Raw genomic sequence first — 248520 nt, forward strand, 5'->3', positions numbered from 1 at the left:
TAAATTTACATCCTAATTGCATGTTGTATTTTCCCATTTTCTTGTATCGTAGGGTTCTTAAGCAGTATAAATGCTCAGAGACAAACATCAGTTGTAGTTTGTTTTGTAGGATGCCTTTCTCCTCTGCGGGTGTCTGAAAAGATAAGACCCACATCTGACTGAGTCTTCACGCTCTGCTCCATCAAATAGCCCTGCTGTTATTCCTAAGAGTTTACCTCACAGCCAGGGCAGCGCAGCAGAGCCAACCGCCGGGCCAGACACTTTACATTCCCCAAGACAGAAACTCAAAAACAAAGATTCACCGTGCTAAATTTGATATAGTCCACATGGGAAGGAAAAGGAACTAACGGAGAACAAATCCAAGGAGATTAAAGCCTGACAAAGTCAAGCTGTTCAGTCGACGTTATCTAAATGTGCCGACATTGATATATTCAACATATACAATGTGCCCAAGTATTCATGCAGGTCAGATTTCAGCCTTGTAAGATAACTTAATCGATGTACAGTTTGTTACAAGCAGTAACAGTCAGTGAATTAAGTGAGAGTTTTACTACATGTCATGTTCTGGTTAGATCTTCCTTTCAACAGTCATGTATTACTCCCTTTAATTGTGTCTGTCTGTGCTTTAAATTCAAAGTAGGGCTGTGTGATATGCGAGTTCATGCGTTATATCATCTTCACGTAAGAGCTTTAAATGAGTTTCCGGGGTTTGATTCTAACCCTGTGGTGACAGAAGTCAAGCATAGGCTTTTGGAGTCAAGCCTGATTAGTACAATCAAAGTTGCAGCACCTGGCAGTTCTAGCTACCTTTTTACTTAGAGCAAGGCAGTTATACTGAGCAATGGAAATGTCCCCGTTTGTTAGTATGTTCTATGTTCTAAAGTATATTCCATTTTCTTCCTGCATTTAGTTTTTTTTGTCATTTGTATCATAGTCTCGCTTTGCCAGACCCTCCTCCAAAGCACGCTGGAGGAGGGTCTGGCTACTCCACATAGCATTTGGGGATGGGAGGAAAACATGCTCTGGTTTATTGGCATTCCTTCAAACCAGTCACAATTGTCTTGGGCGGTGCTATGCACCGGAGAAAAGCCGCTGTGCTCGGGTTAGGCTCGGAAGGAACTTGTTTTGGTGGAACATGTGTATGTTTAAAATTTGTTTTATTTGTGCAACAGAAAACTCAGATTGGACAGATAGTCTAGCTAGCTGTCTGGATTTACCCTGCAGAGATCTGAGGAGCTGTTAACCATAGTCCTCACAAATCCACCAGAGTTTAAAATGCCAACACAAAGGAAGCCCAAGGCAACAGATATCCGGCCTATATGAGTGTGAAATCCGGCGGATTTTTCGGTGGCAACGGAGCAATCCCGGAAGTGGAACGTCAAGGATATAGACTATTTGTATCATTACATCTTTGCACTATTGCTGTTTTTAGCCGTGCTAGGAGCGTGGCTCTAGGGATGGTGTCTGTCTGTTGGTCCACTACTTTGGTTCAGACTGAAATATCTCAACAACTATTGGATGGATTGCCCTGACATTTGGTACAGCCATTCATGATCCCCAGAGGATGAATCCTACTGACTTTCATGATCCACTGGCTTTTCCTGTAGCGCCACCATGAGGTTGAGATTTTGTCCAATACAATTGTTTATGACCAGGTACCTGCAAAACTAATAACATTTCACCCTTGGCTGACTTTGTGTTTAATGCAAATTAACTTAATGTTAGCATGCCAACATGCTAAACTAGGATGGTGAACATGGTTAAAAGTATACCTGACAAACATTAGCGTGTTAGCCTTGCCATTGTGAGCATGTTAGCATAATGATAGTAGCATTTAGCTCAAAGCATAACTGTGCCTAAACTTAGCGTCAATGAGCCGCTAGCATGGCTGTAGACTCGTAGTCTTGTTGCATCATTTCATGTTAACACGGTAAACTGTAAGTTGTGTGATGTTGTGCTTGACCTATATCATGTTTTATTGTTTTATGTCTTCCTCTCAGCTAATTTTGTTGCAGGTCATCAAAATATACCAGTTGTGTTTACTATGGTGCATGGTCCCTTGAATCAGCATATAAGCCAGTGGACCAACATAGACTGAGAGGAGGACACATTAAGTTGCTTCTGTAGTTTTAATCTTCTTATCCCAGCACCAAGTTCAAAGCATCTGACTGGGAGGAAGTGGGAGCTTAAAGTTCCTGTCAGTGAACAGTCTGTCATAGGCTGAGAATTATTCTTTTAAAATCCATATATGCTACATTGCTTTGTAAAAACCACCATTTGCAGCACTGATGGTGGAGTGAGTCATCATCCTTGTCCTTTGTTTTGAACCTTTCAGAGTTAGCTATGCTGTTTGGGTTTATTCAGGTTTCTATTTGTTCTATAACACAGCTGACCTTCCTGTTAACAGAAGGCAGCTACATTCCTGAGCAGCGCCAGAGGGAAGCGCAGGTGCCAGTCTGCAGACCTACTTTGCCAACAGCGCTGTAAACAGCCTGCTTGGCTATTATCCTTCTATCTTCTTTCACAGTCTCTCTGTCCTCTCTCACTCTGTCCTCTGTTCACTTCACTCTCTGTTTTCTCCTTTTATCTCATGCTATGAGGGTTCGGGTTAGCTTGGGTAAGTTGGGTTTATTTCGCAGCAGGCCCTTGCTTCCCTACGCACTTCTTTAGAAAGGAGGGAACATTAGCTTTTGATTAGACGGCAGTGTTTTCTGCTGGAATAAAGGAGCTCTTGTCCTCTCGCTGCCATGCGTTTACTTTGATAATTGGTTCCAGCGCACACCCAGCTGAGAAAATTATCCACAAAAAGCAAGATGTTACATCTTGCAGGCCTTTTTTTTCCTGCAGATGCAATTGTTTTTCTGCATGTTTAGCTTTCTTCTGATTTTATGTGACTCTGCTGTACAACCTGTCACACTACAGTGAGCTTTCTTACAAATGCAAACAATTTTCCTCTGTTGTCACACTCTCGACATTATATGATTCCGTTTTTTTTTTTTTTTTCTTCATTTAGTAAGTAAGTGTGTTTGTGTTGTCAGGTTGTGCGAACCCAGAGGAGCTGACCACAGAGCGAGCCCATTCCACGGTGGAGGAGATGTTCAAGACCCTCCGAGGTTTGAGCCACACCAGAGACCACCTCAAGCAGCTGCGCTCGGTCTACACCCCCAGCGATGGAGTTCACCAGGTCTTAGACACACAAACACAGACTGTCAACATCAGAACACACACACAAAAACCACTAGGGCTGGGACCATATGCTTTGGTCCCGATTTGATTCTTTCACCATACATGGGTGCAGATTTGATTTGTATTGCGATTCGATAGTATTGAGTATTGCGATTTTCTTTTCCTTCTTTAACAAAATCAAAAGTTGAATAACACCCTTCTAGAGACAATATATCATGAGACATTTCTAAAAACTAATTGTTTTCTAAAAAGAATGCACGTCACATGTCAGTCAGTCAGTCTGACATTAATTTTATTTGTAAAGAAGTACATAGTCTCGCATTGCCAGACCTTCCTCCACAGCGCTGCGGAGGAGGGTCTGGCTACACACACAGCATTCTGGGATGGGAGAAAAACATGCTCTGGTTTATTGGCATTTCTTTAAACCAATCACAATCGTCTTGGGCGGCGCTAAGCACCGCACAGAGCCATGGAGCCTCTGCAAAACAGCCTCGGTAGGGAACTTGTTTTGGTGGAACGTGTAGTCGTGCAACAGAAAACTCCGATTGGACAGATAGTCTAGCTAGCTGTCTGGATTTACCCTGCAGAGATCTGAGGAGCAGTTAACCATAGTCCTCACAAATCAGCCGGAGTTTAAAATCCGGCAATGGAGCAATCTCGGAAGTGGAAGGTCCTGGATATAGACTAAGAAGTACATAACATGGATTTTCTCCATTTTCAGCTTCCGCTCTGTTTTGCTGATATGATATGATGTAGTCGCCGTCAGCGGTCCCATATCAACAGAAAATATTTAAGTGAATCATTGGTAGTAAAATAAATAAATAAAAAACATTGATTCTAGGGAAAAGAATTGATTTTAAAAATTGTCACAATAAATCACAATACATACGATTTCAGAATTCTTTTCCCCCCACCCCTACACACCACACACTTTGTGTTGCAGGGTGGTTCCCTTTAGGTGGCCAAATCCAACACGTCTGTTCTGTGATCTTTCCAGTCAAGGCAGTCACACGCACATCAACTGCAATCCACCATCGCAGCTCCAACAACATATCTAAATTATATTCCCCAGCACTCCTAAGAAAGGCAGAGTAATTAGTTATTTAGTTTCCCTTGTGTATTATTTACCTTTTTTGCACTCTTGCTGTGGCAGTAGCACAGGCACAGACTTAGCAGAACGTCCCTGACCTGTATCACCTTTGTCTGCCTCCAGCTTGCGTCACAGGGGCACACAGCGCAGAGAGGGAGTTCACTGTGAGAGCCTCTTCATAAACCCCCTCTTTTCTTGGAGCTTATGTAACTAAGAAGGGCGTCTGTGTGCATCTGGAATCTATGTCCACATTCAATGCTCCTACCTTTTCTTCAGGACAGTCAACAGTTCAGCTTCACCACCGCTGTCCTTCACTCTGATTGGGTAGTTTTTTTAAAGAATTATGCTGTATGTCAGGAGCATAAAGGTTAGTCGATGAAAGTTCAAGACACTTCACATAAACAAACTAGAGATGAGCTTTACAACAGCAGAGACTTCTATGTCCTCTTTTTGTCTTTTGTTGTCTCTGGAACCTCCTTTAAATGACCTGGATGGAGGTTTGTATTGTCCCAATTCTTACATAAGCCATGTCTCCAATCATAAAGCCATGAGGTACAAAGCCTTGTTCTCATTGGAGGAGCTGAAGGTCTAGTGTTCAGCAGGATTGTGACATACAATGTTTGAAATGTTTTAAGCTGTAAAACAATATCATCCATTTTCATGCTATTTAAAAAGTTTTAGCCACGTGTTACATTTTGTTTTCAGCAATATACAAACCATGCTTAAAGGAAAAGTACATCATCTTTGGACAACATCTACACAGCTAGCTAGCAGCTGGCTAACCTAGCTTAGCTCAAAGATTGGGAGCAGTAACTTACTAGAGTCTCTGCTGGTTGCCAGGCAACTGATCCCAACCAAGAAATGGTCCAGCGGCACATAACCAACTGAAAAATGTTTTTTGTGCAAAGCTAATTGGCTGCTGGCAGTAGCATGGGCGATTTTAGACCCTTTTTAGGGGGGCTCAAGCCATTTCATCTCAGCTCCCCTAAAAATAACAATAATAAAAAAATTTAATCAATTTTGGTGCTTCAAGGGAGAGTTTGCGATATGTCTGTTAGTGACAGAGGACAAACAATTACAGGTTCAAAGAGCTTGGAACAGGTTTAATATCCTGTGTGTCTGTAGCCGATGCTGTGCACCTGTAACCCCGTCAAGGAAAGGGTTAACAGAAACATATTGTTGGCCAATCAGAGGTGGTTGTGCCAGACTCCCGCCTTTAGCTGAGTCTCTATCTGATCTGTCAGAGGGAGAGCAGGAGACGGTTGTAAAGTTTTAACGTTGGTAGTCTCCAGAGAAGAAGTTGGTCATTTCATGGCGCAGATTAGAAACGTAAGCACCTAATTTGCTGATAGTTACAACATTGTGTCAAATTAGTCATTATTACTGTGACTTATAAAGTTTCAGGTTTAGTTAAAGGTACTCTAAGCGATGTCACGCGTTTTTTAGGTTACAACATGTTTTGTCACATACAGCAAACATCGCCTCACTATCCGCGAGCTGCCGCTCCCCTAAACTCACTGTAAAAAAAGGAGGGAGGAGCGAACTGGGGGGTTTTAGAAGGTTTTAGTGCTGAATCTCATTACTCCATCTCAGTGGAGCTTAATGACCAAGCATCATGTCATCTTTGTCAAACTGATTGTGTGTGTGTGTGTGCGTGCGTGCGTGCGTGTGTGAGTGTAGCATTGTGTTTCTGTTGGGACAGAACTGTCTGTCCCTGTTCCTGCTGGATTTCATATAAAAGGAGAGCAGCGTGATATCTGTCAGCTACTGAGAAACATCAGAAATCCATCAGCCTCTCTCAGCACTCATCCTCTCCACCAATAAAGCCAATACCTGTTGGTCAAGATGTCTTCCTCTCATTAAAGAGTTCCCCCAGAGTACAGAGCTCTCCTTCTCTGGGTTAAGACTTAGGTCAGAGGTTTTTGACATGGGTCTTTACTGTATGCTGATTTTGTTTTTCACAAAGCCTGAAAATGACATATCAGCGGACATATCATTTGTATCAGACAACATCACAGTTTCTCCGATGGCTCCAATCACGCTTTGTTTATCCCAGTCATAATTCATCAGACCAGCAGACAGCAGTACATGGGCGGGCATACACACTTGTGACTACCTACCAAAGGGAAAGTGCATAGGCACGTTAGAGGAAGCTGTGAGCTATTGACTGTGTAAAATTGATTATATCTATAATAAACATTTTCTCTTATGGCTTTAACCTTTCAGCCGTTACCGACTCAGTTGCACGTGAGTACTGTGTGAAGCAAAACTTAAGGGTCAGTTCACCCAAATGGAAAAAAAAAAAACATTTGCAATTAACACTGTAATCTAGTCAAATTTATAATGAAGTTCTCCAGTGCGGTTCTTTTTTTTTTTTAGTCAAGTTATTGAACATGTTAAAAAAATACAAACACAAAGTAAAACTCATAAGCAATATAAAAAAGAAAAACAAAACCGAGTCCTCAGCAACATATAAGCAACAAATAAACAAGTCAAATGATATTGTTCACGTTTCAAGGAAGAGGTTAAGAACTTTTCTGGTCCTACCCTCTCTTAATTTTTATACAGTATTTATAGATTTCAAAAGATTCTATTTGCATCCATCAGTGTCCATGTTCAACTTGGTCGGCTTAAATAAATCAAGAACGTAATGATCTGAACTGATGAATCAAAAACCATTTAACAGTCCACAAACAAGACTTTTTTTTTCTTTTCAATCCTTTAAAGGAATAATTCAACTTTTTTTCCCCCCGGGCCAGTGAGACAACCAGCAGAGACTCCAGGAAGTCATTGGGCACCGATAAGAAATAGTCCAGCCTGTGAAACCACAAACTGTACACCCTTTGTATCGGCCTCGGTCTTTGTATGGAATAAACAAGCGAGATGGGACATTTTAATTAAGCTTTCGGAGGGCACATGCTGTACTCTTTCTTAAATGAGATGCATAGTACAACTTTGTGTTATGATTTTGACAACAAACACATTCCAGTCCCTTCTGTTCTTTGCTCTGAGTGTTTTTGATGTTGTCACTGTGTTGTTTTGGAACATTCATTTGTTCATTCACCTCTATACAAAAAAAATATTTGTGGGAAAACTGATACTCAGGCGTGTGTGTGTGTGTTTTAGATGAATATTTAAGCACTGGCATTATCATATGACTAATTATAATATTTTTTTCATCGTGTGGGTGCCTGTGGTGGTGAAATGGGATTGCTTTTAGCTTTTTAGGATAGCGGATGAAAATGGAGCGTGTGGTGTGCGTGACTGTGGGCCGGATTGGTTGTTTATGGCTGCGATGCTGTTGGTTGTGTATGTGTGTGCATGAGCCTGTTATTTAATCGGAGGTGAATCATTAATGTGTTTACTCCCAGCTTTATTTGTGCAGGCTGACCCATGCATTAAAGTCATGTTGGTAGAAGTAAACGTTGGACAGCAGGATATCCCCAGGCCTAATTTGGCTGCTCCTCAGGGACTGGATGAGTGGGAGTTGAGAATGATGCATACTGATACTCTATATTGAGGTGAGAGGATGCCTGTGGGCAGAAACACCTGGATGCATTAGCATTTGGACAACTGTGTGTGTGTGTGTGTGTGTGTGTGTGTGTGTGTGTGTGTGTGTGTGTGTGTGTGTGTGTGTAATGCTTAAATCAACAGTTTGGTCGATGGAGTCTTTGCCAAGTGTCCAGATGTTCCAACAACATCCAGAGGAAAAGTTGTGTTCCATACCTTGCTCACCTTTTGGCATATAGCCTTGATGTGTCACCAACTCTGGCCTCATGTAAAATAAGGAATGTAATCAGTGTTCCAGGACTGGAAAATACTGTATTCAGACGCTCTATTTTAAGACTTTAAGACTTCTGCTATCCAGAGTACTCAAATAAAGCTCTGCCGAAGCTTATCTGAGTCTTTATTGTTCTCTGATACAGCAAACTTCTCTTCCATGAAAAAAAAAAAAAAATCTGCTACCTTCGAGGCCTATAAATGGTACATTCTGTCCTGGGTAGCTGGGCATAAAAAGCTGAGTCATTGTCACTTTGTTCACCTTGTAAGAATATCAAAAGCTATTTGTGAGGCTTTAGTTGAGGTTCTGCAGTTCAGCTCCTTCAAGGACATTAAGATTTTATTGAAACCTCTGCTTGCTTTTCACTGTCAAAACGAAAAGTGTTGCACTGAATGCTAGGCAGCTCATAACTATGGAAAGGTGAGCCAGGTGCTGTTGATTGTTTTTGGAGAGGCAGGTTATGTCATATGATGGTGTCAATATGTTTATGTTCATAGGAAACTATGACTGTTTTTCATCAGCTCGTACACTCTCAGCTTAATCCAAAGTAATCTAAAGTATGGCTGACCTTTAGCATTAAGATGTGTTTTTCTCAAACGGCTTAACCTCCTCTATTGCTAGGAAAACAAGACTACAGCCATGCTAGCAGCTCTGTGAGGGTGTACTACATGCTAACATGCTCACAGTGACTATGCTGACATGTCTGGCAGGTATAATGTTTACCATGATCACCATCTCAGTTTAGCATGTTAGCATGCTAACATGTCCTACTGGGGTCAGCTCTATGTTCCCACAGCCCAATTGTCCCACAGCCCTATGTTCCCACATTTCTAAGAATTCTTTTTTCACTAAAAATTAGGCTGTATGTTCCCACATTTCTAAGATTCTAAGACTACTAGCCGGTCAGAAGCAGAGTATGAGGGCATGCCCTGACAGTAGCTAAGTAAGGACTACTAGCCAGTCAGAAGCAGAGTATGAGGGCGTGCCCTGACAGTACCTAGGTAAGGACTACTAGCCAGTCAGAAGCAGAGTATGAGGGGTCCTGACAGTACCTAGGTAAGGACTACTAGCCAGTCAGAAGCAGAGTATGAGGGCGTGCCCTGACAGTAGCTAGGTAAGGACTACTAGCCAGTCAGAAGCTGAGTATGAGGGCGTGCCCTGACAGTAGCTAAGTAAGGACTACTAGCCAGTCAGAAGCAGAGTATGAGGGCGTGCCCTGACAGTAGCTAAGTAAGGACTACTAGCCAGTCAGAAGCAGAGTATGAGGGCGTGTCCTGACAGTAGCTAGGTAAGGACTACTAGCCAGTCAGAAGCAGAGTATGAGGGCGTGTCCTGACAGTACCTAGGTAAGGACTACTAGCCAGTCAGAAGCAGCGTATGAGGGTGTGTCCTGACAGTAGCTAGGTAAAGACTACTAGCCAGTCAGAAGCAGCGTATGAGGGCGTGCCCTGACAGTACCTAGGTAAGGACTACTAGCCAGTCAGAAGCAGAGTATGAGGGCGTGCCCTGACAGTACCTAGGTAAGGACTACTAGCCAGTCAGAAGCAGAGTATGAGGGCGTGCCATGCTAGCAGCTAGGCGAGCATTATAACATGTGTTCCAAAGTGACCACGTTTGTCTCTAAAGTAAAGGCTGGACTACAATAGAGCTGTTTGGAGCAGTTTGTGAACAGTGTTTTCTGTTGGAGATGGTAAGTCCCTTTGGGGGGGACTTTGGGCTTTTTCACTTTGTAAACCTATGACATACACAAAAAGATATATAACCAAGCCAAAAAGCTTAATATGAGCACTTTAATGGAAATCATCTAGAATTCTATTTGGGTATCATGTAGTATCATGAGTATAACATAATGATGGTTGTGGATAGTTTTGTTGGTACCATTGAGAAAAAGGTATTTTCTGAAAAGACTTTTTAAAACTTGCAGACCAAAGTGCTCTTTTAAGCCACATCTGACAGTGCAGGATTTTTCCCCTTATTGCAGCAGTGTTTAAGCTCCTCTTTTGGAAGTGACTCATAAGTTCGCCGCCTGTTTGGTCAACCACAGCTGTTTATAACTCCTCTGTCGCTCACACCCACGGCCAGCCACACAAACATGCAGAGGCTAATGGAAGGGCCAACTGCTCTTCAATCACATTATATCATACACAGATTGTTTACTGTAGAATATCACACTTGACACATCTATATTTAAAATAAAAAATTAAACATTGTCATCATTCGGGGTGTTTTTGGGGTGTTACCTAACTGCCATGTTTAAATGTGTTGTTTGGTGTTTTGCAGGCGACCTATCGTCCTTTCCTGCGGCAGATCCTGGAGGAAGTCTTCCACCCTGAAAGACTTGAATGTCCCGACATCGAGCACATGTCTGGAGGCCTCACGGACCTGCTCAAGACCGGCTTCAGCATGTTCATGAAGGTCAGACCTTGCTCATAACTCACACACACACACACACACACACACACATTTATATGTAATGGGGTCAGCTCTTTCACATCCTCTTCATCGTTCTTTTGCCAACCCGCTGTTGACAACAAAGTGCCTTCTTCCATTGATTGAACTTGACCTGATTTGACAATTTGCTGAGTAAGCTTCTCTCATGTCTGCACCAACACGGTCTCACGGCAGTTCGTGTAATTGTCACGTTATTTTGAATCTATTGATTTGTTTACAACAACACGCTTATTGGTCTGCACATATACGTTTACCCTCGTAGTCCAATTAAACCATCAAAAGCAGCACTATGTGACGTGTCTTTACCCACCGCTTTTAATTCTTCTTAGACACAGAGATGTTTGACATGGCCAACAGATCAACCAGTCAGTCTGTTTTATAATCATCACTGCACACACATTTGCAGAACTTTTCACGTATTAGGTCGGCTTCACACTGCCTGCGTGGCATGAGCGTGTCAGCTGCGTGGCGTGTCCATTTTTATTTCGGCTCCCATGGTAACAGGTTGGAGCTTGCACACTGCCTGCGTGACACGCACGTCTCAGGCGCAGCTCGAGCTGCGCCGAAAACACGTGCATGCTAGACATACATAGAACAGACGCCTATTTTTCATGCGACACGCAAGCGTGTTGGAAGCGTTTCCAGGCAAAATAGAATACAAAAAGATGTGTATATGTCATTTTGACACAAATATATATTAATAAATTACATTTTGATGTTTGAAAGTCTCTAGGTTTTGACATAAATGCAGATATAAATGTAATTTCAAAAAATAATAATAGTTATTGATTTTCAAATATTGCACCTGTCAATACAGAACGAAATATTCTGCCGTCAATACTGCCGACGTTGTCTTTGCTGTAATCAAAAAAAAGTATATATTTATGTTTAACATGAAGTATACTACTGCTTGAGTGCATTTTATCAATGGGAAACATACATGTGTACAGACAAGGCTAGCAGCAGCAGCACCGCGTCAGACATGTTTCTGATGTGCAAAGACATGGAAAAATCCACACAGCCGCCACGCAACAGAAACGCCACGCTCACGCCACGCAGACAGTGTGAAGCCGGCCTTACAGTTACTGCAGTCAGGAGCTAAAAGAAAAGCACAACATAGGGACCTTTCACACAAGGATCACACTTTATAGGGCAAACAGCCACGTGTCTCCACATGGAGTCACCAGCTGCTTCTTTTCATTTCACATTTAGAAAGCAGTTTGCTTCACTGCGTGGGCTTAACACCCCCACCATGAATGTTCTTTATAACATGCCGAGTGGTGCCTCTGTTGGTAACATGTTTAAAGAGGCTTTTTTTGACCCGAGGAATCCAGAGAAAAAATCATTTGCCTTTCTGTGCCCTCATGGTTTATGAGTTACCAGTTTAAATGTACAGTGCTTTACAAATGGCTCTATGGTGGCGCTGTTGGTGACTTGTTTGAATATCTCGAGCAGATGCCAGCGGACAGTATGAAGCCTTGTGTCATGTCCATAGAAGTGTTTTACTATTTTATTTAGATTATAGCGCCACCTATGGGAAAAATGGCATGACATTTTACACACATGTTCAGGGTCCATATCTGCACGTTTCCCCAAATTTGGTTGCAATTTTATGTTGCATTGCAGGGACAAGGCAGTGTTTATCAATAGGCCATCCCTTCAGAACTTTGTTAGCCAGTTATATCGGTAAAAACAAATGCACGCAATGCGTTTGGGGTGATGTTTTGTGAATATTGGATTAAATAAACAGTATAGAATATGGAGCAAGGACATTTTTTGTTCAAAATAGCAGAATGTTTTTTTCCAGATGCTAATGATTAGCAGGTATAATATTTACCGTGTTCACAATCTCACTTGCTAGCGTCTAAAGCATGCTAACATTTGCTAATTGATTTAGCAAAGATTCACTTCATCATACAGTCTCACAATCGGCACACGAGTCAATTCAGTTTGATTTTCTGATTCATTCATTTGTTTTGTTTTACATACAGTATTATTTTAATTGTAATTATTAATTTAGATATTTCCAAAGTATGGTAGTGGACTGGTAAACTAGTTCACCTCCTGGGCACTGCCAAGGTGCTCTTGAGCAAGACACCAAACCCCCAACTGCTCGGGCAGCCTGTCCATTGACAGCTACAGCCCCCCCACTCTGACATCTCTCCATTAGTGCATGTATAGGTACTGAGCATGTGTGTGTAATTCAGGCCTGTGTGTAATAACAACAGAGTGAAAACATTGTAATTTCCCTTGTGGGATTAATAAAGTATAAATTATTATTAATTATTATTAAACATTTAATGTATTTAAACATTACACCAGGTCACTGCTTCAAAGAGTCACACTAGTTTTGAAGGCCCAATGTAATCCTGAGATGACACCAGCTCAGAGAGGTCCAGAGAGGAGCACAAGCTTCAATGCAAGAGAAACCACTGGTGTCAATGGCCAGACAGCAGTCTGTAACAGTGTTGCAATAACAAGAAACACCATCATTTCTTAGTCGTCCATTTTAACCCCAATTCCACCTTTAAAAAAAAGAAAGCAGTTGGATTAGCAGGGATTATACAATTCCAACCATTCATGGAGTTATTCATTCATTATTTTACAGTTTTGTTTCTCCAAGTTTTGAAAGCATCAGAGGAAGACACAAATACCTGAATGTCTGGGTTTAATAATATTTTGACCAAATGTTTTTTTTCCAACAGGCAGTTTTATGTAGTTTTTGGCTTGTGGGTAATGTATATCCACCGCAGAGCGGATCAGTATCCACGGTCTGATTATCCCACATGTGGGCCTGCTTAAACTGATGATTACCCATGGGGGAGGACTTAGACTGGTTGTGTAACTGTGGCCTGGTTTTATACCATACAGTCTGTTTTACACACATTAAGAAAGTTGGCCCCTGAACCACCAACTCAGACAGACTAAACCTATAAACCTGAACTTGGAGCACTCTATAGGAGCACACCCTTTATGCTATAAAACAACCCAATAAAACTTCTATTTTTAACCACAGAGCCTTCTGTGTACTCCACAGTTTGTATCATTAAACACACTGGACCCTGCAGTCGGGATTATGACCCAGTGAGAGCTTGTGCACTGTTGATTAAACTTCATCTTAAATTCTCTGTATCCAAATTGTGTGTGTGTGTGTGTGTGTGTGTGTGTGTGTGTGTGTGTGTGTGTGTGTGTGTGTGTGTGAGAGTTTGTGTCTGGGGTCCCAGTTGTACAGGAGATCTGGCTCCTGCTTATTCATAAGTAATTATCTGACCAACAAAGCAGCAACCAAATATAAGTTTTCAAACCCTAAAGTCACTGGATATCTCCCATTTATCGAGCACTGTTTGCTATTTGCTTACAACGGCTGTTGTTCCATGAGGCCGGCAGCACTTTCTCTCCCGTACGAAGGCATGTTAGCAACAAGAACTCACAGTGTGGGACATTGTTTAGTAATCCCATACTTGGATACAAGATGAAATACTTGAAAAGGATTGGGATGTGTGACCTTCTCTCACTACAGAATGTGATCAACACTGGCAATATGCTTCCAGACATGAAAATCTGTCTGACTCACCTAAATCAGCTGTGATATCGCAACGGGTGGGTCCCGATCTAAAAGAGGATGCATGTGGGTCGACTTTGTCAAAGTTACTTTGAAATGTTGTGAATTTGTGCAGCAGCACTTATATTTTGAAGTACTGTTTCCCACCTTCTAGTGAGTAGCCAGTTGAGGTGTTACATCAAATTAAGACCTAGTTAAAGTTAATTTGGATCCATTATTTAATAAAATCTCTTGTGATGTTAATAGATGGTTAGTCTATATCTACGACGTTCCACTTCCGGGATTGTAAAAAACGTCAGATGTCACTCTTTTTGGCCAGATGTCCGTTACCTTCCTCTTCCTTTGTGTTGTAATTTTAAACTCTGGTGGATTTGTGAGGACTGTGGTTAACTGCTCCTCAGATCTCTGCAGGGTAAATCCAGACAGCTAGCTAGACTATCTGTCCAATCTGAGTTTTCTGTTGCACGACTAAAACTACTTTTGAACGTACACACGTTCTACCAAAACAAGTTCCTTCCAGAGGCTATTTTACAACGGCACCATGGCTCTGTGCGGCGCTTAGCACCGCCCAAGACGATTGTGATTGGTTTAAAGAAATGCCAATAAACCAGAGCACGTTTTTCTCCCATCCCGGAATGCTGTGTGGACTAGCCAGACCCTCCTCCGCAGCGCTGTGGAGGAAGGTCTGGCAATGCGAGACTAATAGATGTGCGTCTCTCAATCGCTCAATAGCAGGGAAGGTCAATGAAAATGGTTTGTGTTCCCAAGCTGAATTACCTTATCCAATCTCTTCCTCTGGAGATTCCCATTCGTCATTTTTAAATGGTTTAACAGGATAACAAAGACATTTATATGGAATGGTAAAAACCCCTGGATACATTTTAATGAATTACAAAGACCAATTGATAGAGGAGGTTTGGGTCTATTATTACTATGCTTTTCACTTAAGGCATCTGGCCCACTGGTCACTTCCTCCTGAGAGAGCCCCACCCTGGTATTGTATTGAGCAATCTGTTAAACTGTATGGTGAGGCAAAAACACATCCGATAATGTCTCACTTAAATGTTGTTTGGACCAAAGTGGCTCTGCGGTTTGATCTGGATCCATATCTAAATACTTTATCAAGTCTTTGGCGAAATCCCAAGTTTTGTATGCATAGCTCTCCCCTTTTTTGGAGGGATTGGTGGAAAAGGGAATTGTCACACTGGGTGATCTGTATCTTGGTGGCATATTGAAATTCTTTGAGGAAGTGGTACAGCAATTTGGAATCCCTAGGTCTCAATTTTGTTTAGAAATGTGCAACTTCGCCATCTGTTGTTGGGGATTTTTGGATCCAGTTCTTCAGCCCCGAAGGCACCAGAATGTGTAGAGAAGGTGTACATATGAAATATGGAAAAGTTCATGAGGCTTCTGGGTATTATTCTATGCTTATGCAGAACCTGGGGGATGGAGCCTGGACAGCCCTAAAAAACACATGGGAAAGGAATCTGAATATTACACTGGATAATGAGGAGTGGGACAGAATTTGTAGGAATATTAAACCAAGCCTAGGAGGGGCTTGTGAGATGAGAGAGATGGCTAGGGTGGCAGTTTGATGGCCTGATTGGATGTCTACAGTAGAAAAAGGGGAAAGTAGCTGAGCTTTCTGGAGGGCTCCTAAGAAGCTTTGTGCTGGGGAGAGACGGGTAGGATGGGCTTATGGTGTTATCATTTATACATATGTTTATTTGGTTTATGGTTTATTGTCTATTTTGTTATTATTTTTGTTGAATGGTCTTGAATATTATAGTTACTGTGTCATCTTTTCTTGATTTTTGTCTGGGGGCGGGGGGGATATGTTCATGTTGCGAATTGTATGTTGTTTCAAAAAAAAAAAATTGTTAATCACAAAAACAATCCTGGGTTTGAATCCACTGGCAGGCAAAATGGATGAAATCATCTGACTGTGTTTTAAGATGATCTATTAGCATGACCTGAGATCAAATCTGGACCCTGAGGCTGGACCAGTCCGGAACCGCTGGTACAGTGGATGTCATCTTACTGAAGACAAAAAGCAGCTCATAGCCAGCAGCTTGATTTTTTTTTTTTAAAAGAATTTACATTCAAAGCTGTGTCTCTAGGAAAGCCTGTGGATGTATTTTCTCATCAGCATTTTATAACAAACAACTAATCAATTTATCAAGAATTATAATAATCATCATTGAATATGAAAATAATCGCTAGCTGCGCACTGATTCAGGACAAACAGTCATCATCATCAAATCTCATCTTTTCACACTTCCATAAGCCCCTCCCTCCCTGTGTGTCGCATGGCAGTACACATGGTTCAGACACTTAGCTGCAGTGCATATGTGGATCAAACAAACATGCAGCCAGTGATGTGTGTGTGTGTGTGTGTGTGTGTCAGGCATGTCTTCACGTGCCATCGAAACTCTGTCAGAATACTAAAACATTTGTTCTCACATTTTTTTTCACTTAACACATGTTGAATCATCCCTGACATGCTTCAGCCCAGCCTGCTGATGCTTCACGTGTACAGCCACTCTCTCCTCAGGTCCACCCCCCTGCAGCTCTGATTGCTCGGTTAGCATTCACAGGCTGAAGATGTGTTCTAGCTGCCACTCGGCAACCAATAGCACAAAGCCATTATTCTCCCCGACGGCCAATCACCGGCAGCAGAATCACCAGACTTCACCCTGCTGTTAAAATTCATCTTTAAGTCACAATTCATACTGTTTTGTGATGTACGAGCAAATATTTAAGTCTGTGAAAGTCTCCTGACACATGATGATGTGGGACATTTGTGGCTGCATATGTTGAGTGAGAGTGTGTGTGTGTACACGTGTCAGCCATCATAACACTAGGGTGAGAAGACATTAATCCATCGAGGTTTGTTTTGTAGAGTTCACTCTCATCAGTATCACCACAATATCACACGTGTCCAGCTGAACAGTGACTCAGCATCGAGACACTGAGAGAGGAAATGATAGTAGAAGTGCTGCATCACTGACTGTTCTACAGTAGGAAACGGAACACCTCTGGTGGCTTAAAAAAAAAAAAATGAACCAATTACAATGTCCCGTCTCTTAACTTCAGGTGAGTCGTCCACATCCCAGCGACAACCCTCTGCTCTTCCTCTTCCTGGTTGGTGGAGTCACGCCCTCTGAGCTTCGGCTCATCAAAGAGATCGTTACCACGCACAAACCCGGGACTCAGGTGAGTAGGCGCTGCCAGATGACATATAACATATAACATGTAGCTCTCTGCATAATCATGGCTGTGTTTTCTACTTGCCAGTTACTTTACGAGTTTTTCGAGTTCTTTTTTTTTCTGGGATGTTTAGCTCTGTTTCCTGTGGTATAGAACAAAAACCCTGCAAATATTGAACACAACGTTTGTTGTGTCACTTAAGCAGGGCTGGTGAAGTCTTTCAAATCTCTGTAAGAGAATGAAACTAATAACACTTGTGGACGACTTAGTTGTACTTTTGGGGCCCTATTTTGTACCCGGCGCAGCCCAAAGCCCGACCCAAGTGTCTTTGCTAGTTTAAGACCGACGCAGTTGTCAGTTTCCCGTCCAGCGCCCGCGTCGTTTAAATAGCAAATGCACCTACGCCCATCTTTGCGCCCATAGGTGTGCTGGTCTTACAGGGAGGTGTGTTCAGGTGCATTCTGGGCGTGTTGCTATCTTGAGGCAGCGGGAGGTGATCGCGCCATTGACCAACAAAAACCTGTTCTAAAGTCAATAACGCAGCATTTCATTGTTGTTTTAACAGAGCATTAGTAAAATGCTCCTAGGCTCGTGCACAGCGCGCGCACACTATGCTTGTTACACACACAGGGACAAAATATATACAGTATATTACAATGTGAGATCTGCTCTCACGCTTTCTATTTCATTCTTAATGTCAAGGCAATGGCACTATGTTTGTAATGTAATGTTCAAATTGCTCAATAAAAAGTTTGTCACAAAAAAAGGCCAACTGAGAAAACATTGGAGAGCCCGTTTGCAATTACAGTATGTAAGCACATAATGTCATCTGAAAACTGCTGCCCTGGTTAAAAAAACAATGCAACTGATCTCAGCTGGTATTCTGTCTGGAATGGAGTGGAATGGAAATTTCTAAGTGACCCCAAACTTTTGACCGGTAGTGTACATATAAATCATATTATCAAATGATAAAGTATGATACATTGTTTTAAATATAAATACGCAAGAGCATCATAATCATCCATTGTCATATAACACATTCTGCCAGCATAATAAGTAGTTTTCTTTTACTTAATAGTGCAAGTACATTTTGCTGATATACTTCCATACTCGTTTGCTTATTTAATATGGTAATTTTTCCGTGATGTTTTAACACTTCAGCCACATAGACAGCACCATGTATCCCAGCAACACATGGATTATCAATTTACAGCACAGCTGGGCTACGGAGGTTTCAGAGCCATGGTCGGGGCTGTAGACTCTAACTTGCACAAACGTCAGTCAGATAAAGGATCAGTGAGTCATGCAGACTAGGCTAACATACAACATATTCAACTAAACAACCCCTCTGCCTCTGCACTCTCTCTGCTACTATGGGATGGAGAGGGAGGGTTGCAGGTTAACAAGGGGCATGCATTTTGGTCATTTTGCTAACGAGGGGGATGGCATCTCCTAGGGCTGCACGATATGGGGAAAATATCTATTTGCAATTATTTTGACTGATATTGCGATATGATTCACGATATTGTAGGGAATGATCATTTTTATATCATTATTCTCATTGAAAATTAATAAAATTAAAGAAATGATTATAGTGGGATTTTTGTGAGTGTCTGTTCTTTAGTCTGTAGAATTAGATTTGTAGGCCAGGATGTCTCTGCAGCACCACAGTACTTAATTCAGAATGGTTTGACACATATTTTGCCTTTAACAAATATTCAATTTGGATATTGCACTAGTCCATATTGCGGTTTCAATACAATTGTGATTAATTGTGCAGCCCTAGCCCTCATTCCTCTCAAATCGTTCATACTTTTATCGTTTTATATTATATTCATATATATATATATATGAATATATTAATATTGTTTCTACCACAGGCAAGAGGTAACTGAAACAATAGATGGATAGAGATGATTAAGCTTTTGAAGAAGGTTGTGCCATTTATTAGAACCTCCATTGGCAAACTTTAAAACTGGGCCTTGGCTTTGATTCCAATTTTTTTTTAAAGTAGAGGTGAAACCCAAACAGGCCAGTTTCTCGATAGCAAAGTAGGTTGAGCATCTCTAACCCGTGTCCCATGATCCCTTACCTTGAAGATGGATGTCGTTTTGATGTATCAATCCAAAACATCGCAGATGATGTGATTGTATTGTTCTAATCTATCACAAGCAGTCTGTAGGATGGTACATGTGGCTGCTCATGACTCATTCAAATATTGTTTAAAGGCATACACGTTCCTTTAAAAAATACAAAACTGTAAAATACAATAAAAGAAATAAAAAAGGAATCTGTGAAAGATGTGTAGAGACTCTGTGTTGCTGTGATCCTCGAAGGGCAGGTTTCAGACCCTGCCCTGGCAAAGAATGCTTGACCGAGTGAACCAACGGTAACACTGACCTACATACGCAGGAGGCTCACATCAGGTGTAGAAGGTTTGAGTGTCATCTGATCTGTGCACGTATTAACACTGTATTTGCGTCCATGAGATGTTGGGGCGTGGTTTAAGTGCCAACTGCGTATGCAGTCCACACTGAATGTAAAACATGCAGATGTATGCGTTTCCTTTATGCGAGAGGAGTGTGAGAAAGGAGAAGAGGGAGATCAGGCTGGGTAATGTGGGTTTGTCTTAATAAAAGGCTTTGAGAAGGAGGTCAGAGGTAATGAAAGGCCTGGCGGGGATCAAAGCCTTCCATCTGTAATCAGGAAAACTGAATAAAGACGAGCTTATACAATAACTGGCTAGCCTGGCCCACACACATTCTGACCTCAGCACACACACTATAACCTGAGCACATACATGCACAACATACTGTTTGCAAGTAAATGTGTGTACACTGATGGCGGATGTCTGCGGACCAGACGTTGATGAACAGCTACACTGAAAACAAACCGCAGAGTTTTGCTCTTGCACTTGGACTAAATTCCTCTGAAGCATGCTTACTCTGCCACTACAAACAGACCCGTTGCCAATTTTAGGTGCTGACCCAGAGTTAAAGCAACACTGCTGCAAGACAAACAAAGCATCTCTGTTATACAACATCCTGTAAGAGGACTGGGGTTCTTATTCTAACTAGAAAGCACTCAAATAGGGCAAACTTCAGCTAAAGTAAAGAGTAGGGGTGGGGGAAAAAATCAAAAATCGTACATATCGTGTATTTTTTTTTGTGCACCTAAATGTTTTCTGTTTATACGGAATATATCATATAATATCATATCCGTTTCCAGCAAAACAGAGCGGAAGCAGAAAATACATGTACTTCTTTACAAATGAAATAAATGTCAGACTGACTGACTGACATGTGATGTGCATTCTTCTTAGAAAACAATTAGTTTTTAGGAATGTCTCATGATATATTGTCTCTAGAAGGGTGTTATTCAACTTTTGTTTTTGTTAAAGAAGGAAACGTAAATTTCAATACTATTGAATTGCAATACTTTGAGAATCGCAATACAAATCGAATTGGCACCCATGTATCGTGAAAGATTGTAATCGGGACAAAAGCATATGGTCCCAGTCCTAGTAAAGAGATTAAAAGAGACATTTTGCTGATTTAAATCCAGCTCTGTGTCATGGCACTTTGGGCAGTGGGTTTCGATGAACAACAGCGCATGGAGCTTCCAGCTGAGCAGCGGAGATCCGCCGGATTACGCATAATGCGAGTTCCGCCGAGATCTCAGCAGACCTCCACTGCTCGGGGCTCCGTGCCCAGGCACCACAGAGGGTACAGAGGGAAGCCAAATGCCGCTCATCGAAACACAAAGATGACGCAGAGCTGGTGTAAAATCGGCTAAGTATCCCTTTAAGTTTTCTGCATCAAAATATACATAACGATAGATGTGTCTGAGAAGATCGCAAACATGTTAAATGTAAATGAATGTATTCCTGGATCTACACCAAAATCAATCGCCCATTTCTCGGAACATTGCAGGACTTTTCACCTATTTTCATTCAAAATAGAGTGAAAAGTGATACTCCACTTAATATTTGGCTTTTTCAGTGTCAAAGCCTCACCCCCTGTAGACTTGACAGGTAATTGTAAAAAGTCTGTAACTGTAGTTTGCTTCTTTACATGGAAAAAAGACTGCACAGCTTGAATTCTCAGTGGTTATAAAATGTATTCTAAAGCCCTTTTCAGACATGCACCTTAATACGGAAGTGTGATGACACTTCCGTTACGTTGATTCCATGTCTGAATAAGCATTCAAGTCACTTTTACCTTGCACCAGGAACCAGGGGAAAGCTGCATTGATACTGACTGGATTATCCTGGTGAAAAAAAGTAAAGTTGATAAGATAGATTTAGGTTGGAGTATTATCTACCTCCAAAATGACATTTCTGAGATAGCACGCCACCTAAAAACCAGTCAAAACAACGAAGGCACTGCATACCATCCTTGCTGGAAGTAATTAAATCAAATTAAGAAAATGAACCGCTTGCCAGGCACCTGATTTATGCACCTTGTTAAATGCAAATTTGCACGTCACCCTGACATTCATGTCTGCTTCATTTATAAGTGTCGAGTAAGTCACAGTGACCTGTTTTAACGCTAATTAATGTGTGTTGTGCTCTGCTCCAGGTGCTGGTTTTGTCTACCAGATTACTGAGGCCCACGGATATTCCCCAGCTGCTCTTCACCACCCAAAGACTGTTGCCTGATATCGGTATCTGAAGGGGCGCCACGTGGAAACGCACGCATGCACACGACACGTGCGCCACAAACGCCTCGACACCTCGTCAGGTGTGAGTCAAGCTTCGGTTAATGAGAATGACTTTCAGAAGCTGCGAGCAGAAGTCAAGGAAACCAAATCAAGCAACATTCCTCCCCCGTTTATGTCTTTGTTTTGTCAGAATTAATTATAAAGTCAACTGTAAATTAATTATATGAAAGTAGCTATTCGCTTTTTGGGGTTGTTGACGGAATAGAAAAAAATACATTTGTGTGTTTTTGTGTGTGTGTGTGTGTGTGTGTCCTTCTGCTGCCAAACAGAAATCTGTCCAAAGTTTTCTGAACAAGAGTTGTAAAATTACATCAAATGTTAATATGAAACAATTAAACCAGTAACTTTTCAAACACGGTCATCTGATGCTTCCCTTTGATTTGCATACATCGGGCTCAGCAAGCGCAAGCTCTGTTTTGGCCAGGCTGTGTTAAAAGCAGACTGTAATGTGTGAACTCAAGGAAGCCTTGCTGTTGTGGTAGAGAGAATACCCACTCTGTTATCGTCCATTCACACCTCGCCACATCATATGGTGACAAATAAGAGCAGAATAATTAAGTCGTTTCACGCTGTCTGCTAAGGCCCATAATTTGCTCAAACCTACAGTAAAGCTTGCCCCCACCTACACTCCAACATGAATCACCTCGGCTGGAGCGCAGTCATTTCAGCCACCCACACACCTGAATCAATAGTGAACAAGTGTCTCCCACATTTTGTCAAGCAGAGAGAGCCCAGTAAATCCTGTGTTTTGAGATTTATGACAGATTGGAATGGGATATTGAGGATACACTAATTAGGTTCTGGATTGTAAATAAACAGATCTAACAACGCACAGCTTTATTGGAAAAGTGCTTAATATAGTCTCAGCTTTTGGGAGCATGCAATTCTCAGAAGAGTCCCTAATAACTAAACATGAACTCTTCCAGTGTCAGCGCAGGCTAGTTCCAATTTTGTCAACTTGATTTTCCAGGGGTCAGGGACTGAAGAGTTGAGCTGTAGAGAGATCAAGGCCTAAGAAGCAACCACACAGTCAGGCTTCTATGGGCTTAATAAATGCGGATATGAGAGCGCTTATGAATGGGTTTATTCATTGCTCAGACTTTTGGGAGTCATCCCTCACAGCAGAAGTACCGTTTCTCATTGTGTTATGGAACCAAGGAGATCACACAGGCTCCAGAAGTTAAAATTTTGAAATGTAGCCTACGGTCTGCATACTATGAGCCCTGCTGTCAAATGCACATATGCAAACTGATAAATGAAAAACCAGAGACCTATTCAAATTCATCATTTTTATTGTGAACAAAAATGTGAAATTGGAACAAATAAATAAAGCCCTTTGGATCATACCTTTTTATAAAGTGCATCAGTGATAACTGTCACACGCTACATACTGCATCTGCTGCCCCGCTACAACCCACACCGTTTCGTCATTATGTCTTGCACAATGATTGTTTTGATGCTGCAAAGATATACTGTAGTTAGTGACATACAAGAGACTGAGTGTACACACACACAGCTGCACTGGCTGAAATGGCTGGTATAATAACACTAGCATTTAGTGGTGCCATGTAGTGGCAGTCTGAATAAAAAAAAAACAGCTAAATATAAGCAGTCCTTCAGCACTGTTGTTGCCAGGAGAGCAGTGTGTGGGGTTCGGTCAGCCTCACACAGCTGCTTCTGTAGTTCCTCAGGTGTCGTTTCTAGTCCTGAACAGATGATGAACCTCATCACTGCGCCACCTCACATGTCATCTGACAGGACAGACACCTGCCAATCAGAGGTCATTACCTCTGTAAAGACTCGTCTGCCTCTCACTACTTAGAGCCGACCACTGTTCATGTCACATCTGCCTCTTTCAGCCAGGCTGATACAGGACTTCAGTGGAGAAGCATACATCTTCTGTCCTCTTCCACCTTTAAAAGCTTTCTTACTGTAGCCACTCTGGACCACTTTCAACTTATAGTTCGCTTCACACAGAGGTGACAGTCCTGACTTTGGCCGACAGTGCTTGCTTAAAGCGCCTCTTCAGGTCTTGCATGTTGGGAGATTTTGGCCTGGGGATGAGGGGCGAGCGCCTCTTCTCTGTGGTAGCGCCGGCAGAGTTGTTGGACGAGTTGGAGGCAGGAGGCGGCTGCTTGGCTAGCTGGCAGCACAGCCTGTGGAAAGCCTTGTGCACCTCGCTGTAGTCCTCGCTGGCAGATACTTCGTAGAAAGAACAGCCCAGGGTGCCAGCCAGCAAAGGGCCCTGCTGGGAGTCCACCCGCCTCAGGTGCAGCAGGTCCGCCTTGTTGGCCAGGAGGATTACTGGAGGCATGTTGGCGCCTCCGGTACGAACAACCAGCTGATGCAACTGATTGATCAAATCGAAGCTGCGGCGGTCGGTCACAGAGTACACCAGCACCACTGCATCAGCCCACTGGATGGAGCAGGTCACATGATCTGGTAAATTGATGCCATTATCAGTCATCTGGGAAGGGAAGAAAAAAAAGGAGAGTCTGATTAAAACACAACTCCGAACTCTTAGAGAAACCTTGTAAGCATTTTCGTCAAACCTTCCCTGACTTTATGCAACTGAGCTTTAGTAATGACTGGAATGCTGACTGAGGCAGACAAGAGCTATAGGGTTACTCCTCCAGAACAGAGGTGTGGCTGATTGAGGAGTCTGGATCAGGCTATCATTTACCCTGGCCTCAGACATCCATTAGCCTAAATAGGAGATTAGACAGCCAGACTGGCTCTACTTCAGGAGAAAATGTACATACACATTTTTGGATTTGGACTGGTGCCCAGTCAAGAGAGGCTTAGATGATTTTAACAGCCAGAAAGTGAATTGGATTATATTATTTTGTATTGGATTATCCTCAGATTTTTTTTCATATGTTGAATGTTGTCGGCTCAGTTACCTACAGTCAGCCCAGGGAAAATAAACTAATCTGTCTGAGAAGAGGAAAGCTTAAAAAAAAAAAAAAAAAAAGAGAGAGAGAGAGAGAACAGGATCTTACCTCCACACCAGGAGTGTCTTGAACCTGGATGGTCACTTGCTCTCCATCCACCTGCACTTCTCTGGAATAGAGATTACCTGCACACACAGAGGAAGGAAAACGAACTTTAGCACTAATAGTTAAACACCATCTTAAAAACAAACAAAAAACAGCCAATTTAGGCCGTTTCATCCTCAAAGTATAATGCGCAGTTACTCACCAGCATTTCTTTCGTAGTCTCCGATGAAGCGCCTCGTTAGGAATCTCACCACGAGCGCTGAAATAGAGAAAAGCGAAAATACAATATTAGACAATTAGCTATATGACAGAGATACAAGCCAACATTAATCACTCTGCGAGCACGCTGCGAGTAAACTCTACACCGCAGCGATGTTATTCATTTTCTTACCTGTTTTTCCAACTCCGCCGCCTCCTATCACAGCCATTTTAATGACCCGGTTTGGGACCGAGCATTCGGGTGCTGGGTACTCCGCAATGGTTGTCATGTTCTGGATGAGACGCATTTTTTTCCGTTTCTCAATTCTGTGCAAGCAAAATGGAGAGAAAACTAGTTTCTTGTCCAAACTCTTTCAACGGTCGCGGACAAAGACTCCAGGTAAGACGGGTGAAGTTAATCCTGTATCAATCCCGGAGGAGGTGGGTCGTTAGAAGTGAAATAAAGCAGCAATAGTTTGATGTCAAAGAACACTGGCTAAGTGAATGCTGCAGTAGAGAAGCGCTCGCGGCTTTTATAGCGCTCGAGCGGCGGTCGCATCTGATTGGCCGCTGGTTATCCCCCTCCCTCGTGCGCCTCCTCCTACACGTGTATATGCAAGCCATACACACTGGGGAGAAATGCTCTGCAACAGGTGGGACCTCTAGCTGGGTGTCATGACAAAACACCCTCTCTTATGGAGGTGGAAAAGGTAAAACATTTTTGTTGTTTTGTTTTTATTGTAATAGGGAGAAATAAATACAAAAAAAACTGGACGAAGGGGAGGGGGGTGTTCATGTTGCCAGTTGTATGTTTTGAATGTTAAACAATTAAAATAAATGTTAATCACAAACAAAACTTGAATGTCACAACAATTCATCTTATTTTCTAGTGAAACATACAAGTGACCGTTTCCCGTTAGTATCTACAAATTCAATATTTATTTATACATTATTTGAGCATTAGTCACATCCTCAAAATACAACCAGCTGCTTTTTTTTCTCATGCACGTTTTCTGAGTCTCAACTAGAACACTACAGTTTTGTGTGGGAGTACAGTATGTGGATGGATCCAGTTCAATCTCCCAGTGTTGTGTTGCAGTCGGGAACCTGTTCAGACATGCCCCTTCACTCGTGAATCGTCCACACAGGGGGTTAAGGCACCTAATGTTGTACAAATATACCCCCCCCCCCCCCCCCCCCACACACACACACACACACACACACACACACACACACACACAAACACACATTCACACATACCTTACAAGAACTCATGCAAGCAGTCATGCCGTGGATGTAAAAGCCAACAGCCCTCCACATGCAGAAATGACACAACATTTCAGCCAGTTATCTATTAAAGGCAACATAGCCGTAAAATAGGCAGGCTATCTATTTTTAGAGTACTGCTACATAATAAAACATTTGTTGATATTTCACATGACAAAGCAGTGCAGCATCCCTTTTGTGTGCCATCCCTTTTTTCTGTCTTCTGTCTGTCTCCCCCCCACAGGCCTCAATCTCTCCCTCTCCCATCTTTCATTTGTGCTCATGTGCTCTGAGGTATTTTGGCATCCAATCCTTCTGTGATTATGGTCTGGTATGTATTTTTGATAAGAGTGCTGATGACAGGCATCCCCGCTGAAATATGAAATTAGTGCCCAGGTTTCGTGATCAGACATGGTTGCTAGGTGTGTACACATGCACACACAGAACTATGCCTCTAACCACATCACAGTGAATTACACCCCAGCAGCATTATGGGAAGGACAAGCCTTTTTTCTTTCTTTCTAATAGTGAGTAAATACTGTACATACTTGCATTTGATTACATCTCCCAGAGTTTCTGAGTGCAAATTAAGCTCAAGCTCCTGCCTTTTTAAATTAATCAAGTGAGTGGAGTTTTACCATTACGTAATCTAAGCCCACGCTGCAGCATATTTGTAATACCAAAAGATAAAAGGCATCACGGATGTTCCCTCCTCTAGCAACAAGGTGAGAAGGCTAATTGCGACAGATGATGGGAGGATGCTGTGCTACATGGGGGTGTTTTTTAGCCCTAGTGACGGACCAGGATTCATTCAGAAATAGTGAGTGACGCATACCAGAAGTCAAAGCAGCAGTGTCTTTAAACTGATTATGACAGAATGCAGCATCACTGGTTCTATATCTAAAAAAATATGTTTATGTGGCAATAATATATTTCACATTGCAGTGCAGTTACTCCTCTCCACTGTCTGTCTGGTTGTGCCTTTGGGCCAGTGTTTCCTTCACTTTTCCTGAGGGAGGGCTGGAGGTTAATTAAAATACCTTTGAGCCAAGGTGGACAATTATAGCCACAACAGATCAGAACAAGGCCTGACTCGGGGATCAGAGTGTCACTCACACAGAGGTGACAATAGATGGTTAGGGAGGGAGAAATGGGGGTAATCCTTTAGCTGGGGTGTGGACAATTGTCAGGGAGAATTTGGGGTATTCACCGCAAACAGAGGAATGTTGAGTTAATTGGGGGTTGGCAGAGGGGACGAGGGGCAGGTGAAATCAGGAGGAGGTGTTCTCAGAAGGATGTCCTTGTTGACACAGAAGTGAGGACTGATTTCCTGAGGTGGCCTCACCTTTTTACAGTGGAGCTGAGAAGAGGCATTTGACTTTGATTACTTGCCCCTGGGCCTGATTCCACAAAGGGAGACTCATTTAGGATATCAGAGAAACTGGGGCAGTTTGGAGCTGCCCTTGGGGCAAACTACGGTTATATGTTTATCAGTACCATGATAGATGCTTATCATTCTCATTGCCTTTAATCATTGTCAGCAAATGTGATTATTAAGAGCCAATTATTCACTAAGTCCTGGTCTTAGATTTAGTTATCTTGTAGTTGAAAAGTGTGTGAATGCTAAAAAAAAACGTACGTAATTCTCCAAATTTGAACTATGCCGACAGGCAGGCAGGGTTTTAAAATGTTCCGTCAAAGTTAAATATTTCCATGCATAATTTATTCATATTCGAATGCAATGGCCAGTTGTTGTTTACTTGTTAGGACTTGACTGCAGATGCACGACAACAACACTAACTCATATCTATTCACACATCTTTTCATGGATCTCTTCACTTATTTGTTTATATCTACAAGAGCATTTGCATTTCCAATGACCAATGGAAATTGTATTGGCCTGCCGGCACAAGCAGCTCCTGAGCCCCACAAAGGAAGAGAGGTTGTTTTTTTCTTATTGAAATGTGAAATGTTTGACCATTTGCATATCTCTGAATGTCAACAGCAGTGGGGGGATGGCAATGGTGGTTTTAGGGGGTTGTGTGTGCTATGGCACTGGCTCTGAATGACAATAGTCCCCTGACACTACCTCCTCCTCCCACTCAGGGAATGCCAGCCTAAAGTTTTTACACTGAAGTTACATTGAAGTCATCGCCGACTTCTTAAGAAACACGATGGAAAATGTTTAAATCTTGATTCTCTCATTCTTCTCCTGTTTACATTCCATTTCTGATCTCTGAACATGTCTGAACATTGGATAACTTGGTTTCCACTCACATGTCTGAGGATCGATGTGCACGTGTCAGTCCCAGAGCTGTTTATGTGTGCCAACAGGTATGGCTGTGTGCATGTAGAAGAGACAGACAGACAAACAGGACTAGGTGTTGCAGTAACAACAGAGGATAGGGGTGTTTTCGTCTGGCGTGACATGTGACCATAGATATGTATTATAGGTAAGTATTTAAACTCCAGGATTATCCTGTTTACAAAGATTGAGAAGGTTGTTTTTTTTTCTTCTCACGTGTTAAACCTGTGAGCGAAAAATTAAGTTTGCACTTAACCTGTGCATATGTGGTTTGTATTTAGCCATGTTAAGTGGAAGATTAAGTGGAAGTTTAGCTGTGAGAAGAGGGAGGTCATTTTGGTATTGTTTTGATGGAAAAAACTATATTTTTCAGAACTCTGGGGAATAACAGTTTTTTTTCCCCCAGAAGAGTTGCATGTGTGCATCTTAATAAAGTAATTTGAAGGGAAAGGAATCTTAAATATCAATGGTATTTTGCTGTTTCTACAATGAGATGGTAATGCTTTTTTGTCCAAAAATGTCAAGGTATTTTGGTAAAGAGAGATAGTTTTCTTCTGTTTTACTTAAAATCATCATTAAACATAAAAAAAAACATCTGCCAAAGGAATTTTTTTCAGTCTGATGGAGAAAAAACATGGCAACAGGTTAAGGAAATGCGGAAGTACTTAACCCAGACAGCTGCCTTCTCCATAACATGGTATTCATTTTGTTACATCCCCTGCACCTCTTCCATGTGTATACAGTAAATAATGGTGTCATTAGAACACATTTGTAGATGAAACAGTAATGAGCCCAAGGTTGACCCCTGCGGTACACCCATTAGACACCAAAATAAGGAGTGCAGGGAACACAGTTTTGAGTCAGATAACAGAATGTTATCAATTTGTATTAAAACATCAAGTTGAAATAATTGTTTAATTTTTAAAGAAGATGTGGATTTATGGATCTCCAGCTCTACCATTTTCAGCTTCCACCTCATTTTTTACGAATCATTATTGTTCAGGCACCTATGGCAACGAATACACACACATTTATTTCTCATGTAATTTCTAGGTAAATCAAACCTTGGGAGCCTGGTTGATGAAATGAAATCATTAAGTATCACAGAGGCATACAGACGGGGGAAGTCTGCTCTGGACGCATCATGTTGGGGCTCAGGGTTCAGTGGTTGAGATTTATGGTTCTGGCCCTCTGTCGGTAATTTAGACTGTCCCCCCGGGCCCTGTTTGTCCGTCTAGCCTGCTTTACTGCCCAGACTGAACGGAGCAGGATCTCATGCTGGAGGCAGAGCAAGGTTCAGAATAGGGCCTCTGTGGTGGTTTAATATAGACAGACAGCTTCCTTGGGGGCTGATTCTGGGTCAGGGCTGGAGCTCTGATCTGTGGATATGATTACTGAGTGGTCAAAATGAACCACTGCTTCACATACTTGCAATAATACCAAGAGTATGAGAACGTTTATGCATAGTAGTACTGTGTGTACTGTGTAAAAATGTGTCAGACCTTTGTGTTCACCAAAGGTGGAAATAAAATGTGTGATTCAGATATGATGATGGTCCTCAGCGTGGCACAGTGACTCATTCAGCTCGTCCCAATAGCCCAGTGATGAATAGGGATATAGATGGAGCTGTGCACGTGCAGTCCAATTCAGGTGTAGAATATGTGAAAGTAAACAAAGAAAAGACAGGAACAGTATGAGCACATGGAAAATAAGCTCGCAAATCCTTATTTGATCTTTTTTCAGTCAGATCTTTGTCAGACAGCTATCAACATCAGTATCTTATATTGATAACCTTAATTGCCTTGGTTTTTCACAGTTTACCCCAGGGGCGATTCTAGGATCAGACCTTTAGAGGGGCTCAGCTCCTAATGAGAATGTGACACGGATACAGTGCTTTGCAAAAGTGTAAACCCTCCCGGTAAGTTTATTTACGTTCTTTTTCCGTTATAACTGACATAAAACTGGATAAAAAAAGAAAGTTCTGGGGCGTTCATTGTTTGTGTTTGTTCATGTTTCACAAAGAGTTTAACCTGAGCCAGACCGACAACAAAGATAGAAATCATATCACATCCATACAGGGATAGTAGTATACAGTTGTTAAAACATAATAAAATATATGACACACTGGTATCGGATCGGTACTCGATATCGGCCGATACGCAAGTTCAGGTATTGGAATCGGTATCGGGAAGCAAAAAAGGGTATCGGACCATCTCTGGTTTCTGTTAACCCTTTCCTTGACGGGGTTACAGGTGCATAGCATCGGCTACAGACACACAGGATATTAAACCTGTTCCAAGCTCTTTGAACCTGTAATTGTTTGTCCTCTGTTACTAACCGACATGTTCGCAAACTCTAACTTTTTTTAATTTATTATTCTTATCATTTTTAGGGGTCTAAAAAGGGTCTAAAACCGCCAATGGTTTACCCATGTATCTGTCATCTTTTGTCATATCCAAGGGAGCTTTCCTGTCAGTCCAGTGTTTTGAAGACTGAATAAAGTTTTGTGTGCAAACTGACAGACGGGCTCAGTCCTGTCAGTACCTCTCATGGGACGAGTGAACCTGAATGCAGGTGGATTAGGCACCTGTGAACACAAATCTGATGGGATATAGTCACACCTAAACCAATAGAAAACAATAGGATGTTAACGGTGTGTTTTAGTCTGTGACCTAAAGGACTTTCCCTCAACATACTGTCGACAGACAGATGAGAGACGTATATTTAAATACAACCACACAGAGGTGGTTTAAGCAAAGAACCTCTATACTAAAGATTTATACTGCATTTCAAGCAGCGCCAGTGGTATGAAACGGTACACACTTCCCGTCTCCTAAAGGGGCGTGGCCTCGTTTGAACGTGTAGTGAACGTAGAGTGGATGGATGAAAAGTTATATTAAAATAATTTATTGATATGTTCTTTTGTTAACGTTAGATATTTACACAGCTAGAAGTCATATTTAGCATCACAGAGATTAGTTTCGTTAGGGCGTTCACAAACGTTAGCTGACGTTAGCTTCTCTGTGTTGCCAGATCTCGCGAGAGTTTGGTCCTGAGACAGAAACAGGTCTCAAATAAAGTACATTTTTTTCTGATGTGTCCGTCTGAAATTTTTTATTTGAGTGTCAGAATGTTCTGGAGATATTTGGCTTGTGAACAATGGATCCAATATATATTTGGTGACTATGGGGCGAAAGAATCGCTCATAATCTGTGTTCACGTTCACTTCTCCTGCTGGAATGAATACACTCAGGACCTGCTGCTAGTCTCCTAAAGAGGCGTGGCCGTGGTGGAGCCCACGTGACACAGATACAGGAAACTACTCCGAGTTGGGGCGTCTCGGTTCTAAGCTAACCGACAACGGATTGAGCGTTTTGATACTTTTACAGTATTTATATACCAGCTTCGACCTGCTTTATAATAAAAAAAAGACATGGAAATCTCACTTTTTACAATATGGGACCTTTGAGTTAGGTTAAATAAGGTGAAACATGGCACATCAGGAAGGTAGCTGAGAAAACCAACAAAAGAACCTTTTCACCAGTGACCAGCCCTGCTGTGAAATGTTAATATCTGCTTGCTCTTTCTAGTATTTGTCCCGGTCAGAAAGGGTAATAAATGAGATAAAGCCTGAGGTGATCCTTCACAGGGCATAGAGCTCATTAATCCCTTGATGCATTACTTCTTGATTCCTTTTTATCGGGTGAGCGCCCTGACTCAAAGGGAGCCTTAAAGCCGTTGCTTTAGAAAAGCAGGAAGGTAATTGCACATGTGGACTCACTTCACCTTGTTCCTGAGATTCACACTCAATCACTGATGCTATTCTGCCAAGTCTGCCAGTTATTAACCCGGAATTGACCTGTACTTTTTCATGTTTGTTTTATTTCTGTGCTCACGTTATAGTGTTTGTTCATGTGTTGTTCTACTTTCTTTCCCATTTACACTACTACAACTGTCCTCCAAGCCCTTTGACCCTGCACATGCAGACAGACTCAGGAAAGAGATCCTCCAACACGTTCATTGTGAGAATATGATTCAATCATGAATGAATGACCCACACGTTTATATTCGTATGCAGATACACACCCACAAAGACACCCATGCTTTGGCGACTTATGCAGCACCCTCACAGAGAACAAAGAATTCAGACATTTCCACAAGAATATCTGTATGCCTGATTCAGAGGCAGACTGAGGCGAACCTCCTAGACTCTCAAGGTCACTTCCTCTACAGTGTCTTTCCTTTGGGAGGGCGCTTAAAAGGCAGAGAGCGTGTGAGAAAACAGATGCTGGGTGTTGTGCGTTAGCGGAAGTGTGATGGCAGGGAAATGTTTTGTCAACTCATATACAGCATATTGCTAAGTTGAAAGACGTAACTGAAGACGTTTGTGGACATTGGTAAAGTCCTACACATTTATGTGGTGTGTTTATGCATCATTGGTTAAGTGTGTTGTTGCATGCTGTTCTCCTCGATGTGATCATCCCAGTTCCTCTTTGCTGGAGTTGACTGCAGGTGACCCTGATGGTTCATGCTGTTCTCTGCTGCTTCTCTCCAGCCTGACACCAGGCGATACTTGGATGCTGGTAAAGTACACACTCTGCTACCCCCAGGCTGTCTTTCAGAAGCACATTATGTCTGCTGCAGGGAGGAGTTGTGGTGTCACTGGGCCATTAACTTACCACAGAGTGAGAAGAAGAAAACACAGATGGGGCAAGCTGCTGCTTACAATAATGAAAGATGTGTCAATGTCCCTGAAGGGTACAGACTGTACTGGCGGGAAAATTGTACAATTAAAAAAGAAAAAGATGTGCGTCAGACAAAAAAAGTGCCACAGCATCATGTGCCACTTGAGGCCCCCCCCCCCCCCCTCATCAGACCATTTAATAAATATAGAGAGAGCTGTGTCTAATGCTTCACAAATCACAGGTAGGGCGGTACCCGATTCAGAATTTTGTCAGTCGAATTGGATTTGGCTGTTCAATACGATTATTCTACTATTCTATTTTTGAGAAAAGATTTATTAAACTGCCACATTTTTGAATGGGGTTCTGCTGGACGTTCAGGTTGACAACAACGTTCACATAATATAAATAGTAAAACCCTTCAAGCTAATGCGTGCTAACTACTGTAGCTGAGGGTAATAAAAAAAACACAGAGACTCTGTCTGAACCAGTGCAAACCTGTGACCAGCGTGAACCAGGACGGCCAACACACTTTATTAACTCCCATATTGACAAAAGGCAGCGCATATGCAACGCTAGCTTCACTCATTCTATTTTTACCCATCACACTAAAAGCCCAATTTAAATTTACTCAGAGCATTTCGCTAAGAGGCTACACAATGAAATAGCTCACACTACGCTAACAATATTTTTGCCCACACCAGATTTAAAACGAAAGTTAGAGACTATTTTGTATTAAGGTGCTATAAGTTATAAATGTACCACTTCTAAGCAGAAGGCAGAAGAGCCTAACGTTGGAGCATGACTGGGTGAGGCCTTTCTACCTCTGGGCAGCTGCCTCCGTCAGATTCACCGTCTGGTTTTACAGCTGCCAGTTCCCGTTGCTGACGCGTTATTATGGCAGTTCAAGGCAAGACCTGCGCCTTCAATAGCATTTGTGAGCTACGATTAGCCAGGCGTCCATCCTCGCGGGAGGTAACGGAACCCGATTTGTTCAGGTTCATTCTTGTCCTATCCACCTGACCAATTGCCAGACCTTCCTCCACAGCGCTGCAGAGGAAGGTCTGGCTAGTCCACACAGCATTCCAGGATAGGAGAAAAATGTGCTCTGGTTTATTGGTATTTCTTTAAACCAATCATAATCGTCTTGGGCAGCGCTAAGTGCCGGCGCAATAACGGTGCCTCTGCAAAATAGCCTCGGGAAGGAGTTTAGAATGCCAACAAAGTGGAAGGTGAGGGACATCCTAGACTCCTAACCTCAACTGCTCGAGGTCAATGCCCAACCTCAACCACAGAACTGCAGTTGGATCCATAATAACGCGTCTCTGACATCTCCACAGAATGATTTTACCCTGGAGAGCAGCATGCGGAGAGCTCACTCTGCAGCTATACTTTTGGGGACTTGGGAAATGTCAGTATAGCTGCACACTGACAAAAAAAAAACAACTGAAAACTGATAAACTTCAATTCGATAGGGCCTGCATGCATATTTTTAGTGCAGCTAGTCCCCTCTTCTGTGGCAGATTCCACTGGTTTGACTCACAAAATAAATTCAAGGTGAGCGTGGTGATTCTTTCCAAAGGAATATTTTCACTCAGCAGCTGCGTCAGAGTGGAGCTCAATACCTGGTAGAAAAGAAGATCTCTGTGCACTAATATTGCATTAAAAATATATTGAATTGACGACTGCGATGAACCTCCCTCCTCTCTCTACAGCATCTGTCCTTTGTTACACTTTGTAACACTCCTTTACTTTGACAATTTGGGGGTTGGATTGTTTGTTGTCGTACCGGAAGTGAGAGGGTTGATATCAGTTTGGTCTTTCTGCATTTAATTGACAGACTCTGGTATGTGTTAGCTTGGCGCTAGGGCTGGATGTGTGGAGAGGCAGCTGAGCTACACTTTATCAAAAGAGGAGAAATGCAACTCCCATAAACTCCAAAGTTGTCGTATTTACATGTTGTGTCTTCTTAGCCGGCTTGCTAACATCGTTCAGAACGCAACAAGCTTTGTTTATAGTTGGACCCCATTCAAACACCCTCCTTAAAGATAAGGTAAGATCCCATCTTGAATATGCTAGCTCAGCCTGGTGTCCATAAATTAAAATATATAGAAAAAATTGAAAGGGTCCAGAGAAGAGCAACTAAATTAATTCCAGGAATAAAACATATGTCTTATGAAGATAGATTGAGAAAATTAAGTTTACCGACTCTCACCTCATAAGCTTGTACAGGGAATATATGATGTAACAGTTGAGCCTATATCAGTGTTGGAGCAATAGGTAAGAGACACATGTCTGTCTGAAAAGAGAAAGAATTTTTTCACACTCTCTGCGGTAAAATCATGGAACAAACTTCCAGAAGAAGTGCGTTCTCCTTCAATTAATTCTTTTAAGAATAGGTTGGATGCATTTTGCCTGTCAAAAGGTGTAATGTATAATTATAAAGCTTGTCAGTCATTTATGTAACTTATTTATGAATTGTTAGGAAATTTCAATCATGAAATGAATGTGTTTTATGAAAACAATATGTTAAAATGTGAATATATATATTTGATTTGTGTTGCTTGAGTCTGGAATAGAGGATTGTATATCCTGTACCAGGAATTTTTTCAATAAATGTTAAACTAGCTTAAAGCTAGCGTTAAGTACAGTCTATGGTTAAGATAGGTGGTGTAATAATGTGTGTTTCCATACACTACTGTTGTGCAAATATCAGGAGTTGGCTCCATTGAGATAAACAGTTGGTGGCGCTAATTCTCCAGTCGGGTGCCATTCAATTATTGTACAAGAAGAGGGTGCAACCAGATGATCTAATTGAAAGAGCGCCAGTCAAACCTCAAATGACCGAAAACAATGTGGAAAACATGATCGAAATATGTTTCATGTATTAATTTGAGCAACGTAACAGTTTCCTCATCCGATGTTGTTATCTGCCGTAGGCCTACTTTACGTCTCTTCACTGAATCAGAAGCTTCAGTGGACGAATAAGTCGCATGCTTCACGCTGGCTACATCATGATTTATTCACTAAGTCTATTTCCATTGTACTTTGTCACATTTTGCTTTTATTGATACAAGAAGTTTTCCCCCTCAGCCAAAGGTAAAATGTTTTTTGTGATATTTCAACTCTGTGGCTTTTCCACCAAGGTTTTTTTAATGAGCAAAATGAAGATGTGCATAAAAACAATTGGATGGAAATGCCTCATTTTCGATTTCTGATTACCTTTGATGTTGAGTTTCAATGAGTAATGAGTATGACTATACCCTGTTTAGGTTTAGCCTGTGCTGTGTAAAGGCAGATAAGGGCTTCTGTGCGTTCACTCAGCAGCTACCTTCTGTCTCCCAAGCACCTGGCAGAGTGAATTAGTGTGGTTCACAGGACTGGGAAGTGGGTCAAGCTCCAATGCTTTCTGCAGCCATCCCAGCTCACTGTAGACATCCAGTTATACAAAGAGATCTATTGTTATTAACCGTGATTAGGACAAGATGCTAGTGAGCCGCCAGAGAAGGAGAAGGGCAGCCCAGGAATCTGGAGCTGCTATAGAGATGAGGAAAATATGCAGGGGATATGGTATATGAGCATGTGTGCATGTACAGATTTTTGATATACTACCCATTTTAGGCCTGTGCTAATAGGTCTGTAGCACAAGATCTGATACTCTGATGTTTTATTAGATTCTCTCAGTTCTAAATTAAGAGCCACTGTTCATTTGCCTTTTACTATCCACATAAAAAAAAAAACCTGTTACAGATACTCGTTGGGCACTCAAAATCACTTATGGCCTGAAAGCAAAGTGACAATGTCACTGTCCTTGAGTGAATTAAGTATGATCATAAAAACTAGGCTTTATATAGCCTGACTGACACTATTATCCACTGACACTGACCTCCTCATAAACCTGACTGTTTTGATAAATTGTTAAGTGAACGTTGCATAAACATCATATGTGACCCCAGTACATTTGGTGCTATACAGCAGTTTTATAACACACATGACTGCGTGCCGTGCAATCACCGAATTGCACACATTTATACAAGCACTTATACAGATACAGGGCTGCCTGTATTAGATGGTCACAGTGAACTCTTCTGCTCCCGGCTTTGTGTAATGAGAACAATGTCAGGCATTGTGCCCCTGTCGCTGTCTCTCTGACTGAAAGTGGTTGTGGAGCAGAACAGGTGTATTTTTTGGATGGTTCGGGCGGACTACGTAGGATCGTGTCCTGAATGAACATTTCTGGATGTGTATGTATTTTAAGGATTTTGTAATTGTGAAATGTGATATTAGATTTTTTTTTAGTTCTGACACAAACTTGAACTTTTTAGAATCACAATCAGCTTTACTTGCAAAGTATATCTGGACACAAGGAATTAGACTGGGCACATACAGAAGACATACAGCTAAAACAAGGACAGCAAGCTAACAGAGATAAGCAGACATAAACATATAGCTAGTATGGACGGTATGTGAAAAAATAGTATATATACATTATGGTTTAGCCTTCATACAGCACTAGAGAGCAAAGCAGCCATCTGCTGCACCATCTTGAGTAGAGTATGTGAATTCATTAACAATTCTGATAATCGATTAAGTAATTCATTGAGCTAAAAAGTCAAACATTAACTGGTTCCACTTTCTCAAATGTGAGGATTTTCTGTGTTTCTCTATTTTATATCATTGTAAACTGATTTTGACTGTTGGTTGGACAAACAAGAACTTAAAAAACATCCCTCTTGGCTCTGGTAAATAGCATTTGCATTATTTTACTACAGTGCATATGAATTTTTTTTTGGAAGTTTCCATGTTTTATTGTCATACAACATTGAATCAAAGGGGTTTTAAAGGCTGTCAGGTTGCACAATCCCCATGCAGTTTGAGCAGTTTTACAGAGAAGAATGTGGAAAGATTACAACACATTAAAGCTGATGAAGACCTAACTACTCAAGGCTGTAGTTGCTGCCAAAGATGCATCTACAAAATACTTACTTAGGGGGGATACTTATTCATGCAAGTATTTTCTATTCTGTATCCATACAAATGATATTAATTTTAAACAAAATTAAGATTATTTTGAGGGTTTTTTTCTCTTTATTCAGAGTGACAGTGGATTTGGGGGTGGCAGTAGCTCAGGCCGTAGGGAGTTGGGTTGGGAACCAGAGAGTCACTGGTTCAAGACCTGTACAGACTGAAATATGGAGGTAGACTGGACCCGTACGGACTGAAATATGGAGGTGGACTGGGCACTGCCAAGGTGCCCTTGAGCAAGGCACTGAACTCCCCTGAACCACTCAGGGTGCCTGTTTAGCAATCACAGCCCAACTCACTCTGACATCTCTCCATTAGTGCATGTAAATGTAATTTCCCCATTGGGGTTCAATAAAGAGTATAAATTATTATTAAATGATTAGACAGGAAAGGTGGGAGAGAGATGGGGGATGACACGCAGCAAAGGGCCGCAGGTCTTATTCCAACCCAGGCCGCTGCAGAGGACTCAGCCTACATGGGGCGCCCACTCTTACTGGGTGAGCTAGAGGTCGCCCCAATTACAAAATTAATATCATTTGTAGGGATCTGTTTTTACTTTGAGAATAAGTTTCTGTTGATCAGTGTCAAAAACGCCACATTAAATGAGTAATGTTGTATGTTGTAAGACAATGAAAGATGAAAACTTCCAAGGGGGTTGAATATTTTTGATAGGCTTTGTATCTTATGACCGTTTTACACACTAAGCAATTAACTGACTTATCTGTAAAAAAAACTAAAACTAGAATAATCATCACGAACATGCTTGTTAGTGTTTACTTGTGTCATTTAGAACATTTGGGTGCATCCAAAACGTAATGTACCTTTCCTCATATTAATTTGGTGTTCCCTGCAGCCACTAATGACACAGCAAACAGTTGCCCAGCATGCCAATATGTCAATATATCGGTGAGTCTGTTACGCATCAACAGAGCACCGAGTGCCAGTACCCAACATGCCTTGTTCCTCTGTTTACAAAAGCAGAGGTACGGTATATGTAAACTAGATCTGTTTGGAACAGTGTGTATCAAAAGCCAATAAGCGTGCCAAGGCTTGTGTGTGCAACTAATCATTCACTCCCCCCTCTTCACTTTCATGTTCTCTCTGTTCTGGCCAAGTTGTTATTGTTTCTTCTCCTTAGCTCCTCTGATATAACACAGGCTATGTATATTTTATAAGATTTTAGTGTTCGGGGAGCCCCATGAGTGCAGGGTGAGGAATATTGCTTAACCAGAATAGTAACTCTAACACGAGACCCTCGTCTGATTGGACGGTGTTTAATTCAATACATTTTCCCCACAGTGCTCTTATATTTCTACCATAAGACGTTGCATATATTTTCAGCTCACAGCCCAACTATGACACTTTTGTGCCAAGAAACCTCACTATATAATAAGTTAGACAAAGGCTTCTTCCTGCTATTCACAAAAGACATATAATTCAAAAGTCAGGCACACACACACTCCAGAACCTGCCCCTCCCTTTGAATTGCCCTGCAGAAAACAGACACGGACTTGCTTATTTTTTTATAAAAGCAACCAGTAACTTCACAGACAGTCGCAACCTGCAGATGAAATGATAATGTGGTGTCACACTCACATCAACTGAACCTCTGGCAAAAGTGTCAGATCACTAGTATAACTGTCAGCATCTTTACGTTTAAAGTGAATACAAAAAGTAAGTAAAAAGTTTAAATGGTGCATTCATTTTTCACTTCAAATAATGTAATACTGCCTGACAACACAATCCCACACACAGTGAACAAGTAGACTGTTCCTAACCTTGATGTTTCTAAACTGGAGGAACGGGAATGATGCATAATTCAATCGCCTCTCTTTGTAGCAGCTGAACGACCATTAGTGCAGCCAGCCACATTTTCTGAACTCAGTAGTATTTATGTGTGTGTGTGTGTGTGTGTGTGTGTGTGTGTGTGTGTGTGTGTGTTCTTGTTTAACTACATTTATGGGGTCCAAAATCCGGGAATACAGTATACTTTTTGGCTTTGGCTTTTTAGCTTTGTGGGGCCAAAATGCTGGACCCCACAAGTTTAAAGGTCTGTTTGAGGGTTAAGACTCAGTTTTAGGATTAGGGTTAGAATGAGGTTCTGGTTAGGGTGAGGGTAAGGGTTAAGGTTAGGCATTTAGTGGTGATGGTTAAGGTTAGGGTAAGGGGCTAGGGAATGCATTATGTCAATGACGGGTCCCCACAAAGATAGTGAGACGCACTATGTGTGTGTGTGTGTGTGTGTGTGTGTGTGTGTGTGTGTGTGTAAATCCACACATTCCCCCCTCACTTCTGATCTCCACCAGCAGGCAGAGAAGGTCCTCTGAGGTTCACCTGCTGGCTGACAAAAAATATGCTGTGGATACAAAAGTCCTGTCAGCTCCATCCAAACATGAAGAGGCAACCACATACTGGATGACAGAGATTATATCTCCAAATAAACCACCTTCTCTTTTCATCTGAAGCCCCGTGTCAACACACAGGCTGACCTGCACAGCCTGAAATAAAGATAAAACAGATTTTATCTCATCAACAAGGCTGGGACTAGTTCAACATATGTCCAGAGCTGAAGTTGTTTTCATGCCTATTTTAGTTGCTGGATGAGAATTAATGTGTATGAAATGTTAGTTTTTACAGTAAGCACATTATCCATATCCACATTTCCATCAGTAAGCACGTAATGACAGTAAAAGCAGTATGAGTCAGGAAAAGGCCAGCTGTATCCACAGTGCCCCAAAATCCCTTTAATACAGACTGGAATGAAATAGAAAGTAAGTCTGAAACTGTTGTATTAGGAGCCAACAAGCTACCACCACATGTAATTGTTTCCCTGCCAATCACAAGCATGTCAAGTTTTTCGCAATAAACCTGTCGCGCATATCAAACGTCTGATCAACAATGAAACTCTCCCATCCTCCACGCCTCAAACTGGCAGCCCTGTTATTCTGTTACTTGTTTTTCTGTGAATACTTTTATTCCCCTCTCCTTTCCCACTCCTTTTGAAGTTAATCATAATGATTTGTTGTTTTCCTTTCTTATTGTTCACATGCAAATGCTAAGTAGATAATTGCCAAGAGATTGTTGTGAAAGCACGAACAAAGCGAGTGATGAATGAAAGAGTCCTGAGGGCCCCGGGACCCCTGCAGAGCTCTACGGAGGGGACACTTACCTTTTCCTTATGGCCAGCTAATTGGTGGTGCAGAAAACCTGCAAATCAAATGATTAGTTTGATGGTTAGTTATGTCAAGAATGTGCCCAACATTATGTTGAGTGTGTTGAAGGTTTGTCTCTCATGATTAAAGGGCCACTCCACAGATTTCTTTTATTTTTTTTATTTTTAGAGTAAGTAAAAAATAAGTAATCAGCTTTGGAGGGAGCTTTCTGATGATGTCACCCTGATGATGTCATCAGGGTTATATAATATTATTATATTATCTCAATTTGGGTTTAGAGACTACAAACCGAATTACAAACTGACAACAAAGAGTTTAAAAGTGAGTGTTTATCAGGCAGGGAGGGTCTGAGTTGCATTATGGGAAGTGTAGGATCCAGAGGTTTTAAAGCTATAGGGACTAAAAGTCGAAATATCTCTGCCTCTGCTGCATTCATTTTAATCAATCTTTTTTAATCAATCTGTCCTTTGACTCCCCTATCTTTATGCAAGTGCTCTTTAATTGAATTAACTAATTGTTTTCTTATGGAAAAATCATTGAATCGACTAATAGTTGTTTTGGCAGTGCATTACTGCTGACAATTTATAGAAAAATAACTGTGGACAACTTTAATAGCCGATTCATTATTTAAGCTTTATATTTGCTTTATACTTTACTACTTTATACTGCTGATTCCAAATTCTCAAATCAAAAACAGCCAATTTGTAGACCACACTAAACCCAGGTGAGCTGTATTTTTACGTATTTTCTGACATTTTATAGATAAAATAGACTTCATTGATCCCACACTGTGGAAATTCCCTGTACTAAATGAATCTGTTTATCTTTAAAATAATCAATTGTATAGAATAAATGAATCAATAAATGTAAAAGGATTACTTTATAGCTTTACAGCGCATCGTTAGGGATTCTTTCATTACAACATTGTTTTACACATAGACTGTATGTACAATAGAGCCCACAAAATCTCTTTAAACTCGTCCCAAATATGAACTACAACTTCCTCACAGCATTGCGTCAAATACTTGCTGTTGATTGGTTGCAGTTCACCTAAATTTGCTCATCCATGTCTCTATATGGCTCCATAATCCTGTCAATCAAAGTCATTAAATATAAACCAATCAGCTCTGGAGATTGTCTCATGTGGGCGGGGCTACTTTGCTTCCTCACACAGCATGCCTGTTTCCTGGTCGTTGCTAACAACCTGCTGCCTGCAAATTGGTCTGTCCACTATCCCCTCATGCATTGACGGTTCCCCGCTTTAGTGGTTTTGAGATGTGTGTAAGAATGAAGCCGTGTCGACGCTGAGTGCAGCGGGACTCTCAGCTCCGTGCTGGCTGCATGGTGCTCCGTGTCTCTCTGCCTGCTTTCTGACGCTTGAGGTTTGCAGTCTGGCCTCCAGCCGCGGCTGCGAATTAACTTAATTTCTCAGCGTCGCCTTGCTTTGAAATCATGTTTTTTTTATAAAGATGGCGGCGAGAAGGACACTGTGAACTAAATGACTGTCAGAAACATCGCCTCCATTTGTAATATGGTGAGTAGGCTATCTTGCTGTGTGTGTGTGTGTGTGTGTGTGTGTGTGTGTGTGTGTGTGTGTGTGTGTGTGTGTGTGGGGGGTCACTACTTATCCACTTTATCAGATGTCGGTGGTCAGACAGGCTAAACCTGCTGCATCCTAAACCTTCATAGTAATATGTCGTAGACCTTTACTGCCCCTTCCTTATCGCGTGACATTGTGCGTTCCGGCGATACAACACAATGTACAATTATTATGGCTGTCACTGATGATTGGCAGGTGGATGAAGCAGCTTGTTGTGATTGCATGATGTGGTGCTAATGCTGGGAGCCTTCCCTTTTATTGAGACTGGATACTAATGTGTCAAAAGCCTGCAGTGCTGGTCTGCAATACACTGAGTTATTACACTGCATCCCATGCAGAACAAGTTGTATCCATTTGTATGAGTTTTACAGACACATTGGTGAAGATAGACAGCACTGCTAAAGACGAGTCAAGTTTGAATGAACTCAGATTGGGTAAACATTAGGTGGTAGGGTGTACTAACAGTTGTACAATAAGTAAGCTTCTTCGGTTTGCAGTGGGGCTGAGTGATTATGGTTGAAATCACATCAGTTTGGATATTTCTCCATTATTATGTCTTGATTAATTGTATTGTTTATCCAATGCCCGTTATAATTTACCACAGCCCAAAGTTATGTAAAACTCACTTTACTATCATAAATGACAAAGAAAAGCATCAAATCTTGAGATTTGAGAAGCTGGAACCAGGAAATGTTTGGCATTTTGTCTTGGAAAATGCTCATTAGTTTCCCACAGCCGATGGCATCTTCAAATTGATTGTTTTACCCAACCAACCCAGAGAGACGATCATAAACGACACCAAATATTCTCCTTTTTAAAGGAACACGCCAACTTATTGGGACTTTAGCTTATTTACCGTATCCTCCAGAGTTCGATAAGTCCCAAGGGGGTAAGCTTCTCTCCACAACGCGTAGCTCCTATGGCGCCATTTGTTGCTATCAAGCCATCACTCCCCGTTAGCATTCCATTGACTGCCATTCATTTTGACGTCACTTTGACAGCGAATAACTTTACATCTGAAGCTTTTAAAGACTATTTGTCTATTGTTTATTTCTAAAGAAACACTGTAATGTATAAAAGGCTCCATTACCTTGTAGCTCACGTTATGGCTCCGTAGCAGACGTTTTTATAAAAATAGGCTAACGATTGTGTCATCACCACGTGACTTTCTGTCTCATAGTAGAGGAATTACCGTATAGTACAGGAGAAGCTCTCAGGCAGTTTGGACTTACATTAGCTGTTTAATTACTAATGTTAACTAGCATTTTGGTTAGCAATAATTAGCCTGTGCCTATGTTATCGCCTTACATATACCTACGCTCTCCGTCTCTGCTAGATTGGGAATGATTGAGATTTCTCTTGGCACAGCTACCAGAAGACTTCCAACTTTCAGACAGGTTGCTCACGTCACATCTACGTCTTCAAGCTCAGTTGGAGGCTGCTCAGTAACGCTCAGCCATCACCGAAAAGTGCTTCTAATATCCTTCACTGGTCTCCATCCAGAGCAACGGGATCTGTTGGTCCATTGTCTATGATAAGTCCATACATACCCTTCTCATCTCTGTGCGTGTTGTAACTCTGTCTGACGCACCCACCGCTAGCCTAGCTTAGCACAGATCCTGGAGGTAACCGGCTCCATCTAGCCTACTGCTCCCAATAAGTGACAAAATAACGCCAACATTTTCCTATTTACATGTTGTGATTTGTATAGTCACAGCGTGTACAAATAACAAGGTCACATGAGACACAGCCATCTTCTAACTGTATACATACTGGGAACTATATTCTCAGAAAGGCGAAGCACTGCTACTCTGTGCTCCTCACCATGGGGCTTCTCAGGTGCTGCAAGCAAATCACTCAGCCCAAGTAGCAGAATGTGCTAACTCGGCTATCGGTGGGGGTGTCAGTCAGAGTTACAACACGCACGGAGATGAGAAGGGTATGTATGGACTTATCTAACTCTGGGGGAAAGTCGGCGTGTTCCTTTTAAGATCAACATATGAATTAATTGTTTCAACTCTAGCTTTGCTATCAATGTTGTTATATGACAATGTGGCAAATGTATACAAAATGACATTAGACACATAATCAAACTGACGTTTAATGCAATAAACTGTTTTCCATTGCATCAGACAAAAGTCTTCCGAATGTGTAAAACAAAACCATCAGTAACTCATTTAGTTAGTTTTCGATTGAAATGTGCCTGCAGGCTCATGAACTGCTATATGTCTGTTGTCAGGAGCAAAGTAAAGAGAGAAATGCTTTAATACGTGGCGTGGCCATGACGGACTTTAGCAATAGCACTAAGTTTGTGCTTGCAGACAGATGGTGTTTTGACTGAGGAAAGTTTGTCACAGTGTTCCATTGATTTTCTCTCAGTCTTCTTTTGGTATATTTAGGGCAACAGTACACTCATACATTACATGCATTACTGGCAATATGTTGGTAAGGACTTTCAGACATTTAAAAGCACATAATGAAAAACTTTATACTAAAGGTGAGGCAGACAAGGTTTCCAACAATACATGTTTATAATACAAAGCAAGTGAGCAAAGACTGTGGGTGTTGTGATTCTTCTGCTCTGCCAGTGTACCCATCACAGTTCTGTACTCAAAGCCTGCATTGTTTTCTTTGAGACAATCAAGGATACGTCTTTTTTTTTTTAAAATAAATGATGCCGCTGCCTGCTGTTTATAAGGAGGAGCTCAGAAGTCAAAATGTGGCATCGGGTGTCAGTAGCAGTTGCATGGATATTTCATTTTTCTCACACTCAGTGTTTTGTGTCACTATTTATGGACTTTCAGGAATTTGCCCACTATTTTCTCTCAAGTTGTGTATAATAAAGGTCTGTGTAATAAAGGTCCATGTTTGCATTCTACGACTTCCCACAAGGAAAGAATCAGTTTGTATGTAGTGTACAGTACTGTACTTGGACTTGTGCTCAGACTGGAAGCTGTAAATTGGACAAAGAGGTATTCAGTGTCTGCTTTGACGGGAGAGAAATGACAGTCATTGAAAGTGGAAGCCTTCCCCAAACTAAATTGTCTTCTGTGTTCGCTCAACAAAGCTGTGGTTCATTTGGAAAAGCTTTGTGCTCTGACAAGAGATAAGTTGTCCGTCTCTGCAATCAGTTGCAAAATACTCCGGACTTTAGACAGTCTATTTAGACCGTATCCTTTTTCAACTTTGATAGGAGGGTTTTTTCTGGCAAGAAAAGACTTCAAGACGAGCTACGTCATTCTAATGAAAATTGATGCATTGACATTTGGCAGAAAGGATCGTTTTATCAATTCTACTGCACGAAAGAGAGGCCTCTAATTTAGCTTTATCTCTTATCTACAGCTTTAAACTCTCAGTAGTCCTTTTCTACACATGTCCATATTCATTTGGCTACAGACCAGACAAATGAGGCTTTCATTTTAGCCTTGTAACTCCCCATAATAACTGAGTGAACTGTGTTGTATAAGATGATGTTAATGATGACAAAAAAACATCCTTCATGTCCCATATTTTGTCTCTGGTTTTTTTAGGGCACCAATGCCTCTGCTCTGGAGAAAGACATCGGCCCGGAGCAATTTCCAATCAATGAACACTACTTTGGATTGGTCAATGTGAGTATCACTAAATCCTCTCATACATGAACCCTTGTGTTGTCTTCCCGTCAACCGTTACCTTGTCGTCCTTCCGGGGACAAAATTGAAAATGAACTTTTTTTGGTGCTTTTTCTGTTGTTTTTGTCGCTTTTATTTGATGATTTTGGCGCTTTTTAAAACATTTTTGTTCCTCTTTTCAACGTTTTTTTTTTTATTTCTTTTATTCATGGTCAATAAACCTCATTTAAATGACATTATACCTATTTTTTGAGTTTATAAAAAAGCTGAAATTATGAATTATTTCGACTAATAGTTAAGATCAGAGGATGCTGAGTGAATCACAGACTGGTTTAGTCAAAATACTGTTTTAAAACCATTTAAACATACACACATATATATTTATTTATTTATTTTCAAATGCTATGAAATTAAAACAACAATTCAATGAGAGTAATCATTCATTTTACCTGCGAAGCATGGTACATCCAAGTTATTTTGGGGCAATTTGTTTGTAAGAAAGCCATATTTCTGATATAAAAAAACTTTGAAAACGGGTCAAATTTGACCTGAGGGCAACAGAAGGGTTAACAAAAGGTACTGCCAAAAAAACACTGGTGTCATTTTTCAAAACAAACTGCCATGGGACTCAGGTGAGTCATGTCCTCTGCTGGATAGCTAGCACTGAAGGTGAGAGTGTTGTGTGTCAGCCTGTTTTGTTTCCTTAATATGGCATTCACATAAACACCCACGTTTCTCAACACCCCAGATTCTGTCCAGATGGATAAAAACAATTGATCACATCTGTATTTTTCCACCAGCTCATAACTATTTTTATTTTATTATTATTAACAAATAATCTCTTTAATAAATGGACTGAAACCCCCTCTTCTGTTCTCATCTTTGCCCCTGCCCCTCCCTTCCTCAGTTTGGAAACACATGCTACTGTAACTCGGTGCTCCAGGCTCTCTACTTCTGCCGGCCTTTCCGGGAGAATGTGCTGGCTTACAAAGCCCAACAGAAGAAGAAGGAGAACCTGCTCACATGCCTGGCTGACCTCTTCCACTCCATTGCCACACAGAAGAAGAAAGTGGGCGTCATCCCGCCCAAGAAGTTCATCTCCCGCCTACGGAAAGAGAACGGTGAGAGCCCAATCCTGGTTCAGTAAAAGACGCGTTGGTCCAAACTGAAGTCACATTATCAAAACTCTTCATACAGTCAGCGAAACAGAAGTCTATGTGGACCTAGTCTCGCATTGCCAGACCTTCCTCCACAGCGCTGCGGAGGAGGGTCTGGCTAGTCCACACAGCACTCCGGGATGGGAGAGAAACATGCTCTGGCTATTGGCATTTTTTTAAACCAATCACAATCGTGAGCCACGGTGCCTCTGCAAAATAGCCTCTGGAAGGAACTTGTTTTGGTGGAACATGTGTACGTTCAAAAGTAGTTTTAGTCGTGCAACAGAAAACTCAGATTGGACAGATAGTCTAGCTAGCTGTCTGGATTTACCCTGCAGAGATCTGAGGAGCAGTTAACCATAGTCCTCAGAAATCCACCGGAGGTTAGAACGCCAACACAAAGTCAGAGGAAGGTGACGGATATCCGGCCGAAAACAGTGAGATCCGGCGGGATTTCTGGCGGCAACAGAGCAATCCCGGAAGTGGAATGTCGTGGATATGGATTAATCTGGAACAAACTGAATCATTTGTCATTGATTTCACACAAAATGCATTCAGTGACCACATTCACCAAAATCCATGAACAAATATAATGGGATGCATGTTGGTGATGCAGACTGTACGAAGAGTTTTGAAAACGTGTTTTTAGTGTTGCCCGATGCTTGTTAGCAATCAGGAAAAAAAACTAACATGAGTTCCAGTGCTTTTCAGTTAAACAAGATAAAACAAATCCAATATGTCATAGATAATATGATCATTAAAGCAATCCTGACATTATCAGTTAAGATAAAAGTTTGCTTTAAGTTGGGTTTTAAAAGAGGATACTTACTTGATATAACACCTAGAAAATCACTACAATGGACAGTTTTCACAGCAGGTAAAGCACAGGTGTAAATAATGCCACTAATGATGTGTGCATGTAGCTAATTACTTACTAGTTCACCTGTGCTTTTCTTGGTATTACAACTCAAATTGTGTCCCATGAACTAGGTATTTTGGTTGGTTTGGTGTTGGACAGTGAGCATGCTAAAGGGAGCTCAAATCCAAATGTCCTCGCTAGAGCTGTGAAGATGAATCTTATATATATATATATACACACACTAATTGGTTGTCAACTGTCAATTAATCGCCAACTATTTTGATAATCAATTTAATCGGTCTAAAGCTGCAGACACACTGACCAGACGGCCGACCCTCGGCAGAAAAGGCAGTTGGACTGATCAGTGTCCCCGAGTTTGTCAAAAAAGTGCCTCGGAACACACCAAAGCGACGAGACGTAATACGTCTCCATAACAGCAGGCGGCGCTAATCTGTATAGTCACCCAAAAATGAAAACCGGCAGCTGATTGGACGAACGCGTCACGTGGGTCTGGTTTCTCTGGAAATTTAAAGCCAGACAGTCATGGCGGCTTGTTCAGAATACGATCTCATATTGTACTAAAATAGTTCACCGAAACGTGTTTCTGAAAACATTTTAAGAGAGAAATAGGCCGTGCAGTTGCTGAATCTGTCATTTCAGATCGACAAGGGTCAGTTTAAAAGATTTGCATCAAGATTTTCCTCATTCCGCTCCCCGTTTCCGGGTTAGCACTCAATCAGATGGGTCATTTGAGTCCGACTGACGACGGCACGGAACACACCGAACAGACTCGAGTCACCGACCTCGCCAGACTGTCCAACGGCCGATAATTGGGTTGGTGTGTCAGCGCCTTAAGTCATTTTTTATATAAAAAAAGAAGTAAAACATTCTCTAATTCCAGCTTCTAAAATGTTTTTAGTTATTTCCACTCCTTTATGACAGTAAACTGAATATCTTGACAAACAAGACATTTGAGGACGTCATCTTGGGCTTTGGAAAACACTGATTAACATTTTACACGATTTTCTGACATTTTATAGACCTGTTTGGTAAAATGATTATTTTCATTGTCAATAAATTAATTTATCGACAGTGAAAATAATCGTAAGTTGCAGCCCTAGTCTCCGTAACTTTACATGCCTTCCAAAGTAGCCTTTTCTATTTGGTATTCTTGTTTTCTCCACAGACATGTTCCTAAACAATCGCAGAGTGGAGATTTGTGGTTTTGTATTGCGTGTGAGTAGCAGTGCTAGCTTTAATGTAGTCTGAATGTTGGAGGTGAAGGGCAGGTGCATGTTGGAGCTAAGGTCATTCAGAGAGTGGAACTGACAGAGACTGTCTGTTCTCTGCTGTCCATATTGACGAAGCTCTTTATGTGACTGAACAATGCAATCTCTGTTGGGATCCAGCTTTGGTCAGCTGCCTCCTCTCTGGACATTTTTGTCTTTTTTTCTGCTCTCTTTCCCCCCACCTCCCACTCCTCACTTTTCAGATTTTTTAACTTTCACATACACGTGTGTATGGATGTTGGTATAATCGGTGTAGCCTTCTGATTTTATTTACATGATCTGTAGTACTGTAGATGTCTCTCAAGACAGAAATTAGGAAATCATTAAAGTTAGCTTAGGCCAAAGACTAGAAACTAGGCCAAGAGCTAGCCTAGCTCTGTCTGAAGGTAACAAAATCGGCCAAGTAAATAACACCTTGTATCTGGCTTATGTACTGGGTACAAAAACCAACATGTAAAATCAAGGAAACAAAGGACGACAATTGGGCATTGTACGGTGGGTTAAAGCAATACTTTGCCGATTTTTAACCAGCTCTGAGTCATCTTTGTGTGGGCGGTGTTCCCTTCTTTGGCGCTCCGGGCAGTGGAGGTCTGCCGTCATCCGCCGGATCTCGGACGCGTTTCGCATCATCCGGTGGATTTCAACAGACCTCCGGAGCTTTGTGCACTGGTTTCAAGAAGGGGAAGCCAACACCATTCATCTAAACACACTGCCCACATTGCCATGACACAGTGCTGGAGGTTTTAAATCAGCAAAATATGTCTTAAAGTGCTTATATTATGCTAATTTTCAGGTTCATAATAGTATTTAGAGGTTATATTAGAATAGGTTTACATGGTTTAATTTTCAAAAACCACCATATATTTGTTGTACTGCACATTGCTGCAGCTCCTCTTTTCACCCTTTGTTCAGGTCTCTGTTTTAGCTACAGAGTGAGACATCGCACTTTTGTCCCATCTTTGTTGGGAGTCACACATGCTCAGTAGCTAGGTAAGGACTACTAGCCAGTCAGAAGCAGAGTATGAGGGCGTGCCCTGACAGTACCTAGGTAAGGACTACTAGCCAGTCAGAAGCAGAGTATGAGGGCGTGCCCTGACAGTACCTAGGTAAGGACTACTAGCCAGTCAGAAGCAGAGTATGAGGGCGTGCCCTGACAGTAGCTAGGTAAGGACTACTAGCCAGTCAGAAGCAGAGTATGAGGGCGTGCCATGCTAGCAGCTAGGCGAGCATTATAACGTGTGTTCCAAAGTGACCACGTTTGTCTCTGAAGTAAAGGCTGGACTACAATAGAGCTGTTTGGAGCAGTTTGTGAACAGTGTTTTCTGTTGGAGAGGGTAAGTCCCTTTGGGGGGGGGGACTTTGGGCTTTTTCACTTCTGTAAACCTAGAACATGCACAAAAAAGATATATAACACAATAAAGGAAAAGGAAAAAGCATAATACGAGCACTTTAAAGTGTCGGACTGTTACTTACAACCAGCAAAGACTCCAGGAAGTTACTGATCCAAGCGAGATATACTGTAATGTGTTAAAGGTGCTACTATGTACATTTTGTTCCCTTTGGACAGAGCCAGGCAAACTGTCTGTGCCTCTTTCTAGTCTTTTTGCTAAGCTAACAGGCTGCTGGCTGTAGCCTTATATTAAACAGACAGACATGAGAGTAGTATCGATCTTCTCATCTAACTCTCCGTCAGAATTAAGCGAATAAGCGTATTTCCCATAATGCCAAACTTTCTCTTTAAAGGGAAGCTGTGATTCAGGCCATATATTACTCGACACAAAGCCATTCAGCTGTCTAACAAAAAAAATAGCTTTGAGTGATTTTAATATAGGCCTGCCTTAGGCTAAGTGTGCAGAATTACTATGTACAAAATTACTAATATTTGATTCAGTTAATCATTATGAAATGGCTGGAATCAAGATCAGTGGCCAAAACACTTGCCTGGGACATCCATATCATTTCCCCTCTATGAATTCTCTCCCCTTACTTTATCTCTGCGTCTTACTCCAGATCTGTTCGACAACTACATGCAACAGGATGCCCACGAATTCCTCAACTACCTGCTGAACACGGTGGCCGACATCCTGCAAGAGGAGAAGAAGCAGGAAAAGCAGAACGGCCGCCTCAAGAACAACGGCACCGCCATCACCACGGAGACCGAGACGGAGAACAAGACAGAGCCCACGTGGGTTCACGATATCTTCCAAGGCACACTGACCAATGAGACACGCTGCCTCAACTGTGAAACGGTGTGTGTGTGGCTCTGCTTTATTCGCCTGTTGAGTGTTTCTTAGAGAGTAGTATATTTAATGTTATCTGTCCCCGGCGGTGTCACCCTGGAAAACAGATCTGTCCTGAATAAGTCTGGAAAAGGGATTAGCCTTTTGCAGAGATGCAACAAGACAACAAAGAATATGCGCTGAACGCACCCGGTGGGCTTCCGGCCACCCACTGTACGTCAAGGCTGGCGGAGGCTTTTGTCCTCACAATTTCGAGGGCGAGGAGTGGGAGGGGTTGCCCTGAACAACCCCTGCCGACACCACGCCGCTGCAGTGCACAGAGACAAAAGCTACTCAGTACAATCAGCATTTCAAAGACCGTCTGTGTGTGTATAGGTGTGGGCAGGCAGGGCGTTATGTCACAGCACAGCAGGCCTATCCTCACTGGCTCAGTCAAAGAAAAACCCCAGTTTAGTTACGTTATGGTCTCTCTCTCTCTCTCTTTCTCTTTGGCAGGTAAGCAGCAAAGATGAAGATTTTCTGGATCTTTCTGTGGATGTGGAGCAGAACACGTCAATAACACACTGCCTCAGGTAGACTTGATTTATTACACGTTCAGTCACAGTTCAAAGGCCGACAGTCCTATTCCCTTTGGTCTGACTGAGATTGAATAACCAAGCCCTCCTGTGCCGTGCTCTCCCCTCTAGGGACTTCAGTAACACAGAGACGTTGTGCAGTGAATACAAATACTACTGTGAGGCATGCTGCAGCAAGCAGGAAGCACAGAAACGGTCAGTAAAGCACTGAGCGCAACACCACTGTCATGTGTCACCGCACATGTTTCTGAGCACGTATGCTTCTCTGCAGGATGCGCGTCAAGAAGCTTCCTATGATCCTGGCACTACACCTGAAGAGGTTTAAGTACATGGAGCAGCTGCACCGCTACACCAAGCTGTCCTATCGAGTGGTGTTCCCCCTAGAACTCCGTCTGTTCAACACATCCGGGGATGCAGTCAACCTGGATCGCATGTACGATCTAGTAGCGGTGGTGGTTCACTGTGGCAGGTACGGTATGCTAAATACCAGTCCAAAATAAAAGACCTTAATATGAGTCGTAGTGCACTCGCACTTGACACCAACTACGTATGTAAAGATGTATCGTAGTGTCAGGTTTCAAGACTTTTAATCCCCTTAAAAGAGAATTCCGGTCGATTTCAACCCGTAGCTCTGTTGTTTGGAAATTTTGAGTGCTGTTACTAGCGAGAAAAACGAAAACAATCGGTGCTGCCTACACCATGTTATCCTGCTAGATTTTGCAGCCAACAGGCTTAAACAGGGCAAGTTTTAAACTTGTTTTTAGCCTCTAAACATGTACCCTTGTGCAGTTATTCCTACCGAGGGAACACAGCGAATTTGACTGCAATAGCTGTGACAGAAATGCATAAATGTTGTGTTAATCCACACCTCTGTTTATTTCCTGGTTTCTGGTGAAGTCCACACTAGTCGATTGCCGAACTCATACAATCCAATATTCCAAAACATATATTTTTTTGTACAGCATTTTGGTCAGCTTGAACTGTGTTTAAATGTGCTCTAGAAATACACTTTACTTACTTTACAAGAGACGGGGTTTAGAGAGCAGTTCTCAACAAAGTAAACGGAAGTACAGAACCCTTGTGTTGTCCTCCGGGTCACTGGGACCCGGAGGACAACACAAGGGTTAAAACTTGCCCTGTTTAAGTCTGTCGTCTGCTAACTCTAGCAGGAGGATAACACGGTGTAGGGAGCACCGATTGTTTTCGTTTTTCTCGCTACTGACAGCACTCCAAATTCACAAACGACAGAGCTACGGGTTGAAATCGACCGGAATTCTCCTTTTTAAGATTCTGCAGACTCAGTGATCCGACTTCACATTAGTTGAGCTCCATAAGAAACAGGTTTTAGCTGGTGGTCCTGCGACTATAAAATAGGGCTCATTGATTCTTGCTGTATCCCATCACTTTATTCTATATAATATTAGGACAATAGTTGTGCATTTTGTGAATGCGCCCTTTTTTGCCGAGAGTTAGATGAGAAGATCGATACCACTCTCGTGTCTGCACGGTGAAGTCCTCATGTTTCAATCATTGTTGGATGTTTGAGCTTCACTGTGCAGAATGATGATGTATAGAGTTTGACACTAACAAGCTGTTTTCACATTCATCTGCTGAAGGGTGGAAGTCTCTTTGTGCTTACCATAAATATGAGTTAAAGATGTGTATGAACGGGAATCACAACTAGTTTGGAAGCCAATGTCTTCCAAGTGTGAGGATTTTTCCATGAAATACGAGACACGTGGCAATGAAAAATATGAGCACGTTCATTTGAAATATTCTCACTGTGAGAACAAGACTTTAGGCAAGAAAGCGAGCAAGCATGTCTCCCAAAATGTCGAACTATTCCTTGAAAAACAGCAGCATGAGTGTTGAGGACCTTGGCTCATACTCAATTATGAGTATGTGCGGCATAGTTCTCTTCTTTTCTTCAAAGACAGAGTTTCTGCATTACTGCTCAGAATTACCTGAATACCTGAAGAATACCTTTAACATAAATGTGACATCACGAGAATTTCATCTTTAGACCTAAAGATGATTAGCTGCTCCATTATTTATTATAAAATAATGATAAATGATATTTAAAAAATGCAAATGTTGTGAATCTTTAACATTGACCCATTTTTGAAATCCTAATATAATGACGACGAATATTTGTGTGTTCTGCATTTCTGTTGCACACATGAATTCAGCAGCTCCTGCAGGAAGCTGAGACAGATGTAGTACAGTGTGGGAGTTTTTGAAATGCAGCATATTTACATCAGAGACTCACTGTTTGCCTCTGTTTCATCAGCGGCCCAAACAGAGGCCATTACATCACCATCGTGAAGAGTCACGGCTTCTGGCTGCTGTTTGATGATGACATTGTGGAGGTGCGTCACTTGACTCATCTGTTTTGCTGTACATTTACATTCACTGTTGTTCTTGACCATCGGTAAGCAGCATCTTGCTTGTGTTGTGCAGAAAATTGACGCCCAGGCCATCGAGGAGTTTTACGGGCTTACCTCAGACATCTCCAAGAACTCTGAGTCAGGATACATCCTCTTCTACCAGTCCAGGGAGTGACTGGAGCTGGATCAGGGACACAGGAGAAGACTAAAATAGGATGAGACCTTTTTTTTTCTTCTTTTTTTTTTTTTTTACCTTCAGCCTAACGGACCCAGACTCCTGCCATCTCCATCCCATCCTGTTCCCATCCTCCAAGTCCGACCTCGTGCCAATCCTCTGTCCCATCCCCAATCTCTTGCTTTACCTGTGCTTCATCTCTCTCTCTCTGTGTAACTTGCTTCTTGCCTTTTAGTCACCTGCATCTGGACTGCACTTTAAAAAACGAAAGCAAAAAAATGCTCAGCGGCATGACAAAAACAAAAAGGAGTCTATGTTCACATGGAGTCTCACACGCTTAGGTGTACACTGGTGGGAGGATCCTGCAGAGGTGATTCTCTACCAGATACAAGGTTGGGTTGAAGGGTCTGGTGCAACACCGACTGTTGTCAGAAATTGTTCAAATAATTTATATGTATATAAGGTCTTCTTCCGTGATGCGTCACCCCTGCTTAGTTCCTTTCATTAGGGCTATTTTCCCCATCACTGTTCAGTCCTTTGATATGTTCCTGTCCCTGGCAGATGCATGAGAAGTGAATCAAGTTGGAGACAAACACTGTATAATAGATAGATTTCATGCATTTTCAATGGTTTAGAAGCAATATCTGAACACTATTTAGAGAGCACTCACAAGCTAAAAAGCACAACCTAAACTTCAGCTGAAACTGTTGACAGTACAGAGGTTGTTTTGTCCCATAGAGAACCACTCTGTGAGCCGCTGTGTGTGCTTTAACTCGTGTCAGACAATCAGTTATGATCAACACTTAATCCAACTGAGCCACACGCTCCAACACTACACACGAAAGGAAATCCTGTTTTCTCTGTCAGATGGATCTCCATTCAAATCAGCTGAGTCTTTATTAAGTTTTCATTCAGATAGAAAACCCATATTTATTGTACTTAACATATTTATTTCTGTTATTTGGAGTGTAGCCTGGTAGATAATGAAGGTTAATGTGTAATATGGCTCTTTTGAGAGCTTTGTATGTTAAGACTCTGTTGTCTAAGCTCTGTGTGAAGGACACAGTGTATGTAATACACAACTTAAAGCTGGAGTAGGCAGTTTAGTTTTACGTCATTGGGCAAACATTCTATAATAGTCTTAACATATTGCAATTCAAGTGGTCTGATAGAAAACTAGACTTCTGCACCTACTATTGGCTTTGTTTTCAGGCTTTAGAAAAGCCTAGCCTGTGACGAAAGACTTTGGCCGATCACAGGTCATTTTAGAGAGAGTTGAGTGAGTTCTACGCATGCAGATGCATGTGTACGTCTCTTCAGATGGTGAAAGCCTGTATCGATAGCGGAAGATCCTGCAGAAAAAGTTGCTTTTCCAGCATTGGCAACAACTGCCTTCACTGCAAAGCAACCCAAAAAAAATGACGGTAAACTTCTCCAAAAAAAGTCTATAAGAGTCTGACAAACACAATAAAACACACGTAAATATTGTCAAAGCATTTCGGAGATGGTGAGAAAATGTTGCTAATAGTTTAGCCTTCTGCTTACTGTAAAAGCTCATGGCTGTGGCTAACTGAAGTTCATATTCATGTAGTTAGCTAGAGCCTCGAATCTCAGTGTGTCATCTCAAAGGGCTTTACAGGCCCACAAGTTTGCAAAGAAAACAGGGCAGTTATTCTCATAGGATTGCCGCTATATAACGGCATCAGGATCACAATCACCATGGGGATGATTGAAATGAATGACTAGTACTGGCACCATAGACCGTTAAATAAGTGGACAAAGTGACGCCGTTGTTTTCTACAGAGACCAGTGAAGTCTATTAGAAGCACTTTTCCGGTGACGGCTGAGCGTTACTGAGCAGCCTCCAACTGAGAGAGACGACGTAGATGTGACGTGAGCAACCTGTCTGAAAGTTGGAAGTCTTCTGGTAGCTGTGCCAAGAGAAATCTCAATCATTCCCAATCTAGCAGAGACGGAGAGCGTAGGTATATGTAAGGAGATAACATAGGCACAGGCTAATTATTGATCACTAAAATGCTTAGTAAACATAAGTAATTAAACTTAAACAGCTAATGTAAGTCCAAACTGCCTGAGAGCTTCTCCTGTACTATATGGTAATTCCTCTACTATGAGACAGTAAGTCACTTGGTGATGACACAATCTTTAGCCTATTTTTATAAAAACGTCTGCTACGGAGCCATAACGTGAGGTACAAGGTAATGGTGCCTTTTATACATTGTCGTGTTTCTTTAGAAATAAACAACGGACAAATAGAGTCTTTAAACGCTTCAGATGTAAAGTTATTCACTGTCAAAGTGACGTCAAAATGAATGGCAGTCAATGGAATGCTAACGGGGAGTGATGGCTTAATAGCAACAAAATGGCGCCATAGGAGCTACACGTTATGGAGAGAAGCTTACCCCCTTGACTGGCACAGGTTACTGTATGAATGTGCATATACCTGTGCTCATCTGGTGGGAGGGGCTTAGGACAGCCAGGCTGAAGGAGGAGGGCTGCACTTTAAAAACATTTTTTTTTTTTATTATTTTTTTTTTTTTTTCATTTCCAGAAAACCGCCTGCCCCAGCTTTAATAGGACGGCTGCAAATAATTGTTATCAGTTATATTTTTAATTGTTAAAAGTTTGCATGTTAAATCATAAGATAAGACATGTTAACGTGATGCAAGTGAGACCCAACCCTGAACTGCCCAATCATTCGATTGACATAAAATAGTGAAAATCGTGCAATAAGAGGTGAAGGTATCCAGTGTGGGAGTTCCCAGTGACACTAATATAAAGTACATTTAAATGTTAGTAGTAGATGTGTTTCTTATTGGCTGAATTCTTTCCCAGTGCTGTGTTTGTGTGGTTGTAATATATGCTAGGATGTTAGCTTAGCTACAGCGTTCTTTCCTCCATTTTTTTTTTTAACCTTACCCAGCATTGTCTTTTCTTTCTCTTTTCATTCCCATCCTGAACTACAGCTTAGTAGTTTTCTCTTGGTTTGTCTCTGACTTTGATGCTGTAAATTGTGTGTGACATATGTAGCACATTGGAATTCGAAATCCCATAGGAGTCCCATTTAAGCCTCGATGTTGATTCATACGATATCCCTTGTACTGTAGATGTTTTTCTCTTTGGCTCATTCCCCAGGGTCTGTGGCCATGCCCTGTGGAATAGTGTGACATCAAACTACTTGTTTTCATGTGAATGCCATTCCTATTTGCTGCACATCAGCAGAATTACCATTTCAAATTCATCTCATTATAAATAAGAGGTAGGAATAGGATTCATTTGCTAGCTTTGTGTCTATTCAGGAAAGGCAGAATTTAAAGTGAAAATAGTGAAACTCTGAGTTTTGAATGCACTTGTTTCTGCCGTCTCTTCCATTTAGTCTGTTACTGGGTGAAGTCACGAGGAATACGTGCCAAACTGGAGTCGATACCGACCATGCAACAGTCTTTAACAGAGCATTATTTTCTTTGTAAAGATACAGCTGTACATATTATGTAGAGAAACACTTCTGGAAATAGGAAAATATTTTTTTAAAGTGAAGATCTTTAAAATGTAAAGACACTCATGGCAAAGATTTTAACTTAACGCTGACCATAAAATGAAACCCTGTTAAGGAAATACTGTGCTATTTTACAATCACTCAATTACATATTCAATCAGATTTGTCACCATTTGTCATATTATTGGGGGTTTTTTCTGGGTTAAACTGAGCCAGGATAGAAAACGGTAGCAGGAATGGTCTGACACATTTTAGACCTGCGTGAGAGAAAAGAGACTCTTAACGCGCTGATCTTCCATCAACACTTATGCACTCGCCCTCACTGAAACGCTCAGTCGTTGCACTTGGTCTGATATACCTTACTGTGATAGTGTTCTACCTAGGAGAGCTGGGGTCTGTGTGACGGAGGGAGGAGAGGAATCCAGAGTCTCCATCTAGTTGTAAACTGAAAGTGCACTTTATTAATGATGAGCTTCAATGCTTTAACATGAAGAACCACAGTTTAACACACTCATTTTGAGTTATTTCTTCTGTTCAATAAAATGACTTTCAACTATTGCTGGAGTGTTTGTATTTTCTAGGACTCTAGTGTGCTTGCTTTATGGGCCTCACAGTGCGGAAGTACTTCCGATCATCCAGGTAATTTTTTTTGTAAAGTTAAAGGTTATTTTTAGTTAAACACCTGTTAGCAGCAGGAATACGTGCGTAGACTCCAGTTGTTTGATCTCATCTTATGGGCTGGTCTAACGGTAGCTAAGAAGATGTTGGCTTTGAGATGGCAGCCGCAACATACCTTAACCTGGCAGCAATGGTTCAACTCACTTCTTGAAATTGTTTATATGGAGTGGTCCGTGGCCTGAATACATGGCACCAGCATTAAAACTACCTGGGGCATGGGATGAAACATACAGTACCAGTCAAAAGTTTGGACACGCTTTCTCAATAGGAAAGCGTGTCCAAACTTTTGACTGGTACTGTACACTTTAAATAAAAGGGTGCAGCGTGATCGTCTTTAATCTTTTGTTTTTGGGGGGAGAGATCCGGGGGGGGGTATACACTGTTTGGTTTTAGTTTTGTATGTGTGTTAAGGGATAGGGGGGCTGAAAAAAAAGAAAAAGAAATGGCTAAATCTGTGATCTGTAATGTTAATATTGTGCCTTTCTCAATAAAAAAAATGGATAAAAAAAAAAAATTAAAGCATATGTTAGAATGCATACTGACTTTTGTAGAGTATATTTTATTCTGTCGATACCAGTGTGAACTCACTATACTGAAAACCTGCTACAAATGTATGTTTTGTATGTTGGGACATTGCTTTTGTCATCTCACTACATGTTAATCCTGTATGAGAGCATCCTAATACCAATTTCTTAGAAAAGAGAGGATGTTCCCTGGAGAACACTAATATAATATCACAGTTTTCTCTAATAAAGAAAAGAAAGAAACATTATCAAGACTACTTGTCACCTCCACAGCGTCTAAGTCTGTCCAGAACATATCTTAATCTAACAGAAACTTCCTGTTTTATTTTGGTTTTCACTGAATATTAGACGACATGTCCATCTTTACAGCTATCAGCTTTCTGTCCTCTCAGTCACCCTGAAACCTCAGCTAATCCCCCAGGAGAGAAAATACGGCAGCTGCCAGGAGAGTCTGGCACAGTTCATGTGTTGATACTTCCACCTTTCCCCTCCTCTTCTCCCTTGTTTACTACTCCAGCTCTCTGCCTGCTCTCGCTCAGGCTGCGTACATCGAGGAAATGTGTGGAGTCATAAGCCACCCAGCTGATGCAATTTCTAACTGACAAACATGATATATTTCAGTGTGTCTTAATGAAAGAAATGAATGAACAGTATATATCCTGAATCAGCAGGGGATTTTATCAGAATACAGCATATAAAAAACTGCTTGGAAATATTGGATAGGATTAAACAACAGAATGTCATTTTGCAATCACATTCGTTATTACTTTCACTTGTTTTTATTTTCAACTAATTGTGGTTAATCATCATGGAAACATTAATTGGTCATGTGACAAGGGCTGGGAAGAACCGTATAAAAATGAAGTGCAATACACTTACAATAAACTTGTCTCAAACTTCAACAAAGAAAACCTCTCTGTACACAGTTATCAAAGTGCAATACACAATTTATTTCTTACAGCATCAAGTGCCCTACAGTGAGTTCAATATGTTTCTACTTCTAAACTGGCCTCAACATTTCAACAAAGTACACAGTTGCCACACAATGTGTGTTTAAATTATAAATCCATTTACCAAATGGAAAGGCAGCATTTGGCAGAACAGCAGCAGCAGTGGCAGCAAAAACTGTCTTTTCCTGTTAGTAGTGTCCTGAGGAGTGTCCCGGGACAGGGACAGTCAGACACTGTCCTGTGACTCCCAGACACTGTCCTGTGACTCCCATGACTGTCCCGGGACAGTCAGACACTGTCGTCTGACTGTCCCGGGACACTCCTCAGGACACTACTAACAGGAAAGGACAGTTTTTGCTGCCACTCCTTCTGCAGAACAGGCAGCAAAGTGACAGTACTCTGATCCAATGGAAATCAAATTTGTTAGATTGACACGCGCTAGCCCAGTGGATTGGGGGGGCACGAGGGAGGGCCAATCATAGAGGGGCCCATAGGAGCGTTTTATAAATCAGTGCCCCCTAGCAGTGGCAGGAAATATGACCCACAGGAGCGATTACCGTCCTCATCAGGCCCCCATGAAGTGCGCCGGGCTTTGAAACAAATTGAACATGGCGGCCAAATGGTGGAATTGCAACGTCAGGTGATGCCCTCTTGTCCAAAAAGACTTTTTCCCATAGACGTACATGGCAAAAGACATATCTGTTAATCAGTGGATACATTTTTTTGAGCATCACAACCCCCCCCCCCGAAATAATCAGTTTCACTATCAGAATTTGATCCATTCGGTCCGATAACATTTGCAAAGTCTAGAAGAGCTTCATGACTAAATCATTTAATCCCCATTCAAGTTAGCGGAACACTAAACTGGAAGTTTGGGTTTGTTGAGCAGTATCCTCATACAACAACATGTTAGCTTGGGCACATAATATGGGACACTGCCTGTATGTATCCTCATTATCAGATAACTGATCTGTAATATAGTGACCCAGATATTTAATTCTATTACAGACACTCATCACTTGTCCTGACAGATAAAAGTCTGGAAAACAAAGATCTTTGTCCACTTTTGTCCTACATATTAAGACAGCACTCTTTTTGGCATTATACAACACATCATATTTCACCCCATATTCAGAGCAGATATTCAGTAGCTGCTGGAAACCAGCACTGCTGGGAGAGAAAATGGCCAGATCATCAGCATACATGAAATTCATGGGGATCTAACAAATGACCTTCTGTGCTTTGTCTACACAGTAAGTTTTACACATATTTCAAGTCTATACGGTGACATTATATGTACAGCAAAGCAGCAACATTTTTATTTTAGGCAAATCTCCAAACCCTGTTTTTTATGGATTATCAAAATCTGTAATGTCAGCAGGATCATTGCTGGGAGTTCTCAGTCCATGGTTGCTTTTCTCATGGTATTTATTTACAGTAGCGCTATTGTTGTGCACATGCGTATAACATCATATGACTCTTGCAACCTTTTTAATGGAAACATTAACATTTTTAGATGTAGCCCTAATTGTTTCCTATAATCACATGAGTTTGAGTCCTTCCTGAAATATAACACCATATGACCTTAAAATCATATTTGGAACTGGACTGTGTTGAGCAAAGGATTTCCCAGTGTGAATTTCCGAACATTGTTTAGTACGATCTGAGGCACAACAAGGCAAAGGGTGACTGCGGGTGTTTGTCTTTCCCAGTAATTTGATTGTAAGACTTAGAAATGAAGTCACAGGGAAAACCCACAGGTGGTCGCAGACATCGTACTTACCTCTCATTCTGACTCTCTGGAAAGATCCCAGCCACTTCTCCGAAACACTTTATCTCCCACAGAGCTGTTCAGAAGGCACGCACGCACGCACACACACACACACACACACACACACACACACACACACACACACACACACACACACACACACACACACACACACACAATTTGTAGCGAACCACTGACAGTCTCCTGGTTATCAGAACTTTATAGGATACTTATTTATCTGTACTTCTTCTTCCCCAGAAACTAAAGATATGAAACGTGTCAGTGATGTGATTCAACAGAAACCTCTTTGTGAATAACAATGAGACCATTTGTAATTTTGTAAAGTGTCAGTACTATTTTAGTACAAGGTAATTTCTGGAAAACAAAGTAACCAGCAGACTTTCAAATCAGTGCCACCTCTTTATTATTGTGCTTTCCCAACAAGTGACAACAAGTGTTCTGAAGAACGAAGATATTGACAGACGCAATAGTCCTTCAATAGTTACTTTTTTATTTTTATTTTTAGATACATTTTTTATTGCTTTTTAAATTTCAAACATACAGAACAGAGAAACAAAATTGAACAAGAACAATAACCCTCTCCCACCCCCACCCCCCACCCTTTGTGGTCTTGAGGAAAAAAAAAACAGAAATCACACCTTGCCTAATCACTCTCCTCTAGTTCTTGCGATGCTGAGGTCATTAGGTCTGATATTTGTGCTGCTGCACCTTTCCATAGGTTGATAGTCGATGATTTGGCCTTGTTAATCTTTGCTGTAGAGAGCTCAAGCATAACTATGTCTAGAAAATACGCCAACCACTGTTTTATACTAAGCGAGTGGGGGGGGAGAGCCAGTGTTGAGCTATCATTTTCTTGGTTGCGGTTGAGCCGGCTAGCCAAAGTTTCCTCTGTCTCCCAAGCAGGTGTAGTTTAGAGTCGTCATTAAGTAACAAAACAATCGGGTCAGTAGGAAGTCGACATCCTATCACATCAGATATTATTGATGTTGTTTTATTCCAGAACTTATGCACCTGTTCACACTCCCAGACCATATGCAGGAAAGTTCCAGTTTGTTCAGGTTGACAGAACGTGCAATAGGGAGTGGGAATGACTTTAGAGCTGTATCTTTTCTGAGGAGTCCACTATGTCCTATGGCATATGTTGAAGTAGATCTGCTGGTGATTTGGGTTCTTGGAACAATGGGAAATGTTGTCCCAAACTGTCTCCCAATTAATTACGTTCCCCTCAGGGCTTACTTTTTTTTTTTTAAATAGGCTTATTTGCAGTAAATTGAACCAGGAGCTAAAGTGTTAAATTTGTAGAGACATTTTCTCTCTTTAATCTTTTCTTTTTAATACTGTGGACATGTGTTTAGCTTTCATCTTCACATTAAAACAGCTAAATCTGTTGCTTCTTTTCAATCCCAGATGGAAACCTCTTTTATACAGTAGGCTGGTTTTTACAGATTCATAGTTTTATAATAATTCTTAGTTATTATAATATTATAGTTTGATTTATGCAATCTCTATTCCAGTTGTCTTTTATTGTTTGTATTAGGTTTTTGTCCAATCATCCTAATTCTTTGTCTCGTTGTCCGTCTCATTGTAAATGGTCTTGAGGCTGTGCAGATAGACTGTAATCGGACCATACTGATGAATGTCATAGCTAGCTCTAAAATTACAAAACAGTCCAGTTACAGTAAATAAACAAGAAGCAGTTTTTTTTAGATCAGGTTCTGGCAGAGATTACATTATCCACCCTTGTTTGCACGTCAGTTCCAGAGAATTAAAGAGTGTATAAAAAAGACTCCACGGTTATCATGTTATACCAAATAAAACCATGCAACAATATCTAAGTCCTTGAGTCATGGCTATTTTGGTGGCAGCTGTATCGAAAAAGACCAAAATAAGCCAACTGTTTTTCATTAATTATTTACTCTAAAAATAGATTTTTGATATAAATTCCTTTGCAAAGAGAGAGGTGAGCTCAGTAACTTCCAGTTAGTCCGTCTGGACTTCCAACTGCCAAGTATAAACAACCAGCTTGTCACTATGAGCCCTTTTTCTGTCCACAATCCCTTAGAAACTTCACAAAAGACATTCTATGACATTAGTAATCATATTAAACACAACAACAAGCCAGTGCCAAGCAGAGTGATTAGCAATACCAGACATAATCTTTAGTTTCAGACTAAAATCACCACGAAACGTTTGTTGTAGCAAATGTTTAATATTAAAACTAATGTCTCTATGACAGTGTAGTAGTTATGAACTGCAGATATCTGACTTGATGCAGTCCTAACTGAGACATTTACTGTGCATAAGCCTGCAATGAGTGCTAGATTCCCACCTTACCGACACACACACACACCACTAAACACTCGTCTCTGTTGTCCTTGATCTAGTTTTCGACTGAGTGAGTGTTGATGTAAGTTGGTCAGCAGCAGACAGAGACTGTCTGCTTTTCTCTCTGACCCCAAGAATGAGGTAGCGATGCTCTGAGTGTGGACTGTGTTGGGTAAGAAGAAAATGGCAGGGACAAATGTTCTCTGTTTACACAAGCAACTCTGCCTCAACATATACTCCACTAAACTCTTTTAAAGCCATGCACAAGGTTTGGTTAGGTTTGGAAGAGTCAGGTCTTTTTGGTCATCTGTATGATAGTAATGTGGGATATTTGGGAACTTAATTGTTTGAATTCAAAATGTGCAATATGTGAGATCATTCATGCTTATTTTCTTATTGTTTAATTAGTCTCAAAACAGCTGGGTGGAGTGTCAAACAGCCTTGTTCTTCTGGCATCCCTTGTCTTATACTAGTGAAGTCTGAGTTTCCATCCAAAAGAATCCACAGAGTTACTGTAAACATACAAGGCCTTCCTGAGAACTTCAACTCTCTTTAGTTTTACAGAATGTTATGTCAATGAGTCAGACTTGGCAGGAATGTGATGGATGGCTTTGCAGGAGAAACCAAGAAGGGGGCACTGTATGGCACAAATAGCAGCAGACCAAAAAAGCAACATGGGAAATGGCTTTACAGCAACTTTGAGAAAAGTTGAAAAGAGAGAAACTTTGTTTATATAATTGTAACCAAAGTATCTAAAGTATTTCACCAAATATATGTTGATTATTAGAATATCAACCATAATCCCACTATACTTTAAGTACAATGAATGAATGAGAGAATGAATGAGTGGTCACTATATTATTCTGGGACCTAACTGTTCTGCATGTGAGCTTCTGTTTCCTTATGTGTCCCTATTGTGAGTGAACTCATACATTCTAACAAGGGTGTCCCCCTGGGTTCAGTTCTCGGATCACTCGGTTCACGGTCTTATTTTTTAGATGTTATTTGTGCAAATTGTAACTTTACTTTTGTTGTTACTTTTACTGTGCACCCCCACCATCTCAGGAAGGAGCCTTGCGACATTTACAGTCTGCTTTTAACGTTATACAACACAGACTGAATGAATTGATTTGAAACTGGTCCTAAATGCTATGTTTTTGTAACTTCTATGTTTTATGGTCTGTTTTATGTTCTATGTGCTGCTGCTGTTCTATGTGTACTGCAGTACACACACACACACACACACACACACACACACACACACACACACACACATACATATATATGTATGTATATATATATATATATATATATATATACACATATACATATATATATATATATATATATATATATATGTGTGTGTGTGTGTGTGTGTTTTCTGTTTTACAGCAGTGTCCTGTCCTTCCTATTCAAAAGAAAATCTTATTTTATGCTAAGGTTTTACAGATTTATTCATATCATATAAGCTGTAGTCATATTGAAGCTATTGAATGATCTGAGTCTTACATCTATGAGAGCAACTACTGACAAGCTGAGACATTAAAATAGTTATATCTTAGACAGGAAAGGTTACTGCTCATCAAAATGACAAGTAAAGAAATAGAGATGTGTCATGTGTTGACCTCCCCACTGCGAATGATTGAGCGCTTGTTAGCAATAAAAGAGAAAAGGTCATGATGCTCAGAGTGGCAATGAGACCATATTTTGAATTCTTTTCATTCATCCCTCCCATTATGATAATACTTAAACATACATATGGACAACATGTACACATGAGGACATAAATAGTAGTTTGTGTTGTCACATTGTCTGAAAACGTGTTTTACAGCTGAAAACTAAAACGCAAAGCAAATGTTGGCTACATATTGGCACAGTGAATGTTGTGTTTTTTTCCGGATCCTGAGATATTCTCTTACTTCTCAAGCTCTTGCCTTTTAGAGTCAGAGACACAAATGCAATTTATGGGAATGAACTGACCTTTAATCGACTAATACTTTTTACTACATCTACTTTCTTCATTGCACACAGGGATAGTGGATTTTCCTCAAGCTTTTCAAACCACATTATCTTCCTTAGAACATTACTTTTCCTACACCATCCAATCAGCTTTGGCTCTTAGTCAGAGACTGTTGATGACCAGTGAGCGTGACCTTTGTTTTGGTCAGACCGCCTACAAGTCATACTCTCTCCATTTCCTCTACTTTTTTTTTTTTACAACTCTGTCCTAAAAAACAAATATTTCTCTATCTTCCCCCTCTTGGGGTTCGACTGTTGCGCAACATGGAGAGGCATATAGAAGGAAAAGAAACACTGAGCATCCCCACACAGTCCTGTGTTGGTTCAGGGGCCCCAGGCAGGCAGACAGGCATGCAGATATCATTGGAGATCAGCTGGAAAATGTTTGTCCCACTAGTACAATTAGCAACTTCATGTTAATTTAGAGATTCACCATTGAGTGGTGCTTACTGTAAACATTGCATTACCAGTGGTGGAAAGTCCATTTACCCAAGTACTGCACTTAAGTACACTTTCATGGCTTGAATATTTCAATTTGACTCTAGTTCTACTCCATTACATTTCTTACTGCACTTCATGTAGCTGACAGCTGTAGTTATGGGTTACCTTACGGATAATAACAGATGCCAAACAGTACATACAGTATTTAAAATGAGCTCCATTTCAGCCAACTACAACATCAAAATGTATTACACTCTGAAGGGGGTCATTCTGTGACTACTTTTATTTTTGATACTTTAAGTACATGTTGCTGATAATACGTGTGTACTTTTACTTAAGTAAAACTTTTAATGCAATACTTTCACTCGTAATAGACTACTTCTAATACTTGAGCGAAGGATCTGAGTACTTTTTCCACAACTGTGCATTTCACTGTGTAAGAAACTGTAATACATTGAAGTAAAGTACAGTGTTGAACTGCCATCTAGTGGTGACATGTCATTATGCTGTTGATAGGAAATGTATTACGAGACACATTTCTGGCCATCCTGAGGTTGAAAAGTCAGATGTAAACCCTCCTTACATGTCAGCATCCATGACTAAACACAAACAAATAAAATGATCCATCAATCAAAATGTCTTATTGTAGTTTAAATCGTTCTGTTCCATTTTTTGCCGCCTCTTTAATGTTTCTATTCTTTGGCAATCTGTTAGCAAAAAAACGTTTTCACGTCTGTCTGCTTTTCCCCAATGACCATGTTCCATGTCTAGACATGTGTTATTAAATAGACAAAAGACATGGTAGTATGTCCAGTCAGTGTTAGAAGCTGCAAAGACTCAGCGCCCCGGAGGTCAAACCACAGCCACAAGAAAGTTTCCATATATTTAATAGTTGTACATGTTCTCTGTGAGGCCGTTGTTATTCCAGCTCTCAAATCTTTCTTTTGTTTTTCTTTCTCTCTCCCCCTAATGTTCCTTTCCTCCATCCCTGTTCAGTGTGGGGGGTGTTCAGTGCCGAGGCCAGTCGCACACGAGATTGGCGCCAGGTTTGATCGCCTGTTTCCGTGAAAGTATCAAATCTGAGCTAAGTGTAACAAGCCCCAGTGGAGCAGTAACCTTCGAAACTCACACCTGCATCCACAGCACTCTGCCCTGCCAGTGCTGCTCTGTAATGTAAACGGGTGGCTGTTATTCACATTAATCAAATCATCCAGATGTGTTTTTACATGGAGCATTCCAGCATCCATGCAGGCGGGGCTCCCTTTTGAGGACAAGCAGGTTCGGTTCCTCACAGTGCACCTCCTGACAAAGCAAACCATGTAATTAAAGCACAGATTGACATCTCCACTTAGCAGCGGGAAGATCTTTCCATCTGAAATGTAAATAGATGTCTCTTTGCCAAGCAGAGACTTCAAATCCCATTGATATCTAGTTGCAAAAAACACCTCTGCAAAAAAGAGAAAAGGTCATGACAGCCTCTGAGGCTTTAATGATGTGTTAAAAACAATTCTGTGGAAAATCATGAACCGTATCCCCATTCTCTGGGGTCTGCTTTTGTGTTGCAGCTCTTGAAAGATCATGAAAGACAGGGAGCACGATTACCAAGCCAGGTTTGAACTGCACATTAGATGAATATTACTGTTTGAGCAGAGCTTGATGTTTTCTGCACCCCAACTGATCATTGAGACATTAAATCTTCCCACAATGTCTGCTGACGTCACAGGTTCATTAACTTTCAAAAAAGCTTTGTAGGATACACGCTTATTCTAAGGAGAGCACATCAAATCATTTGGCTTACAAATATTCTTAATGGACCGTTGCTTGTGATAGCCCAGATGTGCAACGGATGACAGAGCAGGAAGAGGAAACGGTTTGGACAAATGTCTGCATTGGGAAAAAGAGAGTCCAAATTCTCGGTTGTTTTTCTTTATTTGATATGATAGTCGTCATAGAGAAGGGAAGGAAGTATTAATCCGTGATATCTCTGGCAGAGGATTTTGGTCAATTGATGTCTGATCCCACTGGAACTGAGGAGATCAGCGGTCACGCCTGTTTGCTCCTCAGCACCCATTAGGCCGACGCCTGCAGCCAGCCATCGCTATGACCTCATATACTCATTAGTGCCAGGGAAATTGCCATTGGGTGTTCCAGCACTGAGAATGGGAGTAAAGAGGGTGGGGTCGGCTTGTCCGTGTGGTGTACTTACAATCAGTCACACACAACATTGCACTGATGTATGAAGCCACAGTCATGAGTGTGCTGTCATAAATTGTGAGGTCCTCCTGTCCAGAGGCTGCATCCTGCTGCTCTGTTCCAGATGTGTTTAACGGCCTCTCTGGGCCACAGACAGCATTGCCTCTCTTGGAGATACAGAGGCCTTGTCGACCTGCAGTGTGGCTCACTGACTCCTCTATTGAAATGTGACTCCATCAGAGGAAAGATCCACAAACGCAGACCCGCTAGGGTGACTGTTCATGTTTAGTAGTTGTTTGCGAAGGATGAGCTCCTTTGTCACCGAGTTCATTCTCACCTGCATCATCGATGTTTTTGTGTCCTCTGCTTTGATTGGCTCCATTCACACTCCTCTCTATTTTAACATTGCCTTTGATTTATGCACTGCAGCCCTGTCACTCATAATGATGTCATCATGTGCTGTGATATACAGCCCCATTAATATTCCCCCTCTGGTCTTGGTTGTGGGATCAGGGCTGGTACTCATCATGCTCAAGCTCCAGAAACTCAACTATTGCCAGCATTGAGCACATTAAGAACGTCCAGAGGAAACATCACACGCTCCAGCAGCGCTGTGAGTCAGGCTTCTGCCATCCAACTGGAAACCTCGGGTGCATTTACAGCTCTTGAGTCTGTTTAGGGTGAGCTCCAGCTACTGCTGTCTCTCCAGTTTGGGCCGTGGATTAAGATTTCACTTCGAGCACCTGCTGAAACCTGGTCCCTCCGGTCACAGAGAAACTGGTGGTTTCATCATTTGGCTACCAGAAGAAAATCTGGATTTAGAAGTGGGTTGCATGGGTTTCCTCCGGTTGCTCCGGTTTCCTCCCACCATAAAGACATGCATGCTAGGTAGACTACAATTGAAAATGATTATTGTGCATTGTCCACATAAATAAATAAAAATCTTGAAAAAAATCTTAACGCTCTCTCTCTGTCAGTGAGTGTGAGTGCCATGACTGCAGGAATGATGCTTTATTGCAGTGCTGCCCATAGAAGCGAGACAGAGTACAACCATTTTCAATCTTCTCTCTCATCTCTATCCATCCAGAGTCTGACCATAACACACCTGAGTAAATAATCCCCCTCCCACACCCACACACCCACACACCCACACACACACACACACACACACACACACACACACACACACACACACACACACACACACACACACACACACACACACACACACACACACACACACACACACACCATGGCTCACAGAAGGACAACTGAGCTGAGCCGGTTCTATCGTGGTAGCAGCAGGACCTGGCCTGTGTCCCAGGAGCCAGGACCTCTGAACCGTCAGACAAGATTACAAGAAGCTCATTGTGTGGGAATGTGATGAGGAGGCATGGTGGAAGTTTCCATGACATGGTTTTTTGCATATTCCACACGTTTCTTTTCCGAATAGATTCTCCAAGTCTCTCTGTAATGCTAATTCAAATGTTGACAAAGGATTGTTTAGAATTTTTGTGAGGATATACTTTAATTTTGGATGTGTGCCTCTGGAAAACATGGCATTGAAATAACGACATTGATATTGAAACAGTTTTGCCCTCCCTATGGGTAAATGCATAATATGATAACCAACGCAAGTCTTAGCATTGAGGATACTTTGTTCTTGATACAATCACAGTCCATGCTGCATCCTCTGATGTGGGATGGTTATCACCGCAGCGCAGACAAATAGTGTTCAGCTGAGCTTTTTCATAAGTAGATGAGTATAGTTTCCATCTAATCCATGAAACAAATTCACTTATTTTCTACTCAAAAGTTCTTTATAGCAGTAAAATAATTAAACCACAATTTACAGACTCCAGAAGTGGTAAGTGAGTGAACTTGTTAAAAGACTGTTCTGAAGGACTCCGAGGTCACGGAGGCCCGCTGCTAGAGCTCAGTTTCTGCTCTGCGGAGCAAATGCCTGATTTTATATTTTAGATGGTTTGAAGAGCCAGCAGAGCACTGGGCAAAGCCTGGAGACCTCATTAGATGGCTGAGAATACTAAAACAATCTATGAAGGCATCACGACTGTGATGTTGCTGCTGGGATTCCCTTAAGGAACTCATTCAAATGTACACATACTGGTGCAGTCACACACATGGTTGATGCACAATGTCTGAATGAGTTTGCTATTCACATATAAAAAAAATAAAAAGTCCTCTATCAAGATAAACTTTAGGCCAGAGATCTTCAGGCCTAAATTAATGAGGCCAGGGTCCTCAGAGTTACTGCAGGGGGGCCACCAAATTGGCCTAACATGAATCCAACATATTATTAGCAAATGTAAATCTGCCTATTTGTGATTTTTTTTTAGGCTTACTGGCCCATAGGTAATGTAGCCAACAAATATTATTTTAATAGCTTATATGCACTAAAAAGGTATGTATAAAGGCTTAAGGCTGCCCTACACATTATTGTAGACACAGTTTATTATGCAACTTGATTTTGTTGAACACCCCTGCTTTAGGCTTGTAGCATTTCTTTTTGGTGTAGAATCGTATTAACCTTTTGCACATAAATATATGTTATTTGAAAGTGTAAAGAAATAGCTCAAATGAATCAGATGTTTTTCTTTTTGGTTTTGCGTATGTGCTACCAGACGAGGTCTTCTTATATTTTTGATGTTTCATATATAGCGGCGTCGTGTAATACCATGTGGGATAGGCCAAATGTTTCAAAAATGAACTAACTCATCAAAAAGTTAAGTTGCTGGCTGTCCAACCACTGGAGTGTTTTTAACTCTTGGGCTCACTTTCATGATGGAGTAGTAGCACCATCTATTGTTAAAACAGGGTAGTAGTAATACTCTGATGTCAGAACATTTAAATTAGGGGAATTATTGAGCCTACTGTGGCAAAACAACAGGAATCCTTTGAGAGCCCAAAATACAAGAGTTATAAATGTGTCCCTGCATGCGTTCAGTTCTAATTGGTCTAATTGCATTGCCATGCCAATCCAACATCGGATACAGTACATGTCTTTACACTATAATTTGGCAGATTGTTATGGTTTCATTTTTTTGGTAAGTGAAGCAGCTATTCTAAACAGTGTTTCAAAGAAGAATTCATAATTAAAAAAAAGAACCTGTGCACCGCTGCCTGGATTCCTTTGTTTGCCAGACATGTGCCATGAGCCATGTGGAAAGATTGTTTGTTCGAATGATCTTTTAAAGCCTGTACAGTTGTGAGTAGTAAACTCACATCTCCTTTGTTCATTTGTTTAATTTATGTGTTGATTGACCACTGTCTAATTGTAGTATTTCTTTATCCCTTCATGCAGCACACAAACATGAATGCAATGAATCAAAATCACCTTGAAGGATAAGAAAATAAAATAGCACTGGTGTTGCATCAAACCCTGCCTTCTCCCTGCTCTTATTCATCACTCCATATCACTTGACGTCTTCTGACCGAGACTCGGTTTGCTCACCAAACCCTCAATCCACCCGAACCATTTCACATCACCCTACAGTTCCTTCAAAAGGTTTGCCATTTATTCTTTAAAAAGGAATGATAAAAGGCACAGTCCACAAATATATTCATCACACAACACAAATCATTGCAGTAAATTCAAGCCATTAAAGAGCAAATGAAAGTACAGTACTATTGCATATGATTATATAAGTGGTGATATACAGTAAGTTGTAAATAAATAGAATTGTCATATGGAATGCATACAGACATTTCTGCAAAATGAACTAGCTACTATAATGAAAGCTACTGGTCCTAATCTTGTACACAATAACTAACAAAAAAAACCTGATTAGAAATCTATATTTTAAACTTAAAAAGCAAAACCATTTCCAGTTATTCATGTCATAAACATCTTATGTTAAATGTTTTTAAACATGTCTTACTTTATCTTAAAGAAATGTCCATAGTATAAAACACCTGCAACACAAAATAAAATTAAGAAATACCAAAAAACACAGCAACCACTGACACTAAAAATCACAATGACCTATACAAGTCACTCAAGTACTGGAGGAGTTGAAGTTAGCACTGATCATTAGCACCATATTGTATGTCCTACAATAATGTCCTAAATACTACTGCTACATACACCTTTGGTTAAAAGTAAAGTGAGGAGTATAGGTTGAATATGTATCCTAAAGTGGACTGTGCAGGCCTTGATTTCCCCTGAAAAATGCACTTACGTTTCTGGTGATCACTAAAATACATAGTATTATGTATATAAGAGTAAACGTAGTAAACTAAGACAACTGTTAAGTTAGCTGCCAGACTATTTTAGTTTTTTCTATAATGTACTGACAGCTAGTTACTGTAAACGTCCCATTAATCTGCCCTCCAACCATGTAAACTCAGAGCAGCCTTTGGCTGGTACAGTATCTAAGGATCACTTTGCTTTATTTGGTGGAAGCATACAGATACAAATCCATCAAACTTTATTTTACTGACTTGGTACAAATGAAGTACAGGTGTAAATTATTTTTCCATTGACAGAGAGGCCAGAGTTCACAGGTGGCTAGCTCTGAGACGTTGAGGAGACAGGCTTCTTTTGCTGATAAATGCCTAAAAAAAAGATAATAATGCTGATTATATTTACAACTATTGAGTCAAATTAAAAGAAAACAAATCCAAAGCTTAGATTTTGATATACATACCTTAAGGCCATGGGTGTGCATGCTTGTTGTTTAGTGGAAGGAGTTATACATCTGAATTTAAAATGAATCTTGAATTCTTGTAATCTTGTAAAATTGTGTGAGTAACTGAGCAATGTTGAAGCCAACAAAAGGATGCAATCAGCCTGAACAAAGCCCCAAATGATGCATATCTTTCTGTGTTTGATTGCACTGTCAAATGTTATAGAGACTTACAAGATTGCGAGTTGGGCTGAGAGAGCGAGAGCGTACAGGGCTGGTACTCCTGCTTCGACTCCACTGCAAAAACAGACAAAACCCCGGCAAACACATGAGCCTATCCATGTACTTTCATGCTCTTACATTATTCTCTGGAGCACAACTAAATGAATGATATGTTTGGAGTATTATACAGTCAGTACCGTAGCACCCCTTCGAGTCACAGCCTCGCCCTTTACTACCACAACATCTCCCTCCATCAAGGCCGGCCACACATGGTACATCACCAGAGGAGCAGTGAACTCCGAGTCATAGCTGCGACGATACCTGTCGGAGAGAGACGCAGGGGAACAGAGTGAGGGAGAGCTGTGAGTATTTGTGTGTAAGGGTGACATCTACTGGTAGAGACAGCAAAAAACCTTTGAACCGCAGTTCATAGGCTCATGGCTTACAATGATTGGGCCTCAGTCACCAATATCTTCCTAAGTTTTCTCTTAAATATGTTCTTAAGAAAGTCTCTAAGAAAAGTCTACGTCTGATTCATGACGTGTTCTTAAACAGCAGAATTGTTACCTAAGAACAAATCCCAAATAAGAAAACATTGGTGAATGCCAGAATCTTTGTAAAAACCGCGTAAGTGGGGTTGAAGAACACATTTGTTCTTAAGAACGTTTGGTGAATGAGGTAGCCTGGATGCCAGCCGAACTTAGCCTCGCCCACAACATTCGAGGTCGGGACTAGAATCTGAGTATGACCATGTCAGGCTATGAATGAGGCCCAGTGTTTGGAAATGTGGCATGATATGTCAACTTGAGCACTACAGCTTTACTCTCTGAAACCTCCTGTGACTTCTTTTGATTGTGAAGCTTAATTTACTTCATTAACTTGCTTGCTTTTATGTGTATCCGTGTTAGTATGGATACGCTTGGATTTATTGTTTATTTTATCTCTGTACAACACTTAACATGTATTTATTTGCTTTGCTGTTTTTAATGTTTTTAGCTTCTGGTTCAGTGTGGAAGGTGTACCTTGTTTTCAATTGTGGTGTGGAATCTTTCTGTATTTGTTGCTGTTAATATTTTATGCTTGTCATGGACCTTAATGTGATCTGATGTCTGCTGAAGATCAAATTTCCTTGGAGATAACAAAGTTAAAGATGAAGTTGAGAGCAACATTTCTGTTAAAGAACAAACTTTGGGCAGCCATGATTCAGAATTTTTAGACACAGAACTGTACAAAGGACCGACCTGCTGTCGTTGTAAAGTTCTCCATCGCTGGCAAAGGCCAAGTCAAGCGGGGGGTCCAATGTCTGCATGGCAAACGCCACCCTGCATGTATCCCTGATCAAGGCACTGATGAGGACAAAGTCCACTTCCGGCGGGAAAGAGATCCGAGGGTTCACGTTCATGGCATTGATCACATCCTGGGGAGATGAAGAAAAAAAAACACAGACGGATGCCCTGCCCTTTTCAGTATCACACTACAATAACTTGTTCATTAATGCTTCAGAGGACACATGAGAGGAGTGTTTAGTCCTACATTGACGCTGGCCTGAATGTCATAAAGGTCCAGGTTTCTGACGATGTAGTCCACAGCTGCATCCTCCAGACTTTCTATCCCAAAGTGGGAAGGGGACAACGTCTTTCTCACACGCAGCTTGAACTGACGGTAAGCCAGTTTTGCTGTCTTAAAGGATTCCTGAGACGTGACAACATGACAAAAACATTTTATAGTCAATTGCTCCATATACCAGCCAATCCCTATACATCCCGGAATAAATCAAGCAACTATAGGCGGTCCAAATAGATATGACTCATTTTCCCTGCATGCACTTATGCTCTGCTTGTCTCTACAGGCGGCTCTAGAATAATTAGTCATACCACGACAGCAATGAAGATTATTTTCTGGACCATTTCTAAGTCAGCAATGTGGCGTCGAAGCAAGGTCTGGGCCTCAAGCCGCTCCACAGCATACAGGTCGCTGAAGTGCGATACGAGGCGTGCGTAGCGGGACGTGTTGGTGAGCTGAGCTCTGGTGGGCGACTCACTCCTCATGGGGCTGGAAGAGCAACTGTGCCTCAGCGAGGGGCTTGGAGAACGACTTTTCACCAACCTGAGAGAGACGGTGAGAGAAACAGCATCACTTGAGACTAGTTCTATGTAGTGGTGTCTGTGTATGCATACACTATTTACATGTGGGTATACCTTTCCTGCAGCATGACCTTCTCTGTGCTCAGGTAGGACACTTCATCTCTCAGCAGGCGAATCTGCCGCTCATTGTCATCAAGAGCCTCCAGCTTTCTCTTATAAATCTCCACCTGCTCATGTGCGGATCGCAAACTGAAACACAGACACGCTTCACATCAACAGAGGAGCACACACTGTATGTTGCATTTGAAAACTAATATATCACGGCAGTATTTTAGTGTATCACCTACTCTGCTTTCAGTTCCAGTATTTCATCTTCAGTGGCCAGCAGAGTGGTTGCTGATTTGTTCTTCGTCTCATCCAGTTCATTCTGAGTCTCGACCAATCTGATAAAATAAAAAATCAGAAAAGAAAAATATGTCGCACATCTATAACGTGAGACACGTGCGTTGGAGGGGGGCGAGTAGGTAAAAAGGTACAAAGAAACTCCCGCACACTGTCGCTGTCTAAGTTGGAAGACCAGCCGCAGGCAAAATTGCCTGAGGATGATCTTGTACCGAAATGTTGCCAACTATTACATTTATTTTTGCAAGTTAGACAGCGTGCGGGAGTCCCATCCATCCATCCATCTTCGTCTGCTTATCCGGTATCGGGTCGCGGGGGTAGCAGCTCCAGCAGGGGACCCCAAACTTTCCTTTCCCAAGCCACATTAACCAGCTCCGACTGGGGGATCCCGAGGCGTTCCCAGGCCAGGTTAGAGATATAATCCCTCCACCTAGTCCTGGGTCTTCCCCGAGGCCTCCTCCCAGCTGGACGTGCCTGGAACACCTCCCTAGGGAGGCGCCTAGAGGGCATCCTTACCAGATGCCCGAACCACCTCAACTGGCTCATTGCGACGCAAAGGAGCAGTGTGCGGGAGTTTCTTTGCTAAATAAAAAATCAGAAAATGTAATAGTAATAGTTCATTTCGGTACATGTAATTCAATTATATACATCCCCTTGTCCATGGACTTCCAAATACAGCTAAACATGGGCCATGCAAGTTAGGGTAGGGAACTCTGGTCAGCTGCAGTCCATTGCTCTACTTCTACGGTCTCATGTCTCTCAGACTCACTCTGCTCTGATAGAGTCCAACTGCCGGAGAGTGGAGCACAGCTGAGTGTCCTTCATCTGCAGCTCACTGTCATGGGAGGCAGAGAGCTCCCTGATCTTTCTGTCCTTTTCCGCTGAATCCTGATAATAACAAATGATGATACAGTACAAATCATATACAGTGACCACATCACCAGATGGCCAAAATAGAGGGAAATGATTTGAATTGGTTAAAAACATTTTTGATGTATTTTCTGTTTATGTCGCAGCGTTACATTTTGGCTGCGTTCACACAGCAAGTCTTAGTGCTTAATTCGGATTTTTTGCTCAGATCCGATTTTTTTGTTTGGCTGTTCACGTAACCTTTTAAAATGTGGCCTATATCAGATTCCAGTGTGAACTGTTTGCGGGTTTCGAACTGACCCACATTCGCAAAATAACAATAACAATGACATCAGACGCAGCACGCTGTTGCTCTAAAGTTAGGGAGGTCATGGAGGAAGTCAGCATTTTCGCTTTTATTTCAAAAATGTTTGTGTAATGGCAGCCGTGACATTAATGAGCGTACACTAATGAGGTCTAACACCTCCCTCTGCCTCCATTGACTTGCTCCATCACTGTTCTCCATGTTGTAGGCCTAGTCAAGTTTTTAATGTTACTGTCTGTGTCTAGGGCTGACTCCCGCCAGCGCATAATTGTGACAAATGTCGATGTAGATTTACGTAAAAATCCACCTTGGTTGTTCACAGTGCGGCCGCATTGAAAAAAATCAGACCTGGGTCTGATTCAGGACCACATATGGAAGTGGTCTAAATCTGATTTGAAAAAATCTGATCTGGGCAAGATTTGAGTGTTCACACTACTTCTGAAGAAGTCTGACCTGGTCACTTGACCCCAAAAAAATCATATTTGGGCCACTTTTGCCTGCAGTCTGAACGTAGCCTTTGTAGCCAGTGAGATATTCTGTGCTATTAAGCCAAGTAACAATTGATGTCACCTGGATGAGCTGCAGACTGGTGTCATCAGTGACCGAGGACTTCGCCATTGAGAAACAGGTTCCAAGCCACGGCAGCAGGCGCGTTTTGAGAGTATCCACTCCAGCATAGTGTCCACCTGAGTTGTGAGTGTATGTGGAATAGCTCATGAGTGATTATAACCTGGTTAACACTTTTGTAAATGAAAACAAAATCCTATACTGCAAATGCAAAGCTTACCTTCAGCAGCTGTGTGGTTGAGGATGGCGAACAGTTGTCCCTGGATCTTGGCAGTTAGTTCAATCAGCTCACAACATTTATTTAGATTCTGGTCACAGGATATAACCTGGGAGGGTAAATATGACAAACAATAGTCTATTAACAAGACAACCCTTTGCAGTGTACAGCCAAAGACAAATTAATTCCAGACATAAAGTGACAGGGAGATGACTGTGACCATTCAGTCAGTCAAATTTGTATATTAAAAACCATAGGGCATTTGAAATCATAAAATGTTACATGCTGTATTATATAGGCTTGCTCTTTTCTGATTTACTGTCTATATATTTTCTGTTATAGATAAATATATAAGGCTTACGTGTTTAGTGTCCCAAATTATTTTCCAAAAACTGAGTGTACTAAATGATGAGGGTCTTTTTGAGACAGGTTAAGGTTAGGGTTAGGGTTAAGGTTAGGGTAGCACAGGTGGTTTAGCAGGTTCATATTTAATTAAGGACATTGTATGGGGAATTTAGGACACTAAACTGCACGTATACTGATATATAATGCATAAATAGTGGAATCTGTAGGAGCCAAATATGTTGTTTAGAGCAGAGATCTTCAACAGGGGGTCCAGGACCCCTAGGGGGTCCTCAGAGTTACTGCAGGGGGGCCTCCAAATGAATGTTAATGTTTTGAAAGACTTTCCAAAAATAAAATTATTTGAAAAATGACATGATTTATAAAATGATACCAACAACTAATATTTTAATAGCTTAGTATTCCATGCACTAAAAGGGTATGTCTAAAGGCTTTAGGCTCAGTTTAATATGCAACTTAATTTTATATAATATACGTAGTAGGGGGTCCCTGCTCCCTCTCTCTGTCAGTTAAAGGGTGTTTGGTATAAAAATCCTTGAAGAGGTTTAGAGTAATCAGACATTGGGTGTTGTTTATTGTGTGTACATTGGGTGTCGCTGTGCTGCTACCTAGGGCAAAGTTATAAAAGGTAGGCCCACCTCTTTGGTAGGACTGTTTTCGGCAGGTGTTTGGGAAGCCCAAAGGGGTTTTAGACTTGAGCGCTGTGGCGCTAAACCGGGCTTACGTGCAGTTTAGTGTCCCAAATTATTTTCCAAAAACTGAGTGTCCCAAGTGATGAGGGTCTTATTTGAGACAGGTTAAGGTTAGGGGTAGGGTTAGGGTAGCACAGGTGGTTTAGCAGGTTCATAATTAATTAACCCTTGTGTTGTCCTCGGGTCAAATTTGACACATTTTCAAAGTATTTTCTATCAGAAATAAGGGTTTCTTTCAACCAAATTGCCCAAAGATAACATGGATGTCTTAGCAGGTAAAATTAATGATTACTTTCATTGAATTTCAATTTGAATTTATTAACCATGAACAAAAAAGAAAAAGAAAAAGTTGAAATAAATGACAATGTAAAACAATGTAAAAATTGAAAATGTTTAAAAAAAAAATGTCAAAAGTGTCAAAAAAAATAAACGTGGGACACTAAACTGCAGTATACCGCTAAACCGTTTAAGTGACGTGCTGTTTTACAGTGTATGGTTTTACCGCTGAAAACTGAAAAATCAACATTTTCATGCTGCACGGTGAAAGCAAATACTCGTTTTGTTATTCTGCAAAAAAAGGAACAGCCTGCAGATTCTTGAACGTTACACACAGCGAGGTAACATCAGAGCAGCGCCTGTGTAGCTTACAGTAACGGTAGAAAACGTTGGAGAAGCAACAGGTATCCATGTTGCTAGCTCCGTTCATTTGCAACTTTTTTGCATTTATAGATAGTATATAACCTTTGAAGTTGAGACATATCACTTCCGGTCGCTCTGCAACGCGCTGTTGCAGTTTAAGCTGCACCGGAAGTAACAGGACATGAACCATCTTAAAAGTAAGTACAAGCTCTTTGGTATAGTCCAACTGTAGCCATGGCGACTGGCGTCCATAGCAACCAAACTCAACCGGGAAATCAATGTCTTCGAAAACAAATGCATTCCTTTGCTGTATTGTTTGAAATGATTTCATGCATCATCCAAACCACTGTGCTTCAACTGTGTTATCCATAATTAAAACAATAATAGGTAAAAAAAAAAATCTTCATTTTACATAGTGGGGGAAAAAAATCAGCAGTTGACAGTAAACAAAGCCATTAATAATGTCTAGAGGACAAGGGTAACGTAATATATGTAACGTTACAACGCTTTGACTCAAACTTCTTCAAGTGTACACAAATGTAACAGTGACTCACTAATTCTTGAAATAACCACCGTGGAACAGATAGCGAGGCTGGCCGAGGGCACTGATGAAGTGCTTGGGTCAGATTTAGGTCTGTCATTAGTTATTGATGAACTTACATGGTAGTCTTTTTGCCAGCTCTCAAGCTTGTCCTGTAAGACGCTGAAGGAAGATGTATTGGTCAGTCTCCTTAACGTGTCGGCCATGTCCGCCCACAATAACTACTCGGAGGTTTAAAATGCCCAAAGAGGAGGACAACAGTCGCCGGGGGTGTAACGTTAGGCTAATCTCTGTGCAGTAAAAAATCCTGCTTTCTCCACCTACGACACAGCTGCCAAGCACCGCCTCAGTTGTGGTTACCAAATGAGGAGCCGAGCCTACAACCTAACCACAGTTAGCTAGTGTTTTGAAAAATAACTCGCGGTGGCTGACAATCCCCTGCAGGGTTATGTCCTTCTGTCCCGTGAAGTAAACACGATTGTAATGTCATACTGTCAAACGACACCAAAGGCCCGCAGAGTAAACCACGTGGCACAGTACCGCATATGAGTGGCTGTGTTGGATAAAATCCGATTATAATACAGTAGCCATACTAAATTGAATTACAGGTGCAGAGAGTATTGTCAGATTATTAGCACCATAGGTTGACCTAGCTACTCTAGTTGTTATTGTTGTTAATAAACTGATCCTGATTGATCGATCAGTTATTGCGTTTTTTTCTTTCGTTGACCTTGTAAAGTGCCTTTGAATACATTTTAAAGGGCTAGATAAAATAAATGGACTATTATTATTATTTTATTACTATTACAATAATGATACTGATACAATTTCAACAAAATTACTCAATGGTTAGATCTAACAGCGAAATTATAAAAAGGATGAGGCAAATTATAACAGGCTAGAAAAATTAAATCATGGACGTAATACTTTGCACTAATTCTGAAACCGTTCCTGTTTAATAATTGTGATACTTTATTTATTTATTTATTTATTTTTACCAAATACTGCTTAGAATTTATTTTAAATTGATAAAGAGAGCTTGAGGATGAGAATAAGTCTTTACCTATGGAAAATATGAATAGACATGTTTTTTCTATTTTAAGATCCTTCTGTCATGGGCTGGTTAAACTTGGAATGGACCATCTTTTATCGTCACAGAAACGTCCCTTTTTTCTAATGCGTTCAGTGCAAATAAAAATGCCCTAGGTTTGTTCTCGTTCATATTAACATAACATTTTGCTTCATATGTAAATATCGTCCTTTCAATAACTCACAACATAACCATATTTTCGCCTTCGTCGATGAAAAGTGGTATGCCCCCTGTCACTCTGGAACCAGGAGAGGGAGGGTCAACATGGCGTCTGAACAGGTCCGTTATTTTCAGTATTTGTTGCCTTTCTTGCATTTTACTCAGTTTGTTTTGCTCAGGTGTTTGCTAAGAACGCAATTATATATGTTCCCGAGTAACCTGAAGTAATAAATAGTAGTACTGGGTTTTGTTGTCGGCTCTACGTGCAATAAATACCAGTCTCCGCTTCGTTATTATAGCTAGCTAGCGTTAAATGGAAATACAATGCTGTTATTGTAACGTTAGCGTATCTGCTGTTAAACAGCATGGTAATTTTACTAATATAAATGGCGTAGAAGCTGCATGATGAGACAGTCGAGTGTGTTTCTATTTTGCTAAACTGAGTGCAGTTTATTTTTAGTTCTGGCCACAGACAGGCAGTCGCGGGGCATTTAACTGAGATGCATTCCATCGCAAACCCAAGTAGTAGGAGCTAAAACCTAAAGTTAAATATAGCTATGAACAGTAAATATACATTTGTGCAAAATTGAGACTATTTCATACACAGAGACATCCATGTTTTACAACTCTGAGTTAGAAAAGCATGAAAACAACATATCACACTGTGATTTTGAGGTATGAAAGTAAGGGTTGGAATTTTATTTTGAATTCCAGTCTTAGTATAAAGCTAAGTATGTACGGAAATTGTTATTTTTGGCGTGGGATTTTATGATTTAAAATGAATTACTGATTCCTTATGGACCTCCTTACTGCAAAAAAATATATAGATTTTAGTGGCATGCCTCACAGATTGTTTTGTCTTCCAGGAGAGTTCCAATGGGCCCGTGAAGAAGTCCATGCGAGAAAAGGCTATAGAAAGACGTTGTATCAACAAGGAACACAACAGTAACTTCAAAGCAGGCTATGTACCCATAGAAGAAGAACGTCTTCATAAGACAGGGCTGAGAGGACGCAAGGGAAACATGGCTGTTTGCATCGTTATCCTCCTCTTCCTCCTCGCCTTAATTAACCTTATTGTGAGTACTACAAATGTACTTGTCCAATGGATTCTCTTGTTAACGCTTGATAAAGGATGGTCAAGAGTTGACACAGAGTCATTGATCATTATGTGTTGTTGCATGAATCATGGTCTTTTACAATCTGTAAAATAAGATAAGATAGACTTTATTAATCCCACACAGGGAAAATTCCTGTGCTACAGCAGCTCAAAAGAAGAAAATGTACACACATCAGAATAACACAAATACACATTAAGTAGACATAGGAGAAACAATATACATAAAGTATAAGAAATAGAACAAATATAATTAGTTCTAATAATAAAACAAACATATTTACACAATAAACACCCTCTCCACATCTCCACTGTCCCTCAGATCACTCTGGTAATATGGACAGTGATTAGAATCGGTCCGAATGGGTGCGACAGCATGGAGTTCCATGAGACTGGCCTACTGCGTTTCAAACAGAAGGCGGACATGGGCATCGTTCACCCACTGCACAAGAGCACAGTAGGAGGCCGCAAGGACCAGGACCTAGTCCTTGTCGGCAACAATAATCCGGTGAGAAACACAGAGCATTTTGAAAACGTATAAAATGACACAATGTGTGCCCACTTTTAGAACTCTTCTTTTATTTTGATGTATGTTGTTCCAGGTTGTGTTCCAGCAAGGCACCACTAAGCTGAGTGTCGAAAAGGACAAGACCTCAGTCGTCAGTGATGTTGGCATATCCTTCACAGACCCTCGCACACAGACCACATTCTTCAGCACAGACTTTGAAAACCATGAGTTCCATTTGCCAAAAGGAGTCAAAGTTCTCAGTGTTAAAAAGGCTTCCACAGAAAGGGTGTGTATAATGCTACGCTAACGCTGCGGAGGAGGTTTCTGGCTAGTCCACACAGCATTCTGGGATGGGAAAAAAAACGTGTTCTGGTTTATTGGCATAGCTTCAAACCAATCACAATCGCCTTGGGCTATGGTTAACCGTAGTCCTCATGAATCCTCCGTAGTGTAAAATGCCAACACAAAGAAAGAGGAAGGTAACGGACATCCGGCCGAAAAGAGCGTGCTCCGGTGGAATTTCCAGCAGCACCGGAGCAATCCCAGAAGTGGAATGCTAATAACGGCTGATAGCTAAATAACAAACAAGTGATAATAACACGTTAATGTGTTAGTGTTTCACAACCTGTGCACAAAGTAGTATCAGCACACAATAACCCATAATGGTTAAGTGGAATTTTGCAAATGAATTAATAAAGCATTAAAAAAAGTCCAAAGGAACACACTGAACTTCATCAGTGTAGAATGGTGGAAGTTTAGACTCAGATAGAATTTAGTTTTTTAACATGGCAATGACTGAATGTACACAGAAATGCTGGAGTATCTTCAGAATAAGTATCTGCATGTCCCTAAGTGGCCCAACCAAAGACCAAATTGCAAATGTGAATATCCAGAGAGCAGTGAAGTGTGCAGTTCACCGTTGCTGACAGAGTCTGAGAGAATCTGAATGAAAAGCAGGTGTGCAAAGCTGATAAACTGCCTACATATCCAAGAAGACTCAAAGCTGTATTCCCTAAAAAAGGTGCTATGAAATAAAGGCCTGAATATGAATATAGAGAAACTGTTTTAGCTCTGCATCTTTAATAAGTGTGGAAAAATAATTTATTGAAATAAGAGTTTCAGTAGTAAAGCTAATTAAGGACCGAAACGGGCATTACCCTTTATATTAATATAGTTTCATGTATATGCATCCCTGTTCAAGATAATTCTTGTTGCGTTTCATGTTGGCTACTGCTAGTCATGCTAATTAGGCCTACGGTGTTAGCGTCCACCTGGGCAGAGCCTGTGTTTAATGTTACAACATGTAATGTCCCTTTTTCCCCTCATCATTTCCCATTTGTAAGCTTGTTGTATTGTTGCATTCACGTTTCATTTGTAAGCGTTTACAAATTGCATGTCTCTTGATTTTAGATCACCAGTAGTGCATCATCTGACCTGAACATTAAAGGGGACAGCAAGGCCATCATTCGTGGAAACGAGGGCGTCAACATCATGGGCCGGACTGTAGAGTTCAAAATGGGTGGAGGCATCGAACTCAGGGCTGTAAGTATGGAGTGTAGCAACATGTCCTGTTAACATGACTTGATGTGTGACACTGGGATTGAGGAGTGCATGTTTTCCCCATAACGTGTCCTTTAAAATAAAGGTTGTTCTAAACTCTTGCACGAATACAGTTTATAGCTGATGTAGATGAATATGTGAGGATGCACGGGTTATTTTGGGATTTTTTCTTTGCAGGAGAACAGCATTGTCCTTAACGGATCAGTCATGTTCAATGCTACACGCATCCCTAATTCCGCAGGTGATGTGTATTTTGATGATGGCATGGAGAGGTACAAGCTCTGCATGTGTGCAGATGGGACTCTGTTTCGTGTGCAGGTGAAATATGCCAACATGGGCTGCCAGACTTCAGACAACCCATGTGGAAAAGCTCACTAGGAGACTTTTCCACAAAGTCTGCTTTTACATCTCACTACAGTCTGTCGGCACTGTCAGATTACAAATTTGCATATATAGAAACTTCTATAAGACATTCATCATGACTTGCACATAACAATACCTCTGCCATACACCCAACAAATTCTGTATTCCTCATTTTGTTTGCCAAACAGGAATTGTGTTACAGATTATTGCCACTTGGCCAAAGATACGAACATACTTGTAAGTTCTGAATTATTTTATTGTTCTGCAGGTGTGCCAACTTTATAAATGTGTAATGTCATTTCAGTACATAACACTCCCAGATTTAACATCATAGTGTGGTTTACACTGCCCATCAATAGGAATTAGAAGCTACAGTATTTACTTTTTGCCTTACCGTCCAGTGTAACTAATATGCAACCCTTGTAGACGGGTTGCATAAGATTTTTGTGCTCATGTGTTTGTTTCTGGCAGCTTTGTTTGATACTTTCTTTATTATATTCACCTCTGACAAGTTGAGACACTACATGATTATAATGATTTACTTAATATTACATTTGGGATGAACTGAAAAGCATAAGATATGTTTTAAGCCATCAAGTAATGCTTAAGTAGAGTAGGTCTCTTTTTTTGGATTGTCTATATGCACGTGCCAATGGATTTACAAGGGATGATATAGAATATAATATATATGTAATACTCTAATGTTGTTGCAAATCCTTTTTTACAGCAAAAATAATACAATATTGAAAATCAGAAGGAGAAGTTATGCCTCAGATTAATGCAAAGCTCTTTAAATGTTGATGAATGTCAGGAAAGTTTAAAGCCTACATTAAGTGTTCTGAATTTTGTGCAATGTAGTATAAAATATTTGACTTTCATTTTGCTTTGGGTTGTTTTGTCTGTTTTATAACAGGGCTGATGTTGAAATGTCAAAGTATTTGTTTCTCAGAGCATTACAGGCCTGATGTTGAAGTGTTTTTGATCTGCTAAATTAATTTTTGTTTCCAGAATTTCAATGCTCTGTTTGTTTTAATAAAGAAACATGTTGCTATGTGAAACTTCTTATCATTTGTTTTTAGGAAACGTTGTAAAAGTCTTTACATGGTCATTTAAAACCATAAAAGATCATACTGTTTTATTATCTAATGGAATGTGCAGCTATGGCATGGTTCTCCTTGCCATAAATCATAGTAATCGGTCATACATAAAGAGGAAAACAATCACAATAAGACATTAACCAGACAAGTAAATGATTGAATGAATCACAGAATGGCATCTTAAGGGTGGGTGCGTGTTAAGCTCAACTCAGCAAAATACTCTTCAGACTTTGATCAGAACTGCCGGAGACTGTCAAAGTTAATACACTAGGTGTGAAAAGACAGTCACCAGTTTTCCTGTCAGCTTGGCAAAGAGTGGACGCAAAGGTGAGTTTGATAATTTGTACTTAATTTGCTGTTTGTATTATTGTACATCATGCACCTCTTTTACTTTTAAGATAATATGTTATTGTGATGAGTAATATAATTTTAGCGTTTGGTCTTAGAGCATTGGATTTAGTGATTTTTAGTATATGATTATACAACTGTCTGTCTTTCATACAACATATCCTATTAGTAAAAATATCTTATTTTTACTCTTTGAGTGAATTTCTGAACTGTCATTCATTATGATCTATCTGTACTCTCAGCACAGGTGTGTATAATGCTAATAATGTCTGATAGATATAACAAAAAGGTAATTCTAAGAAGTTATTATGTTAATGTTTCACAACCTGTGCACAAAGTACAACCCATAAATAGTATAACCCATAATGGTGAAGTGACATTTTGCAAATGAATAAATAAAGCATAAAACAAAGTCCAAAGGAACACCCTGAACTTCATCAGTGTAAAATGGAGGAAGTACTACTTGCTTACTACTCAGGTAGAAATATAGTTTTCAACATGGCAATGACTGAACGTACACAGACATTCTCGAGTATATTCAGAATAAGTATCTGAGTGGCCCAACAGAGGTGCTGAGATGACATCTCTTAATTTAAGTTAATATGTTACTATGATGAGTGATATACGTTTTGCATTTGGATTTATTGATTTTTACTATTTGAGTGAATCTCTGAACTGTCATTCACGATCTATCTGTTCTGTCAGGACAGGTTGTGATGGCAGTGGTACAGGGGCCGTCCCTGGCTGCTGTGCTGCTCCTCGTCTCCTCTGGCCTCCATTGCTCCTCTCTCCGTCCTCCCTGTCCAGAGTCCTGCAGCTGTCAGAAAGCTCCCCTGTTGAACTGTTCCTCCTCTGGCCTTTCCTTGGTGCCGCAACACATCCAAGACTCCGTCACTGAGCTAGACTTGTCCCATAACCTCCTTGACACTGTAACGCTCAACCGGCCACATCATAACCTCAGGAGTGTATTGCTGGGAAACAACAGTATCACACACTTGTCCCTCTGCATTGAGAGAAACCTTGGAAGCCGTTATGTCAGAGGTAGACCTCTACGTCGTTTCAGACTTTCAAGAAGACAAGAATGTGTATCTTGGGCCCCCACCCTGCAGCTACTATCTGTTGAGAGGAATCAGCTAGAGCAACTCCCACAGGGTGAGTCAGTGTAATATGGTAATACACCCATATATAAAACACTGTCACAGCACATGAACAGCAGTACTCAGGCTGAATTTCCACTGTTAAAGTTTAATTGTAAGATTAGATCACTATTTGCATTTGCATGCTGTAGTTGGTCAAGGTGGAGCTAATTTAATTGCTTTATGAATGGCTGCGTAGTTTAATCTATAACAGTGTCATATTTTATATATATATCATATGTTTTGTATGCAAAATCTTAGTCTGAAATCGCTGTTCAACAGATATAGTGAAATAAAAAAAGAAATTTCCCTCAGAAATGTAAGGGAATATGATTATAAAGTAACACAGTAATGGAAATACTCAAGTACTTAAGTTACTTACCAACAGATGTACTGTATGAAAAACTGTAGAATTGAATAATCCTACACATAACACACAAAACTCACACAATCTTAAACCATTAGCCACTAACATTAATGGAATTGCCATTACATACTTTAATTGTGTTCAGTAGTGTTCACAACAGTGCGTAGTATCTTATAATGACTTATAGACCACACCCAACAAGTTCAAAGTCTAAATAGTTACAAGAAATGTCTATTGTCAATGATTGTTGATAAGTTCTACAGTCAACACTATCCACACCTTTAATTGCCCTCTGGAGTGTCGTTGAGAAATGTCCATGAGTCAGACCTGAAAGGTAAGGCCACCTCGTAGGCATATGGTTTACCAAATTCCGCCTAAAAAGGGGGTTTAGGGTCTACTAATTTGTCCGTATGGTAAAATAAGTGTGTGCTGTGTGCGTTGCTGTTATTGTCATACAGTGTATATTCATTTGATTCTCGCATATAAACAAACCCCATCATTGACATCCTTTATTTTTTGTACTTTGCTCCATTTAGAAATGATTAAACCTCCCAAGATAATGACACTACACCCTTCAGCCAGTCAGTTTTTATTGACATTCCAGTGGCTTTAAAGAAAGGTGTAAACATGCAGTACAACTTTTTTTGGGGTGGCAGTAGCTCAGGGTTAGTCAGTAGGGAGTTGGGTTGTGAACCAGAGTGTTGTTGGTTCAAGTCCCCATACGGACCAAAGTATGGTGGTGGACTTGTAGCTGAAGAGGTGCCAGTTCACCTCCTGGGCATTGCCAAGGTGCTCTTGAGCAAGGCCCCCCCCTACTCTGACATCTCTCTATTAGTGCATGTATAGGTACTGAGCATGGGTGTGTAATTCAGGCCTGTTTGTAATGTGTGTAATAACAACAGAGTGAAAACATTGTAATTTCCCCTTGCGGGATTAATAAAGTATAAATTATTATTATTATTTTAAGTTCCCCCCCTGAATCTTGTTATTTCATGGAATTGCTGCTGCCGAATTGAACATATGTGTGTTTCAAAGAAATGCATTCACTCTGGTTCCTTTTAAAGGCATGTGTGGACAGCCCATTTACTTAGCAAGAGCTGTGTTGACAGTCATACACTTCTTTCCTGTTTGGTATTCAGCTCACAGCACCCTCAGTGCCTCTCTAATGAAGCACATACCCACAGTGCCTTACTTCAGCCCAGCCCAGTCTCAGGGAGATTGTCTCAGGCTAGTGAAAAGGAGGAGAAAGCAAGGAATGAGCACCACAGAAAGATCCATAGCCCTTAGTTAGTCATATTGTTAAGTGGGTTCACAGTGAAAATAAGCCAGAAGAATTTGGGTTCATGTTCTAGGGAAGGGGTGTTCATTGATTCAGACATTTTACACTATTCACTATCTAGAAGTCCAGAAAGTGAGAGAAGAGAGAGAAGTCTGTAGTTGATCTTATTTTATTTCAGCATTACTGCAAACAAATCACCTTCATAGTTAAAATAATGTGACTGTTGGTATCATAGAAAACCTCTTTGCTCCCTTCAGAAGCCACCCCATCATCGTTATTGTTGAGTTTCAATTACAGCTCTTGTTTTCTGTCATCCAGGGCTGGAAGGTAGTGAGTCCGTACAGGTTCTGCAGCTCTCCTTCAACAGGATCTCAACTCTACGACCAGGGGAGCTTAGCCACCTTCGACAGCTAAAAGAGCTACACCTACGACATAACCTCATCACAAGTCTCCATCCACAGATGTTCCAGGATTTAGCCCAGCTCCGGGTAACACAGATTTAAAAAAAATCTAATTTATTGAAACATGCACAAAGTATTCACAAAGTACTCCAACATTAAACTCGGTGATCCCACAATTTTTTTTGTTCATGGGTAATTTTCAGAAAAGTATTTTCCTATTAAAATATAATATAGCTTTTAATTAGAAAACTTGTCATTTAATTATTTTAGCAATCGCATTAAATGTGTCAAATTATACTGTATGTCCAAATTGTGCCCCCTTCACAGGTCCTTGATCTGAGCTTCAACATGTTGACCAGCCTCCATCCTCTGATTTACCTTTCTCTGCGTAACATTGGGGCGGATGTTAGGCTGGGCGGAAACAGGTGGCAGTGTGATTGCAGTATGCGCAGTCTAAGAAGGTGGCTGGCCTATGACAGTAGCAGAGGCCTGCAGTCCTGGAGCATGGTGTGTGCTTCCCCCTCCATCCTCTCAGGCAGAGACCTGCTACAGTTGGAGGAGGATGACCTGAACTGTTTTGGTACTGAAAAAGGGCCAGAGCTTCACCAAGATGTGACCGTCTATAGTGGCTCTGAGATACTGCTGTCTTGCTCTACACAAGGTAACAGCCAAAAAGGGGTAAATTACAGAGATTAGGGCTGTCAAAATGAATGCGATAATAACGAGTTGACACAAATTCCTTTTAATGCCAATACTTTTTTGACGCACGATTAACACACACACGTTCTGTGATTTGGGCCTCTGTCCTCTTCGTAGTTTGGGAAATCAGGAAACGATGCAGCAGTAATAATGTGGATGGCTAGCAGAAACAAACCTCTGTGAGCAGAAATGGATAAATAGTCTTTTGAATGGCAAGTTCATTTTCAAAGCCCTTCCAGATGGTTCTCTCGACAAGACTAAAGTTATTTGCGTGTACTGTCGATGTGAACTGAGTTACCACCGAAGTACGTCAAGTCTCAAATACCACTTGCTGGCCATGCATACGGCTGATGCAGAGAACCATTCTCCCCCTCGCCACTGGGTAGTTTTTTGAGCATACAGTACCTTTGGGTTATTCTGGAGAATATTCTTGTCATTGTTATGGATTGTTGCAGTAATAATAAACATTTGCATAAAGCAAGCATATTTGTCCACTTCCATGTTGAAAAGTGCATTAAAAACTTGACAAAGTACATTTACAATAGATAAAAAAAGGTGCGATTAATTTGCGATCTATTGCGAGTCAACTATGGACAATCGTGCAATTAATTGCGATTAAATATTTTAATCAATTGACAGCCCTAGTGTGTATATATATATATATATATATATATATATATATATATATATATATATATGTAACTTGCATATATAACTTACATGTATAACAATGCAAGTCAGTCTAACTGCATGTTAATGTCTTTGTTGTAGATTCAGTGTGGTGGATGCCCAGTGGTCAAGCATCTGTGAGCCAACCTCAGGATGGTCTGCTCATCAGTGACATCACAGAGAGAGACACAGGACTTTATGTGTGCGTGTCAAAAGAACACAACGTTTTGTCTGTTTTTAGCCTTCAAATCAGTAAAATAGGAGGTGCAAGAAGAAAAACTAGAAGTTTACCCAGAACCAGCCGACAAATAATCCCACAAGACACCCCAAATAGGATAGGTCAAGAAAGGAATCAGAGAGCTACACAGCCTAACTTGACTCTGGCTGTGTGTTTGTCTGTTTTCATCACGTTTCTGGTAGCCTTTATCCTAGGAGTCCTAGCAAGACCTTGTATTGATGTACTTTGGAGAAGGGTCACCAAGAAGAAAAGATCTTCTGCAACCAACTCTGTCTCATCTGTAGAACAAAGACATTATGAGAATGAGGCCTACTACAATGATGAGGAACCAGAACATGTGGGAACTCACAGGGAAAGGAGAGTCACATTTAGCACTGTAGAAGACGGCAATGTACAATATTATGATACCATACCCAATCTGGAAAGCAACAATAATGATGCAGTGATTGAATGTGAAGCATCTGAGGCTGAGAAGGATACAAATACAGCTGGATATTCAGGAAGGGAAAACAGTTCACGACGTGGTAGTCTAGAGACGAACCAGAGAGATGGCAGGGACCTGTCAGGTGGCATTGAAGCAGGCCGCACACAGAAAATAGAGTTTGAAACCATCCCAGACCCTGTTGAGCTGGATAGGAGAAGATTGTCTTCATGCTCAGATTCTTCACTATCTGATAAAATATTTAATGAAGACAAAATGACCCGAGGAGACCACTTAACACCCAAGTCTCGTCAGCTGGCAGAGGACTCGGTTCAGCAGAGAGCTGATGCCTCAACAGCTAAAAAAGTAGAGGGCACAAGAGAATTTCCTGGATTTTCTTCAGATTGCTCACCACATGTAAATAACACCAACCTAACATACTGTGATCTGGGGCAGGAGAATGAAGAACAGTTTGAATTTAGCGATTCTGTTCAAAGCACATCCTCACGGTCCAGCAGTGTGTGTGGTTCTTTTAAGGATTCAAAATTCATTGTGGCACCCACTACTGATAAGCAGAAGACTGATGATATGTCCAGCTCTAGCTCATTTGTCAGTAAGGATGAGGTTACACAATACATTGTGAACTCAGACCAAGAGGAGGAGGATATAGAAAGGAACCACAATAAACCTGAGGTCACAAAGACTTGCCTCAAACAGGATGCTAGTTTTGAACAGGAGATTGACCCTATCAGGCCTCCAGTCCAATATAACCAGGGTGACTACAGATATGACACACAAAAGCCTACAGTGAGACCTGAGGACTCATTTTCCTCTCATTCCAGTGACAGTGATGGGGAGAACTACACAGTCAAAAAAGTGTGTGTACCCGGTTTGGCTGTTACCAGTCATGGTAAGAGTCTTGATACCCGAGCACCTTCACTACCTGCAGGATATTCATCCTCTTCAAGCAGTGAGAGTGAAGCAGAAATCACAGACCTAAAAGTGAAACACAATAAAAGCGGAGTGATCGATGAGCCAGAAACTCTGTCAACTGACCTGGATCGCCAATGTATCTTCCAAATTAATAGGCGTGTAGATATCAACGCCCCATTACCAGTTTCTGATTCATCTTCTAATGATGAGAATATGGATGTAACAACAAAACGTTCAAATAAGCAAGAGCAAAAAGAGGTGGACATGGCAGGACTTCCAGTTAAAGAGTATCAATCTGTAAGCCATGATGCCATAAAGCCACAATGGCCTGCTCAAGATCTTGGCCATGCTACTCCCATCAAGAGGCGTGCCCCATCGCCACCTACTAATTCTTCTTTTAGTGGTGAGAGTGCAAAGGAAACAATGGACCACATGCAAAAGCAAGGTGAGATGCACATGACTGTGCTTCCACTTGGAGTATCTCAAAACGTACATTTGGATCATCCACAACCGCAATGGCCTGTCCTAGATCTTGAGCGTACTATACGCATTAAGAGGCATCTAGATATCAAAGCACAATCAACTGACTCTGACTCATCATCTAGTAGTGACAGTGAAACAACATACCACACGAAGAGGCCTGGGAAGGTGGGCATTGCAGGACTTCCATTTCAAGAATCTCAAACAGGAAGCCATGATCCAGACACAAGTTGGCCTGCCCTTGATCTTGAGCATATTCCTCAAATCAAGAGGCGTCTAGATATCAAAGCACCATCTCCTGATTTATCTCCTAGTAGTGGCAGTGAAGACGAAACAACAATCCGCATTAAGAAACAGGAGCAAGGACAGATGAACATGGCAAGGCTTCCAAGTAAAGTATCTCAAACTGTAAGTTATGACACACAAACACACTGGCCTGTCACTAATCCTGAGCATACTACACGCATCAAGAGGCGTCTAGATATCAAAGCACCATCACCAGCTTCTGATTCATCTTCTAGTAGTGACAGTGAGGGTGAAACAACACACCACACAGAGAGGCCTGGGAAGGTGGACATTGCAGGACTTCCATTTCGAGAATCTCAAACAGTAAGCCATGATCCAGACACAAGGTGGCCTGCCCTTGATCTTCAGCATATTCCTCAAATCAAGAGGCGTCTAGATATCAAAGCACCATCACCACCTCCTGATTTATTTTCTAGTAGTGACAGTGAAGATGAAACAATAATCCACATTAAGAAACAGGAGCAAGGACAGATGAACATGGCAAGGCTTCCAAGTAAAGTATCTCAAACTGTAAGTTATGACACACAAACACACTGGCCTGTCACTAATCCTGAGCATACTACACGCATCAAGAGGCGTCTAGATATCAAAGCACCATCACCAGCTTCTGATTCATCTTCTAGTAGTGACAGTGATGATGAAACAACACACCACACAGAGAGGCCTGGGAAGGTGGACATTGCAGGACTTGTATTTCAAGAATCTCAAACAGGAAGTCATGATCCAGACACAAGTTGGCCTGCCCTTGATCTTAAGCATATTCCTCAAATCAAGAGGCGTCTAGATATCAAAGCACCATCTCCTGATTTATCTTCTAGTAGTGACAGTGAGGATGAAACAATAATCCACATTAAGAAACAGGAGCAAGGACAGATGAACATGGCAAGGCTTCCAAGTAAAGTATCTCAAACTGTAACTTATAATAACCCACAAACACACTGGCCTGTTCTAGATCTTGAGCATACCACGCGCATCAAAAGGCGTCTTGATATCAAAGCACCATCACCAGCTTCTTATTCATCTTCTAGTAGTGACAGTGATGATGAAACAACACACCACACAGAGAGGCCTGGGAAGGTGGACATTGCAGGACTTGTATTTCAAGAATCTCAAACAGGAAGTCATGATCTTGACACAAGGTGGCCTGCCCTTGATCTTAAGCATATTCCTCAAATCAAGAGGCGTCTAGATATCAAAGCACCATCACCACCTCCTGATTTATTTTCTAGTAGTGGCAGTGAAGATGAAACAATAATCCACATTAAGAAACAGGAGCAAGGACAGATGAACATGGCAAGGCTTCCAAGTAAAGTATCTCAAACTGTAACTTATAATAACCCACAAACACACTGGCCTGTTCTAGATCTTGAGCATACCACGCGCATCAAAAGGCGTCTTGATATCAAAGCACCATCACCAGCTTCTTATTCATCTTCTAGTAGTGACAGTGAGGGTGAAACAGCACACCACACAGAGAGGCCTGGGAAGGTGGACATTGCAGGACTTGTATTTCAAGAATCTCAAACAGGAAGTCATGATCCAGACACAAGGTGGCCTGCCCTTGATCTTCAGCATATTCCTCAAATCAAGAGGCGTCTAGATATCAAAGCACCATCACCAGCTTCTTATTCATCTTCTAGTAGTGACAGTGATGATGAAACAACACACCACACAGAGAGGCCTGGGAAGGTGGACATTGCAGGACTTGTATTTCAAGAATCTCAAACAGGAAGTCATGATCCAGACACAAGGTGGCCTGCCCTTGATCTTAAGCATATTCCTCAAATCAAGAGGCGTCTAGATATCAAAGCCCCATCACCACCTCCTGATTTATCTTCAAGTAGTGACAGTGAGGATGAAACAATAATCCACATTAAGAAACAGGAGCAAGGACAGATGAACATGGCAAGGCTTCCAAGTAAAGTATCTCAAACTGTAAGTTATGACACACAAACACACTGGCCTGTCCTTGATCTTGAGCATACTACACGCATCAAGAGGCGTCTAGATATCAAAGCACCATCACCACCTCTTGATTCATCTTCTAGTAGTGACAGTGATGATGAAACAACACACCACACAGAGAGGCCTGGGAAGGTGGACATTGCAGGACTTGTATTTCAAGAATCTCAAACAGGAAGTCATGATCTAGACACAAGGTGGCCTGCCCTTGATCTTAAGCATATTCCTCAAATCAAGAGGCGTCTAGATATCAAAGCACCATCACCACCTCCTGATTTATCTTCTAGTAGTGGCAGTGAAGATGAAACAATAATCCACATTAAGAAACAGGAGCAAGGACAGATGAACATGGCAAGGCTTCCAAGTAAAGTATCTCAAACTGTAACTTATAATAACCCACAAACACACTGGCCTGTTCTAGATCTTGAGCATACCACGCGCATCAAAAGGCGTCTTGATATCAAAGCACCATCACCAGCTTCTTATTCATCTTCTAGTAGTGACAGTGATGATGAAACAACACACCACACACAAAAAGAGAGGCCAGGGGTAGTAGGGAGTGCAGGGCATTTGTTTCAAGAATCCCAAATAGTAAGTCATGATCCAGAAACACAGTGGCCTGCCCTAGATCTTGGTAATATAACTCGCATCAAGAGGCGTTTAGACATCAAAGCCCCATCACCACCTCCCGATTCAATATTAATTGGTGGCAGCATGAACCATACAGTGGAAGGAAAGACAGATGAAGCTATCAAAATTACTCATGGTCAGTTATCAAACAGCTCAATTGAGCAAGAGGAGGGTATGGAAAATTTAAGATACCCCCCAACAACAGTCGAACCAGATTCCAGATGGCCTAGACTGGATCTCAGCAGTGCCCTCTATGTCAAAAGGCGCCTGAATATCAAGATATGTTCACCCCCACATGAGTCATCTTCCAGCAGTAATGAGAGTGAAGGTGAGACAACAAACCTACCTGTTAAAGTTGAGAAGGACAGAACTGATGTGGGGATTACAAGTTATCAACCAGGGAGAAAATTGCCTGACATGAACGTGACTGTCCCCCACGTCAAGAGGCGTTTAAATATCAAAGGATCATCTCAACTAACGGACTCCTGCTCCTCCAGCAGTGACAATGAAAGCAGTCTTTCAAGCCACACAGTGAAACATGAGAGAGACAAAGGATATGTAGGGATCACAAATCATGAGCAACAGGCAAAGTTGCATAAGTTGAGTCTGGGTGTCCCCTACATCAACAGACGTCTGGAAATCAAAGCGCCATCACCACAATCCGATACGATTCTTAGTAGCGTGTCTCCTGGCTTTCGAAAATCTGAATCAAACTCTTCCAGAAGTAACAGTGAGGATGAGTCCAGGGACCACCCTAAACTAGGATTGGGAGTCTCCGCCATATCAAAGGCTACTGAAAAGGAGTTTATTAGATTGCCGAAGACCCACATTTCTCGTAGTCCAAAGACAACAATACCAGACCACAATATCAAATTAGAAAAGTATACAGTTATTAAAGAAGAAGTGGGGGGGGAAACAAGAAGTGACACACCAGAGATAACCCCAGAACTTCAGTCACGGTGGGCCACGATGAATTTGGGTGTCTCCCGCTTCAGAAAGCGTCTTGAAATCACATCAAATACACATAAACCACCACATCTGCCCTCATCACCTCCACCTGACTCCCCCTCCTCTTCCAGCAGTGAAAGTGGAACTGGGAGTAAAAGCAGCAGGATAGGGCGAAAGAGAAGGGGAGTTGGAATGCAAGGAATCATACACACAGAATCATCTCAGAGTCTCACCAATATCCCACATATCAGGAGGGCTTTGGATATCAGAGCACCGTTACAAAGGGAATCATCCAGCAGCAACAGTGAGGATGAGACAATAGACCACAGTGGTCCTGACCTGAGTCTTGGTGTCCCACGTGTTAAGAGGCGTCTGGATGTCAAGGCACCATTACCAGAGCAAAGTGATTCCCCATCTTCCTGCAGCGAGAGCGAAAGCAGACATGCATCAGACATGTCAGGAATGACAGATGATGACTCTCTAATCACATATAAGCGTATAATTATGAAAGCTTCATCGCCACCAAATAATTCTATCCACCCCAGTGGCAGTGGCACCCCTATTGACCAGACAAAACAAAGACATATGGGTGCTGAAATGCTAACTGTTGCGCAAGAAGGTCCATTCCATAGTGTGGGAGACAGAAATGCATCTCTTGCCCCAAAAAGAGTTCCCAGTATGAACTTTGATGATGTAGTAAAGAAAAAGATTGAGCAGCCCAGACACACCACGGGTGTGGACCTGCCACCCGAGATAAGGTGGATTGGCGTCGGTCGTCAGCTGTCTGACTTTTCCATCCCCAGTTCTAGGAGACATCTGGACGTGGGCTTATCGTCTCCACAGCACCCTTCATCTGCAGAGCCAGAACTTACCCAACCTGACTCCTCCAGTATTGAAAGTGATCACACAAAACAAGACAGAGGAAGAGCAGATGTGACACTGATGCATAAACACTTGTCTCTTAGTTCCAACAGCGTTTCTCTTGCATCCAGCAGACCTGAGGAAAGGATTGAAAGAAAAGGCCTCAGTGCCCTAAAAGCCATGTCATCGTTGAGACGAAAGTGGGAACCATTGGATGAAAATTTAGATAAGGGTGCATCTCCTGTTTCGGATTATCAAGATCCACAAAGCGTCACAAGTTTTAACTATCGCGGGTCTGAGGACATCAAGCCCCTGGCCAAACAGCCACCAACACAATTACATCTTTCCTCTACTTCAGTAGATGAGAGAAGAGCTACAGATTTGTTGTATGATACTCCCCGCTACAGGAGGCATGACATTGGAGGCATTAAACCACCGCAGGGGGCTCCACCTCCTATTCCAGCAACACCACCACCATATGAGTAGTAGGGCTTACATGGAGGTCTCCACAGAGCAGTAGGACACAAGTGTTGGAAGGCACCAGATCCTATCTGCAACAGAGCAGAAACAGAGGAATATGACCCTTCTTCACTTGCGCAACAAAACCCAGAAGTTTATTTTGACTCCTCAAACGTGAACATTAGTGAAGTTTTATTTTTTTTAAGTCACTGCGCCCTTAACACTGACGAAAACAAGCATGTGATTGGCATCGTCTGATCTTAAATTGGCCAGTGTATGACGCAAATATTGTGTAGTATATTGAATTTTACAAGTATTAGGCTTGAAATGAAATGTAAATATGAGTTTGTGTAGAACTGTTGTAGAGTGCAGTAGTAGAAGGCGTCATAAAAGTATTTTTCAAAGTCGCTTTATTTCTGTGAATCGCTTTTAAAAAGAGGTCTCCCTGTAATTAATTTTGCAAAGAGAATCCATATCATCCTAATGGTCATGTATTATTAATACTTATTAAGAGAACTTAATAAAACCATCGCTGAACAATATTATGCAGAGCCTTCATTTGTAGAAATAAGTAACCATGACAGTACTTTTTGTAATGGATAAACTATTAATTTGAGAGCCCAAATATAAGCCAGTAAGTTAATAAACCTTTTTTATTTATGTATATAGACATAGGTTATAGTGAAAACAGACATAAAGACACTTACATAGTTTACATACATATATACAGTTGGGACAAGGCTGTTCATCCTCCTGCATTGTCATGGGAGAACACTAAAACATTGATCTCTACACAGTATTTGGTAAGCAATCCAACAACTACCTCAATCATAGATGTGATGCTGATGGTTGATACATTGTAATGACAATGATGTCCAGGCTTTCATATCATTTTAGCTGCAGGGGATTTCAATGCTGCAGGGGATTTCAATGACACAATCAATATTTTGTCTTTACAACAAATTTCAACGTGTGTTTTGTGTGTCATGACTGAGTAAATAAATTAAATTAGATCCTGTATACTGGCTGCAGCTACCTACAACTTTTTAGCATGTGTGAGATGGGGTAAATGCAGGAGGGAACTCCTGCTCCACCGTGAGGTTACAGGTGTGTTCCAGGTCTTCTATAGACACAATCATGTTTCATCAGAATTAACATAACATGATCGTGAATATCAAATTAAGCACAAAACACTTGCACAAATTCTTGTGCAAAATAAAAACGCTTTTGAAAAATGTTTTCAAAAAATCTCATCCATTCACAAAAGGCTCTGTTGGAGCATGCATGCAAATATTAAATCTGACGATTCAGCATTACAACACAGCCAAAGACAAAAATGTATACATGTGTTACAAGAACATTATACTAGGCAAAAAAGAACAGCATAGCATCATCACAGTTCCAAACCGTCAGTGTCCATTGTTTTGATTAGATCCTACGGGTGGTACAAAGCAATGCTTTCAGCAAACCTACCTTTCTACTCAAGCCTTAAGGACCTCGTCCTGAGAGGGTCACTGGTCTTCCACTGTACTTATATTAACACTGTCAGTGTTGGGAGAGATGCTACTAGTAAGTGGAGACTTGAAACTTTCCTGGGACTAAGGAGGACAAAACAGATGCCACATATCAAGACAAAATGGACACCAACAAGCTCTATGTCAACTTATAACACAGCCCAAACAGTCTGAATTCATCCTGAAGTAATCCCTGATCACTCAGTGTGTGTGTCTGTGTGTGCATGAGCATATGTATACATATGCGTGTGTGTGTGTGTGTGTGTGTGTGTGTGTATACATTTGGGTTTGTTGGTATGTTTGTGTGTGTGGGACACACAAAGTGACTTCCATGTTTTGAGGCACAATAATACTCTTACCGACACAACGTAGATACATAAATCGGTTATCGGACCAATGAATGCAGATCAGAGTCACTAGTGGCTCACCGCTGTACTGTAATAAGAGTTAGTAAGCAGCAATGCTGATTTGTTTGGTGTTATGAGGTCTAAAGCCTTTGCGGGGGGTTAGCAAACTGTTAGCATTAGCTTGAGCAAAACAGCAGGAAGGAACAAAAACTGAAGAGGAATCACTGGCACAAATCAACAGTAAACTGCACAGGCACCAGAAACCTGCGATAAACCATTTTGACACAGTGTGCTTCTTGAAGAACTCCTATCCAACTCAAAATATGAAAAACGATAGTTAGTGCCATATGTCCAGAAAAGCTCAAGTCAAGTTCATTGCACAGACATACAATATTGAAAGGTGCCCAGGTTCAAAGTGACCCTGTTAAGACTCAGACACAATGCATGAATGGTCACTGTTGGGTTCTCTGTGCTGAAGACAAGGGTGGGGTTCTCCTACCAATACCATTTTGCTTCCATCATCCACGTATGATACCATGCTATCCTAACACAGACAGCAATATGACATGTCACAGTGAGAGAGAGCAATGCCACTGGGGATTGCTGCAAGCTTGCCCACTATGCAACTTCGGTAGGGAACACAACTCCACAATGGCAGCCCTCCGCCTCCGCTCTCTGGGCAGCATGCGCCCAGGCTGCAAACCCAGTGCCCCCACCCTAGCCCACCCACAGAACCCCTCCGCTATCAGGAAGCACCCACAGTCACTGCTTTACCATATTTGTATTGTTGTACATATTGGTTGTTGATTCTCATAGTCGTCATTGTCACAGTTGTATTCTTTTTTTCTTCCATTTCGCGCTGCACCTATGACATCTGTCTTTCCTTGTACCATTCCACAAACTCGTCCAACAAAACGGGCCCTGATAAAAAAAAAAAAAAAAAAAGAGAGCAGAAGATTAAAAAAACAAACTTATTTGTGTTAAGACTCACATTAACATTCACATGAAGCACTGTTGTCACGTTTATGTGTAGATATGTGTTCACTTACAGGCACCGTCCTCATCGTAGTTACTGAGGTCCAGGTTGATTGTCCTGCTGAACTCTAAAACATTACACCATTGGTCTTTGTTGATGACTTTGTACTTGGATTGCTGAGGAATAGTAAACAGACAGTTTACAGTACAACAACCTTTTTGTTTAAAGTACCCCATTTAAGGCCAAACGGGAATTGACACAACCTTATATACAACTACTGTATGGGACATCTTTGATTTGGTCAAATGTTGTAGAGGGCATTTGTGACGCTTACTTCTAGAAACTGATTAAACACAGGGAACAGAGGCCACGTCTTTCCCAGAAGAAGTCCCAGCATGCACTTGGCTGTGTTCAAGTCCAAACTCCTCTGATCCTTTTCCTGTCCAATCAAAACACCCACAGCTTCATGAAATCAATGCAAAATGTCAACCACACTTTAAACAGAGGAGCAGTCTAGCAACATAATTATCAGCAACATTAGCCCAATACACAAACTGAGCTGAATTCCTTAACTCACTGCTGTTACTGAGAATAAAATATAACACTGTTATCACAGTCACTGCAACATGTATTCATTCCCTACAACAATCAAGACAGGCTATGTAAATAGGCTACACACTGTGTACAAAGTGCTTTCCCAATCCAAGTCAAACTGGAAAATGATCTTGACCTCAAAATATCAAGATTGTTGTGAACATTGGCTTGAATAGGAGATTATAAGAATGTCACTCAGGCACACTTAGCAAACTTAGTGAACACTATTCACATGAACTGAATTGTTTTAAGCGCTGTGTATGGGAGCAGGTTTGCAGAAAAGACTTGGCTTGACTCACCCGAGCAAAATCAAAGGCATATCTATAAATGAGCTTAAAACTGGTGCTGTCGTTTAGGACAGATCTCAGGTAGTCGAGCGAGTTCCTCAGCCTCTCTGTGGAGTCGCACCTGACAACAACAGAGAAGTGTTAGACCTACTGAATACCAAGGGCACTCTCTAAAGACATGACTAGAGACAGAGCAAATACAAACAATCTACAATCTTGAAAACAGCATGTAAAAATACAAAAAAATTAAATAGAGAGATGACATACTGTAGTAGGCCCATGCCTCTAAGCCACTCCTGGAGAGTGAAATATCCCATACTCTGGGCATCCAGCTTCCAAGCAAGAACCAGCATCACGACCTGGGCACGGACACAAACACCCTTTATAGCTACAGACATCCTTAAATAGAAGATGAGTCAATCTATCAACTGAAATGACAAGTCTATTACATGTCAAAAATCAGACAACAACTTACCCTAATAACCCTTGAAATAAAGAATGGGCATAAATAAGTAGTGACTCAAAATTGAAATTGGGCTTGTGCATTTTTGTGAATAACTAATTATTAATTTATTATTATTATGCTAACTTTTCATTTTTATTAAACATCAAATCATGAGAAATGCCCATCACATAACACAGCAAAAGGGTGTACAAATGACTTGCTTTGTTTGACTGGCGACCAGAAATAGAAAAGTGACCAAACAGATGTAACCAAAATGCAAGAAACCTGCTTACATTCTCTGGCTCCACTCCAATGTCCTCGCAGAACTTCTCCATGCCCTCTGGACCCACCACGTCATCACAACCTATTTTAGACAGACAAGTGTGAAGCCACATTCATTTCACATGTGGAGCTAAAAACCTGCGTCAGTGATCAGTGGTCAAATGCTAACAAACCCAGAATGTATGATGATGCGAGTGGAGCGATGGCTGCCACAATACTTTACAATCTAAAACTTCACCTGCATATTCATAGAACCACTCCAAGCATCTTTTACTGGAAAATGTCTCCTCCTCCCGGATTTGTGGCGTTTCATGTTTTCTGAAAACGCTGCAGATGAAAAGAACGTTTTAGTCACGAGCTCAGCAGCATCACTGCAAGCACGGTTCAGAATTTCAAAAGTAGTCAATGTGATTTAAAAAAAAAAAAAAAAAAAAGCTCGTTTCTATTATGGCTTTCCTACCTGCAAAAATAAAGACTTTTCAGACACATTCCTCTTTAATAAGCCACAATAATCAAGTGCTAACTGACACAGACTGAAGTGGCCTTTTTTATCTTTAACAGAGGGATGTCACACCTGTCCTGGCGACTTTTCTTGGCTGACATGTCATCTCCAGCTGAGGGTCTCCTCTTTTTCCTAGGAGGCATGGCTCTAGAGCAACAAGCTAGGGAAGGAAGTGGAAGACAGAATGAAGGAGCGCTTACTTATAAGAAATACATGGATACTGCTTATTTTCTCTTGCTAAACATGCTACTCTCAAGGAGCCTGGCAGAAAGACATTGTTTTGGTAGTAGCTTCATGCATGACTGTCCTAGTGATGACAGCGGTGACAGTGTTTTACATTGACTACAAAACACACAGGGACCAGCCGAATTATTACCTGAGGGGTGGCTATCCTGTCCAACGTCTTCTGTCAGGTTCTATCAAAACAGATACCACATGCTAGTGAGTTGGACACGCGTGTACACAGTGCACACTCACTAACACAAACCTAAAATAATATATAGTACACAAGCTACCAATGTGTATTTACCAGCCTGTGCAAGGTGTGGTGGATCTTATGGATGCTCGCCAGTGTAGTCAAGTGGGAATTCAGCTGAAAATCTATTTCCACAAAAAAATAAAGATAACGTCAAAAATTCAACTAAAGCATAACACACAACCTTGTGCTCCTAATTAAACTAATAAGCTTAGTACAAGGGGAAAACAAGGTGACATCATCGTAGCATCAACAAAAATATTGTGGTATGGTTTTCATTTTTGCCAGTAACCAAAGACAGACTCTACAATGCTCAACTTACTTTCGTGAGATTTCTACTTTAAGGTTTTACATTTCAGGAAACGACAGAAAAACATCTCACGCGACTGAGGGGAGTGACTCTCTGCATTCCTCGAAAGGCATTGCAAACTCGATCATATTTGATCATGCATGCTACCTTGTCGCCAAATGTTATCTATGGATTCCCGTTCAAAACCTGTCATCAAATCCCGATGCTTGTCAAATGTATTTCTAGAGGCCAAAAACCAGACAAAAAAAAACACACACACTGCCGAACAGATAGCACTAGCTGCATACCTAAAATTGTGTGCAGACGCGCAACTTGCACAGAGTTTACAAAGTATCTAGAGAGTTGAGCGTATGGGTGTTGTAGTCCATTTCCTTCAAAGAGGCCGTAGAAACCTCTGCTCTAGTTGGGAAACTAAACTACAATTCCCAAGCCTTAACAAAACAACTATTTCTTTCAGACCCCCTCTACCCCCTAACATTTACCCGAACTGATTGAATGCATTTATATTGTCTTAAAAAAATCTAACATCATATGCCTACTGGCACATAAGCATTGCGCAGACGTTTTGCAGCAGCAGATGTAGGTGCCGCAAAGCCCGACAGCACTGCTGCAGCAGGCAATGAAAGATGTTTTACACAACTGCGTCACAATTTTCATTCTCTGTGATAGTGATAGTCCGCAGTTGACCAGAAAATTGACCTATTTACAATGGCATTGCGTTGATCCTAAGTTTGAGTTGAAACGCATAGTGCATCCTCAGTAATGATGAATATAAACATCACAACGCAGCGATTACCATCGAAAACCTTCTGGATTTGACTAACGTCGGCTGCTTTAGACTGAGCACTGCTAACGCTACACACACAAAAATAACTCCAGCAAGACTGGTGTGTTAAATTAAACCCCCTGCATGTCCAAAACAACTGAAATGACACTAGCTATCCATCCTTTGTTGTCGCCCAAGACAACACTGGCAGATACAAAGGGAGCCCCAAATGGCACGGAATTCATACGTTCTCGTCTAATCTTACAGAAACACGGGCTAAAAGTAGATGTGGAAACACAACACGTCTGCTTGCTTCTCTCCGATAAACTCTGCAGCACCTGTGAAGGTTCGTAATTGAATGCAGAAAAGCCTCTATAACGTTACTACTTACTTGCCGCATCAGAGTGCATTTTTATGAAACATACAACTGTCTGTGGGAAGTCCGGAGACCGGCCAATAGGCGGGCCTTGTCAACGTAAACCACGCCCTCGGACGATGATTGAAACAGAAGCTGTTCGGTCTCCGCCTGTAGTCGCTGGCGATTGGCTGTTAAAGGTGTCATGTCACAAGAAGGAGGAAAAATAAATAGACCCCTCCCACACAGAAATGTGATTGGGCCGAGTTCCCAAACAGGCTGCGCTTCCTCTGTGATTCATTGGTCTAGAGGTTTTAATGAGCGCGTCAATCACCAGAATTTCCTCGTGCAAGCCTGAAACCAGCCCACGATGGAATCTGATTGGTCAATTTAGTCATAAGTAGACCTCCCAGAAGCCGCTGCTGTTTGGGTTGAATGGGTTCGTTTATGCTAATGTCAAGTCAGCCTGGCGGAGGTTAGTGGCGGTGCGTTTGGCAATGTGAATGGTGAAATGTCTCATTCCATGATGGTAGCATCAAAGCCGTATCCTATCAATGACGGCAGGGCATACCTTCTCTGTTCTCGTGTTGTCACCGGTCATTATACGTCGATTGATGTGCGCATAAGTCCTGTCCCAATGCTTCAGTTAACGTTACCGTATAAAGTTTAGCAACCGTAAGCACTAACGTTACTTGTCAGGTGACTTGAAATCCTTGGTATTGGTATTGGTATTCTCCAAAACGAACGGATACATTCAACATCCAGCTACGTTGTTGTTGTGGGAGAGTGCCTATGTTCCCACATTTCTAAGAAATGTTTTTTCCACTGAAAATTAGGCCCTGTGTTCCCACAGCGCTGTGTTCCCACATTTCTAAATTGTTTTTCAAAATTAGGCCCTATGTTCCCACATTTCCTTTTTCATAAATTTGTATCAGATTGTATCCCCCTTTCTCCCAATTTGGTAGCCAATTACACCCAACCTATTATCCAGTAGCAATGGACTACAGATGGAATGTAACCCTAACCCTAACATAGGGCCTCATTTTCAGTGAAAAAGAAATTCTTAGAAATGTGGGAACATAGGGCTGTGGGACCATTGGATTGTGGAAGCATAGGGCTGACCCTGTTGTTGTTGTTGTTGGTCCCCAATTAGTTTTGTTTTAATGTCGGTATACAACATCCATCCATCTTCATCCTATTATCCGGGGTCGGGTCGCGGGGGCAGCAGCTCCAGCAGGGGACCCCAAACTTCCCTTTCCCGAGCCACATTAACCAGCTCTGACTGAGGGATCCCGAGGCGTTCCCAGGCCAGGTTGGAGATATAATCCCTCCACCTAGTCCTGGGTCTCCCCCGAGGCCTCCTCTCTGTGTCGGTATACACATGAGATGAATAAGCCTATATGATTCTGTTTAACCGGTCCACTAGTTGGCCAGTAAACTGTACTGAATCATTGACTGAGAGTTTGTAACACAAGTTGACCAAGTCTATGAAAAAGACCCCTGAATGCCACCATTTTCAGTAAATTCATATTAACTTCAAGGTGGAACTGGGCAAATTGCGTGCTGAGTAGACCACTGCAATGTCTTAGGGAAATATTGTACATTTTACTGTACTAAATTTACAGTTTTAGTTTCTCGTTAACAGTTTAGATACAAAACATTATAAAATCATTACATTTTATGCATTTTTGCTGTTTATACATTTGCATAATCCAATAGGCTATATATAGCCTACCTTTGACTTAACGTTTACTGTACAGGGCAATGTTTTTACTGGGCATACTGTGCTGGGCACTTCTTTGTGCTTTTGTGAATTTGTGCTTTGGTATACAAGAAAATAAGAATAGTTTGGACATATAAAAATTCAGTTTAGTCAATGGTTAAAATGAATAGTGGGATTTCTGCATATTAAACAAGAGTAAGGGTAATCCTGTGGAAATGTTTTTGAGCAAGACAGTGAATCTGGGCCGGTATTACAGAATCTGACATCATTGTAGTTTTTATCAGTGGTAATAAACCATTCTTTGATTTATCTCCTCATAACTATGTTGCTGGGAACGATAAACCAGTTCCTGACCTTTGGTTAGTTTTAGTTCTTTTAGTTATGTTTTATTTCTGTGTCATGCGAAACATTTTGGCCCATCCCACATGGGATTACAAGACACCACAAATTTACTTATTTAACAAACATCTTCCTGTCACATATACAAATCATTCGGAGAAACACTTGAATACAAATATATACATATACACACATATATGTATATACACGTACACACATACACACACCACACACAAACAACAAATTCTCATCTACAATTCATCTCGATAAAGAGCTTTTTTCCTCTTCTCCCAAGCTTTATCTAGATAATTGGCTAATTTATATGTTTCATATGTGAACAGCCATCTCAGTCTTTGAGCATCATCCATATTTACCAAGTCAATCTCTGCTTTTATCCTACGAAACAAAAAATAACGCTGCTCACAATAAAAAGGACAATAGAAAACAAAATGGAACTCATTTTCTATATCATTCAAACAACACATGGGACAGATCCGTTTTTCCTCTTCTACATTAACATATCGTCCTGTTTCAACAGTCAAAGGTAAAACACCAGATCGCAACTGAGCACACAGAGATCTTTGCCTTTTTGACAAATTATATACAACATAATTCTCAGTGCCATATTCTGGTTTTATCATTACAAAAGTACGCAATTTTGGCTTAGCCCAGATATCATCGGCCCACTGCTAGTAGTAGTAGTATGTAGTATGCTTCTATTGAAGTAATATATTTCAGCACTCCTTCAGTTCACCTCTGCTGAACAACATAGGCTATAAAGATTTAAATGTATATAACATACTTTGATATTTAGTTTGAATGTTATTCAGTAAAATTAGATCAATGTTAATGTAAGGAGATATGTATGTATTTATGTATGTCTCGGGTTTGAGGCAGATTTGATGAACTGTATGTTGGAGTGGATTCTAAGGCTGTGTCATACATTGTAAGGATTATTTGTAAGGATTATGAGTTTCACAAGACCTGCCCACATTGTAAAAACTAGAAAGACTGATTGCTTTCATTTAATTTCAGTCTAATGGTTTTCATGACCAACATGCTTACTTGCACATGTAAATGGATTCTAATATTTTACCACTACCCATACTTGATAAACAAGCAGAAACAATGGCCACATTTTAAATAAGGTGGGTCTTACTTGGAGGTGGGTATAGGTGTACAGCGGTGAGCCTAAACTAGAACGTTGCAGACCCTAATGTGTTTTTAATCTCATGTGTGACAAATGGGAAAACATCTTTTGACTATTCTTTTAAAATATAAGTACATTACATTTATATTGAATTTTATATCTTAAAAGTTGTTTTTTAACCCAAAGCAGTATTTGCTTCTTTTATGGACAGAGCTTCTAATAGGTTTTTTCAAGTGGGGTGGAGTTCAAAACATAGGGAGGAGCAATTACAAGCAGTTAGATTAGAGGCACTGAGGGAGAGGAAATACAGTATACGAGCCAGAGAATTGCATCATGAGTTCTGAAAGAACTGGACAAACTGTGACAGTGAAGACAGGGGAAGCAGTAGCCGCTGCTACTGGTCCAGCTGCAGTGAAAGGGGAGTGGAAGGTGAGAGGCAACAAATGATTTGTACTGGACGATGTGGGCCATGCGATATGATACCTAACCTGTCATGTGCATCTTACAGTGTCCCATGGGTGACGGTCGTGTCCATAGAGATGATGTGAGAAAGGTTTGGAAAGAGTGCCACGAGAAAAGCTTCTGGTACAGAGGTATTGTCTTCTAGACATCCAACACACACACACACACACACACACACACACACACGCTTCATACTAATTGTTATCATTGTAGCAAACAAACCAACAAATCTGTCAGATGATCAAGGTGTGAAACCACACTGCATGAAATATTCTTCCAGGTGTATTGGAGTCAGTCTTTTTATTGTAGAATCAGTGGGGCACAGCTCACCTATTGACACCCGGTATACTTAACGCTGTGTGTTTACATTCTTCTCTGTGGAATTCAATCTGTGGCCCCAAAACACTCTCATATGGGGACACGTTAGAAATGGCAACCAGTTGTCATTGCCATGTTACTCTAACGTGAGGGTTCGGTATGTGGTGGTGGATCACTCTTAATGAGAATAAACAGCAGGATGGAGACGGATGACTTTCTAGCGGTACTTTACTGAACACCACTCACAACAACAACACTTCCTTGTTCGGACCTTCCACGTGACTGAACTGACCAATCAGAAGCGAGAACTTAGACTGAGGTAAACGTGAGGGAATCAGAGAGGCAGATTCAACAGAATATCCTGACTGTGTTAAATATGTAAACATGTAAATATGTAACTAATAATTGTGCAACCTAAATATGTAAATGATTAACTGACTAAACATTTAAATAAATTTCTAGTAAATTAACTCAAATATAAATTATATTAAATTCCGAGCCTTACACCTTTCAAATATGAATTAACTCCACTTCTAAACCTTACATTTACATTTACAATTACACCACTTTCTCGTTCTCGTTTACTTGTGCTTATTTTTTGTGCTAATTGTTCATCCTTTGTAGTGAATCCAGTAAATTATGATGACCACGCAGGTTACTCTGGCTGATATGATCTTGTTTCAAGTTAAGGTTGGTTGAAGTTCGACAGGGAGTGTCCTCAAGTCAGCCAAGTCTATATGCCAAACTAAATTCTTATAGTGCTCATATTATGCTCATTTTCAGGTTCATATTTGTATTTAGAGGTTATATCAGAATAGGTTTACATGGTTTCATTTTCAAAAAACACCATATTTGTGTTGTACTGCACATTGCTGCAGCTCCCCTTTTCACCCTGTGTGTTGAGCTCTCTGTTTTAGCTACAGAGTGAGACATCTCACTTCTGTTCCATCTTTGTTGTGAGTCGCACATGCTCAGTAGCTAGGTAAGGACTACTAGCCAGTCAGAAGCAGAGTATGAGGGCGTGCCCTGACAGTAGCTAGGTAAGGACTACTAGCCAGTCAGAAGCAGAGTATGAGGGCGTGCCCTGACAGTAGCTAGGTAAGGACTACTAGCCAGTCAGAAGCAGAGTATGAGGGCGTGCCCTGACAGTACCTAGGTAAGGACTACTAGCCAGTCAGAAGCAGAGTATGAGGCGTGCCCTGACAGTACCTAGGTAAGGACTGCTAGCCAGTCAGAAGCAGAGTATGAGGGCGTGCCCTGACAGTAGCTAGGTAAAGACTACTAGCCAGTCAGAAGCAGAGTATGAGGGCCTGCCCTGACAGTACCTAGGTAAGGACTACTAGCCAGTCAGAAGCAGAGTATGAGGGCGTGTCCTGACAGTAGCTAGGTAAAGACTACTAGCCAGTCAGAAGCAGAGTATGAGGGCGTGCCCTGACAGTACCTAGGTAAGGACTACTAGCCAGTCAGAAGCAGAGTATGAGGGCGTGTCCTGACAGTAGCTAGGTAAAGACTACTAGCCAGTCAGAAGCAGAGTATGAGGGCGTGCCCTGACAGTACCTAGGTAAGGACTACTAGCCAGTCAGAAGCAGAGTATGAGGGCGTGTCCTGACAGTAGCTAGGTAAAGACTAATAGCCAGTCAGAAGCAGAGTATGAGGGCGTGCCCTGACAGTACCTAGGTAAGGACTACTAGCCAGTCAGAAGCAGAGTATGAGGGCGTGTCCTGACAGTAGCTAGGTAAGGACTACTAGCCAGTCAGAAGCAGAGTATGAGGGCGTGCCCTGACAGTACCTAGGTAAAGACTACTAGCCAGTCAGAAGCAGAGTATGAGGGCGTGCCATGCTAGCAGCTAGGCGAGCATTATAACGTGTGTTCCAAAGTGACCACGTTTGTCTCTGAAGTAAAGGCTGGACTACAATAGAGCTGTTTGGAGCAGTTTGTGAACAGTGTTTTCTGTTGGAGATGGTAAGTCCCTTTGGGGGGGGACTTTGGGCTTTTTCACTTTTGTAAACCTAGAACGTGCACAAAAAAGATATATAACACAATAAAGGAAAGGGAAAAAGCCAAAAAGCATAATATAAGCAAACAATGACCTGCTCCAACAAGTGTAACACCCACACAGAATTCCACTGTCAGACCAGAATTACTATAGCAAGGTGAAAGTCACACGCCATGGGGAACAAGCATGCAGAATATTGTGGCGAAGGTTGTTTTATTTATAACACTTTGTCTTAACCCTCGATCCCTGTCCTTCCACTCACTGTCAGCCATGCAGCTGCTGCTGGTGTTCTCTCACCATGCAGTTATATAAACATTAATTGGCAACAATCGGTACTCCAGTCCGGTCCTTTTAATCAAAGTAGGTGGACGAATTGTTGAGTCTTGCTGTAGTACTTCACAGGTCAAAGTTCAGTCAGATTAAACTTGGTCTCTATCCACGACATTCCACTTCTGGGATTGCTGCGTTGCCGCTGGAAATTCCACCGGATTTCACTCTTTTCGGCCAGATATCCGTCACCTTCGTCTCTCTTTGTGTTGGCGTTCTAACCTCCGGTGGATTTGTGAGGACTATGGTTAACTGCTCCTCAGATCTCTGCAGGGTAAATCCAGACAGCTAGCTAGACTATCTGTCCAATCTGAGTTTTCTGTTGCACGACTAAAACTACTTTTGAACGTACACATGTTCCACCAAAACAACTTCCTTCCTGAGACTATTTTGCAGCAGCACCGTGACTCCGTCCGGCGCTTAGCACCGCCCATAACGATCGTGATTGGTTTAAAGAAATGCCAACAAACCAGAGCACGTTTTTCCCAGAATGCTGTGTGGACTAGCCAGACCCTCCTCCGCAGCGCTGTGGAGGAAGGTCTGGCAAAGCGAGACTAGATTTAACTCAAATCAGGCAGAGCAGGATCAAACCATTACAGGACGTGCATGCATCTGGCTCCGGGAGCAAAATGAAGTGTTTAATCAGTCCAAAAAAAAGAAATCATCATTGTGGCTTTGATCCAACCAGTTCTCACGGGAGTTTGTGAAATGGTCACGTTATTTTGATCTATTGATTCGTGTACAGGGACACGATTTTTTTGTTTATTTCGTGGTGGTCACCACGAAATGGGAACGTGACCATTTCACAAACTGCCATGAGACTGGGCTGCAGCAGCCTGCTCTGGGGCACGCAACAACGGGTAAATGAAACGCCACACACCGGCGACAACAACGGGACGGACCGCCACATGCGGGACACGATCAGGGTCCAAAATTAACTTTTTCGTCCACCAGCCAAATGGCTAGTCAATGTTTACATTTCACCAGCCACTTAATAGAGTACCATTGTGTTTTTGGCTGGTGAGTGTAGCAGATCTACCAGCCACTTGCATATTTTACCAGCATTTGGCTAGTAGATGGTGCTAATTTGGAACCCTGGACACGATCCCCGGTCTCTGGGGGACGCGCTACAACAACGGGACGGTTGTGGTTAGGAAAAGAAGAACGGGGAAAGGAACTGCCACACACGGGACGCCAAGTCCTGTGTTGTTTGACCTATCCACCACCCCAACCAACCTCCATATGTGGATTTTCAGCTTTTCAATACTACTAGCTACCGTAATCGTGCTGTTATCACGAAAGATGCTTCCCATTGAAATACATTAGTTTCAGATTCGTCCTCACCACCACGAAAAAAAATGACATGAACGTGTCCCTGTACACGAATCAATAGATTAAATAATGTCACCATTTCACGAACCATTGTATCATTTGACTTTGTTCTCTTTCTTTCATGACATTAAATGTCATTTAGCTGATGTTTTTTATCCAAAGTGACTTACAAATGATATATATGTCAGAGGTCGTACGCCTCTGGAGCAACTAGGGGTTGAGTGTCTTGTTCAGGGACACGTTGGTTGATGTATCGCAGTGGGAATTGAACCCAGATCTCCCACACCAAAGGCATGTGTCATATCCAGTGTGTCACCCTTTATTTCATTCTCTCTTTCTTTAACCGCTTTCCTTTCAGAGGGATTTTTGCAGTTCCTAGAACATAACGTTCCTAGAACCCTTTTTTTCTCATGTTCCGACTGGGCCAATTTGGGGAAGTCACTCTGGCCACAGTTCCTGTAACTCTTTCAGCTCCTACTTCAGGCAAGTCTTTTCTCTTTTCCCTTTTCAGCATATGAACCCAGGTGAACGAGGGTCGGGTTTCCGGTACAGACAGACCAACAACGGGACAATTTGAACAATTTTCGCAACAATTTTGATGATCTTATTCATCACTAAATTCACTTCTGACAACGAAATTAACTGTTTAGATTTCGAATATAGGCAGTCTTGCGAAAATTGATGCCGAATTGACAATTTGCTTCAAAGTTTTTGGAGTTGAGAAGCTCCATGAAGTGAGGCGACAGCCAGCAGGCTCCTGCCCCGGCCTCTAGCTCGTCGCTCGGCCAGTCCTGCTCAGACACCTCGCTGTGAGCTGGAGGTCTCTCAGACCGCTCTCGTAAATAAGAGGCTTTTATTTCGCCGTTGACGGTTCGTTTGTTTAAATATCACAACACATGTCCATCATGAGATTAACGGGAACCTGTGGTTAACTGTCTTTTTGGAGTTAATCTCCACAAGCGTGTCCTGCAGCTGGCCGGCCCTCACACACACACACACACACACACACACACACACACACACACACACACACACACACACACACACACACACACACACACACACACACACACACACACACACACACACAGTCACACACACGTCCACAGTGCAGCAGGCAGAGGCGGGGGAGAGAGAGATTCCCGTTTATCTTCGGGAGACTTGTTTAAATTATGACAAATATGCTATAATCATTAGATTTAGTATTTAGTTAGTACTTTTTTTGGTGTATTTGTTTTCTGATTTTAGCGCTATAAAGACCGTTGCCATGCTTCCATCACTCCTTTAACCCTCCTATCAATCCCTATGGCCACTTCACCAGTGCGAATGCAATTGCAAAACCAGTTTTGGGGGAGAGTAGTTAGTAGATGTGTTTAGAAGTGGACTTTTCCTTTAACTACGTTCATGTAACTACTTGGTCGGAAAGCGGCTTTTCTTTCTATAGCTCTTCCCTTCTCCCTGGGTAGCATGGCTCATCTACAACAGGAAAGAAATGACATTCAAACCTTGTCCTTCCATTATATCATAATGACACATGTAAACTTGTAAATAAATCATTTTTGTAAGTATCCCATTTGGTTTAAGTTCAAGTTTATTTCCATGCAGAAATTTGGAAATCACCAAAGCGCTTTGGTCCCTTTCCAAAACTAGCAGGTGTGTACCATACAGTATTTTGACTTTCTTAGCAATGCTTTTAACAATCCCTCAGCAATTATTGGTCCCTAACAATGATTCCCAATTCTTTCAGTTATCCTTACGTATTTCCAGTTTCATCTGACCAAATAGCACCTTATTTGCAGGAGAACAAAGTATCTTATAGGGAGTGCAACAAAGGGATTAAGCACAAGTCATTTGGTCTCATTATCAGCTGCAATATACTTTTGCAAAAACAACCAAACTGAATAAATATTGCCTAAAATATGAAACAAGTAGTTTCTTTTTTTACCAATGAGCAATTCAGGCCATACCAACATAAAACAGTAAATATTACTGCCACTACATTTCTTTTTTAATAGTTACAATAATTCCACTCTCATATTTGCTTATCTTGACTTAAGAAAAAAAATCAATGTCAATTTGTCACTAATCTCATTTTTTTATGTGCAAATACACACAGGACATACATAAAGTGACTATAGTGTTTGCTGTTTAACTAAGATCATCTGTTTTGGGGACAAGTAATGTTTAAACTGTTTGAGTGAAAACTTCAACGATCATTCTATTTTTATGTTTAATTTCCTCTAAGAGGACACGTTTCTTTTAAGTTGTCTAATAATCCAACTAACAAAGGTTAAGTAGCTGTATATTAGCCCTAAGCCTAAAACACAACAGAGCTATTTCTTTTAATACTCCTTGGTTCTGGTGATTTTCTTCTATATTTTAATGTGGGACAGAAAACATTGAGTCTACGTTGCCATAACTGTTTACAGCTCCATGACTTACTTCTGGTACTTTATGTACAACATATCTAGGACAAACCTTAATAAATATAGAGAGAGTAAAAGCTGCATCATCACCACGTTTTGTTTTCACTTTTTGAACAGTAAGCAAACTACTGCCCGTTTGGAGAGTTCAGAGCACAGAAGCAAATCTGTGATTTGAGAACAGGAGTTATGTTATATGCTGAGCTTTTTTGTCAGAGTAAGAACTCAAGCAGCAGCGCTGAATGGGCTGTAGCTGTCTGACTGACCTTTTGGAGAGTCCTGTTGGGACACGATTACAGTAGCCCAGCCTAAATATAAATATTTGCATTGACATGGTTTTATAGGCCTTATTCAGGCATAAATCCCTTCATGTCATGTTCATGTTTAAAGGTGCTAATAATGTAATTATAATAAGATTGGTTTTATATAATAATAATAATAATGTATACTTTATTAATCCCACAAGGGGAAATTACAATGTTTTTACTCTGTTGTTATTACACACATTACACACATGCCTGAACTACCCAAGCAGGTGTAGTTTAGAGTCGTCATTGAGTAACAAAACAATCGGGTCAGTAGGAATTCGACATCCTATCACATCAGATATTATTGATGTTGTTTTATTCCAGAACTCATGCACCTGTTCACACTCCCAGACTTGGAAAGTTCCAGTTTGTTCAGAATGGCAGAACTGGCAATAGGGAGTAGGAATGACTTTAGAGCTGTATCTCTTCTGAGGAGTCCAAAATGTCCTATGACATATGTTGAAGTTAGGGTTGTCATCATTAATTATGATATTATTTACCTTAAGGTGGCAATTGCAATGTATATAAGCACTGACCCTAAATGGGTATATGTAGGTGTGCATGTAGGTGTGTATGTATGTAGGTATGTGGGTATGTATGTGTGTATGTATGTGGGTATGTATGTAGGTATGTATGTATGTATGTATGTATGTGGGGTATGTATGTAGGTATGTATGTATGAATGTGGGTATGTATGTAGGTATGTATGTATGTATGTGGGGTATGTATGTAGGTATGTATGTATGTATGTATGTGGGTATGTATGTAGGTATGTATGTATGTAGGTATGATGTAGGCATGTTTAGATTCGTCTTTTGCTTTGTTTTGTTTGTTTTTCTTTCCGTTTGATTTCTTTTATCTTTTTTTTTCTTGTCGATTTTATTTCCTTGTAAATGAGTTTGTTATTTTAAAAAATGTGACAAGGGGGGGCCTTATATAAGCTGAAGCTTCTGACCCTACCCTTTGGTTACGACCAATATAAAAAAAAATAATAATAAATAAAAAATAAATTCATTCATTCAAGTGGATCTGCTGGTGATTTGGGTTCTTGGAACAGTGGGAAATGTCCCAAACTCAGCTCTCAGCTCTCGCTCCCATTTCTTTACTACTGGGAGTTCTCCTACAGATACTTGCATCAGTTTAGCATAAATCCTGGACACTAATCCTCTCACTGGAGAATCAACAAGCCATTTAACGATTGGGTGCATCTCAAGACTGTTCCCCCATGGTACTCCATAACATTTTAGGGCTGATCTTAAGATCAAGAAGGTAAAGGAAGAAGGATGTCCTAGGGACCTCAAAGCTAGCTGTCAGGTTTTCAAAACTTAGCATACATTCATCATTGAATAGCTGGTCTAGAGTATAAAAACCTCTGTCACTCCACTGGTTATAAACAAAAGGTTGGTTACCAGACATTAAGTGTATGTTGTGCCAAATTGGGGTGTTCAACTGCCACTTATTGGTGTAGCGTAGTTGCTCCTCGACCTGTTTAAAGTTGGTCAATGTGTTGGTGATAATAGGGCCATAGACTAGCATACACTTTTTTGAACACACACACCTATAAAGGCAAGGTCTTGCAGTCTTTAGCACATTGTTTTATGCCAATATAAGGTCATTTCTGAGTGTTTATCAGTGCATTTAACTATCATTTTAATTATAATGATTTCCAAGAAGCATCCGTAACTTAAACAAATAATGAATGATTGATGATAACAGAGTTACATGGCTATCGTCATATTTAATTATATAGGATACAGATTCTTCATAGGTGGTGTTATAGGCGTTAACAAATACATAAATAAACCTAAAGAAATGACATTATAGTGTGCTATAAACGTGTATTTTTTGTTTTACTTATTTACATAAATGCTCCAAAGGTGTATTGGTTCTAAACCGTCTGCTTTGGCCCACTGCAGCTTAACTCCTCCGAGTACCCGCCTATCTACTGCAAGTTTCGGTGTACGCCGGTTAGGATAAAAAGTGGACCCATGTGAACGTCATCCCCCAGACGTCATCCAATCAACAGGTCGTTTTCTCCGGATTGCCACGTATTTGGTGAAATAGAAAGCTTTATTTTATGTAGGCGTACACCATCAAAGCCAATCATGATCTAGGAGGCGGGACAAACAGGCTACCGTCTGTTCTGACAGTGGAGCTCTCCCAAGACCGAAACAGACTGAGAAAAAAAAAAATCATACCACTACGCAAATCCTTCCAATGGAGGAGGGCCAGGACGTCGAAGCTTTTTCGGCAAATGAAAAGAACGTCTGCAAGCTAGCAACCTAGCTCAACTAAAGGGAGAGGAAACAAAAGTTGTGAGTATCGTCAGCTTTACGAACATTGAAGTAATTGAGGACACGGCGGTTGCTATCTAGCTGATGTAGTTAACGTTGGCTTACGTCAAGTTCCGTGATTAACTTTGCCGTTGAGGTTAACGTTAGCTTTCCAACTGTGGTACCAACATTGCCTGCCCTAGCATGCTACAGAAGCAGTTTGGCTCCTCTGCTAGTGTGAGTAATCGCCTAGCTACCTTGCCAGTTAAACCGTAGGCATCGTTCAGATTCCTGTTGTCATTAATTGTGACGCTGCCAAATAGCTAACTGGGCTGTTAACATTGCTATCATATTAGCATGTTGAACGTTAAATTATAACGTTAGTTGACAACTGGCTGGTCAGCTAACGTTATATCAAGTTGCTGCTGCTAGCCAGCCTCCTGCTCAACATTAGGAGTTTTCTCAATACAGTATTAACACAATGCTAGTTGCTAACTAAAAGCTACCATGGACGTTACTTTACTAACGTTAAACGTTAGTTAATTTTAACGTGGCTAGTTCCTTTTTTTTGTCATAGTTTTGTCTTGGTAGCATAAACTATTCATGTCAGACAACAAAACCATCAACAACATATGTTTACCGTTACCCGCAGTATCAAAATTACCTCTCACACACTGTTAACTCAGTGAATCTAGCTAGTGTTTTAATGCACTGGTGGGTCTAAGAGAACCCTGTTGTTTGTGTGAGGTCACACTTTGAAATATGGTGTGTTTAAAGGCACATAACATGCCCAAGCATGGTGGTTCTTATGCATTCGCACAACAGTGAGAGAACTGTCAGCTTTGCATCTAACATTCATCTGAGGACTTCATTCTCCTTGTTCCGAGTGCATCACACACACAATGAAGCATTTGTTCGTTTTCTGTAGAGAACCAAGCAGTGGCACTTGGATACAGTCAGATAGGAATCTGGTCAGTATGCTGTGTGGCTGGAGGTGGAGATGGCCAAGCTATTTCAGACGAAGGTACAGTGACAGAAGAAAAGTCATTTTGTATGCACTCATGGGCCCACATGAGCGTGGACTATGCTCTCAGTAATGAGAACTTTATTGCGCATATTTGCATGAAAAAGTGAGGTTAGTGTAGAAGGGGAAACTAAATTGTTTGTATTGCTCATCTAACATTGTTTGGTTCTGCTGCCGTGTACCATGTCAGATGGCTACTGCAGTGGCGCTGCTATGAAGTAGGACACATAGTTTGAGCATTATATACACAAGACCTGTAATGTTGTGCTAGCCTAGGCCTACTAGATCAGTCATTACAGCTGGCTGATCCCCATTCGTCCCTACTAGGATAAGCTTCTGATGGCATGGCACTACAGCTGTGTAGTGTATTCTCTTGGGCAAGCACAACTAGAGGGAATCCCCCTAGACTGCAAATAGCTATCTATTTGTGATTATCTGGGGCATAATTCCAGTGAATTAGTATGTTTGGTTTAATCTGGTATTAATGACATTGAAAAGCATGGGGATGGTAAAATGCCCTCACAGTGGCCCCTGACTAAGCTGCCTCCTGCAAGGATTGACTGTTAACTCAGCATTTTTAGTGGTGACTACAAAAAAATTATGTAATTTCTTAGTTTGCGTTTTTCATCTAACGTATCACTTAGTTAGATTTGACTTGTGGTCTTGTGGCATGTTTGAATTATGTAGCAGTGATCAATATATCCAAATTACCAGCTGTTTGCCTTATTTTATTATTTGAATTTTCTTTCCTGTTCCTAACCTATACATAGGTTCTACTGACTGCTAACTAGGGCTGCTCGATTATGGAAAAAAATCATAATCATGATTATTTTGGTCAATATTGAAATCACGATTATTTAACACCATTACTCATTGATTTTTGGAAAGATGTTGCAATTATTGAACTTAAATAACAGGGAACAAGTTAAACAAATCAACACTGAAAACACCCTTAAGACCCCTCCCAATTGAACACAAGACAATGTGCCTAATAATAGTTTTTCTTCATTATTCTGTTTTTGTGATCATTAGGAGCCAAAATCGTAATTTCGATTAAAATTTTGATTAATTACGCAGCCCTGCTGCTAACTTGTCATCTTGAGAAAGCAAGCATAACGTGTCCTCCTTCAAATGGGCGTAAAACCTGCGAATGCACAAATATCTTGGCTGTCTCAGCACCTGCTTTTATGCCCCTTGACCTTGCAGCGGTTAACCTGGTTCCATATAGGAAGCTAGGAAATCCTGGTTGGTCTTCTCTAAAACTATCAACTATCGGAGGTCTCTGTGTCATATGATATGAGCTTTCACTTATTTGGCCAGGTTACAGTAGATGAGCTCTTATCAAACCTAGACTGACCAGTTGGATCCAGGTGTGTGTGTATGTTTGCATTTGCACACTGGCTAAATTATTAATTGGACAGCTGAACAAATAATACTCGGGTGCCTGGATAGCTCAGTTGGTAGAGCGGGCGCCCATATATAGAGGTTTACTCCTCGACGCATTGGGCCCGGGTTCTACTCCGACCTGCGGCCCTTTGCTGCATGTCATCCCCCCCCTCTCCCCTTTCATGTCTTCAGCTGTCCTGTCGAATAAAGCCCCCAAAAATAATCTTTAAAAAAAAAATATATATTTGGCTTAAAACTATAAAAATTCATAAATTAAATATTGTCCCCAACCAATTCCCCTGTATGCTGCACCCTGCTCTGAGCATTGAACTTAACACAAATTGTATCTCCATAGCAGTTAAGATTGACAGACATTGCTGTGCCCTTTCATTCTGTCTGTAAAACAGTGAAGATAAGAATATTCATGAGTTGGTAAATGATTTGTGATGTTCCAAAATGGCTCCAAATATTTAAATTAATTATGATGGCCGTGTAGTGTTTTGGAATTCAGCAGTTGGTCACCATCTCTCTGACCTTCATGAAAGTAACTTAAAGTCTCCTCCTCTTCCAAGTGCAATGTAAATTAAAGCACAACTGTCTTACTCTGATTTACATGGGTTATGCCTTCTTTTTTCATTGATTCAATTGAAAGACTTGGCGTGATGTAGCACACAATAAGGACTAAGTCTAGCTAGAAATAACCCATAATTGAGCCCTTCTGAAGAAGATTATCCTTGGCTTTGGGATAGAGGTTTTGGAGCATAATTGATGTTTGGGTCTGCCTTTGCCAGAGAAACCACCCTGTCTTTGCCCTCAGCTGAGGTTCCAGTGTTTGTGCCATGTTTAGATCCATTGACAGTACAATAATGCTTCAACATTTCTGGCTATACATGTCATCCAGAGCAAGATAAAGATAAGAGGAATAGGCTATCTGTCGTAACATGCAAAAATGTTTGTTCATGCACTTTCTTTCCTAGTCGAAAGAAGCCAGTAATGTTTCCGCTCAAGAAGTAGTGATTACAACAGGACCAGGCCTGTCATTTAGTGTTGGAGGGAGCCAGATATAGTCTATTCCCTCTTTGTCCAATTTACTGTTGCACACTGTCTGTTTCTGACTGAACTATTCCAAGTTCTCCAAGACAAGTTCAGCAAATACTACATCACATTAGACATTCTTGAGTTTGTTTACTAAATTTTGAGTGTGGTTTAGTTTATTTGTAGCAGGGACAAGTAGCTTACAGAAAAACATTGACAGTTGCAGAAGCAGTGTCCCATGTACTATAAACGTGTGCGTGTCTGTCTGTGTGTATTTAGCTGAAGCTAATTAAAGTTTGGCTGTGATTCATTTATAAGGTGAACTGTACAAGAAAACTGTACGGAACAGCTACTGGAAATTGATATGTGGCAGAAAGCTGAAGGGAACACACAGCAAAATGAGACAGGGCAATCTTGCCTTTGTCAGGACTCTTATTTCCTGGATGGACTATCAGTCTCCTATTTGCAGCATCCTTGCTGTGTGCTGGACTCAGAAAATTGCAGGGTGATATATTAGATGAAGCCAAGTTAACCGTTGATCAGATCAGTTCTGCTCCGCTGACCTTTAACTCTTGTTGCAGGCAAACCAAAATGTACAATGTTCAAACTCCTTAACCATACGCAGATCTGTAAATGCATTGATTTGTATTAGTGAGCTATGTTGATATGTGAAATATGTTTTAGCACTACCAGTGAAATGCATTTGAGAGCCTAAATATAGAGCAGGAGCTGAGTCTGTGGCTCTATTTGCTACAGCATTCAAGACGTGCATAGGGTTTGGCTTACCCTTTTTCTTGTGGTCACACTTTTTTTTTTGTCTTTTGGACTCGCTGAGTTGGAACAGGAAGCCAGATGTATTATTCACAGGTCTGTTAGCGTGAGAAGTGAGTGATAGCGTCTGAGAAGGTTTTTTTTGCCGTATTTGTGGTTGGTGGGATAATGTATGTGTGATGCTATGTTGCTGTTACGCGACTTTTTGGCTTTTTGGCTTTTTGACTTTTTGACTTGATATCTACAATGACCTGTTCTCACCGTCTGTCCTCGGTGCTTGAGTGGAAGTTCTCACACCTCAGCTTTTCTGTCTGGCTGCTGTATGACTCAGTGGGCTTGTTCTTCCTTCCTTTGTTTGATTACGGTTCAAAGTATCTTTTTCATGTCAGTCTAATGTCACTGGATTATATTTATGTACTATACCCTTCATTTTTTACCTTTAAAAAAAAAAAAAAAGTAATGTATATGTTACATTCTGCTCTGAGTCATACAGTGTAACAATGATTGTATGGCTGAATATGAGATTATAAATGGAGTCCTTTTCCACCACTATGATAAACTGAAGGGAAAGTACAGTTTTGGAGGCTCTGATCGCTTATGTAACATCCTCTTGGGTGTAGTGGGTAATCTTCAGATTATTACTCTGCTCAGGAGGTGGTTTTAATCCTGTCCCAGTACAGAGCAAACCCGGCTGAAGCAAACGCTCTACCTATCACTTTGCTGTGACCAAGAGTCTGGACTGTCCAACAACACTCCGCCTTTACAGCCCTATCCTTATACGGGATGCTGTTCTGTGTCATTACTGAAGAAACGTAGAATTAAATCTCCTGAATGTTGGGGTGACTGAACTAAGGCACACAGACTGCTATTCAAAGACTTTATTTCCTGTGTCAACAAGAAAGTTCCAAGACAGAAGTATTGAAAGATATATTCTCACAGCTGCTGATTATATAACGGCTAACGTGTTAATGTTTTGTGACCAGTCAAAGGTAATTTGGATCCATCGTAAGTTTCTACTTAAAAGAGCATATTTTGTTACCTTGCATGGCTGCTGGATTCTCGTGATATCACAGGATCACACATCCATCCATATCTATCTTCCAAGGTTTCAAGTAAGGAGCTACTGGCAGCTACAGGTGTGGTTTAGGTGTGTGCGACGACTGCGGCTGTTCGTTCAAAACTACAATGGCGGACGTGATAGACAAATGATTCATCCAATCAAAGTATTTTTTTTTTTTAAAGTGCCTTCCCTTTTTCGAAAACGGTTTCCAATGACGGCTTCTCAGATGGTTCTGTGTAACAAACCGTGTGGCGTGTCATGTCACACTTTTTGTACTTGGTGGTGGTAGTAGTAGTAAAAGTACTACTTTGTAAATGACCAAGATGGTTTATGTGTCTGTTTTCTTGTCACTGTGCTGCTTTGTTGTTAAAGAGTGATTTCTCTGCTCTCTTTTCAGATTCTTGCGCACTGAACTTGTGGACCCTTCTTTCTCTTTCCAGTTCCAGCCCCTGCTCTATGGCCTTAAGGTACGTCACACTGGTTAAGTGGGTCGTGTTCCACTGCGTGGTGGGTTTAGGTTTTACTGCAAGCTAAGTACCGTGGGAATGAACAGGGTGTTGGATTAATCTCCTTGTTTTTCTTATGCTGAATGCTGAAAGGAGAACTTTCAGTCTTTTTCATGCTGACATTAGTTTCTCCCGCTGGTTGGACAACTTCCCATTTATTCTGTCCATAAATGTTATCCATGCTGCAGTCTTAAGACTAGGAATGCCTCATTCTACTCTTATTGCAGTTATACAGTATCTCCATTAAGGCTGCTACTAACAATTATTTTCATTGTCGATTTAATCTGTTGGTTAATTTCTTGATTAATCGATTAGTTGTTTGGTCTATAAAATGTCTGAAAATGCTGAAAAATGTCGAGTGTTTTCCAAAGCCTAAGATGGCGACCTCAAATGTCTTGTTTTGTCCACAACTCAAAAATATTCAGTTTACCATCATAGAACAGTGAAGAAACTAGAAAATGTTTTTGCACATTTAAGAACTATGAACACTCAAAAAGCTAGAATCAGAATATTTACTTTTTTCCTAAAAATTACTCAAATCGATTAATCAATTATCAAAATAGTTGGCGATCAATTTAATAGAACCTGATGCTCTAGGCTACGGCCAACAGTTGGTGGCAGTCATGCAACAAGTTGTTATGCCAAACGCCAATATAACAGAAGAAGAACTCGCATCCCGACCATGTGAACGCTGGCAGTCGGAAAAACAACGTAATCACGGGGGCGGTCCCTGATATTCCCAGGTGGCATGAACGCAGCATAAGAGTGGCCAAAGCATGGCTGGGAACAGTGCTTTTTCGGTGTTCCGAATTTAAATGTTAAAAAAACCCAAACGCACAGCATTTCAGAGCAAGGCAGCGGAAAACCAAAGCAGTGAGGAGAAAATGTAATGCTGCTTATAATATAGCCAAAGAAGAGCTACCTTTTTAACTACATTTTTGTCTCAGATCATCAGCACTTTTTAAGTTTATTATATATATTGCAGTTATTGCGATTTGTTTTTAGGCTGTTAAACCTGTGTTTGAACTTACAAAAAAGGTTACACTTAAAATCTGTTATTGCGGGGCCAAAAGGCAGTGCAACCAATGTAAAAAGTTAGTCTGGAGCCCTGGCGATGGTTATCAGACCTACAACGTGGCATAGATTATAATAATTTATAATTTATACTGTTTATTGATCCCCAGTGGGGAAATTACAATTTACACTCTGTTTGTTAGAAATCACTACACACAGGCCTGAAATACACACACACATGCTCAGGACCTATTCATTCACCCCTGAGCGCCCTGAGCGGTTTGGGGTGTACGGTGCCTTGCTCAAGAGCACCTGGCAGTGCCCAGGAGGTGAACTGGCATCTCTCCAGCTACCAATCCACACTCTGTACTTTGGTCCATACTGGGACTCCCAACCCAACTCCCTACGGACTGAGCTACTGCCTCACCCCTAACATGGTGAGGCAGAGGCTGCTGGTTTGGCTCATACCCTTGTTACAGAACAGTAAGACTTTATCTGCGAGTGTTCGTATAGGTGGATTTTATTATAAAAAAACAGTAATAATAAAATAGTGTGAAAGTCAGATGATCAGATTAACGGTGGATTTCCACAGCAGTCAGAACATGATAGCACATGTTCAGTGTCTTGTGTCATACACTGGTTTTGGGTGTGCAAGGCATATCCTCAAATAAAGAAGAAGCTAACAAGTAGATTATGTTGTACCATCTAGCATTGTGCTAATTACACTGTTAACTTGTTTATATGTTTCAATTTAGGGCAGTATCATTTGTAGACGTTAATCAGAAAATAAACAATATTGTGTTACGTGTAAAACCTCTATTGCAGCTCTCGTTCTGGCCAACACCCTAAAAAAAATAATGCTAGAAAATGTGGTCTGTGGTAAAGTCATGTTGCTTAAGGCAAGGAACTGTAAAGGTTGTGAAGTTGAATTGCACTGGTGTGCAATTCTGCTGCTCTCAGAATGGTAATTGGTCAGAAAAGAGGATCATTTTGATGCAGGGTCTAGTCAGGTCACATTCTTCAGCACTGACAACAACCACGTTTTCTGTGGGTCGCCTCACAACTGTCAGTCTTGACCGGCCAAAACCTGGTTGATAGCATTTCTTGTTCCTGTTTGTAGACAAAAGACTTACTACTAACATATAGGTTATTAACCAGTAGATTGGCAAAGTAGCAGTATTCAAACTGAGGCTGTAAGAAGCAGAAGGTATATTTTAAGCAAGAACAGAAAGGGAGGGGGGGGGGGGAATGTGTCCTTTCACAGCAGGGCTCTGAATGAACCTTAATTGAACAGTGACTGTAATTGATACAGAGTGAGATTCTGTTCCTCGACAGCCCTTTGGATCGTACTATGTAGCAGGACTATATAGAAAACAATATTTAGGCGTGGAGGCAAACACACTATCTTGGGAAGTGACAGGACAGGATACATTACTCTAACTGTAGAGAGCTGTTAGTAGCATAGTGCAAACGTCTGAGTGGGACTCTTTCTATGTTCAATACTGGACAGATGTATGCATGTCTTACAAGTGGTGCTTTTGTTGTGGTATATACACATTCATCAGTTTCGAATGTATAAACAATTTTATTCGGCTTATTAAGCTAGCCTTAATAAGGGAATGGAATCTTGAAATTGTTTGAAGTAGGCAATAACGTTGGTATTGCAATGTTTATTCTAAAGATATTATTCATTAAAAGTTACACCAATGCAGTCACAAACACACAAGCAAAAATGTAATTTTATGGCTTCATAATTTTGGGTTACACTTGGGAGCCCTGCACAGGAAGGCAGGATTGCAGCCTTGAGAGTGTAGTGGCTGTTTGCACCATTAGAGGGCAGTGCAACATTGTTTTGATATTCACCTTACCTGACACAGACCTCAAACTGTTTACTGACGTCAAGTGGTGGAGTAGCAGTTCAGATGTATGCATACCCAGAGTGATCAACATGGCTGTAGCAGGGTTGTGCTGACAGTGTACTGAGCCGACTGTAAAACGGACTCTGACTTCTGGGCCCCAGCCCACTAGTTTTCCTGTTTTCTCCTGCTTGAAAGCAGAACAAGGCAGGGGCGGGTGGGACCCAGAATGGCATAGGAACGCTGCACATTGTTCCCAGAGCTTCCTCTTCCACATTCCTGGGCTGATTGGGATCTGGGCCTCCTGTGCAGGAGTATTGTTCTAACTCAACAGCACCACAGACCTGGCCCCAACAAACCACAGCTGCCTCCACTGACCATTGTAGTGCTCAGGCCGGGTGATGGCTATCTTCTCTCTCTCTCTCTCTCTGGCTGTCTCTCTGTCTCTCTCTCTCTCTCTCTCTCTCTCTGACTCTCTCTCTCTCTCTCTCTCTCTCTCTGACTCATTTAGCAATTCCAGCAGGATCTGCTGCCTCAGCCTCTCTGCATCTTTGCATCATCCTCTGTCTTGTACTATGCCAACAAATGTCCCTTCTTGCAATTTGAAGCATATTTTCAGTTTTCACTCACCTTTAGTAGTTAGGGGTCAGACAATCACACAAGTGTGATTTGGTGTACATATTGATGATGGATGACACATCCATTTACAGTAGTGTTGTAGAGATGCTTGGATATTCAAAAGGCTAAGTCCAATGCTAAACTACAAATCAGTTCCTTTTGTGTGGCGGGTCTATGGTCTCCAGCAGCGACTGAAGAGTCCCCCGGCTCTCTATATGCAATGGGACAAAAATAGGTTGAACCATTAAACTAAGACTACCATCCTTTGAGGTTGTGCTTTTATAGATTGCCTATAAATGTTGTTTTGTGTTTATAAGCTATTATCTCTGTGTATTGTAAAGGTTTAAAATGGATTAAACAATAAATGAGTGTGATTTTTATGAGGTGAAAAAGAAGTGCTTCCTATTCAACAAAGATTTAACAGCTTTGGACAACTGGAGTCCAACTTTTTGCAAAAGTGTTTGTGAGCCAAAGTCTAGCTCTAACAAGCTTTCTGGTGGTTTGCCATCGAATATTGCTGAGCATTTTCTTTTCTTTTTTCCAGCGATTTTGGGGCTTGTCAGTAGATTTCAACAATTAGTGCAGCTTGGTGTGATTTCTGCCAGCTGGCCTCTAGAGGGCAGAGTTTTCACAAAACTGCTGCACGCATTTATCATTGCATTCTTCCACTTTGTGCTTACTCTGCAGGCAAGGTTTGGTGCTGGATAAATGTAATAAAAAAACATGAAATGGATAAACAGCTGTACAGTTTTTTTGTATAGTATTTTGAGAAATCACACAGGGAAAAAGATGGAGAGAATGGTGATTTGTCCCCCCCCCCTCCCAGGCTCTTTTCTATACTGAAACAGTTACATCATCTCACTGAAATTTTCACACGCTGCAGTAGAGGGTGTAAGCACTTCCTTAATACGTTTCTGTCCGTACTTGGTAACTGGTCTTACACACAATGCATTTTTGCCTTAGGATCTTTAACCTAAGTAATCATTTTCTATCAAGTAGATGGTTGCTTGGGCATGAGGACATGCAATAGAAACAAATTAAGTTAATTCACTTCACAGGGCTTACCACAACTGTCACAGCACAAACTGGAATGGCTTTAAATATCTGTTTGGGAAAACACATCACATTAAAAGGTTGGGCTCCAGAATACTTCTAGACAATGTGTTAACTGTATCTTTAGATTAAGTTGTCGTTCATGTGTCATTATTTATTTCAACAGTTTGACCCAGCTATTTTTTTTTGCTAAGTTATTGGCCCAAAGTCCAGACTCACAGACTTTGGTGCGCGTTTTTGCGAAATTCGTAAGGGCTTAGGGTTGTCCCAATGTCGAATTTCAAAGGGCGTGAGGGTTTGAGGACACACTTACCGAGCCCTTTCCGTGAGTCTGCATTGATACAGACTTCCCCAAAGGGAATTACCCACAGTTCAAAGCGTTGTGACGTTTACTGCGGAGACCATAGGGAAATCTGGAAATTACAAAGGTAAACAACAGCACCACACACGGCCACGGAACACAGACCAGCCTGTTGTCCAGCTTGTAAAATAAGAGTTTGAAAACGTGTGGAATCAGGCAGCCGTCTCCTGGGCCTTGGCCGTGTGGAAAGCAACAAACTTAAAATGAAAATTCCCAAACCGGCAAGTGTCAGCAACATCTTTTGTTATTAAACGTCGCCAAGGTAACATGAGATCTCGTGAAGTGCTGTCCCAATCCCATTTCTACCTATCTGAGCCCATGTGGCCTCACACACTCACTCACTTAGCACCTGAGATTAATTCAGTCTGTCAGTCTTTAGTCCTTAGTCCTCAGGGCTCACTTTGGGATTGGGCGTCTGTCTTTTTGTGCTTTGTTATACAAAATGTAAACGTGCATTATAAAAAAAGACTCCAGATATCTAGTAGAATTACCGCCATGAAATTATTGGCTTCATATATTCTAATGGGTAAACAAAAACAATGGTCTACTTGGACACCCAGACACAGCAGCACCGGCATCCACCTTTTGCCACCTCTCAAATGTAAGTCTATTAATTTTGTATTCACTTCTGATTTAGTCCACCACTTCTTGTGGAAAAGTATTACTTTTAAACTTACTACAGGCTCAACTTTCTTGACCAGCCTCTTGTTTACTTGTGCTCTGCTGTTTTGTGCTAGACATGTAGCATACACCCACCTTGTCCTTCAGGAAACGAATGGCTAGTGTTGTATGTGACGGGGTCGGTGTCAACCCTCGAGACTCAACCATAGTGTCTGTGTGTGGCTACAGAACCAGAAATATTGAGATGACAGAGCCTTAAAAGCTGCAAAGCTGAGTTTTAATTCCCATTGTGTCTTTTAGCTCTACCAGCCCTTTTACACTACACTGAGTCACTTAATTCATTATTTATATAAAAATGCTTAATGGAGTCTTAATTGGAGCAAGATAAAATGAGCGTTGTGCTGTTTTGTGTTGCCCAATTGCATTATTGTGGTGCATAGTCAATGATGACTCAGCATTCATCTTAAAGGTGTTTTAGTTTGCTGCACACTAGTGCTACAGTCATCTTTATTATTTATATTTTATATTAGTGTTACATTGCTATTGAGTACTGGCTATGTTGATGCTTGGATGGCCTATTAATTATTGCAGTCAGTCGCAGAGAACAGAAAAATGAATGATTTCTTTAGGTAGTGAGTTTTTATGAGAGTCAGCGCAGTGTAGTCCTTCTCACTCCTCAGCTAGGGATATTAGGAAAGGCTTGGGTTTGCTGCAGGTACACGCTATGCAGCCAAGCAGAGCACAGCAGTCTGTCATCACCCTGTTTCACTGACCCCATCACTTTGCTCATTCTGCTTCTCTTTATAATAGCTCAGCACAGTTGAGCAGAAGTGAAAGCAAGAGGATGTATGCTCTTATTTGTGTAAGTTAGCCAGAAAGCACACAAGCATTTTTGTTTGTGTATGAATGCTAACAAGTAACACCATTCTGCCGATGATAAGGGCTATCTGTAAATGCAGGCAGGCCAGTGTAACCAGCTCCATGGAGTTTTCTTACTTCTTATAGTGTCTGTCAATCTTCTTCCTCCTCTCTTGGTCTCTTTCACTGGTGAGCAACACAGGCCAGCAGGGTGTGGCTTATGTCGTCTCTGTTGTGATTGGCTGGTGGCCCAGGCTTATGTTATCTCCTGTGGAACATGTTCTACTCCACACCCCAGATAGTGCTTGGCACTTAAACATAGCCCTGCCCACTGACAATTACATCACGATCCATAAAAAGTGCTAGGTCTGTTTGCTTTCTCCGTTCACTGTGAGCAGACAGGTAATGTTGCAGCGTAAGAAGTCTCACTAGCGGAGAAGCTGTTAACTGTAGCTAGCCAACGTGACAAACAACTTTAGAGAGCCTGACAGGTAGTGTCTCTTCTGGTCTGTAACAGCAGCTCTGAGGGCACACCTATACTGTACAGGCTTTGGCTGTGAGTGAATGAATGTGTGGCTGCTGCATGTAGGTAGCAGCAGGAGACCGGGAGTGTACTGTCTCCTTGCTTGTCTGTAAATGGGGTGAATGGCATGGCGCGGCGCGTTGGACTACCCACAAGAGTAAAAGACAGAAAAAGTCTTGTCGGACATGGAGTTTCTGAAGAGCCTGGTTCCATCTGTCATCTCAGGGGAGGGGCCCATTGAACATGGGGGAGTCTTGCCCAGGGAGACAGGTCCACGGCTCCTTCGTATGAAAAGACTGGGCCTGCTAGCCATGGGACAGACCATTGAGGAAGTTCCGGTAAATTCGATGATGCAGGTAGTCCCGGGGATCAGCTCCTCCAAGCCTGCCAGCAGGAACCAAACCCGCCTCAAAGGTACACCTGACTCAGCTGCATATTGATGCAGCAGTTATCCACATTGATTTTGTGTTCATCTCTGCTAATTAATTAGGCCACTTCATTCTAGCTTTTTATAATCTGACATTTTTAGTTCAGTGTTTGTTAAGCTTTGTTAACATGTAACCAAAGTTTGGCTTTACTCCCATCACCTTTATGCACACATGCTAACATGCACATGCATACACTGTATAGATACAATACACTGTATACATGCTAGGCCTGGGCAATCGCCTATATTTCTTTCATTGGATGTTAGTGGGGCTAACCTGTGGTCTCAGTGCATTACCAAAGCTCTGTTAATATGTCAGATTATTAAAGAAGTGTTGCAATATAGCCAGTGTTATTTTGATGGGTTGTTTATGTACATTTATCTATACATGACATACATGACCTTTAACATAGAAGTACTAGAAGTTTAATTGATGTGGTCTGACGCCATGCTGGCGGATGTTGCTATTGTTTAGTGATGTTGTGTGTGTTTTTTATTTTTATTTTTTTTATGCTTAGCTATTCTGCTGGCTAAGTATGCCCTGTACCACTGTATTAAAAAGGAAAAAATAAACAGAATATTAGGGCTGTCCCAAACGATTATTTTTTTTTAACTTTCTCCCCACCCAATTAGGCTAATAAAGTAATAATTAAAAAAAAACACAAATACTTGATGAAGGGCCTGGCCCGTGGGTCAAGGTCGGGCTCGGGCAGAGAATCTAAACTCTACTTGGGAGGGAAAGGGACAAAAAGGTGAGCAGAACGTACGGTGTTTTGCTGCTGTTATCCTGACTCGGGGATCATTTTACAAAGTCTACAGACCACCACGTTGTTGTTGGCATTAAGAGTAAAATACTCCCACACTTTAAGAGACTGTGTGCGAGGATGTTGTTGAACTTGTGAGGAATCCATACTTGCGCTGTTGCTGGAGGCAGCCGGTTATTTTAGATTTCGACGCGTCAACACAAATTATTTGTGTCGCCGCAAATAACGATGATGATTACGTAATCAATTATGTCGACGAATCGTCTCAGCCCTACAAAATATAATTAAGATCTCAGTATCTTCAGATCATCTGAAGTATTGGCACCTGCCTACTACAGTATGGAGTTTGTAGCAAAGTTTGAGAGTTAAGGTTGGAAGAGTTTCCAGGCAAAATAGAATACAAAAAGATGTGTATATGTAATTTTGACACAAATACATATTAATAAATGACATTTTGATGTTTGAAAGTCTCTAGTTTTTGACATAAATGCAGATATAAATGTAATTTCAAAAAATAATTATAAACAATTATCAATTTTCAAATATTCCACTTGTCAATACAGAACAAAATATTCTGTAGCGTATTCTGCTGTCAATACTGCCGACGTTGTCTTTGCTGTAATCAAAAAAAAGTATATATTTATGTTTAACATGAAGTATACTACTGCTTGAGTGCATTTTATCAATGGGAAACATACATGTGTACAGACAAGGCTAGCAGCAGCAGCAGCGCGTCAGACACGTTTCTGATGTGCAAAGACATGGAAAAATCCACACAGCCGCCACGCAACAGAAACGCCACGAAGCCAGTGTGAAGCCGGCATCATTTTCTTGGGTATGAGTTGTGCTGACAATGTTAATCCTCTGAAGTAAGTCTACTATTGTGTCTATGGATACAGTAGTTAAAGGTTTAGTAGACGTGTGTACACATACAAATTATGTGTGCGTGCAGTTTGCCTCAGCACTGGGGTGATGAATTGTCGTCAGTTCCTCAGTATAGCTTTTTTGCAGGGCTACCTGTCAGAGCACGCTTGCTCCCTGTTTGCTCATGGCTAAAGCATAACTGAACTCTCCCTTCTGCTCTAATCACCTATCCTCTAATAACAGACTAGCTAAACTAACCCACAGTAACAAAGATGGCTAAGTTTTTGTCCACACTTTGGTTTGGTGAGCTGTGAAAATAGTTATATTAACTCCGGTAACTGTTGTAAATGCGTTTGTGTTCAGCTCAGGCTGCTTGTGAAATGTTGATATTCATATTAAAAGACAGTGAGATGTCATTTCTACAGACTGGATTGGGCAATTTGTTTTCAAATCTTTCCTTTCTTTTTTTTCCAACTAGGAAACATCCGTCATATTAGACAATTCTCCTTTTTTCATCATGCTCGTGGTGGCAGGGGTCACGATGGTGAGTTATGTAATAAATGAAGTGATGTGATTACTACAGTAGTTGAGGTAAGGAGAGATCTAAAGAGATGGTATTCTGGTGTATTCATACCTCAGGATCATTTGCCCTGTGTTTAAATCCGAGGCAGGATCATTTTCCCTGTGTCTAAATCCGAGTGCCACTCCCTTGTTGCAGAACTGGCATAGCGTGAGTTGGCTTTTAAGGTGGTGCTCTTTTCATTTTGTCATTTGTCTTTCTCCGCACACAGTGACATCACCCAGTGGCCCGATATACAGCTGAGTTTTTGAGAAAGGGCTTGATTGGGACAGTATTTAATTAATGGGTGCAGCAGGTTTCCTGATTGTGATTTGGGAGTGTTAGGAGCATGTGACTGAACATGAGTGTGCACTGATGGGTTGTACTTGTACTGTATTGAAAGTAGGGCTGGGCATTATATCGATATTGTGATATGAGACTAGATATTGTCTTAGATTTTGTATATCGTAATATCATGATATGGCATAAGTGTTGTCTTTTACTGGTTTTAAAGGCTGCATTACAGTAAAGTGATGTACTTTTCTGAACTTACCAGATTGTTCTAGCTGTTCTATTATTTGCCCGCTTAGACATTATGTCCACATTACTGATGATTTATCTAAAATATGAGTGTGAAGACATTTTGTTAAAGCAACAATAGTTAACCCTAGAATATCGCCGCAATATCGATATTGAGGTATTTGGTCAAGAATATTGTGATATCTGATTTTCTCCCTATCACCCAGCCCTAATTGAAAGTCTGAACAGTCCATAGGGTGTGTATCCAGATTCATAATCCAGATATTCATCGGGTTTCTTAAATAGTTATTAGCCAACTATAGTAAAACAATCCCCATAATGGTGCAGCTCAGTGCAGACAGGCACTTAGTGGGAATATGGTGTCATAGCTGGGAAGACAAATGCCGTGAATCATTGTTGGTGCTCTTTCTCCATCCCGCTTCCCAATAAATGCTCCTCCATAGTGAACAACTTGAAGACGGCTAATTTGAAGCATTGCTATGATTAACTAGCTGACCTTTTTGTACTTGTATTAAGATACATTTTAATTCATCATTCCATAGAGCTTACCTGCTTCTGACCGAAGAATGAATGACTCTTTGTTTAAATTAGTTGCCTCTCTTGACTTGCTAGGCAAATAAATAGAAAAAGAGAAGCGAAATGAGTGTGTTCATTCTCAGCTTGAGCAGAGGAGAAAGGTTGTGTCATTGGGTGTGAATGTGTCTGTCTGTGCAAGGAGTTATTTATAAAGATGTTTTGGATTATTCAAATTCATACGATTACAGAGCATTATACTGTGGAAGTGTGTAAAGAAGTTGTGCAGTTTGTGTCTTTATAATTATTACGAGGGAGTATGAAATAGCTGGTTCTTAAGGAAGTGAGGAGCTGTGCACGTTGCAGAGTTGTGCTGCATACCCAGACTGCTGCGATGGATCCTTATGGCGTGTCCTCTGCAGCCCAGGCACCAATGGGGAGGTCAGGGATTGAATTACAGCTCCTATCGATTATTTTTCCCACCACTGCCCTTCAGAGAGGCCAGGACAGGAAATGCATCCTCCACCCTGTGGGCTCCTGGGAGGAACAGCTCCCCTATACTGTCTGCAGTCAGGATGGCTAGCTGTCAACCACTACTCCCAGTTTGTGAATGGAGCTACTATAACATGCCTTGGTGGTGCATTTGGTTAAGATTATTCAATCAGTGAGCTCTTCTTTCCAGGAAGTCAGTTATAATGTTGTTTATTTGAAGTCCTCAACTTACGTCAGCTCTGTAAGACAGTAGCTCTTAGCCGTAATGTTCCCAGAGAGATGATGATGTCAGTTATTCTTCTGCATTCCTTAAACAATAAAGCTGGTTTACAGAAAACCGTGCCTGCAGAGGTCTCTGTATGTTTATATGTGAACTGGTTTGCTGATAAGGGTGACAATATGAACTCAAATTCTGTTTTTGAACACTGTGTACACATTAGGCTTCTGCCAAATACTTCTGCCTTCCTCCTACTGCCCCGGAGCTTGAGCTTAAGGTCTTCAGTCTTCAAGTTTGCAGGGTACTCCGTGAGACTCAAGACCTGGAATAGGGGATACCTCCGTAAATTACATTGAAAATAACTAAACCTGACCCACACTTAAAGCTGTATTTAACTATCCAGCTGCTTTGTCATGAACTGCAGCACTCTTGTTGGGTAACCAACAATAAAATGAAGGTAGCTGCTGAATCATGGAGGAAAACAGCGTATGAGTACTAGTAGGTTGATTCCAAAATACTGTTTGATAGAAAAGAAAAAAATTACAAAATGGCGATGAAATAAAAATGTGCAAAGGAGTTCCAAACATTTGGTTCTGGTGTCAACCATGTGGTTTAGCAAAGGAATACTTAGACCTTTTTGGGAAATACACTCACTCACTTTTGGACTTAAAGGTGATATTGACCTTCAAATTGAACTCATACAAAATAATAGGCATATTTCCCAAAATTACAAACGTGTCCTTTGATATAGGCCAAATTTGAACTAAAATGTTAAATAAAAAAAAAATAAAAAAACTAGACTTTTGTTGATCACCAAGAAACTGTAACATTAAAAGATCTCTTCATGATTTACAGACTACATGTAACAAAACTTCCAAGATGTTATCAAGTGAAATAAAGCGATATGTAATTGTTTCAAATGTGCAATGGGAATCTGTGCTTGTTTATTATAGGTTTCACAGTGGAAGCCTGCATCAGGGTAGCATCAGCAAGGGCTTGACAAAGCATCTGCTTGTGTTATTTGTTTGCAATGAGCTCTGCCTCATTTTGCATAACTTGTGTAGTGGAGGACATGTGACAGAGGGCGAGAGAGAAATGAAGACTAAACTAAGAGAAGACAAAGAGCATTTGTTTTTTGCAGCCTTCCCAGTGCTGTTCCCCTCAGAATATTTTGTTAACAAACTTAATCCAGCGCCTGACTACCAATTGATTGATGTCTTGTGGATCTGTTTTGTGTGTGTGTGTGTGTGTGTGTGTGTGTGCGTGTGTGTGTGTGCTTTTGGACAGAGCAATGATGTAATGCCTATGACTCCACTGGGTGTGAACGGCTACTTTAACAAATAGATCAGCTGTGATCACTATCATGCTATGATCTGAGATTCAAAACCGCCTCATAGTACTAGTAACACAATGTCAGCTACCCATGTCTCATGGTCTGGTCAAGTATCTCAACATACCTCATACAGTATTCTTTGCAGCTAGAGCTTTGAAGATGGTATGATGATATGCCACACAATTGAGGCACATAATATTTACATTATGTTAGGGCAGAGATCTGAATAGAAGTATGACTACTAGTTGTCGTGTATGCACCTCTCATGTTCAGTTCATCCTCCCTTTTTTCTTTCTCTCTTCCATCCTCCCATTCTTTCCTTTGCCTCCTACTGCAGTCAGGGATGACGCATCAGTATTGCTGTGGAGCTTACAGGAAGTGTCGTTTTGATAGGCCAGTGGAGAGGCAGCACAGTAGCAGCTCTGAAATGCGTATGCATTGCTGAGCCACAGCCAGGGAACACTCGCAGCATTTTGATGACATCACCCACCCCCACACTCTGTTTGCTGTTGAAACAAGCTCGCTCTCACTCAGAGAGACAAGAGCAGGCATCAGTAATAGAACAAGAGCTAGCCTGGGAAGAGGAGGGGCTGCTCATGAGCGAATGGAGAGACAGAGAGAGAGAGAGAGAGAGAGCGCTTTTTGGGGGAGGCAGAGGGTGGCTGACAGTTCTAGTGGGCTAGGACTGGCACACACACATACACAGGAACAGAAGAGAGGAAATATTGCCGTGCATTGTTAAGACTTCTGTTGCGTGCTGTTCTGTTTCTGCCTTATCTGGAGCAAAAGTTCTCACGCAGTTTTGTCCTTCGCCTCTCTGGATTTTTCTGTGCTGAAATGGGGATGAGGGACTCTGTGGATTGGCAAATGGGCAGCATGCACTGGGGTGGAATACTTTTGTAACCAGCCAGGCACTTTTTGGGTCTCTTCCCTCTTTCAGGATGAGTGGAATGTTTGGGTTTTGTGAAATGAAAATGACAGGAGTCGTGTAGAGTTTGTGCCTTCTGGTGAAGCCTAACTTTTGAGAGCCGCCATGCTGAGCCTGCAGGATTCGGTCTTCTTTGAGATCAGCATCAAATCTCTGCTCAAGTCTTGGAGTAGCAGCTGTGAGTACCTTGCCAAGCTTGCACACATGTTTACATACCACACAGCCAGCAGACCTGTGCAGCATTGTACATGCTTGCTTGCAATCCAATCTATGCTTTGAGATTTCCTTTTTAAGATTTCCTATCTCTTTCCTGTAGAAGAAACGCAGTTATTTATGGAGTTGTCAGGATGACTGATTGTGTTTAGCCAGGCTTATTTGATGTGTATGCAGGTGGCAGCAATTAACCTCCACCTTCAGAAGGCTACCCTCCTCCCCCTGCTCATCATCGTTCTACTGGCTCCTGGTTGTCTCATAGATAATGTTTCTATTGATGGGCATCTGCTGATACAGAACATAGGTAGACTTGAAGTACTCTCTCTGTTACTCTCTCCCAAATTTCCCTTACTCTTTCCATCTTTGTCAACTTTTTTTTAACATCCAAATCTCCCTGTAGTCTCCCTTTGTAGCTCTCCACACAATCTTCATCCCTCTTTTTCTCCTCTTACTTTTATAACCCTTTTCTCCCTTCCCTCTGGGGCAGCTAATGTTTCCCTACTATTGATCCGTCTTCTGGTTCCCTCCTATTATTAGCTTCCCATACAACCCATATTACATCAGAAATCAAAAAGGCGCTGCCTCCTCATTCTCATTGAAATGTAGTGATGGACAACGGTGGATGGCAAACACCAGTTTGAATTGCCCAGCTGCTGCTGCTGATTCATCACTTCAGTTTTATTTGCATTATTACTCACACATAGACATAACCCTGTTTCTTGTGCAGATCAAAATTCCACACTTTTCCCTGACATATTTCCGATATAGTCAAATTGGGGATTGGTTCCTTTCATTGTCATGACATGGCCAATGGGAATGGAATCCTCTATCACAGTGTATATCATTTTATGTTGAGAGATAGATAGATATAGATAGATAGATAGAGAGATATATAAAAATACAGTACATTTTCTGGAAAATCAATTGAGAAACTGCTTATTTTGCTAATTAAATACCTGACATATCAACATACTACATTACATTTATACAAAAATCATAGAAAAATCCAATACTGATCCTGCTAACATTTACTTTCAACATTACTAATATTATTGAATATCCAGCGATATTAAAATAGCTTCATCAAGTCTAGGGCCAAGCAAGGGAAAGGTTGTCAGAGTACAAGTCAGACTGATCACAGGTTTAAGACTTATTTTCTATTATAGATTGTGATTAGAGCTTCACATCAGCTTTCGCATACAATCACACGCACAACACACACATTCTGATAGCGGTTGGGAACGTGCCATACAAGTTTGTTCTAGATATGTGCAGCATGATAACCACTAAGAATGATAAATGGATTAAGGAAGTAAAGAGAAATGGAAATGGGAACAATCAGAGATTTAGTTTGTTCCTAAGCCATTTATTCATTTATATACATGTAGATTTTACAAATATCAGGTAATCAGTTCTTAGAGAACCGGTGCAACGTGCTTAGCTTTAATGTTTTTCATACGCAACAAAAGCTGTCATTTTTACTATTAATAAAGCCAAATGAATAGGTCCCTGCTCCAATTTCATGAGGGAGGGTTGGGCAATACAATGGCATATATTATAAAATGACAGATTTGTTATGGCATACAGATTTTAATCCAACCAGTTATCAGGTCTCTGGTCTGGAGCTTTTCTGTTAAGAGTTTGCATGTTCTCCCTGTCTCTGCATCAGTTTGCTCCAGGCACTCTGGTTTCCTCACACAGTCCAAATAATGCAGGTCATGCAAGTTAGAACCTCTTAATTGCCCATAGGTGTGAATGTAAGTTTTAAAAATGTTTGCACTGTAAAACATCTGATCCCTACCATTGGAAAAAGGGTCTGCACATAACATTACACAATTTGCTGTTAAGATAGACTTTATTAATCCCACACTAGGGAAATTCCTGTGTTACAGCAGCTCAAAAGAAAGCATTAAAACATCCCATCTGTCATCCATAAACGTCTTTCTTTCATTTGTCCCTCTTTCTGATTACTGGCCTCCCTCACCCATCTCTCCCCTATCCTGTGCTGGTTGCCCGTTTTTCATTGGGCATCTCAAACAAAGAGGGCCTAATTTCAGAAAACCCTCTCTAAGCTGTCCTGCTTTAACTTCCATCCATCTTGTCTCTCTTTGTGATGCTTGCGCCTCTATGTGATGAATACAGAAAATGTTGAGTGTTTCACATTGTTGTTTAACTTGTCCTAAGTTATTTTCAGCAATAATACATGTGGTGAGGTCATAGTTTGAACCTTTATTGTTAAATCTTTTTTTTTATTCATTATGGAGCATGCATATTGGTTTCTTCATCTATCCCTGTGTTGTACTGATACACTGTACAGTTTTGCCCTGTAGTTTTTGGATTCTTTCTTATTTGAAAGTCATATTGGAGAAGAGTAAAGTAGTAGTAACTCATTGAGACTGAGCAGGTTGAGACACATTAGCAGAATTGGCACTGCCACACCATGTAAACATTGGCAGTGCCTCCTTTGTCTCTCTTTTAAAATAAAATAGACACACTCACTTCCCTGTATTACAACAATATGTGTGTCTTGTGCTGTTGTTTCTGGTTGTCCTGACAGGGGAAGTGAGCAGGCGTTTGGGAGGGTTTTATTTTAACTGACAAGGTGGAGTCACTGTTGAAATAGTTGTGTAATCCTGCGGGGTGCTCCATTTCTTAAGCACAGCCATGAAACTCGGGCACAGTGGGGCTTATATGCCTCTCATAACAAAACTTAAACATTTTCTTATACCACAGTAGCAGCTTGTCAGTTCTTTCTATAGGAACTGTTTTTCAGTACTGTCCATCTTTTAGGTTGTTCTGAATCTCTTAGATACCATTGTTCTTTAGGGCAGCAGATCTCGAATGTTTCAGGCTAAGAACAGAGATAAACTGTATTTTGGCAGAGGACTTGATGAATATATATAATGAGGAAGAACAACTCTGAACAATTGCTTAATCAAAACCAGTAAAAGCTCATTTGTTTCTCAGTTTAGGGCACAGCCTTGAGAATCTCTAGAACCAAGTTTTTGCATTAAGATTTGAATAGGAATAGGAACATGTTCATAGGTTTATAAGTGAGTCACCAGAGTATCAGCCAGTACATTTCCTGGCTTAAAACAGTGAGAAGTTAACTTGGGTCAGCTTTGAAAGAGATTCATAGTTTGGCATGCCACAAATGACTGGCATGTCTTTGGGAGAAAGAGAGAGCGAGGGAGGGCAAATGCAGAGACTTGGGCCAGAAAACGATGCCTTGTTTTTTTTTCTTGTTTTGTTAACTGGAAGTACAGTGTTGGGGTATTCATTTGTGTGAACCAGTCAACAATCTAGTTGGCCCAGGGTTGGAGAGAAAAGAAGGATGGAGGGGGTAGAGCACCCTGCACTGATTGGATATTAGGAGCTGGCTATGTGACATCATTGGGGGTGTTGGTGCAGCACAGTAAACAAAGAGGGAAATGCTTGAAAGGCTCTCTGTGCTGCTGGACAACACAACCACAACACAGCTAACACTTGCTACCATGCTGACCCTACACACACACACACACACACACACACACACAACAGCATGATTATTCATTTATGATTTAATTAATCATAACAGTTTTACAGCTTTAGAATGTTTCCATGTTATTGTAATTATTTGTTTTTAGGGAGGTAGTGGGGTAGGGGAGGAAGGGTCATTTTTGTTTAAATGTTGGAACAAATGGTGGTCTACTCTAAGGCATACTTTGGTCATGGTCTTAGTTTTTGATGGGGAATATTGTAGTATTTAAATTGCTTTAGATTCTATTTTTCTAAATTCTATACTTATTTTATTAATTAAAAGTAGTACAAGTGGTGGTAAGTTTGTTTTTACCCATTTGCATTAGCAATTTAACGGCAGTAATGCTTGATTATGAATAAGAATTGCTTGTTGCAGCCCAGGTAGGTTTGTGCATTTATAATAACAAATACATTTTTGAATGACCCTGTTATTTATCTTGCTCTAATATAATATTGACACCTACAACTGAATCCTTATCTCTGACAGTTTGTGTACCAGAGTATGGCGAATCGGAGTAGTCTGAAAATAAGATGGTATCTTTTCTAGTGAGTGAGGCTTAGCTTTTTGATCAGTGTACATACAGTACTAGTATGTCCCATTTTGAGCATCATTTGCATAATTTTGTCTTACAGAAAAGCTTCCTTAGCTGATAAACGTATTCATTTCCCTGCACTTTTGCTCCTCAATGGTATTCAGACTATTAGGAAGGCATGATGAGTGTTTCTGTGACAACCAGGAAGAAACAGAACAAGGCTTTTCCTGGGAGGGAACGAGGTAAAGGGTCAGTTTACTATTGGCAGTCAACTTGGCTGGACTGGAACCATTGTGGACTGGACTGGAAGTTGTGTCCCAGCTGTAGCATAAATCCCAAAAGCACTATTAAAGGTTATGAAGCTGTTGTTGGCTGTCTAAGCATGTACTTAGACAAGCATTTCATGGTGATAATGCAGTTTTCATGCATTTCATTTTATTGGTAAATAGCAACTCATACGGAGCTGGTACTTTAGTGCCTTTTAAGGTAATTTATTGTTTGTGCATGTGCACTTACCTTACTCTTTTTCTATTAAAAACCCCAGATGATTTAACAGTTGTGAGTGAATTAAGTGTAATAAACTTCATTGCATTTAAAGTTATTATTTCTGTCTGTATGATGTTGTACATAAGGACTGGATTTAGTATTCACCCTACTTGGCCAAACCGCCCAAACGTATACTGTATGTAGACACCTGAACATTACATCCATATGGGACTGTGGGCTCTACTTCTCTGCCATCTCCCTAAACTCCAACATCCTTCAGATTTGCTTATACTATTTGAATAGGATGACCAAATGATCTGTGCCACATGCAAATGTCCAGAGCTCTGGGTTCTCTTTGTGACCCTAGATGAATGTTTTTTAGGAAGCCAGTCAAAATACTGCTAAAGGAGCTCTGTGGACATTCACTTTTACAGTTTACTTTCCTCACCACTAAGCACTTGGCCTTCTTTCTTGCTTAACTGTATAATTCATCGACTTTTTTAATATACTTTTTTAAAGGTGCTGTAAAAATGTTTACCAACCATTCCGGCACTTTTTCCCCTCTAATATACGGCAGTACAGGATGTGATCCAATTGGCTCTATATGATGGTAGTGTGATAAATCCCAGAAATGCCTGCTACTATGCTGTAGTAACAACGCAATTTGTTAACACTGGCCAGAGTTGACATTTTACCTAGGATTCATGTAATCCTCTCTAACCACAGTTCAACGTTGAACACCATAGTTCCCACCAGTCTTGTCACAAAGCTCAAGGACCTGGGATTAAACACCTCACTGTGCATGTGGATCCTTGACTTCCTAATAGTCAGACCCCAGGTGGTGAGGGTGAGCGGATACACCTCTTCCACCTTCATCCTAAACAGCGGAGCACCCCAGTGTGGCGAGGGTGGACAGCTTCCTGACTCAGTGGTGAGAAAGGCAAGGCAGAGACTGTTTCACCTCGGATGCCTGAGGAAATTCAGGGTATCCCCTCAAATACTGAGGAATTTCTACTCCTGCATGAGAGCGTCCTGACGGGGAACACCACTGCCTGGTACGGAAACCGCACCGAAGAGGACCGCAAGACCCTACAAAGAGTGATTCGTTAAGCTCAAAAATACAATAGGTGGTGCCTTACGCTGCCTTAAACACCAGGTGTTGCAAGATAAAGGCTAGGAAAATCATGTAAGATCCAAACCACCTGTGTAAAAGCCTTTTCTCCCTGTTGAGGTCGGGTATAAGGTAGTGGATACACCAGGCCAGCACTGAGAGGCTCAGGAGGAGCTTCTACCCTCAGGCCACTAGGATCATAATTGAGGACACTGCTTTAGACTGCACCCACCCCTCATTCTGCTTTATGGTGAATCATGCACAAGTTGAAAGTGCTGATGGGATTACATTTAACTGGAATTGCACATCATATGATTTCATGTGATTTATTTCTATTTGCATCAAAACAATTTTTTTTGTGGTAAAAGGAACAAAAACATGAAAAATCCTGAATAGGTTGGCCATAATAAACATTGGTTGACGTTTTGTTAAGATTGCAGGCACCCAAACCCACTGATCTGATAATGTTCTGCTTAGTACTTCGTCTTGTGTGTGTCTACGCTAATATGACATATAAATGTAATAGGAATATCACAATCGCAACACCCTGTCTATTTAGTCCGTTTCTACATTCTCAGTTAGACATAAACACAAATATTAAGGTTATTATAATTGATTTTAATAATTAATGACATAGCTCTAGTAGGAGTTATGATTATCCTTATGTGTGTTTAAGGTCATTTAAGCCTATTATGGGCTATATGAATTTAGAAGATTAGTTTATAATTAGAGGCTTGGAATCAAATGGAAGTTGTATGTTTACTCTAGTCAGCACTGGAATATTTCGCTCTCGCTTGCTCTCTCTCTCATATCAATTCAGTCAATTTGCCTTTTTAGGAAATGTCTGTGCTCCTGTTTGGATTAGAACTAGTGCATGACATTGCATACTTTACAAGAGTATTGTTCTTAGTTTGACCCTGCTGCCCTGACTCCCACTGTATGATTTCCTAACCTTTAGCCTCTGCCCTCTCTGCAGCTTCTGCACCAGTCAGCAGCAGCGTGAGTAGACGCCGTGCCCCCTCCTCGGTGACTCCCCTCTCTTGGGAGAAGCACAACGTTGCCGACATGTCGAGCATCACTATTGACCCCGAGCTCAAGCCCGGAGAGTTTGTCATCAAGAGTCTATTTGCTGAGTTTGCTGTGCTGGCTGAGAAGAAGATCGAGATGGTGATGGCTGAGCCACTGGTGAGTCCACGGGGTGAAACCGTGACAAGCAGCACAGGAAATGAAATTCAATACATGACATAATAAGTATGTAATGTAATGTGAAACACACTGCTGAGGTGTCCTCCTTTCTTTTGCAACTAACTGCCATACCTTTAGCCACTTCAGGAAAGACTGAAAGATGTGTGAGTGAAATGGCAGAAGAAGCACATATTCTTTATGATCTACATTAATGATAAAATAGTTTGTGATTAACAGACTGGATTAACTGGCCTGTTCCTCCATTCATTCCTTTAATTCGGCTCAGTTTTCCCCTCACTCCAATTCACAGTAAAACGTTAGTGTTCTCTCACACTTTCTTACTCATCACCAGGCTGGCTGCTTGATTGACAGCAACCTGTATCAACTCTGCTGGGTTAGTAACACACTTATTTTTAATCTCTTTCTCTCACCCCTCTAACAGGAGAAACCTCTGTCCCGATCCCTTCAGAGAGGGGAAGATGCACAATTTGACCAGGTCAGTACAGCCATAGTAATGACCTGAGGGTAAAAAACATGTGGGTGTGTGAATGTGACATTCTCATTCCCCAGGACCAACAACAGACCTCTCCTACCTTCTGTATGTGTGTGCAATATTTGAATCCCCAGCTCCACCCACTGAGTGGCTTGTCTGTCCCTCATCTGTAGCTGGTGCAGAACTCTATACAATAGGCCTGCCTGCTGCAGAATGCTTTGTTCAGCACAACACAAAGCCAACGAGGATATGGTGCTATAGATCCAGTGGTCCCCATTGTGAGTGAGGGAGAGAAAATAGGTATAGAGAGTGCAAAAGTGAGAGTGTAGAATTGCTGTGTCATCCTCAGCAGTAAATCAGCATTGGGTGCTGGAGTGTATCTGCCCAGCACCATAAGGGCAGAGGGAGCCTTTGCATAACTCTCCTGCCTAGCATCCATCATCCACCTCCCTCATCATGCAGCACTGGCCCTTAAGCACACACATACACTAAAGTAGTTTATGCAAACTGACCACCTCGTCTCATGTTTTATTTATTGTCTAAAACTATTCACTGTAATCTGAATTTTGAAATTGAGTGTCTAAAGTGTTGTTTTTGTGTTTTCTGTATTTACTCGTTAGTAATAGGATTTTTTGCTTTCTCACAAGAATACCGCTGTTACTATACAGCAACAAACAGATCATTAGAGATAATCTCTAACATTGGATTTGTCAAGCCTGTAAATGCAGTGCTAGGTTCAAAGGCACAATCTTACATCGTCGTTGATGCAATGTATTGTGGAGCTGCTCAGTAGCAGCCCTTTGATGTGTTCAACATGTCATCCCAACAGTTGAGTCTGTGTTAATTCACGCTTGCTTTATCTCACACTCTATGCTGCAAAACCAATTGCCCTTCGGGGTCAAATAAAGTTGAACATCACATAACAATTGGAATCAATAGCTACATGCTGTATGTCACCCACTAGTTTAGAAAGCTTCTGGTCTATACTAGCCCTACTCGGTTATTGAATATCCACTTTTAACCATTGTGGGACAATTCTGCACGTGATTTAATCTTTTATTAGCATATTTCACAGGCCTAAGTATTTAATTTGCGCAATTAAAAATGCCCAAAATGTGGTGGATACCAGGTTTATTAGTAATATTGAGTCAAATCTAACGTTTGTATGTTGTTGTTGTTTTCCAGTTAATAAGCTCTATGAGCTCAATAGCAGAACACTGTTTGCCCTCCCTACTGCGCACACTGTTTGACTGGTACCGGCGGCAGAGTGGCACTGAAGACGAGTCTTATGAGTACAGGCCTCGCTCTAGTACTAAGTCCAAAGGGTGAGCTGCTCATCTTCGTTTCCTGTGTACTTGCCGGTCTTCTTCTTCCTCCATTTATAATAATGTTTGTCAGTTTTAAGATGTACTTTGCTCAAAACCTCCTTGTGTCCTGCTTTTTAGAGATGAACAGCACCGGGATAAAGATTACCTTCTGGAACGGAGGGACTTAGCCATAGATTTCATTTTTTGTTTAGTTTCAGTGGAAGTTCTAAAACAGGTGAGCTACCTAACACTCTGCTTTTGTATACTGATTTAAACTGCCTATAAAAAGTTATTGCCAGTTGGGTTGCTGGGGTCAGTTGACTACATACACAAGTTTGACTTAATATTGACATTATCTTACCAATAAAGTCATAAAGAGTAGGCTACTCAGTCAAACAGCATTGGCACAGTTTACCTTCCCACTTGCTAAACAGGTGCATGGTTTTTCACTACGTTTGATTTCTTCTTTTTTGTTATTAACGGTTTTTATTTTTTTTATTTCTGATTTCATTTCAAATAGAATAATTTATGCATTTGTTGAAATCACTTTTTTCACCTTTTATTGCTACCGATCATTCAGATGTTTAGATATCCTTAACTGCCAGTGCAGCATTCACCACTGATGAGAGGGTTTTTAATTGTCTCTCTTGCGAACTGCTGACTAATAAAAGTGTTGTTTTATAGGATTGTACTTTATTTACTTATTTTCCGTGGTACACAAATAAACTGCAGTGTTGTTAGTGAGGCCTTTCCAGCTGGGGAACACAGTAAATAAACACATGGCCACAGACCAACTCCCAACTGAGCGTGTTTTCTAAAGTGGACTATCCAAGTCTATGCAACATTCTGAACTAAAAGCCAATCCCTGGAGACCAGAGCTAAGTTGTCCTTGGCTTGGCTCCTGTAGGGAGGGTAATGAATGGTAGCAAAGAGAAAGAATGAACACTATCAATGCTTCTAATAAGACCAATGATTCAATGTTTACGTCACAGATTCCTCTTCATCCAGTGCCAGATGTTCTAGTACACGAAGTTCTAAACCTGGCATTCAAGCACTTTAAACACAAAGAGGGGTAAGTAAGCATCAGCACACAGATAAACCAGTGTTACAATATACACTCTACTGTGGCGCTCTCACTTGTGGGTTTGGCTTTGCAGTCATTTATTTCTTTATGGCTCTTTGAGTAGACTCTAGCTCTATGGTCATTGTGTCACTATAAACGTGTATATATACACTTAAAGCATATTTGGCTTTGCTTGAGTCAGCCTTAAGTAAAAACACTTATTCAGTTTTGTGCATTGTTGTTTTGTTGTGTGGTATGGGTCATATAGCACAATGTCTTCCGCATAAAAAAAAGAAAAAGATATGCATTTGTTTAAGACTTGATGAAATATACTTCAATCGACAGGTATTGTGGCCCCAACACTGGCAATGTACACATCATCGCAGACCTGTATGCTGAGGTCATTGGAGTCCTTACACAGTCAAAGTAAGCCAGCTTATTTCTGCCTGTTAGCTGAATACCGGCTGAATAGTCATAGTTTGTAAGTGTAGATGTATATATGTTTTTGTGTGTGTGCTCAGGTTTCAGGCAGTGAGGAAGAAGTTCATCACAGAACTGAAGGAGCTCAGGCAAAAAGAGCAGAGTCCCTATGTAGTCCAGAGCATCATCAGTCTCATCATGGGCATGAAGTTCTTCCGGGTGAAAATGTATCCTGTGGAGGATTTTGAGGCTTCTTTTCAGTTCATGCAGGTAAATTAAAAGTCATTTATTCATGCATATTTGCCAGAGAGTTACTACAGTAAGTGGGGCTGATGTGTGTTTGCTAGCACCAGACATTTTTTTTTTCCCCACTGCTGCTCCTTTGTTCGAACTCAGCAGCTGTCTGTAACAAAGGCTCATAAAGTTAGATGAGTAACGATCAAAGGTGAGGTTTGCCAAGAAGCAAGTTTATGTGTGTTTCCGGCTCTAAGAGCTGTGAACAGAGCTGTAGCCTTTTCATTAATCTCTATACAGTGCTAAAAAAAACCACACACACTCGCTGTTCTTAACACTACCGTGATTTCCTATTGTGTTAATGGAACATACTGTAGTTTATGTCCACCACTTCATTTCAGTACTTATCATGGTTTCAACCCATATGATGATCTTTTATAGCCTGACCAATATAGGACATTTATATTTTGTACTGATATGTAAGAAACAAAATTCATTACGATTAAGTTTGCCTTCTATTAAAGTCAGTAATACGATAAAAACAAGATTTCCTCCCTCAGTGACTCAGCCTACAAAGGAAAAATGACAATAACAGGATGCCGTATGGTTCTTTTCTTGTCATGTGAGCTGCATTCTTTGGTTCTGCATCAGTTAGTTTTATAACCCTTTCCATCACAGATAAGTCAATATTCATTATGTGCTTTTAATTTGGAGTTATGTGAAGGCACAGTTTCCTTTTCTGGAGCACAGACTCATTATTGTCTTAATACTGTATGTTTATGTCAAACTGGCAGTTTGTCTCTGTGTATGTATCATGTGTATTCTTCATACATGTGTGCCTTTGGTGCCTTTTTTTTTTTTTTTAGGAGTGTGCCCAGTATTTCCTGGAAGTCAAGGATAAGGACATAAAGCATGCTCTAGCCGGCCTTTTTGTTGAGATCCTCATCCCTGTCGCAGCTGTAAGTAACCTTTTTAAACTATTTCCACTATTTTACACAAGTCTCTTTATTTATTTTTTTCACGTAAAAGTCCATGGTAATGACTCGTTTATCCTCAGGCGGTGAAAAATGAAGTCAATGTGCCATGCCTGAAGAACTTTGTGGAGATGCTGTACCAGACAACATTTGACCTTAGTTCCAGAAAGAAGCACTCTTTGGTAATAATTAGAGCATCCTATTTTTTTAATGTCTTCCTTCCCACCCCTATCTCCATTTACTACTTCCTTCTCATGTGTTTCACTCTTCCTGTATTTTGTCAACGTTTCCATTGACCCCAGCACAGCCAGTCCGTCATCCTCATCCAAAAATATTTCAAAAATAAATACAACCTCACTGTTATTCTATTATATTTACTACAAAATTCTCTCCAGAACAGTTTTGATGCTGACACTGTTTATCTCCCTAGGCTCTGTATCCCCTGGTGACATGCTTGCTGTGTGTTAGTCAGAAGCAGTTCTTCCTCAACAACTGGCACATCTTCCTCCAGAACTGCCTCTCGCACCTAAAGGTACTGCCAGCCTGAGCCTTTACACACAATCCTTTTTCACAAAGTGTGTACTTTTGTGCTCTGAAGAGTAGCACAATGACTGTATTCTTCAGAATAAAGTATTTTTAGGACACACCTAATTTTAGTGTAAAGCTCAGAGGTCTTATGACTTGTGTTATCAAATCTAAAATGGAAGTTCTTGATTACAATGTGAAAGCATCAACATTTACTAATGTTAAAAGGAAATGCATTATTGGTATTATGATATTCTATTGTTAGTACATGCTGTAATACCACTGATCGAAGAAGTTGTCTTGGTTGTGAAGGGTGTGCTCTGTGGTTCTGTCTAAAGATCATAATGTACCTTCCCCTCCATCATCAACAACTAGATCTGGACAGGAATAGCACTTGATTTGATAATGTAATAGAGTCTTTGTTTAAAAAAAAAGCTGTCAAAGTGGACAAAATACATGCATGAAATAAAATATTATTAGGTATCACTAATAATCACCAGTGTGACCACAACTTATTTCACAGAGAATAAAATACACCTATGTGTATCTTTAAACTCAACCTGCAAAATATCCCTCTTCTTAGCTGATGCCCCTTGCATATTATGTTATCTCAAGTGCTGTTTTAACTCAGGTCTGTTAATGACTCCTTGTAAACCAATTATGAACCGATCAAACCTACTTTCCTCCTGTCCCCGACTATCACGGAGCCAATTCAACCCAGAAGCTCATTGACCAAATTACTGGCTCACTGACTTGCTCGACGACTGCCTTTTTCCATTCTACATTGATTGGCCTTTGTGGAGATTGTATGATCTTGTGGTGGATAGATTTCTGTATTGCTTCCTTGTGACGATGATTACCAATGGTTTGAAATGGCCGTCTGTCTCCTCAGCGATCTCATTCTAGCATTCTCTTTCACTATTGTAATTGTTTTAGCTTTCCTTAATTTGAAAATCATAATCAGTCAGTCTTCTGTGGTGATTCTGATTCTTTGATTGCGATCATCTTTATGGGTTTGTGTGATGGCTCGAGTGTAGTGACGATTTTAGTGATTTAGGGCTTCTTGTCCAACCAGTGATTTTAACCCTGTGGCTGCTCATAGCAGTTAATAAATGTCATTCAAGTGTTAGGTTTTCTATTTCCCAGAAGGCATTGCTGTGATATATCAGCGCCCCTACACTATATACATACATAATACTATAAACAACTTTAAAATACCCAGTGTGTACACATGTAAAACAAATTAGTAAGGATGGAGAGGTGGTTATCCTCCTGGGAGACAACGGTCTATAGACCCTCAGACCCCCTTTGGGGGGGGGGAAAGGCAAAAAAGCATAGTCAAGAACTCATGTTGATCAAAGACATGATTTGCCGTGTCATTATAATGTGATTTAAACCAAATTACAACAAACATTGAGATAGTACAGTTCACTTTTCTAAATGCATTTGCATGCAATATGTATAATATTGCATTGAATACAATAATATGCATGTATGTTCTCAGATCCATTATTTAGTGATTTATTTGACTTGAACATAAACTGCAGTAAGAATAGGGACAAATATCCAGTTATCACGACTTTTAGAAATACTCCACCGACAAGAGTGAAAAATATGTTATTGGGTTTTCTCAAACCTAATCAATATCGCTGAAAAAAGGATTTTACAAACTAATGTAGATTATAATGTATGCCATATTTTGGCTGCCCTACTTCGAAGTATGATCCCCACAGGGTTAAAATACAGCAGTTAGTATTTGGAGTGTGCTTGACATGGATTTGAATGGACTGCTGATTTGGGTGGCGCTGCTTGTTGGCTTTGTAGGTGAAACGAGCAATTTTGTTTTTTATACTCCATTTCCCATTCACATCTTTAAATGTCCTTTCCTCATCTTTCTGTGTTCCCCTTATATCCACTCCTCTGTTTCTGTGTTTTTTCTCTGTCCCACTGTGTGATTTCCAGACCACAGCACACCTTACTTTGCTTGCTTTTTCACTTTTAAATTCTGATTTGGCTCACTCTATGTTGAAATATGTTCATACCATATCAAATACAAATGAACTGTTTTTATTACTACCATGCCACTAATAAATCCACAAGTGGTATGTTAAACAGTTCATTGTGTCTCATTTTAGCCACACTGACAAGAACAAAGATACTTTGAACTGCTCTTGTCATATTTGTTTAGGTTATGTCTTTGTTTTTGCCTATAACTTGCATGTGTCCCTCCCCAAACCCTACATTCTTTGTCTCCTGTCATTTGATCTTTTTCTCACGTTGACTCGCTCCAGATGCCGTCTAACAACAGCATCCGAAAGCAGATTGAGACGCTGCAGGTGAGTTATCTGCTGTCAGTGACCTGCCTGGTGCTCCCATTCCTTTTAATGGTCCAGGTCCTGACCAGGACATACTGTGGGGTAGTACAGTTCTGCCTGCTTGGCTAATTGGGTAGTTAGTCATTCTCTGTAGTGACTGTGACATTGCAGTGTGAAGAGGATCACGTGAACTACTTGCAACTTGTGATGTTGTCTTAGGCTTTGTTGTTGAGCTGATTGGTGTTTTTGGGCAGTGGTGTTGACTTTTGTCTATCTAGTCACATATTTAGATTGTTACTGTAGATGCATGTTTTAGTTCAATAGGGATGCAGAACATATAAGTCCACTTACTGGTATTGGTCAATAATTGCTTTCAAATATTTTGTCTATTTGTATGAAGACTGCTAAATTCTCTTCAGGATATCAGGCTTATTTGATATGTGGATGATTCAGCTGTATTAGAAGTGTATTACTACAATAACCCCACACTGTTATTGATTCAATATTTAAAAGAGTCACCTAACAGTTAGCTAGGAAAACTGCACATGCTGGTTCTATTGTAATGGCATGCAGATCACGGATGGAAAATGGATTTCAATAAAAAATAGTAACTATCAATTATTGATTTCAAATTTAAATATTGTGCATCCCTTGTATTTATTACCAGAGGGTCAGAGAACGTCTTTGAAGCATGACAAAGAAAATAAATTTGACTTTTGTGGAATTTGGTGTGCTGGCAGTGCTCCGTTCAGTTTTTCTGTTGGAGTTGGTAACAGGCTGGCGGGCAGCAGCGCCACTGTGCTTTGCACTTTGGCTGTTGGCATTAGGGATGAGAATTGTTTTTATTAAATCGTTAATCGGCATCCTTAATGTGCACAGCACTGTTTTATTTTATTTTTCAGGATTTCCAACATATATCAAGCTCTGTTATGCAGTGGATTCTCTCAATCCACTACTACAGTTAACACAATTACATGACGTTAAAGATGTTAAATTACCGCAGACCAAACTAACAAGGTTAAATAAATGCATGAGTCGTCATGTGTCCTCATGGTTCGGCGTACAATACCGGATGTAAGAAAAGAAAAAAAACAAGCCTATAATTGTATTAATTGTCAAGTCAAATAAGTGGTCCTACAAGTATGTTTACATCCTATTTAAATGGGAACTCAATTATTCCATTGTGATTTTAAAAAAATAAATAAAAAAAAGATGACGTAAAAGTGCTGGCCTCAGGCGGAAGCCCTGGTTGACATTGGAGAGCACGTTTGTTTGTGCTCAGTGATCTACTGTTCTGTCTGACTGTGATTTGTTGAGTTGCAGCCGGAAAGATTAGAAGAATTGTTGCAGTACAAAAAGGGACTGCTGGTTTGCATCCAGCATGGCACTTTTTTTTAAATGTCAATTCACCCAAATCGCAAAAGACATTTTCTCACTTACTGTAACCCCTTAGTTTTGAGACATCTGCCTTTGACATGGCTGTTTTTATGGTTTAAAGTAATTAAGTCAAGCCATGGCATGCCATACTCGTAAGCATGTGCACAAAGATAACTGCGCTAATCTGGGGACAGGGCCAGGCTTTGATGGTCTCTGTCCTTAAACTGTGTCTTCACTGTGATTTACCAGATTGACAATTTTTAAAAGGCCTTGTAGATTTTTATTAAGTTGGTTCCCAGTAATCAATCTGGTTTTGTTGGTTAATCTATGTTAAAGTGCTCATATTATGCTAATTTTTCAGGTTCATAATTGTATTTAGAGGTTATATCGGAATAGGTTTACATGGTTTTATTTTCAACAAACACCATATTTGTGTTGTACTGCACATTGCTGCAGCTCCAGTACCTAGGTAAGGACTACTAGCCAGTCAGAAGCAGAGTATGAGGGCGTACCCTGACAGTAGCTAGGTAAGGACTACTAGCCAGTCAGAAGCAGAGTATGAGGGCGTGCCCTGACAGTACCTAGGTAAGGACTACTAGCCAGTCAGAAGCAGAGTATGAGGGCGTGCCATGCTAGCAGCTAGGCGAGCGTTATAGCGTGTGTTCCAAAGTGACCACGTTTGTCTCTGAAGTAAAGGCTGGACTACAATAGAGCTGTTTGGAGCAGTTTGTGAACAGTGTTTTCTGTTGGAGATGGTAAGTCCCTTTGGGGTGGACTTTGGGCTTTTTCACTTTGTAAACCTAGAACGTACACAAAAAAGATATATAACACAATAAAGGAAAGGGCAAAAGCCAAAAAGCATAATATGAGCACTTTAAATATTAAGATAGAGGAAAAGGAGAGGCAGTGACAGTGACGTGGTTGGATAGAAAGGCGGAGAGGTTAAGGGTATAGGTGCCTAATGTCATTTGGGAAAATGGAAAACCTCCATCAAGCCAGTAAGGTAAAGCTGTCATAAAGTATGGAACTCCTTGCACCATGTCCACATTACACGCTCTGAGCATGGTCGCTCACAGAATGGCCGTGTGCGCGTATCTCATCACTATGGATATTTATCATAGGTGGAAACTTGGTTGGTTAGTCCAAAAAAATCCGGAAATATCAACTGTTCTTCTTTTTCAGGACACAGTTTTGGATTATTAATTAAATTGGTTGCAAGGACTTGGTTATTTTCTGTTTTCTGTGGGTTGAGAATGAATTATACTGATGGCTACATCTTTAAAAAATCTCTAAGACTAAAGCTTAGCGATCAACAAACCATGTGGACTTTAGCTTTGATTGATCACTCATTGGTCATTAGAAGTTACTGTATGCACAGAGACTGAAAAATGATCATACAGTTTCCCAGTTTTGTCAAGTTTCTCAAGAAAAAAACAACCTGATCTCACAAGTCTCACAGGTGGGTAGTTAATTTGTCCTAATTAAATTGAGTTGCTTACATATTTTAATTTTTTTTACATCCACAGAACAAAGACCCCAAAATGTCTCGTGTGGCGCTAGAGTCGCTCTACAGATTGCTATGGGTCTACATCATCAGGATCAAGTGTGAGAGTAATACCGTCACACAGAGGTCAGTTTTCAAGACCACCTGCGAGTTCTCACACACACACACACACACACACACACACACACACACACACACACACACACACACACACACACAATCAACCCCTTTGCAATTGATTGCTATCAAGTAGAAGTCGTTTAAATATTGGGCTTTGTTGTTCAACACTAAATAAGCTTATAATATCCCCCCTTTTCCCACTAGTCGACTGCTCAGCATCGTTTCAGCACTTTTCCCCAAAGGCTCCCGGAGTGTGGTGCCCAGGGACACGCCCCTCAACATCTTTGTCAAGATCATCCAGTTCATAGCTCAGGTAAGCTTGGAGCATGAAGTGACATACCTGGATCTCACAGCTGAGCTAAACCTAAGGATAAGATGTGTAGTAGCTGTGTGTAAGTGATTGCTGGTCTGTTGGTTGTTACAGGAAAGACTGGACTTTGCTATGAAGGAGATAATCTATGACCTCCTGTGTGTGGGCAAGTCTCACAAGACCTTTGCCATCAATCCAGAGGTAAATTAGAGACAAGACTTCAAGTTGTGGTGTCGTTGGAGTGTTGGTGGATTCTCTCTCTGTCATATCTTTCATGCTCTCCCTCTATCCGCTCTAACAGAGGATGAATATCGGTTTGCGAGCCTTCTTGGTGATTGCCGACAGCCTACAGCAGAAAGATGGGGAGCCTCCTATGCCTACGACTGGGATCATCATGCCCTCTGGCAACACCCTGCGTGTCAAAAAGATCTTCCTCAACACCACTCTCACGGATGAAGAAGCCAAGGTCATAGGTGGGTTGGATTTTTGAAACTTGACTTTAGGAAAAAACAATGAGGCATTTTAGTTTTTTTTAGTTTTTTTTAATAATATCTGTGTTGTTGTTTTTTCCTCGAGTAAAATGACTCTGCTGGGTATTTCCAGGCATGTCACTGTACTACCCACAAGTAAGAAAGGCCTTAGACAACATCCTGCGACACCTGGACAAGGAAGTGGGGCGCTCCATGAGCATGACCAATGTACAGATGTCCAACAAGGAGCCTGAGGACATGATTACGTATGTAACCACAACCTGGATTCTTACAAGTACTGTTCGTGTTACTTCTGAACTGTAGCAGGTTCTCATGAGCTGTTTGTACCACAGGGGAGAGAGGAAGCCAAAGATCGACCTTTTCCGTACATGTGTGGCCGCCATCCCAAGACTGATACCAGATGGCATGAGCAGACAAGACCTAATAGAGCTTCTAGCCAAGTAATTCACCTTCCTCTAACCTTACTGCAGACACATCAGTACACAATCTACTGTAGCTTAGGTGGCCTTCCACACGTCTTCCAATGTCTCGCTCCCTCTCCATCTCTAGACTGACCATCCACATGGATGAGGAGCTACGTGGCCTTGCCTTTACTACTCTCCAGGCCCTGATGGTGGATTTCCCAGAGTGGCGTGAGGATGTTCTCTCGGGCTTTGCCTACTTCATTGTCCGAGAGGTGACTGACATCCACCCCACTTTGTTGGACAACGCTGTCAAGATGCTACTGCAGCTCATCAGCCAATGGAGGCAGGCAGTGCAGAGTAGCAATAAGAGCCACGATGCACAGGTTGGTCTGAAAGCCCCAGCTGTATTAACATTATGAGTGATTTTTGTGTCTTTATATGCATTAGTGTACTTTGTGTTCATGTTTTTTTTTTTTTTATGTGTCTAGTGACTTAAATGTCCCAACGTTTAGAGAGGTTTTAATTATAATTATCTCCTACAGGGCTCAAGCAGCAGTCGTTCTCTGTCCCTGGAACGTACTCCCCTGTTAGGGGTGCTGCATGTGGTGGAGGGTTTAGCACTGGTTGTGCTTTGTAGCTGCCGCCCTGCCACACGCAGGCTGGCTGTTAACGTCCTCAAGGAGGTCCGGGCGCTGCACACTGCACTGGGCATTGGCAAGGTAATAACTCAAACCACAGTGCATTTTATTGCAACTGACAAATAGAAGTCACATGTGTATGAGTTTTATTTTTTTAATTTTTTTTACAATTGCTCTGTTTCCTGGCATTACTTCTGTCTATCTCAATCTTTCAGGGCGATGAGGAATTGGCCATTGATGTAATGGACAGATTAAGTGCATCCGTGTTGGAGAGCTTCATTCATCTCACAGGAGCTGACCAGGTATAAATGCCTTTTCTTATTTACAGAATCAGAAAGCTTGTACAAATACTCTGAGTCTCAATTTGTCTCTGTGTTTTTCTCTGTAGAGCAACCTGCTGTACTGTCCCAGTGGGATTGATCTTCAGACGCTAGCAGAGTGGAGCTCATCTCCCATCAGCCACCAGTTTGATGTGGTGAGCCCCTCGCACATCTGGGTGTTTGCCCATGTTACTCAGGGCCAGGACCCCTGGGTCATCAGCTTCTCCAGCTACCTGCGGCAGGAGCACCTGCCCAAACATTGCCCCACTGCCCTCAACTATGCCTGGATGTTTGCCTACACCCGCCTGCAACTACTGTCTCCACAAGTTGACATCAAGTATGTTGTTTCAATCAAGCCTCTTTGTTTTCTGTCCGTTTGTGCATCATTGTAATTGAGTATGTTTTTGTCATTGTGGGTGTTTTTATTATAGACCAGCTTTAAAAGGGCCGGGTGATGATGTCTTTGTGATGACATTATATGCTAGGATTGGGGACTGAAGACTTTGTACCAAATAATACTTCAATCTTAATGGGCTTGACACAAGATAAAAACTGTAAATGGCAAAGCTTGATGTAGCATGGCGCGTCTGTGTGAGGGCCCCAACATAGGCAGGCAAAAGGCCTTCATTCTCTGGGCTTAGTGTTGTTATAATCTCTGACATCTCCTGTTACGTATGTCCACGTTCAGCAGCCCCATCAATGCCAAGAAATTGAACAGTCTAAACAGCAGTGACTCCTACATCGGCCTTTGGAGGAACTACCTGATTCTGTGCTGCAGCTCGGCCTCCTCCTCCCCCTCCATGTGTTCCTCATCCTCCACCTCTGGCTCCGTCCGCTGCTCCCCGCCTGAGACGCTGGCGTCCACGCCGGACAGCGGCTACAGTTATGATTCAAAGGTCAGGGGCACTGCTGCAGAAAACAGTCCATTAACACACATTTAAAAAGTCTTGAATATACAAAAATGTCTTGCTAATTTTCAAGTCTTAAAAGTGTAGTTAAGTATGGAAAAATGCAATCCAGTGTCAATATAAGTATGACTTTATACTATGTGTAACTCCTGAATTTCAAAATCCTAAAAACATAGGACCCATGTAACATAACAGCAATTAACAGTGAACAGATACTAACTTATTCCCATTTTTGCATTTCAGCCATGACATTGCTCTTTCTGTGTGTTAATAGATTGTTGGTACTCCGTCCCCCTCCTCTCTGTTCAAACACATTGTTCCAATGATGCGCTCTGAGAGCATGGACATCACAGAGTCTCTTGTGTTAGGGCTTGGCAGGACCAACCCTGTGGCCTTCAGGTAAACAACACTTTACATGATTTGTGGTATACTTAACATACCCTGCTACACTTTGATATACTTTCAAAATATTTTACTTATTTATTTACATCTAACTTTCCTCTCCTTTAGAGAGTTGATAGAGGAGCTAAATCCCATCATAAAAGAAGCTCTAGAAAGAAGACCTGAAGTAAGTGCAGTTCATTGATACTAGGAATTATTTCTGCCACAGTTCTTTTTGAAGACAATTTTACTAAGTTACAATGCTACTCTCTTTACTCTGCAGAACATGAAGCGGCGCAGGCGTCGTGACATCCTCAGGGTCCAGCTGGTCCGGATATTTGAGCTGCTGGCTGATGCTGGTGTCATTAGTCAGATGTATGTAATCCACAATGATCTTGTGACAATGTGATTAGGAATACATTTGTACTTTAATATAACTGTTTTATAAACATAATAAACGTTTTTGTTGTTACTTGACTTTTTACAGAGCGAGTGGAGGGTTAGATGGAGAGAGCCACTCTCTGAACAGTACACTGCTTGAGTACGTTGATCTGACCAGGCAGTTGCTTGAGGCTGAAAATGACAAGGACTCTGACACACTGAAGGACATTCGCTGTCACTTTAGTGCACTTGTGGCCAATATCATTCAGAATGTCCCAGGTATGTCTTTTAACTCACTTGCTCGCTTATATCAGTCAGTCAAAAACAAAATGCACGGAATATCTGTCTAAAGTTAGAGTAATACAAATTAAAGTGTCTTGGATATTGATTTTGTTACGTGTTGTGTTCAGTACACCAGAGGAGGACCATCTTCCCCCAGCAGTCGCTGAGACACAGTCTGTTCATGCTGTTCAGTCACTGGGCCGGGCCGTTCAGCATTATGTTCACTCCCCTGGACCGCTACAGTGACAGAAATATGCAGATCAACCGGCATCAGTACTGTGCGCTAAAGGTACAAACAAACATAAATAAAGATATAAATGTTGAAATCTGTTTTGTGGATACAATACAGTCCATACTTAGTGATTACTAACAGCTTCTTTAATGTTCCAGGCCATGTCTGCAGTGTTGTGTTGTGGACCTGTGGCTGACAATGTTGGCCTCTCCTCTGATGGCTACCTCTACAAGTGGCTGGACAACATCCTGGATTCTCAGGACAAGAAGGTTAGAGAAATGTTACAATTTTAGCCTGCTTGATTATCACTAAAATTGATAGTTTGGCCGAAGCACGTGGATGAGTACTGAAAATTAGGTTAAGGTAGGAGTGTGCATCACCAAAGAAATGTCATAAACGCTCAACCACGTATTCAGCATCGAACAGAAAGGTAGCATGTCCAAAGTTAAAACAGAAATGGCAAAGTACTCTCCTTTCACTGGGCTATATTGGCTTGCACACAAAGGCAGCTCTTCCCTGTTTCGACCTGCCAGCCCTCATTAAAGCATATAAAACCTCCTAACAAGGCCATGAATGTAATGGTGGCAATCAACACAAGACGAGTATATAATTGTAATGTCTTTAGCGATACAGCTAAACTAAGCATCATATAAAATAATTATGAGGAGCGATTGGTTCAGTCTGGCTGTACTGTAAAGACTTTCTGAGGTTATGCAGCACAGGTTCACATACCATGACACTAGTACCACATAGTGGTGTTCAGAAGTACTGCAAGAGGTCAGCGCGTTTAATCAAGCGTTTCATTCAGATACACCATAAAATTAATTATTTACAGAAAGCACTAAGGATTTAAATCACCTTTTAATCCAGTTAAAGGCATACTATTTAGAGTCAAAATCACAATTTTTTTTCCTTTTGTATCCCTGTTTTTCAAGAGATTACTTCGTTGTTTTGAGTGGTTCTGCAGATATAATGTAGGATACTTCATGTGTTGATCTATATTTAGCGCCTGCTAAATGTTTTTTTTCAATGCATAGTTCATATTAGTAGTCCTTATGACAGGCTTGTGTTTTAAAATACACCACTTTACAGCATATTTTTGTGCCTATACTGATGTTAACACTAACAGCTACTGAGAAAGCCATGGGTTAAAATTAGCAGGGTTTTGTAGTGACTGTTGGAAGAAGTGAACTCACAGTTCTAACAGTTGCTGTGTGGTCGGCCCTAGGTTCACCAGCTGGGTTGTGAGGCCGTGATGCTGCTCCTGGAGCTGAATCCAGACCAGAGCAACCTCATGTTTTGGGCTGTGGACCGCTGTTACACCGGCTCTCGTCGCGTGGCTGCCGGTTGCTTCAGGGCCATCGCCAATGTCTTTCACAACAGGTACTACACATTCCCAGCTTCAACTTCAACTCATTTTTGTGGGCTTGTTTGTCTCTTTGGAGCCAGTGAATTGTGACTCAAATACAGCTTGTGTTTTACATTTTCTCTTAGGGATTACCAATTTGACACTGTGGTGCTGCTGAACCTGATTCTGTTCAAGGCGGCTGATTCTTCCAGGGACATCTATGAGGTGGCCATGCAGCTCTTACAGGTCAGAATTTCTGTTTTCTATTGTTCAAAAAGTTCACTTTTACACATCGACACATAACACTGCTATTTCGACTTATCTTTAATTAAATACACTATGTCGTGACTGTTTGTCTTTGTGAAACTAATAGATCCTGGAACCCAAGCTCTTCCGTTACGCCCACAAATTGGAGATCCAGCGAACGGATGGTATCTTGACCCCTCCCTCACCGCTGCCACACCTCTACTCTGTGTCTTACTACCAGCTGTCTGAGGAGCTTGCAAGGACTTACCCAGAGCTCACTTTGCCCATCTTCTCAGGTTTGCTACATTACAATTTGGTACAGCTGCTACTGGGATAGCATGGTGCTTGAAGGTCTAAGTTTTATTTCCCTGTGACAGCAGGGATCTGCCCTTTGTCTGTGTCAAGGTTATAATCGTTAACGAAAACGAACGAAATAACGAAAACTAGATGGGAAAAAACATTGTCGTTAACTGAAATAAAAATAAAAACGAGGCATTACAAAAAAACGATAACCAAACTAAAACTGTAATGTCTGTTTGCAAAACTAACTAAAATAAAATGATCGAGTAAATGTCCTTAGTTTTCGTCTTTGTCACTGTCTTTCATACAGCAAATAACGTTACATCTTTCCAACCATGACATTTCCCGTAGACATGTATAGTTTCCGACTGGGAACCCAGAAATCCCGACATTCCACGTCAAATTGAACACAACATAGTCCATGCCCCTCGCCTCGTCACCTGGCATCATAGCGGTACCGAAAGTCGGATGAAAGTGGCACCTATTTGATTATGACTGTGTCAGATAAAGTGCCTTGCAGTGTAAGGTGGTAAAATATGTGGACAATTTATTACAGGGAAAAATCCCACGAATTTGAAAGTACATTTGAGAAGCACACACAAGCTAGGAGGCTAACCTAGCTTACCTTAACAAGGTAAAGGAGAACGCAAAGCCCGCCTTCCCCGAAACAGAAGCTAACCCCGGTACAGGGTATGGATGTATAGATACAGGGCCAGGCAGCATGACGGAGACAACAGCAGGACAGAGAACACTACAGGAGGGCTTTCACCAGCGACCCGATAGCTGCTGGTTAGTACATACACAGGAACACCAGAAGCAGGAGGAAGCGTGGGTTAATATATGTGTATTGATACTGGGATGTCTACACAACTATGTGAGTTGATTGACTTCAAAAAGTTCACCACTTTACGGAACCAAAGTTGAAAACACCTGTTAATGTCTTCTTTAGTCTGTTGGCTGTTGAGGTATTTTTCCTGGCACACGTCACTTACACATTTTGCACTTACTGCAGCGTCTTGTGTAGACTGTTTACATATATATGACCATATGTAGGCTACATTTTATGTACTGGTGTTATTGTTGAATACATTGTGGATACATATTTCTAAAATTGTATGATGTTTTTGTTGAGTTATTATTACACAATACTTTTTCTGACCTTTTTGAATATTGCCCCCGACAAATAACCCATATTACAAAAAAAGACTAAAACTAATGACTAAACTAAAACGAAGCATTTTCAAAAAATAAAAACTAAACTAACAAACCCGCTTTAAAAACTAAACTGAACCAATCAAAATTTGTTTTAAAACTAAACTGAATTTGAAAACAAAAAGTCAATAAAAACTAATGAAAAATGCAAAACTATAATAACCTTGGTCTGTGTGTGCCATGATGACATGCTTTTCCTAAGCCTCACAGCAGCCTTTTTACTACATACCATATACTTGCCTAATATTGCAGATGCAAGGTGTAGGAATTAAATTCATTTTTCTTTTTTTAGGTGAATAGCCGTCTCAATATAAATAATTCATACCTGTGCACTTTTCAAAAACTGCTTCACTTAATTATGTGGATGTTTGAATTGTGCTGGTGGTCCATGAAATTATCACTTTCATAAACAACCATTTGTAATGTCTAGAAATCATACACATTACCTTATCCGTTCCAAACCTTTCCGCTCTGATATAATGACATGTCGAGGCTAAGAGAAGAACATACACCTTAACTCTTGACTCTTAACATTGATGATAGAATTAATCAGTGGATGACCCAAGTGAACTAAGTCATTTTACCTAACTAAACAATACAAAGAACGTGGCAATTTGTGGATGTTATGATACTGTTTTGACTAGAAGATGGAAATAAGGTTAAAGAGAAATCGGCAGAGCATTCCTTCATTGTGTAATGGATGACAATCTGCTTGAACTAACAACCAACCCTGTTTCTGCCCCCACTCCAGAGGTGAGCCAGCGTATCCAGACAGCGCATCCCGGTGGTCGTCAGGTCATGTTGCACTACCTCCTGCCTTGGATGAACAATGTGGAGCTGGTTGATTTCAAACCAACTGTACGGCGCCCCGAAGATTGCGGCAGCGGCGAGGATGACGAGGATGTACACGAACGGGAGGTCATGATGGTCAACAGCCGCCGCTGGCTCCGTGGAGAGGGCTGGGGCTCCCCTCGTGCAACAACCATGGTGCTCAACAATCTCATGTTCATGACCGCTAAGGTGAGACAGCTAATGGACCAACTGCATGCCATCTTATTAAGATTGACGTGAACAGGATGGGTTCAAAATGTTCTTTGAGATAATTCGTTGATCATGAAATTATTTTATTTTTTACAGTATGGGGATGAGTTTGCTTGGTCCGAGATAGAGAATGTATGGACCACATTAGCAGACAGCTGGCCAAAGAACCTCAAAATCATTCTGCACTTCCTCATCAGTATGTCAGGAGTCAACAGTGACCCCAGCCTCTTGCCTTATGTAAGTCACAGAATATTTCCATCATGCACCATGTCTGTCCTATGCCCATGTGCTGTGTCCTCTACTTACTCCTCATGTTTTTGACTGTGTCTACATGTGTGTCCTCAGGTGAAACGAGTCGTGGTTTACTTGGGCAGAGATAAGACTATGCAGCTGCTGGAGGAGTTGATGTGTGAACTTGAGTTGACTGATCCTGTTAGCTCAGCTGTCACTCACATGGACAACCCCCCCTATTACCGCATCACCTCAAGTTTCAAGATCCCCTCGGTCACCTCAGGTTAACGAGCAGTCCGCATGCACTAGTTCACAGCTTAGGCCATGTCTCCAATACTAAATCACCTGTTCAATGCCTGATGGTCAAAGTTTCGTGTCTGCTCTCTCAGGAACAACCTCTAGCAGCAATACCATGGTGCCAGGAAACGATGGTCATCATGACAGCAAGATCAAAGACTCCAACATGGAGGACAGGTACAAGCTGAAATACAGCACTATTCTATTAGTGTCAAACAGAAAATGTAATGGGAGGAGTAATACTTTACACAAGTAAAAAAACACAAGGTGTTAAAAAGTGGAAATTAGAATGGCTTCTTGATTATTTATATGAATTAATTCAGATGAAACACTCAAGTCTATTTTAGAAACAATTCAGAGACACAGCTATGAGGTTAGGTACTTTTAATTGAAAGATTTTGCTGATGAAATGGTTTGGATTTGACATTTTTGGCCATAGGCAGAAACAAAAAAAAGCTTGCACTATCCTTTCTAAATCAAGCGTGCCTGTTCTGCAGTTACACCCACCTGGACATCTACAGTGGGCTGAACAGTAACCTGAACCGTCAGCACCACCGTCTGGAATCTCGTTACAGCAGCAGCTCCGGAGGCTCCTATGAAGAAGAGAAGAGTAAGAGCAAACTCTTTGCCCCACTAAACTAAACACTGCTCAGAATTCTTTCCCACAAACATTTTCTGTTTTACCTTCTCTAAGGTGACTCCATGCCACTTTATGCTAACTGGCGTTTGAAAGTGATGGACCACAACCGGCCAGAGCCCCTCCCCTTCCCACCTACAGGAGGCTGTTGGTCTCCTCTTGTGGACTACCTGCCAGAGACAAATGCCCCTGGTGTACCGCTCCACAGGTATACCATACAACACCTTTACTCTGCCTCTACATTATTCTATTGTGTTCTTTGCCTAAATCAACCTTTTCTGTTTTTCAGATGTAACATTGCAGTCATCCTACTAACAGACCTAATTGTGGACCATGCGGTCAAAGTGGAGTGGAGTGCCTACCTGCACCTCTTGCTACATGCAATTTTTATAGGTAACTTCCTAATTAATAATATTTTGGATTCCTGGATCTTCCAAGAACAGAATTGGTTTTCTTCTTTTGGGGCCTCTCGGGTCCTGTGCCTGAATAACCGGATATTATTACCAAAACAATTAATTCAAAAGTACATTATTTAAAAAGTACATAGAAAAGTACCTAGTAGAGGAGTGAGTTTAACTGACCTCATACTTCATTACACCTCTACTTGCTAAAGGTAAATTGTATCCCTCTCCCTCTTCTGTGTCTTCTTCCAGGGTTTGATCATCAGCACCCAGAAGTGTACGAGCACTGCAAACGTCTTCTGCTTCACCTGCTCGTTGTCCAGGGAGGAAATAGCAGTGTTCAATCCGTGGCTATGGTGCTGTTACGCAACAGAGACTATAATGAGCCGAGGGTCCTGACTGTGAAGCCAGTAGCTCCAGAGATCAACCTCACAGGTCAGTTCTGCTGTGGAGCTCAGAATCTGAAAAGAAAAGGTCATTAAAGTAGGAGAACTATCGTTTAACTGAAGGACCGCAAACTGATTCCCTACCATCTGTAGAAATCCTTTTTTGTGGTAAATGGAGGGAAAGTAGCAGAGAAATATTGGGCATACTCATTTGTTGTATTACCAAAGCATATCACTGCTTTTATATTTTGGTTTTAAAATATTACTTTTTCTACTACTACTATTTCTTAAGATGCCTTCAAAGCACACCACGCAGCTCAATGTGTACATTGTGTATGCCAATTGTTCCCATAGGAGTGCAGGAGTTTTTGCCAGATTGTCAGCCGTCACCCATGAAAGACTCTGGCCTCAGCTCGAGCTCCACTTCATCCAGTATAAGTCTTGGGGCAGGGGGAGCTGCTCTGTCCCACCTCTCCCCCACACTCCTCAGTGAGGTAGATGCCACTGTTGAACAGGACGAGAAAGTCAAAGCTCTCATTGAGTTCATTACCTCAAGGTAAGAAGACCCTGTTTTATTAAAATAATACATCTACCTTAGCCACTACTTGTGACTAACTTGGCCTAATGTAAAATCTCACATGCTTAGTATCTATCAGTTTGAATCGTACAGATGTTTACTCAATGCACTTGCATCATTACTCATTCTGTTCAATAATTTGCTTTCATGCCTCCAGCGGGGTCTGAAAGGATCTGGTATTTTCACATTGCATGGTTTTGGTTTTTGGGTTGGTGTCATATTGGCTCCTTTAGCCTGGTGTGATACATCAATCGATGTTTTGAGGTGTGGTGTAATTTCGTCGCGTTAACAAGTCCCATTGCCTAATGTCTGTTTGCTTTTGCCTTGTAGAAAGCGGGGCCCGCTCTGGAACCACGAGGATGTGTCACCCAAGAACCCCAACATTAAGAGCGCTGACCAGCTGAGTGTTTTTGTCAGACATGTAGTGACCGTCTTCAAACATTCCCCGTCAGGTCTGTGTGTTTCGTAACTGCTTGTTGCCTCATTTTACAGTTTTCGGCATGGAATACAGGTATGCTTTAGACAGCTTTATCACATTTACCTGTATGTGCATCCCTTCAGGTTTCCAGCTCGAGTCGTTGCTGAGTGAAGTAGCCCTACAAACAGCTCTGTCTTGCTCTTCTCGCCACTACGCTGGTCGTTCATTCCAGATTTTCAGGGCACTCAAGCAACCTCTGACTCTTGCCACACTGTCTGACATTCTGTCTCGGCTGGTAGAGACTATAGGGGACCCAGGAGAGGAGGCTCAGGTTAGAACATAAAACAGTTACATGGTCCTGCTCTGCATTGGTCTAATCACACAACACTATTGGTCACCACCTACTTTTAATCTCTATAGTATTGCTCAACCTGTTAATTACTCACAATTGCATTTAGAGCACAGTTGTTCCGATATAAATAGATACACGTGTTGGTTGTTGCTGCATTCCAAAACTGCAAAAACCATTGTAAAGGTGGAATGGGTCCTGGAGAAAAGCCTACTGTATCAGATCGAAAATAACCCACAATCTACACAGATTTTACAGGAAATACAATTGTTATGTAGATTAAAGAATCAGTACATGTAACAACAACATGTTATAAATAAGACGTTTTGACTCACTGGTATCCAGAGTCATCAGTTTCTTTCTGGCTGGCTGACCTCTGGTGTTTTTTCTCCTTAGGGCTTTGTCATTGAACTACTCTTAACACTGGAGTCGGGCATTGACACGTTAGCAGACACAGTCAAAAACTATGACCTCCTCACTGCCTTGGCACAGTAAGTCCACCCAATGATAACCTCTTTATTTCCCCATGTTTGACTCATCCTTACCTTCAATCACATACTAGCTGACATGATTAAATCATTTACGAAATTATTTTGTCATTTTATTTACAGAACCTCTGCCCGCGATCCCTTGTTGGGGCCTAAGTTTGCTGCCAACAGGAAAAGCACAGGCCAGCTGAACCTGAACAGTGGTGGTCTGTTCCATAATGCTCATACTCGCAGCAACTCTCTTCGGGCCAGCCTGATGGGTGAGCGAAAAGCTGACAGACGTAGGAGCAACACCTTAGACATAGCTGACAGACTTGGTGGTAGCCACGGAAACCTGGCCCGCACACGGAGCTTATCATCGCTAGGTGGGGGAGGGGGTCCAGGAGGGGAAGCCATCCCCCCCGTGGACCCTTCGAATCTGATGGCCACTGTATTCTGGATCGCCGCCTCTCTGCTGGAGTCGGACTACGAGTTTGAGTATCTGCTGGCTCTGCGGCTCCTTAACAAGCTGCTGGGCCAGCTGCCTCTGGACCGGGTAGACAGCAGGGAACGTCTGGAGAAGGTCCAGGCCAAGCTGAAGTGGTACAGCTTTCCTGGCCTGCTGCAGCTCTTCCTGAAGGGCTTCACCTCTGCTTCTACTCAGGAGCTCACCATCCACCTGCTGAGCAAGCTCATCAGTGTCTCCAGACATACACTGGTGGACCCTTCCCAAGTGGCAGGTACATGTGTAGAACTGAGAATATCCCTACTGCTGACTTGATCATGGATTAGATTTTTTTTGGGGTCGTTTTTTTTTTTTTTTAACAAATTTGCTTGAAACATGCTTTCAAGCGCTGATCATTAGTTTATTTATTGTAATTTCTTGGTTAGAAAAAGGAGGAAATCTGAATTGAAATTAGGGCTGCACAATATATCGTTTTTTATCGTCATCGTGATATCAACTGCCGCAATAAACACATTGGAAATGATTTCCTTTCATTTGTTTTAAATGCTACAAGCAAGTTGTTTAATATCTGTTTATTTATCGCAAGTAATATGTGTTCAACAACGTTATCGCATATTTACCTCTTATCGTGCAGCCCTAATCGAAAATTTGATATAATAACCCCAACACTAGTGCAGTTTCAAAAAAGCTTGTCATGTTCTCTTCATTGCTTTTAGTGCTCAGTTCAATGCTAACATTTGTGTCATCAGTCATATTGATATCAGTAATTGCTTTAGACTTCTTTACTAATTATGTGACTCTTTGTGTTCCCTGTCTTCCTTTGACATGTCTGCAGGTTTTCCTTTGAATATCCTGTGCCTCCTGCCACATCTCATCCAGCACTTTGACAGCCCCTCTCCTTTCTGTAAGGAGACAGCTGATAAGATAGCCAAGGTGTGCACAGAGGAGAAGTCAGCCACACTCTCCAACCTGGCCCACATGATGAGCCTGTACAGCACACACAGCTATTCTCGCGACTGCACCAACTGGATCAACGTGGTCTGTCGCTATCTCCACGATGCCTTTGCAGAGATAACCCTGAATCTGGTCACTTACTTGGCCGAGGTACGCAAGATGACGATCAAACTTGTTGCGGTTAGTAACATATGGTAAGATCAAACCAGTGATGTTTCCATCTCTGTCTCTCTCAGTTGCTGGAGAAGGGCCTTCCCAGCATGCAGCAGTCCTTGTTGCAGATCATCTACAGCCTGCTGAGTCATATCGACCTTTCGGCAGCCCCCGTCAAACAGTTCAACCTGGAGATCATGAAGATCATTGGCAAATATGTTCAGGTGAGCCTTCACCGCACTTCTTGTTTTTAGTTTTGATCAAATATTGCAATCAGTGCTGTGCAAGCTACTCGTTGCATGTTATCAGTTATCCTTATTACTTATTTACTCAATGCCTTATAGGTAAAGTGAAGTACATGTGTATTTTTTTATTTATTATTTGGTTACATTACTTATTACATTATTTTCTGCAAATAGCAGCACCAGGAATTGAACCCTGGCTCTCTGCAGTGGTGGACGAGAACTTGTCCATATGTTCAATAATAGTTGTATTTTTACATACAGCCTGTATATACTGGGATGATCTGGTCTTTTAATAGTAGCACAATTGAGAAGAAGAAAAACATATCTTTCAAGGTTATTGTTTAGAGGCCTCTTTGATCCAGCTCTTTATGGAAGCCTTTTACCAGCCCTGACCCAGGGCATGCTTTTCACTCACAACTGCATCTGACAGCTGTTATTCATTATTGCCTGGGGCCGATTCTGTACTGGCTTACTACCAGTGCTGCCTTTTGTAGAAGCCATTGTGTTTGTGCGTATACAGTATATCCCTGCATGTGCATTGGTGTGCACTGTGACTTGTATTTGTTAGGCATCCTTTTAACGTCCCCTCGCGTTAACATAGGCTATACATTGTAGAAAGTGGTACACAATACAAATAGCCTCAGAGATTGAGTGGCTGATAGCTGCTGTAGGTAGGGCTATGGTTTGGAAACTATGTCCATTCACATTCATTCATTCTCCTGAAACGCCTACACAGCCTGATATCTCACAATGGAATCATTATAGTTCCCTGTTTTTATTACAGAGCCCACATTGGAAGGAGGCTCAAAACATTCTGAAGTTGGTGGTGTCTCGCTCAGCCAGCCTTGTTGTTCCAGACGATGTGCAGCGCTCTTATAGCACCGAATCATGCGGCTCTCCAGAAATTGCCTTTACACGCATATTCAACAACTCTTCAAAGGAGCTGCCTGGCAAAACTCTGGACTTCCACTTTGACATCTCAGAGGTCCATGTCCTCACACTCCAGTTTTTCCTCAGCGCACATATTTCAGTGTTTTCACGTTGAAGATATGCTCTGTAGTATTTTATTGCTAACTGGCATTATTTGACTCTATAGACGCCAATCATAGGGCATAAATATGGTGACCAACGTACTGCAGCAGGCCGGAATGGAAAGCCACAGGTGATTGCTGTAACTAGGAGTACCTCCTCCACATCATCCGGCTCCAACTCCAATGGTCTGGTGCCAGTAAGCTGGAAGAGGCCTCAACTCTCTCAGGTATCTACTCAAGCAGACACACGACATTCAACATCATGAAGGCCTAATAATTTACACCACATAGCAGTAGCCAGGTTTCCACCAAAAACTAGCGAAAATCTTACAGAATTTTTAGAACATCTGCAAAAGAAAATCCAAATGTATGTGTGTTTCCATATCGATTGCTGTTATGCGAATATTAGGACTTGGTTCATCGAGTTCATCGATAAGCAGTAGGTGGCGCTAATTCTCCATTTAGGTTCCATAATACCAGTGCAGAAGAAAAGGGCTCAACGAGATGACTTAACTAAAAGAGCACCAGTCAAACCTCAGATGTTGAAAAGATGTACAGAACATGATGGAAATGTATCATTTCTATTTGTTTCATGTATTACTTTTAAGGAAGTTTACAGTCTCATTGCTTCACACAGATCAGAGGTTTTCGCCTGCCGGCATTTTTGTCTCTCAAGTGTAGCGAAAGCTTCAGTGGATATTTAAGTAACATGCTTCATGTACTTTTCCACCTCAGCCAAACGTAAATCTTTATTGCGATATTTAGAGTTTTTTTTTTTCCCCCCAAGAACTTTGGAGCGTTTCCACTCAGGATTTTTTTATGCACAAATTGAAAATGTGTTTGAAAACAGGTGGATTTAAAGGCACCTACTGATTTGAAGGTGAAGCTCTACCAGTTCCAGCTCTAATCCTTCTTTATGTCAGTTGTTTGGATCTGATATCTGCCCAATACAGCCAGCTAAACTGGTGATGTACAGCAAGTTATCAGGTCTCAAACAGAGTCGGAACAAAATACACATACTGTAGTTTATGTTTTTAAGCAGCCCAAGCTTATAAACGCATTGATTTTAATAAATGCCTTTGTCGAAATACAACATCACGGTCACATTTGTAACAGGAATATAAATTCAAATGTTTGTTACTTCTATCTAGAATATCATGGAGCACACACATTACTTGGTAATTGGCAGTTGTTTGACAAGTTTCCTTATCATGATTATGTGTTTTTGTTACAGAGAAGAACCAGAGAGAGGCTGATGAACGTCCTGTCTTTATGTGGTCCGGAGTCTGGCATTCCCAAAAATCCATCTGTAAGACTCCTCTCCTACTCTAAAGCCTCTGACAAGGTCTCTGTAAAATCACTGTTAAAGATACTGCTGCTGTTGTCTTTTTGTTGATTTTATTTTTGTTTGAATAGTTTTTTTTATGGACATACAACAATTGCTTTTTACTATTTGACATCAAAGAGTCTCTTTCCTTCCTTTCTATGCAGGTGGTGTTCTCATCCAATGAGGATCTGGACTCTGTAGACCAGCAGACCAGTCTCATACCCACAGTGGAGGAGGTGGTCAGAGAAGAGGAGGTCGGGGGGGAAGACACGGGCAGTGAGCAGCAGTTTGGTGTCTTCAAGGACTTTGACTTCTTAGATGTGGAGTTGGAGGATGCTGAGGTGAGAAATTACCGTAGATTTGACACACACAACAAGGCTTGTTTGTGTGTGTCATGGTGAAGTAGAATATATACATATGAATGTAAAATGTGGTAATTTTCGGAGGAGCTAATAGTGTGTGGACAGTATAACTATTTGCATTAATAAACTTTTAAAAAAATTTTTTAAATCCACTTAAATGGAGTGCAGGTATGAAGTGCAGGGACCCTTCACAAAATCTTCAGTATTCAAGTACTTGCATATTCAGTTCAGTTACTTTTCATCACTGCTTTTGACCATACTGTATTTAGTTGTTATTTCTGATTAACAACATTAATGATTAATTAATGTTTGTCCATCTTGCGTCTTATTTGTCTTGACTGTTGTAGTAGAAACCTTTCTGTGCTTTGTAACTGTCTTAAGTCTACTAACACACTTATTCCTTCTCTTCTCTTGCCACAAGGAGTTGCAGGTAAGTCTTTGAGACAGAAAGCTTTTTAGAGATGGCATTCTCTGCAGGGCGCCTGGTGTCTCTCCAACTTGTCACCAAACAAAGTGCTGTAGTGCTCTGGATTTGAAATTGTGGCTACTGTCGTTGTGAACCCTTTTTTATAAAGTTTTAGAACATTGAATCATTTACCATCCAAAAATGTAGAGGAAAATCATCTCACTCAATCATGCATTTATGTATTTGTTTATTTTTTTTTAATAAGTTGTGGAATGTTAATGTTCTTGATGTGTTTGTCTTGTGCTTTTTTTCCTCGTGTTGTAAAATCTTCCCCAGTGCCTCCTATTGTGTGCACTGTGTCTCACTGCTGTTGTCTTGGTTGTCCTGCAGGGGGAGAGCATGGACAACTTCAACTGGGGGGTGCGCCGTCGCTCCCTGGAGAGCATGGACAAAGGGGACACACCGTCTTTGCAGGAGTGCCAGTACGCAGGCAGCACGCCAAGCCTCAACCTCACCAACCATGAGGACACGGATGAATCGTCAGAGGAGGAGGTACTGAGCGCTAGCCAGATTCTCACCCGCTCTGGCCTTGTAAGTCTCACTCTAGTTAGGGTCCCCCCCCTCAACCCACCATGCTCCTCACACAGCCCGCTGGCATGGTGTGCGTGTGTGTGTGTGTGCGTACTGAGCTGGACCTGCTGCCAGTGTGGACAGGGGCTAGATGCTTGCTTCTTCGCTGGTGGTAGATGCCCCCCCCTCCCCCCTTAATCCTCAGCCCAGATCCTCTTCCTCTGACTGCTAGATTAATGCTATTATGCTTTCTGATAGTTTTATTTTTCCTGATAGGTAAGTATACTTAAGGAAAACTCCAAAACTTGACTTTGACTCAAGGTAAATCACTGATCATTGATAGTTTTATTAACAAGAGGAGAAGAGAAGATTTGCAATATTAGAATTGAATAAAATTCCTTAAATGTAATTCAAGTATAAAATATGACAAGTTTTAGAATTTAAAATAACAGCATGTTTCTTTGCATTGTTTTGGCCACTTGTCTCTAACTCTCCTTTGCTTTGTTTTGCTTCGCAAGCAAGGTCTTATCCAAAGCTGCCAATAATAATGCTATTATTAGAAATGCTTTACCTCAGTCTAATGGGGCTTCTTTCTCTCTTCTTCTGCTCTTTTTGATCTTCATAGTGCACGGTGAGAGAATGAGCTTTTGCCTCTAGTGGATATTTGCCCCAAAAATGTTTGTAGTCATCCAGTATTACTCCTTACCACTAGAAGAATGAGCATGCAACATTTATGTGTGCGTTTAAACAGAATGTTGAAATATTTAAGTGTAATATATAACTGTTATTGATGTTGGCATGAACTTAGCTTTTGTGCTGGATCAATTAAATGGAAGACTAAAATGACTAAATGTCATGCTCTGCTTGATACAGAAACATGGGTAATGTCATTTTTTTTTGTTCAACTGCAAAAAAATAAGCAACACAAACCATTTAAATGTTAAAACGAATAGAGTATTGAAGTAACTCTACAAGTTAAACATAATGAACAAAGTGACTAATTTATTCTAAACCGATCACAAGCTCTGGTAAATAATAAAAGCTTCTTATATATTAATATTAACATATGAAACCCAGCACATTATCCAAGTATGTTGCACCCCACAGTAAGGTCATGTAGAGTGTTAACAATAAGTAAAAGTGCTTTAAGGTTTAGTGAAGGATCTATTTGGCATGGCAGCAGAATGCTTTACTAGATTATACTCAATTAACAATCTTTAGAAATTTAGACTGTTGACATATTGACGATTCTAGCACTTAGTGTACTTTTCGAAAAGGTTTGCATCAAACCAGATGACCTATAATAAGTCTGTATTGTGTTTATACTGTTTCTCAACAGAAAGGGCTAACCTGTCCTGATGTTCTTCTCCAGCTTAACAGTGACTCTGCTACAGACGACACCGCATCCAACCATGTGGACTCCTTGCAGCAGTCTCAAGAATCATCCAGCAGTGCCCTGACAGAGGAGGCAACTGTCCTGCCCTCTCTACCTTCCCTTCCTCGACTGGATAGCCCCATTCTGGAGATGGCCCACTCAGACAGCAACAGCAGCCAGCTGCCTGAGGTGCGATCAATCGGGGGCAGCAATAAACTGTGGTGCTCTGGTGCTTTCTAGCTTCCCTTTTTCTTTCTGTTCAACCTTAATTTGCTTAAGCTGTACTTCTAGCTTGTCTGTCATTGAGACAGTGGATCAGCTACCTCCATGGAGGTTTGGATGGGTGTGAAAGTGCTGGTTCTTTAACCGTGTCTGCCTGCTGTCGGGTGAAGATATTGTGTGCTGCTTTTGCTGCTTCGGACTCCTTCTACCGTCACTTGCTTTGTTGCTTTGCTCTGGGTATAGATGCTGAAGGCTAGCTCTTGCTCCTTTTTATATGTGGTTAATATGTAAGTGGCGGGGCTTGTGTGATTTAGCGGGAGATAAAAACAAAAGCTCACCTCAGGCTGGCTGTCACTACTCACCTCCAATAACACAGCAGCTGACCATTCCAACTAAATCCTCCATTAAAAACTTGTGAAATGGACACCAGCTCCTTTATCTGCGGCAGAAGCATGTGTGAGTATAAGTCCATTACAAGTGGTGTGTTCACTTTAAAAATAGAGTTAAAGGTGCAGTAGGTAAGTCTTCTAAAACTACCTTTCTGTCATATTTGCTGAAACTGACCCTATGTTCCAGTAGAACTACATGAAGCAGGTCATTAAAAAAATAATCTGGCTCCTCTGGCTCCACCTACAGCCTGTGCAAAAATCCACCACTCCCTGTTCAGATGCACCACTCAGGGCCCGGGGGGCGTGGGGGGTGTCTAACTGCGTGTCAATCACTGCTCATGCACACGCATTCATTCTCCCTTGTGGGGGGAGGAGCATAGGAGACCGTTTTGGGCTTTAGCGGAAAGGGGGGGAGGGACTGAGAAGTTGTCGATGTTCAAATTTTTTGGCCAAGTCCTGGATCTTCACAATCCTACCTACAGCACCTTTAACTGATGACCAGTGGGGCTCTAGCCAATTAAACCCCTTCAATTTGCTACCATATTAACATGCCATAGCCTGTCTTGTGACGAGCAGCTTTGCTGTTTACTGCTACTAACGTTTATCACTTATACTAACAATGGTGAGTATATTTGCATTTGCACACAATGTGGGTATTGCAGAAGTTTAAGTCAAATGGCCCAATATTTTTAACTTTCAGTAGTCTTAGCTCATACATATTTATGTTAATGAGGTGTTCCTACAACTAAGTGATGATGCTTTATACACAGAACTGAATGCAAGTTTCTAGGATCTCGATCCAGCCAATGGTCTCAATATCATGCCAAGGACATCTCCCCCATCACAGCCCCAGCTCTTAGTGTAATGAGTCCTAGATAAAACCATCAATACTCTTACTCATTCCCTCCAGGATAGTTACGACCACTTCTAAAAGCTTTCTGTAATATAGCTGCTGCCTCTGTGATATACTGGCTGTCTGCCACACAGTTTTGTTAATGCATTAGACTTTTAAATAGAACAAAAAAACAAGGGAAGAAAAACAAATGCTCTTAATTAGAACCCTTTCTCTGAACCATCTGCCAAGATATCCCTCCTCCATGTACGTGCTTTACGGTACATCAATATGGTTACTTTGCATATGGAATTTATTTGGAGTTTCCAGTGTCTGAGTCAGACACTGTTTTTTGTGCTAAGTGTAATCAACTATAAATATATTAAGTTGTGGATTTTGAAACTGTTCTCTCACTTAGTGTGTGCCTACTGTTGATTAGTGTTTAGGGAATGTGTTATGTCACTAATACAGTTCATCATTAATATGTAGTTATAGAGTGCAGGTTATAAATCTGTCTATACAAATGTAACGTGTCGGAGCATATATAGTACATCTCATTTATCTGCTGTCCTGTCGTTTCACCATGATGCTACTGTTTTATTAGCATTGAGGTCAAGTTTTTAATGGTATTTCAGTGATGGATTGATATTGGCTTCTGTTTATTGATTCTTTTCTTTTTCTTTTATTTCTAAACTCGTAAAAAGTGCTGACTTTAAGTCCCTCTTGTTTAATGGAAACTAATGTGTGTTCTTAAGTATAGGCTATAGCAGTCTTAATCCAACGTATAATAGAGGCTTAGCAGTGAATCTGTGTTCTCGAAATAATATGAAGAGCTGCCGTTGTCTTAATAACCTGGCAATCCTCAATCAACGGTTGGAGGGGGGGAGAGAATTTTAATCTACAATGTGTTTTTATGTGGTATCATCTGCCAAACTGCGCCTGAGCCCCCCCTTCTGGTTTGTGTACAGGATGCTGTAAGCATGACTGCAGCGGACGAGATGAGCAGCAGTGTGAGTGAGGACACGGGGTTTTGCAGCGTTCCCCCTCTGCCCTCTGACCCATCAGAGCTGTGTGACCTCCCAGACTCGCAGGACCCTCACGATGCTCAGGAGACCCACGACCCTCAGGAAGACCTGGACCCAGCCCCCCCTCCCCCGCCGGCCATAGACACTCCACCGGGGTCTCTCTGTGAGGAAGAATCCCCAACAGTCCTGCCTATATCTCTGCCCCTGCCCATGCCACCAGAGACAAAGCCAGATCCAGACCCAGACCCAGACAGCACCTGTGGCTCTGGCTGGGAGGACGATGTGACACAGGCCCTGAAGGAGCTGGATGAGCGCTGTGAGGAGGAGGAGGCGGATTTCTCTGGCATGTCCAGGTAGGTGGATTGTTTTGGATCAAGACCATCATACATTATCATATCTGTAACCTAATTGACAAATAAATACTGGTCTATGGGTTTTTGATCACACTTTTAGACTGCTGAGACCCACCAAACACAGTTTATGTACTGCCAATCATAAATGGAACAGTTTTAAATGCATATGCTTAGGGCATACATCTTCAAAGAGTTACTTTTGTAAAACAATTTTAGATGCGGGGACAAATGTGTGGGGAAAAGATGTCGTTACAGACTAGAGCTACTAAAAAACCATGTACAGTGATGTAAAAGAGAATGCTGTAGTCCCAGCTTTTTTGGAACGAGTTGCAGGCATCAAATTCAAAATGAGTGAATATTTGAAAAAAAAAAAAAAAAACTATAAAGTTTATCAGTTTGAACATTACATATCTTGTCTTTGTAGTGTATTCAATTGAATATAGGTTGAAAAGGATTTGCAAATCATTGTATTCTGTTTTTATTTACATTTTACACAACGTCCCAACTTCATTGGAATTGGGGTTTGTAAGAAAGCAATTACGATGCAGTACAGCTTTCATTTCTTAATTTTTAATTATAGTGGCAAGCTTTTAAATTCTCATTTTTTATGTTTTCATTGTGATAAAAAGTGCTATCAGTTGGTAAAACAATAGTTTGGGTATGGCTGATTATGAATGCATATGCAGTGTGTGGCTAGACTAGCCTCTGTAAGATGAATACTTTTGAGATGGTCTGACGGGTAATTTCTTCCTGGCATGGCTACCATGTGAGCTGGAACTATGAAGGTGGGCCAGGGTAGGCTGCTGGCTCCAATCCACATTTAAACATTACCTCTTCAAGGTGGGCCAATTCTGGCTGGAAGACAGCTGTAAAGTCAGCGTTTAAACTACACTGAACAAATATGCAGACATGCTAACACTCTCACACACACACACACAGAGTCACTTAGCCTCTTACTAGCATACATCACTATATTGAAGGTCTTTCACTTAGCTTAGCCACGCATGATTGATTGGCAAGCGTGTCAGTGGGGTGCACTCTTAGTGATTGTCTGAAAACAGCGGGACACTAACCAGTTGAGTGTTTTTCTCTGTATGAGGATTTATGTATGTGGGAGAGAGCAAGACTAAAACAACTCGGCAACGTTGCACCACTGTAAGGTTGAGAGCTGGCTCTGTTTTGCAGACGTGTGTGTATGTGTCGGTTTGTGTAGAAGCCTAGCTCGTATAGAGCACTCTGCAGTCCTGTGTGGGATGGGAGTGCAGTGCGCTAGTGCTGTTAGCAGTTGCAGCACAGTCGAGCTGCAGACAAGGGGAGAGAGTAAGGGAACGAGAAAATAGAAGCAATAGTTGGGGTGAGGATGAGGACAGAGACTGTGTCCGCTACAGCGCTTGGCAGCGCAGGCTTTAGATACTTATATTCTGTCTGCTTCTTCAGGCTGTTTGGTCCTACAGGCCTGTGAGTATCTGTGTGTGTGTGTGTGTGTGTGTGTGTGTGTGTGTGTGTGTGTGGGAGAAAGATGGTTGGATCATGCTAAAATGCTAATAGCTCATATGTTATTGTGCTAGTGCACTGCAGTAGTTCAGAGCTCTCAATATATTGCGGCAAAATCTGCAGTGAGGGAGGCAGAGATGCAGCTATGTGAGGTTGTTTACTTGCAGCGAGTGAGGATGAGCGTGCGTGTGTGTGTGTTTACATTTGTCCTTCAGTAAAGACTGAGGGGAGTGTAGAACATGTCGGATTGTTGCTTATTGGCCCTCGTGTGTGTTTCAGTCAAGATGAAGGTGACGCAGACTGCTTCCCAGAGATTCAGGCCTCTCCGCCCCCTTCGCCCTTCCTCTCTGCTATCCTGGCAGCATTCCAGCCTGTTGCCTATGACAATGAGGAAGATGCTTGGCGTTGCCATGTCAACCAGATGTTGTCAGATACAGATGGTTCCTCTGCTGTTTACACGTTCCACGTGTTCTCCAGACTCTTTCAGGTAAATGCCTTTTTTCTTGGATAGTTAGCAGGGCTACACTTTATCTGTGGCATCTACGATCAGTTGTTTACTTGTGAGCATTCTTAGCAAGATTTTTTTATTTCCTTTTTTTATTTTTTTTATTCCACACCCTTGTTTAATACAGAGCATTCAGAGGAAATTTGGCTCCATTACGCATGGATCTGTACGCTTTCTCGGGGAAAGGCTCCAAAGAATGGGTAATCAGTTCCTCAGCTCCCTGGAAGTCATGACGTCTCACTCCCAATGCCCCACTGTGCTGCTGGATGCAGAGACGGTGAGGCTGTTCTGCATGGTTGTCTGAACTCATTTTGACAAAACTAATAAGAGCTAAAATACAATAATGTGGTTGCAGTAATGTACCTATTAATTTGAAGGAAAGAAATAGTGCTGCATGTTATGCCTACTCTTTAATAGGGTTGGGCATCGAGAACCTACTTGGAATCGTTTCAAAAATTATAATTCCATCGGAATCGTTTCTTTATTGGAATCGTTTAGAGGATTTGGTTTCAAATCCGATCATCGCCTCCCAATTTAATATGCGCAAGTTTTGGTTTCCGTAGCGACCAGGCGCTTGTTGTTTGCAGCCATAGAGCACAGTAAGCAGCGCTCTAATCTGGCTTTATTTTACGTTGAAAAAGCGGTAAAACTGCAAACCACCATTGAATCAAAATAAAACTTTCCTCTTATTTGTGAAAATAGACATGTGACCCGTTTCAACTCCACTCCTCAAAGAATCTGATCGAGAATCGATGAGAACCGGGATCAGAAGGAAGAATCACAATTCGAATCAGAATCGTTAAAATCAAAACGATGCCCAACCCTACTCCTTAATGTGTATGTGTGTCCTGCTGTAGATATTTTTCTGTCATGTACTGTTTATGTATTGGGTGGTGTTGTGGGTTAATGTATGTGGTGTCCTGTCTTGCTGTTGTAGCTGGTCTCTTGTGGACTGTTGGAGACTCTGAAGTTTAGTGTGCTGGAGTTGCAGGAACACCTGGACACCTACAACGCCAAGAGAGAGGCAGCAGAGCTTGTAAGTCACCACATATCTTCCACACTCATCTAATTTCCCATTGTGTGTGTGTGTGTGTGTGTGTGTGAGAGAGAGACTCTTAAGGAACTATCTCACAATTGCCTCTCATAAGAGAGATGGGTTAGGAAGTGTGTGTGTGTGTGTGTGTGTGTGTGTGAGAGAATTGCCCTTTATCCCTATGCCATCTCACCACGAAAATGCCAAGAGGACATTGAGACAAATAGCTGATGCTGTACGAGATAAGCCCCAGTTTGTCTCATCAGCAGGACAGACATTGAATCAGTATTGGGTATGAGTAGATTTAGCTGCCGTGAGTGTCTGCATCACTAGTTACATCCCCTGCTGAAGGGATAAAAATAACTCTGTGCTCCTAAATCAGTTATAGAAGGCCATGCCGAAGAAGCTGTGAGGGGTGGGAGGAGGAACGAAGGGGGAGGGGAATGAAGAGATGAGATTGCAGAGGGTTCTGGGATGCAGGGGAGCTAATTGAATGAGACGGCAATGGTCCCTGGAGGGCAAGATACTATCCTGTGCTCTGGAACAGGCCTCCTTTAATTGGCTAAGTACAACACTCTTATTAGATCTCCCCCTGACCAACCTTTATTATATATGTACACAAATGTAGATGCAGCCATCCAAGGGAGAAAAAAAGCTCTTATTTTGCCTCTGTTACAATATTCCTTTCCCTTCCCTAATCCTTATGTATTTTATGTCTCTCACCTATTCCTGTCCTCCCAACCCTGTAGTGGCTGGAGAACTGCAGGAAAACATTTGGGGACAAAGACAGCAGCCAACGACCCAATACTCATGCACAGGTAGGAATGAACACTTACATACTTGTTTGATGGCTGGGAATGTTACTTGTGATTTGTGTCGATCAATAGGACTTTTAGGAATCCAGTAAGTCGTTAAAGACTGCAACTTTATGATGAATGGATGGATTTTGTAACCAGTGAGGTATCTGCATTAAGACTTAAGAAATTAAATTGCATGTTTTTTGTCTGCTAAAGCATAGATGGGCTATCTGCTGTGTCAATCACCTGTCCTGTGTTCTCCTTTAAGAAAGAAATCACAAACCAAAAGGGAGAACTGTATTTTAATAATTTTTTGGTTTCATGATGATGATGATTTTTTTTTTACAGAAAATCAAATGGCTTCATTTTATATATAGTTGCATAAAGCAGTAACTTCAGGTTTCATCATCGGCAGAGCAGACGTTCACAATGAGCCAGACAGCAGCCTGCTACACAACACGAGAGCCACTGTCTGAACAACAACCACATTAGCTTTCTTGCTTAAATCTCCTTCTTATCTGACTCACAAACATGAACATGTGTCCTGTCCTGCACTGCTAACATCAGTTTGTTGGCTAGATAGCTGAAAGCTGCTCAGCAGCACATTAAACAGCATGTAAATGTACCTGCATGTCACCTCCGTCCATTTAGATGCTGGTATAGTCCTTACTCTTCAATGCCACTAACAACACACTGTCTGCCTATGACAGGGAATGTTGTGTACTTAGTCTCTCATTCCCCTGCCGGGGATCAGCTGCTGTCAATCAAATGCAAACACTAACATGCCCCTCCAGCCACTGAGAGGGAAAGGAGCTTTTCTAATCTTTTCCCAAAGACCTCGACAAATAGGGAGTGCTACTCTGGGTCAAGAAACTTGGTTTTGGTGATTTAAATAAAAAGTCAGGTGCTCTTAAAGGACAGATCCAAGTAGTCGAGTAAAAATAAAAACAAGGACTGTCCATCTTACTTTTAATGGAAGTCCATGGCATTGGTTGGCAGACGTAAAAGGCACCTGAGGCACTTTGATAATAAAAATTTTAAATTAATAATAAAAAAAAAAAGACATTATTTTTGACTACAAAAAGCAATGACTAAATGTAATTTCAGTTAGACTTTAAAGGATAATGTGGGATCTTGTTGTCTTTCATATACAGCAAATGTTGTACAATTCTTGTACTTAAGATTTGTGATACAATTTTGTGACAGATATTCACTTGGCATTCATATACACTCACCTAAAGGATTATTAGGAACACCTGTTAAATTTCTCGCTAATGCAATTATCTAATCAACCAATCACATGGCAAACTGAATGTCAGAATGGGAAAGAAAGGTGATCTAAGCAACTTTGAGTGTGGCATGGTTGTTGGTGCCAGACGGGCTGGTCTGAGTATTTCACAATCTGCTCAGTTACTGGGATTTTCACGCACAACCATTTCTAGGGTTTACAAAGAATGGTCTGAAAAAGGAAAAACATCCAGTATGCTGCAGTCCTGGGTGGCGAAAATGCCTTGCTGATGCTAGAGGTCAGAGGAGAATGGGCCGACTGATTCAAGCTGATAGAAGATCAATTTTGACTCAAATAACCACTCGCTACAACCGAGGTATGCAGCAAAGCATTTGTGAAGCCACAACACGCACAACCTTGAGGCAGATGGGCTACACCAGCAGAAGACCCCACCGGGTACCACTAATCTCCACTAAGAATAGGAAAATGAGGCTACAATTTGCACGAGCTCACATAAATTGGACAGTTGAAGACTGGAAAAATGCTGCCTGGTCTGATGAGTCCCGATTTCTGTTGAGACATTCAGATGGTAGAGTCCGAATTTGGCGTAAACAGAATGAGAACATGGATCCGTCGTGCCTGGTTACTACTGGGCAGGCTGGTGGTGGTGGTGTAATGATGTGGGGGATGCTATCCTATCAATATGGGCCAATGTTTCTAAAGAGTGCTTCCAGCACCTTGTTGAATCAATGCCACAACGAATTAAGGCAGTTCTGAAGGCGAAAGGGGGTCAAACACAGTATTAGTATGGTGTTCCTAGTAATCCTTTAGGTGCGTGTATATACAAACATATTTATCTCAAATAGAATTTACGACACAGACATACAGGTTTTTGCACTTTTAACTTGATTGTCCTCAGTTTCATGGAGATTTTGCATGGTCTTACCTCACATCCTACAGTTGTTGACATTTTGACTTGTAGCTTGAGCTTCTTACACACATCTGCCCACTTGATGCTCACAACTTCCCTCTTAAAACTGATGTGGTGTCTTCAGTCACAAAGGCGACACATTCAGAAGTATTTTACACCACTCTCCTTCTGTAGCTGCTATCATATCTTTTCTCAGCATACATGCTGTTATTCAGCCCTTCAGAATAAAGGTTTCTGTTACTGCTGAAGTGAGCTTATAGCTGTTTCGGCACTGAGCTCTCACTGACCTGTGTGAAGGGAAGATGATAAACCAACGCTCCTTGCATGTCAGGTCACTGTGTCTCAGCTGCCATGTTAAAGCTCACTAATTCTTGGTCTTTCTCTCCTTCTGTTTTGTTTGTTGTTTTTTGTGTGACCTGCTCACCTTCTTGCTTAGCAAATGGAAAATCTAGCAGTAAGTGGTTCTCATATTATAGACTCTTAATAATCATGACATCCGGACAAAACACTGACTCTCATCACTCCTCTCTCTCTCTCTCTCTCCCCCCCCCCCTCTCCCTCCATACCTGCGCTATTGGCAACCACACACTGCTCTGTCACCACCCCCACCCACCTCTGTATCTCTGTCTCTGTCTTGATTGGTCATGTAACCCAGCTCATCTCTCCCATCCACCCAATCATAATTTACTGTTATCCTGTATGGCAACATATGTTTGTTTTTGTTTTTTTCTGTTGCTACATCCAGCCTGGATAATCAATAATCAAACCGCTTCGTACTGCACACTGATTCTGTCTATAAATACGTGAAGATGTCTCAACAGTGTAGAGTTACTGATGATTTCAGAGGGGATACCTGCATTATCAATGGTAGAGGATGGGTGGAGAGATCATATTGTTGTCAGGATTAGATTACTTTCATTTTGCATGTGTATTGTTCCATTCCCATATCTGTTCTCTCTCCATGTTTTCCTGAATTAGGGTCTGAACTTTCAGTAATTAACCCACTCCTTCAGGTCATTCATCTAGTCAGCCATACTTGTGACAGTGGTCCGTAGGGAGTGTCACAGGAGGTGGTGATGGATAGTTTTCTAATTGAGATCTCATGACTAATTCTACTAGTGGTAGACTCACCTCTTGCTCCCTGGCCCAAACCGGATGGCACTTTGCTCTAGGCCATGTTAACCCTTTCATCTACTCCCACGTTTCTAACCCAGGATACCCATCCGTCTAATCATATGATCATCAGAGTACTTTAAGTGCAAGCTAGACCATTATGCCAGCATGTGACTCTTTTATGTTTCTGTCTCTGTAGGAGCTGGAGTTATGTCGCAGGCTCTATAAGTTGCACTTCCAGCTGCTGCTGCTCTTCCAGGCCTACTGTAAGCTCATCAGCAGGGTGGACGTCATCAAGAGAGAGGCAGAGGTGAGATGGAACCTATATTGAATTGGCATTTCCAGTTAATATTTATTCAATAGGTTTATTTTGCTGACCTCTCGCGAAGATTTTGCACATGCGTGATGTAATATGCAGTGCAATGAAATGAATGTGTTTATGTCTCTGTTTCTAAGGTGACCAACATGTCTGAAGAACTCTCTATCCTTGAGAGCTGTTTGAAGGAGGCAGAAACAGGAAATGATGCTCAGGAGGATGTGTGTATGTCAGACACTTCCCAGACCAACACAGAGACGGCCATCCAATCACTGGTTGAAACTCTGAGAGCAAGAGACTTCAGCTCAGCCCTCACACAGGTCAAAATCTTTAGGTAAGATGAGCAATATAATTCCACAACACAGACACAAACAGACTTGTTGTGCTAATAAGACAAGTCGATAAATTGATTAAGCCAACCAACCCAAAAAAAACCTAATCAAAGACAATTATTAGGTAAGGACTAATCATGTCAAGGAATCAAGTCATGGTGCCTAACGTTTGAATTTGCAATTTCATTAGAATCTAATGCATATCATTGCAGTTTGAATGCATTTGAGTTTTTATAGCTTTAATTGCTTAAACAATTAAATGTTAGACTAGTTGATAATGAAAATAATCGTGTTAGGTTCACACTGCCTTGTAGAGTTGAAAACGCTGCACTGCTTTTGAAGTCTTGACAAGCAGAAGTGCTAGCAGCACCCTTTAGATGTCACAGAGGTGCTTCGTGATTTCAATTTTTTTCAATTAAATGAATTAAAATGTCATGAGGCAACTCCATCATCAGCTGGTGTCAATCAGCCAAATAGCTAGCATGACTAATGTCATTGGCTAACTCAAGACAAAAACCTACTGTTCATTTCAGTCGCAGTGCTCCCAAGTCAGATGCACTTTATTGATATACTGTTAGGAAATGTTGGTATCAGTTGCACCTTTTCCAGTGAGTTTGACTGTTTTCCTTGAGATCCAAAATTCACAATGAAGTAGGTGTAATTCTGCTCTGACCTGGTTTTACCAAAAACAGCAATGGACGCTGGGCTGATCTAAAACAAGGCACATGGTGAACAAACGCTGAACAGAATGCTTCAAATGCAATAAAACCAATTGTGTTCATCCCACTGCTAGAAATGTCTTTTGTTCAAAGTTTTCTCTGCATGTGCTCACCCCCCCCCTTATCTACAGGTCTTTGTGGCCCAATGACATCTTTGGCAACGAGACAGACAATGCAGTCCAGACCCTTCTGCACATCTACTTCCGTCACCAGACGCTGGGCCAGACGGGTTGCCTGGCGGTGGTGGGCCCCAGCAGGGACCTGTCTCAGGCTAGCACCCGCCTCATGGAGCTCAACCTGCAGATCCACGAGGCTCTGAGTCAGGCGCAGGCCTGCCATCCCCTCACCACCATGGTTAGCACTGGACTGTGAACCTGTGGTACTGCAGGCTGCAAGCCTGGACTAGACTGGACAAATATACCCCCAACCCCCCCCCACCTTGCTCTACACAGACCTCACCTCAGCTGTAGAGAGAGGGTAGACAGTGAGGGGCTTTAGAGGAGGACGAGAGACTCCACCTATAAAGGGCTAAAGGATGTGTGGGAATAACTGTGACTCTTAATATATATTATTACATGTATGAATGCTTAAAGTGTTTTCTTTTCCCAGACTAAGCCAACTTGCAAAATTCAGTTGCAATAAGTCGTTTGGTGGTGTGTCTGGGAAAGAATAAGAGGACAGAGTGGGATGATTACTTTTTTTTTTGTTTTGTTTTTTGTTTTTGCTGGATTATACCGACCGGTGGCCTCCTCGGGTGGCCTGAGCCGGAAGAGGGTATTGAAGCATGTAAGACAGTCCAGAGGAGGTGTCGTATGTGTGAGGACACACCGTTACGATTCATAAGCAAACACAGAAAAATCTTGTTTAAAAAGTTTTCAAAAGCATGCTTGAAAGAGAAAAGCACTGCAAGAATATTTTTTTGAGAAATGTATTTTTTATTAGAGCTAACATCCTAGGTTGTAAATTTTAGGATATTTAACACGTAATTGTAACCTTGTCGGAGACGTTTGCCTTCAGGGAGTGTAAAAAGAGAAATATATATCTGTTTATTGATCTGCTTTGAGAGGAGAGTCCCCTTCAACAGATCTTCACGCAAAACTCACTCTTTAACCAAATAAGTAGCTGCCTTTAGAGACTCTTGACTGTGTGATATATATTGGATATTCTGGTATACACTCACACACAAATGCATATAATTGCACACATAAGTGCAGACTGGCTACAACTCATTATGGAAACATAACTTATTTTACTCTGTATATATTTTAGAAAATGTATAGTGTAAAACCAGTATTTTTCCCTTGTACTTTTGTGTAATGCACTGTTCATCCGAATAGGATGTATGTATAAAGCTAATGTGATGAGAGAAAGCCAAGACCAGATTTGAGTCATTAATGATCCGCTTCGCCTTCGTCATCCAATCACACAAACTCCAAAATTTCCCAAAGGCTGCCTTGGTTGTTGGTTGTGCCCTTGCTAAGTGGGTCAGGGCTTGTTTGGGACTAGCCACCTGCTGCCTTTGTGATGGCATGGGAGATCTAACGTAGCTTCCATCTCCTGTTGGACCACGCCAATCCAGCCAAGGCATATGCATTCCTTCTCTCCACTGTGATCTTTTTGTTAGCATAGCACCCCAGCAGCACAGGCTCTGCTTAAAGCCTCATAAAGGGGAGATAAGGTTGTTTTTTTTTTTTGTCCATGTGGGTTGATCACGTTGTAAAGCAGCGCTCATCCTCTTATACATTTCGACCCCGTTTTCAGATGGGAAATGGGCGTCACTGAAGCTGCGCCCTACTTGCTGCTGTGACTGCAGGACATTAACCATTATCTGAATGCTTTCTGGAAATCTTGTCATGGCACATTGTGTAACAGTCACTGTACTCATTCCTCAGAGAGCTTTTTTTCCTGCTTGTCTGGTACATTTGAATGCTGTTCTTAATTATTTAATGAATATTATTTACCTGGAAGATGTTTTAATGTAGAGGTGCATTATACATTTTTCTTGTTCACTCACATACCAGCCTTCTCTCTGGATAAATAAAAGCCTAATCATACAGTACAAGCTTTGTCTTGAAGTTATTGCAGTTGTGGAAACATGAATAAAACGTATAAAGTGTTTCATGAAAGTTTGGAAGTATTAGAGTACAACTAGAAAAAGCATTTCCTGCAGAAAATGCTTGTGAATGCTGAAAAGCTAAATTTCTAAAGCTAAACTGGATTGCTGGCATAATTGCGTAAGAAGGTGAAGTAGTGAGAATAGTTGGAAAAGTGTGAATGGTTTTAGGAAGTATGAATGTCATCAAAATGTTGAATAAAACCAGTAATGTATCAAACAAAAGTGGAATATTTTAATTTGTTGCTACACTGAATTGCTTGTTAAAATGTGTAAGAAGGTAAAGTTGTAGGGATAAGTCGAAATGGTTCTAATAAGTGTCTTAAAAAAGCTGAAAAATACTAATATGAAAGTTTTTGTAAAAGCTGATGCTAAACTGAAATAGGTTGGTCAAGTTAGGACATCGCAATCAGCTGTGTTAAATATTTTCAAAACAAGAAAATAATTTACAAGATGTATAAAACTAATGAATGAAAGATGTGGAACATTTTAAGGCTTGAATTAAGTATGGATCCGTAAATGAGACTTGATTAAGCATGGAAAGCAGCTGAAGCAGTATAAATATATAAAAAAATAAAGTGGGAAAGGGATGAATGATGCAAAATAAAGAGTAAGAAATGATAGGATGTTCTAGTATTTAGCTACAGCTTGGAGCTAAACGTTCTGAAGACAGTGGAGATGGTTGTGGACGTTTGGAAGGATGCAGCCCCACCCACCCCCATCATCCTGCTTCCTGGGCTCCATCATCTACCAGGACCTCAAGTGGGAGCTAAACATCAGCTCCCTCATCAAAAAAAAAGCCCAGCAGAGGATGTACTTCGTGCGTCAGCTGAAGAAGTTCAACCTGTCAAAGACTATGATGGTGCACTTCTATACTGCCAGCATCAAGTCCATCCTCACCTGCTCCATCACCATCTGGTATACTGCTGCCACTGCCAATGGCAGACTGCAGCGTATCATCCGCTCTGCTGAGAAGGTGATTGGCAGCAATCTGCCATCTCTCCAGGACCTGCACGCCTCCAGGACGCTGAGGCGGGCAGGAACGATTATAGCCGATACCTCTCACCTCGGACACAAACTGTTTGAACCCCTCCCCTCTGGCAGAAGGCTGCGGCCCATCAGGACCAAAACCTCACGCCACAAAAACGGTGTCTTCCGTAAGCCTCACCAACAAGGCCCCAGACCCCCACTGACATTGAACCTTAATCATACATCCTGTCCTCTGCACATTCTGTATATCATTTTTGATCTTTTTGCACATCCCTCTACATTTTTACATCCTGCACTAACCATACAGACACTTTTTTCCTTCTTAATGTTAAATAGTTATATTCGAAAAAAGTCAGTATAGCATCCTACCAAATAAAAGCCTAAAATGCCAAAACAAGTCCTAAAAAGTCACAGTATAGGATGTCGAAAAAAAAGTGATAAAGATATAGAAAAATAGTGATAGTAGAATATGTCGAAAATTGTCATAGTATATTGGATAAAAAAAAGGGATGAAATAGTCATAGCATAGTATGTCGGAAAAAAAGTCCTAAAAAAGCCGGTGTAGCATTAAATGTAGCAATAAAGGCCTAAAATGCCAAAACAATCTTAAAAAGTCATAGTACAGTATGTTGAAAAAAGTGATAAAGTAATAGTAAAGTATGTCGAAAATTGTCATCAAAAAGTCATAGTATAGTATATTAAAAAAAAGTTTAGTATGTCGAAAAAAGTCAGTATAGCATCCTATAAAATAAAGGCCTAAAATACCAAAACAAATCTTAAATAGTCATTGTATATTATGTTGAAAAAAGTTATAAAAAAAGTCATAGTATGTCCAAAAAAGTGGAAAAAGTTATAGTATAGTATGTCCAAAAAAGTCATTTAAAAGCCAGTATAGTAGGTTGAAAAAGCCATAAAAAGTCAGTAGATTTAGAAAAGTCATAGTATAGTATGTCAAAAAAATAAGTTTTATTATGGTATGTTGAAAAAAAGTCAGTATAGCATCCTGTCAAATAAAGGCCTAAAATGCCAAAAAAAAATCTTAAAAAGTCATATGTCAACAAAAAACTATGAATATTTATATTCATATATATCAAATATTCATAGTATAGTATGTTGAAAAAGTTCATTAAAAAAATCATAGTATAGTATGTTGAAAAATAGTCATAGTATAGTTTGTCGTATAGTGTGATGAAAATAGTCTTAATACCAAAAAGAAATCGTTGTCATAGTACATTATGTCGAAAAAGATAGTATAGCATGTTAAAAGAGTCAGTGTAGTATGTTGAAAAAGTAATAAAAAGGTCAGTATATTATTTAACAAAGGTCATAGTATAGTATGTTGAATAAAAGTGATAAGTCATAGTATGTCAAAGAAAGTCTGGAAGAACATAGTCCAAGAACAGCAAAGTCCACAAAAAGTTTAAGTCACACATAAAAAGCCTGAAAGAAGCACTTAAGTGATAAACTGTAAAAGATACCAAAAAGCTGAAAGGATGTGGGAGGAGGAGGAACATTTCAAAGTGGAAGAAGAGGATTTGAAGATTGCTCCATTGATCTGGTCGATGTAAAAAGCTGACACTAAAAGTAGCGTTATGTCATGTCACTCTTATGTACATACCTTCAAGTAAAGTGTAACCAAAAGTTGAATACAAGCACAAATGTCCTTCAAGAGCGGAACATTATTTGAATCGCTTTTGTATCTGAAAGTATTCCGAAGTAGGTGACCGAAACTTCTTCGGAAGAATCAGATAACCCGTCAGCACTCACACAGCTAGTAGTATTATAAGACACGGTCCTTACGCACAAGCAAAGCTAGCTTATGTATGCACATAGCATATGAACTGGAACACAATTAAACAACTCAGACTTATGGTACAAATGAATAAGCAAAAAAGCTGAGAAACTAATGCATCTAGTATTCACTTGGCCCTTACCACGGGCAGGTCAGTGTACAGGTGTCAGTCCTTCAGCTAAAGAACTTCAAACTCTGTACAAGCGGTCCTAAATCTCAACCCTTTTCCTCCGCCATTAATCCTCAACTACAGCAGCAGACAGTTGCTGAGGTTGAGGTCACTTGAAGCATTGATATTGTATTTTAGTTGTAAATTGAGGCAATTCACTACTACTTTTACCAATTTACTACTGACAAGACCTCAGTAGACCGTGGTTTGAGTGAAATGAATGAGACAGTACAGAGTGCAAGGTAGCCATTTATTACATTGTAAATTGTGTGGCGCTTACCATTAATTTCATCAACACAAAACAGGCATGAAATAAAGTTTTGAATCAAATATACATCCAAAATGCCATTCTTGCATCTGCAAATATTGTGGCACTGGGTTGAAGGTGCACCCCACAGGACATGTACTCTTGTTACAGGGCAAAGTTCAGCTGAGATGCTTCCTAGATGATGTATTTGAAGCTGAAAGTGCTTTCGCACGAGAGCCGCTTGCCTTTGCACCTGCCGCACAAGTCCTGTCTGTGGGGCCGCTTGGGGTCAACGTGGCGTTGTGTAATTGCACAGGAACAGCGTGCTTTGTTGCAAGTCTGGGGGGAATGAAAAGGCAGGCTTTGGTTAAGTCATGGCTCATGGGCCATTTTAATTTACAGAGCAAGTTTGAGAAGGGCTTACGTGACATGTGATGTCTTCAACACGGTATGGGTTGAAGTCCTTTTGGCATTTCCTACAGAACTGCTTGAAGTAAACCTGGAAGACAACATGAAACGTTACATGCCATGGCCTATTCAATTTTTTAAATACTGGCCACATATGATACAATCAAGTGGACAGATGTTTATTCTAAAGATGAATATTTCCCTATTGTATCCGTCCAGGCTTCAGATAAAATAGTAGTTGGCTCTTTACAGTGCTGACCCCTGATTTGGTGCAATTATTGGAAAATTACTTAACTGAATTTGGGTTGCTTTACACAGAAAAATACAGTCCTCACCTTGTTGGTGCCCTGAACGCACCAAACATAGGCACTCTCCCATCGCAGATTGCATTCTCTGCAGTGATAATATCCATACTTCTGTTCCAGAAACTGATGGATGAAAGGATAAAATCTTGTAAAACGATTTCAACTCAGTTCATCTTTGCAGTCTCATCTCAGTTTGGCTTATCTCACCCCCCCCAGCTTGCAGACATTTCAGCCAGATGTTGACCATTTGACTGATCATCAACATGATCCTAAATAAACGTAGCCTTGCTTTTTATTCTAAATTCTGATTTTAAAACTGTAAACCTACAAAAGGTCTTCTGGAGTTGGCAGTTAATTGGTGACCAATTTGAGGACATTATCCTAATTTTATTTGAAGGCAAGGATTCTATATCTGAATCAGAAGACCGTCTGTATCCCAATCCTTAACTCCTAAGGTTTCATTATTCACTGTGGCAGCTTCAGGGGCCCTGAACAACATCTGAGGAGTGAGTTCAAATTGAATTTAACCACATAACCATATAATACGGCATTAACTCCCATTTTAGGATGACATTTCCTTAACATTTTGACAGTTGAAAATAACCCAAATCTGGTCAACTTACTTTCTGGGAGACTAAAATTCATATGCCTTTTGTTATTTTGAAAACGCAGTTTCATTGCAGAAAGGGGCCATGCTGCCATTAGTGAGGACAAGGGATGGCAGTTAGAATGACATAACTAGCCAAAAGGCTAACTCTGGCTACTTTTACTATGGGCGGTGCATGAGCAGTAATGTTTGTTAAAACAAATGTGAATGTATTACAACTAAGCGAGCTAACGCAGAGAAGCGACAGAGTGTAAATCAGCATAAGGAGGAGAGTCATTTAGGCTCCTTTCCTCCAGCTTGAAGTAAGGGACCTGAGCACGTGATGCAACTCACCTGGAACCGCACGCGCGCCTTGTCCTTTGACCCCTCTGTAGTCTGCTGCACATCGTCACGCTTCACCTGTTTCTTGGACTTGGGCATTTTGCGCTGGTCTGGGAGCTTTGCGGTCTTTCCATTCTCACCAGCCTGGTTATCTTCGCTCTTCTTCCCGTCAAACTCAGGCGGCTCTCCGTTCTGCGACTCACCACAGGAGGCTTCCTTACTGTTATTGTTGTCATCGACCAGGAAGGAGGTAATGCTTCTGTAGGCAATAGGTGAATACAGGGCGAGGGTGCGGGGGTAATGTACAGCGACCTTAGGGCTGCCACTGATGTTGGGCGATGCGGGCTCCTGCTTTCCTTTGCGCCGGGAGTCCCGCTTCATGGCCAGTAGGGTCCGCGGGCCGATGGAGCATTGCACCGAGGCGTCCTTCTTCGGGTTGACCTGTACCGCTACATCCTTAGTGTTTGCCTTCCTGAGCCTCGGGGTGAGTTTGGGATTGATTTGAGACAAGATAGACTTCAGCTGGGCGCGCTGGTGGTTGTTGAATGCATCCGAAGTGTCCCCATAGTGGGCCAGGTAACTTTTATATTTCCACCCCGCGTCTTTAGGCCGGGGGTATCTGCCCGTGTAAGGGTTGTAAGATGAATAATAATAGCTGTCGACTGGCTCGTCACCATACGCTGCCATTTCTGTTCAACCAACCAAGGTCGGTAGGTGTAGCTATTTAAGTAGATTGGGCAACATGAGCTCTCCATTAGGTCTAATTAGGGTCAGGTGTGAGCCTGGAGGCATTTCCTCTCCCCAAAAACAGCAGACACGTGACGAAGGTATACAAGTTGTATTTGTTGTTTCTATACACATTTTATTTTGTTGATACATCAGTTGTTTATAATATACACAAATTGTACATTTTGTTCAGACTTAGTTCTGTCTATGGAGCACAGATACTAGATTGGCACTGCAATGAATAGCTGATATGTTTGTCTCTCTCTCTCTCTCTCTTTACACACACATTTATTTGTGAAACTAATTGCTGTTTTCTTTTTTTCTTTTCTTTGATGGTGTGGTTTACTGATTAATGTCACTTTCACAGATTGAAGTTAAGCATAGCTGATGAATGGCAGTTACCTATTAAACGCTTTATAGGTAACGCAGCAATGTTTTAAAATGTCATGTTTTTCCATCCCATGTTAGACATGGATGTCAAACAATGAATGAAGCTTATGTCACAAAGCACCCCTTTTTTCTTTTTCTTTTTACAGCAGTCAGGTCAGTGATACACATTCTGGATTTCCCTGCATAGTCATCCTGTTTTCCAAGTTTTTCTTTATGAATGATAGCAATCAAAATGAGGAATCCACTTGTATGGAAGTAATATTTACAATTTGCACATTAAACAGGAGTTGGATCAGGAGGACAGGGGTCCAACATGATGGTGTTTGGGTCACTCACTGTTACGGCACCATAAGAAGAGTCGATGTATTCTTCATCCTGAAACCTTTGATAAGTTATATCCGTGTCCTCGCTGTCCCCAGTGGGGTCTGGTTTGTGCAAGACCTTCTTCCTGTACATCCTGTAGGCCAGGATGAAAATGCCAGCCTCGGCTGCTTGGAACAGGGCGTACAGCAGAGGGAACATATACATCCCTCTCATCAGCTGAGGGGGGAAGGCCAGCTTCAGGATGGCAGTGCACAGCTGCACGTTCTGGCATCCCGTCTCCAGAGAGACTGACCTGCAGCTGTTGGGCGGCAGTTCAAAGAGCATGGCCAGGCCGTAGCCTGCAGCGTAGCCACACAGAGGCATCAGGACGGCCACCACATAGACCGAAGCCGGGATGGTGGACAGGAGCTCCGGCCCCAGCATCGCTCCAGTCAGGATGAACAGCATCACAAGGGTGACTAGCAGAGACCACAGGGATACCTGGAAAGACACAATGTTTCCGAATGAGGGGGATTTTCTGCATGACAGCTACCTTTTACATCCCAGAGGAGGAAGTCCTTTCTAGCTTTCTAGCTTGAGGTTCCTCTTACTTTTTTCCTGTTAAAGTTTTTTTTTAGTTTTCCCTAATGTGAGCTGAGAGTGTTGAGGGCTAAAGGGTGTCAAAATGTTCAACATTGCACCTTCTAGGGATTGTGAGTTATACAATTAAAATTGACTTTTTAAACACGGGTGGAGTCCGAATCAAGGCATCTCTGCTGCGAATGGCCAGTATAATTCACCTAACGTTACTGTCTGTTGTAACTGATGTGACCCTCCCTCATATGTGGATTTAATCAGAAATGGGAGGGAGGAGCTCTGTCTCTGATGTCACTGTCCCTGCTCTTAGCATCCCCCTCTACTTATGACAGGCGAGGGAAATTACGCACTGCGCTTTTGCGCAAAGGTGCTCCTTAACCGAAATACTCAGGTTCTAAATGGCACAAAATTAGAATTATTTAACTGATTCAGCTTATTATTTAGGTGGAAGGGTAACTTTGAGAAATCACTCATACATTACCTTTAAAACAATGTCGGCCACACGCGTGTATCGGTACCTCAGCATGACTCCCAAACCAATGGGGATGAGAGTGCTGCACAGAGTCAGGATGATGGCCCCGAAGGGCATGAGGTTGACCACAGGTGTGTTGATCCAGGCCCGGCTGTAGATCCACAGACACAGTGGCATCAGCACGAGCGCCAGCAGAGTGGAAGATATGGTCATGATGATGCTGGGGAGAGAATAGCGAAGACGCAGCGTTATAGCATGAATGTGGTCTTTGGTCACGGTGTTGAATCATTTTAGTTAAGTTTGACAAACATCTTATTGACTTTAGGGAAGCATGTAGCACTTTAGAGTCATGCGCAAACTTTGAGTCCCCGTTATTTCGGTGCGTAATTTGCAAAATAATACGCGCAAAACGTAGTTAAACTTTGTAAAGTTTAATTGTACATGCTTACTTGATAACTCACTAAAAATTGTTTTAGATGAGTACAGTTTATCTACCTTAGATTCATCTCTCCGTGCACCAGCAGACACATTATATTTGATAAGTTTCCTCCGGGGCAGCAGCCACAGAGTAGAACAGCCATCGCCGCCACATCATCCAGAGAGAAGGCTAAAGCCAAAAGAAAGGCCACCAAGGGCATGATAACAAACTGACACACCAGTGCCAGCAGCACACCGATGGGTCGGCGGATGTGCTGCCCAAGCTGGCTGATCTCCACCGTGCAGCCCAGCCCCAGCATAGTGAAGCAAAGAACAAGTCCCACAAACACATTGATTCCGTGACTGAGCGGGGAATCCCAAAAGGCAGGCATCAGGTGAGGGGATTCCGTCGGCGGAGCGGCCATAAACTCCGTTCCAGCGGCAGTCCTGAAGGTGCTGCCTTCAAGGAAGATGGCACTACCGGCCACTAATCCAGCCATGGCAGTGTCCTGTGGAAAATCCACAACTTGATCCAAAGTGTCCGACATAAGAAAGTCTATCAAGCCAGCATTCTGTGCGTCGCCACCCAACAGGCTGGAGTTCTCCATGGCGCAACAGGAGGACATAGGTTGGTTTTTGCCTGTAGGTGCTCGCGCGTAAAATTATTCCCCTAGTGGCGCACGGTCACTAATAAGAAACAGTGGAGGATCCAGTGGTCGGAGGATGTGATGGTGCCATGGCACTGATAGTCTTAAAGCGACTCACTTAGTCAGAATGCTGCCACGGATTGGCTCCCCCGATCGACGCACACAGCCGGAGGGGAGTGTGCACACGGTCTTAAGCTTCAGCGAGAGTCGTGGGCCAATCAATAACGCCCAGGCTGCCCTTTCATACTCCGTATAAGGAGAAAGGTCCCCAAAATACCAATCCAGTTCTTGCATATTTACGGTTTGCCATTTGGGAAAACGGAGTCTGTTCTGTCTTTCATATTTTCTGTAGAATTATAAAGGCCATCACATAGGAACATGGAAAATGAATACAGCTGTTTGTCGAGGTTGAGTAAGCACAGCCTACATGAATGAAAAGTGTGCTGATCTTTATACTAGTGCAGCAAACTGTGAATATCTGCCCGGCCTGTATCTTTTGTTGACACTTGTGCGCATTACGCACAAGCCCTTATCTCAAACGGTATGGTATGTTTGGTTTAATAAATGGTTTAACCACGTAAGTTATTACAGCTCAACAGTTGGACCAATGTTCGAGTCTGTTAGATATTTTTAAGTTGTCAGCGAGAGATCAACTGAATCACACACTCCAAGTACATTGTTGCTGAAGCTGGTCCTGTTGAGTCTATTCACTATATTAATTGGTGGTAAATTATTGTAATATTTTATGTCAAATTAAAATCTGCAAAGTAATGACAGTTGACATGATAAACAGTACAGTATTTCCCTCAGAAATGCTATGGAATAAATATAACAAGTCTTACCAAAAAGAAATACAGCTACAGTCTGTGACTTACAGTAAAACATTCAGTTACTTTACACCCCGTCAGTTAACCCTTATATGCAGAACAGATCCCACAGCCTCTTTTTGATAGTCCATCAGTTTCTGAAAACATCCCAATATTATTGTATCTTCTGATTCTCTCTTGTGTAGGTCAGACAACTTAAGCCGTATTTGTAACATATTGTGGTCTGCTGCTGTGACAGTTGGCTGCCCACAATAATGCATCGGACTCAGTACAGCATCACCTCGCCTGTGTTAAGGAGCCTTGCTGTTTGGGGTCTGCAGCCCACATAATCTGATCCTCGGAGTGAAACTCCTGCATATCAAGCCGTGGTGCTGCACACAGAGGAAGCTGAGTGTCCGGGGAAAATAAATGCACTGACGTCACAGGGAGTGGGACAGGACAGCACCCATCAGTGACTCAGGCCTTCATCGGCCTCCTCCCCTTCCCGGAGACACATCGTGTCCCCCATTAACCAATGGGTGACTCCTGGTATGTAATGCAACAACTATGTGTACAGAATACATAATGTGTCATCCTCCCCTTAAAGCTTCACTATAAGACACTGAAACAGACATCCCTTTTATCAGGTGTGTCTGATGTTTTATTTTAATCTGTAAAGTGTACGGACACATTTGGGGTAATGCTGCAGCTGCACTATAAATCAACTGAAGTTAGTAATTCTGTTCAACATGCATTTCATTGCTAAATAAAAAAATAAAATAAAAAATAGCTTGAAGGTCCCAGCACAGAAAATATATACAATTGTCATTTTAATGTGTAAAAAGTCTCTGCTACAGTTCATTCTTCCCACATATGACTCTGACTGCTTTTTACACTAAGTGAAGGCTGTCAAGACTTCTAGAGTAGTTTCAACAGTAATCTAACTAGGGCTGGGCGAAATGGAGAAAATCAAGTGTCACAATATTCTTGACCAAATACCTCAATGTCAATATTGCAACGATATTGTAGGCTTGACTATTGGTGCTTTCACAAAAATATTTACACATTGAGATTTTAGATAATCATCAGTAATGTGGATATGACTAAGTGGGTAAAGGCAAATAATAGAACAGCTAGAACAGTCTGGAAAGTTCAAAATCACATCACTTTACTGTAATGCAGCCTTTAAATCCAGGAAAGACAACACGTCATTTTACGATATCCCAAAATCTAAGATGATATCTAGTCTCATATCATATCGATATATTGCCCAGCCCTAAATCGAAGGGTGGAATCCTGAGTGTATTTGAGGTTCACAACACAAATGATGTCTCATGTGAGAGACGAGTAGGGCTTCTTTTGCTTGCGGTCTTCAATGTTGTGCACTCTTAATTTTGGCAGTTTGTATCATTTGCATGCAAACTCCAACTGAAGGAGTAAAATACTTTGACCTGACCTAGAAGTGAAGTGTCATACCTGCAGGCCTTTGCCTTTAAAGTAACAGCAGGTTATCTCCTAGAGTTGATATTTATTTAGACATAAGTGTAAACTATTTGACCCCAACTAATTTGGGTGTGCCCAGTGCACATACAACCATGTTCTACACACACCATTTGTACACAAATCTTGACCTGCTAAATGATTACAGCTTGAATTAGATTTGTAGTCCCTAAATTGTATTTGTTGTTTCGAAGTATGGAAGTATAGTATGTACTGATGGCTGCGGTTGTCCCAAAGTAATCCAAACCTTGTTTTGTTCTTAAATATGCAGAGGATCCAGAAAGTGCAAAAAGAGAGAACAACTTTTCAGCTTTAATTTGAAATGTGACTTTATACAGGGAAACTGAATGTCATGTTTGTGGATATATAAAAAGAAAGTTCAATAACAAAAACCTTCACACAAAAGGTGTGGTATGTCTTCTTGAACATTCGTTCGAGCTTCCCACGTAATCTGAGCTTTAACATAGGCACCTCTCTTTAATAAATAGTTTCATTTACAGAATGAGTAATTAGTTATAAATATGAAGGCGCATTTTTTTTTTTTTAAAGCAATTATAAATGTATTCATTAAATTACAAAAATAATACAAACAGGCAAGCAAATCAATCAAGCAGAAATGCAAATATTGGGAAACCCAGAAATTGGCACAAAATGATAAACAAACAAAACATGATGTTCAAACTCAAGTGAAAGTTTAAATTATAGGCACTAGTTTCATAACACCCACCACAGCAATGACCAAACACTGGCATACCTTTCCATTCATTTCTATAGCACAAGAGGTAAAAGCCAGCAAAACGAAGATAAGATTTGTCATCTTATTTGATGTTTTTCATTGCATGAATGATTTACACTGACAGAAATCTGTTATGGGAATTTAATGGACCACATCAAAGTTTTCTTGGTTTAAATGGGTGAACGGGGACAACATTTGTTTTTGAGCTCAGGTTTCTCTGTTTCAGATATAACTCCAACCTTATATCAAGCTGTCCTTAAACTGAACAAGCTCAGCACTGTAATGGAAACGTATAATCTTGGCAAACTGTGGTACAGGTCAGAACTGAGGCTTTAGCCGATGTGTCACTAATCACCAAGTTTCTCCCAAGTCCTGATTTGACACTTAAACAATAAAAGGCTTTGGAAACGTAGCTTGCAGTTGAGGTTCAAAATGTACATTTTTTACTAATTAAAATCTTAAAACAAAAATACTGATATGGATGTTTGGACATACATTTCTTAAATAATTTGAATAAATATTTTCCAAAACAAACTTGTGCATACATTCTGGCTGATTTCACAAGAGGAAAGATTAAATGTCATACCCACACAGAGGTGCTTTCACTGTTGCAAGACAATCAACAATTCTCTAACATTACGGGACATTTCACCTGCACGGCATCATCATAGAGATCGCTCAGACATCTGTTAAACACAGCATAAAGAGAGAAATGCGTGGAAACATTTCAACCTGAGGGAAGGGAAAGAAGAACAGGGAAGAGGAGTGGGGGGGGAAAGCTGGCCAATGAAGTGATATGGACAGTCTGACAAATGACTGCAGTCAAACCAAGGCAGGTGATGTGTCCTCTGCTGGCAGAGCTGGAGTCGGCCTGGTTTCTTTGGCATTTTCTGGGCTGTCTGCACTACATGCCTGACCCCTCCAGAGCCAGACCCCACAGAGGAACATGACGCGATGTGGACACTGTCCTCTCCTTATTTTAATTTCTGACTCCTATATATTTTTGGGACACAGGGACTCTCTAAAAGGTATCTAGGTAGATAAAGTGCCATGTTGTAATGTCTGCCTCCTTGTGTTGATAGTTTGATTGGAGAGCCCCCTGCTGGCCCATTTCAATAACAACCTTCTCTCCAGTTGTCCCCTGCGCCGCTGTATGTCCGAGGAGCGGGAAGAGATCTGAGAAGGTGAGGAACACACACACACACACACACACACACACACACACACACACACACACACACACACACACACACACACACACACACACACACACACACACACACACACACACACACACACACACACACACACACGTAAGTGTCAGTTAAATTAAGTATACAGCATCCATTGACAGAAGTGCAAGCTGTTGTGATGTCGTTGTGTCTGTGGTGTACATACCTGCGCACAGGTTGGGCCAATTTGCTGCGAGGCAGAGGGATCCCCCCTCCTGCAGAAGCACTGGGTCGGGGCAGGCCGCTGCGGGGAGAAGCCAGGGAGCGGGTGGGGGTGGAGGTGGCAGAGCCGGGGTTGGATGTGGCCTTTACCGGTTGCCTCAAGGCCAGTGGGGACGGGGTGACTGGAGTTCTCAACTTACTGGGAGAGGGGACTGAAGACAGGCAGAGCAGGAATACAGTCAGGTTTACCTGGATCCAGTTAGACAGTGTTTATACCCCCAAGGTACCCCCAGGTTTCCACAAGGTAAATTGAAGACTTTTTAAGACCTTTTTAATACCATTTAGAATGAAATTAATGCCAACTTCATGAACATACTGGCAAAAGTATGTAGCATATAACTGAATATCAGAAAGGATTTTGGGCTATAAAAATAGTTTACAAGTACTTGAACTTAATACATTTTATTAGTAGTACTCAATACATACATGCTTTGTGACGAAACAATGGAGTTATTTAATCTTATGAAAATACAATACAAATGTTAGAACTTTGTGAACAAAATGTAAGACTTTCTAAAGAAATTTAAGACTTAAGGCCTTATTTTTCCAATATTATATTGAAGACATTTTAAAGACTTTTAAGAGCCTGCGGGTACCCTGTTATAGATAATATGCTTTCATAGGTTTCAGTCTGTCCGTAGTTTAATGATGAAGTAATGAGATACAATATATCAATTAACGTATGGTATAACAAAAAACTAGGGCTGAACGACTGCTTTCAAATTGAAATCGAGAAAGAATTTGAAAGAATGCGATTAGCTAATGATTAATCGGTGTGCAATGTTTAGTTGAATGTTTGGTGTAACATTTGGTTTAACATTTTCCATTCCTCTTTTTATTATTATATTTACTGTTTTTTTTATGAGATACATGCTGGAATAATGTTATATATCACAGATTGTTTACAGAAATGTCCTATTATCAGTAGATGTTACTTTATTTAACATGATGGTAGAAGCAGTAATATGTAGCTGCTGCTGTTTAAGTGAGGCATATCAGACATTTCAGTTTACAGGAAAGTACTGATATTTTTTATTGGAATTGTTTTTTTATTATAACTTTAGCTTTTGTGATAAATGGGTTACACTTTACTTGAAGGTATCTACATAAGAGTGACATGACACTGTCATGAACATGTCAAATATTATAAACAAGTCAAACGTTTATGACGTAACACTTCTGTCAGTAAGTGTCATTTGGTTTTTGTTATGACAAGTTAGAGTTAGGGTTCATGACAGTTTCATGTGTTCATGACAGTGTCATGTCACTCTTATGTAGATACCTTCAAGTAAAGTGTTACCGATAAAATGTTCTCTGTTTGACGGTTCAATGTTCCATGCAACAAAAAGCATCTTTTTTAACCACAGCCATTACAAATGAATTCAAACCTGTTATGATAGTTTAGAAACTATTAAATAAACACATAAAAAAATGAACAGAAAAGCTACTTAACTCATCTTATTGATAATGTGTTGACGGAATGAGGTGGTACGCACATACATACTAGTGAAAACCAGAAGCACATAATATAGCACGACATCAATACAACCACAGCGTGGAACCACAATCACAATATTTAAAAATGTGGAAACCCTCAGTGAATACTCACTGAAATCACCTTCTTCTCCAAAGCAACAGGAGAGTGGGACTAGACAAAGACGAAGACAGAGACAGGCCTTAATTCAGAGCTGGGAGGAAGGTGCTGAGGATGGGCTTTAATGTGGCGTCTCTTACTGCCCGTGTGATTTCTTAACAAACTGTGACATTACATGGCCCGTGCACAATATGAGCAACAATTCTACTTGCCATGTGGCAAGTAACCTTTTAATGTTATGTGTAGAGCCCTGCAGGTGTCCTGTTGAAGGACATTCTGCAGTTACACATTGTAACACTTGGATGAGTCTACTGGAGTAGAGGTAATGATACATCACATAATATATAAAAGACATCATTGCAACCATCTTTTTTGCTGCAACCTGGAATTCATCAGGCACCATTTCAAAACCCATATACTGTATATAAATGTACGCTCAGTTGCCAGTTTATTAGGTACACCTAGCTAAAACCAATGCAGTAACACAACACATGAAGGTTATGTTCAGTTTCTGCTGAGGTAGTTTTAAAGAGGCGTTGATTCAACTATCTGGTCATTTTGGAGGATATAGTTATTGTGTTATACAGAGGTTATTTAGCCTACCCTTATTGAAATAAATGGGGTGGGCAAAATAATAGAAACATCTGTACCTAATTAGCTGGCAAATGAGTTTATATAATATGGACAGTTTACATTGTAGACAAAAATGGGAATAATTTGAATATATTAGAAATAACTTATATAAAGACAAGGGAGTCAATAGAGCTAAATTTGTAAGACATAGTACGAATTTTACAGAGGGGGTTTATTCAGAGAAAAAGCTCCTCAATCAGATTAAAGTCGTACATTTATGAGAGAAAAAACTTGAATATTCTCTGAGAAAAAAAAGTCATACATTTGCGAGAAAATCTCAGCGAAATTGTGAGATTAAAGTCACAAATTTATGAGGAAAAAACTTGGAAAATAGCGTAGTTCAACTATTTTTTCTAATCAAGGAACCACATCGCTTTACTTTGCATGTTGGCTCAACCCCATCACACCACAGATACCACCGGTGAACAGGGAATGACGTAACCACTGATATCCTTGCATCTGTCCATTGCGTTGTAGTTCCTGATGCACAAAAGCTATCACCTCATCCAAATCACTGTCGTTTTGTTCTGAATAAGCCCGATTCACGGTTATGTCTCGTCAAAGCCTGAATGCTTGTGATAATATAGAATAAAATCTAGTTTAATAGTGATTCTGGGCTAAAATCACAAGTGTTTCCTTCTTGCAAAGTATAATTGTACAGTAATGTGATTCTAATTGTCAACCATGGACCAGCAACAGCACAGAATCACTGTTTTGACATTTATGATCAATTTTATATTTAAAGAGACACATGTCGGTACAATCCTCATGTGAATCAGCTCCCCCTTTTAAATCGCAAACGGTTAATCCTTTCAGTATGGCGGCGTACCTGTGGGGGTTATAAATTCAAGCTCGTCTCTACCAATAACCACCCTGCTCAACCTCTCTCTCCTTTTTTTTTCTCACAAAGAAAGCAACAAAAACGAAAGGCTAAACCTGCATTCAGAGTTTGAAATGACAAGCTGGCACCTAGTAACAAGTCGCTTTTAAGAGGCTGTTGATTGACTTGGAGGCAGCCACATCTGGCAGCAGATGTTTTGCCTGATGTGTTTAGGATTGTGGGTGACTTTGAAAGCTTTGTTGTGTCAGTTGTTCTATGTTTTTTGGTGTTTTTGCGTATTTTGTGTTTGTATGTACTGTATGTGGTTGTACTGCTGCCTGTCTTGGCCAGGACACTCTTGAAAAAGAGATTTTTAATCTCAATGAGTCTCTTCCTGGTTAAATAAAGGTAAAATAAAATAAAAAATTCCATTAGGCCATCCACTACAGTCATAATACCCAGCAGGGCGGCAGGTGTGACGAGGTTGATCAACCTTGCAGAGTGAAGCGATGTCGTTCCATCACAAAAAAACACAATTTTTATCTCTGAATTTTTTCTTGCAAATTTAAAACTTTGATCTCAGAAATTCTGACTTCTTTCTCTGAATATTACCCACCTCCCCCTGGTGGCTCTGTATTTTTTTCTTTTTTCAACATGAATGTATAAGGGTGTGCTATTTGCTTATGATGCAAGGAAAACAGGAAGGACAAAAAACTTGGTGTAATTGAATCCATGTTACGATCAAGGCCATCAAGGATGAACACATGAATGACACTTACTTTTGATCTGAGTCACAGTAATGTGATTCTAATTGTCAACCATGGACCAGCAACAGCACAGAATCACTGTTTTGACATTTATGATCAATTTTATATTTAAAGAGACACATGTCGGTACAATCCTCATGTGAATCAGCTCCCCCTTTTAAATCGCAAACGGTTAATCCTTTCAGTATGGCGGCGTACCTGTGGGGGTTATAAATTCAAGCTCGTCTCTGCCAATAACCACCCTGCTCAACCTCTCTCTCCTTTTTTTTCTCACAAAGAAAGCAACAAAAACGAAAGGCTAAACCTGCATTCAGAGTTTGAAATGACAAGCTGGCACCTAGTACATTAATGCACCTTCCTCAAATCCCTTTAAGCTCCATACAGTACAGCTAGTTCATCACTAACATTCCATGTGCACCAGTAGTCTATACCTTCAGTACCACAGACAACTGTAGTATATAATAAATTGTGCAATCTCACAGCCTCCAGCTGGATTAGGAGCAGGCTGTTACCTCGCAGGGCAGTTGGACTTTGGAGGTGCTGTTTGGGTTTCGGGGAGGAGCGAGAAGGGGCCGAGTATCTCGGGAGTTGATCTGCTGCTGGAAAAACAGGGACATTTCAGACTTCATTCTGCCTGAGATTCAGAGCGTGACTGGAAAAAGGGGCTTTGAGGCAGTGGTGGCCATAGAAGCCTGAGTTACAGTTTGAGGCCACTAGGGGGCTCTACAGCCAAACATCCATAGGCAGATTCTTTCAGGTGGAGGAGCAGCAGGCTGTGCCACAGAGGGGAGAAATGGAGGCTGGTTTTGGTTACACATGCTTTACAGTGAAGAGGAGTCAGTGAAGAAGGCAGATATGTAGATGTCTCATATGCCCAGTACAGCCAAAGCTCAGAAAACTCAAAAACACATCAGGACAGTAAAGCTTTCAACTGTAGATTAAATATTTTTAAGCTGAAGTATACAATTAAAGTGTATAAAGATTCAGCAGAAAATATATCTGCTGTAATGTATAAAAGGTCCAAAGGCTCAGGCCACATGAACACCCTGGCCCTCAGAGGGCTGCTTAAGACAGGATAAAGGCAGTCATGACACGTTTAACAAGCTGACACCTGCCCTTTGACCCCTGTCCTCTCTGTCTCTCGTAAAAGAGAGAGATTACTGTTTCTGGATTAAAGACAATTCCCATTACAGGATTACATCAAATAGATAGTGCTAACCCACAGAGGTGGGATTCTAAGCTCTTAAAGAGCGTGAAACCCTTGAACACGAAATGTAAAACTATGTTAGTGTCACGGATACCAGGAGACGCTCTGGATTCTCAGTGTTGCTGGCGCCATGCTCCAATTCTGCAGGGTGATGGGTTGTTTCTTTGAAATGAAAGTTATGCCAAGGCGATAAGAGGAAGGATGCGCGTGAATAAAAGATATGACTGAAAATGATCAATAACAAAGAGGATCCCTAAACACCAAAGCCATGTCACTACAAAGCAGCACAGTCCGTGTATACTGTAGGGGCAGCCAGAGAGATTTAGAGAATTCCCACTCGCACAATGACTAACAAGACATAACACAGCCTGACGTGTTTCCGGATGTTCAGTATACTTGGAGAACAAAACAAATATTAAAATGTCAGCTGACAACACAGTGATATCAACAATGACAATCTGAGTCTGGTAGCTACTGTAATGTAAAGAATATTAGGCTTGTTCGAGGTGAGCCAGGTCTGCGCAGAATCGATCACCGGCAAACGTCGCCCAATGCATGCTGGGTAGATTTGTGTCCGACTTGATCCCGACTTGCTCTGACGTCTTGCACACGTGGGCAACGATAACCTCACGAGATCAAGGCGGCCGCAGGTTTGAGGTTGCTTTTCACCGACTGCAAGACTGGGAATTGCTGGGAAACGCCTGCTTCTCAGCTGATCGAACAGCTGATTGGTTCAGAATCAACTCAACATGATGACATTTTATATAAACTTTTTATTGATTTTGAATTGGAGGGATTTTAACTGCTATTTGTCTGATTTAAAGGCTTATTCTTTACAGAACACGTTGTGTGGCTGATAGTTACGTTTAGAAGTCAGAGAGACTAAATCTAAAAAAAAGACAAAAAAAAAAAATTACAGATCTACAGTCTGTTAATTAAAACAGATCACATGTAGAGCATTTTAACAGCTACTCTGTCATAATAAAAACAACTGAAGACTTGTGTACTGATAACATTTTATTAAATCGGAATCGGACCTAACAGGATGTGAGTGTTTCTGTGACTTCCTGTTCAGCCTGAAGGCTGCTGGAAACGGCTGGAAACTGTCCGACATGACAGCGGATTTTTGTCGCCGCCTGCTCTCGTCCACTTTATGTGCGAAGCGCAGTTTATCTCGAACGAGCCCAATGATTCATTGACAACTTTGGAGGGTTTCTTTTCTTTTCTTTTCGGTAAAATGGATTCAAATACAAGTATGACATGTTTAAGTATGCGTCTGTCACAATACTCACTGGCAGACTGGCTCTGGTGTCGAGGTGAGCCTCCGTTCTGCACTTGCAGGTTGGACTCGCAGCTGCGGCTGTTCTTGACGGGCTCTGGACCCTGGGCCGTTGCCGCTGAGGAGCGCGTGAGGTTGGGAAGACTACGACGCAGCTTTTCTACAACAGCAACAAACAGTAGAGAGTTAGCTCAGGCAGAATGACGGCGCAGAATCAAACGATGAACCGCTGATGTCCAACACGGCGTCCGTCTCTGCTATCTCTGCTTACCTTCGTTCTTCACCACATTGGTCTGCAGGTCGTGCCCGTGGCCCTGCAGCGAGTGGCGAGGCTGCTGCAGGCGGCTGATGATGGGCTGAGGCGAGCCGCGGCTGTGGCTGTAGTCAATCGAGCGGGCAGGGGAGCGAGAGCGGGGAGAATTCCTGGGGGAGGCACGGGGAGAGTGTCGAGGGGAGGGGCTGAAGCGGCTGGAGGGCAGGTGAAAGGCCGGGTGCACCGCCTCCTCCTCGTCCTCCAGACTGTGTGCATCCAACTCCTGGTCGCTGAAGGTGCTGCGCCGCAGCGAGTGGCAGGACGAACCTGAGCTCCGCCTGGATGCTGTTGCGGCATAATCTTGTCTCAAACCTGACAAACCGGGATACACTCACAGTTACAACACACTTTAGAAATCAGAATCAGAAAAGGTTTTATTGTCACAATATAATAATTGAACAAACAGAGATATTAAACATTAATATAAACTGAACACATACAGAAAAACAAATTTATACATACAAAATAACTGTTGCATAAGAAAGGCTGAATGGATTGAGTGCAAAATTTGCAAAGAATACAGTGGTGTGAAAAAGTGTTTGCCCCCTTCCTCATTTCCTGTTCCTTTGCATGTTTGTCACACTTAAGTGTTTCGGAACATCAAACCAATTTAAACAAAAGTCAAGGACAACACAAGTAAACACAAAATGCAATTTGTAAATGAAGGTGTTTATTATTAAAGGAGAAAAAAAATCCAAACCATCATGGCCCTGTGTGAAAAAGTGATTGCCCCCCTTGTTAAAACATACTATAACTGTGGTTGTCCACACCTGAGTTCAATTTCTCTAGCCACACCCAGGCCTGATTATTGCCACACCTGTTCACAATCAAGGCATCACTTAAATAGGAGCTGCTTGACACAGTAAGGTCCACCAGAAGATCCTTAAAAGCTACACATCATGCCGAGACCCAAAGAAATTCAGGAACAATTGAGAAAGAAAGTAATTGAGATCTATCAGTCTGGAAAGGGTTATAAAGCCATTTCCAAAGCTTTGGGAATCCAGCGAACCACAGTGAGAGCCATTATCCACAAATGGCGAAGACATGGAACAGTGGTGAACCTTCCCAGGAGTGGCCGGCCGCCCAAAATTACCCCAAGAGCGCAGCGACGACTGCAAAAATGGCCTGCATGGCAGAGTTCCAAGGAGAAAACCACTGCTGAGCAAAAAGAACATCAAAGCTTGTCTCAATTTCTCCAGAACACATCTTGATGATCCCCAAGACTTTTGGGACAACATTCTGTGGACCGATGAGACAAAAGTGGAACTCTTTGGAAGGTGTGTGTCCAAGTATATCTGGCGTAGAAGGAACACTGCATTTCATAAAAAGAACATTATACCAACTGTAAAATATGGTGGTGGTAGTGTGATGGTCTGGGGCTGTTTTGCTGCTTCAGGACCTGGAAGACTTGCCGTGATAAAAGGAACTATGAATTCTGCTGTCTACCAAGAGATCCTGAAGGAGAATGTCCGACCATCTGTTCGTGTACTCAAGCTGAAACGAACTTGGGTTCTGCAGCAGGACAATGATCCTAAACACACCAGCAAGTCCACCACCGAATGGCTGAAGAAAAACTAAATGAAGACTTTGGAGTGGCCTAGCCAAAGTCCTGACCTGAATCCTATTGAGATGTTGTGGTATGACCTTAAAAAGGCCGTTCATGCTCGAAAACCCTCTAATGTAACTGAATTAGGACAATTCTGCAAAGATGAGTGGGCCAAAAATTCCTCCAGGACGCTGTAAAAGCCTCATTGCACGTTATCGCAAAGCGCTTGGTTGCAGTTGTTGCTGCTAAGGGTGGCCCAACCAGTTATTAGGTTTAGGGGGCAATCACTTTTTCACACAGGGCCATGATGGTTTGGATTTTTTTTCACCTTTAATAATTAACACCTTCATTTACAAATTGCATTTTGTGTTTACTTGTGTTATCCTTGACTATTGTTTAAATTGGTTTGATGTTCGAAACACTTAAGTGTGACAAACATGCAAAGGAACAGGAAATGAGGAAGGGGGCAAACACTTTTTTCACACCACTGTATATAGTATGTGCAATGGGCAAAATGGAAAAAAGCTGAACAATACTACTGGAGATGGCAAAGGTACATACTCTCTTCCTGCATGCGTGCCAGTATCTGGACATCAGTGACATCATTGAGTTTGTAGGTATTTGAGGAGCCCACCGAGTCCTCGTCCATTTCTGAGGTGCTCAGCTCGCTGTCCACTGATGATTGCGGGCTCACCGGCGGAGGATTCCTCTCTGCCGCTGTGTTTCGCTGGTGTGCTGCCAAGGAAATCATTTGTGAACACTTAAGTGACAACAACAACAGATATTCTGGAATTGTTAGTGAACTATAGAGAGACCCATACCTGCATTCCCAAGCATTAGTTGCTGTCTGACAGCAGGCATTTTGCTGGGGGTTGAGGAAGGGGAGTTGAAGCCACTGCTGTAAGGGCTGTTGGCTGCGTTTGTGCTATACGGGCTTCCATAACCCTGCTGGTTGTAGGGGCTTCCATACAGGCTCCTGCGCTTGTTGGCTGCAGAGTCACAGAACAGAACCAAAATATCAGTCAGTCCACCGGTATTGCCTCTGATACTGCCTAAAACGCTGGTATCGGGAAGTACTGGAGTTTATGCACCGATCCGATACCATGTAATAAAGCCCTAAAGAAAATCTACGTTAAAGTAGTTTATTTATGTTCTTTTTCCGTTATAACAGACTGTCAAACTGGATAATAAAAGAAAGTTCTGGGGCGTTCATTGTTTGTATTTGTTGATGTTTCACAAAGAGTTTAACCTGAGCCAGGCCGTACAACAAAGATAGAAATCATAGCACATCCATACAGGGATAGTAGTATACAGTTGTTAAAACATACTATATATGTTATTATATAACATATATAATAAAATATATGACACACTGGTATCGGATCGGTATTCGGTATCGGCCAATACGCAAGTTCAGGTATTGGAATCGGTATCGGGAAGCAAAAAAGGGTATCGGACCATCTCTATCTGAAATGTCACATCATTTCTTTATTTATGCCTCTAATTTATCACAGATCAGTGTAATTGTTCTGGCGAGTTAAAACTATCAGCAACACCTAAAAATGTAAAAACAATGTTCCTTTAATGGGATTATTTGACCAACAGATCAGTTATTAAAATGTCAGTCGAAACACAATCCAGTATTATGTTCCTTCCACAGATGGATTCAGTCATGCAGAAGGATCTCTGAAAATGTAGTGCTTGTTTGTGAAGATCGATGTGACGCCAGAGATTTTTTTTTCTTGTCCAGTTATAACTATAGTAATGACGACCATCAGTTAGGCTATAGCCTTAAAAATAACCACAACTTATCATCTTTGCATTTCTTACTCAACCAAGAATAATAATAGCAATGACTGATTAGTGGAATAAACAACTAAAGAGTATGCAGCCTGAAACATGTCAGTGGTAGCAGATTGGCGAATTATGGAGGTCAAGATGCTGCACTTGTGGGAAGGAAACCAACTACTTAAAACTTAACATTCATTGTTTGGCATGGCCAGTATGTTAACATACTACAGCTATACAGTGTAACCCATAAAAGACCCTGACAAAGCCTATTGCCTATCCCAGTGTTTGACGACAACGGCAGCAGTGTCTGCTCATAGCCGGCACTTTTATGAAAGCTCTACAGTGTGCTGACAGTCTGGTCGAGTCTCTTAAACCGAGTTCTGAGTGTGGGCCTGATAGAGTTTCTGCATCATCGGCCGGGAGACACACGTAACAATACATGGCATTCAATAAACTCGCACAGAGCACAATGCAATTCTCTGTGAAATGCAGCAGAGCGGCAGTCAAAGGCTCCAGTCTACAGAGTCCATGGTCTCAGTCATCAGACTCTGGACAGGCTGCTGCTCACTGGGATAGTTTGGTGGTTTGAATGGTTAATGTCTAAAAGTCCACCCGTTTTTATCTCTCTCTCTCTCTCTCTGGATGTGTTTACACAGCTGGGTGGTGATGGGAAGGGAGCCTTTTAAAATCAGCTGCCTCCTCTTTTCCAATCACTCCTTCCACTTTCTCCCTCTCCCCGTGCTCTGCACTCTGTCCTCCTGCATTATTTAGGAAATACCATCATGTCCACTCCGCTGCCATTCACTGATCATGGACTGAGGAATGTCAACAACACTGCAACATGTAGGTCTGTGACACTGCACTGATTAAAAACGGTTCACCTGGTGAAACTAACCCCCAATGTCAAGAGTCAAGATTAAAATGTGTCTGTCAAGCTCCACTGTGCACTCTGCCATAGAAAACAGACTATATCGGCTGGGTCTCTAGGCTACAAAACCGTAAAGGGGGGCTGCAGTCCATATGAACCCAGCTAGGGATTCTGTGTTAAACAATTTGGAGGTTATTAGTTGACAACGTGCCCTATCACAACAACTCTAGCAGCACATTGTCACTAGGAAAAGAGACAAAGACCAATCTAAAGGGATCTGCAGCACAGGGACCAACCAAAATAGACTGTCCTCAAATCCTCATGTCCTTAAACGAAAAGTCAGAAGAAGAGCTGTTTCTAACCAATGTGACTGATGCCGTTTCCATTTGCTGTTATATGTAATTGTATTAGAGGACTTTCCGTCTTGGCTTTTCAACTGTGGAAAGAAAAGAAAAAAAGTTCTGGAGGGCTTAAATGATGAGAACGAAATGGAAGACAACTCTTGGCATTAAGAAAAAAAAGTGGCTTAATAAAGCAGCTGCTGAGAGCTTCGAGGATATCACAAGAAAGGAGCAAACAGAAAAGCTTTTGTAAATAGGAGAGATAAATACCACAAAAGGGATAGAACTGGCAGAGACATAAAGAAGGAGGTGAACTAACTGTACAGCACGAGGCTGAAGCAAAGTCAAAGCTTTTATGAGCAGGAGAAGGCTAGGTCAGCTATGTCCGCCCAGCAGGGCCCTCCTGGCTCTGGTATGTGTACTGGATCAGCAGTGGCGGACAGCTGTCAAAGCAGCAGTGTGGAAAAACTGTTTAATTGTTCAGCTTAGGGCAGCAACACGTGTTTTGACTTCTTATCAGGATTGTCTAAAATGAAAGTAGTGCTGTCTGACTAGTGCAGTCAACTCAGCCATCTCCTCCCTGTTGAGTTATATAACTGAGGCACGTCATCTGGGGATATGATTTAAACAGGGTGTGCACAGACAAGGCTTGGACTATTGACACAATAAAACTAAAATGTGTTTAAAAATATGGGAATGCCTTGTATGAGTGTGCACTTGCTGTATAAGATGATTAGATTGATAAGGATGTCGTCACTTCGACTCCAATCTGCCACAAGTGAAGTTTTTTTTTTTCTTTGCAATTCCTTTGACATAAACTCAACCAACACCATGGCAACAGCGTTTCCATGCTCGGTTAGAGACGGGGTGTGAAGGAGAGTAGCCGGGAGCCATGAGGGTGTGTCTGTGGTGAGTCTCTCTTTCGCTCACAGACACACAATTATCCCAGTATGTAGAGCTGAGATTTGCTGAAGTCTTTTTGTGTGGGAAAAAAAGGGTCTACATTTTTCAGAAAAATCTTTACTAATGCTTAATTGATAAAAAAAAAAAAGGATCACTTATTTCAATCAGAAATAAACTCCCATGTACACAATATACAAAATAAGAGGAAAAATAAAACAAAACGCACACACAAAACCACACTGGCATCTTCTCCAGGGTTAGACATAGCCATCCATTAGTTACTACTAAATCGACCTCTAAGTTACAGTCACAGATAGCCAAGCAGTAAAAGAGCCCCATGTAAACGTATATTGATCAAGCTTGTTCAATAGACAGTATGTCACCCTCTCACAAGCAGCCTATTGAGCCATTGTTGTTAATTTATTTGATTCAAATGTTTTGTCCAGTGAATCACAGGACTTCACAGAAAACATTTGTTGTATCTTTTTGCAAGCCTTTGTGGAAGTGGTGACGCCAACAGTGCCAACTGAGGATAGACGTGAAGCGAGCGGGGGGGTTGGTATCAGGAGGGATATTTTCAGGACCAAGGAGGCTGACGTTATCCTCCTACCACACCTACAGTGATGACATCATAAATAAACCTTGCCTAAACCCCACTCAAGTGGCTCGTTATCTGTAGTGTCAGCTGTGAGACTGAGATCATGCTGTGTTCATTAAGGGTCATCCTCTCAGACTAAGTTCTGTAGCCTAATTTTGAGGTTTTGCCTTATGTTTTGCATTAGTAATAAGCCTAATCTATAATCACAGAAACAGCTCATAGTGGTCATAATAAAGGGAAAAGAGAAAGAAATTATTCTTTATAAGGCTGCATGATATGAGGAAAATATGCTTAATGTTTTTGAATATCGGGATAACGATATAGTTTGCGATTAATTAACAGATATTAAAGTGTACTCAGTTCTGCTGCATTCAGTATTCTGCTAAAATACAACATGTTGCTTGTTGAATTTAAAAAACATGAAAGGAAATCATTTCCGACATTATTTTGTTGAACATTGAATTTAATATTAAAAAAAAAAGTTACATTTTAAAGTGAAGTTTTCTACTAGGGCTGTGCCATCATTCATTATGATAAATTATTATCTTTAAATGGAATCTTATTGTGATGAAATCATATTTCGAGATATCGTGATACATAATTATGTAACCTCAATTGATAATACATACATAACATTTCTAAGAAAATCTGATGTGAAATATTTTAAGGGAAAATTATGGTTTTGTTTTTACATCATCACCACTCAGTTAAATGTGAATAACATACTGGACTGCGAATGGCAAACTCCAGTCACAAGCTTCTCCAACCTTTCAGCTCCAACCGTGCATACAGCTCAGGACACGGTGCTCTCTGCATAAGAATGGTGGAGTTCTTTTCATTTGTCAAGTCGTTAATTCACACAGAAGTATACAAAAATAGACTTTACCATGTGGCTATTTTATATAGACTATTTATTAAAGCTTTAGTCCGTAACTTTTTGATATTAATAAACGTCTGTTACATTCAAGCCATTGCCAAATGAGTTGCTACACAGTTAATGAAGACTATCAGCTCCACACAACTCTCTCAGTTTGGCTATGTTCAGAAGATTGGTGTCATCCGGCGGATTTTGCGCGCAGAAAATCGAGCGAAGATAACGACCTCTTCTGAAGAGTCCATCATGTTTTTTTAATCCTCCGGGTGGGGTGGGGGATGATGCGCGATCACGGAAGGCTTGTGTCATGTGGACGCGCCAACAATTTTGTTGCCATTACTTAGAATTCCTCATGGGGGAGACAGAAACTACGCATTATAGCTTTAAATTATGAGAAAACATTCTATATCATGTTATATATCGTTATAATCGGGACAGAAGGTTCGGGCCATATCGCCCAGCCCTATTTTCTACTGATATTCTCTTTAAACTAACACAAAACATCTCTGAGTGCCTTTCGCGCCTCGAGCCCTAATACTTTGAGCATTTTGATTGAAGTTGCATTGCAGATTCCTTCATCATCAATTAAAAAGGTAGCCCAAAACAACTCTCATACCAGACTCCATGTGCCCTTTCCCTGTTTACATGTTCATAAGCATATCTGATCTGTGAAACACGTGAGCTACAAAAACCTGTGCAATTTGGATCCACAAAAGGCCCAGTCATTTCATTTAGCAGCTGCTGTAAACAAATCTCCTTGTATGAGGAGGTGGTTGTGTGCCCAGGTGCCGTCCAGACTCTTGCACAACGGAGCCGAGAACATCTCCCCCAGTGAACAACCGTCAGCGGCCTATTGCTCAACATGATCTAACTGTCACATGGGCATACCACTGTCAAAATGGAAATGACCCCTCTCAGTTTAGCTGCGAGGATTTGAAGCCTGTCTTTCTCAATGAGGGACTAACTATAATTAGTGGCAGTCGAAAGCTCAGAAAACAGAAACAGACCTAGCAGACAGGACTTAACATAAGGTACACCTGGGTGATGTACTGTAGATGAAATCACTATAATAATGTTTTGTTTACGTGTGATTTATACTGTATACAATATAGTAGTAATAGTACAATTTTGAATTCTCAGTGTAGAGTGTGAAGGACAAGGAAAATGAATTAAAAACCCAGTAACACTACCAATCTCCACTGGAAGCGTAGGATTGAATATGTGGCAAATGGTTGTAAGACACTCAAAGCTATCCATGCATCCATATATGCAGATAGCATAAAGCGGATTTATTTTGCCCCTTTTGTTACTTCTTCCCAGCAATGCATGTTAACCATTTTTTGAAATTTATACTTCACCATGGGGTAGGTAGTCTCACTTTGCCAGACTCTCCTCTAAGTGCATCACTCACTTGAAAGAGGAAAGATTTTGACAGATGTAAATATGAATAACATATAAATAGCCTACATGCCCTAAGCACCTAGGGCATCTGAGGGTCTGGCAAAGCGAGACTACCTACCCCATGGTGAAGTATGAATTTCACCATGCCGGATGTGGCGCGCGGGCCGCCAGTTGACGTTGGCTGCTCTAAGCTTTTAGTAACTTGTAACCTCAATGGGCAAAGTTATCCTCAAGTCAATGTGCAAAACCATTGATTCGATTCTCAAATGACATCACCTTATCTGCATTTGCCAGGTCGTAAAACTACAGCCTCCGCCATCCAATGATTGACCATACAGGTGCATCCATTTGGTTCCATCTTCCCTTTAGAATAAGAGAAGCTTATCTACACAAGACAACGTGTATGACGAATAATCAGCCGTCTGTGCTTTGTTTGTAATTGTGTGCAGTAGTTGTAACAGTTAAAGAAATAAATGGGTACAACATGGAGTCATTTATTTTGTGTTTCTTGTGCTTCAAAAATCAATACAAGGAAACAGTAAGATCACTGCAGAGGTTCACTCCCATAACTTAACTATAACTAAGCTCTTAGTAATAACAAGAGAACCGACCACACTCTAACCTAGCCAGCAAGGCGGGCTACGTCTGCATTTATGTACAAGCTCTACCTTGTTGGATCAATAATTCCGCATTTGTCTTATTTACAACAATCGTTTAAAAGTATCCATTCAAATAATGCTACTATTTGAGCTAAAATTCTTACAGAGCATTCAGTAACAAACAGCGTGGCACAGCTGTGTAAAACCACTGTGATTCTGTGCACTGACATGCACACTGGGCTTCACTTCCCTACACTTTGTGCTAATCAGGATTAAGGAACTACATTGTATTATTGTAATCACACTGAACTAGAATTGCTTTTATGGTACAGACAAAGTGGTCAAATGAGTAATGCTATGCAATTAGAAAAATGGATAGACACAGAAACTGACAGCAAGAGCCCGACTGACCAACAACACAGAGACAGACAAATGCAGGGAGACTTTCAGAAAAACAACCAAAACAAGTCTCAGTGAACATCCTCTCCTGCTTATGTCTCAAAAGAGGGATTCATTAAGTGTCATGTTGCTACTGTTTCAACTACTGCTGCTAAACTGACACTACATGTTTGATGTTCACTGGCGCTGTTTACCTGACATGGTGAGGTCCAGTCTGTGGATGAGGGAGCGCTTGGCTGATTCCATCTCAGGACTGGGGTTGTCAAGAGCTTGGCGGCACCACACAATAGGACTCAAGGCTTTCTGCAGGGGACTGTTCAGCTTGGCCTCATATAGCCTGGAACAAAAAACATGAACAGCATACACAATTGACACACGTGTTCATAAACGCAATATAAGCAACTGTTACACAAACAAACTTTCTAACGGTGAGCGACACACCTATCTCACCTCATGTGTGATGTGGCTCAGCAGCTCTCAGAGGAAATGAGATTGAGGGGATAAGTGTTTGAATACTGCAATGGCAATAAGGTGGATCGGCAGAAAGGTATTTATGTGACGGGCTTTCTGACACTGAAAATGACTATTTGTTTTAATTCAGATCTATTTCATACATAAATATTTGAAATCCTGGGGTCCATTAATTATTTAAAATGCTGCTAAAACTATGAACAGTTAAAAACGTACATAGAGGTGACTTGCAGATATCTGTTACTTGCAGATGACTTCACTAACTTCAATATAATTCAATTAAATTGTATTTGTAGAGTCAAAATCATAACAAAAGTTATCTCAGGACCTCTAGACCACACTCTATAATTTACAGAAACCCAACAATTCCCCCAAGAGCATGCATTTGGTGCCACAGCGCCGAGGAAAAACTTCCTTTTGACAGGCAGAAACCTCGGACAGAAGCTGGCTCTTGGTGGGCGGCCATCTGCCGCAACGGGACGGGTGTGTGGACTCTTAGAGGGAGTCCACACGTTGCATACGCTAACTTAGCACAAACCAGCGGTATCTACGATATCTTAGCAATGAGGACAATCAGCTCCTGCTGCTGCAGACCGTAACTCATGAAACACCGTTACTAGCCGAAATTATTTGGAAAAAGTCATTGGGTTCAGTGCATAGTCAGCTATTCAGTATATCAGTATGGATTGAAACTGTCAAACCCTCTTGATACTGATGGCAACACATAAAAGGTATTAAAATACGGCTACAAACTAACTGAATTGTCCACTGTCCACTACTTCCTGTTTGTCGCTTATACAAAAAATACAAATGTGTGTTTATCATTAACAATAGAAAAGATAAAAGGAGAGAAGAGTTTCCACACAGAAGCGAAATCTGAGTCAGCACTTATCTGCTCTTTTACAGACATAGAGGAAGCCTTTCATGATGAAAGGGGAGGGGCTAGTGCAGAGAAATACAAGCCTGAAATCTGGGTCAGCACCTTTTCAATGTTTATCATTCACATTTGGCACAGCGCGTAGAAAATCTACCGTTAACAGACCTAACACTTCTTGCTTCATACATGAACTCCCCGCTCTGAAACAATGACATGTGTCATGTCCACATGCAGGAGTGGGAGTGTGACAAGCACCTATTGATAGGCAGAGCAGTGCAGGAGCAGGCAGCACTGAAAGTAGTCTGATGTCAAAAGGCTCAGTAGCTGCTGGTACAGGCACAGCACACAGTGGAGCAAACAATGTAAACACTTTTTACTTTAAGGAAACATGCATACTGATTAGCAGCATCCCCCCTTTTTATACCTACATGTCATATTCCAGTGGGTCAGTATCAGTGTTAGACCCCTGTTCCCATTTGTCGATACAATCAGCCTGTTAGGGATATGCTTTTAGAAACCAGGGTTTCCAATACTAGGCGAAGGTGCAGCACCCAAGCTGAATGAATGTAAAATCAATGTGAGCATCAAAACTATAACTACTGACTTTTCTCAGATCAAGGCCTAATGATTGTAGTTGGTCCGGTGGGCTCCTTTAGAAATTTGTGTCTTTAAGCTTTTTGAGTGTTATTTATTTATTATCTGCCCTAGTTTTTCCAACGTTTTAGACACAGATATGGTAATCATAATGGTCCAAAATTATGTTACTTGAAATACGTAACTTTTTCTTGAGGGAGGACCCCTAAACCCCCTGCCAGATACATCCACAAACCCAGTGAAAACCCTGCAAACCTTTTTTTTTTTTTACCAGCACACCAACTTGGACACAGATGATATATCACTAAGTGCTGATTGCCAGAGCTGTTTCACTGCGGTCAGCTGCTGTGAGCTGGCTTTCAACCAAATATGATCTACCTCTGTAATAGCCTTAGTAACTGTCTTGTAGCTGCATCAGGATCAAAGCCCTCATTTTGCTTATTATAGTGTCTTATCATAGAAGACGCCAATCAAACAAACTCCTCCTAACAAGATGGATAACAAGGACTATCTTCTGAGGATGGCCCATCATTACATTGATGTCTAGTCAGTAGCTGATGCATTACATATAACTACTTCATGTCTAACTCAACAGTCCCTCTGTAAACACGTCTACCAAGTCTGCATGCCTGACATTAGCTGTGTAACTGCCTCTTCGAGGGATTTCCTTAAGTTGGAATGAGAGGCACGATTTAAACAGCAGCACAAATCCAATCATACTCTGGAGTTTTAAAGATTAAACTTTGAATGTGTATCTAGGCAAAGCCACCTAAACCTAAAGGTTTCATACTCCTAAAAAGGAGTATGGATGAACATGTGGACTGATAACAGCAGACCAACATGATGTCACCTTTGTCCACAAGACGCAGCACACCACCCTGCTAGGTTATCAGTAGGCATTTTTTATAATCTCTGTAAATACTATGCTCACGATCAGCGTTTCGACACTGACACAGCATTTATTCCTACAGGATTACATGACCGTCCTATTTCTCATCTCCTGCCTTCCTCACTTGGTACTGCAGAGCACTTGTGGCTGCGTGGTAAAGGGAATTCAGAGGAGAAATATAACCATGGCTACCTCTCCCACATGGCTGCTGCCTGGCAGGAAAACAACTTTCAGTTTCACTGTACACACTGATTTCCTGCCACCACTGCCACAACAAGCCAGGCCAATCTGCCACATCCCAACAACAAAACGGTTTAAATAGATGATCTGGGACTTCAGGGTCCCGAGTCTGACAGCTGAGAGCCTGGGCCTCAGAGGCCGACTGATCAGTCTCAGAAACAAATTCACAAACTGTAAGCAAGGTATGAAGTCATGGATAGAGATTTGGCATTCATTGTATGACAATGCATGTCTATTATGATCATACAGTCCGAGAATGGGCTTGGCATCACCCACATGACTTGCCAAACAACACCCTTCAGTCAGTGATCCACAATGAGACTCCTTCAGCACAGATGACTTCAAATGTTTATGTCAGACGTTTGTTGTATAGTAGCTAATGTGTAGAGCAGCTGTGCCCAGGATGTCACCCAGCACTGGAGACACAGACACGGCTGTAGAGGCAAGATGCATCCCAAAGACAAGCCTGTCACTCACCAGCTGTCCTCGTCTTCGTTTAGACAATCCATGTCTTCGAGATCTAAGATTTCCACTTCATCTAGGATTGATGTTTCCCCTTCGTCTGTAAAGCCACCGATGCTGTCTGAATAAAGTGAGTTCCTACTCGACACAGAGGCGGCAGCCGATGCCCCCTCATATTCATACGGCCTCCTGAAACTGATACCGTCGTAAGACAGTCTGGGGCTCAAACCACGGGTATTCTCCAACAGCCCACCGTAGCCGCCCGTTCCGACGAACCCCACCCCAGTGAAGCCGGCCAGACCGGCTGACATCCCCGCTGTAAGAGACGACGGGTCGTATCCCTCGCTGAGGGGTCTGTGGTTCCCTGACATCGCTCCAGACGAGGACAACATCGTAGACCGACTCCGAAGCTGTTCATTTTGCTGTTCGAGTTTCTTCACCAAGTCCTGGAGCTTACGCACCTCTAAGTCCGCGTTGATGTTGGAGTTGATATCCTCCATAGCGGCTCCTCAGCCCTACGAAAATATGTGGTGGTCGGTGGTATTTTTAGTCGTTTCTCTGCCGACTCTCTCTTTGTTTTTGTTTACTTCACTATTGTCTACGTGTTCAAAGAAGACACTTTGATGTTTAACTGACTTAAAAAGATCAACAACGTCATCTTCTCCGGTTAATCGTGGTTCCGCGCAGGGTTGAGGCCATTTTCATAATACTCGTCACCACCAACTGTGTGAAAGACCAACAGGCGGCGGCTAACACGTCACTACGTTCAGTGTCGGGAGCGAGCACGTAACCAACACCTATTTGAACATGTACGGATGACTACTTAAAAACTATACGCGCGTATCATTATTTTGCTACAGAAAAGTCGTATTTACTTTACATATGAATTAATGTAAACTCATCATTTGGTAACCAAATAATTATTAATCTACTCGACTATTTATTTTAAAATGATCAATTTATTAATTAACCTTTTCCTATAGGAATACAATGCTGATCCAATTCATACCTACAGGAAGATAGAAAGTGAACAGCTTGGTGACACAAATTATCAATAACTCAAAATGTACAGTACTCTAAAAAAGTTTTTTTAAATTCTGAGAAAAAAAATAGTCAACTAACAAATATAAACACAAACCTGTTTATTTCCATATACAAACATTATACATATTTCGGGATGTTGTAAAAAGATCTTTTGCAACAAACAAAAACTACTACTTATTATTATTATTATTTATTTACGTAGCTTGTTTCTGTGTCTCAGTCTTAAGAGAGTTCCAGGGCCTCCTCTGACTCCAGATGCTCCTCAGTTTTTTTAAACACATCTCTCCCTCCTTGCTTTCCAGCCTCATCTTTATCTTCCACACTCTCCTCTCCCTGCCCCTCACTGGTCATAGTAGTGTCCAACCCGTCCTGGTCAGCACTGGCGTTCTGCGACTCGGCTCCTTCATCATCTTCATCTTCTACATCCATCTCCAAAACACGAATGTGCCTGAGATTGGCACTTAGCTGCCAGGAAAGAAACAAATAATAAGTTAGGAGACAGTCCACTACATTCGTTCACTGGCCGAGAAATGTGAGAACACATGAAAATAGATCATCTGACCTTATTGATCCCTTGGAATATTGCAGTACAGTTCATTCAGAAAATAACATCCCAAACTAAAATCCAGCACACACTAAATATAATGGTTAGTGCTAGATATATCATTTAACTTACCACACAGGCCACTTTGCGGATTCCATTGACAGCTACAAACTGAGCCTTCATATTTTCCAGTTCACGCCACTGATTCCCCAACACCAGGCCTTGGCACGGGATGGCACTGCTCTGCTGGTCCAACCTGACCACACGGGTGACATGTTGAGCCAGTAGGTGCAAAAGCAACCGCCTTAAGCTTTCATTTGTCCCCACAACTACAGCACTACTTAAACAACCAGTCCAGTCCTCATCACTATAATACTGTGCTTTAACCTGTGTAATTTTACTCTCCATGTGGTATTTCTTATATCTGCAATTTGCATTCTTTTTTTTTTTCCTTTTGCATTCTATGCGTAGTTTATTTTATAATGGGGCATGTGCAATACTGTATTTCAGAGCCTGTGCAATATCCTCTCAACTAGTTGATGATCTCTATTAATCTATTTTCTTGTCCTAAAGTACATTGTTGTCTTGTTATGTATTGTCATGTACTGTACTGTCTGTGACAAACCGTATGATTGATAATTAATGCATGTGTTTGTATGCAGCTGTTGTCAGCGCTTCTTGCACAAGACAAATTTCCCACGGGACAATAAAGTTGATCTTATCTTACATATGCATCATCGTATGCCTCTTCTCTGCTGTCTTTAGAGGATGGATCAAACTAAATTATAGTACGACATTTTTTAAATACTTTTAATCCAAAAGATACCTCAGGTTAGGCTCCCAGCTGAATGCAGTCTCACAGCTCAGTGCTGAAGCAAGAGGAAGCTGAGCCAGCACGCGCCTTTTGTTCTCTTCTTCGGATCCTTGCAAGACCACAGTTAGCATTTCATCGTCATAGAAACGAGCATCCAGGCAGCTGTATACGTAATTAGTCCTGCAAAATAAGAATAATGGCAAGTCATGGTAGCAACACAATCCGTAGCTGAGGAATGACTTTGCATTTATGTCTGTTTAACAAATCAATTGGCAGGAAACAGAGGCACTGACTGGGCTGCAGCATTATCATCGTCTGCATTGTCAAGATGGTGGCTGAGGTCAATGGTCATGACACTGTTGGGGATATGTCTGTGCGGGGAAAACAAATAGGGTTTAAAACAGATTAAATGCACAAAAAAACTCACCCACAATCAGTCACACACATGTACCTGTTTGGGTCTGTTGCTTTCCGTAACAGGTAGAGCTTGCAGGATGAAATCTCCGGCATGCAGAACACAACATTGTGCATTTTGGCTTTCTTGTCATTCCACCTGTAGAAATGCAACCAATAAATATTAATACAAACCCCTCTCCCTACATAGACCATTAGGAAATGTTTGTGTTTTACGTACAAAGACGGGAGTTCAAAAAGTCGTGGAGTGTTTTCAGAGCTGGAAAGAAAATGGAAATAAACAAATAAATACAACTTTAAGTCAAATTAATTTAGTCATATTTCAAATAACCCGGATTATTAAGAGAGACATACCTCTCTGGCACGGTGTACAGGGGCAAAAAGACGGCCTGTTTTACAGACCTCCCAATTACTTCCTGCGTACAGATTACAAACGATAAATAAGCAACATGTAAAATGAAAGAATAAGTCAAAAGAATATCAAACATATGTTAATTTGGATTTGCCAAAAAGCTGAATTGTAGCTACAGTATGTGTTCAAATGCTACAGGAAGGCCTTCAATCTACACACAAAAATGTCCCTACTCCTGAAGCCTACTGTATCTTGAAGCAACATTTTCAGAGTGTTAAATTCCAGACTTTGTCAGTAAGGGTCCCTGACATTTGGAACTACATGCTTCATTGTACTGGTGGAAAAGAGAAAGATGGACAAAACTCACTGCAGGTTCCTGTAGACACTGCACGATCACATTCTCCATCATCCTCTTGACAAAGTGCAAAGACTTTTGGGGATATGAAGGGAACAGCAAAGGGCTCTCTAGATAATCCAGCAAACACATTTTCTCTGTTAGTTACGGCAGCGGTATCTGAACTAAAACCACCACTCAAACTCATTGAGAGACCAGTAGTTTATCGCCAATCAAACCATTTAACCTCATTCCAACACACATAAATTAGTTATAACACTATTAATTAATAACAAAGTCAAGTTCGTAGTTCACCCTTGAGATGCGTGCTCTCCTGTAAGAACTTCAGCCACTGGTTTCCCTTTGTGTTGGGCGGAGACACGAGGTCCTCGTCCTCATCCTTCAGGTACTGTAGAAGTCCACATCGAAGAGAAACCAGCGTGTTGAGAGACAGCAGCTCCATTCAAAAACACTTGGAGCTATGGAACGCCACTTACCTGACCAACTCGTTCTACGTTGAAGTACTTCCCTTTACGATCAAAGAGCTCTTCATTCTGTTAAACCAGAGGACAGTTAAACTCAGTTTGTAAAAAAGCTATAAATATATTGGTGCTCATAAGTTTATGAAGCCATGCTAAAGTTGACTAAAAAGAGGAATACATAAATCATCTTTCGGAAATTGATCTGAATCTTTTTAGTCAACTTTAGCATGGGTTCATACACTTATGAACACCACTGTATATTGAACATATGTATTAAATTGTCATCACAGTGCCATTACGCTGACCTCACCTCACTGAAATGCTCAGACAGGAAGTCAGCAACAAAGGCAATGTCCTTCTGAGTCATCTAAGGGATCAACCGACATGTTAAAATGTGTTATTTTTTATTAATTATTTAGGAATCTCAAATCTCTCTCTATCTCACCTTGTTGAGTTCTGGTGGAACGTGCTCCTCACACATTCTTAGCATTGCTGCGGGGAAACAAAAAGTTCTTTTATTTTTTACAAAGTAGTGCATGTCAAAATGCATGAATGCACACAAATATAAATGTTATATCAGGATCAACAAGTCAAACTACTGCACATGTATTTGACAAAGTGTATTTTACCCTTACCTACATACAACCACCGAAAAAAGGCTTTAAAGTTTTTCATACTCTTGTCAATCACCCTAAAGGACAAAATAAAAGCAGTGATTCTCTGCAGAGCAGTGAGAAAAAGTCAAAAACAGCAGCAGGTACACAATTTACACAAAATATAGTCTCTATCCACGACGTTCCACTTCCAGGATTGCTAGAGTGCCGACAAATTACGCCGGATTTCACTCTTTTTGGGCGGATGTCCGTCCCCTTCCTCTTCCTTTGTGTTGGCGTTCTAACCTCTGGTGGATTCATGAGGACTATGGTTAACTGCTCCTCAGATCTCTGCAGGGTAAATCCAGACAGCTAGCTAGACTATCTGTCCAATCGGAGTTTTCTGTTGCACGACTAAAACTACTTTTGAACGTACACATGTTCCACCAAAACAAGTTCCTTTTTGAGACTATTTAGCAGAGGCACTGTGGCTCCGTCCGGCGCTTAGCGCCACCCAAGACCATCATGATTGGTTTAAAGAAATGCCAACAAACCAGAGCCCGTTTTTCCCAGAATGCTGTGTGGACTAGCCAGACCCTCCTCCGCAGCGCTGAGGACGAAGGTCTGGCAAAGCGAGACTACACAAAATACAACATGCTATTGGCACAAGAAGCTAGTTTATTTAAAAAAAAAAAATAATAATTGAACTCACTGCAGAAGCTCGTTGGCTTTCAGAGAAAATGAGCCCACAGCTGTGATGGCACCTGAGAACATAAAAGACACATGTGGCTGTTGATGATGATTAAAAAGCGTAATGTTTTTTACTAATGGTGCAGGTTGGGGATACGGTACCTTCTATAGCTGCTGAATCCAGACCGAGGGACTCGAACTTTTGCTTCCAGAGGGACATGCCTTTCACCTCGCTGAGGTGATACAACAGAGCCTCAGAGCCACTGCAGCGAGCCAAATTGGGGGGGGAGTTTAATGGAGAAATCTCAGATAATAGCAGGCAGCACTGAGGAAAAGTGAAAGGCTGAAATTACCTTTGCAGGTGGCTAATCACTAGCTTCTGGATACTGGAGTAAGAGGACTCAATAGACTGACCAAGCTTCTTTAGGCCCTATGGTGAAAATACAATAAAACTAAAACAAGATGCGTTTTTCAGTTAAAGAGGCGCTATGCAGTTTTGGCCATTTCTTTGCTTTTTGCTCGCAGGTTTCTCTATAGAGCTCCCCCTACAGCTTCGGAATAGATATTTGGCAACACTGTGTAAAAACTCGGTCAGTCTGCCGTTTCCTCTTTCTCTGTTCCTCCGACAATGCTTTCCTAGCTTTCTGCTTCTTTTTAGCCGGCTCAGCCATGACGATAGTGTGAAAAAAAATCCATCGCTACCTTTCTTATAGCTAGCCGGTTCCTGGATGTGTGCAGTGCTATGGCATGGATGTATTAAGAGAACGGTCTATGGCCTAAAGCAATTCGTTACATCACAAGACCTGATATCACGCAATGCTTCCTGACGCTGAGGCGGCCAAAAGTTGCAAGGGTGGTTTTTCCGCTCACAGGCGCTAGGGGGGAGCGAGATGACCACCATTCAAGAAAGTCATATAACCATTCCAATGACTCCAAAGTTGTTCAGTTGAGGTAAATTAAGCTAAAAAAAAAAACTGCAAAGCTCCCCTTTAAAAATCTTATCTGGCTGCCTATAAACTCTCAAGTTTGAACACTCAAAAAGGCAGCATTTACACATCTTACTCTCACCTTGACGGTCAGCTGGTTCATGAGAAGAGCCTGTAGTTCAGGGCTACGTGAAAGCAGAGAGCCAACCGTAAGAAACATTAGAATCATCCCTACAATCACTAAACCAGATTTAACTAGCCCAACGCATTTACTACCATCTACAGGACACACAAAAACATTACAACATGACAAAGAGCAAAAACTTAGAACAACAGAAATTCTCTTTTCAATCCTTAATACTCTCTCCTGGATATCCAGGGATTAGGTTTCATTATCTTAACTGTTGTTTCCCTGTTACTTGTGAAATATCTAAGCTGTGAGCACAAAGAAATGTCCATGTAAGGTCCTGTGTAGTATTTTTCTTTTTTATGCATAATTATTTCATCCAGTATCTGTGATTGCTGTCATGTGCGTTTCTTTCTTTTTTGTGGTCTGTTCTAAAAATGTAAAAAGAAAAGAAAAAGAAATTGTCTTTTCTCACCTTGACTGTCCCCACAGCAAAAGCTCCAGAAATTCATCCTGGACCTGAGTGCTTGTGTTCTTTTCCTACAAACAAAGAGGAATCAGACATTTGTTGTACTCTCTTATTTTAGCCAACTTAGGGGGGCTTTCTCACCTAAAAGTCTGAACCAAGGTTTGTGTTTTTGCATTTGATCTGGTAAGTTTTGGTTTCACGCTGCAGTTATGCAAGCACACTGAAGATCTATACGTGACATAACTACATCCTGTCGTCATCACATACGTGAGCCGCGTCTCCCGACAGTTAATTGATCGGTCTGTAGACGGGCTTCCCCGTCCTCTCGTCTCCTCTCTCCGAGTCGGAGTTTGTCCAGCCGACTGCTGCTCTCCCCGTGCTACTATGGCTTTTTGTTTTGTTGTTGAGAAGCAAGACAACTTTACAAGGAACTTTACTTTGGGTTTGAGGAGCTGCAGCATTTATTCAGAGACAAACTATAACCTACACTGTACATTTACTACCACTTAACAAGTAAACTGCTAATGTATTCTCTGCTCAGCTAGCCGACAGCTGTCTGCTCTGAGCGCCAACAACGCCACTCTCTCTCTCATGTACACACTAAGCACTGAGCTGGTTTCTTAAAAGGAGCTTCCCCGGTCCTATAACACAAATATAGCCTGCCAGAGCTTCCTGTATTTGGTCCGAAAGTCCGAACCATCCAGAAAATGCTTTCACACTAGAAACAAACGGGCCCATGGTTCAGCTTGATCCAGACCTCTACCTCTTTTGGTCGGACCAAATTTTGGCTGTTTGGTCCGAACCAAAAGAGGTAGAGGTCTGGATCAAGCTGGGGGAGGTTTCAAACCTATAATTTGGGTTTGGATCAAACTGAAAAAGTCCGAAAGTCCGGACCAAACGAGATAGGTGTGAAAGCTCCCTTAGACTACAAACCACGACTTCTTACCTGAACAAACTTAGTAAGTCGAAGATCCATCTGCATGAGGATGTCCTCCCAGGCTTCACACATGCATGTGAGTGAGAGGTGCAGGTACTGCAGCAGGGTAGAGATGTGGGTGAACTTGCGTGCCATCCTGGTCACCTCAGGCAGACAGTCTGACAACAACCCTGTGTCTAGCTGGAAGACAAAGAAAAAAGAAGCAAATATAAATTACATGTTAGAGCAGAGATGAGGACAAGAAGACAAAGCAAGTTTACAAGAAATGGAGGAAGCCAGATCGTCACCTGAATGTAGCAGATCTGTGGGTTGCTTTCGGCAGACCGGACTTCTGTGATGACAGACAAAGACTTGAGATCACTGGACAGACTCAGGCTGCGACAGGTTCCTGATACCTGGAAAGTGTCATCACATTAAAGAGTTGAAGCAAACTAAATGTGCCGTTGTAGCCTAAAGATATGAGTTTTAGAGGTTTAATATTTACGATTTTTCTAATTTTCTCCTTTTTTGTGCCACAGTTACAATTAAATCCGTTATGATTGCGTTGTTGATTAATGTCATTTTTGTGAAGATTACAATGTGGAAAACAGTTACAGCCTGAACTGCCTATATTACATCTTTATTGAAATTATGAAGGATATCTATGTAATGGAGAAATTTACATTTCCTTTAAAGCTGCAGGTAAGCAGATTTCAGTCAAACTGGGTTAAATGGATACGATACTTTTGTGCAATTGAACTACGGCTGGGCAATAATTCAATATGATAATTTATCGTATTTCAATGGAATCATATTGCGATTAGTCTATATCCTGGACGTCCGGGATTGCTCTGTTGCCAAACGGAAATTCCGCCAGATTTCACTCATTTAGGCCAGATATCCGTTGCCTTGGGCTTCCTTTGTGTTGGCATTGTAAACTCCGGCTGATTTGTGAGGACTATGGTTAACTGCTCCTCAGATCTCTGCAGGGTAAATCCAGACAGCTAGCTAGACTATCTGTCCAATCTGAGTTTTCTGTTGCACAAATAAAACTACTTTTGAACGTACACACGTTCCACCAAAACAACTTCCTTTCCGAGGCTATTTTGCAGAGGCACCGTGGCTCTGTCTGGCGGTTAGTGCCTCCCATGACGATTGTGATTGGTTTAAAGAAATGCCGATAAACCAGAGCACGTTTTTCTCCCATCCAGGAATGCTGTGTGGACTAGACAGACCCTCCTCCGCAGCGCTGTGAAGGAGGGTCTGGCAAAGCGAGACTAGATCGTGATGAAATCATATATCGAGATATACTGTATACAATTACGTTGTCTAAATTGATAATAACAAGCACACACTAACTCAATTTACTCAGAGAATCTGTTGTGAAACATTGTGTTTTAACATATTTTTGTGCATGCATGTAAACATAAAATTATTTATTTTTTCTCTATAAATTCACTTAAAACTGTACCACATTGTTGAGGATTATTCATCTAAAATCTCATTGTAAAAAAAAAAATAAATCTTGTGAAAGCACCAACTGTCAACCATACAACATTGTGGCAATATCGATATCAATGTTTTTTGGTCAAGAATAAAGTGATATCCAATTTTCTCCATATCGCCCGGCCCTACATAGAACCTGGCTATTTTGTTTTATAATCTTTTTAGGGTGTAAATAATTAACATTAATAATTTCCCTACCATATAAAAGGAAATCAATCAAAGTGATGGTTTCGTGATGTAAACAAGTTGTCTTTATTCCACTCTGTTAGTGGGTAAAAAAAGAAGCTTACAATGTTTATATTTTGTTGAAATTTTGTCAGAGAAGTGATTATTCAACGCTACAGTTCTACACAATTGTTGAGGCCAACATTGGCATTTAATGTTTCTACAGTGCAATCAAATTAACTTTATTAACTGTTTAATCACACAATGCTGCACTTCTGGTCAAATTTCTGCTGGCTAATATCAGTCTAAACTTGATGAATTAATTCTTTTGGAGGTACAACAGACAGCTCTTAAGAATCAACCCAAGTGCCTTACCCCTGTTAGAGTGGCAATCTTGTACATCCCATAGGCATAAAGCTCCACAAAGCCAGAGTCTCCTCCAAGAACCAGTATGTTCAGCCTACATGGAAACAAAATGGGGTAATGAAATATTTTCCAGTCCTACCGAAAAAAAGAACACTGCATTAAAACAACTCAGAAGTTGTTTTTTTTCTCGGTGTGTTGCTTAAACGTGAGGCTTAATTTACCTGACTTCTCCCATGAGATTCATTATCTCATCAGACTTTTCCTCACTGTAACACAGATAGATAAACACATATGACTGCTATCACAAGCAAAACATACAGTAGACAGCTGATATCAGACTAAAGAGTTATGAATTGAAATACTGCCCTACCTGAAGATCTTTGAAGTTGTGCTATAGCTGGGAGGAAACAAAAGTTTGGACAAATGTTAGTCAATCAATCCAGGTGTTGCTTTCTTATAATCTGATGTGCAGTCAATGCTAGCGTTACCTCTTTGGAAGTGTTGGCAATTTGGGAAGAAAAAGTTTGGATTCATCCTCCGAGTTGTAGAAGGAGCTGAGGGCACTGAAACACATCAAAAAAGACAAAAACATGAACATTGATCTAGAAAATCAGAAGTCCTTTGTGCCACTGGATCGAACCCTGAGCCTCATGCATACCTGCTCTCCTCCGTCACCTCCATCCAGTGCATGCAGGTCACAGGGCTCTGCATTGGAAACACGTGGAGGATCTCTGCTTTCTCAACCCCACACAGGACCACCTGCTTTGTGTCTCTAAGGCTGAAGGCCAAAACTGGGGATTAAAGAGAGAATACAAGTTAAATACCTTCATGTTACTATCAACAAGCAGGTGACTATAAACACAAAGAGGTACACAGTCATTCCTTACTTTTGCCATCAGGTCGCCAGGCAAGTGCAGTGATGTCCTTCCCAGTATACTCACTGGGTGGTAAACTCCAAACACGCTGGAAACTAGCCAAGCGATGGAGCAGCAACTATGGACAAACCATGAAATTACAAACCACAAGAGATACCAAGAAGGCATGTTTCAGGGTTAACAAATAAAACAAAATGTTTCAGCCTACCTCTCCTGTTGTGTTGGCCAGAGCAATAAGATCCCTTTTGGGAGACCATGCCATGCACAGTACAGGGTTAGGAAGCTGCTTCTCTCCTACTTGCCGAAAGGCAGGCATGTTGTGGGCTGGAAAATGTGAAGGTGTCAATAAATACATAAATAACAGTCCTTAATTTGGACAGTTAACAAAAAAATGTAAGAACTGCTCTCATGTGATAATGAAATCCTGTTTTGTGGGGCTCCAGAAAAAATCAACACAGCTGAGCATGTGTCGTTAAGTGTCACGTTAAGTTAAGTTTCCATGTGTAACATTCTGTTTTATTTATTAATCGTTTGAGCATTTTTTCAAGCAAACATAAACACACATTTGCTGGTTTTCTTAATCTTGTAAGATTGTAAATTTACTATTTTGTACCGTGTTGAACAAAATCTGCGAAATGCAATTGGCATGTAACGTTAACAAAGTGTGCAGCAGGTGGGTAACGTTAGCGACATAACGTTAAACAGCGTAACCCCCTAACGTTAACTAACTAACAATAATTATCTGGTCTGCTAGCATTAATGATCTGATCCCTCACCGTTAACAGTTGACAGATGGACGATATTAGCTATGCTAGCAGGTTTGTTAGCAAGCCGACAAAGCTAATGTAGAGAAACTCCCGTGGCTAAGTTCACCGCACTGACCATCACAGACGGCGAAATAATAACTGCAACATACCGTTGTGAAATATAAAAGCGTCAAACACACTCTGCTTAGCCTTGCGAAACAGACATTTACGTTTTCTTCATGGTGTTTTCACAATTACGCGGACAGCGCCATATTTTTCCTGTGACCAATCATTGAGGAGCTACGGGAGGCGTGAGAAGTCAAAATTGCTCAGAGGGAAAACGCAATTCGTAAATGGTTGAATACATGGTCAAATATACATCCTGTTGTAATTGTATATTTTTACAATATGATTTTGTTTTCATCCCTCATTTACTTACTTTTCTACATTTGCTTATTATTTATTTACTATCTGATTAGGAATCAGAAGCTTTTTTGTGTATTTTTGTTTATAGGTTCTTTATATGTATGTTTTTTTTTTTATTTGATGTGTTTTTTGTTTGTTTTTGCTCTCAGACATTGTATTGTGTATTGTATGTAACCTATATGGCTTTTATTGTAGTTTTTGATGAATAAAATGTATAAAAAAATAAATAAAATAAAGTATATTATCTATCATGAGTGTTGTCACTCTAGTGATAGTGGTGTGTAACTACAACTTTGTCTGTTTGGAAAGTTTTATTTTATAAAAGTGTGAATGGTTGCGTGTGTCATTTCATGTATGTAATGTCTAACTACACTTCTGTCTATTGTAAATGTTTTATTGTTTTTTTTATTGTTGCAGTAGTATGCCTATTCCTATGCCTATATTGATACCAGTTGAGTTATCTTATAGGCTAAACTTTACTTTAGCGTAAGAGGGTTCAGTATCCCGTCTGATTTGATGCTACACTGTAAAAAAAAAAAAAAAAACCTTACATTACTTTACAGGAACATTCTTTTTTTAAATACAGAAATATCCTGTAAATATTTTATGTATTTTAACAGTCGAAATATTGTAGAATTAAAACAAATTCTTGTTATAAAACATTTCTAGAATGTTAAACAAAACGTATAAATCTTTATCAAAACTAAGAAATATTGCAGAAATACCTTAAAATTACATAATTTAAATGAAAACTGCTGTTTGTATTACCATAAATATGCTTGCAAAATGTTACAGTAGTGTAGTTTCTAATATAATTACATTGATCCAACTATAATTGAGAACAATTGCTTGTGGGTTTTTGCTGTGGAGTTGTTGAGGCCGTGCACTGAGGGTTCATGTCAGCCTCATTCAATGCATTAAACGGGTATGGCTGGTCCTACCTGTCTCACTACCTCTGTTAACCCCTCTTCAAATAACTACAAAACTAAATACAAGTCCTACTCTATTGCTAGAATTTAGTAGACTTGCATTAAGAGATACTGGACATGATGATGTTTGACAGCGATTAAAACACTAACACACAGTATGTATGAGATCACATTGAATAAGTTAAAATGGACCCTACATTATACCAATATTTACCCTCTGAAGAGTCTCTGATGCATATATTGGATAGTTAATTGTAAATATTGTCAAATGTTTTTACAAAGTAAACATACAGTACATTAATGGGATAAGTCTGTAGATATATTGAATAGTTGCTTTTAATCACTATAAAGTACTGTTTGTATAAAGTAAACGTGATATGATTAAAGTACAGTATATTAGATAGTTTCTTTTTAACACTATACAATGTTGTTTATATAAAGTAAACCCTTACACATTTATGGGGAAAAGTCTGTAGACATATTGAAGAGTTGATTGTAATTACTGATAAATAATGTTTATATAAAGTAATGACTATAAAATAATGGTTCTGCAAGTTATTATCACATATTGTTTTTTGTACAGTAGAAAACCAGTATTAAACAGGAATTTACTGTAAATTGATTGGATAATCATGTAAAATAAATGCCTAAAGCTTTTAAGATACTATTAATGGGCTGTCAAATAGGGTAATTTTACATTAATGTGACATGATTTTTGTGTGTTTTACATCCAGAAATCTGTACTTTAACAGGGAGTTATTGTGGATGGATTGAATAATCTTGTGAATTTACCAAAGAAAACCATATGAAAACAGCAGTTTTCATTTAAATTATGTAATTTTAAGGTATTTTGCAATATTTTTCAGTGTTTGTACAGATTTATACATTTGTTTAACATTCTAAATATGTTGTATTCTTTTTAATTCTACAGTAGTTGGACTGTGAAAATACAGAAAATGTACAGTAGATATCTGTATTTTAAAAAGAAATTCTTTGTAGAATAATGTAAGGTTTTTTTACTGTCATTTGACGGTAAGTGTTTGGCAACTTTTGCTGTCAGACTTTTTTTACGATTGTTTTTTAACATTTCTTTACATTAAATTTAAGGTTTAACTGTAAAAAAACAGAAAGATGCCTCAATTTTTTTTTCTTTTTACATAAAATTCAATGTAATTTAACTTTCAAGACCATTAAGCAATGGAATTATCCTGTTAAACAACTATATTATCTCATTATATCAATTTACAGATTAAAACCTTAATTTAATGTTGTTGTTTTTTTAAATAAAAGTATTTTTCTGTATTTTTATGGTATTAAAACTTAATGTAGAAAAAACGGAAAAAATCCGTAAAATTATACAGTGAATTCCAGTGAACTAACTTTTTTTTTTTTTTACAGTGTAGCATGGATGTATAAAAGGACCAGGGCGATATCCAGAACAATGCTAAGCAGAAATCTTTGGGGGAGATGAAAGTTCTGAGAGTGAACATGGGTGTGTACTGCCCTCCAGTGGCCAAAGTGAGAAACTGCAGCATGTTAAATTAATCAAGCTAACCCTGGATATCGCCCTGGTCCTTACGCACCATCTTGTCGGACACAGAGCTGCGACATTGGACACGGGTTCTCCGTCGGGGAAAAGACTGATACAAACTCTTGCGTTTTGCTGACTCTCGGATGAGGTTGGAGGCGCTCTGTACAAAGTTGAATACATCTGCGACGAGAGCCACATCCCGAGCCACCTCTTGCAATGCTAGATCCAACGAGTGGTTGCAGCACTGGATGAACAATGAGCCAGGGCAGACTTCTGCAAGACGCGCACGTACGCCAGTGAAATGTCCAGACATATTACGTGCCCCGTCAAAACAGTAGGCTTGAAGCTTTTCAACTGGCAGGTGCAAGCACAAAAATATGTCAGTGATGCACTTGAAGAGAGTCTCTGCTTTAAAAGAGTCTCTGCGCTGTAAAATCCCAAAAACACACTCTGTTGACACGAATCAGCATCCACATAATGCACATGGCAGGAAAACTGCTCGGATGAGCTAATGTCTTTAGTGCCATCAGCCGTCAGTCCAAAGTAATGAGAAACCATTGCCCTAGAAACCAACCTTCGCTGCACAGCATGTGCAAGCAGTTCTATCATCTCGTTCTGGATCGTATCTGACAGCCATCGATGCGGTCAATCATCATACGCCAGAAATGTCCTTCACAGTGATCGTGGCCTCGGAAAGTTAAGTAGTACTACCAAACAGCGTACTGACTTGAAGGCCTCTTGGAGAACCATTCTGCTCCTTCGCAACTGCATCTGAGAGCAGGACACTGATTGGTGTACTATTCAGCGCAGCGATTTTGTTCACAGCTTCTAGGTGGAAGGATAACTTCTCGTGATCTCTGAATTTTTCTGTGGCTTTACGCCAATTCGAAAAGCCCCCTCTGATGAATACGGCGTCAGCTCTGGTTTGCTCCTCATGTACCAACTTTTTGGCTACCACAGACCAACAAGTAAAGCACAGGGCTTTTTCAGTGTCCTTGACATAATGTAGCCATTTCCATCTTTCAAACCAATCTGATTTAAACGATCTTGAAACACTTTCAGTCCCAAAACGCTTAGTGGGGAAGTCGAAATACATTGGCTGAAATGGCTCAGATGGTAAAGGTGATGTCCCTGCTGCAGCAGTCCCACTCTCCTCCTGGGCAGCGAATTTCGGAACTTGAAGGGCTAGCGTTAAGGCCGTTTTATGGTTCTGCGGAGGCTCCACGCAGAGCTTTCGCCGTAGCCTACGAAAGTAGCCTGATTATACTTGTGCACTGGTGTGTGCATCGGGCCGGCGTGTGTGTGTGTGGGGAGTGTGTTAGAGCGAGGGAGAAGTGAGAGAGTGACGGCGATTAGCTTCGGCGCGAGTAGCGACTCTAGAGTCATAGTGAGAGAAACAAAGTGTCTCTCCTGTTCTTTCTGACCACGGTGAGATCTGGAGCAGGAGAAGTTAACCCTCTCCTTGATGTCATGTTGTTGATGGAGAAGGAGAACCAGGAAATGAGTCGGCGGAAATGCAACGTTACCAAGCCACGGCCGAGTGACGTGCGTCGCCGAGAGGTGCACGTCAGGCTACGGCGTAGGGTCTGGCATAGACGCAGAGGGGTCTGCGAGGGTACGCCGTCGATTCAACGCAGAAGCATAAAACGGCCTTTAGTGTCACCAGCAGCCTGGTCGTGTTGGCTAGCACCAGGAACGACAGAAGCTAACTTGTCCTGCTCGAGCTCTATCGTAGGGGTTGTACCTTTTTCTGATATGCCGGACGAGGAGTCAGTTGGAGAAATCTCGCTAGTCCTCGGGTGTTTGGGGTTGGGCGATTGAAAAAAATCCCAAATTCTCTTTTGAGACATTGCTAAGTAGCGCTGATAGATAGTAGAAACTCATTCATAGTTGTGTGGGACTGTGAGTGTGCATGCTGCAGAGGTATTTCTAAACTATCATTTTATTGTCATCACAGTTTTAAAGCTTCGCCACAGGGGGTGCTGCATCGCCACAGGCTGCAGCACACCCACTTCCCGCGCCTATGCTGTGGTGGAATGGGTTAGGGTTAGGATTAGGTGTCAGTTTTTGACAAAGAAGAAGGATGTGTAAGAAAAGTAAGAAAATACCATCTCTGGTTCATTTTATTATGAGTTGAAAAATGGTTCATAAGAGATTGGTATATATATTGCCCCCTTTAAAAATAATGTGTGTTTCCTGCTACGAGGGACTGCCGTCCTAATCATCTCTTCTCTCACCACTTACATTTCCAATGGCATGCAAATACCTCACCAGCTATGAATGTATGTTATGTTGTGTTTTTACTAATGAAGTAAACTGGGTTTGTGACCAATAACTTCAAATTGTTTAATAATCAATGATTTCAGTGTATTATTAACGAATGGCTTATTCGTAAAAAACGTAACCAATACAGCTTGAATTTAATTTGAAGGAACATGTTTTATGAAATTAGTAACTACGAGGACAAAGGGAAATATCTTATGTGCCACATGACTTTGGCCATAACATGTGATCATGGTCCTGAGCCACATGATGAAATGACAAAAAGAAATGAAAAACAAGAATAATTGTATGGAAAATAATGTTTTCATATAGAACTAAATGTACTAAATGGGACCATCTCTGCAAGAAGAAGCTGAACAGAGCAGCCCTTTCCATTTCAATCCTCTGCATGCTCCACACTTAGGCGGTGCCTCAGGTTGTGTCAGAGGAAGTTCTTCTTACAGTCCTCATAGAAGTGGAGGGGATTATTAATTCTAAGCCCATGGGCCATGTATCTGATTGCAAATGTGGATCAGTCCAACAAATGAAATATTCATAATATGAAAATGATTTGTTAGTCACTTACAATCTTTTGTAAATAAATCACCAGCAATGGGTATATTTTTTGTTGTGTTTTGACCAAAGACTTAAACCATCACTTAAACAATCATTTAATAGTCATCAACAAATGTATTCAAGTTTTATTAATTATTTCAGTTCATTATTAACTAATATCTTATACGTTACAGCTGATCATGATTACGGTATAGAGGACTCTTAACAAACACAGCTTGTTTGTAATTTTAAAGAAAGGTGGTTTATGAAATCAAGGACAAAAGGAAATGTCTTACAAACAGTGTCATTATTACAAGATGTGTGTGCAGGTTAATTAAAGATTAATGCCCAAAACTGTTTTATCAGCAGGCAAGAGTTTTATTCAATTCACAACTTTAGTTTGTCTTTGATGGCAATATAGGTTAACAACGTTAACTACCTCAAAACAGTGGCATAGGTCTTAACACTCTGCTCCAACTCCCCCTTAATACAACAGAAGAATAATACATGTAAGGATACAACCAATACCATGAAACAAACAATATACACCCATAACACCCATAGACAAAGACGCGTACCGGTCTAGAATCATTTACTATAAGAGATATTCAGACGAGCCTCACCGCGTCTGCTCACCTTCACACTATAAACACAGTACAAACAAATGTTCACACACTTCATACTCAAACCGACTGAACAACTTTTATTACACAAAATTCTATTACTGGCAGAGAGAATAAACCGTAGGCCTACATGAGACAATCAAACAACAGTGAAAGGTTAATGAAAAATAATAATGATAATAACAACTTTCTCTCCTAAAGCGTTCTGTTACAGTAGACCGTAAAAATAATGGATGTAGCAGCAGTGATGTTTGGCATTTTGGCCATAGCCATCTTGTCTTTTCGAAACTGGACTTGACAATTGTTGGATAAGAGGGTGGAGCTTTTAAGGATGACACGGTTAATAGTGCGTTCCATTTACCTCGGAACTCGGAAGCTGGAGCTGGGAATGACGTCATTCAAGTCGGATTTTCATTCGCTCTAGCCCGGTTAGCCATTGTTAGCAATACCAGTTGATAACAACGCATTATGCCATTATTTTGTGCATACAAACAGCGTAACATGTCCACAGATAGAAGTTGAACATGCTTGTGTGAATGACAGAAGTGCTTATACATTTTTGTTAATACAACTTTCACAACTGTTAATACAGGGGGCAGCCATGTTGGATTTTGAACTCGGGCTATTGCGAGGTTGTCCGAGTTCCGAGCTCGGAAATCCGAGGTCAGGGGGAGTGTCGGAAAACCTGAGTACACATGGAACACACTATAAGCCAGTGTCCCCTATGGTTGCAATGTTGCTGCAATAAGCTAAACACTGAAGAGGGAAAATTCTGAAACGTTTCGGTGGAGTTTTACGGGTGGGTAAATGCGGACCTCCAGGTACTGGTGCCATTCATCTGCACGTATAGCTAGTTAAACAAAAAATTGGCAAACGTTCCCTTAAGTTAGACGCTAATGCTAGCGTTAGCTAGTTAGGCTCAGTTGGCAAGGTGCTACAGAACACGGAACATGACATTTTTAGGCGACTAAAATGTTCCAAGAATAAAAACACACAGAGAGAAAACAGCACCCAAAAACAAGTTTGGCTTTTTAATGTACAAAGTGCCATGGATACGCCTTGCTAAGCTTATATTATGATTGACAGGTGGCGTTTAGCCACACCCTACGCAAGACCTGCTTTATCGTCTTTTAAAAAAAATAAATGGGACTATAATTTACAAAATTAACATCATGCTTGTTCTTACTAATAGCAGATAAATATAATAAGAATGGAAAAGGTTTCCATAAAAAACCAAGTGTGTTTTGTTTTATGTTTATTTAGCTTAAGCCATAACTATAAGATAGTTAGGGTCACAGTGGCCTCGAGCAAAAGTACACTGAGTAATAATAAGAAATGAAACAGGAACAGAATGTACTGCTTCGCGTGACAGCAAATGAAGACGAGACATAATACAGGGTCCCCCACCCTGGCGGGTGTTGTGTGAAGATAGCAGTCCCGGTGCGGAAGAAGAAGAGGGGGCCCAAGTAGGGAAAGTATAAGAGATGAGGGGAAGAATAGATCGGGGCTCACGAGATCTGACAGTCTAGAGATACGTGAACCGGCTCCAGATTTTTGTCTGTTGCTAGGGAAACTTAGTCTCTGCGTGCTTTGTGATCCCACAGATCTGTATATTGAAACTCCGAAGCTTGACTGATTAAACGAATGTATTTCACTTTATCTTATCGTCTTATTTGGCTTCTGCTTAGGATCAATGTAATACCAATTTAACGAATGTGCAGGGATATATACGTTTTTTATTTGGAGTCAGACACATTGTCCCAGAAGGGGGGACACAGAGGAGGAAAACCCCAACATGCTGTATTGAAAAAGACTTCTCTATACAAGCCGGCTTCATCATGCAACCAGTGCTGATTCAGTAAGATATGGTATAATTCAGCGAGCCTTGGTGTAAACATTGAAGGAGTGTGGTACACGTGTTAATCCAGTAACTCCTTCTGTACTTAACTCTACTCCATCAGGAACGAAGAAAGAGAACTTCTGTAGTAAACCGACCAAAAACAGGAACAGCTCCATTTTGGCGAGGCCTTCCCCAAGACACATGCATTTCCCTAAAGAGTCCACAAACACATTTGGTGTAACAGCTGAGAGTAAAACATATATTCTGGTTCAGGTTATGCGTAAGATTCAGGTGAATTTGGTTTACCTGCAGAGAAAGGCAGGAAAGCATCTCTTTTCACAAACTTTCCCTCAGCATCTAGGAAGTGTCTAGGATTAAAGGTGTCTGGCGTCTCCCATTCAATCTTGTCAAACAGCACAGAGGTCAAGTTGGGCAACAAGGACGTACCCTAAAAACACAAAAAGATCAAGTGATTCTGCAACAACACTCATATTACAGAGATAATCATCTTAAGACTTAAAATGACCTATGATGACCTTAATTGCACCTTGGGTATGATGTAACCACCCAGTGTTGTGTCCTTGGCAGCCATTCTAACTAAGTTGAGAGGAACAATGTTTCCCATCCTCTGGATCTCGTGGATGACAGCGTCATAGCAGGTCTGTCCGATCACTCTGTCTATCTCTGCCTGGACTTTGTCTGGAAAAACAAGAAAATTAAAGGAATAAAGCTTGTAGCAACAGGCTGAGAAAAAAATCATGTGAATGACATCTTAAGCCAAAATTATACTGTTTGTGTTCACTGGCAAGTTAAATTCTGCTGAAGTTGAACTCGAAGGAAATAAAGTGGCCAGACACATTGGCGCAGCCTCTCTGTACATAGTACAAACAGAGCTACATGTCCGTGGTTGCCACAGCTGTCCTTGTACACATCTGTTCCTTTATATAATTGAGCCTTTAATGCGAAATGCTTACATGCTAAACTAAGAAGATGATAAGCATTTTGGCATTGTCATTGTGAAATGTTAGCATGCTGACAAACCTGTTAGTTGTGTGTTAGCAAGCTAAAACACGTGCAAATACTGCATAGCCTTCGAACTGATCCACATTCCACTATAACACAAGTTGGATACTGTCCAAATGCTTTGGCCTAAATAACAGAAATATAGTTAGCCTTAAACTGACATTTGGACTTGGTAACGAAATGCGTTTACACACATAACGCATAACATTAGCTTATTGTCAGGATTCCGTATTCTTCTCATTTCCGCTGATTCCTCATGTCTGTATCCACTCTTGTTTTCAAAGGCTCAGTTTTTTTTTTTCCCCCGGTCCAGCAGCTTGTAACAATCTAATTATGGGGTCTTTACCATGTTGGTAGTGCATCCCACCACACACAGCTTTTAGGCATTTTTCTGTTGTTTGCTAGCTGGACCTTCACGCGATACAAAGTTATTAGAGAGTTGTTTTCCCCTCCAGTGGGGGCGGGACTTAAAATGCGCTCTGTCTCTATGGCCAAATATGTCACCTACTCTGAATATCACGGTTTTTGATGAGGAAAACCAAAGCCCACAGCAAAGTAGTGAAGGTTGTCTCTGATCCAGCCAAGAATAGATCCAGAGTGCACATGGCCAGATTGGTCTCAGTGAAGCCCAGATCAGTCTCTTTGTGCTATTCAGAAATGCAGAGAAGATACAGTATTGAGTGGCTGGTAGATTGACAGGAAGGGCTACACAGTGTTGTGCAGTGCAACTGTTAATGTACATTCTCCATTTCAATGATGAAAGCATCAATGTAGTCCCTGGGATCGCTGTGGTCCAGGGCCTTCATATGACTCTTTATCTCCTGACTGATGAAGTCTAGGATGGCGTAGATGTAGCTGAATATTTTGTTGTGAGGACCTGGAAAGTGCTTCATCACTCCAGGGAATGAGTCATACAGCTGCTCAGAAGAAAACAGTATGTCACAGTTCATCACCCTTTACATTTAGTGATGAACTTTGACCACAGACATGGGCCTCACCAACAATCCCACCAGAATGCTGTGTCTCTGAACATGATTGAACTAAATGGATATTACTGACTTACCGTACCCCATACAGAGCCCTCCAGCCTAACAGCTTCAGACATATGCTTCAGCATGGTCTGGAAGTTGTGGTCGTTGTAGTCAAACCGTTTCCCGAATACCAGCTGGCAAATGATGTTGGACGCAGCATTGTTGAAGAAGCCTGCTGGATTGAAAGGTTCACCTGGAGGAGAGGACGCCACTGTTTAGACAATGCTTTACTGCTGAAGAGATGCTCATTATGAGCTTATTTTGCAAACCTTTGCAGATGCCGGATCTCAGATACTCTGCTCCATAGTACCTTTGCCCAGGCCAAAGCTACGTAAGGTAGACAAGACAAAGCGTCGCTGTCTCCATGTTTCACCATTGCTTGAGAACAGACCCTGTCATTTATTGCACTGTATGGTCGAGCCACAAAATTCTCAGCTTGTATCACTATGGCTTCCTTCACCATCTTGTACCCAGACACAAACACCATCTTCTCACCGCCAAGGCGGACACTGAACACATTCCCATAGATGTCATCCATCTGTGGACAACACATTTGGAAACAAACACACCACTGTCTGCATCATGTACATTTTTAAATTGTTCAAAAACAAAATCTACAAATGCGCAATTAGGAACAAATGGACAACCAGGTGTACCAAATCAGAATATACATTTATATAAACAATTTAACCACCAGATATCAGTATCTGCCATGAGTTTCTATATAAAAATAAGTAGTTTAAACACAACTGCGCATTTCCTGAAGAGTGTAAACAATGTAAAGTACATTTACTATGTGAACTATTAAAAATAATTGAAATGGCTTACATTTTTTTAGTACATTGACAAAGTTGTCCATATTGTTATTGTTATATTAAATGATTTAACATTTACATAATACAAATAATAGATTGAATGTATTAGAATGTGTCAAAACTAAATCACACTAATATGAAAATATGATTTTATTATACCTTACCTTAGTAAAATAAATGTGTGGATGTTTCATGTCTACACTGAAGAAATATCCCACAAGAGGAAGAGCCAGAGGTCCTGGAGGATAATTTGGAGGATTCCTGAATTTTAGGAAGTCTGCTATTAAGATAAAAAATGAAAATAAACAGGAAAAGATGATGCAAAAAATGATAAAGCCACATTGTTAAAGGGAGTTAAATCTGCAGCAAGAGTAAGGTCTGATCTTTTCAAGACCTTACACTGCACTACACACTACTAACATTACAGACGACTTAAATACAAAGGATTCTGCACAACATTGGTTGCGACATTATACTTACATAACCAAATAAAGACATACCTACCTTTACCTTGCTTAGTAATAATAGTCTGAGTAAAGATAGTTAGGGTCACAGTGGCCTTGAGCAAAGTACATTGAGTAATAATATCAAATGAAACAGGAACAGAATGTACTGCTTTGCGTGAGAGCAAATGAGGACGAGACACAATACAGGGATCCCCCACCCTGGCGTGTGTTATGAGAAGATAACCAAGAAAGAAAGTATAAGAGATGAGGGGAAGAATAGATCGGGGCTCACGAGGTCTGACGTTAGCAGGTGACAACATTGGTAAACACTGTAGTAGTGTGTCTGCCTGGAGCAGATCACCAGCAAAAACCGGCTCGGTATGACATGATACGGAGCCGAGAATAGAAGAAACTGTTAAAACTGTTCAGAACAGCTGGAAATCCAAAGGTTTGGACCCACAGGGATTTCTTTTTAATCCGTTTACCACATCATTTAAAGCTTTGGCCGAATTTAACATGAACATCCGACATTTTAACATTATAAATGTGACAGAAAATACAGAAAAACATAATAAGTCTTTAAGAATTTGGTCTTTATATCATCATAATATTTAAAATAGCTTATTTCGTCTCACCAACTTTTTATGATATAAAATGAAGAAAGGCAAGTCAATTTTCACCTGCTCTCTTTGAGAGGCAGAGAGCAAATGACTGAAAAATGTAACTGATGATGAAAATAGTTTTAGCTTTTTCAACTTATCCCGTCAGCTGTAATAAACTGCATAAGTCACCAGTCCAAGATTTGGCAGACAGTTAGCATCACAGCTAAAGTTAACATTAGCATTTCAAAGGAGTCACTCCAACCTCGAGCAGCTCATCACTTAGGCGTTTATTCTTCTAGATCTGTTCGACCACAGTGCAGAGATGAGTCCTGTGTCACAGGCTTGACATTGGATAAAAATGAAACATGGCGATCCATGAAGAGGAGGTGACGGTTATGGGAGGGTTTGAAAGCCTTAGACCTCTGACCTAAATATTGCAGCAGAACCACTCGATAAGGTATGTGAATGTATGTGTGAGTTCATTCTGCTTTTCCTTCATGTGTCCAGTTGAAAAAAAGCCCTAGAGGAACTCACTGAACTTCTAGCAGATAAGGAAGGATTAGCCCAACCCTGTCAAGAGCTAGACATACAGGTTAATACAAAGCTTAGACACACACAAAAAATATATGACTCAGCTGTCTAGCCTCTGTGCTTTCTGTAGGTTTGCCGATATTCAGATCTCCATGTCTTCACACACACACACACACACACACACACACACACACACACACACACACACACACACACACACACACACACACACACATATGCAGGACTGTGGTACAGTATAAACAGGAGTTGTGTAATTTGCTGTAAAGCTTGGGTCCATTGTCTGGAGCTGCTGTGGCAGAAGGACTGTGGGCTTAAGGCGCTGACACACCAACCCCGATTATCGGCCGTCGGACAGTCTGGCGAGGTCAGTGACTCGAGTCTGTTCGGTGTGTTCCGTGCCGTCGTCAGCCAGAGGAGCCGTCAGCCTTCATTTTGAATCGGTGAGTGGGCAGTCGGACTCAATGACCAATCTGATTGGTGGAGTGCTAACCCGAAAATGACGAGCGGGATGAGCGTGACAAACGCCTCTCAAAATCGGACAAAAATCTTTTAAACTGACCTTTGTTGATCTGAAATGAAGACAGAATCAACAACTGCACGGCCTATTTCTCGCTTAAAATGTTTTCAGAAACACGTTTCGGTGAACTTTGTTGTGATATTGTTCCAGTAATTCAACCAGGACCATCTGTCTGTCATAATAACCATTTTGTCATCTTCTTTTGGTAAAAGAAATGTCACATTGTTTTGTAATGCATCTTGTTCTGTGGCAGACTTAAAATTTCTGCTAGCGTCCGAAAGGCGATATTACAGTCCCCAAAGACTGAGGGGGGTCTGGCACTCCCTAACTTCAGACGATACTACTGGGCAACTAACTTGCAAAAACTCTATACTGGATGAGCGATGACTGCGCCTCACTACCTGTCTGGGTACATTTGGAGAAGGCGAGTTCACACCTTCCACTGCGGTCGGTCCTCTGCTCCCAACTCCCTCTGCCTTCAACATCTGTGAGCACATGCCCAATTGTATCCCTCTCGCTTAAGATCTGGAGTCAGGTTAGGAAAATCTTTGGCTTACAGGGCCCTTCTCTCTTGACCCCACTGCTTAAAAACCATGTCTTTACACCTTCAAGTTCAGACCTGGCATTTAGGGCGGGGCATAGTAATGGCATCGTCAGTGTCAAGGACCTATACAAGGATGGCATATTTGCGTCCTTCACAGAGCTCTCTTCCCTTTATGGTTTGCCTAAGTCACACCTCTTTCGCTTTTTCCAGATTAGAGACTTTGTCAAGAAGACATTCCCCCACTTTCCAAACCGCCCCCCCGAAACCCTGACTTACTCCCTCCTGGCGATAGACCCCAACTGTAAGAAATGCGTTTCTGTACCGTACGAGTCTCTATGCTCGGCCTCCGCGAACCCTCGTACTTTGACAAAATGATCTGAACATGACTATTATGAACCAACAATGGGACCTTGCTCTGGCTTTTGTTCACTCTTCCTCCATATGTGCTCGTCATGGCCTAATCCAATGCAAGGTCCTTCATAAGGTCCACTACACAAGTGCAAAATTGTCTAAAACTACTCCACTGTCCTGGACGCCTGTAACAGGTCTCCTGCCAACCACACTCATATGTTCTGGTCTTGCCCTAAATTAACAACCTTCTGGATGAGCATTTTTTACACCATGAGCAGAGCTTATGATCACATTACCCCCCCTAACCCTTTGTCAGCCATTTTTGGCATTTCCCCTGACGCTGACCTCCCTGTTGCACTGAGGCGGGCCCTGGCGTTTACATCTCTGCTAGCCCGGAGACTGACCTTGCTCAACTGGAGGCTCTCCCGCCCCCTACACACGACCGTTGGATTAAAGAAGTGCTCGAGAACTTGAAGCTTGAGAAGCTTAGATCATCTCTGAAAGGCTCTATCTCGACATTCCTAGAGACATGGAATCCTTTCCTAGAATTAGTTGATTCCCTCAGCTTATTTCCTGACTTGGAGGACTGAGTTCCTACGGCATAACGTGTCATAACCGGTGTGAGTCGAGTGCAGATGTGAGTTGCGCATGGTCAGATTTAAACGGTTTATGGCATAACGTGTCATACTGAAATTTGTGAAATCCATAAAATAATAAACTTTTCTCAATACAAACAATAATAGAAGATGGAAATAATTTCAAAAACGTTTTAGCTCTATCTATGATTGTTTGATTGCTAACGTTAGCTCAAAACGCCATTCAAGTGACAGCCTTTGTTGTGTTTGATTGCTAACTCGTAGCCAGCAGTGAACCAACTTCCTTATGTAGGTCCATTTTTATTGTATTGACATTACAGAAGTCTCTTGTTGGCAGGTTCTTGTAGGCTACAGGCTAGGCGCAAAGTGACGCATGCACAACTCACATCTGCACTCGACTCACATCGGGCAGTGACAACACTGTCTAAGATTTGGCACCTTGCTGGCCACTTTGTGACCTAGTAGCCTGGAAATCCAGACCCAAATCCAAATTGTGCTCTCGCGAGAACTCTGGATTTAAGGGGTCGTGACCAATGACTGTATAATATTAATGGACAGAGCATGTGTGACATCACCCATTGGTTTGTGGAGATCTGCTATGAGTCGTTGAGTTTGCCTGGGCGCAGCCATCCTGGTTGCGGATGTGACGATTTTAGACGAGAGGGAGGAGAGAGGGAGGAGCTGCTTACACTCTACGTTACGTTACACACTTTCACTGGCAAAAACACAGCGCATAAATTAATCAAGCTTGCGGTGATGCACAGTATAGGCCTACTAGAGTTTCCGATGAACATTTCAAAATAAAGTGGTATGACAGGAATTATCATGAAATTATCACATTTTGAGGCGGGAACAATGCCGATATTAGTACTGATTATTAACGTCATTTAGAGTTATTGCCTCCATGGGAGACATTCAGAATAAAACTTTCAAACATAACAGGCCTGTGTGGCTGATGAAGCGAGGCATCTATTCTATACATCTTGCAACCATATTTGTGCTTTGAAATGTCGTGTTTCCAGCGCAACATGGGGTAAGATATCAATTAGTTTTGGGTACTTTTAAAGGTTTGTATTAAAGTGCAAATAGTGATTTTGTTAGCTTTATTATGCATTTAGCTTTATTTAGCTACTGCGCCTAAATGCTAATGCATTTTTGTGAGAAGGCTATTGTGTTTGGAAGTGTTTTATATATTTATTGTGCTTTGTGACATTTATTTGTTTTAACATTTAGTCCCTGTTGCTTTGGGTCTAGAAAACTGCTTTACAGATTAAACGTATTATTATTATTATTATTAGTAGTAGTAGTAGTAATAGTAGTATTATATGTAGGCTACTGAAGCCTCAGCTGCACAGTCTTGTTCATACTGCTGATACAGATTATCAATATATTCTTGGTGTAATCCGGATATTGTGTATGAAGATGATGCCTATGCTATGCCTATAACCATTCGAACAGTGCAGTGAGGCCTAATATGAAAAGAAATTCTCTGGAGCTTCCAGCTATATTTTTTAAAAACTATAGAGAAATACTGTATATAGGCCACAATGTTAACATAATCTGTGATGCAAGGAATAGTGTTGTGGTGGGCACATAGTGTAAAGAGTGCTGGAAATGTTCCAGTACTATTTTTACATAGATCACAGCAGAGTGCAAGTCTGCATGTTACAGAAGTCACCACTAAATAATGCAGTTATTTTTAAGTGATAGCCTACTTTAGTATCAGTTATTATTAATTGGTTATGGGGACGAGCAAGTAGAATTTTAGAGGATAACTAATTAGCTGGTTCTGTGTGTGTGTGTGTGTGTGTGTGTGTGTGTGTGTGTGTGTGTGTGTGTGTGTGTGTGTGTG

At 41.2% G+C, this 248520-nt stretch overlaps 11 protein-coding genes and 1 pseudogene across 38 annotated transcripts in view; 4 read left to right on the forward strand and 8 right to left on the reverse strand.

Moving 5' to 3' along the window:
* The window catches only part of scfd2 (sec1 family domain containing 2), a 114719-nt gene extending 92358 nt beyond the window's left edge, over positions 1-22361 (forward strand). The window contains exons 6-9 of one of the 3 annotated variants that reach the window (XM_078259722.1): positions 3039-3184; positions 10338-10472; positions 17167-17286; positions 21861-22361. In XM_078259722.1, the coding sequence (XP_078115848.1) occupies positions 3039-3184; positions 10338-10472; positions 17167-17286; positions 21861-21953 (494 nt within the window). In that variant the 3' untranslated portion in view covers positions 21954-22361. The other 2 variants (XM_078259721.1, XM_078259723.1) reach the window with 2 other exon arrangements.
* Positions 22362-23407: 1046 nt separating this feature from the next.
* Positions 23408-25684, reverse strand: rasl11b (RAS-like, family 11, member B). Its single transcript, XM_078259724.1, has 4 exons — positions 25393-25684; positions 25204-25260; positions 25005-25081; positions 23408-24469 (listed from the first exon to the last, which is right to left on the reverse strand). Exons 1-4 carry the CDS (start codon positions 25505-25507, stop codon positions 23972-23974), a joined length of 747 nt encoding a protein of 248 aa, XP_078115850.1. The 5' UTR covers positions 25508-25684; the 3' UTR covers positions 23408-23971.
* Positions 25685-42812: 17128 nt separating this feature from the next.
* On the forward strand, positions 42813-59615 carry usp46 (ubiquitin specific peptidase 46). 2 transcript variants are annotated; one of them, XM_078259726.1, is made up of 9 exons: positions 42813-43184; positions 46781-46861; positions 47769-47982; positions 52177-52415; positions 52902-52978; positions 53093-53176; positions 53253-53450; positions 55272-55350; positions 55442-59615. In XM_078259726.1, exons 1-9 carry the CDS (start codon positions 43149-43151, stop codon positions 55541-55543), a joined length of 1110 nt encoding a protein of 369 aa, XP_078115852.1. In that variant the 5' UTR covers positions 42813-43148; the 3' UTR covers positions 55544-59615. The 2 variants fall into 2 exon arrangements, with proteins under 2 accessions (XP_078115852.1, XP_078115853.1); XM_078259727.1 differs by lacking the exons at positions 42813-43184; positions 46781-46861; positions 47769-47982 and adding an exon at positions 50066-50113.
* A 13882-nt stretch (positions 59616-73497) lies between these two features.
* Positions 73498-81787, reverse strand: spata18 (spermatogenesis associated 18). The gene is made up of 12 exons (XM_078258211.1): positions 81646-81787; positions 79295-79400; positions 79078-79193; positions 78103-78221; positions 77279-77374; positions 77046-77180; positions 76722-76953; positions 76381-76539; positions 76089-76264; positions 75045-75168; positions 74860-74922; positions 73498-74554 (listed from the first exon to the last, which is right to left on the reverse strand). Exons 1-12 carry the CDS (start codon positions 81730-81732, stop codon positions 74498-74500), a joined length of 1470 nt encoding a protein of 489 aa, XP_078114337.1. The 5' UTR covers positions 81733-81787; the 3' UTR covers positions 73498-74497.
* A 1044-nt stretch (positions 81788-82831) lies between these two features.
* sgcb (sarcoglycan, beta (dystrophin-associated glycoprotein)) lies at positions 82832-87378 on the forward strand. The gene is made up of 6 exons (XM_078259728.1): positions 82832-82895; positions 83642-83851; positions 84212-84397; positions 84492-84683; positions 85808-85939; positions 86135-87378. Exons 1-6 carry the CDS (start codon positions 82881-82883, stop codon positions 86333-86335), a joined length of 936 nt encoding a protein of 311 aa, XP_078115854.1. The 5' UTR covers positions 82832-82880; the 3' UTR covers positions 86336-87378.
* Positions 87379-101572: 14194 nt separating this feature from the next.
* On the reverse strand, positions 101573-106506 carry dcun1d4 (DCN1, defective in cullin neddylation 1, domain containing 4 (S. cerevisiae)). Of its 4 annotated transcripts, none has more exons than XM_078259732.1 (11): positions 106444-106477; positions 105031-105101; positions 104878-104917; positions 104574-104661; positions 104238-104326; positions 104011-104081; positions 103540-103631; positions 103285-103393; positions 102726-102830; positions 102465-102567; positions 101573-102336 (listed from the first exon to the last, which is right to left on the reverse strand). In XM_078259732.1, exons 1-11 carry the CDS (start codon positions 106460-106462, stop codon positions 102281-102283), a joined length of 843 nt encoding a protein of 280 aa, XP_078115858.1. In that variant the 5' UTR covers positions 106463-106477; the 3' UTR covers positions 101573-102280. The 4 variants fall into 4 exon arrangements, with proteins under 4 accessions (XP_078115858.1, XP_078115857.1, XP_078115855.1 ...); XM_078259731.1 differs by lacking the exon at positions 106444-106477 and adding an exon at positions 105299-106138; XM_078259729.1 differs by lacking the exon at positions 105031-105101 and having other exon boundaries at positions 106444-106462.
* Positions 106507-131594: 25088 nt separating this feature from the next.
* On the forward strand, positions 131595-188258 carry fryl (furry homolog, like). Of its 16 annotated transcripts, none has more exons than XM_078259733.1 (63): positions 131595-132159; positions 134279-134344; positions 145221-145429; positions 145872-145925; positions 147108-147247; positions 147368-147464; positions 148222-148301; positions 148638-148718; positions 148814-148982; positions 149813-149905; positions 150004-150102; positions 150351-150452; positions 152737-152781; positions 155664-155767; positions 155966-156074; positions 156186-156272; positions 156373-156544; positions 156675-156807; positions 156895-157002; positions 157112-157349; positions 157509-157685; positions 157820-157906; positions 157993-158261; positions 158613-158820; positions 159107-159231; positions 159343-159400; positions 159497-159588; positions 159701-159873; positions 160005-160165; positions 160267-160377; positions 161337-161491; positions 161603-161702; positions 161830-161998; positions 163966-164234; positions 164352-164492; positions 164601-164769; positions 164876-164960; positions 165281-165393; positions 165478-165628; positions 165710-165813; positions 166074-166256; positions 166562-166763; positions 167115-167236; positions 167346-167533; positions 167948-168042; positions 168163-168758; positions 169320-169588; positions 169675-169815; positions 170621-170821; positions 170933-171094; positions 172102-172212; positions 172359-172535; positions 173353-173553; positions 174872-175096; positions 177319-177728; positions 179502-179709; positions 179855-180004; positions 180665-180763; positions 181510-181578; positions 184153-184170; positions 185029-185139; positions 185286-185479; positions 186328-188258. In XM_078259733.1, exons 1-63 carry the CDS (start codon positions 131931-131933, stop codon positions 186566-186568), a joined length of 9705 nt encoding a protein of 3234 aa, XP_078115859.1. In that variant the 5' UTR covers positions 131595-131930; the 3' UTR covers positions 186569-188258. The 16 variants fall into 16 exon arrangements, with proteins under 16 accessions (XP_078115859.1, XP_078115863.1, XP_078115865.1 ...); XM_078259737.1 differs by having other exon boundaries at positions 174905-175096; XM_078259739.1 differs by having other exon boundaries at positions 173353-173514.
* Positions 188259-191477: 3219 nt separating this feature from the next.
* On the reverse strand, positions 191478-193835 carry zar1 (zygote arrest 1). The gene is made up of 4 exons (XM_078258213.1): positions 193161-193835; positions 192251-192343; positions 191932-192006; positions 191478-191846 (listed from the first exon to the last, which is right to left on the reverse strand). Exons 1-4 carry the CDS (start codon positions 193833-193835, stop codon positions 191703-191705), a joined length of 987 nt encoding a protein of 328 aa, XP_078114339.1. The 3' UTR covers positions 191478-191702.
* A 624-nt stretch (positions 193836-194459) lies between these two features.
* slc10a4 (solute carrier family 10 member 4) lies at positions 194460-196751 on the reverse strand. Its single transcript, XM_078258214.1, has 3 exons — positions 196132-196751; positions 195646-195856; positions 194460-195068 (listed from the first exon to the last, which is right to left on the reverse strand). Exons 1-3 carry the CDS (start codon positions 196677-196679, stop codon positions 194541-194543), a joined length of 1287 nt encoding a protein of 428 aa, XP_078114340.1. The 5' UTR covers positions 196680-196751; the 3' UTR covers positions 194460-194540.
* A 2545-nt stretch (positions 196752-199296) lies between these two features.
* Positions 199297-221393, reverse strand: slain2 (SLAIN motif family, member 2). Of its 5 annotated transcripts, none has more exons than XM_078259752.1 (10): positions 220678-221393; positions 217324-217466; positions 210177-210344; positions 209917-210090; positions 207768-208121; positions 207510-207656; positions 205523-205606; positions 202806-202844; positions 201141-201348; positions 199297-200918 (listed from the first exon to the last, which is right to left on the reverse strand). In XM_078259752.1, the coding sequence occupies exons 1-10, from the start codon at positions 221160-221162 to the stop codon at positions 200855-200857; spliced, it is 1866 nt and encodes a 621-aa protein (XP_078115878.1). In that variant the 5' UTR covers positions 221163-221393; the 3' UTR covers positions 199297-200854. The 5 variants fall into 5 exon arrangements, with proteins under 5 accessions (XP_078115878.1, XP_078115877.1, XP_078115880.1 ...); XM_078259751.1 differs by having other exon boundaries at positions 205523-205609; XM_078259754.1 differs by lacking the exon at positions 205523-205606.
* Positions 221394-221787: 394 nt separating this feature from the next.
* Positions 221788-232316, reverse strand: anapc4 (anaphase promoting complex subunit 4). Of its 2 annotated transcripts, none has more exons than XM_078259758.1 (28): positions 232196-232316; positions 231488-231603; positions 231292-231397; positions 231063-231195; positions 230893-230967; positions 230775-230801; positions 230626-230670; positions 230414-230498; positions 228676-228783; positions 228398-228568; positions 227458-227522; positions 226998-227040; positions 226283-226359; positions 226092-226192; positions 225952-226003; positions 225282-225337; positions 225092-225138; positions 224957-225013; positions 224662-224718; positions 224480-224573; positions 224198-224295; positions 223833-223894; positions 223699-223737; positions 223516-223617; positions 223358-223435; positions 223077-223244; positions 222383-222506; positions 221788-222171 (listed from the first exon to the last, which is right to left on the reverse strand). In XM_078259758.1, exons 2-28 carry the CDS (start codon positions 231593-231595, stop codon positions 221929-221931), a joined length of 2421 nt encoding a protein of 806 aa, XP_078115884.1. In that variant the 5' UTR covers positions 231596-231603; positions 232196-232316; the 3' UTR covers positions 221788-221928. The 2 variants fall into 2 exon arrangements, with proteins under 2 accessions (XP_078115884.1, XP_078115883.1); XM_078259757.1 differs by having other exon boundaries at positions 232056-232316.
* Positions 232317-237949: 5633 nt separating this feature from the next.
* Positions 237950-243402, reverse strand: LOC144523845 (cytochrome P450 2J4-like; annotated as a pseudogene). The gene is made up of 8 exons (XR_013502546.1): positions 243225-243402; positions 242515-242783; positions 242278-242470; positions 241955-242131; positions 241723-241861; positions 240739-240890; positions 240498-240639; positions 237950-240402 (listed from the first exon to the last, which is right to left on the reverse strand). The product of XR_013502546.1 is annotated as a cytochrome P450 2J4-like (transcript).
* Between the last annotated feature and the right edge of the window lie 5118 nt (positions 243403-248520).

This window comes from Sander vitreus, chromosome 9 (genome assembly GCF_031162955.1).
Source record: "Sander vitreus isolate 19-12246 chromosome 9, sanVit1, whole genome shotgun sequence".
NCBI lineage: Eukaryota > Metazoa > Chordata > Actinopteri > Perciformes > Percidae > Sander > Sander vitreus.

Bases quoted from the DNA above. Each gene is read 5' to 3' on its own strand.
- rasl11b (XM_078259724.1), bottom strand. From the start codon at position 25,507: ATGCGTCTCATCCAGAACATGACAACCATTGCGGAGTACCCAGCACCC. The intron at 25,261-25,392 runs GTAAGAAAATGA...TCTCTATTTCAG, and splicing joins CGGCGGAGTTGGAAAAACAG to CGCTCGTGGTGAGATTCCTA. The intron at 25,082-25,203 runs GTGAGTAACTGC...CTGTGTGTGCAG, and splicing joins AGACTACGAAAGAAATGCTG to GTAATCTCTATTCCAGAGAA.
- usp46 (XM_078259726.1), top strand. From the start codon at position 43,149: ATGACTGTCAGAAACATCGCCTCCATTTGTAATATG. The intron at 53,177-53,252 runs GTCAGTAAAGCA...GCTTCTCTGCAG, and splicing joins AAGCAGGAAGCACAGAAACG to GATGCGCGTCAAGAAGCTTC. The intron at 55,351-55,441 runs GTGCGTCACTTG...TGTGTTGTGCAG, and splicing joins TTGATGATGACATTGTGGAG to AAAATTGACGCCCAGGCCAT.
- spata18 (XM_078258211.1), bottom strand. From the start codon at position 81,732: ATGGCCGACACGTTAAGGAGACTGACCAATACATCTTCCTTCAGCGTC. The intron at 79,194-79,294 runs GTAAGCTTTGCA...CTCACAACTCAG, and splicing joins CAACCACACAGCTGCTGAAG to GTGGACACTATGCTGGAGTG. The intron at 74,555-74,859 runs GTAAGTCTCTAT...TCTTTTTTTTAG, and splicing joins TCAGCCCAACTCGCAATCTT to GCATTTATCAGCAAAAGAAG.
- sgcb (XM_078259728.1), top strand. The intron at 83,852-84,211 runs GTGAGTACTACA...ACTGTCCCTCAG, and splicing joins TCGCCTTAATTAACCTTATT to ATCACTCTGGTAATATGGAC. The intron at 84,684-85,807 runs GTGTGTATAATG...TCTTGATTTTAG, and splicing joins AAAAGGCTTCCACAGAAAGG to ATCACCAGTAGTGCATCATC.
- dcun1d4 (XM_078259732.1), bottom strand. The intron at 104,918-105,030 runs GTAAATACACAT...CTGTTTTGATAG, and splicing joins ACCACACCTTGCACAGGCTG to AACCTGACAGAAGACGTTGG. The intron at 103,632-104,010 runs GTAAGCAGGTTT...GTCCGTGCCCAG, and splicing joins TTGGAGTGGAGCCAGAGAAT to GTCGTGATGCTGGTTCTTGC.
- fryl (XM_078259733.1), top strand. From the start codon at position 131,931: ATGGAGTTTCTGAAGAGCCTGGTTCCATCTGTCATCTCAGGGGAGGGG. The intron at 164,961-165,280 runs GTACAAGCTGAA...CCTGTTCTGCAG, and splicing joins GACTCCAACATGGAGGACAG to TTACACCCACCTGGACATCT. The intron at 165,814-166,073 runs GTAACTTCCTAA...GTCTTCTTCCAG, and splicing joins GCTACATGCAATTTTTATAG to GGTTTGATCATCAGCACCCA.
- zar1 (XM_078258213.1), bottom strand. From the start codon at position 193,835: ATGGCAGCGTATGGTGACGAGCCAGTCGACAGCTATTATTATTCATCT. The intron at 192,344-193,160 runs GTGAGTTGCATC...TTCATCCATCAG, and splicing joins AGGCGCGCGTGCGGTTCCAG to TTTCTGGAACAGAAGTATGG. The intron at 191,847-191,931 runs GTAAGCCCTTCT...CATTCCCCCCAG, and splicing joins TTGAAGACATCACATGTCAC to ACTTGCAACAAAGCACGCTG.
- slc10a4 (XM_078258214.1), bottom strand. From the start codon at position 196,679: ATGTCCTCCTGTTGCGCCATGGAGAACTCCAGCCTGTTGGGTGGCGAC. The intron at 195,857-196,131 runs GTAGATAAACTG...TTCTCTCCCCAG, and splicing joins CACGGAGAGATGAATCTAAG to CATCATCATGACCATATCTT. The intron at 195,069-195,645 runs GTAATGTATGAG...GTGTCTTTCCAG, and splicing joins TGGCCGACATTGTTTTAAAG to GTATCCCTGTGGTCTCTGCT.
- slain2 (XM_078259751.1), bottom strand. From the start codon at position 221,162: ATGGAGGATATCAACTCCAACATCAACGCGGACTTAGAGGTGCGTAAG. The intron at 217,467-220,677 runs GTGAGTGACAGG...TTTTTGTTCCAG, and splicing joins AACGAAGACGAGGACAGCTG to GCTATATGAGGCCAAGCTGA. The intron at 210,345-217,323 runs GTAAACAGCGCC...GTGACTCTGCAG, and splicing joins ACTGGACCTCACCATGTCAG to CCAACAAGCGCAGGAGCCTG.
- anapc4 (XM_078259758.1), bottom strand. From the start codon at position 231,595: ATGCCTGCCTTTCGGCAAGTAGGAGAGAAGCAGCTTCCTAACCCTGTA. The intron at 231,196-231,291 runs GTAAGGAATGAC...TTTAATCCCCAG, and splicing joins CTGGCGACCTGATGGCAAAA to TTTTGGCCTTCAGCCTTAGA. The intron at 223,436-223,515 runs GTACATGTGTGT...TTCCCCGCACAG, and splicing joins AAAGCAACAGACCCAAACAG to ACATATCCCCAACAGTGTCA.